General features: G+C 46.6%; 5 protein-coding genes across 33 annotated transcripts; 4 read left to right on the top strand and 1 right to left on the bottom strand.

The window, feature by feature from the left end:
* Positions 1-8,659: 8,659 nt before the first annotated feature.
* Positions 8,660-129,223, top strand: LOC149435880 (PC-esterase domain-containing protein 1A-like). Of its 29 annotated transcripts, none has more exons than XM_089662304.1 (18): positions 8,660-8,785; positions 8,898-8,980; positions 49,243-49,338; positions 54,617-54,696; positions 60,412-60,644; positions 66,084-66,225; positions 78,268-78,508; positions 87,881-87,949; positions 88,084-88,110; positions 90,340-90,408; positions 90,517-90,567; positions 92,162-92,260; positions 92,371-92,421; positions 95,721-95,819; positions 98,189-98,245; positions 98,350-98,403; positions 100,174-100,251; positions 125,752-129,223. In XM_089662304.1, exons 3-18 carry the CDS (start codon positions 49,266-49,268, stop codon positions 125,952-125,954), a joined length of 1,626 nt encoding a protein of 541 aa, XP_089518430.1. In that variant the 5' UTR covers positions 8,660-8,785; positions 8,898-8,980; positions 49,243-49,265; the 3' UTR covers positions 125,955-129,223. The 29 variants fall into 29 exon arrangements, 28 of the variants coding, with proteins under 28 accessions (XP_089518430.1, XP_089518429.1, XP_089518432.1 ...); XR_016308357.1 differs by lacking the exon at positions 8,660-8,785 and having other exon boundaries at positions 8,887-8,980; positions 125,752-127,116; positions 127,280-129,223; XM_089662303.1 differs by lacking the exon at positions 8,660-8,785 and having other exon boundaries at positions 8,887-8,980.
* Positions 129,224-166,310: 37,087 nt separating this feature from the next.
* On the top strand, positions 166,311-167,319 carry LOC149435881 (olfactory receptor 5AR1-like). Its single transcript, XM_089662299.1, has one exon. The coding sequence runs from the start codon at positions 166,311-166,313 to the stop codon at positions 167,271-167,273; it is 963 nt and encodes a 320-aa protein (XP_089518425.1). The 3' UTR covers positions 167,274-167,319.
* A 21,863-nt stretch (positions 167,320-189,182) lies between these two features.
* On the top strand, positions 189,183-190,274 carry LOC149435882 (olfactory receptor 5AR1-like). The gene has a single exon (XM_089662300.1). It carries the CDS (start codon positions 189,196-189,198, stop codon positions 190,156-190,158), a length of 963 nt encoding a protein of 320 aa, XP_089518426.1. The 5' UTR covers positions 189,183-189,195; the 3' UTR covers positions 190,159-190,274.
* A 24,462-nt stretch (positions 190,275-214,736) lies between these two features.
* LOC149435883 (olfactory receptor 5AP2-like) lies at positions 214,737-215,672 on the top strand. Its single transcript, XM_089662302.1, has one exon. The coding sequence runs from the start codon at positions 214,737-214,739 to the stop codon at positions 215,670-215,672; it is 936 nt and encodes a 311-aa protein (XP_089518428.1).
* Positions 215,673-230,348: 14,676 nt separating this feature from the next.
* LOC149435884 (N-acetyltransferase 8B-like) lies at positions 230,349-231,041 on the bottom strand. Its single transcript, XM_089662301.1, has one exon. The coding sequence runs from the start codon at positions 231,039-231,041 to the stop codon at positions 230,349-230,351; it is 693 nt and encodes a 230-aa protein (XP_089518427.1).
* Between the last annotated feature and the right edge of the window lie 57,317 nt (positions 231,042-288,358).

Here is a 288,358-nt window from a genome sequence, read left to right on the forward strand (position 1 = left end):
CATGAGATGCCACTGGTACCTTTTTCATAGGCTTTTTTGAGTTTGGGCAAGGACACAGGGGCCCCATGATCCCCTATTGCCCGGGGGCCCCATGAGTTGTCAGTTCGCCCCTGACTGGAACCCATATAACCTACTTTCTGTGCGTTTTTGAAAACAAAAAAAATCCACACTGAAACAAATGTTTGCAACTGTCCCTTAGGGCCGACTCACACCATAGAAATGCAGTCCACGTGTGTTCCGGATGCATTTCCTCGTGCGTTTTTGGTGCGTTCCGGTGCATTTTTTAATGCATTTTTGGTGCGTTTTTGATGTGCATTTGGCTTGTTCTGGATGTGTTTACGCAAGTGTTTTTGGCACGTTCCAGTGTGTTTTTGATGTGTTTTTGGCACGTTCCAATGTGTTTTTGATGCGTTTTTGGCACGTTCCAATGTGTTTTTGATGTGTTTTTGGCACGTTCCAATGTGTTTTTGATGCGTTTTTGGCACGTTCCAATGTGTTTTTGATGCGTTTTTGGCACGTTCCAATGTGTTTTTGATGTGGAAACATCTGGAACAAGCCAAATACACATCAAAAACGCATCAAAAACACATTGGAACGTGCCAAAAACGCATCAAAAACTCGCTGGAACGCACTAAAAACACACTTGTGGAAACATCTGGAACAAGCCAAATACACAAGTGTGTTTTTAGTGTGTTCCAGCAAGTTTTTGATGCATTTTTGATGCGTTCCAATGTGTTATTGAAGCATTTTTGGCGCATTCCGGTGCGTTTTTGATGCTTTACAGTCCCCCCCCCCTTTTCTTCCACAATTTTAATAGTGACGTGTGTTCCAGTGTGTGCTTTGATGCATTCTGGTGCGTTTTTGATGCATTTTACTGCGTTCCAGTACAGTTTTGTGCAGAAAGAATGCGGCCTGTTCTACTTTTTTTTTTTCCTGCAACCGGAACTGCGATCATTGATGTGAACGATGACACTGACAACCATATCAGCTACTTTCTGTGCGTTTTGAATGCAGAAAGGAAAAGCGACTGAAACGCATGGAGTGTGAACCGGCCCCTGTGGACGGTTCACACCATAGAAACGCAGGCAAGATGCATTTCCTCATGCACGTTTTTGGTGCGTTTGTGTTTTTGGGGTGTTTTCTGTGCGTTCTGAATGTTTCGCCATGTGCGTTTTTGGTGCGTGTTTTGATTCTTTGCGGTTTATTTTTTTCCTCAATTTAAATTGGAACATATGAGTTCCTCTGCGGTTTTTGATGGGCCAGCCCACTGATTCTGTCGGGACAGAGGGCTTTTCAGAGCAATGCTGATGGTTTTGGGAGCCGAGCACAGAACCCTGCAGCGCCCGCCCCCCCCCCCCCAATCACCGGTCATCATAGAGAAGCACAGAGACCCAGTGAAAAAGAAAAAGGTATGCAATAAAAACAGCTGGGATTTATCCCGGGACTTGGATGGCAATAATCAGATTGGGGAGCTGCATTCCTTATCAGAGTCTTCCGGGTGGTTGTGGCCGGTTCAGTGAGCCGATCTCCTCCCACATCTCCTCCCACACGGCCAAGGTCTCTGCATTTCACACCATCTGACATCCCAGCCTGGCTGCGGGGGAGGGGTGTACTGCTCCGTGTAAAGGAAGGCACAGTCCCACTTCTCCTGTCCTGGATGCCGGGTGTCATTCTCGGTATCTGTCCTTATTCTGTATGTATGGACTCTGCACAGTCCCACTTCTCCTGTCCCGGATGCCGGGTGTCATTCTCGGTATCGGTCCCCATTCTGTATGTATGGACTCTGCACAGTCCCACTTCTCCTGTCCTGGATGCCGGGTGTCATTCTCGGTATCTGTCCTTATTCTGTATGTATGGACTCTGCACAGTCCCACTTCTCCTGTCCCGGATGCCGGGTGTCATTCTCGGTATCGGTCCCCATTCTGTATGTATGGACTCTGCACAGTCCCACTTCTCCTGTCCTGGATGCCGGGTGTCATTCTCGGTATCTGTCCTTATTCTGTATGTATGGACTCTGCACAGTCCCACTTCTCCTGTCCCGGATGCCGGGTGTCATTCTCGGTATCGGTCCCCATTCTGTATGTATGGACTCCTGATACAAAAGTGCTTTCCTGCCCCTCCCCCAATGTATCTTGCACCTTATTGTTATCCAATGGTTGAGGGAAGTGGTCTGGGATCGGCGGAGGGGACTGCAGAGCGACTGGCGGAGGGGACTGCAGAGCGACTGGCGGAGGGGACTGGCGGAGGGGACTGGCGGAGGGGACTGCGGAGCGGACTGCAGAGCGACTGGCGGAGGGGACTGCAGAGCGACTGGCGGAGGGGACTGGCGGAGGGGACTGCAGAGCGACTGGCGGAGGGGACTGGCGGAGGGGACTGCAGAGGGACTGGCGGAGGGGACTGCGGAGCGGACTGCAGAGCGACTGGCGGAGGGGACTGGCGGAGGGGCCTGCAGAGCGACTGGCGGAGGGGACTGGCGGAGGGGCCTGCAGAGCGACTGGCGGAGGGGACTGCAGGGGGACTGGCAGAGGGGACTGCGGAGCGATTGGCGGAGGGGACTGCGGAGGGGACTGCAGAGCGACTGGCGGAGGGGACTGCGGAGCGATTGGCGGAGGGGACTGCGGAGCGATTGGCGGAGGGGACTGCGGAGCGACTGGCGGAGGGGACTGCGGAGCGGACTGCAGAGCGACTGGCGGAGGGGACTGGGGTCAGTATGCAGACTGGTTATTACTGGGAAGGAAGTTCAGACAAAGTTGACTTGAGATCTAAAAATATCTTTTTTTTTTTTTCTGAAGTGAGTGCGGCTAAAACTAGACCGTGCGGTAAGGGCTATTAATAGCGCGATGGGTGCCGATCGCCATCTTTACTCCTGCAGAGCCACACCAACCGAAGAATCTCCATCATCCATCACATCCGAGGACGGGGGCGGGCCGCCAGCGAGGCAGACTGAGGTGACCTCCTTAGGTGGCCCCTGGTTGGGATAGAGGCCCTGGGGCCGGATTGTCCTTCTTGAAGATTCTCTCCTCTGATTGGACGATGACGCGGTCATTGGTTGCTGTAACCGTTTCCCAGCAACCAAAGGGGAGACGGGGCAGAAAAAAACATCCACCTAAATGTCAATTAACCTAGGTACACTTTTGCCTGGGAGTGCCTGATGCCTGCACCCCCCCCCCCCCGTGGTTCTGTCCCGTGGTATCAAGTTGTCAGTTCTGTAAACCCGGACTGAGGAAGTTCTAGTGTTTCAGTTTCAGTTTTCCCTTCCATTATACCATGTCTGCCTAGGTGGCTTGAGCCCTGGTAGACAACTCGATGCCTCCAGGCCGGGGCGACTGTCAGCCATCATTTCTCTGAGGGCATCACCTCCGAGGTTAGGCTGCCTTTATATTGTAATCCGGGTTCACTTTATCCTCCATGTTACTTTAGGGTGCGGGAAATGAGCTTGTGGTTCAGTGTCATTCAGGGAGCATCCTGTGGGGTTTTTGGGGTTCAGTGGCTTCTGCTGTATTTTAAGGCAGCTGTATCTTCCAGAACCTTGTGTTACCTTCTGAGATGACCCCGGGGTGCACTGCGCCCACTAAACCAAAGGATTACTTGGTAACCTACAGCAATTAATAAGAATAGAGATGAATTCAAACTGGTTGCACTTGGGTACCTCACTTACCTCACTGTATTCACGTTTTGGCTACAGAGACCAGGAGCTTAGTGGGGTTTGTCTGGATTGGCAGAGCAGGAGTTGTAAATGTAGCTTTTTCTCCATCTAGGTCAGTTGATAGTCTCCCTACAACTCAATCTTCTCTTCATCTATTCATAAAGGTCCCCCAAGGTTCCATCATCAGACCCCTTGTGGTCTCCATCTGCACCTCCTCCCTAGCTCACTTGATAGACTCCCTGCAACTCAATGTTTCCATCTCCTCTTCATCTTTCCATAAAGTTCCCCCAAGGTTCCATCCTCAGACCCCTTGTGTTCTCCATCTACATCTCCTCCCTAGGTCACTTGATAGACTCCCTACAACTCAATGTTTCCATCTCCTCTTCATCTTTCCATAAAGTTCCACCAAGGTTCCATCCTCAGACCCCTTGTGTTCTCCATCTACATCTCCTCCCTAGGTCAGGTGATAGACTCCCTACAACTCAATGTTTCCATCTCCTCTTCATCTTTCCATAAAGGTCCCCCAAGGTTCCATCATCAGACCCCTAGGGGTTGATATACTAAAACTGGAGAGTGCAAAATATGATGCAGCTGTAAATGCTAGCCAAAAAAAAAACCTGGAAGCTGATTTGTTTCTATGCAGTTGCACCAGATTTTGCACTCTCCAGTTCTGGTAAATCAACCCCCTTGTGTTCTCTGTATACACTTCCTCCCTAGGTCAGTTGATAGACTGCCTGCAATTTAGTCTTCTCCTCTTCATCTATTCATAAAGGTCCACCAAGGTTCCATCCTTAGACCCCCTGTGTTCTCCATTTACATCTCCTTCCTAGGTCAGTTGATAGGCTTCCTACAACTCAATATTTTTGTCTCCTCTTCATCTTTCCATAAAGGTCCCCCAAGGTTCCATCATCAGACCCCTTTTGGTCTCCATCTGCACCTCCTCCTTAGGTCAACTCCATCTTCTTTTTCTCCTCTTCATCTTTCCATAAAGGTCCCCCAAGGTTCCATCCTTCAGACCCCCTGTGGTCTCCATCTGCACCTCCTCCTTAGAGCAACTCAATCTCCTTGTCTCCTCTTCATCTTTCCATAAAGGTCCCCCAAGGTTCCATTCTCAGACCCCCTGTGTTCTCCATCTACATCTCCTTCCTAGGTCAGGTGATAGGCTCCCTACAACTCAATATTTTTGTCTCCTCTTCATCTTTCCATAAAGGTCCCCCAAGGTTCCCCCTGTGTTCTCCATCTACATCTCCTTCCTAGGTCAGGTGATAGGCTCCCTACAACTCAATATTTTTGTCTCCTCTTCATCTTTTCATAAAGGTCCCCCAAGGTTCCGTCATCAGACCCCTTGTGGTCTCCGTCTGCACCTCCTCCTTAGGTCAACTCCATCTTCTTTTTCTCCTCTTCGTCTTTTCATAAAGGTCCACCAAGGTTCCATCATCAGACCCCTTGTGGTCTCCATCTGCATCTCCTCCTTAGGGCAACTCAATCTTCTTTTTCTCCTCTTCATCTTTCCATAAAGGTCCTCCAAGGTTCCATCCTCAGACCCCTTGTGGTCTCCATCTGTACCTTCTCTCTGGGTCAGGTGAAAGAACGCCAGTGCTTCCCGAACTATCTCTGTGCTGTCCAACCCTCCAAATTTACCAAGTCTGAATATCATTTGGACCTGCCCTAAACCACCAATTCAATTTGCATCTAATCCGACAGGCCCTTGTGCTGTGTTGGCGGATCTAAGAGAGCTTTAGAGCACAACTATTATTATTCAGGATTTGTATAGCACCAACGGTTTGCACCACACTTTACAAAATGAAGATTAAAGAGTGGGAGATGGAGACAAAATTACTCTCCATGTCCTCGTGAACAGGGTTTTACTGGTGCCACACCCCTTAATGGAAATGTAATTAACGAGACCCTAAGCAAGAACAACTAATGGGGCTTTAAGGGTACCAAACCATATGAATCAACATTGGTTATACAAAATAACATAAAGACAATTAGTAAAAATTGAACACGACAGGTGGAACATGACCGTCAAACACATAGAAGATCATAAAATTCAATTAATGAAAAGGACAGAACTACAAACAGTAGCCCAGCCACAGTAGTTGCCACCGATGTCCAAGACGCAGGGAGGACATCATGGGCATCGGCTACAAATCACCGCTAGCTACAACCTCAAAACATGAAGGCTTATTTGGGAGTAGTTGCTGACACCTGAACCAATGGTGTCGCATCGTAGGTAGCAAAGGACATAATGGTACATAGCTTCAGCCTAAAATCATGAATTGGTACTTAGTCGATATTTCGACTCCTAGAAGGATGGTGCTGCATCGTAGGTATCAATAGACGTATTGGTACATAGCTTCAGCCAGAACCACGGATAAGTACTTGGTTGATATTTCCAACGTGTTTCACGGGACAATGCCCGCTTCTTCAGGGAAAACAAAACGCAAATTCCTACAATAAAGCAAAAATAGAACCAAGAGCATATAATCAATATGAAACATTACAAAAAAATGAAACAAAACAACAAAAATAAAAGGCTTAACGGCAATTACCAGTTGCCAACACTGACACCCTCCCAGATAGCCCATCTAGGACCTGTCAGTCGTATCTGGATGGAAAGAGGGCCTCCAACTAATGAAGAGTCATCGTCGGTCAAGAGGAGATGTCAATCCACTTCTACACAGCAGGAATGTCATTCTAGGAAATTACAAAGTACATTGGTCAAAAATTAACCCCCAAGACTCCCAACTACACCCCCTACTCACCATAAAATATGAACCCCAAGACTCCCAACTACACCCCTACTCCCCATAAAATATGAACCCCAAGACTCCCAACTACACCCCTACTCCCCATAATATATGAACCCCCAAGACTCCCAGCTACACCCCTACTCCCCATAAAATATGAACCCCCAAGACTCCCAGCTACACCCCTACTCCCCATAATATATGAACCCCCAAGACTCCCAGCTACACCCCTACTCCCCATAAAATATGAACCCCCAAGACTCCCAGCTACACCCCTACTCCCCATAATATATGAATCCCCAAGACTCCCAGCTACACCCCTACTCCCCATAAAATATGAACCCCCAAGACTCCCAGCTACACCCCTACTCCCCATAAAATATGAACCCCCAAGACTCCCAATTACACCCTACTCCCCATAAAATATGAACCCCCAAGACTCCCAACTACTCCCCATAAAATATGAACCCCCAAGACTCCCAACTACACCCCTACTCCCCATAAAATACGAACCCCAAGACTCCCAACTACACCCCTACTTCCCATAAAATATGAACCCCCAAGACTGCCAACTACACCTACTCCCCATAAAATATGAACCTCCAAGACTCCCAACTACACCCCTACTCCCCATAAAATACGAACCCCAAGACTCCCAACTACACCCCTACTCCCCATAAAATATGAACCCCCAACTACACCCCTACTCCCCATAAACCATGAACCCCCAAGACTCCCAACTACTCCCCATAAAATATGAACCCCCAAGACTCCCAACTACACCCCTACTTCCCATAAAATATGAACCCCCAAGACCCCCAACTACACCCCTACTCCCCATAAACCATGAACCCCCAAGACTCCCAACTACTCCCCATAAAATATGAACCCCCAAGACTCCCAACTACACCCCTACTCCCCATAAAATACGAACCCCAAGACTCCCAACTACACCCCTACTCCCCATAAAATATGAACCCCCAAGACCCCCAACTACACCCCTACTCCCCATAAACCATGAACCCCCAAGACTCCCAACTACTCCCCATAAAATATGAACCCCCAAGACTCCCAACTACACCCCTACTTCCCATAAAATATGAACCCCCAAGACTCCCAACTACACCCCTACTTCCCATAAAATACGAACCCCAAGACTCCCAACTACACCCTACTCCCCATAAAATATGAACCCCCAAGACTCCCAACTACACCCTACTCCCCATAAAATATGAACCCCCAAGACTCCAAACTACACCCTACTCTCCATAAAATATGAACCCCCAAGACTCCCAACTACACCCTACTCCCCATAAAATATGAACCCCCAAGACTCCCAACTACACCCCTACTCCCTATAATATATGAACCCCCAAGACTCCCAACTACACCCTACTCCCCATAAAATAACCCCCAAGACTCCCAACTACACCCCTACTCCCCATAATATATGAACCCCCAAGACTCCCAACTACACCCCTACTCCCTATAATATATGAACCCCCAAGACTCCCAACTACACCCTACTCCCCGTAAAATATGAATCCCCAAGACTCTCAACTACACCCCTACTCCCCATAAAATATATGTAGTTGTAGCCACCAGTGATTTGTAGCTGGTGCCCACGACGCCCTCCCTGCATCTTGGACATCGGTGGCAACTACTGTGGCTGGGCTGTTTGTATTTCTGTCCTTTTTCATTCATTGTATTTTATGATCTTCTATGTGTTTGGCGGTCATGTTCCACCTGTTTGGTGGTTTTTTTTAACCTAATAAAGGTGTTTAATTTCTACTAATTGTATTTTTATATTTTTGTATAACCAATGTGGATCCATATGGTTTGGTACCCTTAAAGCCCCATTAGTTGTTCTTGGTTAGGGTCTCATTTATTACATTTACAAAATGAAGATAGACCGTAGTTACAATACAATTTGGTACAAGAGGAAACCGAGGGCCCTGGTCCTAGGAGCTTACAATCTAGGAGGAAGGGTATAACTATGGAATGTATGTGTGTGTGTCTCTTTAAGAGCAGAGATCCATTGATTGAACACTGGGTGATATCAAAGATCTGTGTGTGTATGTCTGGACTTGTATCTGCTGGATGGCTGGACATTGCCCAAAGCCATGACCTCTGGCTGCTCCAGCCATGGAGCAGATACAAGTTTGAGGAACACCCCCCCCCCCCCCCCCCCCACTGGGTCCTCACTGAGCCTGTGCCTGCAAGACGTCACTCTTGGCTGCATGTAAACAGGAAAGTGAAACTGTTCCTTCACTTACATTTTTGTTTGTTTTTCGTGAGATCCATCGGCTGGTCTACCAGACACCACGAAGTCTGCCTGTTCCACCTCTTACCTGCCAGGCTGGGTGGGTGCGATTGTCTCTCCCAGGTTTGCTGTCACATTTCTGTCATTTTTGAATTCTGTTTTTCGGTGAGACACTCCTTTGTAAGATTCCTCCCGGTCTGAACCGATGCTGAAGCTGCAGCTTTTCTCATTGCAGCACTGATGGTGGTGATGAAGGAAGGTTCCTCAAACCAGAGATCGGGGTGAGAACCTGAAACCAAGAGCGAGAGTCTGCAAAAGGTAAGAAACTGCAACAGTGTTGCTGAAATCCTTGTCATGTATGTGGGGGTGGTGATGGTGGGGGTTGGCGGGGGTGGTAATGGTGGGTGTGGGGGTTGGCGAGGGTGTTTATGGTGGGGGTTGGCGGGGGTGGTGATGGTGGGTGTGGGGGTTGGCGGGGGTGGTGATGGTGGGTGTGGGGGTTGGCGGGGGGGGTGATGGTGGGTGTGGGGGTTGGCGGGGGTGCTGATGGGGGTGGGGGTTGGCGGAGGTGCTGATGGGGGTTGGTGATGGTGGGGATTGGCGGAGTTGGAGATGGCGGGGGTGGGGGTTGGCGGGGGTGGTGCTGGTGTGGGGTTGGGGGGGTTAGTGATGGTGGGGGTGGGGGGTTGGAGATGGTGGGGGTTGGCTGGGGTGGTGATGGTGGGGGTGCGGGTGGTGATGGTGGGGGTTGGCGGGGGTGGTGATGGTGGGGGTTGGCGGGGGTGGTGATGGTGGGGGTTGACAGTGGTGGGGGTTGGTGATGGTGGGGGTTGACGGGGGTGGTGATGGTGGGGGTTGGTGATGGTGGGGGTTGACGGGGGTGGGGGTTGGTGATGGTGGGGGTTGGCGGGGGTGGTGATGGTGGGGGTTGGCGGGGGTGGTGATGGTGGGGGTTGACGGGAGTGGGGGTGGTGATGGTGGGGGTTGGCGGGGGTGGTGATGGTGGGGATTGGCGGGGGTGGTGATGGTGGGTGTGGGGGTTGGCGGGGTTGGTGATGGTGGGTGTGGGGGTTGGCAGGGGGGGGTGATGGTGGGGGTTGGCGGGGATGGTGATGACAGGGATGGGGGGTTAGGGGTGGTGGTGACGGTGGGGGTTGGCGGGGATGGTGATGGAGGTTGGCGGGGGTGGTAATGGTGGGTGTGGGGGTTGACGGGGGTTGGTGATGGTGGGGATTGGCGGGGTTGGTGATGGTGGGGGTTGGCGGGGTTGGTGATGGTGGGGGTTGGCGGGGCTGGTGATGGTGGGGTTGTTGATGGTGGGGTTTGGCTGTGGTTGTGATGGGGATGGGGGGGTTAGGGGTGGTGGTGACGGTGGGGGTTGGCAGGGTTGGTGATGGTGGGGGTTGGCGGGGATGGTGATGATGGGGATGGGGGGTTACGGGTGGTGGTGACGGTGGGGGTTGGCGGGGATGGTGATGGTGGGGATGGGGGGTTAGGGGTGGTGGTGATGTTGGGGGGGATACATACATACATGGCTACCTACATGTGCCCTTGCAATGTGTGCGTGTGGAAGGGATCTCCTGGTTTTGGTACTGTATGTAACGGCAAGGAAGCACATTTTTTGTGGATTGAGTGGTGTCAGCCCTGCCCAATTGTCTTTTGCTAAAGCACTCCTTCCATCCAGATGTCTTCCTCACCTGATCATAGACACGAATTGACTTGTAGAAGAGAACTGGGAGGGCTAATTAGAGTCTTAGGCCGGCTATACATGGGTTGATTTCCAAACGATTTTTCGTTCGATAGTCGGCCGATTTTCGCTCTGTTAGTGGGGTCAGTGGCACCGGCTGATTTTCATGGTTCCTCCCCATTTAGTTTATCGAACGTGCTGGAAAATTCGTGATAAGCTACTGATTTTCAAAATCATTGGTGGCGCCATCGGATTACAGAACGAACGATGTTTTAGAATTGCAATGGAAAAATCGTTTGGAATGCGACCCGTGTATGGCCTGCTGTAGAGATAACACAGGAATTCCCATTTCTGACGCAATCGTCTTTCTCTTTGTATCTATAGTAACGCAGAATTCTCAGTTTCTGGTGGAGATATTTGTCCCGCTGCGAGGATTCCTAGCATGCCAAACCAAATATTGTGAATGTTTGCTGCATCTTCCGTGTGCACCGCACCAACCCGTCTAACCGCCCCGTCCTCTATTCTCACATCCGTCATTGTAAAAGCGGTAATAAACACAAACCGCCATTCTGTCGCAGCTCACCAATTCTTAGATGTGGCGGCTGCATTTGTTTTCTTTTTTTTAGGCTTTCTTTCCTTTTTTTTCACCTCGTGATCCAGCCAGCAAGTCTGTTGCTTTTTCAACTGAACAAGCTGTTGTTAAGGGGGCTTCCACACTACTCCATTGAAAAATAGTGCATGTGCGTTTTTATGAATTTCTGGTGCATTTTCTGGTTGCCTGACTGCAGCTGCGAAACATGAACATGTGACAAAAACAAAACTGCACCCACGACTCATTTTTGATGCGTTTCCGCCATTTTCTGGTTGCTCGACTCCTGGTATGCACCTGTGAAACATGAATGTGACCCAAAAATTTGCCAAATATGCAACTGCAGTGCGTTTTTGATGCGTTTTGCTGCATTTCCTGACTCGCAGCATGCAGCTGTGACCATGTGACTCAAAAAAGTGCCAAAATCACAACCGTGTTGCGTTTTTTGATGCGTTTTTTTTCTGATGCGTTTTCTGATTGCCTGACCGCAAGCAACCACCTGTGAAGACATGGTCTTGTGACAAAAAATGAGCCAAAAACATAACTGGTGCATTTTTGATGACTTTGTTTTTTAGTGCTTTTTCTGGTTGCCCGACTCCCAGCATGCAGCTATGGAACACACAGAGGGGGAAAAGGACTTGAACCCCTGCAGATTGTGTATGTTCGCCCACTTACAATGAAATGAAGGATCTATAATTCTGATCACAGGTGTATTTTAAAGGATAGAGACAGAATATCAACCAAAAATCCAGAAAAAATACGATACAAATGTTATAAATGAAGTTGCAGTTCGGTGAGTAGAATAAGTATTTGATCCCCAAGAAAAACATGACTTAGTACTTGGTGGAAGAACCCTTGTTGGTGAGCAGAGGTGAGACGTTTCTTGTAGTTGGTGGAGGAACCCTTGTTGGTGAGCACAGAGGTGAGACGTTCCTTGTAGTTGGTGGAGGAACCCTTGTTGGCGAGCACAGAGGTCAGACGTTCCTTGTAGTTGGTGGAGAAACCCTTGTTGGTGAGCACAGAGGTGAGCTGTTCCTTGTAGTTGGTGGAGGAACCCTTGCTGGTGAGCACAGAGGTGAGTCGTTCCTTGTAGTTGGTGGAGGAACCCTTGTTGGCCAACACAGAGGTGAGTCGTTCCTTGTAGTTGGTGGAGGAACCCTTGTTGGTGAGCACAGAGGTGAGCTGTTCCTTGTAGTTGGTGGAGGAACCCTTGCTGGTGAGCACAGAGGTGAGTCGTTCCTTGTAGTTGGTGGAGGAACCCTTGTTGGCCAACACAGAGGTGAGTCGTTCCTTGTAGTTGGTGGAGGAACCCTTGTTGGCGAGCACAGAGGTGAGACGTTTCTTGTAGTTGGTGGAGGAACCCTTGTTGGCTAGCACAGAGGTGAGACGTTCCTTGTAGTTGGTGGAGGAACCCTTGTTGGTGAGCACAGAGGTGAGACGTTTCTTGTAGTTGGTGGAGGAACCCTTGTTGGCGAGCACAGAGGTGAGACGTTTCTTGTAGTTGGTGGAGGAACCCTTGTTGGCGAGCACAGAGGTGAGACGTTTCTTGTAGTTGGTGGAGGAACCCTTGTTGGTGAGCACAGAGGTGAGACGTTTCTTGTAGTTGGTGGAGGAACCCTTGTTGGCGAGCACAGAGGTGAGACGTTCCTTGTAGTTGGTAGAGGAACCCTTGTTGGCGAGCACAGAGGTGAGACGTTCCTTGTAGTTGGTGGAGGAACCCTTGTTGGCGAGGACAGGTGAGACGTTTCTTGTAGTTGGTGGAGAAACCCTTGTTGGCGAGCACAGAGGTGAGATGTTTCCTTGTAGTTGGTGGAGGAACCCTTGTTGGCGAGCACAGAGGTGAGATGTTTCCTTGTAGTTGGTGGAGGAACCCTTGTTGGCGAGCACAGAGGTGAGACGTTTCTTGTAGTTGGTGGAGGAACCCTTGTTGACGAGCACAGAGGTGAGACGTTCCTTGTAGTTGGTGGAGGAACCCTTGTTGGCGAGCACAGAGGTGAGACGTTCCTTGTAGTTGGTGGAGGAACCCTTGTTGGCGAGCACAGAGGTGAGACGTTCCTTGTAGTTGGTGGAGGAACCCTTGTTGGCTAGCACAGAGGTGAGACGTTCCTTGTAGTTGGTGGAGGAACCCTTGTTGACGAGCACAGAGGTGAGACGTTCCTTGTAGTTGGTGGAGGAACCCTTGTTGGCGAGCACAGATGTGAGACGTTCCTTGTAGTTGGTGGAGGAACCCTTGTTGGCGAGTACAGAGGTGAGATGTTTCTTGGACTTGGTTCCCAGGTTTGCACACATCTCAGGAGGATTTTGGTCCACTCTTTGCAGATCTTTAAATCCTTAAGGTTTCTTGGCTGTCGCTTGGTGACTCGAAGTTTCTGCTCCCTCCATAATCTATGGGATTAAGGTCTGGAGACTGGCTAGGCCACTCCATGACCTTAATGTGCTTCTTCTTGAGCCACTCCTGTGTTGCCTTGGCTGTATGTTTTGGGGCATTGTCATGCTGGAAGACCCATCCATGACCCATCTTCAGTGTCCTGGCTGAGGGAAGAAGGTTCTTATCCAAGATTTTACAATACATGGCCCCTCAATGTGGCAAAGTCGGTCTGTACCTTTAGCAGGGAAACGGCCCCAAAGCATAATGTTTCCACCTCCATGCTTGGCTGGAGGGATGGCGTTCTTAGGGTCATAGTCAGCATTTTTCTTCCTCCAAACACGGCGAGTCAAGTTAATGCCAAAGATCTCAATTTTGGTCTCATCTGACCACAGCATTTTCTCCCAATCCTTCTATGAATCATTTAGATGTTCATTGGCAAACCTCAGACAGGCCTGTACATGTGCCTTCCTGAGGAGGGGGACCATGTAGCCGCTGCAGGATTTCAATCCATGGCAGTGTATTATGTTACCAATGGTTTGTTTGGTGACTGTGGTCCCAACCACCTTGAGATCATTCATAAGCTCCTCCCGTGTAGTTCTGGGTTGATCTCTCACCTTTCTCATGATCATCCTTACCCCATGAGGTGAAGTCTTGCATGGAGCTCCAGACCGAGGGCGATTGATGGTTATTTTGTATTTCTTCCATTTGCGACTAATCGCTCCAACAGTTGTCTCCTTCTCACCAAGCTTCTTGCTGAAGGTCTTGTAGTCCATTCCATCCTTCTGCAGGTCTACAATCTTGTCCCTGACGTCCTTTGACAGCTCTTTGGTCTTGCCCATGGTGGTGGTGAGGTTTGAATGAAAGAGAGAGATTCTGTGGACGGGTGTCTTTTATACACATCATGAGTTGTGGTGAGGAGAACCTTCTTACATTGACAGGACTAATCTGTGCACCACCTGAGCACATCGCCAGTCTGTGGGAGCCAGAATCATTGGTGGTTGGTAGGGGATCAAATACTTATTGTACTCACTGAACTGCAACTCCATTTATAACATTTGTATTGTGTGTTTTTTTGGATTTTGGTTGATATTCTGTCTCTATCCTTTAAAATACACCTGTGATCAGAATTATAGATCCTTTATTTCATTGTAAGTGGGCAAACTTACACAATCTGCAGGGGTTCAAGTCCTTTTCCCCCTCTGTATGTTCCATAGCTGCATGCTGGGAGTCAGGCAACCAGAAAATGCACTAAAAATTAAAGTCATCAAAAATGCACCAGTTATGTTTTTGGCTCATTTTTTGTCACAAGACCATGTCTTCACAGGTGGCTGCTGGCGGTCAGGCAATCAGAAAACGCATCAGAATGATAAAAACGCACCACGTTTGTGATTTCGCCACATTTTTTGAGTCACATGTTCACAGCTGCATGTTGCGAGTCAGGAAATGCAGCAAAAACGCACTGCAGTTGCATTTTTGGCAAACTTTTGAGTCACATATTCATGTTTCACAGGTGCATACCAGGAGTCATGCAACCAGAAAAATGGCAGAAACGCATCAAAATTGTGTCCCGGCTGCGGCTTTTTTTTTTTTTTTATCACACGTTCATGTTTCACAGCTGCAGTCAGGCAACCAGAAAATGCACCGGAAATGCATAAAGACGCACATGCATTATTTTTCAGTGGAGCAGTGTGGAAGCCCCCTTAACTGATACAACAACTTGTTCCGTTGAACAAGCAACAAACCTGCTGGCTGGATCACGAGGTGAAAATAAAAAGGAAAGAGAGCCTAAAAAAAAGAAAACAAATGCAGCCGCCACATCTAAGAATTGGTGAGCTGCGACAGAATGGCGGTTTGTGTTTATTACCGCTTTTACAAAGACGGATGTGAGAATAGAGGACGGGGCGGTTAGACGGGTTGGTGTGGTGCGCACGGAAGATGCAGCAAACATTCACAATATTTAGTTTGGCATGCTAGGAATCCTCGCAGCGGGACGAATATCTCCACCAGAAACGGAGAATTCACATAGGGGCGATTTGGAATCACAGCAAAATGTACATTCATCCCAAACGCGATGTTTTGTATATATAATATATATATATAAAAAAAAATTATATATATAGATATATATATTATAAAATATTACATTTTATATTATAAATCTAATGTAATAATGTAATAAAAAAAAATATAAAATATATATATATATTTATGAACCTAAAGCCTCGCCTCCCTGCTTCTGGAACCCTTTAAAGTGCTGAGAGGCGCCGGCGCCAAGGGGTTAAGTTGATCACAGTTCACATTTGTATAGGGTTTCTTTAGCACCGGCTGCACCCATCATTGCTTATCCATTTACAACACTTCGATATATATATATATATATATATATATATAATGTGATTAAACTCTTGGCGCTGGCCAAACGCAAATGTTCGGCCTCCCGGCGTCTGAGCCTAGACGCTGAGCGGCCGCACATTTGCGTTCTATTAAAAAAAAAAAAACGTGCTGGGAGCACACGCTCCCGGCACACGTTCGGTACTCACGGAAAGGTCCAGATCTCCCCTTTTGATTGGGACCTTTCCCGATCACGTGACAGCGAATCACGGTGGTCACATGACCCTAATACCCCGCCTCTCGGCTTCTGGAACCCTTTAAAGGGCAGGGAGGCGCCGGCGCCAAGGGGTTACGTTGATCACAGCTCACATTTTTATGGGGTTTCTTTAGCACCGGCTACACCCATCATTACAACACTTGGATGTATAGAGGACCAAAAGGAACAACAAAAATTATTCAAACGCCATTTTAGCTGCTTATTACAAATGGAAAAATACAATTCTATTAAAAGACACCTATATTAACTTATAATTGTATATATTTATATACGCATAATAATAATCGCCATTACTAGTGTGACGGACCTTACTCTGAGACACTCATCTACTTACTTGGGATGTAATTGAACACTTTTATTGCTGTTCTGATGGAGGAGATAGTGAGGATCACATTGATCCCTATACATTATTCCCTCCTTTTGATCCTCACTAATCATCCATCTCGCTCCTAGCACACGGATGTGCCCTGGAGGGCTGATTCTTCACTTTCATTATTCTTTATCACACATTTAGTTTTTAACAATTACAATGCAGAGACAAGGGACATGTAGTCCAGCTGATTCACACATGACCATCAGAGAGGCTGCAGAGGACATCCAGGTTCTCTACATTTTTTTAGCCTTCTTCTGACCAGCTGCCCATCACTAGACCCACCACCCTTTACCATTCACTGGTTGAGGAATCCCATGTGATGGGAGTGACTTTTGGGGGTGGGGGGACCCCTGTATCATCTCCCCAAATTCCTCTTATGTGTAAAGGCACCCTGTGCCTGTTAGGGGGTACAGGGTGGTCTGTCCTGATATTGTGTAGACATGTATAGGTTTGGTGTGGGGGTTGTTCATTGTTCACTGCCATGTGCTGCATCCCATTGTTCTATTGTGTCTTGCTTGCCAGCAAACTATGCATGTGTTCCCCTATTGTCTACTGCCACATGGTGTATCCCTTTGTTCTACTATGTGTCTAGGTTTGGTGGGGGGTGTTTCTGGCAGCCTTTCCCTCCAGATGGGATGGCCTGTGATGTGTTTCCTGTTCCTGGTTGTATTTCCCCGCCCTGTGTATATATCTTGTGTTTGTAAAAATAAATCCGTTGACTTCATGTCTTAAGAAGAGCCTGGTGCTGTCTTATTTCCTGTATGGTCAGCGGTGGTGTCCGGGAATCTGTGTTCGGACAGGGAAGCAAGAGTATAACAGAAATACCCAAGTGCGGTCTGGGCCCGGTTCCGTTACACCCCATAGCATGACCCTCAGAGGCGGCGAGCTCTATGATACTTGTTCTGTCGCTCCAATCTAAGCATTGAAAGTGTGATCTCTGTAATGTACAGTTGTGATGAGATAGCGATAACTTCAATCTTAGTTGAATAACACAGGCAGTGACTCAATCCAGATGACATCTTGTAGATCTTGTGAAGTTTATTCCATAAACTGAGAGAATCTTACAACAATGAACATCGGATAGGTCACAAGATCCTAATGAGATCTACTTCATGAGGCTTGAAGCTTGAGGTGCATTACTGGGAAAATGAATAAAAGGGTGGGGCTATCTATACAGCATGAACTAAACCAAAGGAAAGGGAGGAGCAGAGACTAAATACAAAGAACACTTAAAGGCATGTGACAGTCATGTGAAACATGACAATACCTTCTTTTACTTGTCTCTCACAGTCATGGCTCTCCACCTTCTGTGTCCTTTTTGCCGCTCTGCCCTTCCCCAGTGGATGTTACCAAGGCTTCCTTAATAACTTTCCTAGAGGTGGACAACATCCCATCCTTGTCCTTGACCGGGACATATAAGTAGGCTAGACCCGCCTGTATGTTGGAGGAATACCTCCTCTCGCCATCCTTTCCTTCCTCCACAAGGGTCTGATTATAATTAATGACATCACTATGTGAGCCCTGGGGAACCTCCTTATCCAGTGCACATCTTCCCTCATTCTCCTCACTAGGGTCCATACTTGATCTCATGGACCTTAAATCATTACCCCCCAGGTGTATAATCACTGCATATGGGTGTGGTTGGTTATAGGGTACTGCTTCGATCACGAGATCTCGTAGATCTTTCCACTATGACCATGGTCTCCCCTCCCACCTTATCCTGGCCCCTTGCTTTTCCTATCCCAGATTCTCTAGGCCCCTCCAAGGAGCCCTAGCGTATGCTCTATTGATATATGAATGTCCGACAATTAATGTTTTTTTTTTTCCAATTTCTTGTTGTATCCGGGGCCATGGATTGGGGTCTTGACTCCGTCCACCACTAGTTGCCGGTAGGTCAATTAATGCGGGTTCAGTCCATTCTATTTCAGGACACGTCTGGTGAGGAACTGTGATTGGAGGGCTTTGGGCACCGTCAAGCTGAGGCTTTTCGATCTCCATTTCATCATTTAGGTTCAGGCTTGATTCCTGTATCTCTTATTCCAGGGGACGCTGATAGTTCAGGGAGTGCAGCGAATGTTAGGTCAGGGCCTGGCTCATAGGTGACAGCTTAGGTATCTCCATTTCTTCTATGCCGCGCTCCATTGTTCCTTTGAACGGAAGCAACAAATACATCTGAATTTTTCTTAAATTTCAGTTGTTTATATGTCTTGTTGGAAACTAATATACTTGGCTTTATAGCACACAAGCAAACTCATCATCACCCCCAGCATCATCCCTCCTATTCCTAATAATCCTACTAAAAATGTGTTAAACACTGTACCAATCCCCCTGAATAGTGGTGCACCGAAATGAAAATTCTGGTGCCGAAAACGAAAATTCAAAATGCATTTGGCCGAAATGCGCAGTTTTTAATAATGAATATATATTTTTTGGAAAAAAATACTTTGATTAAAAAATATATATATACCCCAATTGTTTTGTAAAATATGTAAGAGGATGTTGTGGCGAGTAAATAGATACCCAACATGTCACGCTTTAAAATTGCGCATGCTTGTGGAATGGCGTGAAACTGCGGTACTTAAAAATCTCCATGGGGGATGCTTTAAAAATTTCTCCAGCTTAGCAGTGTGATGTTACAGAGGAGGTCCAGTGCGGGAATTATTGCTCTTGCTCTGATGTTTGTGGCGATACTTCACATGTGCGGTTTGAACACAGTTTACCTATGTGGGCGTGGCCTACGTATGCGTTCACCACTACGTGCGCACCGGGGGACGGGAGCACTTTAAACTTTTTTTTTTTTTAAAAAATGTTTTTTTTCTTGCACTGTTCCTTTTAAAAAAAAATTGTAATCACTTTTATTCTTATCACAAGAAATGCATGCATCCCTTGTGATGAGAATAATTAGTGACAGGTCCTCTTTATGGAGAGATATGGGGGGACAATGAGACATAATTAGTGACAGGTCCTCTTTATGGAGAGATATGGGGGGACAATGAGACATAATTAGTGACAGGTCCTCTTTATGGAGAGATATGGGGTCAATGAGACATAATTAGTGACAGGTCCTCTTTATGGAGAGATATGGGGTCAATGAGACATAATTAGTGACAGATCCTCTTTATGGAGAGATATGGGGGGGTCAATGAGACATAATTAGTGACAGGTCCTCTTTATGGAGAGATATGGGGGGGGGGGGGGCAATGAGACATAATTAGTGACGGGTCCTCTTTATGGAGAGATATGGGGTCAATGAGACATAATTAGTGACAGGTCCTCTTTATGGAGAGATATGGGGGGACAATGAGACGTAATTAGTGACAGGTCCTCTTTATGGAGAGATATGGGGTCAATGAGACATAATTAGTGACAGGTCCTCTTTATGGAGAGATATGGGGTCAATGAGACATAATTAGTGACAGGTCCTCTTTATGGAGAGATATGGGGTCAATGAGACATAATTAGTGACAGGTCCTCTTTATGGAGAGATATGAGGGGGGGGGACAATGAGACATAATTAGTGACGGGTCCTCTTTATGGAGAGATATGGGGTCAATGAGACATAATTAGTGACAGGTCCTCTTTAGGGAGAGATATGGGGTCAATGAGACATAATTAGTGACAGGTCCTCTTTATGGAGAGATATGGGGGGACGACGACAATGAGACATAATTAGTGACTGGTCCTCTTTATGGAGAGATATGGGGTCAATGAGACATAATTAGTGACAGGTTCTCTTTATGGAGAGATATGGGGTCAATGAGACATAATTAGTGACAGGTCCTCTTTAGGGAGAGATATGGGGTCAATGAGACATAATTAGTGACAGGTCCTCTTTAGGGAGAGATATGGGGTCAATGAGACATAATTAGTGACAGGTCCTCTTTATGGAGAGATATGGGGTCAATGAGAAATAATTAGTGACAGGTCCTCTTTATGGAGAGATATGGGGGGTCAATGAGAAATAATTAGTGACCGGTCCTCTTTATGGAGAGATATGGGGTCAATGAGACATAATTAGTGACAGGTCCTCTTTATGGAGAGATATGGGGGGGTCAATGAGATATAATTAGTGACAGGTCCTCTTTATGGAGAGATATGGGGGGGGGTCAATGAGATATAATTAGTGACAGGTCCTCTTTAGGGAGAGATATGGGGGGGGACAATGAGACATAATTAGTGACGGGTCCTCTTTATGGAGAGATATGGGGGGGTCAATGAGACATAATTAGTGACAGGTCCTCTTTATGGAGATATGGGGGATCAATGAGACATAATTAGTGACAGGTCCTCTTTATGGAGAGATGTGGAGTCAATGAGACATAATTAGTGACAGGTCCTCTTTATGGAGAGATATGGGGGGGTCAATGAGACCTAATTAGTGACGGGTCCTCTTTATGGAGAGATATGGGGGGGTCAATGAGACATAATTAGTGACAGGTTCTCTTTATGGAGAGATATGGGGGGGTCAATGAGACCTAATTAGTGACGGGTCCTCTTTATGGAGAGATGTGGGGGCAATGAGACATAATTAGTGACAGGTCCTCTTTATGGAGAGATATGGGGTCAATGAGACATAATTAGTGACAGGTCCTCTTTATGGAGAGATATGGGGTCAATGAGACATAATTAGTGACAGGTCCTCTTTATGGAGAGATATGGGGTCAATGAGACATAATTAGTGACAGGTCCTCTTTATGGAGAGATATGGGGGGGTCAATGAGATATAATTAGTGACAGGTCCTCTTTATGGAGAGATATGGGGGGGTCAATGAGACATAATTAGTGACAGGTCCTCTTTATGGAGAGATATGGGGGGGTCAATGAGACATAATTAGTGACAGGTCCTCTTTATGGAGAGATATGGGGGGGGTCAATGAGACATAATTAGTGACAGATCCTCTTTATGGAGAGATATGGGGGGGTCAATGAGACATAATTAGTGACAGGTCCTCTTTATGGAGAGATATGGGGGGGTCAATGAGACATAATTAGTGACGGGTCCTCTTTATGGAGAGATGTGGGGGGGGGTCAATGAGACATAATTAGTGACAGGTCCTCTTTATGGAGAGATATGGGGGGGTCAATGAGACATAATTAGTGACGGGTCCTCTTTATGGAGAGATATGGGGGGGTCAATGAGACATAATTAGTGACGGGTCCTCTTTATGGAGAGATATGGGGTCAATGAGACATAATTAGTGACAGGTCCTCTTTATGGAGAGATATGGGGTCAATGAGACATAATTAGTGACAGGTCCCCTTTATGGAGAGATATGGGGGGTCAATGAGACATAATTAGTGACAGGTCCCCTTTATGGAGAGATATGGGGGGTCAATGAGATATAATTAGTGACAGGTCCTCTTTATGGAGAGATATGGGGGGGTCAATGAGACATAATTAGTGACAGGTCCTCTTTATGGAGAGATATGGGGTCAATGAGATATAATTAGTGACAGGTCCTCTTTATGGAGAGATATGGGGGGGTCAATGAGACATAATTAGTGACGGGTCCTCTTTATGGAGAGATATGGGGGGGTCAGTGAGACATAATTAGTGACAGGTCCTCTTTATGGAGGGATATGGGGTCAATGAGACATAATTAGTGACAGGTCCTCTTTATGGAGAGATATGGGGGGGTCAGTGAGACATAATTAGTGACAGGTCCTCTTCATGGAGAGATATGGGGGGGTCAATGAGACATAATTAGTGACAGGTCCTCTTTATGGAGGGATATGGGGTCAATGAGACATAATTAGTGACAGGTCCTCTTTATGGAGAGATATGGGGTCAATGAGACATAATTAGTGACAGGTCCTCTTTATGGAGAGATATGGGGTCAATGAGACATAATTAGTGACAGGTCCTCTTTATGGAGAGATATGGGGTCAATGAGATATAATTAGTGACAGGTCCTCTTTATGGAGAGATATGGGGGGGTCAATGAGACATAATTAGTGACAGGTCCTCTTTATGGAGAGATATGGGGGGGTCAATGAGACATAATTAGTGACAGGTCCTCTTTATGGAGAGATATGGGGGGGGTCAATGAGACATAATTAGTGACAGGTCCTCTTTATGGAGAGATATGGGGGGGGTCAATGAGACATAATTAGTGACAGGTCCTCTTTATGGAGAGATATGGGGTCAATGAGACATAATTAGTGACAGGTCCTCTTTATGGAGAGATATTGGGGGTCAATGAGACATAATTAGTGACAGGTCCTCTTTATGGAGAGATATGGGGGGCTCAATGAGACATAATTAGTGACAGGTCCTCTTTATGGGGAGATATGGGGGGGTCAATGAGACATAATTAGTGACAGGTCCTCTTTATGGAGAGATATGGGGGGGTCAGTGAGACATAATTAGTGACAGGTCCTCTTTATGGAGGGATATGGGGTCAATGAGACATAATTAGTGACAGGTCCTCTTTATGGAGAGATATGGGGGGGTCAATGAGACATAATTAGTGACAGGTCCTCTTTATGGAGAGATATGGGGGGGTCAATGAGATATAATTAGTGACAGGTCCTCTTTATGGAGAGATATGGGGGGGTCAATGAGACATAATTAGTGACAGGTCCTCTTTATGGAGGGATATGGGGTCAATGAGACATAATTAGTGACAGGTCCTCTTTATGGAGAGATATGGGGGGTCAATGAGACATAATTAGTGACAGGTCCTCTTTATGGAGAGATATGGGGTCAATGAGACATAATTAGTGACAGGTCCTCTTTATGGAGAGATATGGGGTCAATGAGACATAATTAGTGACGGGTCCTCTTTATGGAGAGATATGGGGGGACAATGAGACATAATTAGTGACGGGTCCTCTTTATGGAGAGATATGGGGGGTCAGTGAGACATAATTAGTGACAGGTCCTCTTTATGGAGAGATATGGGGTCAATGAGACATAATTAGTGACGGGTCCTCTTTATGGAGAGATTAGGGGGGGGTCAATGAGACATAATTAGTGACAGGTCCTCTTTATGGAGAGATATGGGGGGGTCAATGAGACATAATTAGTGACAGGTCCTCTTTATGGAGAGATATGGGGGGGTCAATGAGACATAATTAGTGACAGGTCCTCTTTATGGAGAGATATGGGGTCAATGAGACATAATTAGTGACGGGTCCTCTTTATGGAGAGATTAGGGGGGGGTCAATGAGACATAATTAGTGACAGGTCCTCTTTATGGAGAGATATGGGGGGTCAATGAGACATAATTAGTGACAGGTCCTCTTTATGGAGAGATATGGGGTCAATGAGACATAATTATTATTATACAGGATTTATGGCGCCAACAGTTTGCTCTGCACTTTACAATATAACGGGAGATAATACAGTTCCATACAAGAGGGATAGGAGGGCCCTGATCCTGGGAGCTTACAATCTAAGAGGGAGGGGCTAGTGGTACAAAAGGTAGTAACTGGGGAATGGGCTGGTTGGAGGAGTAGAAGATTCCATTATTAGCGGAGGGCAGGAGAGGCTTCCCTGAAGAGATCGGTTTTCAGAGATCGCCTAAAAGTGAGCAGAGTAGGCGATAGTCTGATAAATTGGGGTACAGAGTTCCAGAGGATGGGGGAGGCTCTGGAGAAGTCCTGGAGAGGAGCATGGGAGGAGGAGACAAGGGAGCTAGAGAGTAGGAGGTCTTGTGAGGAGCGGAGTTTAACTGCTTCTTAGCACTCCATCAACGCAGCACTCACGCAAACGCTGCACCCCATCAGTGACTGTGCCCCCCATCAGTTATCTCCCCCCCCATAAGCTGTTCTGAATTTATAGGTAGATGGTCAAATGAGCATTCTTCTCCGCCCCAATTAGGAACTGCTAAGGATCACATGAATAGGGGGGGTTTTCAAACACATCAGACACAGACTACAGTCCTCAAACGAGTGCAGCTTGAGGTGAGAACTACATACAAGAATATATCTACACTAGTTGTTCTGAAATGAAGAGGAGTCAATGCGTTGTTGTAGTGAAGAGTGGAGTGAAGATGGGAGCCGTTACCCAGTGACAGCCGCAGTCAGTATAGATCGGGCATTTGCTGGACGGTGTCTGATCTCCATGTTTGATATGAAGTATCTTGAATGGGACTTTGATTGTTCATTGTAATATTTACAAATATTCAGCTGGATTTCTGTCATCTGTAACAAATATCTTTATCCCAATAAATGCATCTCTCTGGAAAAGAACTATTGGTTGTGTGGGAAACTTCTGTTTGAACTTTCATTTAAATAAAAGTGGGCTAAAAAAGGCCTCAAAAAAAGAAAGCGAGTAGCTGTGTGCATTTAAAAGCTCTACCACTTTGAAGCAAGTTCCCACAATATATATATATACAGTCATGGCCGAAATTGTTGGCACCCTTGATATTTTTCCTGAAAATCAAGTATTTCACACAAAAAAGGTATTGCATTAACACATGTTTTGCTATACACATGTTTATTCCCTTTGTATGTATTGGAACAAATATAAAACAGAGGCAGAAAAGCAAATATGACATAATGTCACACAAAACCCCAAAAATGGGCTGGACAAAAGTATTGGCACCCTTAACTTAATATTTGGTTGCACACCCTTTGGAAAACATAACTGAAATCAGTCGCTTCCTATAACCATCAATAAGCTTCTGACACCTCTCACCCGGAATTTTGGACCACTCTTCCTTTGCAAACAGCTCCAGGTCTCTCTTATTGGAAGGACACCTTTTCCCAACAGCAATTTTAAGATCTCTCCACAGGTGTTCAATGGGATTTAGATCTGGGCTCATTGCTGGCCACTTCAGAACTCTCCAGCGCTTCTTTGCCATCCATTTCTGAGTGCTTTTTGACGTATGTTTGGGGTCATTGTCCTGCTGGAAGACCCAGGATCTTGGACGCAAACCCAGCTTTCTGACACTGGGCCCTACAGTGCGACCCAAAATCCTTTGGTAATCCTCAGATTTCATGATGCCTTGCACACAGTCAAGGCACCCAGTGCCAGAGGCAGCAAAACAACCCCAAAACATCATTGAACCTCCACCATATTTTACCGTAGGTACTGTGTTTTGTTCTTTGTAGGCCTCATTCCGTTTTCGGTAAACAGTAGAATGATGTGCTTTACCGAAAAGCTCTATCTTGGTCTCATCTGTCCACAAGACGTTTTCCCAGAAGGCTTTTGGCTTACTCAAGTACATTTTGGCAAACTGTAGTCTTGCTTTTTTATGTCTCTGTGTCAGCAGTGGGGTCCTCCTGGGTCTCCTGCCATAGCGTTTCATTTCATTTAAATGTCGACGGATAGTTCGCGCTGACACTGATGCTCCCTGAGCCTGCAGGACAGCTTGAATGTCTTTGGAACATGTTTGGGGCTGCTTATCCACCATCCGGACTATTCTGCGTTGCAATCTTTCATCAATTTTCCTCATCCGTCCACGACCAGGGAGATTAGCTACAGTGCCATGGGTTGCAAACTTCTTGATAATGTTGCGCACTGTGGACAAAGGCAAATCTAGTTCTCTGGAGATGGACTTGTAACCTTGAGATTGTTGATATTTTGCCACAATTTTGGTTCTCAGGTCCTCAGACAGTTCTCGTCTCCTCTTTCTGTTGTCCATGCTTAGTGTGGCACAGACAGACACACAATGCAAAGGTTAAGTGAACGTCTCTCCTTTTTATCTGCTTTCAGGTGTGATTTCTATATTGCCCACACCTGTTACTTGCCCCAGGTGAGTTTACAGGAGCATCACATGCTTGTAACATTCTTATTTATCCGCAGTTGTGAAAGGGTGCCAATACTTTTGTCCAGCCCATTTTTGGAGGTTTGTGTGACATTATGTCGAATTTGCTTTCTTTCCTCCCTTTTTTTGTTTTGTCCCAATACACACAAAGGGAATAAACATGTGTATAGCAAAACATGTGTTAATGCAATACGTTTCGTGAGAAATACATGATTTCCTGGAGAAATATCAAGGGTGCCAACAATTTCGGCCATGACTGTATGTGTATGTGTGTGTGTATATATATGTGTATGTGTGTGTGTATATATGTATGTGTATGTGTGTGTGTGTGTGTATATATGTATGTGTATGTGTGTGTGTATATATGTATGTGTATGTGTGTGTGTATATATGTATGTGTATGTGTGTGTGTATATATGTATGTGTATGTGTGTGTGTGTATATATGTATGTGTATGTGTGTGTGTGTATATATATATGTGTATATATGTGTGTGTGTGTATGTATATATATGTGTGTGTATGTATGTATGTATGTATGTGTGTATATATATATATATATATATATATATATATATATATATATATATACACCCTGGTCATCCGGATTTATGTTTTATGGATTGTTGTCCCTCTCTCGGGAAAGAAAAGCTATAGTTGTCTTTTTAAGACAATACAGTGAATATATGAACAACAAAGAAGCTCTTCCCAAAGCTGCCTGCCAGTATGGTATTAAGATGTCTGTGCCACGATCAGGGGTTGGCCTTGAAGACCAGTTGCTATAGCAATGGAAAGGCTCACCTGAAACCAGCAGGATAGGTACACAGGCAGGTCACCGTGGCGGAGGAGTGGGCTCAACTGAGGTGCGGAGTCTAAGTACCAACCGGTGTTCACCAGAGCTCCTGATGGTGGAGATGGATTTTGCCAGGTCGTGGTCCTCAGGATCACCCCACCAGGAGGTGAGCAAGCGGAGGTCCAGTAGCGTATTAAGCAGATAAGGATCAAACGGAAGCGTGGTCAGTAAATAAGCCAAGGTCGGTAATGAGCAGTCGCAGGTTGGGATCAGTCAGAAGTGTAGTCGAGAACAAGCCAAGGTCGGTAATGAGCAGTCGCTGATTGGGATCAGGCAGAAGCATAGTCGAGAACAAGCCAAGGTTGGTAATGAGTAGTTGCAGGTTGGGATCAAGCAGAAGCGTAGTTGAGAACAAGCCAAGGTCGGTATTGAGCAGTCGCAGGTTTGATCAGGCAGAAGCGTAGTCAAGAACAAGCCAAGGTCGGTAATGAGCAGTCGCTGGTTGGGATCAGGCAGAAGCGTAGTCGAGAACAAGCCAAGGTTGGTAATGAGTAGTTGCAGGTTGGGATCAAGCAGAAGCGTAGTTGAGAACAAGCCAAGGTCGGTATTGAGCAGTCGCAGGTTTGATCAGGCAGAAGCGTAGTCAAGAACAAGCCAAGGTCGGTAATGAGCAGTCGCTGGTTGGGATCAGGCAGAAGCGTAGTCGAGAACAAGCCAAGGTCGGTAATGAGCAGTCGCAGGTTGGGATCAGGCAGAAGCGTAGTCGAGAACAAGCCAAGGTCGGTAATGAGCAGTCGCAGGTTGGGATCAAGCAGAAGCGTAGTCGAGAACAAGCCAAGGTCGGTAACGAGCAGTCGCAGGTTGGGATCAAGCAGAAGCGTAGTCGAGAACAAGCCAAGCTCGATAAGCAGTCGCAGGTTGGGATCAGGCAGAAGCGTAGTCGAGAACAAGCCAAGGTCGGTAATGAGCAGTCGCAGGTTGGGATCAGGCAGAAGCATAGTCAAGAACAAGCCAAGAACGGTAATGAGCAGTCGCAGGTTGGGATCAGGCAGAAGTGTAGTCAGTAAACAAACCAAGGTTGGTAATGAGCAGTCGCAGGTTGGGATCAGGCAGAAACGTAGTCGAGAACAAGCCAAGCTCGATAAGAAGCAGTCGCAGGTTGGGATCAGGCAGAAGCGTAGTCGAGAACAAGCCAAGGTTGGTAACGAGCAGTCGCAGGTTGGGATCAGGCAGAAGCGTAGTCGAGAACAAGCCAAGGTTGGGATCAGGCAGAAGCGTGGCCAGTAAACAAGCCAAGGTCAGTAATGAGCAGTCGCAGGTTGGGATCAGGCAGAAGCGTAGTCGAGAACAAGCCAAGGTTGGGATCAGGCACAAGCGTAGTCGAGAACAAACCAAGGTTGGGATCAGGCAGAAGCGTGGCCAGTAAACAAGCCAAGGTTGGTAATGAGCAGTCGCAGGTTGGGATCAGGCAGAAGCGTAGTCGAGAACGAGCGAAAGTCGGTAAAGAGCAGTCGCAGGTTGGGATCAGGCAGAAGCGTAGTCGAGAACAAGCCAAGGTTGGTAATGAGCAGTCACAGGTTGGGATCAGGCAGAAGCGTAGTCCAGAACAAGCCAAGAACGGTAATGAGCAGTCGCAGGTTGGGATCAGGCAGAAGTGTAGTCAGTAAACAAACCAAGGTTGGTAATGAGCAGTCTTGTATCAGGAAGTTCATGGGAGGAGAAAGAGGTTCAAGGTTCATGACAAACAAGGTCAAGGCAGGATCGTCCAAATAATTGTCAAGGGAGCTGTCCAGCATTCCAGGTGGCTCAGCAAGAAGAAACCTTTCCACTCACCGCAGAAGGCCCAGGTTCGGACCCAGGTTCTGATAGAAGGGCTTACAACATGAAGATTCAAGGAGACTAATGAGAGCAGAGCTTGACAGACAGTGGAAAAATATCAGCGCGATCATTGAATTATGGTTGAACTGGATGGACTTTTGTCTTTTTTGCAGCCAGACTAACTATGTAACCTCTGAAACTGGTATGAGGGTCTTGGGATATGACCAGATGATGTTTGCACCTTTTTCCTGGGTTAAACTGTGTACAAATCAGACATGCCGGACAAAATTGTTTTGCCATTGTCTCAATACCTGGCGCAAAGAATATTTCCAAAATTGCATCAACCACCCCTCCTTTGACGACAGGAGGTGTGTCATGGAGCATAGAATAAGGGGCACACGGTCTCCCATCCTCATGATGCCAAGTACCTTTTCCATCCTGTGTGCACCTGGCCTTTTTCCATTTTCCTATCTCTTTTTAAGATGCTGCACCTTGCAGCTTCCCCAATGTTTCCTCATCAGACATGCTTTTCAAGAAGCTCACTTCTTCACCTTTTCCTTCATCTAGAGGAAACAGAGCAGCTTCCTTAGCAGATTCCTCTACTCTCTGGTTCCCCATAGTGATGGGATCATTTCCCTTTGTATGAGCTTTTATCTTTACTAAAGCCACATTGACTGGTAAAGTGATGGCTTCCAGCAAGGCCAGTTATCTGATGGCTCCCAGCAAGGCCGTTATCTGATGGCTTCCAGCAAGGCCGTTATCTGATGGCTTCCAGCAAGGCCAGTTATCTGATGGCTTCCAGCAAGGCCGTTATCTGATGGCTTCCAGCAAGGCCAGTTATCTGATGGCTTCCAGCAAGGCCGTTATCTGATGGCTTCCAGCGAGGCCAGTTATCTGATGGCTTCCAGCGAGGCCAGTTATCTGATGGCTTCCAGCAAGGCCAGTTATCTGATGGCTTCCAGCGAGGCCAGTTCTCTGATGGCTCCCAGAAAGGCCAGTTATCTGATGGCTTCCAGCAAGGCCAGTTATCTGATGGCTCCCAGCGAGGCCAGTTATCTGATGGCTCCCAGCGAGGCCAGTTATCTGATGGCTCCCAGCGAGGCCAGTTATCTGATGGCTCCCAGCGAGGCCAGTTATCTGATGGCTCCCAGCGAGGCCAGTTATCTGATGGCTCCCAGCGAGGCCAGTTATCTGATGGCTCCCAGCGAGGCCAGTTATCTGATGGCTCCCAGCGAGGCCAGTTATCTGATGGCTCCCAGCGAGGCCAGTTATCTGATGGCTCCCAGCGAGGCCAGTTATCTGATGGCTCCCAGCGAGGCCAGTTATCTGATGGCTCCCAGCGAGGCCAGTTATCTGATGGCTCCCAGCGAGGCCAGTTATCTGATGGCTCCCAGCGAGGCCAGTTATCTGATGGCTCCCAGCGAGGCCAGTTATCTGATGGCTCCCAGCGAGGCCAGTTATCTGATGGCTCCCAGCGAGGCCAGTTATCTGATGGCTCCCAGCGAGGCCAGTTATCTGATGGCTCCCAGCGAGGCCGTTATCTGATGGCTCCCAGCGAGGCCAGTTATCTGATGGCTCCCAGTGAGGCCAGTTATCTGATGGCTCCCAGCGAGGCCAGTTATCTGATGGCTCCCAGCGAGGCCAGTTATCTGATGGCTCCCAGCGAGGCCAGTTATCTGATGGCTCCCAGCGAGGCCAGTTATCTGATGGCTCCCAGCGAGGCCAGTTATCTGATGGCTCCCAGCGAGGCCAGTTATCTGATGGCTCCCAGCGAGGCCAGTTATCTGATGGCTCCCAGCGAGGCCAGTTATCTGATGGCTCCCAGCGAGGCCAGTTATCTGATGGCTCCCAGCGAGGCCAGTTCTCTGATGGCTCCCAGCGAGGCCAGTTCTCTGATGGCTCCCAGCAAGGCCAGTTCTCTGATGGCTCCCAGCGAGGCCAGTTCTCTGATGGCTCCCAGCGAGGCCAGTTCTCTGATGGCTCCCAGCGAGGCCTTATCTGAGCAGCATTCTTTATAGGTTTTACCTTGGGAGGTTAAATAATTCCAATTCTCCACAATGCTGCATAATCATGCCCCACCCCCAAAGGCATCACGTGAGTCGGTGTATATATTGACTGATCTACCATCTGCTATCTGGCATGCTTTTGTCACTGCTTCCAAGTCGGCCACTTGCGCCGAAAAATGGTTTGGCAAAGCTTCCTGGAATACCACTTTCTTCTTGATCTATTATGGCCATTCCTGTAACAAGTGAACCCTTTTCTGTGTAGTATCGGGAACCATCTGCCCATAATTCCATGTCTGGGTTTTCCAGAGCCTCATCTGTGTCACTGTCCCCGGTAGCTCATACTAGGCCTCTGTCTCACTATTAGTCATGTTCCCACTCCTCTGGTGGGTCAGGCAGGCAGTAGTGCGGCCGGGTTCAACACATTCATTGTTATATTACTTGGTGTAAGTAATGCCAGCTCATACCTGGTCTACCTGGCAGGCATCTGGTTTTCCGTCTGCTTATATCCGTTTTTCCGTCTGCTTATATCAGTTTTTCCATCTGTTTATATCCATTTTTTTCGTCTATTTTTCTGTCTGTTTTTTGTCTTTTTATATCCGGTATTTTTTTCCCATCTTTTTTAGATCAGGTTTTTCGTCTATTTATATCTGGTTTTTCATCTGTTTATCTGTTTTTTGTCTGTTTAAATCAGTTTTGCATCTGTTTTTCCGTCTGTTTTTTTTTTTTTTTTCGTCTTTTTATACCCATTTTTTTTCCGTCCTTTTTATATCCGGTTTTTCATCTATTTATATCCATTTCTTGTCTATTTATATCTTTTTTTGGCTTTTTATATCAGTTTTTTTCATTTGTTTGTATCCGTTTTTTCGTCAGTTTATCTATTTTTTTCGGTTGTTTTTGTTTTTTTTTCATCTGTTATATCCATTTTTTTCGGCTGTTTTTAGTCTGGTTTTTATCCATTTTTTCCATCTGTTTTTTGTCTTATATCGGTTTTTTTTATTTTTTGTTTTTTTTTTGTCTTTTTATATCCGTTCTTTTCTCTTTTTATAACTAGTTTTTCTTCTGTTTATATCTGTTTTTTTTTTTTTTTTTTTTATACCCGTTTTTTGGCTTTTTTTGGCTGTTTTATATCCTTTTTTTCATCTGTTTATACCCGTTTTTTGGCTGTTTTAGATCCTTTTTTCATCTGTTTATATCCATTTTTTCGTCTGGTTTTCGTCTGTTTATATATGTTTTTTTCTTCTGGTTTTCGTGTGTTTATATCTGGTTTTCATGTGTTTATATACGTTTTTTCGTCTGGTTTTCACCTGTTGTTTATATACGTTTTTTTTGGTCTGGTTTTCATCTGTTTATATACGTTTTTTTCATCTGGTTTTCAGCCATTTCTTCGACCGTTTTTATGTTTTTCATCTGTTTACATCAATTTTTCAGTCTTTTTTTTGTCAGTTTTTTCATCCATTCCGGTTTCTTTAACAGAAGAAAAATAGGGTTTTCTTCTGTTCAAAAAAACTGATGTTAACGGATGTAAACAGATCATCCGTTTACATCCGATAGTCCATAGAAATACATGGGGGGTCCGTTGTTCATCCGTAAACTGACAGATGAAATACAGACATACGGAACGCCCGGGTGATAGGGGCCCTAATCCGTGCAGAACAGAGAGAGGCCTACTGCAAGGCTAACCTTGACATTTCCCTGGAGTTCCGCTTTAAAGCTGAGCTCTTTACGTAACCCAGTCATGCTGGGACTGTGGGTTCATCAGATGGGTGATGTTACTGAACCTCAGACAATCGTTCCGGTAACCACATAATGGTTTCCTATATGTCTCGGATGTTAAATCTTTCCATCCCCGTCTACAAACCTGCTGCAGCCTTTAATAAAATGATTATTTTGAACCAAGCAATACATCTCTATTCTAGTGCTCCATCCTTTATGGAAACCATTCTACCAGTTTACCGTGGAGAGCGAAGCTTTCCTGCATGCTGACCATACCCTGAAATGAGATCTGAACCCTATGTATGTCGTAAACTGCCATAAATCCTGTTTTTCATTATGTAAAAAAAAATTTAAATCCTTTCCCCCATCTTAGTGCTGCTGATCTCCTCTAGCCTGTTTCAGCCCACTTCCTGATAGTGACCATGCCTGCACAATGCGTGTGAGCAGGGGCTCATGTGACAATTCAAGGTAGCACTTGAGAGATGGTGGTCACCCCATAGCAGGAAGTGCCTAAGCAAGGTCCTTCAAGGCAGGATCACCAGGGAGTGTTTTAAATGGAAGCTGCAAGTCCATGTGACCATGTTGGGCTAAGGATCTTCTCCTTCTGCCACCATGTGACCATGTTAGGCCAGGGATCCTCTTCTTCAGCCTCAATGTGACCATTTCGGGCTAAAGATCTTCTGCTTCCACATGACCATGGTGGGCTAAGGGTCTTCTCCTTCTGCCACCATGTGCCAATGTTAGACTAGGGATCCTTTTCTTTAGCTTCCATGTGACCATTTCTGGCTAAAGATCTTCTGCTTCCATAGGACCATGTTGGGCAAAGGATCTTCTCCTTCTGCCACCATTTGACCATGTTAGGCCAGGGATCCTCTTCTTCAGCCTCCATGTAACCATTTCTTGCTAAAGATCTTCTGCTTCTATGTGACCATGTTGGGCTAAGGATCTTCTCCTTCTGCCACCATGTGACCATGTTAGACCAGGGATCCTCTTCTTCAGCCTCCATGTGACCATTTCTTGCTAAAGATCTTCTGCTTCTGTAAAGATGTGAACAATATGGAGTCAGATCATCATATCATTTCTATATCAAGAGTTCCTCGATAACTGTTTTTCTGAATTCTTCTGGTATGTTATAATCTTGTTATTGTTGGGACATCTGTGGTTGCTTTTATCCAGAAATGGTTTGCTGGACATTGTCAAGACCATTTCTCAGAAATCGCTATTTTGATTAAAAAGTCCCTTTTTGCATAATCCTAGTTTGAGTTATTATGACAAGTAACCTTTACTTGTGTCCAAGAAGTCAGTGTGACCACATCTGGTGTTGAGACCATTAGTTAGGAATTTCTCGTGATTTGGTCTTATGCCCTAGATTGAAAACCATGTTGAAGGTTTCCTATAAAACATCCACTCATGTATCCATTTGTATCACATTGACTCTGCATGCTCTGTGATCCAATGTACATTGTATTTCTTCAGTAAACTTATATCAGACGAATGCAACAGAATTGGCCTTGATGTCCTTCATTGAAAAGGCGTACATAACATTGGTGACCCCGAATCGTGTCTTCTTGACTGCATCTCCACCTCCGGCTCACACCCCACAACAGGGGGGACAGCACAGGCGCCTAAGGTGAGAAACTTTTTCTCATATTTACTGTCTTTGCTGTGCCTGGAGTGAGGTGCCGGTTGGGGATTGCAGCTACAGAAGGTAACACCTTTCCATTGTTAATTTACAAATGCATTCTGTCTGTGTATGGTTACTGAGAATAGAATTTTTGGATCTTCTCCTGCCTCCATGTGCCGTGTCGGGCTTAGGATCTTCTCCTGCCTCTGTGTGACTGTCTCGGGTTTAGGATCTTTTCCTTCTGCCTTCTTGTGACCGTGTTGGGCTTGGGATCTTTTCTTTCTGCCTCCGTGTGACTGTGTCGGGCTTAGGATCTTCTCCTGCCTCTGTGTGACTGTGTCGGGCTTAGGATCTTCTCCTGCCTCCATGTGACAACGTCGGGCTTAGGATCTTCTCCTGCCTCTATGTGACCGTGTCGGGCTTAGGATCTTCTCCTGCCTCTGTGTGACCGTGTCGGGCTTAGGATCTTCTCCTGCCTCTGTGTGACCGTGTCGGGCTTAGGATCTTCTCCTGCCTCCGTGTGACCGTGCCTGGCTTAGTATCTTTTCTTTCTGCCTCCGTGTGACAGTGTCGAGCTTAGGATCTTTTTCTTCTGCCTCCGTGTGACTATGTTAGGCTTAGGATCTTCTCCTGCCTCCGTGTGACCGTGTCGAGCTTAAGATCTTCTCCTTCTGCCTCCGTGTGACCGTATCGGGTTTAGGATCTTCTTCTGCGTGACCATGTTGGGCTAAGGATCTTCTCCTTCTGCCTCCATGTGGCAATGTGGGGCTTAGGATATTCTCCTGCCTCTGCATGACCGTGTCGGGCTTAGGATCTTCTCCTACCTGTGCGTGACAGTGTCGGGCTTAGGATCTTCTCCTGTCTCTGTGTGACCGTGTCGGGCTTAGGATCTTTTCCTTCTGCCTACGTGTGACCACGTTGGGCGTAGGATCTTCTCCTGCCTCCGTGTGACCGTGTCGGGCTTTAGACCATCTCTCTGCCTCCGTGTGACAGTGTCAGGCTTAGGATCCTCTTCCTCCGTGTGACCATATTGGGCTTAGGTTCTTCTGCTTTCTTGTAACCATGTTGGGCTAAGGTTCTTCTGCTTCCATGTGACCATGTTGGGCTTAGGATCTTTTGTGCCTTCCTCCATATGACATTTCTGGCTGAGGATCTTCTGCCTCCATGTGACAGTGTTCTGCTAGGGATCTTCTCCTTCTGCCTTCATGTGATGATTAGACTAAAGATGCTCTTCCTCCATGTGACAGTGCCAGGCTAAGGATCCTCTTGTTCTGGCTAAGGATCTTCTCCTCCTGCTTTAATGTGACAACTTCGGGCCAAGGATCTTCTCCTTCTACATCCACGTGAAAATATAAGACTAAGCATTTTTCCTTCTGTCTTCACATGACAATGTCGTGCCAAGGATCTTTTTCTTCTGCCTCCTCGTGACAGTGTTGGGCTAAGGATCCTCTCCATGCGACAGTGTTGGGCTAAGGATCCTCTCCATGGGGGACAGTGTTGGGCTAAGGATCCTCTCCATGGGGGATAGTGTTGGGCTAAGGATCCTCTCCATGGGGGACAGTGTTGGGCTAAGGATCCTCTCCATGGGGGACAGTGTTGGGCTAAGGATCCTCTCCATGGGGGACAGTGTTGGGCTAAGGATCCTCTCCATGGGGGACAGTGTTGGGCTAAGGATCCTCTCCATGGGGGACAGTGTTGGGCTAAGGATCCTCTCCATGGGGGACAGTGTTGGGCTAAGGATCCTCTCCATGGGGGACAGTGTTGGGCTAAGGATCCTCTCCATGGGGGACAGTGTTGGGCTAAGGATCCTCTCCATGGGGGACAGTGTTGGGCTAAGGATCCTCTCCATGGGGGACAGTGTTGGGCTAAGGATCCTCTCCATGGGGGACAGTGTTGGGCTAAGGATCCTCTCCATGGGGACAGTGTTGGGCTAAGGATCCACTCCATGGGGGACAGTGTTGGGCTAAGGATCCACTCCATGTTGGGCTAAGGAACCTCTCCATGGGAGACAGTGTTGGGCAAAGGAACCTCTCCATGGGGGACAGTGTTGGGCTCCTTCTGCCTTCATGCGACCTTGTCGAGCCAAGGATCTTCTCCTTTTTGCCTTCATGTGACAATGGTTATACCTTCCAACTGGCTACCTGGGTACAGAGCTTTGCATAGTAAGAGGCAGGAGTGAGAGTCCTAGTCTTCTCCTCATACCTGGGGAATTCCCTTTTTTTTTTTTTTTTTTGGCAGGTGAGCAGGGAAAATTAGGAGCTTGTCAGATTTAAAGTGTATCTACCCCCACCCCCTTCCCAAAATAGTCAAGATTTGCTCCAGTATACCATTTAAAGGGTTTTATTGTTTTAAAGTTAGAAAATACCGTTGCTCCTGCCAGAAATCTTGAAAGCGAATAACTTCCCGTGTTTTGACTTGTATCTGAGGACTTTAGAGTGCTGCTCCTCTATTTTATGTTGAATGGAAGGGGGCAGGGTTTGTATTCCTGTCTGGTTTCTTTTTGATTTATTATGGAGAAGTGTTGTCACCCGAAGAGAGGAAGTGTTACTGGCACGATCACCAAGTGAAAATAAAGGAGAACAAGCATGAATAAAGAGAGGTAATAGAGGCATCTCAAGTAATGTAAGGGCCGGTACTCTGCAATATATTACATTTTTGTTTCCCGAATTTAGATGTGCTTTACCCCCATCTGGTGACCAGTAGACCTGCGATTTGCTCAGAACGGACGGTTTGCAGGTTCACTGGTACGTGACCCGGTCACACTGTGACCAAGGCCAGAAATTGCAGCAGAGGAAGTAGATGAGAACGGAACAGATATTCTTGAGTTTTCTCTTCCTGTTTTGGAACATTCTATTATTAAACCACAAATTAACATCTCTTCTTTCGAGACTCACTGCCTCCGGCTGTTTTCCCCGCTTTCTCTGAGGATTGCAGTGCTCTATCGGCCTCCTGGACCCGTGTCCCGCTTTCTTGATGATTTCTCTGCCTGGCTACCCTACTTTCTCTCCTCTGAACTACAAACTATCATTCTCTGAGATTTTAACATCCCCATTAATGTCAACAACCCGGCTACATCCCAACTCTTCAACCTAACCTCATCTTTTGCATTAGCACAATGTATACAGTCCTCCACTCACTCTGATGGACGCAGTCCTCCATGGTCCTCCACTCACTCTGATGGACACAGTCCTCCATGGTCCTCCACTCACTCTGATGGACACAGTCCTCCATGGTCCTCCACTCACTCTGATGGACACAGTCCTCCATGGTCCTCCACTCACTCTGATGGACACAGTCCTCCATGGTCCTCCACTCACTCTGATGGACACAGTCCTCCATGGTCCTCCACTCACTCTGATGGGAATACATTGGACCTTGTTTTCTCCCATCTTTGCACTCCCTACAACCTCACAAACACCCCCTTTTCTCTCTCTGATCACAATCTCATCACCTTCACAGTGTCCTGGTCTTCAAACGCCTATCCCTCCAAGCAGCAAACAATTACCTGCAGAAACCTCCACAACTTGAACCCGGCTCCTTTCCACTCTGCAACTGACCACCTCTATGACAGAATCTCTCCCCTGTCCTGCCCTGACCTGGCCACTGCTGTCTACAACAGTTCGCTTTCATCCATATTAGACTCGCTTGCTCCTCTAACACGAAGAATCAGGCCCCGACCATTACAACCTTGGCAGACTGACGGCACCAGAAATCTTAAACAACATAGTCGTGCGCTGGAGTGATTGTGGCGTAAAACCAAATCCCAGCAAGCATTCACCCGATATAAATCAGCTTTCTTCACATACAGTTCCTCAATTCATGCTGCCAAACCAGCCTACTTTGTCACTCTCATCAATAGCTTGTCATCCAGTCCTTGTCGTCTCTTCTCTACTTTTAACTCTCTACTTTCTCCACCTCCACCCAGTACCTCACTCACTGCTCACGAGATTGCAAATCATTTCAAAATCAAGATTGATGCAATTAGTAAGGGCATCTCCACTGCACAGACATCCATCCCACTTAGCATATCTTATACTAAACCTCCCTCAACACTTTCCTCTTTGGACCTCGCTACTACCGAAGATGTCACTAAGGTTTTCTCAGAAGCCCGTGTCACTACCTGCCTCCTGGATCCTGTCCCCTCACAACTACTGTGGTCACCCTCTTCTTTTATCCTATGCTCCCTCACTCACATCTTCAATCTTTCCCTCTACTGGCACCTTCCCCTCCCCTCTAAAGCATGCGCACATCACTCCCATACTTAAAAAGCCCTCTCTGGACCCCACCAACCTGAACAACTTAAGACCCATCTCCCTGCTGCCATTTACCTCTAAACTCCTAGAACGCTTAGTCTGCAATCACCTGAACTCCCACCTCACTGACAACAACCTTCTTGACCCTTTACAGTCTGGCTTTCACTCACTACACTCCACTGAAACTGCCCTGCTTATCCTCACTAATGATCTACTAACTGCTAAAACCAATGTCCACTACACCGTACTCATCCCAACCAATGGCCACTACACCGTACTCATCCCAACCAATGGCCACTACACCGTACTCATCCCAACCAATGGCCACTACACCGTACTCATCCCAACCAATGGCCACTACACCGTACTCATCCCAACCAATGGCCACTACACCGTACTCATCCCAACCAATGGCCACTACACCGTACTCATCCCAACCAATGGCCACTACTCTGTACTCATCCCAACCAATGGCCACTACTCCGTACTCATCCCAACCAATGGCCACTACACCGTACTCATCCCAACCAATGGCCACTACTCCGTACTCATCCCAACCAATAGCCACTACTCCGTACTCATCCCAACCAATGGCCACTACTCCGTACTCATCCCAACCAATGGCCACTACACCGTACTCATCCCAACCAATGGCCACTACTCCGTACTCATCCCAACCAATAGCCACTACTCCGTACTCATCCCAACCAATGGTCACTACACCGTACTCATCCCAACCAATGGTCACTACACCGTACTCATCCCAACCAATGGTCACTACTCCGTACTCATCCCAACCGATGGCCACTACTCCGTACTCATCCCAACCGATGGCCAATACTCCGTACTCATCCCAACCAATGGCCACTACTCCGTACTCATCCCAACCAATGACCACTACTCCGTACTCATCCCAACCAATGGCCACTACTCCGTACTCATCCCAACCAATGGCCACTACTCCGTACTCATCCCCACCAATGGCCACTACTCCGTACTCATCCCCACCAATGGCCACTACTCCGTACTCATCCCCACCAATGGCCACTACTCCGTACTCATCCCCACCAATGGCCACTACTCCGTACTCATCCCCACCAATGGCCACTACTCCGTACTCATCCCCACCAATGGCCACTACTCCGTACTCATCCCCACCAATGGCCACTACTCCGTACTCATCCCCACCAATGGCCACTACTCCGTACTCATCCCCACCAATGGCCACTACTCCGTACTCATCCCCACCAATGGCCACTACTCCGTACTCATCCCCACCAATGGCCACTACTCCGTACTCATCCCCACCAATGGCCACTACTCCGTACTCATCCCCACCAATGGCCACTACTCTGTACTCTTACTACTCAACCTCTCTGCGGCTTTTGATACGGTTGACCATCCCCTCCTCCTCAACTCCTCTCTTGGCCTCCGAGACTCTGCTCTCTCCTGGTTCTCCTCCTACCTATTGCAGCGCTCCTTCAGCGTTACTTATAACTCTGTCTCCTCCTCTTCACTCTCTCTTTCTGTAGGAGTCCCTCAAGGTTCTGTTCTTGGGCCCCTACTGTTCTCCATCTACACCTCCTCCCTTGGTCACTTGATAAACTCCCATGGCTTTAAGTACCATCTCTATGCTGATGACACACAAATCTATCTCTCTACCCCTCAGCTCACCCCTTCAGTCTCCTCCTCACCTCACCCCTTCAGTCTCCTCCTCACCTCACCCCTTCAGTCTCCTCTCGCATTACTAACCTACTAAGTGACATATCGGCATGGATGTCACTCCACTTCCTCAAACTCAATCTTTCCGAAACTGAGCTCTTAGTATTCCTCCCCATCCCTTGCCCCTCCCCCGACTTCTCCATCAAGATCAATAATACAACCATCAGTCCCTCCCCTCACGCCAGGGTACTAGGTGTCATCCTAGGACTCCAATCTGTCCTTTCAGCCCCAAATCCAATCACTGTCCAAATCGTGTAGACTTCACCTCCGCAACATCTCCAAGATACGCCCGTTCTTAACCTCGGAAACCACTAAGCAACTTATTCCCTCCCTGGTTATCTCTCACCTTGACTATTGTAACTCCCTCCTCATTGGCTGACCTCATTGCAGGCTATCCCCTCTTCAGTCTATCATGAATGCTGCTGCCAGACTCATCCACCTCACTAACCGTTCCATATCTGCCATCCCTCTCTGCCAATCCCTCCACTGGCTTCCACTCAGTGTCCTCCACCCCTCTCTGCCAATCCCTCCACTGGCCTCTATTCAGTGCCCTCCACCCCTCTCTGCCAAACCCTCTACTGGCCTCCACTCAGTGTCCTCCACCCCTCTCTGCCAATCCCTCCACTGGCCTCCACTCAGTGTCCTCCACCCCTCTCTGCCAATCCCTCCACTGGCCTCCACTCAGTGTCCTCCACCCCTCTCTGCCAATCCCTCCACTGGCCTCCACTCAGTGTCCTCCACCCTGCTCTGCCAATCCCTCCACTGGATTCCCATTGCCCAACGGATAAAATTCAAAACACTAACAATAATGTATAAATCCATTTATAACTCCGCCCCAAATTACATAGCCAATCTTGTCTCCAAATACCACCCAAACCGTACTCTCCGCTCCTCACAAGACCTCCTGCTCTCTAGCTCCCTTGTCTCCTCCTCCTATGCTAGTCTCCAGGACTTCTCCAGAGCTTCCCCCATCCTCTGGAACTCTACCCCAATTTATCAGACTATCGCCTACTCTGCTCACTTTTAGGCGATCTCTTCAGGGAAGCCTATCCTGCCCTCAGCTAATACTGGGATCTTTTACTCTTCCAACCAGTCCATCCCCCACAGTTATTACCTTTTGTACCACTAGCCCCTCCTTCCTAGATTGTAAGCTCCCAGGATCAGGGCCCTCCTATCCCTCTTGTATTGAACTGTATTGTTGCTGTATTGTCTCCCGTTATATTGTAAAGCGCTGAGAGAACTTTTGGCGCCATAAATCCTGTATAATAATAATAATTTAGTATTTCTCAGCTGTAGGCATTGTTGCAGTGTTTTTGGTATGGGGGGGGGGGGGGGTTTCCTCTTAGTCTTCTGAGGTTCTTTCTGCACATTCTATAAGTTAGTAATTCTGCTTCTTCACAGCTTGCACTGAACTCTTGTGGGGTTCCTTGAGCTGTGGCAGGTTTATCTCCCACGTGTTCCCCTTAGAGGAAGAATGTTCCACTGATATCCAGTGTAGGGGTGAGTTCTGCACTGACCAGCAATGATAAGGGACCACTAATGCAAGGTAGTGCTTTTCTACTGATCCTCAGTTGAACCACCTTCTGCCCGCCATATAGTCCAATGACAGGTGCAAGGCGGTTCTCTCTTTCTGATAGGATGTCATATGATGTCCTTCCATTCACACCGCGCATGCGCGGCAATCGCTGGTGCGCTGTGTCCCTCGGACACAACGGATCACGGAAAGAGACGAAGATGTCGGCTCGGTCATGTGATCATCTGTGTCCAATCACAGCTGATCACATGTAAACACGGAAATGCCGGCTATATGCATTTCTCTCCTCTCGTGCTGTCAGGCTGACAGAGGAGAGCCGGTAATCGGCTTTCTGCGGAGGGGACATGTACACTGATCATCAGGGCACTGATGATCAGTGTGCCCTGATGATCAGTGTGGCCCCAGAAGTGCCACCTGTCAGTGTCCATCAGTGCTAGCAGTCAGTGCTCATCAGTGCCAGTGCACATCAATGCCACATATCAGTGCCCATCTGAGCTGCCTTTCAATGTCACCTATCAATGCCAATCAGTGCCACCTATCAGAGCTGCCAATCAGTGCCACCTATCAATGCCAGTCAGTGTCGCCTATCAGTGCCATATATCAGTGTCATGTATCAATGCTGCCTTTCAGTGCCCATCAGTGATGCCTGTCAATGCCCATCAGTGCAACCTACCAGTGCCACCTATCAGTGTCCATCAGTGCAGCCTATCAGTGCCCATCACTGCAGCCTCATTAGCGCACATCAGTGAAGGAGAAAAATCACTTATTTACAAAATTGTATAACAAAAACTAAGAAACTTTTTTTTTTCAAAATTTTCAGTGGTTTTTGGTTTGTTTAAGAAAAAATAAAAACCCCGAGGTGATTAAATACCACCAAAATAAAGCTCTATCTGTCACAAAAAAAGGATAAACATTTCATATGGGTACAGTGTTGCATGACCGCGCAATTGTCATTCAAAGTGCGACATAGCTGAAAGCTGGAAATTGGCCTGGGCAGGAAGGGGGTAGAAGTGCTCTGTAGGCAGGAAGGGGGTAGAAGTGCCCTGTAGGCAGGAAGGGGGTAGAAGTGCCCTGTAGGCAGGAAGGGGGTAGAAGTGCCCTGTAGGCAGGAAGGGGGTAGAAGTGCCCTGTAGGCAGGAAGGGGGTAGAAGTGCCCTGTAGGCAGGAAGGGGGTAGAAGTGCCCTGTAGGCAGGAAGGGGGTAGAAGTGCCCTGTAGGCAGGAAGGGGGTAGAAGTGCCCTGTAGGCAGGAAGGGGGTAGACGTGCCCTGTAGGCAGGAAGGGGGTAGAAGTGTCCTGTAGGCAGGAAGGGGGTAGAAGTGCCCTGTAGGCAGGAAGGGGGTAGAAGTGCCCTGTAGGCAGGAAGGGGGTAGAAGTGCCCGGTAGGCAGGAAGGGGGTAGAAGTGCCCGGTAGGCAGGAAGGGGGTAGAAGTGCCCGGTAGGCAGGAAGGGGGTAGAAGTGCCCGGTAGGCAGGGAGGGGGTAGAAGTGCCCGGTAGGCAGGGAGGGGGTAGAAGTGCCCGGTAGGCAGGAAGGGGGTAGAAGTGCCCGGTGGGCAGGAAGGGGGTAGAAGTGCCCGGTGGGCAGGAAGGGGGTAGAAGTGCCCGGTGGGCAGGAAGGGGGTAGAAGTGCCCGGTGGGCAGGAAGGGGGTAGAAGCGCCCTGTAGGCAGGAAGGGGGTAGAAGCGCCCTGTAGGCAGGAAGGGGGTAGAAGCGCCCTGTAGGCAGGAAGGGGGTAGAAGCGCCCTGTAGGCAGGAAGGGGGTAGAAGCGCCCTGTAGGCAGGAAGGGGGTAGAAGCGCCCTGTAGGCAGGAAGGGGGTAGAAGCGCCCTGTAGGCAGGAAGGGGGTAGAAGCGCCCTGTAGGCAGGAAGGGGGTAGAAGCGCCCTGTAGGCAGGAAGGGGGTAGAAGCGCCCTGTAGGCAGGAAGGGGGTAGAAGTGGCCTGTAGGCAGGAAGGGGGTAGAAGTGCCCTGTAGGCTAGTGGTTAAAGAGGCACTTATTCTCTGACCACCAACGCAGAGGGGCATTCTTCTGTTTGCCACCAATGTGAGAAGGCATCTCTCCATTAACCACTAGTGTAGGGGGACATTTCTGCATTCACCGCCACTTCTCCATAGACCACCAATGTAATGGGTCATTCCTCTACTGGCCACCAATTATGAGAGTGCATTTCTCCATTGACAACTAATATAATGGGGGAGGGGGTATTTCTCTACTGACCACCGTTGTAAGAAGGCACTTCCTCACTGACCACCAGTGTAGGGGGACACTTATCTACTGGCCACCAATGTTTGAGTGATTTTCTCAATTGACCATTAATATAAAGGAGAGGGGGGCATTTCTCCACTGACCACTAACGTAGAGGACATTTCTCTATTGACCACTCTTGTAAGAAGGCACTTTCTCACTTACCACCAGTGTAGGGGGGGCATTTCTCTAATGGCCACCAATGTGAAGGATTTTCTCAATTGACCATTTAATGTAAAGGAGGGGCATTTCTCTAATGGACATCAATTTGAGAGGGCACTGCTCTTCTGACCAATGTAGGAGGGCTGTGACCACTAATGTGAGAGTCCTGTTCTTCTCCCCATACCACTAATGTGGGTTGACGTTTCTGTAACCACCATTGTACAAGAGGGCACTTCTTCAGTGTCCACCAATGATGGTGGGCATTTCTCTACTGACCACCAATGATGGGCATTTCTCTACTGGCCACCAGTGTAGGGGGCATCTCTACACTGGCCACCCAACAGAGTGCATTTCTCCATTGACTGGTATGGTATTGAATGGTATTTCTTTACTGGCCATCAGTTTGAGAGGGCACTGCTCCACTGACCAAGTAAGGGGGCACTTTTTCTCACTGACCACCAATGTTGGAGGGCTTTTCTCTACTGGCCACCAATTGTGAGTGGGCATTTCTCCACTGACCACTATTGTAGGTGGACATCTTTGTTGACTGTACTTCTTCGCTGACCACCAACATAAGGTTGCACTGCTTTACCACTAATGTATGGGGCATTTCCTCACTGGCCACCATTTTAGGAGGGCACTTCTCCACTGACCATTAGTGTAGGGGGGCACCTCTCTACTAACCACCAGTATGAGAGGGCACTTCCACACTGGTCCTTTCGTAAGCACATTACATCTTTCATTGTTTGTGTTTATTTTCTGTGTATTATTCCGAGACTTTTTTGGTGGGATCCTCAAGGGTAAAATGTTGAGACAGGCATGTCAGGACCTTCTTGCTCCTTGATGTCCTGCTATTAGGCGGTGATGGGTTATGAGTCGGGTGCAGGGCACAGATTGTACGTATATATCATGGTGAAGGCTGGATGAGCGTGATTGTGTTTCCACTACATGTTGGAGCTCTGAGAACCTAGTTAGGTCTGGAAAAATGTATGGTCCAAACTGGCCACTCTCACCCCATCTCAACAGATCGCTAGGATTCATTCTAAAAGAACTCCCTGAATACTTATTTGAATCTTTGATGGCGAGACGCACCGGGTCAAGAGTCTTCTATATTCTTGACTGCAGAGGGGTAGGGCCTGACCTCCCAGTCGCAGGAGGGTTTAGGCCGCAGAGGATTTCAGTCGAGTATTGTCACAAGAGCTCCTGGTCTCCAGCACTGAATGGCCGTTTTCCATTCCTAGAAGAGGCAATGGACAAGCACATGGATGGTGGACTGAGAGGAAAAGTTCTCAATGGTTGGGCGGGGAGGACGCAGGAGCTGGGGGTGGGTGGTAAATTTTTTTGGAGATGGGCTGTAAAAGCATCCATTGCTAACGTAAAATGGCTAGTCTGGTAATCTCTGGATCGGTACATTGGAAGTCACTGACCCGTACCAAGCTTTCATCCAGTGAACTCCGAACCCCTGATCTACCTAGTTATGTACCAAAGTAAGTCCACCTGGAAGCCTTTTAAGGACAACTCTACCTAAAATTAGCATGCCATTGTGTGACGGGAGTGGCTTTGGGTGAGGGGCCAATGGAACACAGCTCACTTCGGAGAGGTGGGGAGACCCCTGTCTCGGCTCCCCATATCCCTATTATGTGTAAGTCACCCTGTGCCTGTTAGGGGTGCAGGGTGGAATGTCCTGAGTTTGAGTAGACATGCCCCCACCCAAAGTCACTCCCGTCACACATTGGATTTATAGTTTCGGCAGAATTGGGAATTTGTTATGGCGATGGAATTTTCACTTGGCCAAGAGCATCACCTGAGTCTTTGGTAAGCCATAGTTGAAGCACCCTATAGAAGTAAAACTGTTTGTTAGGTCCTTGCTTTAACCCCTCTTCTACAAGGGTCCATCTTTTAATGGTGGATCGGTGGTCCATTATTTACCCAATGCCATTTATAAATGGCATCGGATAAACTGCTATTGGGTGGCTGCTCCGTCAAAGTATAACCTCGCTCAAAACTGAATACGAATTGGGCGATGATCATTCAGTTGATCCCCGATCATTCAGCAGGATTTCTGGCTACCAGGTGTCTCTCATACAGGTAACAAGCTGAGATTAGAAGCAGTCTCTTAAAGGGAGTGCTGCTAATCTCATTGTGTTACCTGTATAAAAGACACCTGTCCACAGGAGCAATCAAACCTTCAGATTCCAAACTCTCCACCATGGCAAAGACCAAAGAGCCGTCCAAGGATGTCAGGGACAAGATTGTAGACCTACACAAGGCTGGACAAGCCCAACTCTGAGCTTGACTTCCTGGTCTGCCCCCATCCGAATTTTTATTTCCATCATCGTGGGCCATACAATTCTGGTTACACCAATCTACAGATGCCCATAAACAAGTGAGTGCTACATCCCGGAGTATTGCTGAATGTAGTTTTGTTGCTCCTACTCGTCCTGGAGGGTGGGCTAGGCTTGGGTGCCAAGTTGGGACCATATCAGATGGTGAGGCAGGTTATGGTGTGTCTGGGGATATCTATGGTCCTCAGTATTAGAAGGTGGCTACGTATGCTGAGTTTTGTCTGCTCAGAGACTCTTCAAGTCGTTTCCTGCAGACGACACGCACATATCTAGACTGTAACCGTGCCAGCAGGCGTGTACCATGTTAGGTGGAGTGTCTGCCTTGGTCCTTTAATCCGGCCTGTTGCTGTTTGATAAGAAAGGATATATGAGCAGAGAAGAACTCTGGAAGGTGGAATCCATGGAGGACGGGCTTCCTATTTCCCATATACGTGTATGCAACAATAAATATTGGGGATGCACCGAAATTTTGGTGGCCGAAAACACTCCTGTTGGCCGATATGAAAATAATACAGATGCCGAAAATGCCCTCACTTCTGCCACCACCCGCCACTGCTGGGTACTACCTGAGAAACCACCGAGCGGTCCCGGCACTGGGCATTGAGATGAGTGGAGGAAAGATGGCCGCCACCCATCTCTATGCCCTTTGGAGGACTGGAGCGACGTCACGTTACAAAAAAAAGGATCTAATGCTTCACATTGCAGAGCAGAGATGTGGGGTCTTATTGACCCTGTATGTCTCCATAAAGAGGACCTGTCACTAATTATATCTCATTGACCCCATATCTCTCCATAAAGAGGACCTGTCACTAATTATGTCTCATTGACCCCATATCTCTCCATAAAGAGGACCCGTCACTAATTATGTCTCATTGACCCCCCCCATATCTCTCCATAAAGAGGACCCGTCACTAATTATGTCTCATTGACCCCCCCATATCTCCATAAAGAGGACCTGTCACTAATTATGTCTCATTGACCCCCCCATATCTCTCCATAAAGAGGACCCGTCACTAATTAGGTCTCATTGACCCCCCCATATTTCTCCATAAAGAGGACCTGTCACTAATTATTTCTCATTGACCCCACATCTCTCCATAAAGAGGACCTGTCACTAATTATGTCTCATTGACCCCATATCTCTCCATAAAGAGGACCTGTCACTAATTATTTATCATTGATCCCCCATATCTCTCCATAAAGAGGACCTGTCACTAATTATGTCTTATTGACCCCCCATATCTCTCCATAAAGAGGACCCGTCACTAATTATGTCTCATTGACCCCCCATATCTCTCCATAAAGAGGACCTGTCACTAATTATGTCTCATTGACCCCCCCATATCTCTCCATAAAGAGGACCTGTCACTAATTATTTATCATTGACCCCCCATATCTCTCCATAAAGAGGACCTGTCACTAATTATGTCTCATTGACCCCCTATATCTCTCCATAAAGAGGACCCGTCACTAATTATGTCTCATTGACCCCACATCTCTCCATAAAGAGGACCTGTCACTAATTATGTCTCATTGATCCCCCATATCTCTCCATAAAGAGGACCCGTCACTAATTATGTCTCATTGACCCCACATCTCTCCATAAAGAGGACCTGTCACTAATTATGTCTCATTGACCCCATATCTCTCCATAAAGAGGACCTGTCACTAATTATGTCTTATTGACCCCATATCTCTCCATAAAGAGGACCTGTCACTAATTATGTTTCATTGATCCCCCATATCTCTCCATAAAGAGGACCCGTCACTAATTATGTCTCATTGACCCCACATCTCTCCATAAAGAGGACCTGTCACTAATTATGTCTCATTGATCCCCCATATCTCTCCATAAAGAGGACCTGTCACTAATTATGTCTCATTGACCCCCCCATATCTCTCCATAAAGAGGACCTGTCACTAATTATATCTCATTGTCCCCATATCTCTCCATAAAGATGACCTGTCACTAATTATGTCTCATTGACCCCCCCATATCTCTCCATAAAGAGGACCTGTCACTAATTATGTCTCATTGACCCCCCCATATTTCTCCATAAAGAGGACCTGTCACTAATTATGTCTCATTGACCCCATATCTCTCCATAAAGAGGACCTGTCACTAATTATGTCTCATTGTCCCCCCATATCTCTCCATAAAGAGGACCTGTCACTAATTATGTCTCATTGATCCCCCATATCTCTCCATAAAGAAGACCTGTCACTAATTATGTCTCATTGTCCCCCCATATCTCTCCATAAAGAGGACCTGTCACTAATTATGTCTCATTGATCCCCCATATCTCTCCATAAAGAGGACCTGTCACTAATTATGTTTCACTGACCCCATATCTCTCCATAAAGAGGACCTGTCACAAATTATTTCTTATTGACCCCATATCTCCATAAAGAGGACCTGTCACTAATTATGTCTCATTGACCCCCCATGTCTCTGCATAAAGAGGACCTGTCACTAATTGTCTCATTGACCCCCCATGTCTCTCCATAAAGAGGACCTGTCAATAATTATGTCTCATTGACCCCCCCATATCTCTCCATAAAGAGGACCTGTCACTAATTATTTATCATTGACCCCATGTCCGGCACCTTGTAAACAAGGCCAATGTTTTTATATTTCTATATTTTATTCATATATATATATAATATTAGTATGAAGAGTGATCTGGTATATGGGTTGACTAGCCTGCAGAGCAGAAGGAAGCGGTACGACGGGTGCACACGGCCGGGGTCACACACTCTGCTTTTCAAACTCTGGACGGCTCCTTTTACTTTCAGATAAAGTTTACACCAACAGCTGGAGTTACATCATAGTTTCTGCTGTTTGATGACCCTCGCTGTATCAATAGAGGAAGTGACAGTTGGGGACTTCAGTATCAGGAAGTAGGCAGTACTGAGGTCTAGACACGCAGCGCAGCTGTTTATGTTTTTATTCTCGGTACCCGAACAGTCCCTTCTACGGGCGGCTGAGTGCAAATGTTCCTATTACTTCTGTTCATCTCTCTGCAGTGACCGGATGACCACACAGAGCCATGGGGTGCTTCAGCTCTGCAGACGTCAGACAGCTTCTTCACAACAAATATGTGGCCGTCCTGGGAGACTCCAGTGAGTATGATGCCTGTTCACCCACAGAGGTCAGACCTTGCTGGGTGTCCAAAAGCTTTTTGTTTTGCTTTTTTTTTTTTTTCTTTGGGGTGTTGTAACCCCACAAAGACCATAAAAAAACCCCACAAACCGAAAAGAGGCTGCATCTCCGGTTTGTACCTTTAAAAGTTAAATTAAGAAAAAAAAAAACACACACAAAAAACAAAGAAAACAGGAAAATAAACCAAAATACACCCCCAAAGAAAAACAACCACCACACAAGATAGCGCACAAAAAAAAAAAAAATATTACAAAAAAACACCCCAAGTGGAAAAAAAAAAAAGAAAAAGACAAAAACCCTCACCAAAAAAAAACCGAAACCGCACCAAAAAAAAAAAAAAAAAAGGAAAAATAAACCAAAATACACCAAATAATGTGGTTTTGTTTTTTTTTTCGTGAGGGTTTCTGTCTGTTTTTTTTTTTTTTTTTCCACTTGGGGTGTTTTTTGTAATTTTTTTTTATTTTTGTGCGCTATCTTGTGTGGTGGTTGTTTTTCTTTGGGGGTATATTTTGGTTTGTTTTCCTGTTTTCTTTGTTTTTTGTGTGTGTTTTTTTTTGTTTTTGGTTTTTTTTTTTTTTTTAATTTAACTTTAAAGATACAAACCGGGAATGCAGCCTATTTTCGGTCTGTTTGTGGGTTTTTTATGGTCTTTGTGGGGTTTTATTGTTCTATTTTTTAGTTTTGTGTTTAGTGTGGTTGGTGTGTGTTTTTTTTTTTTTTTCTTTTTTTTTTTTCAGTGTAGTGTTTTTTGTGTTTTGGGTTGTCTTTTTTTTCCTTTGTGGTATGCTGGGGGGTTTTTTGTTTTAGTTTTTTTATGTTTTTCACTTTTTGTTTGTTGGGGTTTTTTTTGGTTATTTGGTGTGTTTATTTGGTTGGTTTGGTTTTTTTTATTCATTATTTTAACTTTTAAAGTTACACATAGGAGATGCAGTCCTTTTTTTTTGGTGATTTATTTTTTGTTTAATCATTTTAATACCGGGCACTTGTACCCCCTTCCTGCCCAGGACAATTTTCAGCTTACAGCGCTCTCACACTTTGAATGACAATTGCGCGGTCATACAACATTGTACCCAAACTAAATTTTTATCATTTTGTTCACACAGCTAGAGCTTTCTTTTGGCAGTATTTCTGTTATAAAAATTTGCAAATAAATAATTGTTCTTCATAAATTTAGGCCGAGATGTATTCTGCTCCATGTCTTTGGTGAAAATAACCCAAATTAGGATGTATTTTTTAGTTTGTAGGAAAGTTATAGAGTTCACAAACTATGGTATAGATCTGAATATTGATCAATCCTGAAGTACTGACAGCCAATCTAATTTCCAGATATCCCCCAAATGTCAGAACAGTACAGATATCCCCCAAATGTCAGGACGGTACAGATATCCCCCAAATGTCAGGACGGTACAGATATCCCCCAAATGTCAGGACGGTACAGATATCCCCCAAATGTCAGGACGGTACAGATATCCCCCAAATGTCAGAACAGGACAGATATCCCCCAAATGTCAGGACAGGACAGATATCCCCCTAAATGTCAGGACGGTACAGATATCCCCCAAATGTCAGGACGGTACAGATATCCCCCAAATGTCAGGACGGTACAGATATCCCCCAAATGTCAGGACAGGACAGATATCCCCCAAATGTCAGGACAGGACAGATATCCCCCTAAATGTCAGGACGGTACAGATATCCCCCAAATGTCAGGACGGTACAGATATCCCCCAAATGTCAGGACGGTACAGATATCCCCCAAATGTCAGGACGGTACAGATATCCCCCTAAATGTCAGGACAGTACAGATATCCCCCAAATGTCAGGACAGTACAGATATCCCCCAAATGTCAGGACAGTACAGATATCCCCCAAATGTCAGGACAGTACAGATATCCCCCAAATGTCAGGACAGTACAGATATCCCCCAAATGTCAGGACGGTACAGATATCCCCCAAATGTCAGAACAGTACAGATATCCCCCAAATGTCCCCTTTTTGCAAAGTAGACAGTCTGACATATATTTCAAGAGGCATGGCGAGTTTTTTTGAAGTTGTAATTTTTTTTGTAAATATTTTGGAAAATGAAGAAATTGCAAAAAAAAATTTTTCTTACATAATGGTGTGATGGTGATCAGGGACGCTGGTGACAGTACGGGGGGAAAATATTACTTTTTTTTTTTTTCCAAGATTTTCTTTTCATATTACACTATGACCAAAGCAGTATAATGTTACCTTAGTATCCATAGTATGACTGTATCCTGCCCCCCCTTGCAGTCTGTATCCCGCCCCCCCTTGCAGTCTGTATCCCGCCCCCCTTGCAGTCTGTATCCCGCCCCCCCTTGCAGTCTGTATCCCGCCCCCCCTTGCAGTCTGTATCCCGCCCCCCCTTGCAGTCTGTATCCCGCCCCCCTTGCAGTCTGTATCCCGCCCCCCCTTGCAGTCTGTATCCCGCCCCCCCTTGCAGTCTGTATCCCGCCCCCCTTGCAGTCTGTATCCCGCCCCCCCTTGCAGTCTGTATCCCGCCCCCCCTTGCAGTCTGTATCCCGCCCCCCCTTGCAGTCTGTATCCCGCCCCCCCTTGCAGTCTGTATCCCGCCCCCCCTTGCAGTCTGTATCCCGCCCCCCTTGCAGTCTGTATCCCGCCCCCCCTTGCAGTCTGTATCCCGCCCCCCCTTGCAGTCTGTATCCCGCCCCCCTTGCAGTCTGTATCCCGCCCCCCCTTGCAGTCTGTATCCCGCCCCCCCTTGCAGTCTGTATCCCGCCCCCCCTTGCAGTCTGTATCCCGCCCCCCCTTGCAGTCTGTATCCCGCCCCCCCTTGCAGTCTGTATCCCGCCCCCCCTTGCAGTCTGTATCCCGCCCCCCCCTTGCAGTCTGTATCCCGCCCCCCCTTGCAGTCTGTATCCCGCCCCCCCTTGCAGTCTGTGTCCCGCCCCCCCTTGCAGTCTGTATCCCGCCCCCCCTTGCAGTCTGTGTCCCGCCCCCCCTTGCAGTCTGTGTCCCGCCCCCCCTTGCAGTCTGTGTCCCGCCCCCCCTTGCAGTCTGTGTCCCGCCCCCCCTTGCAGTCTGTGTCCCGCCCCCCCTTGCAGTCTGTGTCCCGCCCCCCCTTGCAGTCTGTGTCCCGCCCCCCCTTGCAGTCTGTGTCCCGCCCCCCCTTGCAGTCTGTGTCCCGCCCCCCCTTGCAGTCTGTGTCCCGCCCCCTTTTGCAGTCTGTGTCCCGCCCCCCCTTGCAGTCTGTGTCCCGCCCCCCCTTGCAGTCTGTGTCCCGCCCCCCCTTGCAGTCTGTGTCCCGCCCCCCCTTGCAGTCTGTGTCCCGCCCCCCCTTGCAGTCTGTGTCCCGCCCCCCCTTGCAGTCTGTGTCCCGCCCCCCCTTGCAGTCTGTGTCCCGCCCCCCCTTGCAGTCTGTGTCCCGCCCCCCCTTGCAGTCTGTGTCCCGCCCCCCCTTGCAGTCTGTGTCCCGCCCCCCCCTTGCAGTCTGTGTCCCGCCCCCCCCTTGCAGTCTGTGTCCCGCCCCCCCTTGCAGTCTGTGTCCCGCCCCCCCTCCCCCCCCTTGCAGTCTGTATCCCTTCCCCCTCCCCCCCCTTGCAGTCTGTATCCCTTCCCCCTCCCCCCCCTTGCAGTCTGTATCCCTTCCCCCTCCCCCCCCTTGCAGTCTGTATCCCTTCCCCCTCCCCCCCCTTGCAGTCTGTATCCCTTCCCCCTCCCCCCCCTTGCAGTCTGTATCAATCCCCCCTTGCAGTCCTTATCCATCAACAACCCCCCCATTGAATCTATGTGGCACAGATGATGCAGCTCTGATCTTGGTGTCTCGTTGCAGTCGCCTGCTAGAGCCACGGGAGACCACGAATCTGCCTTTGATGGGCTGTGAAGATCTTGAGAGTTCAATAGACCCCGAATATCTCCATAAAGAGTACCTGTCACCTGCCCAGATCTATCACATAGGACTTGTTTGCCCCCTTGTGATAGCAATAAAGCTAAATGAAGAAAAAATAAAGCGTTCAATAAACTTTAATTAAAAACAAATCGCCCCTATTCCTCTGTGTGATACACTCCAATGCACATGCACACCTAGGTCCTGCACACGTATGTAAACCGTGATGGCACTCCACACAAGGCATCGCCTTGTATGTCAGAGTGAGAGTCGTAATTCTAGGGCCCACATTCATGATCAATTCTACACGGATCACCTGTAAAGCATCACCGATGAAAAATGTTTCGCCATTTCTCGCGTGTGCGCAGTTTTATGTCCCGACATGTTTGGTATGTACTTACTTGATGTGACCAAAAAATTGAGTGTTCCGTGGTGGAGTGCGCTTAGTCCAATTTTGGACCTTATCCTAACCAGTCTTCACAATGCTCCCTCTCCCCTCCTAACCTGTGTAAGAAAGATGTACTGGCCTTTGTCCGGTAACGTGATCCCCTGTGCTGCAAGGTTTAGGTCTGGTCACATGATCCCCTCTGCTGCAGGTTTGAGGTCCGGTCTGGTCACATGATCCCCTCTGCTGCAGAGGAGAGGTCTGGTCCGGTCAAGTGATCCCCTCTGCTGCAGGGGAGAGGTCTGGTCCGGTCACGTGATCCCCTGTGCTGCAGGGGTGAGGTCCGGTCACGTGATCCCCTGTGCTGCAGGGGTGAGGTCCGGTCACGTGATCCCCTGTGCTGCAGGGGTGAGGTCCGGTCACGTGATCCCCTGTGCTGCAGGGGTGAGGTCCGGTCTGGTCACGTGATCCCCTGTGCTGCAGGGGTGAGGTCCGGTCTGGTCACGTGATCCCCTCTGCTGCAGGGGAGAGGTCCAGACTATAGTTGGTGCTCCCTCTTCAATCCTGCAGCTGACATAGGGGAGGTGGATCACATGACCAGAGCGGCCTGATATAGGCAAGCATGTACATCTTCCTCACACCGGGTGAACACATGGGTGTCCGGAGGGGGCGGGGACATTTTTAAATCTAGTTGGATTAAGCCTGAAATTCTGCTTAAAATTCATTTTAGTGTTTTTTTTTTTTCTGGAAAATTTGCATTTGATTAATGGCTGCGCAGATATTCTGAGCCAAATACGGCAGCCAGCATTTTATTCTGCAGGGCCTTCGCTTTCCGAAGGTGTATAATAATGTATTGGGGGAGGGGGGGGCTTTTGTAGCAAAAAAAAAAATGCTGATTTAATGTGTGAAATTTTAAAAACAAAATAAAATCTAATCTATATATTGCAGCGGACGGCAAGAGGTTAAAGATATTTTGTGTTTTCAGTTCAAAGATCCGTCTACAAAGATATTGTGAAACTGCTGCAGGTGGACGAATTACTAACAGAAAACCAGCTCCGAGCCAAGGTGAGATCGCTCCGGAATCTTACACCCCCAGCAGTGCGATCGACCTGTAGATGGAGTACAGCATGCTTGTTATACTCACTGTGCAACCTAAGGGGTTAATCCTCCGCATTGTGTAAAAACGCTGTTTGATCCTGTCTCTGATACTCCCCTTCTTCCAGTGTCCTGCTCTTATCTCCTGATAAGACATATCGTGTGAAGTCCATCTGCACATGCTCAGTTTGGTGTGTATTGCTAGAGAGGTGTGTTCTTTCTTTTTTTTTTTCTTTCTTGGGAGTGTGCATGTTATCTGCACTGTACAGACAGAGGTGGGGGGTTCTGCATCCTCTTAGAGAAGAATGAAAACTCCTCCTACAAGCTTTAACCAGTGCTGTGCTGGACACTGATAGAAGTCACAAGACTGCTCTATACTGCTGATACGAAAAGGGATTTAGGAGTTTATATTTACTAAAATAATTGCAATTCCATGTTCTGATATAGTGAATGCGGGGTCCGGGGAGAGCGGATATAGGGAATGCAGGGTCCGGGGAGAGCGGATATAGGGAATGCAGGGTCCGGGGAGAGCAGATATAGTGAATGCGGGGTCCGGGGAGAGCAGATATAGTGAATACGGGGTCCGGGGAGAGCGGATATAGTGAATGCGGGGTCCGGGGAGAGCGGATGTAGTGAATGAGGGGTCCGGGGAGAGCGGATATAGGGAATGCAGGGTCCGGGGAGAGCGGATATAGGGAATGCAGGGTCCGGGGAGAGCGGATATAGTGAATGCGGGGTCCGGGGAGAGCGGATATAGTGAATGCGGGGTCCGGGGAGAGCGGATATAGGGAATGCGGGGTCCGGGAGAGCGGATATAGTGAATGCGGGGTCCGGGGAGAGCGGATATAGTGAATGCGGGGTCCGGGGAGAGCGGATATAGTGAATGCGGGGTCCGGGGAGAGCGGATATAGTGAATGCGGGGTCCGGGGGAAAGCGGATATAGTGAATGCGGGGTCCGGGGAGAGCGGATATAGTGAATGCGGGGTCCGGGGAGAGCGGATATAGTGAATGCGGGGTCCGGGGAGAGCGGATATAGTGAATGCGGGGTCCGGGGAGAGCGGATATAGTGAATGCGGGGTCCGGGGGAAAGCGGATATAGTGAATGCGGGGTCCGGGGGAAAGCGGATATAGTGAATGCGGGGTCCGGGGGAAAGCGGATATAGTGAATGCGGGGTCCCGGGAGAGCGGATATAGTGAATGCGGGGTCCGGGGAGAGCGGATATAGTGAATGCGGGGTCCGGGGAGAGCGGATATAGTGAATGCGGGGTCCTGGGAGAGCGGATATAGTGAATGCGGGGTCCGGGGGAAAGCGGATATAGTGAATGCGGGGTCCGGGGGAAAGCGGATATAGTGAATGCGGGGTCCTGGGAGAGCGGATATAGTGAATGCGGGGTCCGGGGAGAGCGGATATAGTGAATGCGGGGTCCGGGGAGAGCGGATATAGTGAATGCGGGGTCCGGGGAGAGCGGATATAGTGAATGCGGCGTCCGGGGAGAGCGGATATAGTGAATGCAGGGGCTGGGGAGAGCGGATATAGTGAATGCGGGGTCCGGGGGAAAGCGGATATAGTGAATGCGGGGTCCGGGGAGAGCGGATATAGTGAATGCGGGGTCCGGGGAGAGCGGATATAGTGAATGCGGGGTCCGGGGAGAGCGGATATAGTGAATGCGGGGTCGGGGAGAGCGGATATAGTGAATGCGGGGTCCGGGGGAAAGCGGATATAGTGAATGCGGGGTCCGGGGAGAGCGGATATAGTGAATTTAAATTAAATTCAAAGTGTCATTCACCACGTTTGTAGTCCCAGGTCCTCCAGCTGCAAGTAATCGCACTGTCACCCGGCTCGGACAATTGTCTGAAGATGCACCAACAGCGTTGTATCCAAGCCTCCTATTGGTTTCCCCCAGCACAGTCTGCCCAGGTTGCCTTCTCTCTAAACCTCATTCTCATTCAAGCTGGTCAGCACTGTTAGCTGGCAACATGGACTTATTCCTGCAATTCAGCCACTTTGATAAGTGTGCAGGCATACTATGAGTTGAATCCAACAAGGTGCATGCCACCTCCTGGACTTATCTCTGTTATGTACATCTGACAGGTTTATGGCTCTCCCCAGAGTGAAGCTCCCAGAGCTGCTCTGTCTGCCTCTCCCATATGCTGCCCATTGACGAGCCTTCGTACGGCCGAGGCCAGAAGTTTTGAGAATGACACAAATATTAATTTTCATAAAGTCTGCTGCCTCGGTTTTATGATGGCAATCGGCATCTACTCCAGGAATGGTATGAAGAGCGATCAGATGACTTCCAATTAATTGCAGAATCCCTCTTTGCCATGAAAACGAACTTAATCCCAAAAGAACCTTTCCACTGCATTTCAGGCCTGCCAGAGAAGGACCAGCTAACACCATGTCGGTGATTCTCTCGGTAACACTGGTGTCAGTCTGGATGAGGACAAGGCTGGAGGTCACTCTGTCATGCTGACTGAGTTAGAATAACAGACTGGAAGCTTTAAAATGAAGGTGGTGCTTGAAATCATTGTTCTTCCTCTGTTAACCATGGTTACCTGCAAGGAAACACGTGCAGTCATCATTGCTTTGCACAAAAAGGGATTCACAGGCAAGGATATTGCTGCTACTAAGATTGCACCTAAATCAGACATTTATCAGATCATCAAGAACTTCAAGGAGAGAGGTTCAGTTGTTGTGAAGAAGGTTTCAGGTTGCCCAAGAAAGTCCAGCAAGCACCAGGACCATCTCCTAAAGTTGATTCAGCTGTGGGATCGGGGCACCACCAGGGCAGAGCTTGTTCAGGAATGGCAGCAGGCAGGTGTGATGCATCGGCACGCACAGTGAGAAGACTTTTGTGGGATGGCCTGGTGTCAAGAAGGGCAGCAAAGAAGCCACTTCTCTCCAGGAAGAACATCAGGGACAGACTGATATTCTGCAAAAGGTCCAGGGATTGGACTGCTGAGGACTGGGGGAAAGTCCTTTTCACTGATGAACCCCTTTCCAATTGTTTGGGTCCTCCGGAAGTAACCTTGTCTGGAGAAGAAAAGGTGAGCGCTACCATCAGTCCTGTGTCGTGCCAACAGTAAAGCCTCCTGAGACCCTTCATGCGTGGGGTCGCTTCTCAGCCAAGGCAGTGGGCTCACTCACAAAAACAAAGCCATGAATAAAGAATGGTCCACAAACATCCTCCAAGAACTTCTCCCAACCATCCAAGGACAGTTTGGTGAGGAACAATGCCTTCTTCAGCATGATGGAGCTTCTTGCCATAAGGCAAAAGTCATAACTAAGTGGCTTGGGGAACAAAACATCGAAATTTTGGGTCCATGGCCAGGAAAACCCCCAGACCTTTATCCTGTTGAGAACTTGTGGTCGATCCTCAAGAGGCAGGTGAACAGAAACCCCACAAATTCCGGAAAACTCCAAACATTGATTATGCAAGAATGGGCCGCCATCAGTCAGGGTGTGGTCCAGAAGTTGATGGAAAGCATGCCGGGGGGGGGGGATCGCAGTGGTCTGGAAAAAGAAGGGTCAACATTGCAAATACTGAATCTTTGCATAAACGTCATGTCATTGTCAGGAAAAGTCTCTGACACATATGAAATGCTCGTTGTCATACTTCAGTATACCAGAGGAACATCTAAAAAGATCTAAAAACACTGAAGCAGCAGACTTTGTGAAAATTAATATTTGTGTAATTCTCAACTTTTGGCCATGGCTGTATTTTGAGAATGATTTCAAGGAGGGGAGGGGCAGGAAAAGCTGTTGCCTTGATTACACTTGAAGGAGCTGAGAGTGTCAGAACTCTGGAAGAGATCTTCCTGCCCATTCACAGAAGCCTTTTGTATTTTGCGAATAAGTTTACCTAATGCAAAGGCTTCTGTGAATGGGCAGTAGGAGGGGAGGACGGGCATAGCCATTCCAGCAACTCTGCTCTTCAAGGAATTGAGACTCAGTGAGCAATGACTGGAAGCTGTCTTCCTGGAGCACAATAAACCTGTCAAATGTAAATAGAGGGGGGTCCTGGAGGTGCCGTGCAGCTCATTGGACTTAACTCCTAGTGTACCTGCACTGTTTACAAAGGTACTGAAATCCTGGTGTTCAGCTTTAAGCAGCTTCCACCATCACTTTACAATGACGTAAAGAAAACCCGTCGCAAGGGGGCACTCTGATGGGGACACCTGATGTAAGGAGGCACTCTGATGGGGACACCTGATGTAAGGGGGCACTCTGATGGGGACACCTGCTGTAAGGGGGCACTCTGATGGGGACACCTGCTGTAAGGGGGCACTCTGATGGGGACACCTGCTGTAAGGGGGCACTCTGATGGGGACACCTGCTGTAAGGGGGCACTCTGATGGGGACACCTGCTGTAAGGGGGCACTCTGCTGGGGACACCTGCTGTAAGGGGGCACTCTGATGGGTACACCTGCAGTTAGGGGGCACTCTGATGGGGACACCTGATGTAAGGGGCACTCTGTTGGGGACACCTGATGTAAGGGGGCACTCTGATGGGGACACCTGATGTAAGGGGGCACTCTGATGGGGACACCTGATGTAAGGGGGCACTCTGATGGGGACACTCTGATGGGGACACCTGCTGTAAGGGGGCACTCTGATGGGGACACCTGCTGTAAGGGGGCACTCTGAAGGGGACACCTGCTGTAAGGGGGCACTCTGATGGGGACACCTGCTGTAAAGGGGCACTCTGATGTGGACACCTGATGTAAAGGGGCACTCTGATGGGGACACCTGATGTAAGGGGCACTCTGATGTGGACACCTGCAGTTAGGGGGCACTCTGATGGGGACACCTGATGTAAGGGGGCACTCTGATGGGGACACCTGAGGTAAGGGGGCACTCTGATGGGGACACCTGAGGTAAGGGGGCACTCTGTTGGGGACACCTGAGGTAAGGGGGGACACCTGCTGTAAGGGGGCACTCTGATGGGGACACGAGGTAAAAGGTTACTCTGATGGGGACACCTGAGGTAAGTGGGTTCTGTTCTCTTTTACTTGAAAAGAGAGATTTGGCCCTCGGCTGGAAGACCATTTTAGCAACCAGACTTTGAATTTTAACTCATTACCCGTGTTCTAGGCCATCCAGTGATCCCTCCACACTTCTACAATGACCTAAAAAAAAAACCATCCCAATTCCGGCACCGTACAAGGCCGTCCGCCATGCAAGCCATAGCTTGGCTCCATCTAAGTCCCACTCCCCTGTCAACCAATCCCCCCCCCCCACCTGAGGTAAGGGACACTCTGCAGACTTGAAAAGAGATTCAGCCCTCGGCCTTGAAGTTTAATTCGTTCCCCCTGCTCTAGGCTATCCAATGATCCCACTGGCGGGTAGATCAACCCAACGATTTTTGAAGGATAGAAAACTTTGAGTCCCTTGATAATGGCGATTACTCGTGGTTGGATGACTTCGGGTTACAGGACCTAAAGCTTCATGGGGTCTTGGTGATGTGAAGGTGTGGGGGTCCGCATGGCATCAGGCCCTGTGTTAGTCACCCTAAGCTTTTTTTTATCATGCGTAGCCCCCTGCTAATTTTCTTGCGTTCTTTATTGGCTGTCCAATCCCGTGATTTCACAGTCGTGTAGGGTCGGATTTCTGTGCTGCAGTTGGGTAATCTGTTTCCTGAACCCTGTTTTTTTTTTTTTTTTTTTTTTTTTGTTTCCTTCCAGGGGGAGATGAGTTTTGCCAATGACACCCTGGTGGAAGGGGGCTCTTTATCCGAAATGCACAACGGAACAAATTACCGCGAAGTGCGTCAGTACCGGACTGGCCACCACCTCGTGCGCTTCTACTTCTTGACTCGGGTGTATTCGGAATACGTAGAGAGCGTGCTGGCCGACTTCAAAGAAGGACCCATGCCTGACGTCGTCCTCGTAAACTCTTGTATCTGGGACCTTCTAAGGTACGTTTCTATTCAATCCCTGGGAGGGGGGGTTTGGGGGGGTGGGGGGAGGGGATGTGTTTTGGGTCACTCTTGTAATTGTATGAGAATGAAGACAATTGGAATTACATTTTGCGCTCTTAACTTTTCTCATTTCCGAAAAAAGCAGCACTTGAGCTTCAGGCAGGTGACTGTGTCCAGGTCTGATGGGGTGCAATCGGTAATAGACAATCAGTCTGCTGCAGGCTGGAAGAAGCCTTTCCTCAGTCTCCTCTTCCCCCATAATCCCTATATACTGTAACTTTGTAACAAGTGAGAGCTAGCTTTGGGGTAAAGAGGGGATTTGTGAGCCAACGTGTCCATAAAGGCACCTCTGCTTGACCTCCGGAAGGGTTTACCCCCTTCATGACCAGGCCATTTTTTTGCTATTCAGCACTGCACTACCTTAACTGGCAATTGCTCTGTTATGCAACACTATACCTAAATGAAATTTTTATAATTTGTTTGCACACAGAGCTTTCTATCACTACTGTTTAGGAAAAAAATTTTGTCTTCATTTCGGTTATAAAATTTTGTAAGCAAATCTCTTACTTTATTTATTTAGGCCAAAAATGTATTCTGCTCCCTTTCTTTGGTAAAAATAGCCCAAATCAGTGTACATTATTTAGTCTTTCCAAAATGTATATATTAAAATTGATTATTCCTGATGTACTGACTGCCAGTCTCCTTTCTGGAGGCCCTAAAATGCTGGGACAGTACAAATCCCCCCCCCCAAATGACCCCTTTTTGGAAAGTAGACAGTCCAAGGTGTGACGGGAGTCACTTTGGGTGGGGGGCCCATGGAACACAGCTCACTTTGGAGAGGTGGGGAGACCCCAGTCTCAGCTCCCCATATCCCTCTTATGTGTAAGTCACCCTGTGCCTGTTAGGGGTGCAGGGTGAAATGTCCTATTATTGTGTAGACATGTCTAGGAGATCGGTGGGGTGGGGGGTTGTTCATTGTTTAATGCCATGTGGTTGCATCCCATTGTTCTATTGTGTCTTGCTTGAGAGCAAACTATAATGGGATGTATGTGTTTGTGTATTGGCTTGGTGGGGGGTGTTTCCGGCAGCCCTCCCCCCTGATGGGACTGTCTGCTGATGTGTCTCTTGTTACTGGGTGTGTATTGCCCCGCCCTGTGTATATATCTTGTATCTGTGTTAAAGTAAAGGAGTCCATTTCCTGATTTATTTCAAAAGAGTGGTGTCTGTGGTCTGTGTTCAGACGGGGAAGCGGGAATCTAATGGAAATACCCTAGTGCAGTCGGGGTCCGGTTCCGTTACACAAGGTATTTAGTAAGAGTTAGGCAGAGATTTTTTTTTTTTTTTTTTATTTTGAAGTAATATTTTTGTCACTTTTTTTTTTTTTTTTTTTTTTTTAAATATATGGTCACCAGTGCAGTACAGCGTCATCTTGACTGGTGTGGAGGTGATTAGGGATGCTGACAGATGACAGTATGTAAAAAATAAAGGTTTTACTTTTTTTTTTTATTTTCTTTTGCGACTTTTGTTTTTTTCTTTTTTTGTTTTTTTCTTTTTTTGTTTTAACATACCGTATTTGCCGGCGTATAAGACGACTTTTTGACCCCTGAAAATCTTCTCAAAAGTCGGGGGTCGTCTTATACGCCGGTATACGGCATACTGACACTTTTTAGGGGGACAGGGCGGTGCCGCCGCCGCCCCCCCTTCCAACGGAAGGCACACTAAGTACAGGGGTGGGCAGGGGCTGGTGTTTCTTACCTGACTCCGGTCCCACGACGATCCGGTCCAGGAAGCGCGACTGCTCCTTCAGTTCGGCCACTGGATGTTCGCGCGGCTGCTCGGCTCCGCCTCCTCACCGGTGATTGGCCGCCAGAACTGTAGCTCAGGAAAGGCACACAGGCGGCCAATCACCGGCAAGGGGGCGGAGCCAAGCGGCCCCGCGAAAATTAAGTGCAGGAGCAGCAGGTAAGTGTGCCGTGTAGAGGTGCTGCTGCAACAGCACCGTACTAGAACAGGGTCAGCAAGTGTCATTGGTGTCAGTGGGAGGAATAGTGCCCCATCATTGGTGTCACTGATTCCAATGATGGAGCACTATTCCTCCCACTGACACCAATGATGGGGCACTATTCCTCCCACTGACACCAATGATGGGGCACTATTCCCCCCCCCCACTGACACCAATGATGGGGCACTATTGCCCCCCCCCCCACTGACACCAATGATGGGGCACTATTCCTGCCACTGATACCAATGATGGGGCACTATTCCTCCCACTGACACCAATGATGGGGCACTATTCCTCCCACTGACACCAATGATGGGGCACTATTCCTCCCACTGACACCAATGATGGGGCACTATTCCTCCCACTGACACCAATGATGGGGCACTATTCCTCCCACTGATACCAATGATGGGGCACTATTCCTCCCACTGATACCAATGATGGGGCACTATTCCTCCCACTGATACCAATGATGGGGCACTATTCCTCCCACTGACACCAATGATGGGGCACTATTCCTCCCACTGACACCAATGATGGGGCACTATTCCTCCCACTGACACCAATGATGGGGCACTATTCCTCCCACTGATACTAATGATGGGGCACTATTCCTCCCACTGACACCAATGATGGGGCACTATTCCTCCCACTGATACCAATGATGGGACACTATTCCTCCCACTGATACCAATGATGGGACACTATTCCTCCCACTGATACCAATGATGGGGCACTATTCCTCCCACTGATACCAATGATGGGGCACTATTCCTCCCACTGACACCAATGATGGGGCACTATTCCTCCCACTGATACCAATGATGGGGCACTATTCCTCCCACTGACACCAATGATGGGGCACTATTCATCCCACTGACACTAATGATGGGGCACTATTCCTCCCACTGACACCAATGATGGGGCACTATTCCTCCCACTGACACCAATGATGGGGCACTATTCCTCCCACTGACACCAATGATGGGGCACTATTCCTCCCACTGACACCAATGATGGGGCACTATTCCTCCCACTGGTGTGCATTGGAAGAGGGGTAGTCTTATACGGCGAGTATAGCCCAAACACTACATTTTAGCATTAAAAGTAGGGGGTCGTCTTATACGCCGGCAAATACGGTACATACTTTCATAAGAGTAGTTCATTGGGGGGGATCATGGAGTTTTTTTTCACACTGAGATTTTTATTAAGTCAGGATCACTGTCACAAGCAATCCTTTTAACTTCCATGAATGGCTTTCATTCATGAGAGCTTGCTTACTATTATTACATGCCACAAGGCTGCTGTGAATTGCCTTGTACCATGTGGTAGCTGTGGGCCAATCACAGCATCACAATAGTAAGCCAGCTGTCATGAATGTTTGTTGTGAAGTGTAGCGTAAACTGTTGGCTCTATATAAATCCTGCATAATGCATGAAAGCCATTCATGTCAGTTTTGCTTACATGCTATCGTGATTGGTCATAGCGATCACATGATACCCCAGGCACGCAGTGTCTTGGTACCAAGCACAGGGATCTGCTGTGTCACAGGCCACAAGTGGTTAAAGTAAATTACATTTTATTGCTCATCTTAAGAGGGAACAAATACTTTCCTGCTCCAATTTTTTTAGTTTTATTATTATTTTTTATATCTTCCTAAATGCCTACATTTTGTGTAAAACTCTGGTCATGTGACACACCAGGTCCCAGGTCTTCTTTATTCTGCCCTGTAGTATGGAAGGGTCCAGTGTGCAATGGCCAAGTTGCTCTCTGGGGTCATGAATGCTGCTCTTTGGCCGCCACTCATGTCCATCATTGGGTTCTGAAGTGGTCAGGAGCAGCATCATGCGAGGTTAGGTTGGATCCAGCCAAGAGAATGGAGATAGCAGCTCCTGACCATCAGTGAAAGCTACCAGGAAGGGCGCCATAGAGATCATGTGATGGCAGATTCAGGTAAGTTTCTAGTGTTTTTTGAGGTAAAAAAAAAAAAAAAAGTCCTGGTGTTGGGCAACCACTAAAGACCCTGGGGGCTTCCAATCCTCATTCAGGTCTGTTTGGCCCCCACCCAGACCTCAGATGCAATGTAGGCCCGCTCTCCACTGCCCAGCCTTTTGCCGTGCAAAGCAGTGCTTCTGTCCATTTCCCAGGGTGTCTGGGCCACGGTGCGATCACAACTGGAAGTACCATAGAAGGGAATGGAAGACCAGCTTTGGCCCTTACCGTGAGCAAGAAAATACTTTGCTTCTGCCTGTATTTCTAAGTTCTTTCTCAATATTGGCTGTATGTGTAGAAAGCGACTCCTTTATTATTTTTTTCCTTCTGGGAGGTCAGGGCTCAACAAATCCCAGGTGCCAGGTCATCATGACGACTAGGAATTGCGTCCTGGTGCCTGGGTTCATACACTGCCTCCCATTGACTTGAATGAGAGATTGCACCCCATAGACTTCAACAAGCAGTCTGCACCCCGTAGACTTCAACAAGCAGTCTGCACCCCATAGACTTCGACAAGCGGTCTGCGCCCCGTAGGCTTCGACAAGCGGTCTGCGCCCCGTAGGCTTCGGCAAGCGGTCTGCGCCCCGTAGGCTTCGGCAAGCGGTCTGCGCCCCGTAGGCTTCGGCAAGCGGTCTGCGCCCCGTAGGCTTCGGCAAGCGGTCTGCGCCCCGTAGGCTTCGGCAAGCGGTCTGCGCCCCGTAGGCTTCGGCAAGCGGTCTGCGCCCCGTAGGCTTCGGCAAGCGGTCTGCGCCCCGTAGGCTTCGGCAAGCGGTCTGCGCCCCGTAGGCTTCGGCAAGCGGTCTGCGCCCCGTAGGCTTCGGCAAGCGGTCTGCGCCCCGTAGGCTTCGACGGGGGGGAGGGGAGACTGCGCCCATAGGCTTTGATGGCCTGTCAAACTCGCACAGGACCTTTCCTAATGGCAATCAAAATACAATGCATGTGGACCGCATTTGTGTGAACCACCTCAGTGGGAACACATATCTAGTCTGTCATGCGAATCTGAGAGTTTAAAAACAAATCCAGCATCACATACGTGTAAACCAGGGCGGGTCCATACACACCTGAGCATATTGGGATCGCGGCAAAATGTTGTGATTGCGAGACGCAGGTTCAGATGCCATTCTTTTCACTGGTGCAGCGTGTAGCAATTCACATGAAGTCCCAAGTGTGGACAACCAACGCTACGCTAACCAAAAACTGCCTCCTAACTTTAGCTGGCTCCTTGATTCAAAGCACGCCTTGTGGAAGGTCATTCATCTTGGATAAGAAGTTGCATTTGGCTGTCAGAACCTAGACCCGTCCTTGAGATAGGAGTTGACGAGTCCTTGAGTCCTGAAAGCTGATATGAAGAGACATGCTTTCTATTAGCCCTGGGAAAGCACTAGAACAGGATAACTGTGAATTCTCATTGACCGCATTGTTCACACGGATCTCTCCTGCAGGTATGACAACAAGCCACTGGAAGCCTACAAAAAAAACCTGGACTGCCTCTTCAGTCGGCTCTCTGAGGTGCTGAGTCCCGAATGTCTGGTGATATGGAACATGACCATGCCCGTAGGATTCAAAGCTGGTGAAATGCCGCAGGTAACAGCGCAGAATGTAACCTATTGGAATATCGCCGATTAGGGCCTTGATGTGCCTCATGGACACCTGTCTTTGGCATCATTACAATTCTTGTTTGCATGTGGTTACATATTAATAACAAGGACTTGTCCATTTAGGGCTAGGTTCACGTTGATGACTTTATTTAGTGCGTTTGCAGAAATGCGCTACAGTCCATTTAACCTTATTTCCTATGCGCCCCATTCACATGTTTGCAGTTTCTATGCGGTTTTTTTTTTTGGAAAGGTGCAGGGACTTTTTTACATACAACAAACACGGTCCATTTTTGGCTCAATAGACTTCAGTGGAATTACCATATTTTTCGCTCCATAAGATGCACCTAGGTTTTAGAAGAAGAAAACAAGAAAAATAAATATTCTCAACCAATAGACTGCGGACGTAGTACAGGAGATGACCAGAGACTGTGGACGTAGTACAGGAGATGACCAGAGACTGCGGACATAGTACAGGAGATGACCAGAGACTGCGCACATGGTACAGGAGATGACCAGAGACTGCGGACACAGTAAAAGAGATGACCAGAGACTGCGGACACGGTACAGGAGGTGACCAGAGACTGCGCACATGGTACAGGAGATGACCAGAGACTGCGCACATGGTACAGGAGATGACCAGAGACTGCGCACATGGTACAGGAGATGACCAGAGACTGCGCACATGGTACAGGAGATGACCAGAGACTGCGGACACGGTACAGGAGGTGACCAGAGACTGCGCACATGGTACAGGAGATGACCACAGACTGCGCACATGGTACAGGAGATGACCAGAGACTGCGGACATAGTACAGGAGATGACCAGAGACTGCGGACATAGTACAGGAGATGACCAGAGACTGCGGACATAGTACAGGAGATGACCAGAGACTGCGGACATAGTACAGGAGATGACCAGAGACTGCGGACATAGTACAGGAGATGACCAGAGACTGCGGACACAGTACAGGAGATGACCAGAGACTGCGGACACAGTACAGGAGATGACCAGAGACTGCGGACACAGTACAGGAGATGACCAGAGACTGCGGACACAGTACAGGAGATGACCAGAGACTGCAGACATAGTACAGGAGATGACCAGAGACTGCGGACACAGTACAGGGGATGACCAGAGACTGCGGACACAGTACAGGAGATGACCAGAGACTGCAGACATAGTACAGGAGATGACCAGAGACTGCGGACACAGTACAGGGGATGACCAGAGACTGCGGACACAGTACAGGGGATGACCAGAGATTGCGGACACAGTACAGGGGATGACCAGAGACTGCGGACACAGTACAGGGGATGACCAGAGATTGCGGACACAGTACAGGGGATGACCAGAGACTGCGGACACAGTACAGGGGATGACCAGAGACTGCGGACACAGTACAGGGGATGACCAGAGACTGCGGACACAGTACAGGGGATGACCAGAGACTGCGGACACAGTACAGGGGATGACCAGAGACTGCGGACACAGTACAGGGGATGACCAGAGACTGCGGACACAGTACAGGGGATGACCAGAGACTGCGGACACAGTACAGGGGATGACCAGAGACTGCGGACACAGTACAGGGGATGACCAGAGACTGCGGACACAGTACAGGGGATGACCAGAGACTGCGGACACAGTACAGGGGATGACCAGAGACTGCGGACACAGTACAGGAGATGACCAGAGACTGCGGACACAGTACAGGGGATGACCAGAGACTGCGGACACAGTACAGGGGATGACCAGAGACTGCGGACACAGTACAGGGGATGACCAGAGACTGCGGACACAGTACAGGGGATGACCAGAGACTGCGGACACAGTACAGGGGATGACCAGAGACTGCGGACACAGTACAGGAGATGACCAGAGACTGCGGACACAGTACAGGGGATGACCAGAGACTGCGGACAGTACAGGAGATGACCAGAGACTGCAGACCTTTGGGTAGTGGGTACCCAAATTTGACAGGTTCCCACTTCCGCTGTGATTGCCTAGGTGATCATAAGCGGAAGTTGTCCTTCTCCCCCTCCCTCCCCGTAGTGTTCTGGTGACAGGTCACAGAAGACTATATGGGACCATTCACAAAGCGCAGCGCTTCTCGCACATGCTCAGTGGACACCCGGCTGTGAAGCCGCAAGTTGTCCCTGCCGGGTGCCCACACTAAAGATGCCGGTGCCGGGGAGAGAAGATGGCCGGTGAAACCAGCCACATTGAGGACACCGCTGGACCGAGGGACAGGTAAGTGGCTGTATTTTAAAAGTCAGCAGCCATAGTATTCGATCCATAAAACGCACAGTCATTTCCTCCCATTTTTTGGGGGAAAAAAGTGCGTCTTATGGAGTGAAGAATTCGGTACATAAAAAAGACATGTTTGTGTGTTTTTGGTGTGTTTTTTTTTTTTTCCTGCATGACAACACACCTCCTGCTAGCAACATCAACACTTCTCTAAAAAAGCATTAAAAAAATACATCAACTGCACATGCATAGATGGGATCCTAGCCTAAAGCAGAACTATGGGTGCTGGTGGACTTAGTAGAGGGTACAGGGCTTCGCTTCCTCATGTCAGACCTGCCTCTATCTACTGGTGTGGTAATGATGAAAAAGCAGCAAGAGGGGTGGAAGAAACACAGATCTTCAGAATGAATGAAGCGGCAGCAGGGAGATCCTTGCAGTGCAGTTGCTCAGGTACAGCTTTCTCTCCAGCAAGGAGAGGTCATGGGAATTGTCTAGTGATGTAGTTTGTGATTTCAACAGGGCAGACTTTATAGAAATTTGATCCTGTAGTACTATGAGTTAAGAGAAGGATGGACAAAGCTTTTTTTTGTTTTTGTTTTTTTTGGCCATATACCTCCTGTGGGTCACAGGAGTTTGCCCACTTTTTGCTCTCCTGTAATTCTATTGTGCACGGTCAGTTAACACGTGGCAAAGCTGCTGCAGTCTCTGGAAGGAGCACAGCCATGTTGACGGGATCCACCCAGCTGCTTGATTGACAGCCGGCTCCTCCTCTCAGAATGCAGCTCTGAGCTGGGGCTGTCTGCACCTGTCCCCTCCCTAGCCTGGCGCTCTTGTGACCTCTGGAGGGGCAGAGCGGAGAGCCGTGACTGTTAGTCAACTCTCTCTGCTGAGCCCAATTATTGAGCAGTTACTTCTCGGGCATGGAGCTGACGTGGGCAAGCTGCAGCATCACACCACGCTGCTGCGGCATAGAAATAAGTATGTGTGTTTTTTTTTTTTACAAACCCAATACTTATTCAGGCTTGGTTATATGTACAGTGGCTTGAAAAAGTCTTCACACCCCTTGAAATGTCCCCCGTGTTATGTTACAATGTATTCCCCCTGAAATGTCTCCCATGTTGTCATGTTACAGTGTATTCCCCCTCCCCCTGAAATGTCCCCCATGTTGTCATGTTACAATGTATTCCCCTTCCTCTTGAAATGTCCCCCATGTTGTCATGTTACAATGTATTCCCCTTCCTCTTGAAATGTCCCCCATGTTGTCATGTTACAATGTATCCCCCTCCCCCTGAAATGTCCCCCATGTTGTCATGTTACAATGTATTCCCCTCCCCCCTGAAATGTCCCCCATGTTGTCATGTTACAATGTATCCCCCCCCCGAAATGTCCCCCATGTTGTCATGTTACAATGTATCCCCCCCTGAAATGTCCCCCATGTTGTCATGTTACAATGTATCCCCCCCCCCCCCTGAAATGTCCCCCATGTTGTCATGTTACAATGTATTCCCCCTCCCCCCCTGAAATGTCCCCCATGTTGTCATGTTACAATGTATTCCCCTCCCCCCTGAAATGTCCCCCATGTTGTCATGTTACAATGTATCCCCCCCCCCGAAATGTCCCCCATGTTGTCATGTTACAATGTATCCCCCCCTGAAATGTCCGACATGTTGTCATGTTACAATGTATCCCCCCCCCCCCGAAATGCCCCCCATGTTGTCATGTTACAATGTATTCCCCTCCCCCCTGAAATGTCCCCCATGTTGTCATGTTACAATGTATTCCCCCTCCCCCCTGAAATGTCCCCCATGTTGTCATGTTACAATGTATCCCCACCCTGATATGTCCCCCATGTTGTCATGTTACAATGTATCTCCTCCCCCCTGAAATGTCCCCCATGTTGTCATGTTACAATGTATCTCCTCCCCCCTGAAATGTCCCCCATGTTGTCATGTTACAATGTATCCCCCCCCCCCCAAAATGTCCCCCATGTTGTCATGTTACAATGTATTCCCCTCCCCCCTGAAATGTCCCCCATGTTGTCATGTTACAATGTATTCCCCTCCCCCCTGAAATGTCCCCCATGTTGTCATGTTACAATGTATTCCCCTCCCCCCTGAAATGTCCCCCATGTTGTCATGTTACAATGTATTCCCCTCCACCCTGAAATGTCCCCCATGTTGTCATGTTACAATGTATCCCCCCCCCCCCCAAAATGTCCCCCATGTTGTCATGTTACAATGTATTCCCCTCCCCCCTGAAATGTCCCCCATGTTGTCATGTTACAATGTATCCCCCCCCATGTTGTCATGTTACAATGTATTTATCGGGATTGGATGTGATGGACCGACATAAAGTGGCACATAATTGTGAAGTGGAAGGAAAATGAGAAATGGTTTCCAACATTTGTGACAATAAATCTGTGGAAAGTGTGGCGACATTTGTATTCAGCCCCCCGGAGTCAATACTTTGTAGGACCCCCTTTGGCTGCAATTCCAGCTGCAAGTCTTTTTGGGGATGTCTCTTTGCACATCTAGAGAGGGACATTTCTGCCCATTCTTCTTTGCAGGATCCCTCAAGCTCTGTCAGATTGGATGGAGTGCGTCTGGGAACAGCAATTTTCAGGTCTGGTCACAGATTCTCCATTGGATTTGGGTCTGGACTGTGACTGGGCCATTCTAACACATGAAGATGGTTTGATCTAAACCAGCCTTTCTCAGCCAGGGTACCCTGGGGTGCCTTGAGGTTTCTTTAGGGGTGCCTTGGCAAAATATCTAAAAATTGCCCAAAACTTGACGGCGGGTGTAACAAGCCTGCCTTTTAGTTTCACAAAGCCACGGGTTTTCATTGTGCACTATTATGACCATCTAGCTGCCATCAGTTGATAAGGAGGATGTCAGTTGCCTGCACAGCATCCTAGTTTGACCCTCCCCCACCCCTCTCCATCAGTGCTGGAGTCATATTAGCTCATTGATGGAGAAAAACTGAGGGAGAAGAGAAACATTGGAGTACTAGTCAGTACCAGTGTGCAGAAGTGTGCTTTGGAAGAATAAATCACCGTTAATGTTGGGTGTTCCTACATGTGTGGATGTTGTTTCGTTATATACTTTTATTAGAAGAGTTCTTCACATTTTAGAATGGGGTGCCTCGGGACTGTCCATACTTTTAAAGGGTGCCTTGACTGAGAAAAGGTTGAGCAACATTGATCTAAACCATTCTATTGTAGCTCTGGCTGGATGTTTCGGGTCGTTGTCCTGCTGGAAGGGGAACCTCCACCTCGGTCTCAAGTCTTTTGCAGACTCAAACAATTTTTCTTCTAAGATTGCCCTGTATTTGGCTCCATCCATCTTCCCATCAACTCTGACCAGCTTCCCTGTCCCTGCTGAAGAAAAGCATCCCCACCACATGATGCTGCCACCACCATGTTTCACAGTGGGGATGGTGTTTTTAGGGTGGTGTGCAGTGTTTAATTTTCCACCACACATAGCGTTTTGCTTTTAGGGAAAAAAAGTTAAATTTTGGTCTCCTCTGACCAGAGCCCCTTCTTCCATGTTTGCAGTGTCCCCCACATGGCTTCTCGCAAACTGCAAATGGGACTTCTTATGGCTTTCCTCCCACAATGGCTTTCTTCTTGTCACTCTTCCATAAAGGCCAGATTTGTGGAGTGCAGGACTAATAGTTGTCCTGAGGACAGATTAACCCACCTGAGCTGTGATCTCTGCAGCTCCTCCAGAGTTCCCATGAGCCTCTTGGCTGCTTCTCTGGTGAATGCTCTCCTTGCCCGGCCTGTCAGTTTAGGTGGACAGTCATGTCTTGGTAGGTTGGCAGTTGTGCCGTACTCTTCCCATTTTCGGATGATGGATTGAACAGTGCTCCGTGAGATGGGCAAAGCTTGGGAGATTTTTTTATAACCTTGCCCCATGTTAAAACTCTCCACAACTTTATTTCTGACCTGTCGGGTGTGTTCCTTGGCCTTCATGATGCTGTTTGGTCACTAATGTTCTCTAACAAACCTCTTAGGGCTTCACAGAACAGCTGGATTTATACTGAGATCACATAACACACAGGGGGACTCTATTTACTAATTAGGTGACTTCTGAAGGCAATTAATTCCACTAGATTTTAGTTAGGGGTATCAGAGTAAAGGGGGCTGAATACAAATGCCGCCACACTTTTCACAGATTTATTGGTCAAAAATGTTGAAAACCATTTCTCATTTTCCTTGCACTTCACAATTGTGTGCCACTTTGTGTTGGTCCATCACATCCAATCCCGATAAAATACATTGATGGTTTTGGTTGTCACTTGACAACCATTTTCAAGGTGCAACGTATAACGTGTTACTAAAACACCTGCTTGCACCCCAACTCGATCCCCCATTGTGACGGTGGGTGGGGGATCTTCTCCCCACACCTGCTGTCACAATTCAAATACAGCATGGGCATGCAGACCACCCTCACGACTGTCTCATGTGAATGAATAAACTACAAGTACCATCTTCCACCGCAGCAGACTGCTTGTAGTTCTCAATGAAGTTCGATGGAGCTGGTGAGCTCTCTCGTCCATTGGTCTTCCAGAATTGCAAAACCCTGCACTGAATTCTAGGAAGTCCAACAGATCCACAGGGCCACATCTTATTTACTAATATTCGTAGTGCAAAAATCTGTTTCATAAATAAGTGCACCCTTACAGCAGGGTCCCCATTGGTGTCCCTCTTTTCATCATGGTCAGCGTCCCATCTTACATCAAGGTCCCCGTTGACATTCCCCATTACATCAGGGTCCCCATTGGTGTCCCTCTTTTCGTCATGGTCAGCGTCCCTTCTTACATCAGGGTCCCCATTGGTGTCCCTCTTTTTGTCATGGTCAGCGTCCCTTCTTACATCAAGGTCTTCATTGACATTCCCCCTTAAATCAGGGTCCCCATCAGTGTCCCTCCTTTCATCATAGTTGACATCCCTTCTTACATCAAGGTCCCCGTTGACATTCCCCTTTACATCAGGGTCCCCATCGGTGTCCCTTCTTTCATCATGGTCAGCATCCCCTCTTACATCAAGGTCCCCAATGGCATTCCCCCTTACATCAGGGTCCCAGTCGTTGTTTCTAGTCCCCCCACTTACATCAGGGTCCCTCCTTTCATCATATTTGATCTCCCTTCCTACATCAAGGTCTCCGTTGGCATTCCCCAATATGTCAGGGTCCCCAACAGCGGCCCCCTTACATCAGGGTCCCCATCGCTGTCCCTCCTTTCATCATGGTCAGTGTCTCCTCTTAAATAAAATTTCCCATCGGCATTCCCCCCTTACATCAGGGTCCCTCCATTCATCATATTTGGTGTCCCTTCCTACATCGAGGTTGGCATTCCCCAATATGTCAGGGTCCCCAACAGCGGCCCCCTTACATCAGGGTCCCCATCGCTGTCCCTCCTTTCATCATGGTCAGTGTCTCCTCTTGCATAAAGATTCCCATCGGCATTCCCCCCTTACATCAGGGTCCCTCCTTTCATCATATTTGGTGTCCCTTCCTACATCAAGGTCCCTGTCCGCATTCCCCCTTACGTCAGAGTCCCCATCGGTGCCCCCTTTACATCAGGGTCCCCATCGGTGTCCCTCTTTTCATCATGGTCAGCATCCCCTCTTACATCAAGATCCCCATCGGCATTCCCCCTTACGTCAGGGTCCCTGTCAATGTGCTCCCCCCCCATCAGGGTCCCTCCTTTCATCATATTTGGTGTCCCTTCCTACATCAAGGTCTCTGTTTGGCATTCCCCCATATGTCGGACCCCATCAGCGGCTCCTTTACATCAGGGTCCCCGACGGAATCCCCCTTTGCTGGGGCAAGCACATCGTTGGCTTTCTGACCCGGGTGGGAGAAGTGAAGACCATATGCCATACTGTCTGCCTGTATGGGGGGTACAGGCAGACCGCTCTAGTGACAGCAGGAGCCTGACTCTGCACCCATGGTCTGCTGATCGTGGGTGCAGGGCTCTACAGGCTATGTAGGATAAAAAAAATTAAATGCATTTTTTTTTAACCTGCAAAAAACATGCGTTTTCTTTAAAAAAGAAAAAAAAGCGAACCTATCCTTTAATATTTTTCTCAGGGAACAGTGAGCAGCACAGTAGTGACATTGCCAAAATTCATTCCAAATCTCCTGAGACTATCAGAGGCAGCAGCGCCTGAGATCTCACACTGCGGATATACTGCGATGATGCTCCAGGCACAGGGATGCCGGAGTACGGGAAATTCTGGTAATTTTTCAGGAGGAATTGAAGACAAAAGGTAAATCATTGCAGAAGAAAATTGCTCAGTCCGGGCTTTCATTACGAGTGAGCCACAACATTCTACTGGCGGTCCAGAACTGATGGTCCTTTATTGAAAATTCCCCCTGTACACAACTGCTGGCATGATTCTGCCTATATTGTCTGTTTATTTCAGGTACTTAGATAGCGCCGTCAATTTACGCAGCACTTTACATATATATTGTACCTTCACATCAGTCCCCGCCCCCGAGGAGTGTACAATCTAAGGTCCCTAACTCACATTCATACACATACTAGGGACAATTTTTAGACAGGAGCCAATTCACCTGCCAGCATGTCTTTGGAGTGTGGGAGGAAACCAGAGTACCCGGAGGAAACCCACACAGGCACAGGGAGAACGTGCAAACTCCAGGCAGGTGGTGCCGTGGTTGGGATTCGAACGGACGACCCGAGTACTGCCAGGCTGAAGTGCTAACCATTTAGCCGCTGTGCTGCCCCATGCACTTTATCCTTCGGCAGGCAATGCCAGACAAGCTCCTGTCTAAATTGTCCCTAGTATGTGTATGTATGAATGTGAGTTGGGGACCTTAGATTGTACGCTCCTCGTGGGCGGGGACTGATGTGAATGTACAATATATATGTAAAGTGCTGCGTAAATTGACGGCGCTATATAAGTACCTGAAATAAATGTAGTACTTTGCTCCATGTTCCTACATGTCTTGTAAGAATGGCAACGAGGTCGCTTGATAACTGCTGCTTGTCTCATCCCCAAGCACTTGCCCGAGACCAGCCCTAAGGGAAGGCAGAGGTGGAAAAGGCCGCTGTCAGCCTCCCTTCCTATTGCCATCAATTGGACAAATGCCTGAAGTGGGAGTCCTCCTCTAAATGCAGGGTATGTCGGATTATATTTAAAATTCTTATATTGTTTATTTTCACACACCTCCCCCCCCGTTATATATTGGGCCTATTATGGACCTCTGTTTAGCAGCTAGCTATGGCTAAGACTGCGTAGGCAGAAACGCTTTGGCAGTTGTGTGTACAAGGTGCATTTTCGTTTTCAGATGCCGGTATAGGTTTCGCCATTACCATGCCTCCATAGACCCAGTCTGGACAGTATGGTCACCTGCTGGCTTGGCATCGTCCACAGGCAGCTTAACTCTTTTATTTAGACACACAAGTTGAATCCAACACAACTTCACTACACAAAAGTGCAGTACAAAGGATATTTTTCCAGTCATTTGAAGTGTAAGAAGACAATGACTTTCCTAAGCCCTGTCTCTGTAAATAACGAACATTGACTGAGGGAACATGGAAGGAACCGGGAGGGTCCAGCTGGGACTGAACAAAGGAGAGGACTAATACCAAAATCCCATTAGTGAGCAAGTTGTAGTGACCCAAAACCATCACTATATGTCCACATACTACTGAACAAGAATAATCTGATACATTTCAATACAACACAGTCTGATACATTTCAATACAACACAGTCTGATACATTTCAATACAATACTTGAAAGCCGGGGGGCAGAACAATGACATCCATTGTAAATCATCTTTGAAAATGATACTAAAGGCTTAAATATTTTTTTCTCTAAAAATAACAAACCTGTTATACTTGCCTGCTGTGTGCGGTGGTTTTGCACAGAGCAGCACCGATCCTTGTCTTCTCGGGTCCCCCGCCGGTGCTTCTGGCTCCTCCCTCCTGTCAGGTGCCCCCACAGCATGCAGCTTGCTATGGGGGCACCTGTAGCTCTGTGTGTCCATTCACCGAGCCGTGTCTCAGCCCCACCCTCTCTCTTTTCTCATTGGCTCACTGGCCACGATTGACCGTGGTGGGAGCCCATGCTCCCACTGCTGTCTAGCCCAATGAGGAGAGGGAGTCTTGGGATAGCCGAGACTCTGGTGCAGATCACTGGATCGAGAGTGGGCTTGGGTGAGCATTGGAGGGGGGGGGTTGGGGGTTGTGCTGCACAGAGAAGGGTTTTTACCATCATGCATAGAATGAGCCTCTACAACCATTCTAAAATTTTGTTTCTCATAAGGGGTAAATAGGAATTTTTATTCAGTTTACATGAATGTGGTGGGATCGGCCTAAGCTCAATTTTTAGGAAGAGAATTGTATATGGTCTACATATCTTCACCCCCCTGGCGGTATTCCCGAGTGTAGCTCGGGGTAAAGTTTCAGCACCACAAGTAGTAACCCCCGCTGAGTTACACTCGGGCTTACCATGCGGCGCTGCTTCGGGTTCTGTTCTTCTCTTACCTTGTCCTGCGCTCCCGCGATCTCCCTCCTGCAGTGTCCCCGGCAATGTCCTCCGGCCGATGCCGGCATCCGTCTTCTGGGTTCCGGTCCCTGCGACGTCGGGACGTACGGGGGACGGAACTGGCGGGAAATTTTAAAATGTGAAAAAGTGACATTCACTAAAAACACTAAAATCTGATAGTATTCCATTCCTGTATCAAACCATTTCACAGACATTTTGTCCCGAGTGCTTTGTCCGGCGCCCTGCCTGCATTTTTACCGCCCTTTCTGCCTGGAAACTGAGAAACGTCCATGGCGTCCAAAAAGCGTCCCTTTAGGTCAGACGCGGTTTTAGACCGGCTAGAGAACAGCGATAGTAAATCAGAACCACTTGCAGAATTGAGTGATAATGATTGGTGGGGGAAATTCCTCATCAGACACTGAAAACGATTCTGCGACTGAGCTCAGCGATGTGTGAACTTGGCGCTATATTTCACATTTCAGTGTTTTTGGTTTGATTATATTATTGAATTAAATTTATTATTATTATATTATTATTTTTTATGATTATTTATTAAATTATAATTTATGATTTCGTGTTTCAAATTGTATCCTCCCCGGGATGTTTACTAGACTCTTGTCCGGACAGATTTCAGTGAGTTATTCCTAAATATTACAATAAAACAACATATTTCCATGCAAAAAAAAGTACCGCTTTGAGCACAGAAATACTGACATCATCAGACCGCTAGGGAGGTTAATAGTAGTTATGATTACATAAGATGGGGCATGCACCTGCAATAAGGCCGGCCATACATTATACAATTATCTGGAGATTTTTGGTTTAGATTTACCAAAAACCATATAATAGGAGGACAAACCTAAACAACACTTTCAGTTGTATCCAATTAGGCCGGCCCTCGCACTACACAGTTGAAGGTAAATCTGAAGGAAATTGGGCAGAAAATTGGAAGATAATTGTATAATGTATGGCCAGCCTAAGATTCTGCAGTTATACAAGTGAATTAAGACTGTCCATTTATGTGTATTGTTTATTTCCTTGAGGAAAAAAAATATTTAGAATCTGGTGAAGCAGTTAAAATCCTATTTCCAATACTTCTATAGCTGATGCTCACGGTGATTTTACTGGTTGGGGGCTTGTCCGGGATCTTATTGCGGAAATAGGGGTGTTTTTTTTTTTTTTTTTTGTGGGGGGAGTTGTTTTTGTTTTTTTTGTTTTGCACCAATGCCCCCCCTGACTGTTCATTCTTCATAACAGTACTCAAAGCACAACCTGCGCTGGGATATCGTAGAGGGAAATTTCTACAGCGCCACTCTGGCCAACTTGCACAAAATGGACGTGCTGGACATGCACTACTACTTCCGCTTCGACATGCACAACAGGTGTAAAGACGCCACCCACTGGGACAAGACGGCCCATCGGAAGTATAGCCAGATCCTGATGACACATATTGCGGATGCTTGGGGGGTGGAGCCCCCTGAGCCAACCATAGTGAAATGTAAGTGGCTTTTCTTCTCTGTACCCCTCCCCCCCCCCCCCCTCTGGATTTACAGGTGCAGAAAGTGAGCTCCATGATGCTACAGAAATGTTCTGATTCTGGCTGTGCTGTATGTGACATTCTCTCAACCCAGTCACCGTGTTCACCACTTCATACATTGTGCTGAATGGGACATTTTCTTTTGTACATCATGTGGGACCCAGGACTTGCCTCAAACTGCCACACCGTGTATGCTGTGCTATAGGACACACAGATCACCGCGCCACCGGGGACACTGTGATGGACATCATCTCCACGATCATCGCTAATCGCTAATCACAATCATCACTAATCACAATCATCGCTAATCACAATCATCGCTAATCTCCACAATCATCGCTAATCACAATCATCGCTAATCACAATCATCGCTAATCACAATCATCACTAATCACAATAATCGCTAATCACAATCATCACTAATCTCCACAATCATCGCTAATCACAATCATCGCTAATCACAATCATCGCTAATCACAATCATCGCTAATCACAATCATCACTAATCTCCACAATCATCACTCATCACAATCATCACTAATCACAATCATCGCTAATCACAATCATCGCTAATCACAATCATCGCTAATCACAATCATCGCTAATCACAATCATCGCTAATCTCCACAATCATCGCTAATCACAATCATCGCTAATCACAATCATCGCTAATCACAATCATCGCTAATCACAATCATCGCTAATCACAATCATCGCTAATCTCCACAATCATCGCTAATCACAATCATCGCTAATCACAATCATCGCTAATCACAATCATCGCTAATCACAATCATCGCTAATCACAATCATCGCTAATCACAATCATCACTAATCACAATCATCGCTAATCATCACAATCATCACTAATCACAATCATCACTAATCTCCACAATCATCGCTAATCACAATCATCACTAATCTCCACAATCATCACTAATCTCCACAATCATCACTAATCACGATCATCACTAATTTCCACAATCATCACTAATCTCCACAATCATCGCTCATCTCCACAATCATCGCTCATCTCCACAATCATCGCTCATCTCCACAATCATCGCTCATCTCCACAATCATCGCTCATCTCCACAATCATCGCTCATCTCCACAATCCTCGCTAATCTCCACAATCCTCGCTAATCTCCACAATCCTCGCTAATCTCCACAATCATCACTCATCTCCACAATCATCACTAATCTCCACAATCATCGCTCATCTCCACAATCATCGCTCATCTCCACAATCATCACTAATCTCCACAATCATCACTAATCACGATCATCGCTAATCATCACTAATTTCCACAATCATCACTAATCTCCACAATCATCACTAATCTCCACAATCATCGCTCATCTCCACAATCCTGGCTAATCGCCACAATCATCACTCATCTCCACAATCATCACTCATCTCCACAATCCTCAGTATTCATCACCATTTTTTCATCTATGAACTGTTCACACCTCTAAGACTTCCATATTCTGGCCAATGAACGGGCAACACTTACTAGCGATTCTTTAAAGTGAATCTTTGCGAATAATTCTAGATCCACAAATTCACCTAACTCTACCTGAGTCTCTTGTATGTTTACAACCTTTTTAATCCAGCAGTGTAGTCACTGCTTCAGGTTCGGTGACGCCATGAAAGTATTTTGGTGAAGTCTTTGTTGTTCCAGCTCCATTCTTAGTTGGTCTTGTCCTAAAAAGTACTGAAAGCCACTGCAGGTGATGGTGTCGCCGGGCACAGGACACGCCCACATTGTGAAATATTTAACATCAAAGTACAAAATATATACAGTGGGGAAAATAATAATTTTTGTAAGTTTGCCCACTTACAAAGAAATGAAGGGTCTATAATTTTTATCATAGGTGTATTTTAAATGATAGACAGAATATCAACCAAAATCCAGAAAAAAAACACAATACAAATGTTATAAATGGAGTTGCAGTTCAGTGAGTGAAATAAGTGTTTGATCCCCTACCAACCAACAATTCTGGCTCCCACAGACTGGCGATGTGTCTATGTGGTGCACAGATTAGTCCTGTCAATGTAAGAAGGTCCTCCTAACGACAACTCATTATGTGTATAAAAGACGCCTGTCCACAGAATCTTTCTTCTATGCAAACCTCTCCACCATGGGCAAGACCAATGAGCTGTCAATGGACGTCAGGGCCAAGATTGTAGACCTGCACAAGGCTGGAATGGGCTACAAGACCATCAGCAAGAAGCTTGGTGAGAAGGAGAGAACTGTTGGAGCGATTATTGGCAAATGGAAAAATACAAAATAACCATCAATCTCCCTCGGTCTGGAGCTCCATGCAAGACTTCACCGCATGGGGTAAGGATGATCATGAGGAAAGTGAGGGATCAGGCCAGAACTACACGGGAGGAGCTTGTCAATGATCTCCAGGCAGTTTTGTCCACAGTCACCAAACAATCCATTGGTAACACAATACGCCACCATGGATTGAAATCCTTCTGCACCCGCAAGGTCCCCCTCCTGGAAGGGCACATGTACAGGTCCCCCCCCCCCCCCCCCCCTGAAGTTTGCCAATGAGCATCTAAATGATTCAGAGAAGGATTGGAAGAAAGTGCTGTGGTCACAAGAGACCAATATTGAGCTCTTTGGCATTAACTCGCCGTGTTTGGAGGAAGAAAAATGCTGACTATGACACTAAGAACGCCATCCCTACAGTCAAGCATGGAGGTGGAAACATTATGCTTTGGGGTCGTTTCTGTGCTAAAGGTACAGATCGACTTTGCCTCATTGAGGGGCCATGTATTGTGAAGTCTTGGGTGAGAACCTTCTTCCCTCAACGAGAACACAGAAGATGGGTCGTGGATGGGTCTACCAGCATGACAATGACCCAAAACACACGGCCAAGGCAACAAAGAAACGGCTCAAGAAGAAACACATTAAGGTCCTGGAGTGGCCTAGCCAGTCTCCAGACTATAATCCTACAGAAAATTCGAGTTACAAAACAGCCGGGAAAGCTTAAGGATTTAGAGAAGATCTGTAAAGAAGAGTGGACCAAAATCCCTCCTGAGATGTCTGCAAACCTGGGAACCATCTACAAGAAGCGTCTCCTCTCTGTGCTCGCCAACAAGGGTTCCTCCACCAACTACAAGAAACGTCTCACCTCTGTGCTCGCCAACAAGGGTTCCTCCACCAACTACAAGAAACGTCTCCTCTCTGTGCTCGCCAACAAGGGTTCCTCCACCAACTACAAGGAACGTCTCACCTCTGTGCTCGCCAAAAAAGGGTTCCTCCACCAACTACAAGGAACGTCTCACCTCTGTGCTCGCCAAAAAAGGGTTCCTTCACCAACTACAAGAAACCTCTCCTCTCTGTGCTCGCCAACAAGGGTTCCTCCACCAACTACAAGGAACGTCTCACCTCTGTGCTCACCAAGTAGTCAGGTTTTGTTTGGGGATCAAATACTTATTTTACTCCCTGAACTGCAACTCTGTTTATAACATTTGTACCGTGTGTGTTTTGTGAATTTCTGGTTGATATTCTGTCTCTCTCCTTTTAAAATACAGCTATGATAAAAAATTATAGACCCTTCATTTCTTTGTAAGTGGGCAAAGTTACAAAATCTGCAGGGGATCAAATAATTTCCTCACTGTATTTTAGCTGGAGAAGGCCTAACTGTAGATGGGTGCGTGGGAAAGGTGTGTGTGCTCAAAAAAATGAAAGGAAGACTTTCTAACATCAGGTCAACGAAACTCCTGGGATATTGATCCGATCAGATAAGTAGCAGAGGGGGATTTTCATCAGTTTCAGCTGCTTTGGTGTTCATGAAATTAACAGGGTGCACTAGGTGGGCAAGAATGAGACGACTCCCAAAACAGGAATAGATTTACAGGTGGAGGCCACTGACATTTGTTTCCCTACTCATCTTTTCTGACTTTTTTTCACTACTTTTGCATTTGGCTAGGGTCAGTGTCACTACTGGTAGCAAGAGGCCATACCTGGACCCTACAGAGGTTGCACAGGCAGTCCAACTCCTTCAGGATGGCACATCAATATGTGCCATTGCCAGAAGGTTGGCTGTGTCTCCCAGCACAGTCTCAAGAGCATGGAGGTGATTCCAGGCAGTTACTCCAGGAGAGCTGGACAGGGCCATAAGGGGTCCTTAACCCATCAGCAGGACCGGTATCTGCTCCTTTGTGCAAGGAGGAACAGGGTGAGCACTGCCAGAGCCCTACAAAATGACCTCCAGCAGGCCACTGCTGTGAATGTCTCTGACCAAACAATCAGAAACAGACTTCAGGGGGTGGCCTGAGGGCCAGACGTCCTCTAGTGGGCACTGTGCTCACTGCTCGGCACCATAGAGCTCAATTTGCATTTGCCATTGAACCCCAGAATTGGCAGGTCCACCACTGGCACCCTGTGCTTTTCACAGATGAGAGCAGGTTCCCCCTGAGAACATGTGACAGACGTGAAAGGGTCTGGAGAAGCCGTGGAGAACGTTCTGCTGCCTGTAACATGGTTCAACATGACCGTTTTGGTGGTGGGTCAGTGATGGTCTGAGGAGGGATATCCATGGAGGGACACACAGACCTCTGCAGGCTAGACAATGGCACCCTGACTGCCATTAGGTATCGGGATGAAATCCTTGGACCCATTGTCAGACCCTACGCTGGTGCAGTGGGTCCTGGGTTCCTCCTGGCGCAGTGGGTCCTGGGTTCCTCCTGGCGCAGTGGGTCCTGGGTTCCTCCTGGCGCAGTGGGTCCTGGGTTCCTCCTGGCGCAGTGGGTCCTGGGTTCCTCCTGGCGCAGTGGGTCCTGCGTTCCTCCTGGTACACGACAATGCCCGGCCTCATGTGGGTAGAGTATGCAGGCAGTTCCTGGAGGATGAAGGAATTGATACCATTGAATGGCCCCCATGCTGGCCTGACCTAAATCCAATAGAACACCTCAGGGATGTCATGTTTCGGTCCATCCAACATCGCCAGGTTGTACCTCAGACTGTCCAGGAGCTCAGTGATTCCCTGGTCCAGATCTGGGAGGAAATCCCCCAGAACACCATCCGTGGTCTCATTAGGAGCTTCCCCCGACGTTGTCAGACATGCATACAAGCACGTGGGGGCCACACAGACTACTGAGGACCATTCTGAGTTGCTGCAATGACATTTCAGCACAATGGACTTGCCTGCTGCATCATTTTTTCACTTTGATTTTCGGGGTGTATTTGAATTCAGTCCTCTGTAGGTCGATCATTTCCATCAAATGATGGGGCGTCCTTACATTCCTCACCCATCCCCCGTCCATGTCAGTATAGAGATCCAGCAGGAGATTTGTCCCCATTGAGATCTGATGGGTTTTCAGAGTCTTCCTTTCATTTTTTTTTTATTTATTTTTTTAGCACTGTGTGTGTGTGTGTGTATATATATATAATGTCTTTTTAGGTTCCCGTGAGTGTGTTGGAAGTTGCCCAGTCTGTAGGGTACTGGGAACCCAGCGTGGATTGTTGGAGGTTTGACGTATCTGAATTTTTATGGGGTCTCCAAACTTTTCAGGACGAGGGCCACATTTTATATTCTACAAATATTTCTGAGCCATAAAGAAAATCGTTTTTTATAAATGAATGAATCACCCTTACATCAGGCTCTCTGTTTTGGCGTGCCCCCCCCCTACGGCAGGTCCTCCAGTGGAGAAATCACACCCCCCCCCCCCTTGGGTAACGTGTACCCTTGCTGGGGTAAGCACATCATTGTTTTTTAAGACCCAGATGGTAGAAGCCTCTGCTGACCTTACTTAATCTCTGTACATTGAGGATACGCCACTGAGGGCAAGATAAAATCTTGTAGGTGGCCGGATAGGACTTGCGGGCTGTAGTTTGGAGACCCTTGCTCTATGAGAATAAAAAAATGAGTATCTCTCCAGATTTGATCATTTTCTGTTGGTTGTGATGTGGTATACTGGTGAAGATCTTTGTTCCCTCAGACATGTTTTAGATATCATGAGAATTTCTTTATGACCTCTCTGCGGCCTTCGACACAGTTGACCACCCCCTCCTCCTCAAAAAACTACACTCCCTCGGCCTCAGAGATTCCGCTCTCTCCTGGCTCTCATCCTACCTGTCACAACGCTCCTTCAGCATTACCTATAATGCTACCACCTCCCCCTCACTCCCCCTCTCTGTTGGGGTCCCTCAAGGCTCTGTCCTTGGGGCCCCTTCTCTTCTCCATGTACACCTCCTCCCTTGGTCAACTCATACACTCTCACGGCTTCAACTACCACCACTATGCCGACGACACACAAATCTATCTCTCAACCCCCCACCTCACCCCTTCAGTCTCCGCCCGAATCACACACCTACTGAGCGACATATCAGACTGGATGTCGCTCCACTTCCTTAAACTGAACCTCTCCAAAACCGAGTTTCTTGTCTTCCCCCCAGCCTGGACACCACCCCCCATTGACTTCTCCATCACATCCAACAATGCCACCATCAAACCCGCCCCACAGGCCAGAGTACTTGGTGTCATTCTGGACTCCAACCTATCCTTCCAGCCCCAAGTCCAATCTTTAACAAACTCGTGCAGACTCCACCTCCGCAACATCGCCAAAATCCGCACATTCCTAACCCCAGAAACCACTAAACAGCTCATCCACTCCCTCATCATATCACGACTCAACTACTGCAACTCCCTCCTCACTGGCCTGCCTCGCCGCTGGCTATCCCCGCTTCAGTCCATCCTGAATACGGCTGCCAGACTCATCCACCTTTCCAACCGCTCCGTTTCCGCCACCCCCCTCTGCCAATCCCTCCACTGGCCTCCATTCAGTGTCCTACACCCCCCTCTGCCAATCCCTCCACTGGCTTCCGATTGCGCAATGGATCAAATTCAAAATCCTAACAGTGACGTACAAAGCTGTCCACCATACTGCCCCGAACGACATCAGTGACCTAATATCCAAGTAGCGCCCAACACGCACACTCCGCTCCTCACAAGACCTCCTTCTCTCTAGTTCCCTGGTCTCCTCCTCCCATGCCCGCCTCCAGGACTTCTCCAGGGTGTCACCCATCCTCTGGAACTCCCTGCCCCAACCCATCAGATTATCACCTACTCTCGTCTCCTTTAGGTGCACCCTGAAAACCCATCTCTTCAGGGAAGCCTACCCCACCCCCTGCTAACTTGCCGACCTCCTCCACTCTTCCTACCACTCCATCCCCCACAGCTATCTCCTCCTGTGCCACCATCTCCTCCCTCCTATATTGTAAGCTCCAAGGAGCAGGGCCCTCAATCCCCTCATGTTTTGCATTGTATTGGTATTGTTCTGTCACATGTTCTGTCCCCCTTTGTAATGTACAGCGCTGAGCGAACTATCGGCGCTTTATAAATACTGTATAATAATATGTAGATAAATTGGTGTAGACAAAAGCTTGTATTTCATGTTCCAATGGGTGCGATTAAAAATGTGAAGAGACAGTTTCTTTCTTGTTTATTGAAGGACACACAAATTCCTAAATCTTCTATTATACTCCAACAAGATTAGACACTGGCAAACAAACTATAGGCCATTACCTTTTTTTTATTTATTTATTTTTACTACAGTCAAGATTATCTACACGCTGCTGGTGTTTTCCTCACCAACTTGCAGGTTTCTGAATTGGTCATCTTAAGCCTAGTTTTTGGACAGTGCCACATCTGACCCGCCTGGACATTGTGGGGTGAGCCTGAAAGTGACCTTTGACGCTGGGTTCTGTGTGGGTGCTTTCCAGACTGGTGGAGCGGGAAGGGGTGGTCTTGGCCGCCTTGTCGGTGCCAGGGGTCTTGGTTGTTGGAATCACCTCCTCATCAGAAACTTAACTTCAAGCTTTCTTGCTGTCCCTTTATCATTGGACTAACCTACGCGCACAATGTTTTGGTGGCGTACATCAATTGAGGAACAAGAAGTCTCACTGTGGCAAGAGCGGTTGACAGGATCCTGTCCTGGGTGGAACTTCTGGTTCCAGCCCGGTCAGCTGTTTACACTTGTGTTGTAGACGAATTGGAAACCTATTTCCTCAGAAGGCAATGTCTGTACTTGGGGGAGTGGTCTGTGCACCCAGAGGGGTTCCAGAATCTGTTGCAGGTGGAGGTTACTAGACCTCCTGGCCTCCAGTTTCAGTGTCCCTCTTTTCTGCAGTTGAGTTTTTGCTAACGTTTGGCTCTTGGTGCCATCAAGGGCCAGGTATCTGCTCTTTCTATTTTGGTTTCTGAGACTCCTGTGTCTCCAATATGGTCCCCCCAGTCCAACCCTGGTGTTCTGTTTACATGTTCTTTAATATCTACCAGGCAGGCAACACTTCTGCCTCTTAAATACCTTCTTAGGGTGTCCTTAGGGTGGCCCTTTGAGTTGCAAGCAGTTTCCAGTAGTTATTGGGCCTTTAAGCAGTTGTTTTCTGTGGTGCCCAACCCTCAATACATGCTTTTGTAAACCCTGAAGATTTACGACTACTGTGTCCCTCAGTGTACTAGAAGATGGGATTTTTGTATCAACTGTAAAATTCTTTTCTCCTTTGAGGGACACGGGACCCACCCTTCCATATTTGATAATGCTCCTCTCAATGCTCCTCTCCTACACAACTGAAGCATGCTAGTAGTAGGAAGGGGTTACACCCTGAGCTGGCCTACAGTTTTTTTTGTTTACAGGTGCCCAATCTAGAAGCTGAAGGTTTAAAACTTCTTGTGTCCATCAATGGACTGCAAGCAAAGGATTTTACAGTGCGTATACGAATAATATTTTATAAATTAGGATTATTAACCATGTATTTTCAGACCCTGGATCCGCAGCTTTTATGAAACCACCATCTTTGGGTCACTTCCTGTAGTTTCAGGACACCATGTCTGTTCTGTCATTGTTCGTATAGAACCTTCCTTAAGGAGACCTGAATAGATTACATCTTCAGCATCTAGTCTAGTTGAGTGAGAATGACTAGTTGAGAAGATGACAACGTTACTCCATCCAAAAATAAAATGACCTCCAGTGGGAGGTCATTTTTTTTTCTTTCCACAAAGATAATTACATAACCCTCTCTGTCTTTTGTTGACTGCTGAAGTGCCAGGACACCTTGTCTGTCCTATTTTCTTCTAAGTAACCTTCCTCACGGAGACCTGAATAGACCTCCATGTCTTCAGAATCTAGTCTAGTATAAAGATGATGTCATCCTTTTAGTCTGCAATAACATCCAATGTTTCTTCAACCAAGAACCAAATGGCCTCCGGTGGGAATGGTCTATATATCTTGATATCTTGTCATAACCAGCCACTTGTTTCAAATTCTCATCTCAGGTCATCCTAATGAAATTTGTCCTCCTCTTCCTCTAGTCCCCTTGTGGAATCTCCCTCCTCCCCACCCACTATATAACGACCAGGAAAATGGTCATCACCACTTTGGTAAGGATCTCCTTTTTGTTATCCGTGTGTAGAGTGTTTGATGATACTTGGGTGGATGTCTCTTTGTGGTCTTGTCCGTGTTGGATGTCTGGTATTTTTTTGACAACAATGAATGTTCTTTCATTGTATTAAAGTAGAAGCCCAGGAAATGAACATGACAGGTAGGTACACTTTCTATATTAAGAGGTGCACACAGTGCGCTCCGTGTTTATGCTAAAGATAGGAAAATGTGTGTCTTTCTGGCTGTGCTGTATGTTACATTCTCTAAACCATCCCTCCACATTGTGCTGTGCATGACATACTCCAAACTACTCTGCTTCATATACTTTGCTGTTAGCGGCATGCTCTTAACTGCTCCACTCTGTACACTGTGCTGTACATGGCATGCTCCAAACTACTCTACTTCCTATACTTTGCTGTTACTGGCATGCTCTTAACTGCTCCACTCTGTACACTGTGCTGTACATGGCTTGCTCTGAACTACTCTATATAGTTTACTGTACGTGGCATGCTCTTGACTGCTCCACTCTGTACACTGTGCTGTACATGGCATGCACTTGACTGCTCCACTCTGTACACTGTGCTGTACATGGCATGCTCCAAACTGCTCCACTCTGTACACTGTGCTGTACATGGCATGCTCCAAACTGCTCCACTCTGTACACTGTGCTGTACATGGCATGCACTTGACTGCTCCACTCTGTACACTGTGCTGTACATGGCATGCACTTGACTGCTCCACTCTGTACACTGTGCTGTACATGGCATGCACTTGACTGCTCCACTCTGTACACTGTGCTGTACATGGCATGCTCCAAACTGCTCCACTCTGTACACTGTGCTGTACATGGCATGCTCCAAACTACTCTACTTTATATACTGTGCTTTGCTGTTAGTGACATTCTCTTGATTGCTCCACTCTGTACATTTTGCTGTACATGGCATGCTCTGAACTACTCTACCTCCTTTACTTTGCTGTTAGTGGCATGCTCTTGACTGCTCTACTCTGTACACTGTGCTGTATATTGCATGCCCCAAACTACTTTATATACCTTTCTGTATGTGGCATGCTTTGAACTATTATTTATATACTATGCTTTGCTGTTAGTGGCATGCTCTTGACTACTTCACTCTGTACACTGTGCTGTACATGGCATGCTCTGAAGTACCCTACATTATATACTTTGCTGTTAGGGACTTGCTCTTGACTGCTCCACTCTATACCTTGCACTGGACATGTCCCAACACCCTGCAGACTGCTGCATTTTGTGTGTTGTATATAATTGTATCTGTTACCATACTCCACTCTGAACACTGTGGTGTACCTTTTATCTACTCCATACATATAATCATCACCATTCATATAGAACAAGGGTCTCTTTAACCAGTTATCTGTCCTTCAGACTTTCGGGGGACCGGCTGTGCCCAGTGGGAGTAAACAATGCCCAATCTTTGGTATTCGGGGGAGAAATAGTTGGTGTCATTGGAAGGGATGGTGCCCCATTGTTGGTTTCATTGGCCAGATATAGGCGGGCAAAGAGCCGCAGTTTGGAGACAACTGCTATAGAACTTACTAGGGTTCATGGTCGCTCTGATCCGTCCCAGAGGCCCTACAGAAAGAAGGGGGAGCCGCTACAGTGGCTGCATGGGCTGAGACAGCTCATCACCCATGGTGGTAAGTACTGCGGGGACCAGGAGGGTGTAGGGTGTTCATGTAGGTTTGTTTTTTTTTTTTCTTCCCACAAAGGTAATTACATAACCCGCTTCGTCTTTTGTTGACTGCTTTAGTTTCAGGACACCATGTCTGTTCTGTCATTGTTCATATATAACCTTCCTCAAGGAGACCTGAATAGATTACATCTTCAGCATCTAGTCTAGTTGAGTGAGAATGACTAATTGAGAAGATGACAACATTACTCCGGCCAAAAATAAAATGACCTCCAGTGGGAATAAAATACTGGCATAACCCACCACCTTCTTCCCCTCTCAGGTCATCCCACCCAAAGAGGTCCTTCTCCTGTCCTCGCCTTGTTTGTAAACCATGTGGGTTTGTTTTCTTTCTTTTTTTCTTCCCACAGAGATAATTACATAACCCTCTTCGTCTTTTATTGACTGCTGAAGTGCCAGGACACCTTGTCTGTCCTAATTTTTTTCTAAATAACCTTCCTCAAGGAGACCTGAATAGACCTCCATGTCTTCAGAATCTAGTCTAGTATAAAGATGAGGTCATCCTTTTAGTCTGCAATAACATCCAATGTTTCTTCAACCAAGAACCAAATGGCCTTCGGTGGGAATGGTCTATATATCTTGATATCTTGTCATAACCAGCAACTTGTTTCAAATTCTCATCTCAGGTCATCCTAATGAAATTTGTCCTCCTCTTCCTCTAGTCCCCTTGTGGAATGTCCCTCCTCCCCACCCACTATATAACGACCAGGAAAATGGTCATCACCACTTTGGTAAGGATCCCCTTTTTGTTATCAGTGTGTAGAGTGTTTGATGATACTTGGGTGGATGTCTTTTTGTGGTCTTGTCAGTGTTGGATGTCTGGTATTTTTTTTGACAAGGGATGTCCTTTCGTTGTATTAAAGTAGAAGCTCAGGAAGTGAACATGACAGGTAGGTACACCCTCTATATTAAGAGGTGCACACAGTGCGCTCCATGTTAATGCTAAAGCTAGGAAAATGTGTGTCCTTCTGGCTCTGCTGTATGTTACATTCTCTAAACCATCCCTCCACATTGTGCTGTGCATGACATACTCCAAACTACTCTGCTTCATATACTTTGCTGTTAGTGGCATGCTCCAAACTGCTCCACTCTGTACACTGTGCTGTACATGGCATGCTCCAAACTACTTTACTTTATATACTGTGCTTTGCTGTTAGTGGCATTCTCTTGATTGCTCCACTCTGTACATTATGCTGTACATGGCATGCTCTGAACTACTCTACCTCCTTTACTTTGCTGTTAGTGGCATGCTCTTGACTGCTCTACTCTGTACACTGTGCTGTACATGGCATGCTCTGAAGTACCCTACATTATATACTTTGCTGTTAGGGACTTGCTCTTGACTGCTCCACTCTATACCTTGCACTGGACATGTCCCAACACCCTGCAGACTGCTGCATTTTGTGTGTTGTATATAATTGTATCTGTTACCATACTCCACTCTGAACACTGTGGTGTACCTTATATCTACTCCATACATATAATCATCACCATTCATATAGAACAAGGGTCTCTTTAACCAGTTATCTGTCCTTCAGACTTTCGGGGGACCGGCTGTGCCCAGTGGGAGTAAACAATGCCCAATCTTTGGTATTCGGGGGAGAAATAGTTGGTGTCATTGGAAGGGATGGTGCCCCATTGTTGGTTTCATTGGCCAGATATAGGCGGGCAAAGAGCCGCAGTTTGGAGACAACTGCTATAGAACTTACTAGGGTTCATGGTCGCTCTGATCCGTCCCAGAGGCCCTACAGAAAGAAGGGTGAGCCGCTACAGTGGCTGCATGGGCTGAGACAGCTCATCACCCATGGTGGTAAGTACTGCGGGGACCAGGAGGGTGTAGGGTGTTCATGTAGGTTTGTTTTTTTTTTTTCTTCCCACAAAGGTAATTACATAACCCGTTTCGTCTTTTGTTGACTGCTTTAGTTTCAGGACACCATGTCTGTTCTGTCATTGTTCATATATAACCTTCCTCAAGGAGACCTGAATAGATTACATCTTCAGCATCTAGTTGAGTGAGAATGACTAATTGAGAAGATGACAACATTACTCCGGCCAAAAATAAAATGACCTCCAGTGGGAATAAAATACTGGCATAACCCACCACTTTCTTCCCCTCTCAGGTCATCCCACCCAAAGAGGTCCTTCTCCTGTCCTCGCCTTGTTTGTAAACCATGTGGGTTTGTTTTCTTTTTTTTTTTCTTCCCACAAAGATAATTACATAACCCTCTTCGTCTTTTGTTGACTGCTGAAGTGCCAGGACACCTTGTCTGTCCTAATTTTTTTCTAAATAACCTTCCTCAAGGAGACCTGAATAGACCTCCATGTCTTCAGAATCTAGTCTAGTATAAAGCTGATGTCATCCTTTTAGTCTGCAATAACATCCAATGTTTCTTCAACCAAGAACCAAATGGCCTTCGGTGGGAATGGTCTATATATCTTGATATCTTGTCATAACCAGCAACTTGTTTCAAATTCTCATCTCAGGTCATCCCAATGAAATTGGTCTTCCTCTAGTCCCCTTGTGGAATGTCCCTCCTCCCCACCCACAATATAACGACCAGGAAAATGGTCATCACCACTTTGGTAAGGATCTCCTTTTTGTTATCAGTGTGTAGAGTGTTTGATGATACTTGGGTGGATGTCTCTTTGTGGTCTTGTCAGTGTTGGATGTCTGGTATTTTTTTTTTGACAAGGAATGTCCTTTCGTTGTATTAAAGTAGAAGCTCAGGAAGTGAACATGTCAGGTAGGTACACCCTCTATATTAAGAGGTGCACACAGTGCGCTCCATGTTAATGCTAAAGATAGGAAAATGTGTGTCCTTCTGGCTGTGCTGTATGTTACATTCTCTAAACCATCCCTCCACATTGTGCTGTGCACGACATACTCCAAACTACTCTGCTTCATATACTTTGCTGTTAGTGGCATGCTCTTAACTGCTCCACTCTGTACACTGTGCTGTACATGGCATGCTCCAAACTACTCTATATAGTTTGCTGTACATGGCATGCTCCAAACTGCTCCACTCTGTACATTGTGCTATACATGGCATGCTCCAAACTGCTCCACTCTGTACATTGTGCTATACATGGCATGCTCCAAACTGCTCCACTCAGTACATTGTGCTATACATGGCATGCTCCAAACTACTTTACTTTATATACTGTGCTTTGCTGTTAGTGGCATTCTCTTGATTGCTCCACTCTGTACATTATGCTGTACATGGCATGCTCTGAACTGAACTACTCTACCTCCTTTACTTTGCTGTTAGTGGCATGCTCTTGACTGCTCCACTCTGTACACTGTGCTGTACATGGCATGCTCCAAACTACTCTATATAGTTTGCTGTACATGGCATGCTACAAACTGCTCAACTCTGTACACTGTGCTATACATGGCATGCTCCAAACTACTTTACTTTATATACTGTGCTTTGCTGTTAGTGACATTCTCTTGATTGCTCCACTCTGTACATTTTGCTGTACATGATATGCTCTGAACTACTCTACCTCCTTTACTTTGCTGTTAGCGGCATGCTCTTGACTGCTCTACTCTGTACACTGTGCTGTATATGGCATGCTCCAAACTACTCTGTATACTTAGCTGTATGTGGCATGCTTCGAACCATTATAATTTATATACTATGCTTTGCTGTTAGTGGCATGCTCTTGACTACTCCACTCTGTACACTGTGCTGTACATGGCATGCTCTGAACTACCCTACGTTATATACTTTGCTGTTAGGGACTTGCCCTTGACTGCTCCACTGCGTACCTTGCACTGGACATGTCCCAACACTCTGCAGACTGCTGCATTTTGTGTGTTGTATATAATTGTATCTGTTACCATACTCCACTCTGAACACTGTGGTGTACCTTATATCTACTCCATACATATAATCATCACCATTCATATAGAACAAGGGTCTCTTTAACCAGTTATCTGTCCTTCAGACTTTCGGGGGACCGGCTGTGCCCAGTGGGAGTAAACCATGCTCAATATTTGGTGTTAGTGGGAGAAATAGTTGGTGTCATTGGAAGGCACAGTGTCCCATTGTTGGTTTCAGTGGCCAGATATAGGCAAGCAAAGAGCGCAGTTTGGAGACAACTGCTATAGAACTTACTAGGGTTCACGGTCGCTCTGATCTATCCTGGAAGTCCTGCAGAAAGAAGGGGGAGCCGCTACAGGGACTGCATGGGCTGAGACAGCTCATCACCCATGGTGGTAAGTACTGCGGGGACCAGGAGGGTGTAGGGTGTTCACCTTTTTTCAGTTTTTCTGAAAAGGTGAAATTACACTTCAAGGTATACACCTTGGTCAACAAATGGGCACGTTTTCATTTTATGGCCAGCAATCCCTCTATTTATTTATTTATTTTTTGGGCCTAAGCTGTCATGGACTCCCGCACTGGGGATTGCAGTATGGCACCTGACCATCCATAGATTGGTCCGGCATGTATGCCATTACATTAGCGCTATGCTGTGCTTCACTAAGGACCAGCCGCTGTCACCACCTGAGGAGGAGAGGAAGAACCTATGTTGGAGAAGCCAGAAGACCTTTGGGGGAATAAAAGTTATGTATGATTTGATTAGACGGGGTGGCCTATTAGAAAGGAGGTGGTATCATTTCAAACCAATGTCTTCTGGAGCAGCCACAAGACCTTTGGAAAACCAAGGCATGTATAATTTGATTAGACGGGGTGGACTATTGGAAGGGAGGTGGTATCATTTAAAGCCAACATCGTCTGGAGCCCACGGAATACCTTTGGAAAACCAGGTATGTATAATTTGATTAGATGGGGTGGCCTATTAGAAAGGTGGTGGTATCATTTCAAGCCAACGTCTTCTGGATCAAACTCAAGACCTTTGGAAAACCATGGTATGTATAATCTGATTAGACAGGGGTGGACTATTGGAGGGGAGGTGGTATCATTTGAAGCCAACGTCTTTAACTTTGCATGAGTCTCTTATGACATCATGACCCTTTTAAACCAGCAATGTAGTCACTGCCACAGAGCCAAATTTGACAATATCGGGTGAAGATATTTAGACAGGATTTTTGTTCTGGTGGTAGGCCTTTGAGCATGCTCTGTGTATAGACATTGCTGTAGCACATTCGTCTTGTCCTGTAGAAGTACTGAGAGCCTTAATCTGGCCATAGATGGGTAGAACTTCAAACATTCTTGGGTAAAGAAGGTTCTAAGAAAGGTTCATTTTTCTAACCATTAATGGGGTCAAATCAGCGTTCATATTCGACCACAGTAATGCAAAAATTCAAAGGAGCTGGATGGAATTTTTTTTTTTTTCGAACGAACAAATTTCTAACAGTGTATGTGGATTTAGTTTGGTAAAGTCCATTCATTCCAAAATCAAATGTTAAAAGCAAAGTCTTTCGGACGACATACAAATGTTCTGAGAATTTTCATTTGAAGTTCTGTTCATCGATGGCCAGCATTAGGTGGCAGCTGGCACTATTGAGAAATGGGTAAATTATTTTTTATATATATATTTTGACTGGGGGGGGCTGAACTGGAGATGAGGAGAGCTAGAAAAAACTACCGATGGGCCTGACTTTGGTTCCAACAGTCTCCAAACAATTAAAGTTAGAAGAACATTACTGTTGGATAGCAATGCTGTCTGCTAAATATGTAAACCTGTCTATTCTGTATGGAGCCCTATACTTCATAAACCATGATTGCATGGATTGCTGAATTGTATATTTCATGGTTTGATGGTCAAAATGTAAGCAGAAAAAGTAGAAAGCTATTATAAATTATTTACAAACCTTTTTTTTTTTCTCAAATGTAATTGTCTTCATCTGTGTCGACTCCTCTAGTGTGAGGAAAACTTTGTCTCCTCTTATTGTTGGTACATAACCTTCCTCAAGGACACCTGAATAGATTACATTTCTTCATTATCTACTCTAGTAGGAACATTAATATTTTAGTCTGAAAAAGAACCCACTGTGTTACTTTACAAAAGAACAAAATGTCTTCCAGTGGGTACAGAAGTCCTTACCAGCCACTGTTGCAAATTCTTATCTCAGGTCGTCCTATACAAAGCAAGCCTCCTCATGGTGACCTCCTGAGGAATGTGCCCTATCCTCAGCCGCCCTATGCCCAGGAAAGCATTCGCCATTGCTTTGGTAAGGATCTTGTTTTATGTGATTTGTGCACAGAGGTGTTAATGACTGTTGTGTGGCCAATGTCGTTTTTGTGTTCTTGTCTGAATGTGCAATGTCTTAGTTGGGCCAGTTGCCCTACCAACACAGATTGAGCTTCATTTTGTAGATGGCAACCTAATATCTCTATCTTGTAGTATGTAGGCTTGCAGACCGTGGTCACGCATGGGGTTTAAAAGCTGCAGAGTGGTGTTGAATATAACCTGTTTGTTGGAGTGTCATATGGATGGTAGTGCACTTGTATACTCTTGCACTTGTATAGTAGCTGCTTGAGTTTGCAGTCTTGCAATTGAACGGCTGAGGTACGTGATGTCTTCTTGGGTGGTATAGTTGTCTTGAAGGTACGTGATGTCTTGTTGGGTGGTATAGTTGTCTTGAAGGTACGTGATGTCTTGTTGGGTGGTATAGTTGTCTTGTTGGGTGGTATAGTTGTCTTGTTGGGTGGTATAGTTGTCTTGAAGGTACGTGATGTCTTGTTGGGTGGTATAGTTGTCTTGAAGGTATGTGATGTCTTGTTGGGTGGTATAGTTGTCTTGAAGGTACGTGATGTCTTGTTGGGTGGTATAGTTGTCTTGAAGGTATGTGATGTCTTGTTGGGTGGTATAGTTGTCTTGAAGGTATGTGATGTCTTGTTGGGTGGTATAGTTGTCTTGAAGGTACGTGATGTCTTGTTGGGTGGTATAGTTGTTTTGAAGGTATGTGATGTCTTGTTGAGTGATATAGTTGTCTTGAAGGTGCGTGATGTCTTGTTGGGTGGTATAGTTGTCTTGAAGGTACGTGATGTCTTGTTGGGTGGTATAGTTGTCTTGAAGGTGCGTGATGTCTTGTTGGGTGGTATAGTTGTTTTGAAGGTATGTGATGTCTTGTTGAGTGATATAGTTGTCTTGAAGGTGCGTGATGTCTTGTTGGGTGGTATAGTTGTTTTGAAGGTATGTGATGTCTTGTTGGGTGGTATAGTTGTCTTGTCTATGACTCGCATTCTTTTTGTAAATAAATGTTTTGTGGGGTGTTTTTTTATTTTTAATTTTTTTTTCTTTGTGGCCGTAGTTTTTTGGTGTAGGGTAAAGCAGACCCACTTTTGTTTCTACTTTCCCACAGAAATTCATTAAAGTGCCCTAGGCCTCCTAAGATAGGCAACGCAAGTATCCCAGAGAAGCTTTGGACAGGGGGACATCATTCTCACCTAAGCAAGAAAGGCAGAAGCGCAGACTACACTTTCCTGAACAATGATAGTTCTTTGTGACTTGGTGGTTTCCCATGGGGTGGAAATTCATTAATGAATTAACACCCCAAGGGAAACCACAGAATCACAAAAAACTATTTTAACGTTCAGGGAAGTGAAGTCTGTGATTCCACCTTTCTTTCGTAGGCGAGAATAATGTCCACCTGCCAAAAGCGTCCTTGGGATACTCACGTCGTCTATCTTGAGAGGCTTTGGGGCTATGTAGAACACAAACAGCACATGTCTAGTGGAGCATCACCTTGGGCTGGCTTTTAGGATTCAGAAGAGACAGTAGGCTCCTGATGACGTCAAAGAGGGACCTGGCTTGTGGTGGATTTTTGTGGACAACTGCAGGACCATGCTGGATTCACTTGGTTGTTTTAAGCTCAGCCCAGCAGACAAGATATAAGAGGGGATTTGGGAGAAAAACTACCCCCAGCATGGTGAAGTTCTTTAAAGAAGTTGTCTCCTAAAGAAAAAAATTCTAAAAGATGTCTGCAGCAAAAGTCTATTCACACCTGTCTTGCTTGACCATGTCTTAGTTCATCCCGTGGTGTTTACAAAATCTTCTGGACCCCTGCTGTGGGTCTGGTGGGATTCACCAACCCGTACATTGACACTCTGTCCATTAAGACAGAGGCTGGAACCACGGCACTCACCCTAGAATTAGGCGTCCATCACACCAGAAGTGTGCCAACAGCAGAAGGTTCTTTGGAATGAAGGTCTGAAGCAGTAGGAGAGGCAAGTTTTCTATTACAGGGCGACTTTAATGATCCTCAGTGGGAATAAAGATTGATATTTTTTTTTTTTTAGTATGTATTTGTTGGGCGCCCACTTTATATAGTCCCAGTTTGGGTTCTCCGACACAAGCGGTCAACCAGTGAGCACCCTGTGCTGGGACATTTGGAGAGCCCAGCATTCTGTACAGCTCAGTGTCATGGAAGCTCCGTGTGATATACATGTTGTAGCATAAAGATTTTATATACATACAGGTGGCTGCGTGTTTTGTAGCTTGCACATGGATTGCGTGTAGTTCCAGGAGATCTGTCAGGTGGTGTCCTTGGCTCACGCCGGGTGTCATTGATTTCTGGAAACTTTTCTTCCTTTGCAGAACCCTCGTACCTCCCCGGATACACTGCGTTTGATGGGACCGATAGCGGTATGATTGGTCAGCAATTAAAACTCATTTCTTTTATTTCTTTTCTTTTTTTGCATATACATCCCTACAATGAATTGTCCTTCTAATTCATTTTCTTTTAAATTCTCCTTCAGGAACATTCATTCCTGAACCAATGGGTTTTCATCCAAACCGAATGAATTCAAAAGGTAAGACATGAAATGTCTGCGTTATACCCTTCAACCTGCGCATGTCCTCTTCTGTGATCCCTACACCTCACACTGTGTCCTCTGATCTCTACACCTCACACTGTGTCCTCTGATCCCTACACCTCACACTGTGTCCTCTGATCCCTACACCTCACACTGTGTCCTCTGATCCCTACACCTCACACTGTGTCCTCTGATCCCTACACCTCACACTGTGTCCTCTGATCCCTACACCTCACACTGTGTCCTCTGATCCCTACACCTCACACTGTGTCCTCTGATCCCTACACCTCACACTGTGTCCTCTGATCCCTACACCTCACACTGTGTCCTCTGATCCCTACACCTCACACTGTGTCCTCTGATCCCTACACCTCACACTGTGTCCTCTGATCCCTACACCTCACACTGTCCTCTTCTGTGATCCCTACACCTCACACTGTCCTCTTCTGTGATCCCTACACCTCACACTGTGTCATCTTCTGTGATCCCTACACCTCACACTGTGTCCTCTTATGTGATCCCTACACCTCACACTGTGTCCTCTTCTGTGATCCCTACACCTCACACTGTGTCCTTCTGTGATCCCTACACCTCACACTGTGTCCTCTTCTGTGATCCCTGCACCTTACACTGTCCTCTTCTGTGATCCCTACACCTCACACTGTCCTCTTCTGTGATCCCTACACCTCACACTGTGTCCTCTTCTGTGATCCCTACACCTCACACTGTGTCCTCTTATGTGATCCCTACACCTCACACTGTGTCCTCTTATGTGATCCCTACACCTCACACTGTGTCCTCTTCTGTGATCCCTACACCTCACACTGTGTCTTCTTCTGTGATCCCTACACCTCACACTGTGTCCTCTTCTGTGATCCCTACACCTCACACTGTGTCCTCTTCTGTGATCCCTGCACCTTACACTGTCCTCTTCTGTGATCCCTACACCTCACACTGTCCTCTTCTGTGATCCCTACACCTCACACTGTGTCCTCTTCTGTGATCCCTACACCTCACACTGTGTCCTCTTCTGTGATCCCTACACCTCACACTGTGTCCTCTTCTGTGATCCCTACACCTCACACTGTGTCCTCTTATGTGATCCCTACACCTCACACTGTGTCCTCTTCTGTGATCCCTACACCTCACACTGTGTCTTCTTCTGTGATCCCTACACCTCACACTGTGTCCTCTTCTGTGATCCCTACACCTCACACTGTGTCCTCTTCTGTGATCCCTGCACCTTACACTGTCCTCTTCTGTGATCCCTACACCTCACACTGTCCTCTTCTGTGATCCCTACACCTCACACTGTGTCCTCTTCTGTGATCCCTACACCTCACACTGTGTCCTCTTATGTGATCCCTACACCTCACACTGTGTCCTCTTATGTGATCCCTACACCTCACACTGTGTCCTCTTATGTGATCCCTACACCTCACACTGTGTCCTCTTATGTGATCCCTACACCTCACACTGTGTCCTCTTATGTGATCCCTACACCTCACACTGTGTCCTCTTCTGTGATCCCTACACCTCACACTGTGTCCTCTTCTGTGATCCCTACACCTCACACTGTGTCCTCTTATGTGATCCCTACACCTCACACTTGCATCACCTGTGCGCTCTGTGCCGTTTCCCTCTCTGATCCCCACACCTGTGCGCTCTCCATTGTGTCCTCTGATCTGTATTGTGTGCTTCCTGATGATTTAGTTTATCCATAGCTGACTATTGGTGGTTTTAACAATTTGTTTTCCCTTTATGTAGTTCTCTCTCCCTTTGTTGATGACAATCCATTTTTGGTCAATGATTTCCCTCCAAGAAATGCCGGCTTTGATGGCTTCGGTAGGATAATGGATGTAAACTTTATTTGTGATGTAAATTGCTTCTATAAAGTTGTGGTCAGCAGTCTGCACACCATCAATGGTACAAGGGAGCCGGAAGGTTCTGGATGTGCAGAACAACTCCAGGGTGTCATTATAATGTGCAGCCCCTGCATCCCTGAATGCATACAAGTAGCAAAGTATGTAGGTGCCAGAAATACCCTCAGGAAAAATATCCCCCCCCCACATACCCTTCATTGTTGTTGGATCTATAGTAATGTGTACATCTGGTACTGTAGGTGTACTTCTGGATTAAATACCTCCTGCTTTCCTAGCCCATGGTAGTATTATACTGGGGGGCAAATGACCGTCTTTTTCCCTTTCCCCTTTTTTTCCCTCTCCCCCTTTTTTTTTACTTTCCCCTTTTTCCCCCTTCTCCCCCCCCCCTTGTCCTCCCCCCCTTATCCTTTCCCCCCCCCCCCTTATCCTTCCCCCCCCCCTTATCCTTCCCCCCCCTTCTCCTTCCCCCCCCTTCTCCTTTCCCCCCCCTTCTCCTTTCCCCCCCCCTTCTCCTTTTTCCCCCTTTCTTCTCCTTCCCCCCTCCCCTTTTGCCTATCATCGTTCTTTCCCCCTTTTCCCCCTTCCCCCCCCCTACCCCCCATCCTTTCTCCCTTTCCCCCCTCTCCCCCTTTTTTCCCCTCCCCCTTTTCCCCTTTTTTCCCCTCCCCCTTTTCCCCTCTTTTCCCCTCCCCCTTTTCCCCTCTTTTCCCCTCCCCCTTTTCCCCTCTTCCCCTTTTTCCCCCCATATCCCCCTTTTTTCCCCCTCTCCCCCCTTTTCCCCTCCCCTCTCCCCCCTTTCCCCTCCCCTCTCTCCCCCTATCCCCCTTTTCCCCCCTCTCCCCCTATCCCCCTTTTCCCCCCTCTCCCCCTTCCCCCCTCCCCCTTTCCCCCCCCCCTCTCCCCCTTCCCCCCCCCCTCTCCCCCTCCCCCCCTTTCTCCCCCTCCCCCCCCCCTTTCTCCCCCCTCTCCCCCTTTTTTCCCCTCCCCTTCTCCCCCTTTTCTCCCCTCCCCCTTCCCCCCTTCTCCTTTTTCCCCCTCCCCTTTTTCCCCTCCCCTCTCCCCCTTTTTCCCCTCCCCTCTCCCCCTTTTTTCCCCTCCCCTCTCCCCCTTTTCCCCCCCTCCCCCTTTTCCCCCCCCTTTCCCCCTTTCCCCCCACATCTCCCCCTTTCCCCCCACATCTCCCCCTTTCCCCCCACATCTCCCCCTTTCCCCCACATCTCCCCCTCTCCCCTTTCCCCCCCCCCCTCTCCCCTTTTTCCCCCCTCCCCTTTTTCCCCCCCTCTCCCCTTTTTTTCCCCCCTCTCCCCTTTTTTTTTCCCCTCTCCCCTTTTTTCCCCCCTCTCCCCCCTCCCCTTTTTCCCCCCCTCCCCTTTTTCCCCCCTCTCCCCTTTTTTTTCCCCCTCTCCCCCTTTTTTCCCCCCTCTCCCCCTTTTTTACCCCCTCTCCCCCTTTTTTTACCCCCTCTCCCCTTTTCCCCCCTCCCCTTTTTTCCCTCCTCCCCCCTTTGTTGGCAATGGATTAAATATGTTTGCTCCTCGGATGATCCGTAAGACCCCTTTCAATGCGCTTTGGGAACATACAAAGGCCAGGACACAGATAGACAGACTGAGCTTGTTTAATGGTAACGTGAGTTGGGACTAAATACAAACAAGGACTAAGGAAGGGAGATCCCTCCAACCAATCAGAACATTACAGCTAATGATACTCTTCATGATGACCTCGTTCTAATCATTTTTCATATCTTGCGAGCTATGCTAATTTCGAAGACTCATGAAAGTCGACGTTCAGCACCCACAGCCAGATCAGCATTAGTAATGTCAATAATTATCCTCTCAGCAAACAGGTATCATGAGACAGGAACGGGTTATCATGGCCGCAGCTCATTGGCTTGGATAGTTTTAGCTGTGAGGGAGAAAATATGCTGATTTACAAGAATCCTAGAAAAACATCATAAAACAAGAAGAAATGTTTAACTCTTTTCTCCCACAAGGGTTGTCCACCCCAATCCCAACACAGGGCTACAAGACTTTCTCAGATCTTCTAGCAGCTTGGCGTTCCTTGCTCAAATGTCCATGCCCCAAGGTGTGTCCGTGGCCCAAGGTGTGTCCGTGGCCCAAGGTGTGTCCGTGGCCCAAGGTGTGTCCGTGGCCCAAGGTGTGTCCGTGGCCCAAGGTGTGTCCGTGCCCCAAGGTGTGTCCGTGCCCCAAGGTGTGTCCGTGCCCCAAGGTGTGTCCGTGCCCCAAGGTGTCTACTGTCTTGGAAATTCGCTTTAACGAATTTCTCCTTACCGTGAGTACTCGCAGTTGGATGCGCAGAAATCCCCCATAAAGCTGTGCGAATCTCGCTTACCACGACTGCAGCCAAACTACACGATTCCTGCCCATCCAAATACTTTGGTTCTGTTGAATTTGTGGGTGATGGAGCTCCGTTACCCTGGAATGATCACACGACACTCTAAGGCTGGTTGCAACTCACATAAGGGCTGATTTTAGGCTCAGCTCTCTGTTTTATTAGGAATACACACATGCCCCCCACATGAATAAAGTCAATCCCTCCCACCGAACAATACAATGGGGATTGCTTATACAGAGGATGTACATTCCAATTGGAGCATAGCCTTTGCTATTATCTATCACTGGTCCTCCCCCATGAACCTTCTGAGGTCAGCAGACTTCCTCCCCTTCCCCCCTATGAGCCATCTGAGGTCATATTTCCTGTCCTACTATCTTCTATTGGTATGTACATTCTCTGTACAAGCACTCTCTAAAAATATCAGTCTGTACCTGGATGGGCCCGATACGATCTTTATTAAAACACATCCATCCCAGATACAGTTTCAAGTTGGTAATGGGTTGTAAGATATGCATAAGCCTACACGTGGAGTTCACACCGCTTGCGCATTGCGTTATGAAGCCCACGTGGTACCATGCTGCTGATATGTGGATACAGGCCCACGGTCTACTGACAGCGGCATTCGCATGGAATGCCGTGGTGGTATACACGCCGGTCTATAAGCGCAGATCTGCCATCTCATCCATTACCAAGCCGAGTACTGTAATACATACATTGTACATGCGCATGGCCCAATTGCAGCCTTCAGAGCTTTAATTAAGCCACACGAGAGACATATGAATAACACGAATACATGACACATTTAAAGTTCGACCAACAATACAAAATTTCCATGACATTCCCTCCTGTTTTATCATATTCTCCTCGTGTCCCTTCTTGATCTTCTTCAGCTTGATGGGTGTAGTCTCAAACTTCAAAGAGTTCCTGTAGTTGTCCCTGAGAATAAAGCTCCACGGGGTACCTGAAACAACAAGACCCGACGCAGACTCGACGCAAACAGGCTTGATTGAAGCGATGATCCTCAAGAGCGTTGGAACCTTCACTACAGGAAGGCTCTTGCAAAAACCACAAACAGACTTGTGGTATGAATAAAGCTTGTGATCCCACGGTGGTCTGGGGAGATCCAGCAATAGATTCTCAAATTGCCCCTGCAGACGGGGCCACACAAGGCTGGTCTCGACCCAGACAGTTTTCCAAATCGCAGACACAAACAATGATGAGGCTTGAAGCTTGCTTGAAGGTCTTGGAGAATGTGGTCTTCAGAGAGATAAATTAGAGGGAAGCCAGGACGTAATCTGTAGAGAAGGTGGATGGTTGGTGAGGTCTTCCTCCGATCAGTGGTTGGAGTGGGATCCCAGGAGCGGGCATGGAGATGTGGTCGTCTGCCCAAGCTTGGTTTACACGGTCGATGAGGCAACAGGAACATCTCACCGCGGCATATAAAAGGCAGATGAAAAAGAGAAGCATCAGGATATACACTCCCACTTCCTTCAACCAAGATCCGATGGAGAACAGGAAATCTCCCAATCCTCCCAAACCCTTGAACGGATTCCAACCCTCACTAGCTATAGCTCTAGCTTTTCCCTGTAGTTCACTAACTTTGTCCATATGGGCCTGGACCTTGTCATCGGTGTCTTCTATCCAAGTACAACAATCCTCTCCGATGAACTCACAGAACCCCCCTTTGGCGGCTAAAAGATAATCAAGGGCCATCTTCTCCTGAAGCACTAAAATTCCCATCTGCCGTTGTTCTTGGGCAATTTCTCTGACAGCCTCTACGGTCTCGTTAAACATACTATCCACGATGACAGAAAAATTGTTCAGGCGCTTCATAAGTTCTATTCCCCATCCTGTCCATGAGGGGAACCAAGCCCATGCCTGGTCGCCCTCAGAGAACAGCTCCCTGCGAACTCTCCCTGCCATCCTTACCTTCTTGTGGACCATCAACTCTTCATGGTCCATCACTACATAGGATGCGGGGACTAGCTTTATGAGGGCACACGAACCTTTCGCGTTCTGGGGAAATGTTCTATAGGCTGCCGAACCACACAGAAAATAGTATGGACCTGTCAGAGCAGAACAGGAGGAGTTCCTCGTTCGGCCTCTGGTACTGAGCAACAGTTGCACAGACTGGGGGATTGCTCCCTCAGTCTGCACATCACATCCGTCCTTCCAACACACGTGGTCTGGTCGGTCAGTGTGGTTACTCAGAAAGGAAGTCTGGTTAGTCAGATTGACAGTTATACCTCCCTCGCAGGTGGTAGTCCCAACAAACTTGTTACCTGTGCCAAAGCTGATGTTAAAGCACACCTGAGGGCTGCCTAGCTGCCCAGTTACCCATAATGGACTGGTGAGGGCCCTACAGGAGCTAGAGCTAATATTGGTGCTGAAACTGATGTTACCTGCTAAAAATGTGTCATTAAGTTCTACCGACAAATGTCTACGTGGGGGCTGACCAGGGGTCCCTTGCTTTTTCATGCCGACGCGGATGTCATATAGGGCATGAACAGCGGCCATTGCGGACATGTGATGACTGGGTGGGGGCTTAGAGCATACCCAACAGTTGGTTTTGTTGGCGGTTCTGGCTAAACGCAGGTGCATTTTAAATAAAAAGTTGGGGTATCTGCCGTCTTTTCCTCCGTTCACACACATGTATGACATACAAACAAAAAGAAAAAGGAAAATGACACCCCTCATTCTCTGGTGTAGCTGAAAAGCTTCTTGCAGTGGCTTGCGTGCACCCAGTTGTCTCGTCCCTCGAGTTTGAGTGAGGTAGGTGTCGTCAGCTGGACTTGGTATGGTCCGGTGAACCGTGGCTCGAGTCCGGTTCTTTGATGTTTCTTTAGGACGACCCAATCACCTGGCTCAATAGAAAGAACACCTGTTATTGTATTTGGATCGGGGAGCGATTCGCGAACCCGATGGTGTATCTTCTGCAGCTCCCGTTGCAGAGATTGCACATAACCTGTAAGCTGTGAATGCAAAGACGACAACTGTTGAGGAAAGTACAACCCTGTTTTGGGAGGTCCCCCAAACAACACCTCGTAGGGTGACAGCCCATGTGGTTGCCGAGGGGCATTCCGGATGGAATAGAGGGCAATGGGGAGACACTCAGGCCAAGGTTTTTTGGTATCGGCCATGATTTTGGAGATCCTGTTTTTAAGGATTCCGTTGAGACGTTCAACCTTACCGCTACTCTCGGGGTGATACGGGGTGTGTAGCCCTTGGTTGATGTGAAGGGCTTTACATACCTCTGCAAAGATCTGTCCAGTGAAGTGTGACCCCCTATCGGACTCGATGGTTTCAGGTAGACCCCAGCGGCACACAACCTCAGACAGGATTTTCTTCGCCGTGGTACTAGCGTTGGCACATGTGACGGGCCACGCTTCAGGCCAGCCTGAAAACATATCTACACAGACCAAGGCGTATTCGTACGGCCCACTCTTTGGTAACGAGATGTAATCGATCTGGATGCGTTGGAAGGGGCGTTCAGGTTTTGGTGAGTGCCTTTGGGGTATTACTACCGTTCTGCCAGGGTTGTGTAGGGCACAGACTAGGCAAGAAGCTGCAAAGGTAGCTGCAGCAGTACTGAACCCAGGTGCAATCCAATGCTCGTCTACCAACGCACACATAGCCGTCTTAGATTGGTGCCCAGGGTAGTGAGCCAAGTGGGCCATCATGGGGAAAAGGGACTTTGGCAAACACCATCTTTTGTTCAGGCACCAAATGTCATTCGACCCTTGGGAGGCTCCTGCTGCTGTCCATCTAGCCTTCTCCTGCAAACCCGCCTGTGATTGCAGTTTTTTAAACTCGTCTAATGAAACCTCTGAAGGGATGGCCAGCATCAGAACCCCCGTTTCCTGAACCAGTGCACCGGCCTTTGCGGACCGATCTGCCAAAGCGTTTCCACATGCCTCCACACTAGTCTCAGTGGTATGAGCTTTCACCTTAAGAACAGCAATCTCCCGTGGCAGGCCGAAGGCAATGAACAACCTGTCAATCAGTTCTGCATGCTTCACCGGTTTACCTGAACTTGTGAGAAATCCCCTCGCTTTCCAGATGGGACCAAAGTCATGTGCAATACCAAACGCGTACCTCGAATCCGTATAAACATTAATCCTCTGACCTTCATGTAACTCACATGCCCTGGCCAGTGCCCACAGCTCAGCTTCCTGAGCTGACATATGTGCGTTCAGAGAGCCCTTTTCCACAACGTCACTTTCCGTCGTGACCGCGTAACCAGTGTGTGGCTTACCGTCTTGGGTGTAGTACCTGGACCCATCGACAAAAAGATTTTTCGCTTCCGATATTGGCGTTTCCTTCACTGGGTTGATCGCCGCTGACTCCAGTTCCATCAAAGAAATGCAGTTGTGTCCTTTGGAAGAGAGGTTAGTAGTGGACAAAGAAGACATGTTAGTAGAAGAGGTGTTAGTATTGTTAGTCGGGTTGCAAAATTCAGCACCGTCGTTGTTGTCCTCCCCCCCTTTCTCGTCTTCCAACACAGGAAGAAGAGAAGCTGGGTTAAGAATAGTGCATCGTTTGATAGAGAGGTTAGTAGGAGTTAGGAGGGCTACCTCGTATTTGGTCAATCTTGCTGCAGAGAGATGTTTAGTTTGGACCTGGTTTAGGATCTCTTGCACCGAGTGCGGAGTGTAGAGTGTGAGGGGTGAATCCAAAACGATGTCACCCACTTTTTGGACAAGGACAGCACAAGCAGCCACTGCCCTCACACAACCCGGGGACCCTTTGATGACTGGGTCCAGAGCGGTCGATAGGTACATGATGGGGCGGTATTTGGTTCCGTGAAGTTGGGTTAGTACTCCGGTTGCATGGCCCTGACTTTCATGACAGAAAAGGTAGAAAGGTAGGTCATAGTTGGGTAGACCTAGGGCTGGTGCTATTGAGAGTTCCTGAGTCAAATCTTGAAGAGTTGACCAGTCGTCATCTGACATTTGAAATGGTGTTTTGGATGTCAGCTCATACAGGGGACCAAGTTTGTCCGAGATGTTGGGGACCCAATCTCTGCAGTAGTTGATAAGGCCGAGGACGGCTCTCAGCTGACGGTGGTTTTTGGGTCTCTTTAGGTCTTGCAATGTCTGCACTCTTTGGGTTGTTAGGTGCCTGGTGCCCTGAGAAATACAATGCCCCAAGAAGATGACTTTCTCCTGGCAGAGTTGTAATTTCTCCTTGCTGGCCTTGTTGCCCGTTGACGCCAGATGGTTGAGTAATGAAACAGTATGTTGATAACAATCCTTTTTAGTGGGACAGCAGAGGAGCAAGTCATCAACATACTGTAACAACACCACCTCTGGATTCATTGGGGTCCACTGATCTAACACGATTTTCAGCTTGCAGCTGTATTCCGAGGGACTGGTTACTGCTCCCTGGGGGAGACGGGTCCAGGTAAGTTGTCGGCCCTGGAAGGAGAAGGCAAAAAGGTACTGACACTGGGGATCCAGGGGTACCGAGAAAAACGCGTTTGACAGATCAATGACGGTAAAAAATTTTGCATTGGGTGGTACGGTTGCCAGCAGGGTGTGTGGATTGGGCACCAAAGGGGCATCACTGATGATGATTTTGTTTACCGCTCTCAGGTCATGTACCAGCCGGTAGGTGGTCGGTTGACCAGGTGCTGTCTTTTTTGCTACTGGGAATAATGGTGTGTTACATGGCGACTGGGTTGGGGTGAGGACCTTTATCTGTAGATAATGGTCGATCTGGGTTTTTAGGCTGTCCATTTGAGCTACACTTAAAGGATATTGTGGTAGTTGTGGTAACACGCTTCCTGGTCTGATGTTGACTGTAGTTGGAGGTACCGGCAAGAGACCCACATCATATTTATCTGCTGCCCAAACTTTGGGGTCAACTTCAGCCAATACGTCCAACTCCAGACAATATGTAGCCTCGGTGAGATAAGGTAGGGCCAACAATGTGCACAGTCTTTCTTCCGACAGGGCACTACTCACCACAACACCCGATGGGGTGAACTCAATGACAGCTTGAATGTCTGACAAGATGTCCGCTCCCAAAAGATTGATGGGGACGTCATCTGAGACCAGCACTGACCTGACAGCCTCAGTGTGCAGACCTAACCTGAAATGGAGTGGTTTGGTGGACTGTAGAGACACTGTTTGACCTGTGAGACCTACCGTCGGTGTGTTTGCCCCTGAGAGGGGTACCTTGCCTTGGATGTCCTGTTTTCGCAAGACTGTTCTGGCTGCACCGGTGTCGATGAGGCAAGGGAGGGGATATTTTAATTCCTCGAGAAAAAGATGGATCTGGGCCGACACCGATTTGCCAACTTCCTATGAGGATTCATAGGAGTTACTTACCATGGTGGTCATAGGGGCGGGGGACTCATCAGGAATGAACTGCCACCGACCTTTAGGTAATTGGGGACAGCTCCTCCTCATGTGCCCCGTTTGGTGGCACTGGAAGCACCTGGGTGGGGGCCTATCCTTCCTGTGACCCAGATCCCTTGGTTTTTCGTGTGGGGTCTGGGACATAAGAACTTTGGCCTTGTCTTGTTTTCTTCTATCCATTTCCCTCTCTATTGCCGCAAGAGTGGAAAGGATAGCAGGGATAGACATCTCATTATATTCGGGTCGGGCCAGAACCAGCCTTTCCCGAATTTTAATATTGATGCCTTCCAAAAATTTGGCCCGCAACAGAATGTGCGTCGCGGTCACCTTTACCCCTTCAGTTGGAGCATCAGGTCCAACTTCCAGATCCGCATCCAGTGCCGCCTGCTTGAGACGGCGCCAGAAGCAGGCGCTTTCCTCATTAGGACCCTGGGTGAGCTTCATCATGTCCGTAGTAGAGGTAGCACCATACATTTCTGGAAGCTTTGCCTTTAGCTGTGTACAGAACTCTTTGCCCCCTGAAGTCATCTCCTCATGCGTGGTTATAGAGCACCCTGCAATCACTGTACTGGCCACTTCCATGCCCACCTTTGCCCGTAGGATCTGTGCACAATCTGACCCGCTCATACCATAGCTGAACTGGTTTTGTCCAAACATTCGAGCAAATCCTCTCGGATTGACTCGATAGTCCGGGAGCTCAGCCAGAATAGTGCGGATCTCTGCCGGGGTGAAGGGGACATGCCAAACTACCCGTTCCCCTAAAGTCCGTTCCCCCCGTGCATTGGGAGGACCTTCAAATTGCTGCACCCTGACTGGATAGGCCTCGGTCCGGGAAGAGTGCAAGGGCTGACCCAGCATCATCGGTGGGCTTAGATTAACCACCTCGCTTACTGCACCTTCAGGTTTGAGGTCCCTCAGATCAGGGTATAGCTGGGGGGCAGGGGTCTGATCAGTGGTTCGTAGCGCTTTGATGCAATCCGCCCTGTTTTTTAACCGGGTGTCTATTCCCCTTGATTCACAGATAGTCTGCAAATCGGTTGTTGAGTAGGCTTCATAGTTGGAAACAGAAGGAGCTGGGGTGAAGCAGGGAGAAGGGAGAAGTAGAGGCAGAGGCTGAGGCATAGAGACAGAAGACACAGAAGGTATGTCAAGAGTGACGTCACTAACAGAAGAGACAGGTGCAGTTATACTTATCTCAGCCACTGTTGGTTGTTGGGGAACCCCAGTAGACCCTGATCCTGCCTGCCTTAGTAGAGTCAGCCCTGAAAGAGCTTCCTCCACCTCTGACACTGGATCCTCCTGTTTTATTCCCTCTGGAGGCCAGGTATACATCACCTGGTTCTTCCGGACAGACACCAGTTTATGTATGCCTTGCTTCCCTAATTGGATTGACCTGTGAAGCCATAGCTGTGCGATCTCTAGTTCTGACGCCTGCATCCGTGGTTCAAATTCAGAGATGAATTTTTCCCACCTCCATGCGTCAAATGTACCTTCCCGGGGAATTTCCCATCTGGTACCCTTCGACCATTTATTCCACCTTTTGAGGGGTTCTGTAGACTTCCCCCCCAAACTCACCTTCATCAGTTGTGCAGCTGTCCTTACCCTGAAGAGGGCTGGTTCCCCCTCTCTCTTCATGGACTGACTACTGCCCATCGTGACTAGTCACTGGTATATATCCCGCGTCCGGGTACCTGTTTACCCCCTGGAGCACTCGGTGGGATCCTACCGAGAGGCCTGATTCCACCACTTTCCCAGCACAGCGTAATTTATGTGATACTTATCGATCACCCGAAGCGCATCAAGTGGCGGTCAGACTGAGAGCACACCTCCCACTCCCACAGCGCAATTTGTGTGATCCTGACCACCCGAAGTGTTTGTGGTGACCAGGATTTCCCTGGACCGCCCACTCACACAGCGTAATTTATGTGGTTCTCATCACCCACTGTGTTTGGCAGGCCACACCGCACAATGATGAAAGTGGCTTTTCTCTCCCTGCACACAGTAGCTAACACAAGTCAAAACAAAAAGAGGGGTTCTTGGATGTTACTTAGGGGTCACTGGTTGGGCAGAAACCTGCTAACTGACCTTTAGGAAATTTGTGTAAAAAGAAAAAAAACTTTCCTAATACACACAGAAAAACCCTTTTTCAACCTGAAAAACTGTTAAAAAGGACAAAGTGGATCCTTATGAAAAACACGGGACGTTTCACAGTAAAACAATTACACAGAGGTAAACCGAAAAACTGCGCCAAAAGTAACCTTGTTGCTGACGCAAAAATCACTCCTATCAGCACCGCTAAACGATCCACGTTATACACGCAATCTTTACTGCAACCACCTAGAACCGTTTACACAAAAAGTCTGCTGGACGTGAAACACGCGACACAGCAGCTTAAAACAAACCCGCTTTACAATAAGGAACTACTTTTAACAGGAAAAACACAAGAAAAACATAATCACTATACAAGAAATCTATGTGCAAAAACCCAGACTTCACCGCGCTCATTAAATGTGGAACACGTGAAGGGAAAACTCGCTTAATACACTTTAAATTGGCTGGCAATACGCAAATTTAAAGCTAAAAGCAAACAAATGAAACTGTAAAAAAATTTGGATTAAAAACACAATATGGGTCAAATGCATATAGGAAACTTCATGCACATTGCATAGAGATTACTGCACATATGGTAGTCAACAAAATGGCCACCAAACAAAAGGAGTCCATGTGGTTTAGTCAAGAAAATGACCCCCCACAGAGGAGCACATGGCAGATACTAGAATGACCCCCCACAGGGAAGCACATGGTAACGCTAGAATGGCCCCCCACAGGGAAGCACACGGCAGCCTCTAGCCTCAAAATTGCCTCTTACATAAAACAGACGTTTGGACAGAACATACACTGGACAATTACACAACAATATGAAGCACACATACAACACAATTTGGGCACAATCACAGAACGGACATAAAACACCAACATATCACACTAACATGCACATGTAACAAAAAGGACCCCCTGCTGCATGCTTGCTGGGAGCAGTAATACCACAAAACATTGTACAGATCACATACACACAGAGATCTTACAACAGTTAACAATTAACCTAAACCTTTCAGCACTGTAATAATTACCTCACGTGGAGGGGGGTAAAGCAATCACCACAGTACCTACAGCCCACAAATACTTACCTAACACTATGCAACAACTTTTACCCACTAAAACATATACCCGTTTAATTTTTGGTTGGACGATTTTTAAACTTGACCAAATCCAGCCAACCAAAACCCACCCCCCCTGCTGCTCTCAGCAGAGACAAACCCTCGTCTTTTCACCCACAAATCAAGAGTTTAGGACAAAAAACGAGGTCCTTGTTAAGCGGTATTTCTTGTTAGCTAACAGAGAGCGAAATCAGCCACACGAACACGCAAAAAGCGATCCTCTTAATGGCAGAGAGACCTGAAATGTGCCGGCATACTTTTTGCTAGTTCATGATGGCCATTCCCCCCTCGTTCTAGGTTAGCTACGCAAGAATACGCGTTAGTATCCACCAGGCTCGCCAAACTGTCTTGGAAATTCGCTTTAACGAATTTCTCCTTACCGTGAGTACTCGCAGTTGGATGCGCAGAAATCCCCCATAAAGCTGTGCGAATCTCGCTTACCACGACTGCAGCCAAACTACACGATTCCTGCCCATCCAAATACTTTGGTTCTGTTGAATTTGTGGGTGATGGAGCTCCGTTACCCTGGAATGATCACACGACACTCTAAGGCTGGTTGCAACTCACATAAGGGCTGATTTTAGGCTCAGCTCTCTGTTTTATTAGGAATACACACATGCCCCCCACATGAATAAAGTCAATCCCTCCCACCGAACAATACAATGGGGATTGCTTATACAGAGGATGTACATTCCAATTGGAGCATAGCCTTTGCTATTATCTATCACTGGTCCTCCCCCATGAACCTTCTGAGGTCAGCAGACTTCCTCCCCTTCCCCCCTATGAGCCATCTGAGGTCATATTTCCTGTCCTACTATCTTCTATTGGTATGTACATTCTCTGTACAAGCACTCTCTAAAAATATCAGTCTGTACCTGGATGGGCCCGATACGATCTTTATTAAAACACATCCATCCCAGATACAGTTTCAAGTTGGTAATGGGTTGTAAGATATGCATAAGCCTACACGTGGAGTTCACACCGCTTGCGCATTGCGTTATGAAGCCCACGTGGTACCATGCTGCTGATATGTGGATACAGGCCCACGGTCTACTGACAGCGGCATTCGCATGGAATGCCGTGGTGGTATACACGCCGGTCTATAAGCGCAGATCTGCCATCTCATCCATTACCAAGCCGAGTACTGTAATACATACATTGTACATGCGCATGGCCCAATTGCAGCCTTCAGAGCTTTAATTAAGCCACACGAGAGACATATGAATAACACGAATACATGACACATTTAAAGTTCGACCAACAATACAAAATTTCCATGACACTACTCAAATTCTGGATTGGAAGCATTTGGCTGAACTACTGGACTTTGAACCATGAACACATTTGTGATGAGATCTCTCCTTCCATACCTAATGTTACACAAGTTTTTCTTTGTTTTTAATGCTTATTTTCAGTTTTATTTTTTGCTTTTTCAGTTACGTTGTTCTTTCTCAATTATTGACCGAAACAGAAACGATTAAAACTTTAGGTCACTCTACTGCTGACCGGAAGGTTGGATGCTGGCAAACACAAAACGTGGGCCAGCCCAGGATAACCTTTCGCAGTACAAGCATGACTCCGCTTCCTGCAGTTTTCGTAGGAGGATGGACATCTTTTCTACGGCTCTACTGCGTTGACTAACGTTTATTATTTTGTAAGCAACATTTTTTTTCTTCAAATTTCTTTTTTCTCTACATTCCTGCTGAAGTTTTGTCTCTACGACTGCAACTTTCTGACACTATCATCCTCCATGTGGCCATTGGAGTACTGCATCAGGACTGGTTGTTACAGGGATAGCCTGGAAGTGACCTTTGGGCACTGGGCTCTGTGTAGGATACTCTCCAGATAGCATTCTGATAATTGTTAGCTGCAAAGTTCTGTCCAGTCGAGAGCTTGTTGGTATTGTCTCAGCATTTGCCCTATCTCTGACCCTTGCTCACATTCTACAAATGTTTCTGGGGGTTCTTGCACCCCAACTTTGGATGGTGCTGATGTCTGCAGCGTAGAATGTTATCCTCTCTTCCTAGTCAGATCTGTCTTTGGAGTCGTCCTTGTGCTCCATCGTGTGTGGCTAGGCCATCTCTGCTATAAGTTGAAGTTTTGACCACTGTCTGACTTGCCCGGTTTGCTGGCTAAGTGTAGAGGCCACCAACCATCTCCTTCCCCCTCTCCTGCAGATTATCTGATTTACCCATGGCCTTTCCAGCTTCATCTGGAGCCATCTAGTACAGAAACTGACCATTCAGTCCTTAACTGATGAATATGTCCCTGAGTTTCAGTCCACTAATACTGCCAAATTAAAAGACCATTCTGTTCTTACTGATGCCAATTGCCCAATTCTAAGACTAGGGGATCAGCCTGTTGCTTCTACCAGACCTGTCTCCAGCCTTGGGTTGTTTCCCTTTGCACCTACTTTTCAAACTGTTTCACTGTGGAGATGGAAGCATCCTAATAAGCATTTTGGGGGGAGCAAATAACTTGTTAATCTTATATCCGTTTATTGAGAATTTGGTGAAAAAGTGGTCTTTCCCCACCTAGGGTCCAGCAGGGTGCTGAATTTTCCAGTAGAGGATGTGTCTGTCCTTAAGGACCCAACTGAAAAGTAGTTGAAAGCCCTTTCTAGAGTTCTGCTTTCACTGGTGGGCCCTTTACCGGATTCTAGCCGCGACCTTGCTGCATCTGACTGGTCAAAGAGATCTAAACGCTGCTCAGGATGATCCCCTGTTTATAAAATGCATGTAGCTAATGGCTGCAGCTTTACACTTTAGCTGTGATAGTTTGGTAGAAGCTTCTAATCTCATTTGTTGCATGTCTGTTCCTATTATTTTGAACACAACTGTATATGAACAATCAGCTCCAGGAAGATGAAAGAAGGTGTGACGTTCCCTGTGAGGACTGTTACAATTAGAAGACGCCTATGTGAAGCCAAGCTATCTGCAAGAAGTCCCCGCAAAGTCCCACTGTTGGAAAAAAGACGTGTGCTGAAGAGGTTACAATCTGCCAAAGAGCACATTGACTGGCCTAAAGAGAAATGGTGCAACATTTTGTGGACTGATGAAAGTAAGTTTGTTCTTTTTGGGTCTAGTGGGCGGAGACAGTTTGTCAGACGGCCCCCAAACACTGAATTCAAGCCACAGTACACTGTGAAGACCGTGAAGCATGGTGGTGCAAGCATCATGATATGGGGATGTTTCTCATACTACGGTGTTGGGCCTATTTATCGCATACCAGGGATCATGGATCAGTTTGAATCCATCAGAATACTTGAAGAGGTCATGCTGCCTTATGCTGAAGAGGAAATGCCCTTGAAATGGGTGTTCCAACAAGACAACGACCCCAAACACACCAGTAAACGTGCAACATCTTGGTTCCAGACCAACAAGATGGACGTTATGGAGTGGCCAGCCCAATCCCCGGATCTTCATCCAATAGAAAACTTGTGGGGTGACATCAAAAATGCCGTTTCTGAGGCAAAACCAAGAAATAGAGAAGAACTGTGGAATGTGGTCCAATCATCCTGGGCTGGAATACCTGATCACAGGGGCCAGAAGTTGGGTGACTCCATGCAACACAGATGTACAGCAGTTCTCAGAAACAGTGCGACTACAACCAAATATTCATGAAGTCATTCAAAGGAAAGCAAAATCTTCAAACATTTCTCAGTTTATATAGTGAATGTTTGAGTTTGTAAAGAAGAATACAAACACTGCCATTTTTTTGAACCGTCTAAAACAATTGAAGAAAAGTGAATATTAGAGGAACAACACAAATTTGATGTATTTTTCTTCATGTTGTGATTTGGAATAGAATGTGTCGTGTTCCCAATGCATTTGTGTGGATGGTAATAAAAGCTATTAGAAGGATTTTCAGCTTTATTCACTTTTTTTACCACACTATTATTTTGAACACAACTGTACATAAGGCAATTTGGCTAAAGTGCTGGACTGTTAAACCAAAAATTCAGTCTGCATGGCCTTCAAGGTACAGTGTCTCTTCAGACCAGCTCTTGACAATATCATCAAGGATGCTACTGGTAGCAAAAGCACCCATCTCCCTTTAGCGAAACAAGCTTAAGAAGCTGAATAGAAAGTTGTCTCCACCCTTATCTGTTTAACAAACAGCCATTTTTGTTTCTCCACCCCTTGATCCCCACATCAAGACCAACTCCCTGCTAAGGAAACTGTTGGTGCAGGCTGTGTGTCATATGTCATGTGACGTATGGCTCTGTCTTTGACTTTCCAGAACCTACAGCTTTTCAGATGGATCCTGAACCTTCAGAAATCATTGTAGGAACACTCACAATTTCTAGCTCTAGTCCTGGACACTGCTCAAGCCAGCAGAGATTTCATACTTTCCAAGGGCTGTTTAACACTGGAGGGTAATGCTTACTGCCCTCTGAAAAGTGTCAGGCATTAAGGAGGCACTACCGCCAATCTTGGATAATCCCCATAAGGGTGCAGTGGGTTCTTGTCCTCCATCTCCAGGTGCATCATCCAAGCTTATGATCTCATGACTCAGGTTCCACCCTTTCTTGTGTATGAGAACCCTACTACATCTGTGAGTGCTTCTTGGGATTTTTGGCATTGAGCAGTGGTTTTTCAGATTTTTCAAAGTTCTCAGTTTTTCTACGGAATTTCCTAAGTTTTTTTTTCAGGTGGAAGGAGCAGCCTCCACATCCATGGTCCTTCAGATGGCTGTTTGAACTGCGGGCAGTCTCCAGTTCTCTATTGGTTTCTAGGACCTGTTAACCTTTGGGATGTCCAAAAGCCATCCAACTGAGGGGTGGGCAGCACAAATGTTAAGACTTTATATGTCCCTCAATGGACGGGAAAGAAAGTAGGTATTGTTAGTATGTACTTGCCATAAAATCGCTTTGGGACCTGTGCTCCTCAAAGGATTCCAACAAATGTGTGCGTTTTATGATCATGCTCTCAGTGCAGCTTTACAATAAAAACGGGTGTGCTGATGGTTGGAGGGCTTTCCTTTGCTAGCCTACAATTTGTTTGACACTGTCCGATCCCGAAGGTGGCATCATTCATTCATTCATTCATTCATTCATAAGTGTATTTCTTTTAATGGAAGCAGTGTGAGTACCTGAATTGTCTTATATGCCTCTTGCAGCCCATGTTCTGCAGGGCTCAGACTTGGAGAGGAAGAAGCAGTACAAGCAGCCAGTCTGTTGCGGTTCAGTTCTAAGAATGTACATTCTGACCTGTTACTCAACTGTAAATCAGGTCTCCTTCTCTATGAAACAAAGCTGTGTCGTGTAAACCTCAGGATGCAATAGATTCCTTTTTGCAGTTATCAACTTCAGGATAGTTGTGCTTACAATCAAAAGCTGATGGACCATCACCCTTTGTATGCACTTCATAATAATAGTGGTTGTACAGATATGTTGTGGCTGAGTGTTTGGGATGCAAATTGCCATACAGTGGGGCAAAAAAGTATTTAGTCACCACCAATGGTGCAAGTTCTCCCACTTACAAAGATGAGAGAGGCCTGTAATTGGCATCATAGGGAGACCTCAACTATGAGAGACAAAATGAGAAAACAAATCCAGACAATCACATTGGCTGATCTGGAAAGAATTTATTTGCAATTTATGGTGGAAAATAAGTATTTGGTGAATATGAAAAGTTCATGTCAATACTTTGTTATATATCCTTTGTTGGCAATGACAGAGGTCAGACGTTTCCTGGAAGTCTTCACAAGGTTGGCACACACTGTTGCTGGTATGTTGGCCCATCCTCCATGCAGACCTCCTCTAGAGCAGTGATGTTTTGGGGCTGTCGCTGGGCAACACGGACTTTCAACTCCCTCCAAAGGTTTTCTATGGGGTTGATATCTGGAGACTGGCTAGGCCACTCCAGGACCTTGAAATGCTTCTTACGAAGCCACGCCAGGGCGGTATGTTTGGGATCATTGTCATGTTGGAAGACCCAGCCACGTTTCATCTTTAATGCCCTTGCTGATGGAAGGAGGTTTGTACTCAAAATCTCACGATACATGGCCCCATTCATTCTGTCCTGTACATGGATCAGTCGTCCTGGTCCCTTTGCAGAGAAACAGCCCCAAAGCATGATGTTGCCACCCCCATGCTTCACAGTAGGTATGGTGTTCTTTGGATGCAACTCAGCATTCTCTCTCCTACAAACACGACAAGTTGTGTTTCTACCAAACAGTTCTATTTTGGTTTCATCTGACCATATGACATTCTCCCAATCCTCTTCTGGATCATCCAAATGCTCTCTAGCAAAATTCAGATGGGCCCGGACATGTACTGGCTTAAGCAGGGGGACACGTCTGGCACTGCAGGATCTGAGTCCCTGGCGGTTTAGTGTGTTACTGATGGTAGCCTTTGTTACGTTGGTCCCAGCTCTCTGCAGGTCATTCACTAGGTCCCCCCGTGTGGTCCTGGGATTTTTGCTCACCGTTCTTGTGATCATTTGGACCCCACGGGGTGAGATCTTGCGTGGAGCCCCAGATCGAGGGAGATTATCAGTGGTCTTGTATGTCTTCCATTTTCTAATTATTGCTCCCACAGTTGATTTGTTCACACCAAGCTGCTTGCCTATTGCAGATTCAGTCTTCCCAGCCTGGTGCAGGTCTACAATTTTGTTTCTGGTGTCCTTCGACAGCTCTTTGGTCTTCACCATAGTGGAGTTTGGAGTGGGACTGTTTGAGGTTGTGGACAGGTGTCTTTTATACTGATAACAAGTTCAAACAGGTGTCATTGATACAGGTAATGAGTGCAGGACAGAGGAGCCTCTTAAAGAAGAAGGTACAGGTCTGTGAGAGCCAGAAATCTTGCTTGTTTGTAGGTGACCAAATACTTATTTTCCACAATAATTTGCAAATAAATTCTTTCCAGATCAGCCAATGTGATTGTCTGGATTTGTTTTCTCATTTTGTCTCTCATAGTTGAGGTCTCCCTATGATGCCAATTACAGGCCTCTCTCATCTTTGTAAGTGGGAGAACTTGCACAATTGGTGGTGACTAAATACTTTTTTGCCCCACTGTATATACAAGGCAGTGTGTATACTATATGGCCAAAAGTGTGTGGAGAACCCTCCTAATTAATTCAGGTGTTTCCAGTGAAAGGTGCTGGTGCAATACTATGACGTACAAGAGACATTTTAGATCATTGTGATCTTCCATCCTTGTGGCAACAATTTGGGGAAGCCTTCTTCTGTTCCAGCATGATTGTGCCCACGTGTTCAAAGTCAGCTCCATAAAGACATGGTTTGGTGTGGAGGATTTCTAGTGGCCTTCACAAAGCCCTGATTTCAACCCTACTGAACATATAAGCTTGCTGGACATCCCATTCCAAATGCATGGAGTTATAGTTGCCAAACCCCCACCAATCTTCTCCACCCTTTCAGTTATAACAGCCTCCACTCTTCTGGGAAGGCTTTCCACAAGATTCTGGAATATGTGGGAATTCTGTCCATTTTCCTAAACATTTGTCAGGTTGGGTATGGAAGTTGGATGTGACCTTACTCACAATTTGAATTCCAATTCTCACCTAAGAGGTGTTCAGTAGGGTTGAGGTCAGGGCTCCATGCTGGCCACTCAGGTACATACTAGATCTTTATGGAGCTGGCTTTGTATACAGTATTGATAAGAGGATAGTATCTAAAATGACCACAAGAAATGTTTACTTTCTTTTCATGTAAACTCCTTGTTTCAGGTATTTCCAGAGACACCGTTCATGATATATTCAGAGTAGTGTACAAATAAAAAGTGCGCTAATTATTCACAAAAAATGCAAAGATAAATAATAAAAATAAATAAATTCATAAATATAAACATAAGTCCAGCCACCATAACTGTGATAGTCCAATATCAACTTAATGTCAACCTTGAAAACAAACCCCCCCCCCCCCCCCCCCGTGTGCAAATCCGACCCCAGATGAAGGGAATCCACTCACCAGAGCTATATGCTGATTATATTATAAACCAGTATGATAGCATGTTGCTCTGGGAGCGATGATCTGCAGGATATCCCAGTAGAGGAACAGCAACCAATAGTGATCCAATCAGCACATATGGAACAGCTAAGCAGCAAATGATCTTCCAGTAACATGGGCAAAGCTGGAGGAATCAGAAGAGATATGATGGTGCAGGACGTTTAAAACCAGTAAAATGTTATTAGTAAAGTATTGCACTCACAAAGACGGTGTCTAGCCGACACCAGCAATGACAGCCTCTATAATGCCACATCCACGAGGGAAAAACCAAGGGACGAACCTCCTGCACCGCGATCAACACAGCCGACAGCTGGAAGGAACGTTCCAACGTCACGTCCACTAGGCCAGGCCCAACGCGTTTCGTCACTTGACGTCTTCAAGGGGCGGAGTGGATATCAGACGTCTGCTCATAAAATATATACCCATTCCGCATACGAGATCAGCTGCAGTCGATCAGCACATCAATCTGATACCAAACTACAGCTCAATCTCCGCAGGAAATAGGAATATGTGGCAATAACCTATAACAGCAGATTGGTGTGGCAATCAAATGGTCATAATGAAAATAACAAATACACAAATGGTCCTATGGAAACATAGGTGAGTATTAAACATATATATATATATATATATATGCTAAGAGTGGTAGTAGAAATATACATAATCTCAAACCTACATCATACATGTATCTCTCCACTGGCTTACGATTGCCCAACGGATCAAATTCAAAATCCTAACACTGACGTACAAAGCCGTCCACCACACTGCCCCGAACTACATCACCGACCTAATATCCAAGTACCACCCAACACGCACACTCGGCTCCTCACAAGACCTCCTTCTCTCTAGTTCCCTGGTCTCCTCCTCCCATGCCCGCCTCCAGGACTTCTCCAGGGTGTCACCCATCCTCTGGAACTCCCTGCCCCAACCCATCAGATTATCACCTACTCTTCTCTCCTTTAGGCGGACCCTGAAAACCCATCTCTTCAGGGAAGCCTACCCCACCCCCTGCTAATTGCCGACCTCCTCCACTCTTCCTACCACTCCATCCCCCACAGCTATCTCCTCCTGTGCCACCATCCCCTCCCTCCTAGATTGTAAGCTCCGAGGAGCAGGGCCCTCAATCCCCTCATGTTTTGCATTGTATTGGTATTGTTCTGTCACATGTTCTGTCCTCCTTTGTAATGTACAGCGCTGAGCAAACTATCGGCGCTTTAAATACTGTATAATAATATAATAATTAGGATAATAACAAAACATAGAACTCTCTGTATAAAAATTGACCACCAATCAAAATCGAATTTCTATAATGATCATTCGATTGGTGGATTGCATTTTTTATCTTACTATAATATCTCGCTTGTTCCATTTAATTTAGAATATGATTTACTATTTTTGTGGGTCGATCAACTTTTGATCAAATTTTTTATAGGTCGATCTTTTTTGATCACATTTCTCTTAATGGATTATTCGATTGATCGAATTTTAGATCGAATACCAGTATGATAGCATGTTGCTCTGGGAGCGATGATCTGCAGGATATCCCAGTAGAGGAACAGCAACCAATAGTGATCCAATCAGCACATATGGAACAGCTAAGCAGCAAATGATCTTCCAGTAACATGGGCAAAGCTGGAGGAATCAGAAGAGATATGATGGTGCAGGACGTTTAAAACCAGTAAAATGTTATTAGTAAAGTATTGCACTCACAAAGATGGTGTCTAGCCGACACCAGCAATGACCGCCTCTATAATGCCACATCCACGAGGGAAAAACCAAGGGACGAACCTCCTGCACCGCGATCAACACAGCCGACAGCTGGGAGGAACGTTCCAAAGTCACGTCTACTATGCCAGGCCCAACGCGTTTCGTCACTTGACGTCTTCAAGGGGCGGAGTGGATATCAGACGTCTGCTCATAAAATATATACCCATTCCGCATACGAGATCAGCTGCAGTCGATCAGCACATCAATCTGATACCAAACTACAGCTCAATCTCCGCAGGAAATAGGAATATGTGGCAATAACATATAACAGCAAATTGGTGTGGCAATCAAATGGTCATAATGAAAATAACATATAAATACACAGATGGTCCTATGGAAACATAGGTGAGTATTAAACATATATATAAGCCAAGAGTGGTAGTAGAAATATACATAATCTCAAACCTACATCATAAGGATGATAACAAAACTTAGAACTCTGTATAAAAATCGACCACCAATCAAAGACGAACAGTAAAGATGATATGTATGGGGATAATAACCCATAATCTGCTCATATAGAGGGCCAAACATTGGAATGGTACCCCATCCACAAATCTAACCATCCTTAATTTAACCTCGAGGGGTATAAGGAAATCTCCAATAACATCTAGCTTAACCTCAAAGGGATATAAAAAATCCCCAATTTAAAAAAAATGCACCAGTATTATTCGATCTAAAATTCGATCAATCGAATAATCCATTAAGAGAAATGTGATCAAAAAAGATCGACCTATAAAAAATTTGATCAAAAGTTGATCGACCCACAAAAATAGTAAATCATATTCTAAATTAAATGGAACAAGCGAGATATTATAGTAAGATAAAAAATGCAATCCACCAATCGAATGATCATTATAGAAATTCGATTTTGATTGGTGGTCGATTTTTATACAGAGAGTTCTATGTTTTGTTATTATCCTAATTATTATATTATCATTATACAGTATTTATAAAGCGCCGATAGTTTGCTCAGCGCTGTACATTACAAAGGGGGACAGAACATGTGACAGAACAATACCAATACAATGCAAAACATGAGGGGATTGAGGGCCCTGCTCCTCGGAGCTTACAATCTAGCAGGGAGGGGATGGTGGCACAGGAGGAGATAGCTGTGGGGGATGGAGTGGTAGGAAGAGTGGAGGAGGTCGGCTAGTTAGCAGGGGGTGGGGTAGGCTTCCCTGAAGAGATGGGTTTTCAGGGTGTGCCTAAAGGAGAGAAGAGTAGGTGATAATCTGATGGGTTGGGGCAGGGAGTTCCAGAGGATGGGTGACACCCTGGAGAAGTCCTGGAGGCGGGCATGGGAGGAGGAGACCAGGGAACTAGAGAGAAGGAGGTCTTGTGAGGAGCGGAGTGTGCGTGTTGGGCGGTACTTGGATATTAGGTCGGTGATGTAGTTCGGGGCAGTATGGTGGACGGCTTTGTACGTCAGTGTTAGGATTTTGAATTTGATCCGTTGGGCAATCGTAAGCCAGTGGAGAGATACATGTATGATGTAGGTTTGAGATTATGTATATTTCTACTACCACTCTTAGCATATATATATATATATGTTTAATACTGACCTATGTTTCCATAGGACCATTTGTGTATTTGTTATTTTCATTATGACCATTTGATTGCCACACCAATCTGCTGTTATAGGTTATTGCCACATATTCCTATTTACTGCGGAGATTGAGCTGTAGTTTGGTATCAGATTGATGTGCTGATCGACTGCAGCTGATCTCGTATGCGGAATGGGTATATATTTTATGAGCAGACGTCTGATATCCACTCCGCCCCTTGAAGACGTCAAGTGACGAAACGCGTTGGGCCTGGCCTAGTGGACGTGACGTTGGAACGTTCCTTCCAGCTGTCGGCTGTGTTGATCGCGGTGCAGGAGGTTCGTCCCTTGGTTTTTCCCTCGTGGATGTGGCATTATAGAGGCGGTCATTGCTGGTGTTGGCTAGACACCATCTTTGTGAGTGCAATACTTTACTAATAACATTTTACTGGTTTTAAACGTCCTGCACCATCATATCTCTTCTGATTCCTCCCGCTTTGCCCATGTTACTGGAAGATCATTTGCTGCTTAGCTGTTCCATATGTGCTGCCTAGCTGTTCCTTATGTGCTGATTGGATCACTGTTGGTTGCTGTTCCTCTACTGGGATATCCTGCAGATCATCGCTCCCAGAGCAACATGCCATCATGCTGGTCTATAATATAATCAGCATATAGCTCTGGTGAGTGGATTCCCTTCATCTGGTGTTGGATTTGCACACGGGGGGTTTGTTTTCAAGGTTGACATTGGACTATCACTGTTATGGTGGCTGGACTTATGTTTATATTTATGAATTTATTTTTATTATTTATCTTTGCATTTTTTGTGAATAATTAGCGCACTTTTTATTTGTTCACTATTTTACCTTTTTTGGTTAGAGGTGCTGCTTATTATCTGATTTATTTTGGCGCTTCTTATATCTGCTACAATATTCAGAGTAGTGTCTAGATCAGGGGTGGGCAAACTTTTTGACTTGAGGGCCGCAATGGGTTCATATATTGGACCCGGGGGCCGGACCAAGAGTAGATGAATGATGTGTATGTGTCATCCATAGTAAGCATAGTAATTAATTCCCCATATAGTAATTCATCCCCCATAGTAATTCATCCCCCATAGTAATTAATCCCCCATATAGTAATTCATCCCCCATATAGTAATTCATCCCCCCTAGTAATTCATCCCCCCTAGTAATTCATCCCCCATATAGTAATTCATCCCCCATAGTAATTCATCCCCCGTATAGTAATTCATCCCCCGTATAGTAATTCATCCCCCCTATAGTAATTCATCCCCCCTATAGTAATTCATCCCCCCTATAGTAATTCATCCCCCCTATAGTAATTCATCCCCCATATAGTAATTCATCCCCCCTATAGTAAGTATAGTAATATTCCCCCATAGTAAGCATAGTAATTAATTCCCCATATAGTAATTCATCCCCCATATAGTAATTCATCCCCCATAGTAATTCATCCCCCATAGTAATTCATCCCCCATATAGTAATTCATCCCCCCTAGTAATTCATCCCCCCTAGTAATTCATCCCCCATATAGTAATTCATCCCCCATAGTAATTCATCCCCCGTATAGTAATTCATCCCCCGTATAGTAATTCATCCCCCCTATAGTAATTCATCCCCCATATAGTAATTCATCCCCCCTATAGTAATTCATCCCCCATATAGTAATTCATCCCCCATATAGTAATTCATCCCCCATATAGTAATTCATCCCCCATATAGTAATTCATCCCCCATATAGTAATTCATCCCCCATATAGTATTTCATCCCCCATATAGTAATTGATCCCCCATATTAATTCATCCCCCATATAGTAATTCATCCCCCATATTAATTCATCCCCCATAGTACTATTCCCTCCCAAGTAGTAAGCCAAGTCCCCCCTGTGTCAATTTACTTACTTTTGCTCCGCGCGTTCCTCTCGCCGTGTTCCCGCGCCGTTCCAGTCTTCAGGGCGGACTGTGAGAGGAGCCTAGCTCCCCTCACGTTAGTCACGCTGCCCCGCCTACACACATCCTGTTTGCCTGCCCTGGCTGCGGGCCGGATTAAAAGGTCCGCCGGGCCGTAGTTTGCCCATTGCTGGTCTAGAAGGGCTGGATGCTGGGAAATCTGTGTAATCTCCCATCCCTTTCCACACCACCAATGTTAGCGTGAAATTGAGCAGCTGCCGTGTGTAATATTCACATCTGACCTGTAATGTTGTTTTTTTTTTTTTTTTCCTCTTCAGTTCCCACGTCTGACCACCCCTTCAACGGCATGACCATCAATTCCTATAACCTGGCAGTGCCAGATGACTTTGGCGCATTCCCCTACAATGCCCCAATGCCACAAGCAACATGGAGGGGCTACCAAAGAGTACACAAGAAGAGGAGAGGGATCAAGCCAATGTACCCATATCACGTGCCTTCGCCATCTCCATCACGGATATAGCAGATGGAGAAACCAACGCTGTCCACTAGTGGGGAATATACACCTTTTTGCCTTTTATCCCTTTCTACCTCCTGGTATCTTCCCAAAAAGGCACGGCACGTCTTGTGAAAATTGACTAAAACGATTGGTCGCAAGAACTCTAGGACAGTAAAAAGTTTTGCACTTTTTCTCGTTTTGAAAGTTATTCATTTCTTTTTACGTAAGCACTCTGATTTCCCTCTAAGTATTTACACCAATACCCTAAATGGACCAAGCACCACAAATTGGTTTGAAAGTCCAACTCTTGTTCCAGAATTCATTCACGCAGAACCGGGCCATTACCCTTTTTAGAGCCCCCCGTGATTTCATCCCAGGAAGACTTTCGTATGCTTAGGCCTTTAAAATGTATTAGTGCGAAGAGGGAAGCCTGTACTGAGTATGCTGCTAAGTGATGTTGAACGTCTCTCCTTTTGAAGAAAGTTGGTTACACTGAAGTGTTCAAAGATTTTCTTATATTGAAGCACTTTTTATGTTTGTGTCGAAAAATTATTTTTTTGCATTGCTATGTATTGGGAGGTATTTTTGATTTCCCTGTGACTGTTGCTAATTTTTTTTTTTTAGCACCCCCTACAAGTAAGATACTTAATAATACCGTATAATAAAAGACACCCTTACATTAAAGCCACCTGTAGTCAAGTATCCACTTGGTGAACTGTTGCTTAGCCTCAAGATCCAGCAGAATTCCATCTTACTGAATTTCCAGGTACGATAATGCCTTCATTTACAGAATGGCAGTGAAGGTTGCTTGAGATTGAAGGGCTATAGACAGTCCTAAGCAATGGGGAACGTATACATCCATTGTCACCAACAGACTAAGTTCTAGAAAATTGAGCTCTACCGTTTTTTCAGAGCATTGGCCAACTGGCTTTTTGAGGCTTTTCCAGCTTTCATGTACATGACAGGTGCTCTTGGATATAAGTGAGGCCTGCAGATTGCTGTGTTTAAAGCTGTGAAATTGCTATGCTGTGTGAAAGATCATGACCTCAATTATTTTCAAGTGAATGTGTCCAGAAACGAAATACAGGCAGGATAGGGTGCCTATACCTCTACACCTTCCCATAGGTTCCTCTGAGTTTTTAGGGAGGTCTCCTGCACCTATAGGATCCTCTGTGTTTTTAGGGAGGTCTCCTGCACCCATAGGTTCCTCTGTGTTTTTTAGGGAGGTCTCCTGCACCCATAGGTTCCTCTGTGTTTTTAGGGTGGTCTCCTGCACCCATAGGTTCCTCTGTGTTGTTTTTAGGGAGGTCTCCTGCACCCATAGGTTCCTCTGTGTTGTTTCTAGGGAGGTCTCCTGCACCCATAGGTTCCTCTGTGTTTTAAGGGAGGTCTCCTGCACCCATAGGTTCCTCTGTGTTTTTAGGGAGGTCTCCTGCACCCATAGGTTCCTCTGTGTTTTTAGGGAGGTCTCCTGCACCCATAGGTTCCTCTGTGTTTTTAGGGAGGTCTCCTGCACCCATAGGTTCCTCTGTGTTTTTAGGGAGCTCTCCTGCACCCAAAGGTTCCTCTGTGTTTTTAGGGAGGTCTCCTGCACCCATAGGTTCCTCTGTGTTTTTAGGGAGGTCTCCTGCACCCATAGGTTCCTCTGTGTTTTTAGGGAGGTCTCCTGCACCCATAGGTTCCTCTGTGTTTTTAGGGAGGTCTCCTGCACCCATAGGTTCCTCTGTGTTTTTAGGGAGGTCTCCTGCACCCATAGGTTCCTCTGTGTTTTTAGGGAGGTCTCCTGCACCCATGCCATGACCTCCAGGTCTTCCTGTACCCATGCCATGACCTCCAGGTCTTCCTGCACCCATGCCATGACCTCCAGTTCTGCGCTTTGGCACCTCTCCTACCTCCATCCAGTCTGGGCCCTGCAAGTGTCCATAGAGGCCTTCACCTTCAATGTAGTTCTATAGACCAAGGTAAACATTGAAGGTGCTAAGAGGTGAAATGTTCACAGATTACTCAAAATATAAGGTTTAGCAGGGTATCATCCCAGGAATAAGCAAAGTGTAGGTATGTGGGACTTTAAATATACCACAGGTAGCCATACTATACAAAAGTAACCATTGAATATGCAAAAAAACCATGACTTTTTTTCCAATATGTTTAAAATTTAGACATGATATCAAATTGGAAAAATTGTGGTGGTTTTACATTATGTACAATGTATATCGTTGCCCAATGGTCTACGCGTTTCCTGGTTTCAACCGCTTCTTCAGGACCATCAAGGAATATTAACAGTTAAAAGTCCCACATACCTACACACTCTTTTCTACATTCTAGAAGGTGTTAATTTTGGGTGTGAGGCTCCCCCCAAGCAGCACAGAACCAATTTGATGCCAATGTATTGCCATTTCAGCCCTGGACTGCTGGAAGTGACTGGTTCACTTTAAGCAAACCATGCTTGGTGATGCTTCAAACCCACCAGTTGGTTTTAGGCTTTTTTGTCATTTTTCATTACAGGAGGGTGTGAGGCAACACACCAGATCTTTAGTCAATGGTACTGGCTGTGTTCCTATAGGTGGGGTAGTGCTGGTTGCTTGAGGTCACTATACCCCTCAAAATTTTTCAATGAAATCCATCCATTTAAAAGTACAACTCCGGACAAAGCCTTGTTATGGAAGGGTTGGGGTCCCTGTTGGAAATTTTTTGATAATATAATTCTTTAAGAAATGTTTCATGGTATTCAGCCGGGTCATGCACCCCTCTTCTCAGGGCTACAGTGATAGTATCTCAATCACCCAACCTATTGTGGTCTCAAGATGAGGATTCCCCGTTTCTCACGAGGAATGAGACTTGGCTTGTTACACTGGGCAGTTAGATATTCAGTTTTCATTACTAGTTTGATGAAACTGGAATTTCTGATATTTTGTTGTTCAGCAGAGGTCTGAGCGATTTATCCCTATAGCATCTGTCCAAGGCTGACACTGGTTTCAGGTGGGTGGTCCCTTTTTAAGTGTCTGTACATTTCCCTGTAGTTCCACTAGGGGTAGTGGTGAGTGTATTCCAGGTAACCGCCCCTGAGGGGAAGTTTCAGTTGGAGTTGAAGAAAGACCTTGTGTCTGTTTCAGTCGGTTTAACCCCAACATGGCTGCGTTGATGTGCACCATAGGTGCCACCATGTACATAGTTTGTAGATATGTTTGTTTTTGTAGATACGTATTATACTGACATTTCACTGTTTTTGTTAATGTTCAGATAAATTTTATTTTTATGAATTTTGGAATAAAGTTATTCTATAAAATCTGTAATTGTGCATTTTTTTTTCTTTAACTATTTCTCTAGAGATATACGTTAAGGTGTTGCTTAACCACATGACCTCCGGAAAGGTTTTACCCCCCTCATGACCAGGCCTTGTTTTGCTATTCAGGACTGCACTACTTTAACTGAAAAATTGCGCGATCATGCAACGCTGTACCCAAATTAAATTTGTATAATTTTTTTCACACAAATAGACCTTTCTTTTGGTGGCATTTGATAACCACTTGGGTTTTTTTTTTATTTTATAAAAAATAAAGACTGAGATTTTGCTATAAAACATATCCAATAAAAAAAAATCAAATTTAATAAATTTAGGCCAAAACGTATTCTGCTGCATGTCTTTTGTACAAAAAAAAAATCCAAATGAGTGTATATTAATCGGTTTGTGTGAATGTCTAAAGTCTACAGACTATGGTGTGTGTGTATATGTATGTGTAGATTATTATTATACAGGATTTATATATTATTATTATTATACAGGATTTATTTATTATTATTATTATTATTACACAGGATTTATATATTATTATTATTATACAGGATTTATTTATTATTATTATTACACAGGATTTATATATTATTATTATTATACAGGATTTATATTATTATTATACAGGATTTATATATTATTATTACAGGATTTATTTATTATTATTATACAGGATTTATATTATTATACAGGATTTATTTATTATTATACAGGATTTATATATTATTATTATTATACAGGATTTATTTATTATTATACAGGATTTATATATTATTATTATTATACAGGATTTATATTATTATTATACAGGATTTATATATTATTATTGTTACACAGGATTTATATATTATTATTATTATACAGGATTTATATATTATTATTGTTACACAGGATTTATATATTATTATTATTATTATACAGGATTTATATTATTATTATACAGGATTTATATATTATTATTACAGGATTTATTTATTATTATTATACAGGATTTATATTATTATACAGGATTTATTTATTATTATACAGGATTTATATATTATTATTATTATACAGGATTTATTTATTATTATACAGGATTTATATATTATTATTATTATACAGGATTTATATTATTATTATTATACAGGATTTATATATTATTATTGTTACACAGGATTTATATATTATTATACAGGATTTATATTATTATACAGGATTTATTTATTATTATTATTATTATACAGGATTTATATTATTATACAGGATTTATTTATTATTATTATTATTATTCTACAGGATTTATATATTATTATTATTATACAGGATTTATATATTATTATTATACAGGATTTATATATTATTATTAGAGATGAGCGAAGTATTCAAAAATTCGATTCGGCTGATTCGGCGAATTCGCGGAATAAATTCGAGTCGAATATATTCGCTGCGAATTTAACTTATAAAAAGGGTGTTTCTAGGCTTCAGAGAGCCTTTATATTAGTGCAGAACACTGTACCTTTAATTTAAATGCCCTTGGAGTCTGCTGGGGAAGAGAAATAATACTGTCAGTCAGTATGACATGCAGATGAGTGCCGTCGATCTTAGAATCACCGCACACTTCACTCATTTGGGCAGTCACGGGGCCAAAACCAGAGTGTGGAGCCACAGTGTGGCGGTGGAGGCAGCAGCAATGGGAGGCCATACAGCACCCTATGACAAAATGGAACCCACCAGCAGTGTGAGGAGACCTGAAAGTGGCACATGGCAGAGTGTGGCGATGGAGACAGCAGCAATGGGAGGCCGTACAGGGACCCATGACACACTCTGGACCTGGCAGCAGCATGAGGAGGCGGTACAGGGGCCCATGACAGATTACAGGCCTGGCAGCAGCATGAGGAGTCGGTACGGGGGCCCATGGCAGATTACGGGCCTGGCAGCAGCAATGGGAGGCCGTACAGGGACCCATGACACACTCTGGACCTGGCAGCAGCATGAGGAGGCGGTACAGGGGCCCATGACAGATTACGGGCCTGGCAGCAGCATGAGGAGTCGGTACGGGGGCCCATGGCAGATTACGGGCCTGGCAGCAGCAATGGGAGGCCCGTAATCTGCCAGCACCCTATGACAAAATGGAACCCACCAGCAGTGTGAGGAGACCTGAAAGTGGCACATGGCAGAGTGTGTCGATGGAGACAGCAGCAATGGGAGGCCGTACAGGGACCCATGACACACTCTGGACCTGGCAGCAGCAAGAGGAGGCGGTACAGGGGCCCATGGCAGAGTGGCGAAGCGTAAGCAGCTTAAATTGAAGGCCATACAGAGGCCTATGTTAAAAATAATAACATGTTTGGGGCATGATTCATGGCGGATTTAGTCAGTTGTGTCAGGAACTGGTGGTTTGAAATCCAGACTAATCCACGCCTGATTCATTTTCACAAACGTGAGTCTCTCCACACTTTGGGTGGACAGTCGTGTCCTCCGCGGAGTTACAATACCTCCTGCCGCACTAAACACGCGCTCCGATGCCACGCTACTGGCCGGGCATGACAGCCTTTCAAGGGCAAATTCAGCTAGTTGGGGCCAAAGGTCAAGTTTCGTTGCCCAGTAGTCAAGGGGATTGTCTACCTCGGTTGGCAGGGTGCTGTCCAAGTAGGCCCAAGCCTGTTGTTTGAGGTCCTGCTCCAGGTCCACCTGATGCTGCTGCTGCTGCGGCTGGTTAGTAGTTTCCTCACTGCGCTGGTGAAGAAAGCTACTCATCATCGACTGCAGACTGAGGCAGCCGCTGCTGGTGGAGCTACCACTGCTCCTACCACCCCACCCCTCCCCTGCTGCCATGGCAGCGGAGCGCACAGGGCCCACAGTGTCTGAGGATGGACGTTGGCGCAGAAAGGCAGAGACCAACTGACTACATAGGTGGTTTTTATAGTACGTTATTTTGGCCTCCCTCTCAGCAGGTGTGAAAAAGGCCACCATTTTTGAACGGTAGCGAGGGTCCAACAAGGTGGACAGCCAAAAGTCATCCCTCTGTCTGATGGTTATTATTCGGCTGTCGCTACGCAAGCAAGCGAGCATGCTATGGGCCATTTGTGCCAAGGAATGCGAGGGACTCCCTGCCTCCATCTCCACAGCATACTGCCACGGTGCGTCTGGGTCCTCTGTCTCCTCCTCCTCTCCCAGATGCTCCTGCTCCTCCACTCCTGTCCGCTGAGTGGAAAAACCACCCATTTCACTCAATAATTCCTGAGCACCAATGTCCTCCTCTACCTCCTCCTCTTCTTCCTGTCCTGCCCCCACAGGGGTCATGTGGCGTTGAGATCTGTGCGCCACGTCTACCGCACCCTGACCAGCCATTGTTAACAGCATTTGTTCCAGGACGTGCAACAGAGGAATGACGTCGTTCATCCCATAGTCCTGCCGACTCACGAATAGCGTGGCCTCCTCAAAGGGCCTGAGCAAGCGGCAGGTGTCACGCATGAGCTGCCAATGGCTGACATCTAAGTTACACAGGGGAGTACCTTTATCCGCTTGTAACATCAGGAAATCGGTGATGGCCTTTCGCTGTTCGTAAAGGCGGTCTAACATGTGTAGGGTTGAATTCCACCTTGTTGCAACGTCGCAGATCAGGCGATGCTGTGGAATTCCGTTCTGCCGCTGCAGCTCAAGGAGGGTGTGCTTTGCGGTGTAGGAATGGCTGAAATGCATGCACAGTTTACGTGACATTTTAAGGATGTCTTGCAGTGGGATGGTGGATTTTAGGAACAGCGTGACAACCAGATTGAACACGTGAGCCATGCATGGCGCATGGCACAACCTTCCTTGACGCAGAGCAGACACCATGTTCTTTCCGTTGTCGGTCAACATGGTTCCGATTTTCAGTTTGCGCAGAGACAGCCATCTGTCGATTTCTCTGTTCATTACACTCAGAAGTTCCTCCCCTGTGTGACTACGTTCGCCAAGGCATACCAGGTGCAGCACAGCGTGACACCGTTGCGCCCTGCACATGTGATATGCCGGTCGGGTAATGGGACTTGGCACGGGGGTGGCGGCTGAGGACACGGCGGAAGAAGAGGTGGTAGAGGCGGACATGTTTTGTGGACCAAGGACGTGCAAACGTGGAGGCAAAAGCGGCGTGACCTGTCCAAGTTGCTGGTGCGGCTGTGCCGGCACCACGTTCACCCAGTGGGCCGTAAATGACATGTACTGTCCCTGACCGTAGTTACAGCTCCACACGTCGGCGCTGCCGTGCACTTTGGCAGAGACCGACATGCTCAAAGACTGGCCCACCATCTCTTCTACATGTGAATGCAGGGCTGGCACTGCCTTTTTGGCGAAGAAATGCCGGCTTGGCACTCTCCACCGCGGCTCGGCACACGCCATCATTTCTCGGAAAGGTGCTGAGTCCACCACTTGGAAAGGGAGGGACTGCAGCACCAGCAACTTGGACAGGAGGACGTTCAGCTTCTGCACCGTCAGGTGCGTGCTCACAAACTGTTGTCTCTTGGAAACAGATTCCAAGAAAGACTGCTGACGGAATCCGTGAAGAGGAGTAGCAGGAGAAGGAGCATCTGAACGAGCGGAAGATGCCAACGAGCGACAACTCCCCTCAGCAGAGGTGTTGGAGCCTTGACTGGCTGATAGAGGGCGATTGACGTCGGGTGACGGAGCAAGTAACGGAGCGGGTGATGGAGCGGGGGCTGGGCGGGTAGAACCGCCGTATCTTTATCACGGTTTTCCCAGGCCACCGAATGGCGACGCTGCATATGCTGACGCAACGCTGTAGTCCCAACATGGGCCCCCTGGCCACATAGTCGACATACGGCTACGTTTACTTCCTCGGGCGGCTTGACGAAAAATTGCCACACCGCCAAGTAGGAAACTTTGCCCCCGCTACTCCTCACTGGCTGACTGCTACTTCCTCCGTGCACACCGGCACCACTACTGGCCGTGGTGGTAGGCTGCAGTGGAGCTGGTGCTCTACTCCGTGGCCGTTTGCCTCCACTGACACTGCTGCGACCCTGCTGCCTCCTGGGCAACCCACCGACTGTTTTGCTCGCTGGCAAGCTGGCACCCTCTTCTCCTGATGATGCGGAAGCAATAGTCTGATGACGACGAGGCTGCCAAGTGCGATCAACCTCATCATCATCAATTGGGGTCTCCGCCTCACTACTAGCCCCCTCGGCTGCGTGTGGGTCAGGAGACAGACCTGTCTCTAGACCGGCTACCGAGCCACTCTCCTCGCCAGTACTTCTTCGCCTGGCTGCTGAAGAGGCGGATGTCTCCCCCCGTACCTGACCGCCCTCTGTTAGCTCTTCCTCACTGTACAGTGGGGCTGAGCCCACAGCATGCGATACTTCGCTTGGTGAGGGAACAGCAAAGGACAGGGGCAGGTAGAGGACACGTGATTTCAGTGGGCTTGCTCCCGGGCCATGCCAACTAACGGTTGTGTCTGACGTACCCACCGACCGTTGGCTGTAGGTGTCAGAGGTGACCTGGGAAGAGGAAGACAACCGAGCCAACCAATCGATGACGGCAGGGTTGTCGGTGGAGACACGACCGCTGGATGACACCGGGAGCACTGGCCTCTGGCTGCGACTAGTGCTGCCTCGACCCCTTCCTCTGCTGCCACGTCTGCTCGCTCCTGAAACATTGCCTCCTCTGCGTGTTGTCTGACATACTCTTTAATTCAACGATTCTGTGTCCCTGAGTAACGATTCTGTGTCCCTGAGTAACGATTCTGTGTCCCTGAGTAACGATTCTGTGTCCCTGAGTAACAATTCTGTGTCTGTCCCTGAGTAACAATTCTGTGTCTGTCCCTGAGTAACAATTCTGTGTCCCTGAGTAACGATTCTGTGTCCCTCAGTAACGATTCTGTGTCCCTGAGTAACGATTCTGTGTCCCTCAGTAACGATTCTGTGTCCCTCAGTAACGATTCTGTGTCCCTCAGTAACAATTCTGTGTCCCTCAGTAACAATTCTGTGTCTGTCCCTGAGTAACGATTCTGTGTCCCTCAGTAACAATTCTGTGTCCCTGAGTAACGATTCTGTGTCCCTGAGTAACGATTCTGTGTCCCTAAGTAACGATTCTGTGGCCCTAAAGTCTGAGGCCCTAACTCTGTCCCTAATACAGAGAGGTCTGTCTCTCTTGAATGACCGGAGGCTAATGGAGAATTCTAAGATGGCCGCGATTTATAGCTCCACCATTACACAGTGCTGGCTGGCTGGCTGCTGATTGGCTAATGCGATCACATGTCATGAATGCATTATGGGTCAGCGCGCCTTGTCTGCGCGCCTTCCCAGAGATCCCCGCTCCGTCGCCACACATGTCGCCGCCATTTTTGGGAAAAAATCGATTCGTGCATCCGAAGTTGGCTAATTTTTGGATTCGGCGCGAATCGAATATTTCCCAATCTTCGAAACGAATTCCACTTCGCCATGTTCGATTCGCTCATCTCCAATTATTATTATTATACAGGATTTATGGCGCCAACAGTTTGCTCAGCGCTTTACAATATAACGGGAGACAATACAGCAACAATACAGTTCAATACAAGAGGGATAGGAGGGCCCTGATCTTTGGAGCTTACAATCTAGGAGGGAGGGGCTAGTGGTACAAAAGGTAGTAACTGTGGGGGATGGACTGGTGGGAGGAGTAGATGATTCCAGTATTAGCTGAGGGCAGGAGAGGCTTCCCTGAAGAGAGAGGTTTTCAGAGATCGCCTAAAAGTGAGCAGAGTAGGCGATAGTCTGATAGATTGGGGTAGGGAGTTCCAGAGGATGGGGGAAGCTCTGGAGATGAGCATGGGAGGAGGAGACAAGGGAGCTAGAGAGCAGGAGGTTGTGCAAGGAGCGGAGAGTACGGTTTGGCTGATATTTAGAGACAAGGTCGGTGATGTAATTTGCGTGTGTGTATATACAGTGGGGCAAAAAAGTATTTTGTCAGCCACCAATTGTGCAAGTTCTCCCACTTACAAAGATGAGAGAGGCCTGTAATTGGCATCATAGGGAGACCTCAACTATGAGAGACAAAATGAGAAAACAAATTCAGACAATCACATTGGCTGATCTGGAAAGAATTTATTTGCAAATTATGGTGGAAAATAAGTATTTGGTCACCTACAAACAAGCAAGATTTCTGGCTCTCACAGACCTGGACCTTCTTCTTTAAGAGGCTCCTCTGTCCTGCACTCATTACCTGTATCAATGGCACCTGTTTGAACTTGTTATCAGTATAAAAGACACCTGTCCACAACCTCAAACAGTCACACTCCAAACTCCACTATGGTGAAGACCAAAGAGCTGTCGAAGGACACCAGAAACAAAATTGTAGACCTGCACCAGGCTGGGAAGACTGAATCTGCAATAGGCAAGCAGCTTGGTGTAAACTATTATTTTCTAAATAATTAGAAAATGGAAGACATACAAGACCACTGATAATCTCCCTCGATCTGGGCCTCCACGCAAGATCTCACCCCGTGGGGTCAAAATGATCACAAGAACGGTGAGCAAAAATCCCAGGACCACACGGGGGGACCTAGTGAATGACCTGCAGAGAGCTGGGACCAACATAACAAAGGCTACCATCAGTAACACACTACGCCGCCAGGGACTCAGATCCTGCAGTGCCAGACGTGTCCCCCTGCTTAAGCCAGTACATGTCTGGGCCCATCTGAAGTTTGCTAGAGAGCATTTGGATGATCCAGAAGAGGATTGGGAGAATGTCATATGGTCAGATGAAACCAAAATAGAACTGTTTGGTAGAAACACAACTCGTCGTGTTTGGAGGAGAGAGAATGCTGAGTTGCATCCAAAGAACACCATACCTACTGTGAAGCATGGAGGTGGCAACATCATGCTTTGGGGCTGTTTCTCTGCAAAGGGACCAGGACGACTGATCCATGTACAGGACAGAATGAATGGGGCCATGTATCGTGAGATTTTGAGTGCAAACCTCCTTCCATCAGCAAGGGCATTGAAGATAAAACATGGCTGGGTCTTCCAACATGACAATGATCCCAAACATACTGCCCGGGCAACGAAGGAGTGGCTTCGTAAGAAGCATTTCAAGGTCCTGGAGTGGCCTAGCCAGTCTCCAGATCTCAACCCCATAGAAAACCTTTGGAGGGAGTTGAAAGTCCGTGTTGCCCAGCGACAGCCCCAAAACATCACTGCTCTAGAGGAGATCTGCATGGAGGATGGGCCAACATACCAGCAACAGTGTGTGCCAACCTTGTGAAGACTTCCCGGAAACGTCTGACCTCTGTCATTGCCAACAAAGGATATATAACAAAGTATTGACATGAACTTTTCATATTCACCAAATACTTATTTTCCACCATAATTTGCAAATAAATTCTTTCCAGATCAGCCAATGTGATTGTCTGGATTTGTTTTCTCATTTTGTCTCTCATAGTTGAGGTCTCCCTATGATGCCAATTACAGGCCTCTCTCATCTCTGTAAGTGGGAGAACTTGCACCATTGGTGGTGACTAAATACTTTTTTGCCCCACTGTATGTATATATTGGAATTTGCGCAGCTATAGACGATATACTGGTAATGGAGGTGAACAGCAACCTTTAGTGGGACTGTGGTAGTTTGGCGGACAATTTGACGCGAACAGACTGGGAGGGACATTAACTGACACTGATGTCACTAGTGACACTAATACAGTGATCAGTGATAACAGTGTACATGGTTTCTCAACCTGTGTACCATGGAGCCCAAAGGTGTTGCTAGGGGTTCCATGAGCAATTTGTGCCCCTCCAATCAGTTCTCACTGACACCATTGATCTCTTTAGCCATCTATAAGGAGGTCATTCTTCCCAATGACTACAAGTGTAAGGAGCATTTCCATTGAATAGAACACCAATGTATTATGAGTTGTAGACATAATAATTTATAGTAGAGGTTCCTGGGCCCAAAAAGTGATTTCAAGGGTTCCTCTGTGTTGAAAAGATCTGACACATTATTGCTGGCTGGTAGCTTTAGAGTGGGAAATTTGAGTGGAGAGTGAAAAAGTTTTACTTTTTACTGCTGGTGCTTGTAGTTGTTTTATTTTCTTCTTTGGGTCTTGCTAACAGCTTTTACTTTTTTAAATCACTTTTTCTGTCACTTTTTAAATAGCATTTTTTTTTCTTCCTTTCCTTGTCTTCCTTCAGTCTGCTAATTAAGGGGCGGGGTTAATTGGTCTCAGGTGATACGGGTCCTATTTAATGTGCTGTAGAGCGCACTCTGAGCGCGCTCATTCTTCAGCTTGCCTGTATTTTGTTTGCTGGACATTTGATAAGTGAAGTTAAAGTGCCGTGCGCAGTGTGCCGCATGTATGTGGAAGGGTTTGTGCCGTGCGCAGTGTGCAGCATGTATGTGGAAGGGTTTGTGCCGTGCGCAGTGTGCAGCATGTATGTGGAAGGGTTTGTGCCGTGCGCAGTGTGCAGCATGTATTTGGAAGGGTTTGTGCCGTGCGCAGTGTGCAGCATGTATGTGGAAGGGTTTCTGCCGTGCGCAGTGTGCAGCATGTATGTGGAAGGGTTTCTGCCGTGCGCAGTGTGCAGCATGTATGTGGAAGGGTTTGTGCCGTGTGCAGTGTGCCGCATGTATGTGGAAGGGTTTGTGCCGTGTGCAGTGTGCAGCATGTATGTGGAAGGGTTTCTGCCGTGCGCAGTGTGCAGCATGTATGTGGAAGGGTTTCTGCCGTGTGCAGTGTGCAGCATGTATGTGGAAGGGTTTGTGCCGTGTGCAGTGTGCAGCATGTATGTGGAAGGGTTTGTGCCGTGCGCAGTGTGCCGCATGTATGTGGAAGGGTTTGTGCCGTGCACAGTGTGCCACATGTATGTGGAAGGGTTTGTGCCATGCAGTGTGCCGCATGTATGTGGAAGGGTTTGTGCCGTGCGCAGTGTGCAGCATGTATGTGGAAGGGTTTGTGCCGTGCGCAGTGTGCCGCATGTATGTGGAAGGGTTTGTGCCGTGCACAGTGTGCCGCATGTATGTGGAAGGGTTTGTGCCGTGCACAGTGTGCCACATGTATGTGGAAGGGTTTGTGCCATGCACAGTGTGCCGCATGTATGTGGAAGGGTTTGTGCCGTGCGCCCGCATGTATGTGGAAGGGTTTGTGCCATGCACAGTGTGCCGCATGTATGTGGAAGGGTTTGTGCCGTGCGCCCGCATGTATGTGGAAGGGTTTGTGCCGTGCACAGTGTGCAGCATGTATGTGGAAGGGTGTGTGCCTGCATGTATGTGGAAGGGTTTGTGCCCGCATGTATGTGGAAGGGTTTGTGCCGTGCGCAGTGTGCCGCATGTATGTGGAAGGGTTTGTGCCGTGCGCAGTGTGCCGCATGTATGTGGAAGGGTTTGTGCCGTGCAGTGTGCCACATGTATGTGGAAGGGTTTGTGCCGTGCACAGTGTGCAGCATGTATGTGGAAGGGTTTGTGCCGTGCACAGTGTGCCCGCATGTATGTGGAAGGGTTTGTGCCGTGCGCAGTGTGCCCGCATGTATGTGGAAGGGTTTGTGCCGTGCGCAGTGTGCAGCATGTATGTGGAAGGGTTTGTGCCGTGCAGTGTGTGCCGCATGTATCTGGAAGGGTTTGTGCCGTGCAGTGTGTGCCGCATGTATGTGGAAGGGTTTGTGTCGTGCAGTGTGTGCCGCATGTATGTGGAAGGGTTTGTGCCGTGCAGTGTGTGCCGCATGTATGTGGAAGGGTTTGTGCCGTGCACAGTGTGCAGCATGTATGTGGAAGGGTTTGTGCCGTGTACATTGTGCCCGCATGTATGTGTAAGGGTTTGTGCCGTGCAGTGTGCCACATGTATGTGGAAGGGTTTGTGCTGTGCAGTGTGCCCGCATGTATGTGGAAGTGTTTGTGCCATGCGCAGTGTGCCCGCATGTATGTGGAAGGGTTTGTGCCGTGCAGTGTGCCACATGTATGTGGAAGGGTTTGTGCCGTGCAGTGTGCCCGCATGTATGTGGAAGGGTTTGTGCCATGCAGTGTGCCCGCATGTATGTGGAAGGGTTTGTGCCATGCGCAGTGTGCCCGCATGTATGTGGAAGGGTTTGTGCCATGCGAAGTGTGCCCGCATGTATGTGGAAGGGTTTGTGCCGTGCAGTGTGCCCCATGTATGTGGAAGGGTTTGTGCCGTGCACAGTGTGCCCGCATGTATGTGGAAGGGTTTGTGCCGTGCGCAGTGTGCCCGCATGTATGTGGAAGGGTTTGTGCCATGCACAGTGTGCCGCATGTATGTGGAAGGGTTTGTGCCGTGCGCCCGCATGTATGTGGAAGGGTTTGTGCCATGCACAGTGTGCAGCATGTATGTGGAAGGGTGTGTGCCTGCATGTATGTGGAAGGGTTTGTGCCTGCATGTATGTGGAAGGGTTTGTGCCATGCGCAGTGTGCCCGCATGTATGTGGAAGGGTTTGTGCCGTGCGCAGTGTGCCGCATGTATGTGGAAGGGTTTGTGCCGTGCAGTGTGCAGCATGTATGTGGAAGGGTTTGTGCCGTGCACAGTGTGCCCGCATGTATGTGGAAGGGTTTGTGCCGTGCGCAGTGTGCCCGCATGTATGTGGAAGGGTTTGTGCCGTGCGCAGTGTGCCGCATGTATGTGGAAGGGTTTGTGCCGTGCAGTGTGTGCCGCATGTATGTGGAAGGGTTTGTGCCGTGCAGTGTGTGCCGCATGTATGTGGAAGGGTTTGTGCCGTGCAGTGTGTGCCGCATGTATGTGGAAGGGTTTGTGCCGTGCAGTGTGTGCCGCATGTATGTGGAAGGGTTTGTGCCATGCGCAGTGTGCCCGCATGTATGTGGAAGGGTTTGTGCCGTGCACAGTGTGCCGCATGTATGTGGAAGGGTTTGTGCCGTGCGCAGTGTGCAGCATGTATGTGGAAGGGTTTCTGCCGTGCGCAGTGTGCAGCATGTATGTGGAAGGGTTTGTGCCGTGCGCAGTGTGCCGCATGTATGTGGAAGGGTTTCTGCCGTGCGCAGTGTGCAGCATGTATGTGGAAGGGTTTCTGCCGTGCGCAGTGTGCAGCATGTATGTGGAAGGGTTTGTGCCGTGCGCAGTGTGCCGCATGTATGTGGAAGGGTTTGTGCCGTGCGCAGTGTGCAGCATGTATGTGGAAGGGTTTGTGCCGTGCGCAGTGTGCCCGCATGTATGTGGAAGGGTTTGTGCCATGCACAGTGTGCCGCATGTATGTGGAAGGGTTTGTGCCGTGCGCCCGCATGTATGTGGAAGGGTTTGTGCCGTGCACAGTGTGCAGCATGTATGTGGAAGGGTGTGTGCCTGCATGTATGTGGAAGGGTTTGTGCCATGCGCAGTGTGCCCGCATGTATGTGGAAGGGTTTGTGCCGTGCACAGTGTGCCGCATGTATGTGGAAGGGTTTGTGCCGTGCAGTGTGCCACATGTATGTGGAAGGGTTTGTGCCGTGCAGTGTGCCACATGTATGTGGAAGGGTTTGTGCCGTGCACAGTGTGCCCGCATGTATGTGGAAGGGTTTGTGCCGTGCGCAGTGTGCCCGCATGTATGTGGAAGGGTTTGTGCCGTGCGCAGTGTGCAGCATGTATGTGGAAGGGTTTGTGCCGTGCAGTGTGTGCCGCATGTATCTGGAAGGGTTTGTGCCGTGCAGTGTGTGCCGCATGTATGTGGAAGGGTTTGTGCCGTGCAGTGTGTGCCGCATGTATCTGGAAGGGTTTGTGCCGTGCAGTGTGTGCCGCATGTATGTGGAAGGGTTTGTGCCGTGCACAGTGTGCAGCATGTATGTGGAAGGGTTTGTGCCGTGCACAGTGTGCCCGCATGTATGTGGAAGGGTTTGTGCCATGCGCAGTGTGCCGCATGTATGTGGAAGGGTTTGTGCCATGCGCAGTGTGCCACATGTATGTGGAAGGGTTTGTGCCGTGCAGTGTGCCCGCATGTATGTGGAAGTGTTTGTGCCATGCGCAGTGTGCCCGCATGTATGTGCAAGGGTTTGTGCCGTGCAGTGTGCCACATGTATGTGGAAGGGTTTGTGCCGTGCAGTGTGCCCGCATGTATGTGGAAGGGTTTGTGCCGTGCGCAGTGTGCCCGCATGTATGTGGAAGGGTTTGTGCCGTGCGCAGTGTGCCCGCATGTATGTGGAAGGGTTTGTGCCGTGCGCAGTGTGCCACATGTATGTGGAAGGGTTTGTGCCGTGCGCAGTGTGCCCCATGTATGTGGAAGGGTTTGTGCCGTGCGCAGTGTGCCCCATGTATGTGGAAGGGTTTGTGCCGTGCACAGTGTGCCACATGTATGTGGAAGGGTTTGTGCCGTGCACAGTGTGCCCCATGTATGTGGAAGGGTTTGTGCCGTGCACAGTGTGCCACATGTATGTGGAAGGGTTTGTGCCGTGCACAGTGTGCCACATGTATGTGGAAGGGTTTGTGCCGTGCACAGTGTGCCACATGTATGTGGAAGGGTTTGTGCCATGCACAGTGTGCCACATGTATGCAACAATGGAGCAACAGCTCCAGGATGGATACCGCTGCGACAGATGTGAGCGGGTTGCCCTTCTGGATTCTCACGTTAGAGATCCGGAGGAGAAAGTTGCAACATTGGGCAGAACCGAGAACCTTGAAAGGGGTCTTCTGCTCCCTGAGCAGGTAGCTAATGGGGTTGATGTGGAGGGCGGAGGGGCTAACCAGGATTATCCGGTAGGAAGATGGGTTACTGTAACGAGAGGGAAAAGGAAGGCCTGTCCTGGGTTTGTGCACCCAAACAAATTTGCCAAGTTGGGTGAAGAAGTGGGTTTGGCAAGCTCAGGGGTGGCAGCCCTGGATGTCACTGCTATCCCTAACAGCTGGGAGGGCAGACCATCTGGGAGGGGTGGTGAGGGTAGTGCAGGAAAGCCTAGACTGGGGGTGAGGGTAGTGCAGGAAGGCCTAGATAGCTGGTGGTAGTAGGGGATTCTAGAATCAGAAGGACTGATAGAATAATTTGTCGGCAAGATCGCCTCAACAGAATGGTTTGCTGTCTCCCTGGTGCCAGGGTTTGGCATGGGATGGACTGGGTTAATAAATTACTGGGAGGGGCTGGGCATGACCCAGCTGTCTTGGTCCATGTTGGAACCAATGAAAGAATACATGGAAGCTGGAGGCTCCTTAAGAATCAATTTAACTAACTAGGCTGCAAGTTGAAGGGAAGGACCTCCAAGGTGATATTCTCTGAAATATTACCGGTGCCATGCGCAACTCAGGAAAGACGGGGGAGATTAGAGAACTCTATGCATGGCTGAAGACCTGGTGTAAGAGGGAAGGATTTGGGTTTCTAGAGCACTGGGCTGAATTTTCATTGGGGTGCAACCTATATGCTAGAGATGGTCTGCACCTAAATGAAAGGGGGTCTGCTGTGCTGGGGGAGAGGTTTATGGGAAGGCTGGAGAAGTATTTAAACTAGGATGGAGGGGGGAGGGAGAATTAGATTATAATGGGGTAGACAGATCAGACGGGTCATTACTTACTGGTGGGAGGAATGGGAAAAGGGCTATGGCAGATAAGAAGGTTCCCGTGTTACAAACAACCAGTGGAGTTGGTACCATTAGTACGAAAATAAAAAATCTGCAAAATCCGTGTGAACAAGGTGTCAATGAATTAAAGTGTTTGTTCACCAATGCCAGAAGTCTGCCAAGCAAAGTAGGTGAGTTGGAAGGTTTGGTGAATGAAGAGCACTATGATGTAATTGGTATCGCTGAATCTTGGCTTCATTCTTCATATGACTGGGTAATTAATATTCCTGGCTAGGTTCTCTTTTGGAGAGACGGGGGAAATAGGAAAGGTGGTGATGTCTGTGAAAGAGGACCTAGTTGATGGTGAGTGTGATGAGGCTGAAGTATTATGGGTGGAACTGCACATAGGGGGGCGGTACTACAAAGGTCATCATTGGAGTTTGTTATAGGCCTCCCAGTGTTAATGAGGAGGTGGAGACTCAGCTCCTTGCACAGATCCAAAGGGCTGGGACAGTGATAATAATGGGGGATGGTAACTACCCGGAAATTGACAGGAGTAAAGATACTGCAAGAACAGTTAAAGGGCAAAAAATTATAAACCTACTACAGGGCAATTTTATGGTACAATTCATAGAAGCCCCAACTAGGATGATGCTCTGCTGGACCTGGTCATCTCCAACCACGCAGAGCTTATTACGAATGTCCATATAAAAGAACATCTGAGTAGCAGTGACCATAACATGATTTCATTTATTGTTAGCTGTAAACAGCAAGCACATACGGGAAAAAAAACGCTCAATTTTAGGAGAGCTAATTTTCTAAGGCTGAGAACAGCTCTCCAAGACTTAGACTGGGAGGGAATATTGGCATTGATGAACACAACACAGAAATGGGAGTTCTTCAAAAAGACTGTATGTGACCACACTGCAAGATATATTCCCATGGGCAACAAGTATAAAAGGATAAAAATCCAACCTATGTGGCTTACGGTCAAAGTTCCAAAAGCTATAGATAATAAGAAAAGAGATTTTATTAAATATAAAAATAAAGGAACGTGATCATTGTTTAAACAGTAAAAAGAATATAACAGAATATGCAAAGACTGAAAATGAACGACAGATTGCAAAAGATAGCAGGACCAACCCCCAAAACATTCCTCCAATATATGAATAGTAGAAAGGTCCGGTCCCAGCATGTAGGCCCTTTACAGAACCATCTAGGGGGGGGTGACTGGGGACAAAGAGAAGGCAAATGTATGAAATCCCTTCTTCAGCTCTGTGCATACAAAGGAGCATGGGGGAGCTCTTGTCCATAGTGGGGGGGGGGGGGGGGGGGTGGTACTGACACAGCTCCAAATGATCCACATTGGCTCACAATTGATATGATCCAAAAATATTTAGAAAGTATAAAGGTGAATAAAGCCCCTGGACCGGATGGCATACACCCACGGGGGCCCTAAAGAATTCAGCTCTGTCATTTCAAAGCCATTGTTTCTAATTTTTAGGGACTCTTTAATGACTGGCATAGTACCACTGGATTGGTGTAAGGCCAATGTGGTGCCAATATTTAAAAAGGGGTCAAAATCTTTCCCAAGTAATTATAGACCTGTTAGTGTAACTTCTATAGTTGGGAAGATACTGGAGAGTTTAATAAAAGATCACATAGATGAGTTCTGGCTGGAAACAAATATTTTAAGCAGCAGACACCATGGATTCATGAAAGACAGAAGTCAAACAAATCTGATTTCTTTTTGAGATGAGCAAAACCTTGGAGAGAGGGGTGGCGGTGGACGTGGTATACTTGGACGGAGGGGTGGCGGTGGACGTGGTATACTTGGACGGAGGGGTGGCGGTGGACGTGGTATACTTGGACGGAGGGGTGGCGGTGGACGTGGTATACTTGGACGGAGGGGTGGCGGTGGACGTGGTATACTTGGACAGAGGGGCGCTGGACGTGGTATACTTGGATTTTACAAAAGCGATGACACAGTTCCCCACACATGGATAATTGGTAAAGTCTACAGGCTGGAAAAATCTGAATGTAAATGGATAGAAAACTGGCTAAAAGATCGTATTCAGAGAGTAGTGGTTAATGATTCATACTCTGAATGGTCTAGGGGTGTCAGTGGTGTACCCCAAGGTTCAGTGTTGGGACCCTTACTTTATAATATATTTATAAACAATATAATTATAAATCCCATTTCAGTCTTTGCAGATGACACCAAGCTGTGCCGGGAATAACGTCCTTACAGGATGTCTCCAACTTACAAGCCGACCTCAATGCTCTGTGTAATTGGGGGACTATGGGGCCAATGAGGGTTAATTGGGTGATAAATACATAAGGGGGGATGTGATCTCCATGTATAATACATAAGGGGGGATGTGATCACCATGTATAATACATAAGGGGGGATGTGATCACCATGTATAATACATAAGGGGGGATATGATCTCCATGTATAATACATAAGGGGGGATATGATCTCCATGTATAATACATAAGGGGGATATGATCTCCATCTATAATACATAAGGGGGGGATATGATCTCCATGTGTAATACATAAGGGGGGATATGATCACCATGTATAATACATAAGGGGGATATGATCTCCATGTATAATATATAAGGGGGGATGTGATCACCATGTATGATACATAAGGGGGATATGATCTCCATGTATAATACATAAGGGGGGATATGATCACCATGTATAATACATAAGGGGGATATGATCTCCATGTGTAATACATAAGGGGGGGATATGATCTCCATGTATAATACATAAGGGGGATATGATTTCCATGTATAATACATAAGGGGGGATATGATCTCCATGTATAATACATAAGGGGGATATGATCTCCATGTGTAATACATAAGGGGGATATGATCTCCATTTATAATACATAAGGGGGGATATGATCTCCATGTATAATACATAAGGGGGGATATGATCACCATGTATAATACATAAGGGGGTATATGATCTCCATGTATAATACATAAGGGGGGGATATGATCTCCATGTATGATACATAAGGGGGATGTGATCTCCATGTATAATACATAAGGGGGGATGTGATCACCATGTATAATACATAAGGGGGGATATGATCACCATGTATAATACATAAGGGGGATATGATCTCCATGTATAATACATAAGGGGGATATGATCTCCATGTATAATACATAAGGGGGATATGATCTCCATGTATAATACATAAGGGGGATATGATCACCATGTATGATACATAAGGGGGATGTGATCACCATGTATGATACATAAGGGGGGATGTGATCTCCATGTATGATACATAAGGGGGGATGTGATCTCCGTGTATAATACATAAGGGGGGATGTGATCTCCGTGTATAATACATAAGGGGGGATATGATCTCCGTGTATAATACATAAGGGGGGATATGATCACCGTGTATAATACATAAGGGGGGATATGATCTCCGTGTATAATACATAAGGGGGGGATATGATCTCCGTGTATAATACATAAGGGGGGATATGATCCCCGTGTATAATACATAAGGGGGGATATGATCCCCGTGTATAATACATAAGGGGGGATATGATCTCCGTGTATAATACATAAGGGGGGTATGATCTCCGTGTATAATACATAAGGGGGGTATGATCTCCGTGTATAATACATATGTGGGGGATATGATCACCATGTATAATACATAAGGGGGATATGATCTCCAGGTATAATACATAAGGGGGATATGATCTCCATGTATAATACATAAGGGGGGATATGATCTCCATGTGTAATACATAAGGGGGGATATGATCTCCATGTATAATACATAAGGGGGGATATGATCACCATGTATAATACATAAGGAGGGATATGATCTCCATGTATAATACATAAGGGGGGATATGATCACCATGTATAATACATAAGGGGGATGTGATCTCCATGTATAATACATAAGGGGGATGTGATCTCCATGTATAATACATAAGGGGGGATATGATCTCCATGTATAATACATAAGGGGGGATATGATCTCCATGTATAATACATAAGGGGGGGATATGATCTCCATGTATAATACATAAGGGGGGATATGATCTCCATGTATAGTACATTAAGCTTGTGATCTACCAGAACCCCCAGATCCTTCACCATTGACCCCCCCAGTTGTACCCCCCCTAGTATGTATGATGCATGCATATTCTTAGCCCCCAAGTGCAGAACCTTACATTTATCGCCATTAGCCCTCATTGTCCCCATTGGCCCCCAATTACACAGAGCATTGAGGTCGTCTTGTAAATTGGAGACATCCTGTAAGGACGTTATTCCCGGCACAGCTTGGTGTCATCTGCAAAGACTGGAATGGGATTTATAATCCCGACCCTATGGGGACAATTCACAAAGCGGTATCTTGCTGCATCCAAGTATGTGGTAAGATACCACACAGTGTTTTTCAGAACAAATGTTGGCATTCGCTAAAAATTGCTACTAAAATACTGCATAAGTTAGTAGTGAAAACATGCGGTAATGTAACGAGTCATCAATTGCCGGCAATTAAAAATTGAGAAAAAAAAAACGGTGTGGGGTCCCATCAGCCATCCATATCAAGCTCTTATCCGAGCATGCATCCCGGCGGGTCAGGAAAGGGGTGGGTGACAAGCAAGCGCCCTCCCTTCTGAACCATACCAGTCTACATGCCCTCAACATGGGGGGTGCTTCGGGGGGAAGGAGGGGGCACAAGGGGCAAGGACCTCTGCCCCACAACCCTGGCCGGTGGTTTTGGGGAGCTTTTCAGAATCTTGAAGTCCCCCCTTTAACAAGGGAGTCCCCATATCCCCCCCCCTTGTGAATGAGTATGAGGTACATGGTACCCCTACTTATTCATAAAAAAAAAAGTTGAATCACATGATCTCCACCCATTCTCGAAAAGAATGTATTGTGAGAGTGTAGCAATACAAGTTTTGTGAATGGTGGAGAGGGCAGAAAGTGGCAGGTGAGCAGCACAACGTTTCTCGGTAGCAACAGCTGCAGTTTTTTTTTTTGTTTGTTTCTCTTTTTTCCTTTTTTTTTTCTCTTTTTTACTTTTTTTCATTTCTCTTTTTTTCTTTTTCTCTTTTTTACACTTTTTTTCTTTCTCTTTTTTATTCCCCCATTTTTTTCTATTTTCGTTCTTATTTTCTCTTGTTTTCTGTTTCTCTTTTTTCCTCTTTGTTGGACTTTTTTTTTCACCTTCCCCCCCCCCCCCCATTTTTTTTACTTATTTTCTCTTTTTATTTTTTTCTAATTTTTTTTATTATTCTTCAAAATTCATAGAGCAAGTAGCATTGTCTCAGGAGCACACAGAGGATATTGTACTATTGTTGATAATGTAAAGGTAATTAGTCTCAGAGAGGCCAATAAATTATTCTTTTCAAACGACTAATTTCTGAAAGCAAAATAAAATGTCTCTAAGTGATGCAATTATTTTGGAAAGAAATAATTACTGCTGCTGCGCTCTGCTTCTAATATTATTACATAATCATCTGAGAAACCGGCGCGGAGCGTATTCTTTAGGGAGTCACAGTTATCATTAAAAAAAAAAAACACGTTTACTGAAAAAACAACTTCCATCTTTTTTTCCAAAACAATGTACACTTTCAACAAATTAACAGCAATTTGGAATTTGACATAGTTATGTTTTTAAAGTCCTGCTTCAAACATCTCACTAGAAGTGTTATGAGGACTGTATTAAACCCGGGACACTGAAGACACTGAGAAAATCAATGGTGTCAGTCAGCAATAGCACAGGAAACCTTCATACAAACAATCCAAACATTACCTTTATCCAGGGCTTGGAAACACAGACTAACCTGTTGATCAGACACTGGCTCAGTGTCCAGCAGTCTATTTAAGCACTTCTAACTGAGGTAGGTGTGCACCACAGAGATCTGAGCTGCACTGTAAATGTCAGGTGGAGAAGACCCAAGGATGGTTTTTACACTCCCAGCTGACAACCTCTTATTCCACAATGAGAGAAGCCCTTCCACATTTCAAACTCAGCACCTGCATATGACTGCTGGGTGCCCTCATTCCACATCCAGCCAACACACAGCTAGCAACTAATGTTTGGCCAGCATATAGGACTGCCAGGTGCACTCCCCTTTCAAAAACCTATCAGCCCCCCTTTTTCCACTGCTAGCATCTATTATATAACCAGGTGCCCCCCTTATCCTACAAACAGCCCATACCATGGCTAGGACCTCTCATATGGCAGCCACTTACACCCCTCATGAAAAGGTTAGTTGGCACCCCTGTGTACCTCACTGACACCATACCGCTCCCTTATATAATATGTCAGAGCCACCAAATGTACCCCATGAGTTCTCACTGAACGTCTTGTACGTCTTATGCAGCTGGAACAAGGCTCAGATTCACAGAGGTCCAATCAGAAAAGTCCCCCCCCCCCACTACAGCAGTGTCCTTCTCTGCTCCCCTTTACCCCCCCCCCCCCCCCAGCAATGTTTTCCTCTTCTCCTCTACCTCCTTTTGCCCCCCCTCCTATCAGTGTCCTCTTCTGTCCCCCCTTTACCCCCCACAGCGGTGTCCTCCTCTGCTCTCCTTTACCCCCCTCCCCTCACAGCAGTGTCCTCCTCTGCCCCCTTACCCCCCCACAGTAGTGTCCTCCTCTGCCCCCTTACCCCCCCACAGTAGTGTCCTCCTCTGCTCCTCTTTACCCCCCACAGCAGTGTCTTCCTCTGCTCTCCTTTATCCCCCACAGCAGTGTCCTCCTCTGCCCCCCTTACCCCCCCCCACAACAGTGTCCTCCTCTGCCCCCTTACCCCCCCCAGCAGTATCTTCTATGCTCCTCTTTACCCCCCACAGCAGTGTCCTCCACTGCCCCCTTACCCCCCCACAACAGTGTCCTCCACTACCCCCTTACCCCCCCCACAGCAGTGTTCTACAATGCGACTATTTAACCACCCACAGCAGATTCCTCCTCTGCCTCCCTTTATTCCCATCAATGTCCTCCTCTGCCCCCCTTTACCCCCCCACTGCAGTCTCCACCTTTGCCCCTCTTTATCCCCAACAATGTCCTCCTCTGCCCCCCTTTACCCCCCACAGCAGTGTCCTCCACTGCCCCTCTTTATCCCCAACAATGTCCTCCTCTGCCCCCCTTTACCCCCCACAGCAGTGTTCTCTGCCCCCTTTACCCCCCCCCACAGCAGTGTCCTCCTCTGCCCCCCTTTACCACCGCCCAAAACAGTGTCCTCCTCTGCCCCTCTTTACCCCACCACTCCACAACAGTGTCCTCCTCTGCTCCCCTTTACTCCCCCCCCCCCCCAGCAGATTCCTCCTTTGCCTCCCTTTATTCCCATCAATGTCCTCCTCTGCCCCCCTTTACCCCCCACTGCAGTCTCCACCTCTCCCCCTCTTTATCCCCAACAATGTCCTCCTCTGCCCCCCTTTACCCCCCACAGCAGTGTTCTCTGCCCCCTTTACCCCCCCCCCCACACACACAACATTGTCGTCCTCTGCCCCCCTTTAACCCCCCCCCCCCCCCGCAACAGTGTCCTCCTCTGCCCCCCTTTACCCCACTGTAAAATGTTTAACTCTTACTGTTGTACTTTTATCCCCAATAACACCGCTCCTGATGGAAGCATTACTAGAGCCCTTCAAGGCCTCCAAATGTTGTCTGAAGAATTGGCTGAAAACTCAGGAGTAGAAAATCCACTGGTCAGTTTATTTGAAACCTGGTTTGGTAAATGGGGAACCCAGGTGAGAAATATGTTCATTTCTATAGTAATGGCTGCTGCAGTATTAACTCTGTGTGGTTGCTGTTATCCGAAGTTTATTGCAGAAGCTTATTGACGCCGCCATTACTAAACCTATATGGAATCAGTGTTTTGGCAAAAGACCTACTAAGGGCCCCAGGTAGCAACCTGTGATTAAGGTGTAAGGTCATGTGTGTGACCTAAGAAGGGGTTTGAAGGGATTAGCCTTTTAGTTTGATGTGCCGCCATTTTGTTCTCTGATTAGCCTAAGTTCTGCCATCTTAGAATGAGTATCCATCTTAAACTTGTGTCAGTATTTTAAAAGGATTGATTTTTGTTTTAAACTGAACTTTTGACAGGAGTTTAAAGTTCCTCTTTTTCCACCTGCTCTAACTTCCCTTATTTCTGGTAGCCAGTATCCAGGTGATAGTCTGCGGTTGAATATATCCTGTCGCAAGATTATAAATAACTATAGCCAATGTTAAATAGGGAAATTGTCTACTTTCTGTCCTGAACAAAAGTTCATATTTGACGCATTTAATAATAATTTACATATATGCCAAATGATTAGGCATGACTGACGTATGTAACATTTGATTGGCTTATGCATATCTGAGAATTGATTGGTTTCTATATTTTATGCATTGTTTGAAGTTTCATATATAAGTTTAAACACGGAAGAATAAATTTAGTTCATTCTGAGATACCACCTTGTGTCTGCGTCTATTTCCTGTGTCTCGGAGTGAACTCCAGATCTGAAGGGCAGTCACTGATCAAGCCAGGGACAGACGGGGGTCATTGTATCTGGAAAGGAACGTTGAGCCAATTCCTTGCAGCCCACCACTCCACAACAGTGTCCTCCTCTGCCCCCCTTTACCTCCCCAGAGCAGTGTCCTCCTCTGCCCTCCTTTACCTCCCCAGAGCAGTGTCCTCCTCTGCCCTCCTTTACCTCCCCAGAGCAGTGTCCTCCTCTGCCCCCCTTTACCTCCCCAGAGCAGTGTCCTCCTCTGCCCTCCTTTACCTCCCCAGAGCAGTGTCCTCCTTTGCCCCCCTTTACCTCCCCAGAGCAGTGTCCTCCTCTGCCCCCCTTTACCTCCCCAGAGCAGTGTCCTCCTCTGCCCTCCTTTACCTCCCCAGAGCAGTGTCCTCCTCTGCCCCCCTTTACCTCCCCAGAGCAGTGTCCTCCTCTGCCCCCCTTTACCTCCCCAGAGCAGTGTCCTCCTCTGCCCTCCTTTACCTCCCCAGAGCAGTGTCCTCCTCTGCCCCCCTTTACCTCCCCAGAGCAGTGTCCTCCTCTGCCCTCCTTTACCTCCCCAGAGCAGTGTCCTCCTCTGCCCCCCTTTACCTCCCCAGAGCAGTGTCCTCCTCTGCCCCCCTTTACCTCCCCAGAGCAGTGTCCTCCTCTGCCCTCCTTTACCTCCCCAGAGCAGTGTCCTCCTCTGCCCCCCTTTACCTCCCCAGAGCAGTGTCCTCCTCTGCCCCCCTTTACCTCCCCAGAGCAGTGTCCTCCTCTGCCCCCCTTTACCTCCCCAGAGCAGTGTCCTCCTCTGCCCCCCTTTACCTCCCCAGAGCAGTGTCCTCCTCTGCCCCCTGCATCCCCCCAACAGTATCCTCCTCTGCCCTTTTTACCCCCGACAGCAGTCTCTTCCTCTTTCCCACTTTATCCCCCCTCTTCCCCACAGTAGTGTCCCTTCTGTGCCCCCTTTATGTCCCCATAGCAGTGTCCTCATTTGCCCCCCTTTACATCCCCCCCACAGTGTCCTCTGTTCTCCCGTACCTCTGTATCTAATACCGGGTCAAATTCAGGTACTTCAGCTACTTGTATTCAAAATATATATATATATATAAATTCATTTTTATCCTTTATATCTGCCCGGAGTTCAGCTCATGTTGTACCCAGGGGTGGACTGACCATTCGAGCACTTGGGCACTGCCCGAGGGCCTGGGGTCAGTAGGGGGCCCCATGAAAGGCCCCTGGTACCTTTTTTATAGGCTTTTTTGGGTGTGCTTTGAGTGTGGGTAAGGAAACAGGGGCCCCATGATCCCCTATTGCCCGGGGGCCCCATCAGTTGTCAGTCCACCCCTGGTTGTAACAATCACTTGATCCCAGAGAGGTCCATGACCTGGGGGACCAATCATCTTCCCTTATCTAAGCATGTGTCATACACTGTCCATGGATGGATAGAAGTTCGTCTGGTTCAGTAAGGATTGTAATACCTTTGACCCATCTGTGACTGCTCACCCCCTCGGTCTCCGCCCGAATCACACACCTACTGAGCGACATATCAGACTGGATGTCACTCCACTTCCTTAAACTGAACCTCTCCAAAACCGAGCTCCTGGTCTTCCCCCCAGCCTGGACACCACCCCCCATTGACTTCTCCATCACATCCAACAACGCCACCATCAAACCCGCCCCGCAGGCCAGAGTACTTGGTGTCATTCTGGACTCCAACCTATCCTTCCAGCCCCAAGTCCAATCTTTAACAAACTCGTGCAGACTCCACCTCCGCAACATGCAGACTCCACCTCCGCAACATGCAGACTCCACCTCCGCAACATCGCCAAAATCCGCACATTCCTAACCCCAGAAACCACTAAACAGCTCATCCACTCCCTCATCATATCACGACTCGACTACTGCAACTCCCTCCTCACTGGCCTGCCTCGCCGCTGGCTATCCCCGCTTCAGTCCATCCTGAATACGGCTGCCAGACTCATTCACCATTCCAACCACTCCATCTCCGCCACCCCCCTCTGCCAATCCCTCCACTGACCTCCACTCAGTGTCCTCCACCCCTCTCTGACAATCCCTCCACTGGCCTCCACTCAGTGTCCTCCACCCCCCTCTGACAATCCCTCCACTGGCCTCCACTCAGTGTCCTCCACCCCCCTCTGCCAATCCCTCCACTGGCCTCCACTCAGTGTCCTCCACCCCTCTCTGCCAATCCCTCCACTGGCCTCCACCCCCCTCTGCCAATCCCTCCACTGGCTTCCGATTGCCCAACGGATCAAATTCATAATCCTAACACTGATGTACAAAGCCGTCCACCATACTGCCCCGAACTACATCACCGACCTAATATCCAAGTACCACCCAACACGCACACTCCGCTCCTCACAAGACCTCCTTCTCTCTAGTTCCCTGGTCTCCTCCTCCCATGCCCGCCTCCAGGACTTCTCCAGGGTGTCACCCATCCTCTGGAACTCCCTACCCCAACCCATCAGATTATCACCTACTCTCCTCTCCTTTAGGCGCACCCTGAAAACCCACCTCTTCAGGGAAGCCTACCCCACCCCCTGCTAACTTGACCGACCTCCTCCACTCTTCCTACCACCCCATCCCCCACAGCTATCTCCTGTACCACCTTCTCCTCCCTCCTAGATTGTAAGCTCCTAGGAGCAGGGCCCTCGATCCCCTCATGTTTTGCATTGTATTGGTATTGTTCTGTCACATGTTCTGTCCCCCTTTGTAATGTACAGCGCTGAGTGAACTATCGGCGCTTTATAAATACTGTATAATAATAATAAAGGAAGTCTGCTGGAACACCACTTGAGGGTCATCAAGGTCCCAGCTGTAGCATTGCTGGGGGGCCTCTTTCAAGGTCTGGTTGCCCACCCGGCCCTAGACTGTTATTGAGCCAAAGAGAGAGAAAATGCTGTGTCCCTGGCTGTATTTTGCACTAACTTTGGGGAAGGAATCTGCGTATCCCAGCGGCCTGGGTGGGGGAGGGGTTGATGTAAATAATATTTGTTATCTTAGGTAATGATAAAGTCATTGCCAAACCCTGGACATGTGAAGTGTCCTCGGTCCATGAGGACTGTACAGGTCCCACAGCTGAAGCGGCCACTTCCCCTTTCTGTAGCTGGACAATCGCATTTGGGAGTTTTAGCTGCTTAATGATTTGTTTGTCAACAAAAACCGAGAATTCCCTGAAGTTCCAGGTCTGCCCTCGGCTCTCCTAATAATGAGTCCCTTAGGATTTCCCTTTCCCTATAAAACGACGCATGTTCCCCCTCCATGTACTCTCCATGCACCCTCCATGCACCACGCCGAGCACTTCGTCCCGTCAGCAAAGCAACACACAGAGGAGCCCCTGAGATGGTCAGCGAGGAGCCATGAGACACCAGGTAATGCAGAGAACAACGAAAAGACACAATGTAACAAATAGGAAACATTTCTGATTGATACGTCTTCAGCCAAACCCCCAGCAGTCCCAGTGTGCAGGACACAGACGACACGTAACTACAAGTCCCAGCAGTCCCAGTGTGCAGGACACAGATGACACGTAACTACAAGTCCCAGCAGTCCCAGTGTGCAGGACACAGACGACACGTAACTACAAGTCCCAGCAGTCCCAGTGTGCACGACACAGACGACACGTAACTACAAGTCCCAGCAGTCCCAGTGTGCAGGACACAGACGACACGTAACTACAAGTCCCAGCAGTCCCAGTGTGCAGGACACAGACGACACGTAACTACAAGTCCCAGCAAGGAAAAAATGTCACCAGCACACCGAGGATCACCAATATGGGTCCAAAGGTTTTAATAAACCATCACATAGTTACAGCAAGGCAACGTTTCGGAGTCTCGCAGGACCCCTTCATCAGGCATGTGGTCACATGCCTGATGAAGGGGTCCTGCGAGACTCCGAAACGTTGCCTTGCTGTAACTATGTGATGGTTTATTAAAACCTTTGGACCCATATTGGTGATCCTCGGTGTGCTGGTGACATTTTTTCCTTGCTGATTTTGTTCGGTTCCAGCCGACGGTCACTGCAGCACCCACTCATACACACAGCCATTTTTTAACGCAGGAACGTGTGCGTTTGGATCATATACTTACAAGTCCCAGCAGTCCCAGTGTGCAGGACACAGACGACACATAACTACAAGTCCCAGCAGTCCCAGTGTGCAGGACACAGATGACACGTAACTACAAGTCCCAGTAGTCCCAGTGTGCAGGACACAGACAATGTAACTACAAGTCCCAGCAGTCCCAGTGTCCAGATAGCAGCACTCAGACGACACGTAACTACAAGTCCCAGCAGTCCCAGTGTGCAGATAGCAGGACACAGACAATATGTAACTACAAGTCCCAGCAGTCCCAGTGTGCAGATAGCAGCACGCAGACGACACGTAACTACAAGTCCCAGCAGTCCCAGTGTGCAGATAGCAGGACACAGACAATATGTAACTACAAGTCCCAGCAGTCCCAGTGTGCAGATAGCAGGACACAGACAATATGTAACTACAAGTCCCAGCAGTCCCAGTGTGCAGATAGCAGCACGCAGACGACACGTAACTACAAGTCCCAGCAGTCCCAGTGTGCAGATAGCAGCACGCAGACAATATGTAACTACAAGTCCCAGCAGTCCCATGTCCAGATAGCAGCACGCAGACGACACGTAACTACAAGTCCCAGCAGTCCCAGTGTGCAGATAGCAGGACACAGACAATACCTAACTACAAGTGCCAGCAGTCCCAGTGTGCAGATAGCAGGACACAGACAATACCTAACTACAAGTCCCAGCAGTCCCAGTGTGCAGATAACAGGACACAGACAATATGTAACTACAAGTCCCAGCAGTCCCAGTGTCCAGATAACAGCACACAGACAACACGTAACTACAAGTCCCAGCAGTCCCAGTGTCCAGATAACAGCACACAGACAACACGTAACTACAAGTCCCAGCAGTCCTAGTGTCCTGATAACAGCACACAGCCATACAGAACTACAAGCAGCGGTGTATTTAGGCTTTGTGCTGCCCTAGGCAACACGAAAATCGAAGGCTCCCACCGCCCCCATACACTCACCACCATTACACCCCCTTACCAGCAAGAGAGACACATTCACCTTCACAGCTCCAGAGATCCCCGGGAACGAGAATCAGGCTCTGCATACACAGTCATGCACCCCGCAATCTCTCACGGACCCTACCTGGACCCCATGCCTCGTGTCTCTTCTTCTGTCCGTTCTTCTGCCCCCACCCCTGAATAATACCGCCCCAGGCAAACACCTTGCTGGCCTTGTGGTGAATACGCCCCTGACTACAAGTCCGAAAAGGTTCTTAGCTGCTTCTTGATCCCCTTCAGTCTGGATTTTGCCCACAACACTCCACAGAAACTGCTCTCCTAAAACTCACAAACGACTTACTAACCACTAAAACCAATGGTCACTATTCCGTACTCCTGCTCTTGGACCTCTGCACTGCCTTTGACACAGTTAACCACCCCCTCCTCCTCAAAAAACTCTATATACTTGGTCTCCATGACTGTACTCTGTTGGTTCAAATCTTACCTATCTCACCACACCTTCAGTATCACTTACAACTCTACTTTCTCCTGTCCTCCTCCTCTTACTGTCGGGGTCCCCCAAGGTTCTGTCCTTGGACCTTGTCTATTCTCGATCTACACTTCTTTCTTGGGTCAGCTGATAGCTTCACATGGTTTCCAATACCATTTCTATGCTGATGACACACAAATCTATCTCTACATCACAAATCTATCTCTGTACTCCTCAGCTCACCCCATCAGTTTCCTCACATATCACCGATTTACTAACAGACATATCAGACCGGATGTCACTCCACTTCCTAAAACTCAATCTATCCAAAACAGCTCAAAATATTTCCTCCCCCCACGTGCCTCTTCCCCAGATTTCTTGGTCAGGATCAATAGCACCATCAACCCATCCCTGCATGCCAGGGTGCTAGGTGTAACCCTGGATCCTGAACTATCCTTTCAGGTCCACATCCAATCCCTGTCCAAATCATGCCGCCTCAACCTCCGCAACATCTCCAGAATACGCCCCTTCTTAACCAATGATACCACAAAGCTCCTAATTCATTCCCTGGTTATCGACTCGACTCGATTACTGCAACTCCCTCCTCATTGGATGACCTTTACATACAGTAGGTTATCCCCCCTCCAGTCCATCATGAATGCTGCTGCCAGGATCATCCACCTTACCAACCGGTCAGTGTTTGCTACCCCTCTCTGCCAATCCCTCCACTGGCCTCCATTCAGTGTCCTCCACCCCTTTCTGCTAATCCATCCACTGGCCTCCAGTCAGTGTCCTTCACCCCTATCTGCCAATTCCTAATCTGGCCTCCATTCAGTGTCCTCCACCCCTCTCTGCCAATCCCTCCACTGGCCTCCATTCAGTGTCCTCCATCCCTCTCTGCCAATCCCTCCACTGGCCTCCATTCAGTGTCCTCCACCCCTCTCTGCCAATCCATCCACTGGCCTCCATTAAGTGCCCTCCACCCCTCTCTGCCAATCCCTCCACTGGCCTCCCAAGACCTTCTGCTCTCTAGTTCCCATGTCACCTCCTCCCATGCTCGCCTCCAGGACTTCTCCCATCCTATGGAACTCCCTACCCCCAATCTGTCCGGCTATCTCCTAATCTATCCACCTTTAGACGATCCCTGAAAACCTTTCTTTTTAAAGAAGCCTATCCTGCTTCTACCTAGTAAACTGCCTTCTATTTCCTCCATCAGCTCCTCCCCCCACAGATATTACCTTTTGTATCACTCCACCCTTCCTCCTAGATTGTAAGCTCCCAGGATCAGGGCCTCCTGTGTCCTCTTGTACCAAATTGTATTGTAACTGTCATGCCTGCCTTCATGTTGTACAGCGCTGCGCAGACTGTTGGCGCCATATAAATCCTGTATAATAGTAATTTGAACCTCCTTCTAGTTTCCTCCTAGGCACCTTTGGCTGGGTGTTTTGTCACGCTGCAGATCCCAGTGGTAGGAATACTGTTGGGATTGGCAGATGCATGCGGGTGATAAGTTCAGATGTCCTCAGTGTGATTGGTTAAAATTTTGGAGGATCCTACTACAATTCCCCATCCCTATCCCCAGTTCTACAATAAAACCCCAAAAACAAACATCCCCTAGACTGGTCATTGAAGACAACGAGCGGAAGTGTGTGTGTTTGGCTAAAGAAATACACCGTGCCTGGTTGTGGGGAGCAATGAGGGGAAACCTCAGGTACCTTGAGGGGGGGTATGTGTATGGCCAGATTTAGGGAGTTAGACAAAGTCTCTAAAGTGTATGTAAATGTAGCTCCCTCCTAGGTAGGTTGCTAGAGAAATGTAGTTTTCTTGGCTCACTGTAGTCAGAGGACTGGGATTGTCTGCTGTGGTCAGACGGTAGGATTGACCCCCTAATTCTGTTGAGAAATTTCCAGAGCCTAAGGCAAGAAGATTCAAATCCCCAGCATGAATATTTACCAACCTCTGACCAACCCCTGGGGAGGTGTGCCTAGCAGGTGGTCAGGGAAGGGGGTAAAAAAGCTGAAGCATGGGCTGATAGGCGAGTTGCTCTGTCCAATGTACCTGAGGATGGACTGCTGACGCTTCGGGCTGGGGGGGGCAGATGTTTGCTCCTAGGACCATCTAGGAGTGGCTGCTGGACTACTCAGTACTTTGGATAAAACTCCTGAATTCTGGATATTTCTATCGGGTCCGTGAGTAGAGATTAAAGGCAAAATAATGGGGGGGGGGGGCAGATGTTTGCCCCTAGAACCATCCAGGAGGGGCTGCTGGACTGCTCAGTGCTTTGGATAGAACTCACAAATTCTGGATGTTTCTATCAGGTCCGTGAGTAGAGCTTAAAGTGATATTAAAGGCAAAATAATGGGGGGGGGGCAGATGTTTGCCCCTAGAACCATCCAGGAGGGGCTGCTGGACTACTCAGTGCTTTGGATAGAACTCCCGAATTCTGGATCTTTCTATCGGGTCCGTGAGTAGAGCTTAAAGTGATATTAAAGGCAAAATAATGGGGGGGGGGGCAGATGTTTGCCCCTAGAACCATCGTGGAGTGTCTGCTGGACTGTTCAGTGCTTTGGATAAAACTCCCGTATTCTGGATCTTTCTATCGGGTCCGTGAATAGAGCTTAAAGTGATATTAAAGGCAAAATAATGGGGGGGGGGGGCAGATGTTTGCCCCTAGAACCATCCTGGAGTGGCTGCGGGACTGCTCAGGGCTTTGGATAAAACTCCCGAATTCTGGATCTTTCTATCGGGTCCTTGTGTAGAGCTTAAAGTGATATTAAAGGCAAAAGAATGGGGGGGGGGCAGATGTTTGCCTCTAGATCCATCTAGGAGTGGCTGCTGGACTACTCAGTGCCTTGGATAGAACTCCCGAATTCTGGATCTTTTTATCAGGTCCGTGAGTAGAGCTTAATGTGATATTAAAGGCAAAAAATTCAGAAGCTGAGAATTCTGACTTTTAATCTCAGAATTTTGTTTAATACATTTTAGAATGGCCCCAAGGCTCCTCCATAGATGGGAGATACGTTCGCTTACACACAGTTTTACAGCGACTAAGCAAACAATTTCTGAAATAAAAAATGCCCTCCATCTCTTTTGAAGTCCCACATGCAACATGTATGATTTACAACTGTCACGGTATAGGGGCCCGGCCAATTATTAATTCCTGCTTACTGATCTGGAGTGTCACGATACGAGTTCTCTGCCAGCCCAGTTATTAATTCCCAGTTATTAATTCCTTGTTCCTTTAATTCCTCCTGGCCATAAGAAGAGCTTCCTCCAATTAGTATTCACTCCTGTGTGCCAAAGGCCCTAGCTGTAATTAACTCACCCCCCCCTCCACGAAAGGTCCCAAATTCAATTAGTATATCCTTCCATTGTTATCCTGTTTACAAATGCAAATTCAATTATTGTGTTTCCATGTCCATCCTGTCTTGTGCCCAGATGTCCTACACCCCTAATTAGTGCCTTACTTTTGTATTAATGTATTGTGTTTCCTTGTCCGTCCTGTCCAACCAGTTACAACTACAAATTAAAATACTGTAGTTCCATTCCTGTCCAATTCTCTCCATTGTCATCCAAAATGTCCCTAAACTCAATTAAGACAGTCCCTACATTGTAATCCTGCTAATGACCCCCCTCCACCTCTCATCCTGCTCAGGGGGTTTAAGAGGTCAGTGCTGGTCTCTCCTGGGGAACCATTCTGCTGTGCAGCCGCTGAGAGATCCAGCTGGACTCTAGTGGCCCAGGGACCCCCCCAAGCCTGGGGGGGAGACCGTCTGTCCCTACCTGAGACCCCCAAGCTAAGGGGAGACCACCTGCATGCTACCTGAGACCCTCCAGCTGAGGGGAAACTGCCTGCCAGCTACCCGAGACCCCAGTCCAGGGGTAGATTGCTGCCTGTTGCCTGAGACCCCTGCCCAGGGGTAGGTTGCCGCCTGTTGCCCGAGACCCTTGCCCAGGAGTAGGTTGTCCGCCTGTTGCCCGAGACCCCTGCCCAGGGGTCGGTTGCACGCCTGTTGCCCGAAACCCCTGCCCAGGGGTAGGTTGCCGCCTGTTGCCCGAGACCCCAGTCCAGGGGTAGGTTGCCGCCTGTTGCCCCGAGACCCCAGTCCACTGTGCAGTCACGGAGGGAGCCCAGCTGAGGCGGGACCCTCAAGACCAGGCTCTACCTGGGACCCCCCAAGCCTAGGGGGGAGATCGCCTGCTTGTTGCCCGAGACCCCCAGACCAGGGGTAGATTGCCGCCTGTTGCCCGAGACCCTTGCCCAGGAGTAGGTTGTCCGCCTGTTGCCCGAGACCCCTGCCCAGGGGTAGGTTGCCCGCCTGTTGCCCGAGACTCCTATCCAGGGGTAGGTTGCCGCCTGTTGCCCAAGACCCCAGTCCGCTGTGCAGTCATGGAGGGAGCACAGCTGAGGCTCTGCCTAGGACCCCCCAAGCCTAGGGGGGGAGATCGCTTGCCTGTTGCCCGAGAACACAGCCCAAGGGTAGATTGCCTGCCTGCTGCCCAAGACCTCAGTCCAGGGGTGGATTGCCTGCCTGCTGCCCGAGACCCCAATCCAGGGGTGGATTGCCTGCCTGTCGCCGGAGACCTCAGCCTGGGGGGAGATTGTTTGCCTGTTGCCCGAAGATCCCAGTCCAAAGAGAGGGGAAGACCACACAAGCCAGCCTGCCTGAGACCCCTCGCCTGTCCCGGACCTCCAACAGGTATCTGTGTCTTACTTTCTTATCCCTGGGGGACCAGACACCCTGTTGGATCCGTGGGCACATGCTTTCCCCTGTTTTACCTGAACTGCTTCTGGGACGATCCCCTGTTTTACCCGAACTGTTCCTGTGATGACCCTTGCCCCTTGTGAGATTACCATCCACCACAGAGACTCTTCCTTTGCCCTTGGTGCTGGGCTACCAGTATCTTAGCCCTCCTCGCTGTCACCCCCCTATTGGCCAGACCACCCGTGCCGGGACTCGTCTCTAGTCTGCGCACAGATCACCCTTCCTGCCATTTCCCCATTGAGTGACTGTCATTTTGTTGTCTTAATGAAGCTTGGTGTGTTCTCCATCCTCTTTGTGTGTTCTGTCCTGCCTGCGCTTCCGTCACAACAATAAAATAGCAACAATTAAAAAAAAGAGATTCTGCATTTCCATCAAATTTAGGACCTCTGGACCATCCGCTTATTGCCAGAAAATTCTGGTCTCTCTTTAGTGATCAAATCAACACTGAAAAAGCTAGACCTGAATCTCGCCCTAGCCCTGGCAATACCTTCCTTTCTTCCTTCCTCTTCTCCTCTCCTTCTTTCCCTACCCTCTCCTATCTCTTTTTTCGCTTCCCTTTTCCCCCTGACCACCTCGCCGTATAAACACATCTCCCCCCTCCCTCTACACCATTCCCCCTCACACATGCAGGTACCTAAGCGCACCCTCATGTCAGGAACCCCTCGCCCTCCTGAGGATCCCCCCCCCTTCCTGACCAGGCCATTTTTTGCGATACGGCGTTGCGTTATTTTAACTTACAATTGCTCGGTCATGCAACGCTGCAACCAAATGAAATTTACATCCTTTTTTCCCCACAAATACAGTTTTTTTTGGTGGTATTTGACCGCCTGTGCGGTTTTAATTTTTTGCGCTATAAACACAATAAGACTGACAATTTAAAAAAAAAACAACAATATTTCGGACTTTTGGCTATTAACCCCTTCACGCCTAAGGGTAAAACAAATCTAAATGCCTAATCGCAATTTTGCAAAGTTGACCTGTGTTAGTAAAACTGTACGTATCATCACAACTACTTTATACATCCAGGTGAATTATATCGCGTTTTTTTCAGGACAAACTGGGCTTTCATTTGGTGGTAAATGGATATCTCCTGATTTTTGTTTATTATCAAAGGAAAACTGGCCCAAAATAGTAAAAAAAAAATCATTTTTTTTATTTAGCTGTGTGTTTCTTGTTACTACCATAATCTACCACCAAAGAACAACCCAAAATAAATTCTCCAGCTCTTGACGATCGCAGTGATACCATATATGTGTATGTTATTTGTTGTTTGACCTTTGACCCTGACCTTGACCCAAACACTAACCTTGGCACTGAACTAGATCAAACCTTGATCTAGATATTTTTTCTTTATTTTTTCTTTTCTTTTTTTTATATTTATTTATTTATCTTTTTTTTTTTTTACAAACATTTTTTTTTCTCTCTATGCCAGGAGTTAGAGAGATACAATTTATCTCTCTTCTCCATTCATAGAGAGAGAAAACAACAAGGGGGCCAGGCTGCACAGTGACTGATCACTGTGATAGCCAATCAGAGGCTATCACAGCGATCATGTGACCCAGAATCGGGAGTCCCGGGTCCCAATCGTTAGAACGGGACCCAGGGCTCTCAGTGACACGGCTGTCTTTGTGCTCGGTGCACTCCAAGCAGAAAGACAGGTACGCAAATATGCGGCCCCATGGAAAAAAGCCCAGTTCCGTGAGGCCGCATATTTGTGTGACATCGGCATCAAGGGGTTAAACATGTCCAGTAAAAAAAAATAAAAAATAAAAAAAATTATTATTATATAGGATTTATATACCGCCAACGGTTTGCTCAGCGCTTTACATTATATTGGGAGACAATTCAGCAACAATACAGTTCAATACAAGAGGGATAGGAGGACCTGATCCTGGGAGCTTACAATCTAGGAGGGAGGGGCTAGTGGTACAATAGGTAAAAAATTGTGAGGGATGGACTGGTTGGAAGAGTAGAGGATTCCAGTATTAGCTGAGGGCGGTATAGGCTTCCCTGAAGAGAAAGGTTTTCAGTGATCGCCTAAAAGTAAGTAGAGTAGGTGATAGTCTGATAGATTGGGGTAGGGCGTTCCAGAGGATGGGTGATGCCCTGGAGAAGTCCTGGAGACGAGCATGGGAGGAGGAGATAAGGGAGCTAGAGAGTAGGAGGTCGTGCGAGGAGCGGAGAGTACGGTTTGGGTGATATTTAGAGATAAGATCGGTTATGTAAATTGGGGCAGTGGACAGCTTTATACATCATAGTTAGTGTTCTGAATTTTATCCATTGGGCAACTGGGAGCCAGTGGAGGGATTGGCAGAGGGGGGTGGAGGACACTGAATGGAGGTCAGTGGAGGGATTGGCAGAAAGGGGCGGAGGACACTGAATGGAGACCAGTGGAGGGATTGGCAGAGAGGGGTGGTGGAAACTGAGTGGAGGCCAGTGGAGGGATTGGCAGAGAGGGATGGAGGACACTGAGTGGAGGCCAGTGGAGGGATTGGCAGAGAGGGATGGAGGACACTGAGTGGAGGCCAGTGGAGGGATTGGCAGAGAGGGGTGGAGGACACTGAGTGGAGGCCAGTGGAGGGATTGGCAGAGAGGAATGGAGGACACTGAGTGGAGGTCAGTGGAGGGATTGGCAGAGAGGGGTGGTAGATACAGAGCGGATTGTGAGGTGGATGAGCCTGGCAGCAGCGTTCATGATAGACTGAAGGGGATAGCCTGCGATAAGGTAGGCCAATGAGGAGGGAGTTACAACAGTCGAATCAAAATCAAATTTCGTCATAAATTTAGGCCAAAATGTCTTTGCTGAAAAAAATCCCAATACGTGTAAATTAATTGGTTTATGTGAAAGTTATAGCGTTTACAAATGGCGGTGTATATACTGAGATTTTTTTTTTATACTAGTAATGGTGGCGATCAGTGACTTATAGCGGGACTGCAGCGGGCATTCTGACACTGGGAGGGGAACTGACTTGGTGTCACTGACATCCCCAGTGACGCCAATACAGTGATCAGTGCTAATAAAAAGCACTGACTGTACTAATGACAAAGGGCAGGAAGGGGTTAACATCTGGGGCGATCAAAGGGTTAACTGTGTGCTGTTTTACATCATGTGCTGTTTTACTTGGGAAACATGCTGCCGTGTATTTCTCTGCTTTGCAGCATGCTCTTGATTACAGGAGAGAGACCTGTGTTGTTTACATACAGGTCTCACCCAGGGGCGGACTGACAACTCATGGGGCCCCTCAGGCAATAGGGGATCATGGGGCCCCTGTGTCCTTGCCCAAACTCAAATAAGCCTATGGTACCAGGGGCATCTAATAGGGCCCCCTACTGACTCCGGGCCCTCGGGCAGTGCCAGAGTTTCCAAATGTTCAGTTCGCCCCTGGTCTCACCCCTGTCAGTTTTCCCTGGTGTTTGATTGGTGCCGGCAGAGAATCCGTCCAGGACCACGTGATTGACATGCCTAGCTGCCAATGGCGGTGTGGGTAGGGTGGCACGTGTGCACCCCCTACCCGGAAATGCAAATCACGTGTAAATATACGTGACTTTGAACAGCCCTGCCGCCCTGTAGCAGTATTTCTGCTATAGGGCAGAGGGGCGACTGAAAAGTCAAAATATGTGAACGTTCAACAGGTCCAAAGATTTAGGGAGCTGAAGTTCTACACGTCATTTCCAGTGAAGGCAACTTCTGCTGAGGCATCTGTTCCATTATATGTCCGGTTTGAATTATAAAATTAGATGATAGGTTTTAAATACACTTTTGACTTCTTTCCAATCATTTCAATTACATTTTTTAGCAAATCCTCCTGTGAACATGAGGATGTTTTGCCCCATAAAACATCAGCATCTTCTTCGTACAACGATGGGCCTGCATAACAAGACTGTGGTCACGGAGTTTATACTGGTTGGATTAACAGAAAGCGCCAGGCTAAAATATATTTTGTTTGCCGTCTTCTTCTTTATTTACATGTTGACTCTGTTTCAGAATGTGGGACTTATAGTGCTCATCAGCGTGGACAGGAAACTTAAAACTCCTATGTATAGTTTCTTGCGCCACTTATCGTTCCTTGACATCTGCTACTCGTCAACAGTCATGATCAGGTTGCTGAAAGACTTATCCTCATATAATACATCCATATCCATTGCTGGATGTGAGCTTCAGATGCTGTCCTATATAGGGTTTGGAGTAACTGAGTGTTTCCTTCTGGCAGCCATGTCGTACGACAGATACGTGGCCATATGCCACCCACTGACCTACCTACAAATAATGAGCAGGCAGACCATCATGATCCTACTGGTGTTCTCCTACTTAGGAGGCTTGATAAACGCCTTTGTTGAGACTGGCTTCTCGCACTTCCATCTGGACTTCTGTGAACAACGCCCATATATTTACCACTACTACTGCGACGTTATTGCACTGATTCAGATTTCCTGTGGTGACACCAGACTCAATCAATCGATCCTCTTCTCCTTTGCAGGTTTTACCGAGTTCTCATCTCTGTCGGTGATCCTTGTGTCCTATTTCTATATTTTTGTGTCTGTCTTACGCATTCGTTCTTCTCAAGGACGCAGGAAGGCCTTCTCTACTTGCGGTTCTCATCTGACGGTGGTGACTTTATTTTATGGAACTGTCATGTTTATGTATCTGAGACCTTCAACTGACTACAGCCCAGAGCAAGGCAAAGTGGTTTCTGTATTTTTCACTATAGTCATTCCTTTTCTGAATCCTTTCATATACAGCCTGAGGAATCGTGACGTAAAAACGTCTGCCAAAAGATTGGTAATTTCCCCACTAAGGAAAGTGGGAAGATTTGGTATACATTGACAGTAATATACGTATTCATGCTTTAAAGATAAATGGACACAATATATTTGATTGCTTTGTTTGCTTTTCTTTGTCCATTGAATTGAGTGAAAAGTTTCCTACTGCTTGGTCTTCCCATCTGCTGGCCACCATGTTTTTTTCCGGGTCAAATAACTGCTGATTCTCGGCTAGTTTATATTGTTAAAAATAAGCCATACAATTATTTGAAGTTAAATTGACTTGAGTAAGGCTGAAGGATAACATTGAACTAATATGGCCATGTGTCTGTATTGGGTCAATGATGTCACAAGCATCCCCACCCCTTTGTGTACATCAGTCACGAGGCGAGGAATCTCTGGCCGGCTACTAATTGGCTCAGCAATGATATCTAAATTCTGGGTTTAGACAAACTTAAGTTAGGACCCAATCCATGCCCAGCAATGACATCTAACTTCTGGGTTTAGACAAACTTGAGTTTGGACCCAATCCATGCCCAGCAATGAAATCTAACTTCTGGATTCGGACAAACTCGAGTTTGGAACCGTTCCAAGCCCAGCAATGACATCTAACTTCTGGGTTTGGACGAACTTGACTTTGGACCCACTCCAAGCCCAGCAATGACATCTAACTTCTGGGTTTGGATGAACTCGAGTTTAGAACCAATCCAAGCCCAGCGATGACATCTAACTTCCGGGTTTGGACGAACTTGAGCTTGGACCCAATCCAAGCCTAGCAATAACATCTAACTTCTGGATTTGGACAAACTTGAGTATGAAGTAAATCCAAGCCCAGCGATGACATCTAACTTTTGGGTTTAGACGAACTTGAGTTTGGACCCAATCCATGCCCAGCAATGACATCTAATTTCTGGGGTTGGACAAACTTGACTTTGGACCCTCTCCAAGCCCAGCAGTGACATCTAACTTCTGGGTTTGGATGAACTCAAGTTTAGACCGAATCCAAGCCCAGCAATGACATCTAGCTTCCAGGTTTGGACGAACTTGAGTTTGGACCCAATCCAAGCCAGTGATGACATCTAACTTCTGGGTTTGGATGAACTCGAGTTTAGAACCAATCCAAGCCCAGCGATGACATCTAACTTCCGGGTTTGGACGAACTTGAGTTTGGACCCAATCCAAGCCTAGCAATAACATCTAACTTCTGGATTTGGACAAACTTGACTATGAAGCAAATCCAAGCCCAGCGATGACATCTAACGTTTGGGTTTTGACAAACTTTAGTTTGGACCCAATCCATGCCCAGCAATGACATCTAATTTCTGGGTTTGGACAAACTTGAATTTTGAACCGTTCCAAGCCCAGAAATTACATCTACTCCTGGGGTTGGACGAACTTGACTTTGGACCCTCTCCAAGCCCAGCAATGACATCTAACTTCTGGGTTTGGATGAACTCGAGTTTAGACCCAATCCAAGCCCAGCAATGACATCTAACTTCCAGGCTTGGACGAACTTGAGTATGGACCCAATCCAAGCCCAGTGATATCTAACTTTTGGGTTTGGACAAACGCGGGTTTGGAACCAATCCAAGCCCAGCAATGACATCTAACTCCTGGGTTTGGACGAACTTGAGTTTGAACCCAATCCAAGCCCAGCAATGACACCTAACTTCTGGATTTGGACAAACTTGAGTTTGGACCCAATCCAAGCCTGGCAATAACATCTAACCGCTGGGTTTGGACAAACTTGAGTTTGGACCCAATCCAAGCCCAGCAAACTACAGTGGGTATAGAAAAGAATTACCCCCCTGTAAAATAATCACATTTTGTTGCTTTGCAGCCTGAAATGAAGATAGATACAGTTTTTGTTTGCTGGTTTTTAGCATGGATTAGGGTTTATAATCCTGGTATTTAAGGGAAATTCAATATAATATTGGAATTTCGGTAACAGTCGCTCAAATTGTTTATTTTTTCTATTTTTCAGGTTCATAGGTGCCCCATTGGTTCCCCAACAGTGATATAACAACATTTTCTGGGATCTCAGGGCCTATAGCACCAAGCCCTTCATAGTAAGAGTAAGGGGCATGGCCCCTAGCATAGTATTATTGCTAGTGGATATACTGTGTAGCACAGGTGCCAAACTGGCGGCCCTCCAGCTGTTGCCAAACTACAAGTCCCATGAGGCACTGCAAGATCGACAGTTACAAGCTTGACTCTCAAAGGCAGAGGCATGATGGGACTTGTAGTTTTGCAACAGCTGGAGGGCAGCCAGTTTGACACCCCTGCTGTATAGCATCTACTGTATTTTGTTATTGTTTGACATTTCCAGCTTGAAAGTATGTACCCCCCCCCCCCACCCACCCACCAAGGGATTGTTGCTGCTGCCCACCTAGGAATCCCCCAACTGGTCCAGTAAAAAGCATGCATATTTATAAATTTTTTTATACAGGTAGCAATTGCTGTAGTTTATATTAATGAATTGTGTAACTATACTATCTGCCCTATAATATCTATCCAAGAGATTGCCAGCCACTTCAAAGAATTGATTGATGAAATACGTGAGGACACATCCACTATACAGATATCTTCCCCACTTACATTGTCTAACAGCACAGTCAACACTTTTCTCTTCTGAACTGGTTACTACTGAAGAGGTTACCAAACATTTCTCAGATGCCCACCTAACCAACTGTGTCCTAGATCCTGCTCCCTCACAACTACTATGGTCACCATCTTCTTCCATCCTATGCTCCCTCACTCAGATCTTCAATCTCTCCCTCTCTACTGGCACCTTCCCCTCCCCTCTAAAGCATGCACAGATCACTCCCATATTTAAAAAGCCCTCCCTGGACCCCACCAACCTGAACAACTTAAGACCCATTTCACTCCCATTCACCTCTAAACTTTTAGAATGCTTGGTCTACAACCGTCTTATCTCCTACCTCACTGTAAACAACCTTCTTGACCCCTTACAGTCTGGCTTTCGCTCTACTAAAACTCACTAATGATTTACTAACGGCTAAAGCCAATGGTCACTACTCCGTACTCATCCCAACCAATGGTCACTACTCCATACTCATCCCAACCAATGGTCACTACTCCGTACTCATCCCAACCAATGGTCACTACTCCATACTCATCCCAACCAATGGTCACTACTCCGTACTCATCCCAACCAATGGTCACTACTCCATACTCATCCCAACCAATGGTCACTACTCCATACTCATCCCAACCAATGGTCACTACTCCGTACTCATCCCAACCAATGGTCACTACTCCATACTCATCCCAACCAATAATCACTACTCCGTACTCATCCCAACCAATGGCCACTACTCCGTACTCATCCCAACCAATGGCCACTACTCCGTACTCATCCCAACCAATGGCCACTACTCCGTACTCATCCCAACCAATGGTCACTACTCCATACTCATCCCAACCAATGGTCACTACTCCATACTTATCCCAACCAATGGTCACTACTCCATACTCATCCCAACCAATGGTCACTACTCCATACTCATCCCAACCAATGGTCACTACTCCATACTCATCCCAACCAATGGCCACTACTCCGTACTCATCCCAACCAATGGTCACTACTCCATACTCTTACTACTTGACCTTTCTGCTGCCTTTGATACTGTTGACCACCCGCTCCTTCTCAATATACTCCATTGCCTTGGCCTTCAGGATTCTGCTCTATCTTGGTTCTCCTCCTACCTATCACAGCGTTCCTTCAGTGTTACCTTCAACTCTGTCCCCTCCTCTCCACTTCCTCTTTTTGTAGGGGTCCCCCAAGGCTGTTTTTGGACCCCTTCTCTTCTCTATCTACAGTTCTCTCACCTGATAACCTCCCACAGCTTCCAGTACCATCTTCACGCTGATGACACCCAAATCAATCTCTCTTCTCCTCACCTCACTCCTTCAGTTTCCTCCCACATTACCAACTAACTAACTGACATATCACGATGGATGTCACACCACTTAAACTAAATATATCTAAATCCGAGCTTATAATATTACCCCCCCCCCCCCACCGCTCATGCCCTCCTCCATGACTTTTCCATCAAGACCAATAAAACAACTATCAGTCCCTCCCCTCAAGCCAGAGTACTAGGTGTAATCCTGGACTCTAACTTACTCTTTCAGCCCCAAATCCAATCTCTGTCAAATGTATGTAGACTTCACCTCTGCAACATCTCTAAGGAGAAGGAGAAATGATTCAGTGTCAGTGTAAAAAAAAAAAAAGAAAAAATCTTCATCACCCCCCACAAGTAGTACAGTGTCACTATGGTAACACTATGGTATGGTAACACTGCACTGCTAGGGTGACAGTATGTTAAAAACAAAAACAAATAATAATATAAAAAATAAAATAAAAATTAAATTTTTTTTTTTAAATTATAGTTTTTGGCTATAAACTAATTTGGATTATTTGTTTTTTTACTAAAAAGATAGATGAATACATTTTGGCCAAGATTTATGAAGAAAGATTATTTATTTGCATAATTTTATAATAAAAACACTTTTTTTTTCCAAATTTGGGGACTTTTTCATTTATATAGCAAAAAAATAAAAATCCCAGTGGTGAATAAATACCACCAAAATAAAGTTTTATCTGTCTCAAAAAATTCATATGGGTACAGTGTTGCATGACCGCGCAATTGTCATTCAAAGTGTGATGGCGCTGAAAGCTGAAAATTGGCCTGGACTGGAAGGGGGTGAAAGTGTCCGGACTGGAAGGGGGTGAAAGTGTCCGGACTGGAAGGGAGTGAAAGTGTCCGGACTGGAAGGGGGGGAAAGTGTCCGGACTGGAAGGGGGTGAAAGTGTCCGGACTGGAAGGGGGGGAAAGTGTCCGGACTGGAAGGGGGTGAAAGTGTCCGGACTGGAAGGGGGGGAAAGTGTCCGGACTGGAAGGGGGGGAAAGTGTCCGGACTGGAAGGGGGGGAAAGTGTTTGGACTGGAAGTGGGGCAAAGTGTCCGGACTGGAAGGGGGTGAAAGTGTCCGGACTGGAAGGGGGGGAAAGTGTCCGGACTGGAAGGGGGGGAAAGTGTCCGGACTGGAAGGGGGGGAAAGTGTCCGGACTGGAAGGGGGGAAAGTGTCCAGACTGGAAGGGGGTTAAAGTGTCCGGACTGGAAGGGGGGGGAAAGTGTCCGGACTGGAAGGGGGGAAAGTGTCCGGACTGGAAGGGGGGAAAGTGTCCGGACTGGAAGGGGGTGAAAGTGTCCGGACTGGAAGGGGGTGAAAGTGTCTGGACTGGAAGGGGGTAAAATTGTCCGGACTGGAAGGGGGGGAAAGTGTCCGGACTGGAAGGGGGTGAAAGTGTCCGGACTGGAAGGGGGTGAAAGTGTCCGGACTGGATGGTGTTAAAGAGGGGTGATTCTTTTCTATACCCATGGTAACTTCTGCGTTTGGACAAAGTTGAGTTTGGACCCAATCCAAGCCCAGCAATGACATCAGATAGCAGGGTCAGGCAAGCCGGGTCAAACACTAGCAGGCACATCAGGGACAGAGCAGCGGGCCGAAGAGTAGTCAGGTTCAGGCTGGAGTTGGCCACGGTAAGCAAACAGACAGAAGGACCAGGCAGAGATGTGGTCAGAGAGCAAGCCAGGGGTCAGTTCAGGCATGGTCAGACGGATCAGGATGGCAACAGGAGATCGGGCACAGGGACAGGCAGCAAGTAGCAGAACACTTTAGACCATCAGGCAAAGTCCTAGTGCAGGAGCAATGTTCAAATAGCCCACATGTGTGCCTGCATGTGCATGAGCACGGGTTCTACTAATAGGAATTCTCCATCTGCTCATAACTGTGCACATGGGCACTTTTCCTGACACTCTGTATGGACAGGACAACATTGTCCCCTTGTGTCCTTATTCTTAATTTGAAAAGAATTAAAAAGTAATTGAAAAATTGATGTCTTGTTTTGAACAGAACTGTACTACAGCTACTAAGTCTTTTTGGAAAGGTCGCTATTTCTGAAGGCGTATTGCATCTGGAAGAAAAATAGGTTCTTTTTGTTTTTTTTTAAATAAAAATAAAAAAAATATTGTACAGATTTTCAGCACACATTTGAAGCCTTTATTGGATAGGATGCAATTTCTGAGGAAGAGAGCAAGCAGACTGAAAGAGACCCGCTTTCCAGATGCAGAGAATGAGGACTGTGTAATTGGGCAACTATGTGTCCAATGAGGTTTAATGTTGATAAATGTAACGTTCTGCACTTGGGGGCTAAGAATATGCAACATACATACTAGGGGGGTACAACTGGGGGGGTCAATAGTGGAGAAGGATCTGGGGAGGTCAATGGTGGAGAAGGATCTGGGGGTTCTGGTAGATCACAAGCTTAATAATGGCAGCAATGCCAAGCTGCGGGTTCTAAAGCGAGCAAAATCCTCTCTTGTATTAAAAGAGGTATAGACTCCAGAGGGAGAGATATCATATCACCCCCCCCCCCCGGTACAAATCATTAGTAAGACCTCATCTGGAATATGCAGTTCAGTTTTGGACACCAATTCACAAAAAGAACATTGGGGAACTGGAGAAAGTACAGAGAAGGGCAACCAAACTGATAAGAGGCATGGAGGAGATCAACTATGAGGAAAGATTAGAGGAACTGAATTTATTCTTTCTTAAAAAGGTCATCACAGAGGACAAGGGAGCGCTCTTTACGTCTGGGGGAAAAGAAATGTAATCTCCAAACACGGAAAGGTTTCTTCACAGTGAGAGCTGTGAGAATGTGGAATAGACTCCCTCCAGAGTTGGTTGTGGCCAGCTCAGTGGATTGCTGTAGGAAAGTCCTGGATTCTTTCTTGGATACACAGAATATAACTGGATATAACATTTATAGGGAAAGTTGATCCAGGGAATATCCGATTGCCTCTCGGGGGATCAGGAAGGAATTTTTTCCAAGCAGGAGCAATTTGGATCGTGCTTTGCTGGGTTTTTTGCCTTCCTCTGGATCAACTGTGGGTGTAGGATTATAACTTTTTTTTTAATGGTTGAACTGGATGGACTTTTGTCTTTTTTTCAGCCAAACTAACTATGTAACTACTGTATATAAGACAGAACATTTCTTTATCGTTTTGGACCACTAAGGCTGTAAGGACAGGCCACAATTTCTAAAGGGATTGAGATGGCCGGTTGCATCTGGGAATACAAAAAAGGTTCTTTTTATTGTAAATCAAAAAGGTAAACTTTGTGAAGAGTTGCACCCTGCCTTTGAAACCTTGACTGGAGAGGCCACAAGTTTTGTGGGAGTTGGCAGACTGCTGCACCTGATGACGTCAGATGTTTGCTGGAAAAATGCATAGGGAGGGACTTATGGGACAAGTCTCTTCCACTTACCAGAACGTAGGTGGTACAGAAACCAGCGTTCCAGAATTGTAGTTATATATCTGTGGAATTTTAATATTTGTAAGTGCATTTTTTGTACTTCCTTTTTATAATAAGTATGGTAATGCACCATGAGATGCTTTTACTTCTCTGTTCCTATGTGAACCGGGCACATTACTGAGTCCTTTAGAGGTTCAGGAGCTGGTTTATCACCCAATCCACGCATTCCTCCCAATATACAAGAACGGATGGGTGACCTATCAGAGGCCAACAGACTCTTGGGGAGAAAACCGGGCGATACCGGACAAGCGATCCTTGACTTCTTTTTAAATGAGGAGTCAACATCTTTTGGTGAATGCGGTGTGTTCCGGTGTGGTGGACAGGAGGAGCACAGTCTATGGTGGCACCAGTTATCACCTTTTGTGTGGATTACGTTTGCACGGGTCACTGTCTGGATTTCAATATGTTGGATATGGAAAACCTATTTGTGTAATTACACTTTTAAGTATCAATACATTTTTTGGGGTTTTTTTTTTTTGGAAAGTGTATGGAAGCACAATCAAACCTTTGAGAGTTGCAGCATGACTTTGAAACCTTGACCTGGAGAGGCCACCATTTCTGTGGAAGAGAGAAAACAGATTGCATCTTGCAATAAAAAAAAAGAGGTTCTTCCTGTAATTTTGTGCTTTTATTTATTTGTTACAGCTACTTATATAGAGCTGTAAGTTAATGCAGTGCTTTACATATATATTGTACATCCACATCAGTCCCTAACCCTCAAGGCGCGTACAATCTAAGGTCTCTAACCCCAGAGGGGCGTACAATCTAAGGTCTCTAACCCCAGAGGGGTGTACACTCTAAGGTCTCTAACCCCAGAGGGGCGTACAATCTAAGGTCCCTAACCCTCAAGGGGTGTACAATCTAAGGTCTCTAACCCCAGAGGGGCGTACAATCTAAGGTTTCTAACCCCAGAGGGGTGTACAATCTAAGGTCCCTAACCCTCAAGGGGCATACAATATAAGGTACCTGTCAGGGATCCTGCAGCGGTAGCCTCTAGCACTCCACAGACCGGATTCCCCCTGGCGCGGAATCTAAGCTCCGACCAGCTTGTTCACCAGAGCCCCTGATGGTGGGGATGGACTTGGAGCAGGCCGAGACCAGGTCGCAGCCCCTGGGTTCACCCAGCTGTGGTAGAGGCACCGTTGAAGGTGTATAGCAGGTAAGAGTCTGATGTGAGGAGGTAACTGAAGCAGCGTCGGGCAGGCCGGGTCGGTAACAGTAACAGTCGGTGTAGTACAGAATCAGCAGGCAGAGGGATAAACAGGTCACAAGCCGGGTTCATCAACAGGAGATCAGAACGTGCGGGGTTAAGCAGGAGAGTGGTCAGACAAAGCCAGGGATCAGAGCAGGAGACGGACAGCAAATCAGGATCAGGCAGGGTTGACAACAAACAATCTACTCACAGGAACTCAGGAACACAGATAAGACCATAGGGCACTTGAGCATTGCAAGAGCCGGGTTTAAATAGCCCGCCCGACTCCTGACAGGCGCTCCTGGGTCCTAGTGCTTGCCCAGCGACATCATTTGTGACAGGCGCGCCTGGGTCCTAATGCCCGCCTGCCTGTACGTTTTGTCAGGATTCTACACATGTGCAGATTCGATCGCTGCGGCGATCTTCCCATTCCCTGACAGTACCTAACCCTCCAGGGGCGTGCAATCTAATGTCCCTAACCCTCAAGGGGTGTACAATATAAGGTACCTAACCCTTAAGGGGCGTGCAATCTAAGGTCCCTAACCCTCAAGGGGTGTACAATCTAAGGTCTCTAACCCCAGAGGGGCGTACAATCTAAGGTCCCTAACCCTCAAGGGGCGTACAATCTAAGGTCTCTAACCCCAGAGGGGCGTACAATCTAAGGTCTCTAACCCCAGAGGGGCGTACAATCTAAGGTCCCTAACCCTCAAGGGGCGTACAATCTAAGGTCCCTAACCCTCAAGGGGGATACAATCTAAGTACCCTAACCCCAGAGAGGTGTACAATCTAAGGTCTCTAACCCCAGAGCGGCGTACAATCTAAGGTCTCTAACCCCAGAGGGGCGTACAATCTAAGGTCCCTAACTCACAATCATACATACACATACTACTAGGGCCAGTTTAGACAGGAGCCAATTCACCTACCAGTATATCTTGGGAGTATGGGAGGAAACCTGTAGTACCCGTAGGAAACCCACACAGGCACAGGAAGAACATGCAAACTCCAGGCAGGTGGTGCCGTGGTTGGGTTCAACCAATGACCCCAATACTGCCAGGTGGAAGTTCTAACCATTCAACCACTGTAAAAAATATGTAAAAAACCTTTCGCGCCTCTACAAGAAAAGATGGGACTGTTGGGACAGCAACACACATCTGGCTACACCACTAGCAAAAAACAACAAACAGAAAATAGATGTTGCGCTAATCTCAATAATGCCGCAGACATTCAAAAACAAATAATGAGATGAGAAAACAATAGATAATACACCAGAACATAATCAGTAAATGGAAGGAATATGGGAGTGAAGGGAAATGTGAATTAATAAAGGTTCAAAATGAGGACCAAAAGGTGTAATAGACAATAAATCGTGACCGTGGGCAAAACGCATGGAAATGATCAGGGAAAAATAAAATATGAACTAAATCCCAGTAATAGTGGGACATTGGAGTCCGTCACAACATACATGACATAACGTGAATACAACTGATGAGAAACTGGAGCAAAATGTGAAAAATACAAAATGAAGAGCTTACATATGAAAAGTGGACAAACCACATCAAAGAAAAATGACAATAACAACGCAGAGTGAGGCCAAAAAATGTGACCACGCGACTAAAAACCCTGATGAAGTCACGTGACAATGATGTAACGCGTAGGTCAGAGAGTGGAATGTGGTGACGTCATTTCCTGTAGCCTCCCTAGCGGTATTCCCGAGTGTAGCTGCACCCCCTGCAGTGTCCCCTGTAATGTCCTCCGGCCGATGCTGGCATCTGTCTTCTGGGTTCTGTCCCCTGCGAGCGTCGGGACGTAAGGGGGATGGAACTGGCGGGAAATTTGAAAATGACAAAAAGTGACATTCACTAAAATCACTAAAATCACATAGTATTCCATTCCTGTATCAAACCATTTCACATACATTTTGTCCCGAGTGCTTTGTCCGGCGCCCTGCCTGCATTTTTACTGTTCTTTCTGCCTGGAAACTGAGAAACGTCCATGGCGTCCAAAAAGCGTCCCTTTAGGTCAGATGCGGTTTTAGACCGTCTAGAGAACAGCGATAGTAAATCAGAACCACTTGCAGAATTGAGTGATAATGATTGGTGGGGGAAATTCCTCATCAGACACTGAAAACGATTCTGCGACTGAGCTCAGCAATGTGAGAACTTGGCGCTATATTTCACATTTCAGTGTTTTTGGTTTGATTATATTATTGAATTAAATTTATTACTATATTATTATTATTTTTTATGATTATTTATTAAATTATAATTTATGATTTTGTGTTTCAAATTTTATCATCCCCGGGATGTTTACTAGACTCTTGTTCGGACAGATTTCAGTGAGTTATTCCTAAAAATTACAGACCTACAATAAAAAAAATTACAGTTTTCCATGCAAAATAATGTACCGCTTTGAGCACAGAAATACTGACATAATCAGACTTCTAGGGAGGTTAATGGTACTACGGCTGACCCTCTCTCTCCCTTTTTTCTTTTTTTTTTTCTTTTCTCTCCCCTTCTCCCCCCTTCTTTTCTGACTTATCCTGGATCTTTTCTTTCGATTTTTCTATTTTTAATCCTTTATCTTCTTTTTTGGTTTTCTTATTGTTGGTAAATATCTGTATGGAACTGCCTATGTTTACTGACTGACGGAACATTTGCTGTCCTGTGGGGATGGTGTTTCCTCTTTACAACATCATCGACTAATGTTTTCTCCCGTGCCTATATATTTTATGAATATGTTTTTTCACCCCATCTCACCATGTAGGTGGGCAATGTTTCTATTTCTGTGTATACCAATTTTTCAATAAAAATATTGAAAGATAAAAAAAAAGAATTCTCTGATGTTACCGACCTGCCATCTGCCCCCCCCCTAATAATTGGCCCCTTGTGTTTTTCCTCTCTACATAAAATGACAGAACTTTCACGTATTATGTACGATGACGAGCAATTAGTCGAATTAGCAAGCAAACGCACAGAATAGCACTTAATGCAGAGATGCTCAGCAAGGAACCGTCACAGAACAGGTCATACAGAGAACAACGGCTGGAAAAAAGAAGTTGTATCGATGATGATGTGAGATTAAAGTCGAACCCAAACATTAGATGTAGCAATGGCAAAAATTAGCTGTGTCTTTTTTTCCATCTGACCATGTAAGTCAATCTAGTTCAACCAATGGAAAAATAAAATACAACCTAAAATTAACAATGATGAGAATCCCAAAAATACAACCTAAAATTATTAATTGAAGCAATTCCCAAAATTCAACCCTAAAATCATTTTAAATTGAAATTTTTTAGAATACTATAATTAATATTAACTATAATAAGAGTATTCCAAAAAATGCAGCCTAAAATGATTCATGTAAGAATCCCAAACCTTTACATTATTAATTATAGCAATTTCAAAAATTTAACCGAATATTTTTAATTATAGTATTCCAAAAAATGCAACTGAAAGTTATTAATTATAGCAATTTCAAAAATGCAATCTAAACGTACAGTCAGGTCCATAAATATTGGGACATGGACACAATTCTAACATTTTTGGCTCTATACACCACCACAATGAATTTGAAATGAAATGAACAAGATGTGCTTTAACTGCAGACTGTCAGCTTTAATTTGAGGGTATTTACATCCAAATCAGGTGAACGGTGTAGGAATTACAACAGTTTTCATATGTGCCTCCCACTTGTTAAGGGACCAAAAGTAATGGGACAATTGGCTTCTCAGCTGTTCCATGGCCAGGTGTGTGTTATTCCCTCATTATCCCAATTACAATGAGCAGATAAAAGGTCCAGAGTTCATTTCAAGTGTGCTATTTGCATTTGGAATCTGTTGCTGTCAACTCTCAAGATGAGATCCAAAGAGCTGTCACTATCAGTGAAGCCATCATTAGGCTGAAAAAACAAAACAAACCCATCAGAGAGATAGCAAAAACATTAGGCGTGGCCAAAACAACTGTTTGGAACATTCTTAAAAAGAAGGAATGCACCGGTGAGCTCAGCAACACCAAAAGACCCGGAAGACCACGGAAAACAACTGTGGTGGATGACCGAAGAATTCTTTCCCTGGTGAAGAAAACACCCTTCACAACAGTTGTCCAGATCAAGAACACTCTCCAGGAGGTAGGTGTATGTGTGTCAAAGTCAACAATCAAGAGAAGACTTCACCAGAGTGAATACAGAGGGTTCACCACAAGATGGAAACAACTGCTGAGCCTCAAAAACAGGAAGGCCAGATTAGAGTTTGCCAAACGACATGTAAAAAAGCCTTCACAGTTCTGGAACAACATCCTATGGACAGATGAGACCGACATCAACTTGTACCAGAGTGATGGGAAGAGAAGAGTATGGAGAAGGAACTGCTCATGGTCCTAAGCATACCACCTCATCAGTGAAGCATGGTGGTGGTAGTGTCATGGCGTGGGCATGTATGGCTGCCAATGGAACTGCTTCTCTTGTATTTATTGATGATGTGACTGCTGACAAAAGCAGCCGGATGAATTGTGAAGTGTTTCGGGAATATTATCTGCTCATATTCAGCCAAATGCTTCACAACTCATTGGACGCTTCACAGTGCAGATGGACAATGACCCAAAGCAGACTGCAAAAGCAACCAAAGAGTTTTTTAAGGGAAAGAAGTGGAATGTTCTGCAATGGCCAAGTCAATCACCTGACCTGAATCCGATTGAGCATTTCACTTGCTGAAGACAAAACTGAATGGCAAATGCCCCAAGAACAAGCAGGAACTGAAGACAGTTGCAGTAAAGGCCTGGCAGAGCATCACCAGGGATGAAACCCAGCGTCTGGTGATGTCTATGCGTTCCACACTTCAAGCTGTAATTGACTGCAAAGGATTCGCAACCAAGTATTAAAAAGTGAAAGTTTGATTTATGATTATTATTCTGTCCCATTACTTTTGGTCCCTTAACAAGTGGGAGGCAGATATGCAAACTGTTGTAATTCCTACACCGTTCACCTGATTTGGATGTAAATACCCTCAAATTAAAGCTAACAGTCTGTAGTTAAAGCACATCTTGTTCGTTTAATTTCCAATCCATTGTGGTGGTGTATAGAGCCAAAAATGTTGGAAATGTGTCCATGTCCCAATATTTATGGACCTGACTGTATTAGTTATAGTATTAAAAAAATGCAACCTACAATTATTAATAATTTTAGGTTGCATTTTATGGAATGCTATAAATAATAATTTTAGGTTGTGTTTTTGAAATTGCTAAAATTAATTATAGCAATTCCAACAATGCAACCTAAAAGTATTAGTTAACCCCTTGCCTACCGGGCACCCCCTTCCAGCCCTGGCAAATTTTCAGTTTTTAGCACTGTTGCACTTTGAATGACAATTGCGCGGCCATGGAACACTGAGCCCATTTTTGGGGGGACACATAGAGCTTTCTTTTGGGGGTATTTAGTCACCACTGGGGTTTTTATTTTTTTTTCTTAGTTTCTGTTATAAAGTTTTGTAAATAAGTGATTTTTCCCCTTTACTGATGTGCGCTGTTGAGGCTGCACTGATGGGCACTGATGAGGCTGCACTGATGGGCACTGATGAAGAGGCACTGATGAGGCTGCACCGATATGCAGCACTGATGGGCACCGATATGCAGCACTGATAGGTGGCACTGATGGGCATTTATAGGTAGCACTGATAGCCAGCAACTGAGGAGGCACTGATAGCCATCACTGAAGAGGCAGTGATAGCCAGCACTGATGGGCACTGATATCCAGCATTGATGGGTACTGATAGCCAGCACTGATCGGTACTGATAGCCAGCACTGATGGCCACTGGTAGTCAGCATGGATGGGTACTGATAGCCAGCACATATGGGTATTGATAGCCAGCACTGATCGGTACTGATAGTCAGCACTGATGGGCACTGATAGCCAGCACTGATGGACACTGATAGTCAGCACTGATGGGCACTGATAGCCAGCACTGATGGGCACTGATAGCCAGCACTGATTGGCAATGATAGCCAGCACTGATGGGCACTGATAGCCAGCACTGATGGGCACTGATAGTCAGCACTGATGGGCACTGATAGCCAACACTGATAGGCGCTGATAGCCAGCACTGATGGGCACTGATAGCCAGCACTGATGGGCACTGATAGCCAGCACTGATAGGCACTGATAGCCAGCACTGATAGGCACAGATAGCCAGCACTGATGGGCGCTGATAGCCAGCACTGATGGGTACTGATAGCCAGCACTGATGGGCACTATTAGCCACACTGATAGGCACTGATGGGGCTACATTACCAGGGCAGGGATGATCAGTGTAGATGTCCCCTCTGAGGAATGCCGCTTACCGCATTGGCCCTTTACCTGGATCGGTGAACAGCTGTCACAGATCGCGCCCGGTGTGCGCCCCAGGGGGCGCGGTTCTGAGAGGACATCCATGGACGCCCTCCCAGAACTAGCTGACAGCGCTGTGGCCGTTTCCTGGCTATAACACGGTGGAGAACTGGTTAAAGCAATCCCAAAAATGCAACTTAAAATTATTAATTTGTATACCATCTTGAATTGAACCCCCACCAGACCACCAGAATTATATGAATTAAAATTCAGACCAATAATAAACAAAACGCACCCTTTACCTTTTACATAAACTTATTAGTCAACTATAAAAACCTCAAAAGTTTAAAATCATGCCCCACCCCCCACCCTGCAAGGTAGTGATCCCCTTCACAAGGACAACCCACATGGAAGAAAAATATATTTGAAATACTACAATTTTGCCCATATTCTATATATTTAAAAATATATTTCAACATATTTCAACATATTGTATGTTGAAATGCATTTTTATTACAAAATATATGAAAAATATTTTTAAAAATACATTTTCAAATCTACTGTATGTCTTTAAAAATATGCATTTCAACATGCAATGTGTATGTATGTATGTATGTATGTATGTATGTATGTATGTATATACATGCGTTTAATGCGTTTTTTATATATTACAAAATATATGAAAAATATTTTTATATATATGTTTTTCAGATATATTCTTCAGATTTTTTTTAACATAAAAAAGTCATTTTAACATATATTTTTACATACATTTGTAGATGCATTCAAAAAATTTAGATTTGTATTTTTAAAGACATACAGTATATTTGAAATGTATTTTTAAAAATATTTTTCATATATTCTGTAATAAAAATGCATTTCAACACACAGTATATATATATATACGTTTATTGAAATATACTTTACAATATATTGAATACGGCCACAATTGTAGTATTTCAAATACAGTATATGGCAATATATTTGGGAAGAATATTTTTAAAATATATTTCAAATATATTTTTCTTCCATGTGGGAAATGACATATCCATACGCAACAGTCCACATAGCAACATATTCACATAGTTAGTTTGGCTGAAAAAAGACAAAAGTCCATCCAGTTCAACCATAGAAAAAAAAAAAAAGTTATAATCCTACACCCGCAGTTGATCCAGATGAAGGCAAAAACCCAGCAAAGCACGATCCAATTTGCTCCTGCAGGGGAAAAATTCCTTCCTGATCCCCGGAGAGGCAATCGGATATTCCCTGGATCAACTTTCCCTATAAATGTTATATCCAGTTATATTCTGTGTATCCAAGAAAGAATCCAGGACTTTCCTACAGCAATCCACTGAGCTGGCTACAACCAACTCTGGAGGGAGTCTATTCCACATTCTCAAAGCTCTCACTGTAAAGAAACCTTTCCGTGTTTGGAGATTACATTTCTGGCACTTAGCTCCCTTACAGCAAGTGCACACCCAAAAGTCTACAGCCAGGTCTTTACTAACAATGTCCCAGTATCTGTCTGCCACCCAGCATCCACAAGTAGATCCTTAGTGAGGGAGGTAAAAGGTCCTTCTCCAGACCAGGACTTCAGGATAGTACCCTCCAGAAAAAATCTAGCAGCAATCTCCTCTAGGCTCTAAGCCCAGCAATTGCTGGGGCCCATACTGCAACTCCTTCAATTGTCTCTAGGGGCAGCAGCAACACCTTAAAGACTTGGAACACTTGGAACCCTTCTCAGTGGTGTATTTAGGTTTTGTGCTGCCCTGGGCAACAAAAAAATTGGCGCCTCCCGCAAAGAGAGCCTGACATTGACCAAAAACACCGCTGCCTCCCACCTAAGAAAGCCTTCCACTACCACTGCCCCCCCCCCCCCCCATACACCAGCTATCATCCCCCAATGGCGAACAAAGAGAGACACTCACCTTAACAGCTCCGGACATCCCCGGGAACAAGAGTTGGGTTGTGCATACACCGTCATGAAACCCGCAACCTCTCTCCGAGCCCACCAGGTCCCCATGCCGCATGTGTCCCTTCTTCCGAGGTGCAGCGCTGCCCCCCTGAGAAATGCAGCCTTAGGCAAATGCCTTGTTTGCCTTGTGGTAAATACACAGCGGGAGCTGTCATAACATTTCTGGATCGGATGCGGGAAACACAGCACAGAATTGATCAGAGCGCAGGGGCGGGAGCTGTCATAACATTTCTGGATCGGATGCGGGAAACACAGCACAGAATTGATCAGAGCGCGGGGGCGGGAGCTGTCATAACATTTCTGGATCGGATACGGGAAGCACAGCACAGAATTGATCAGAGCACAGGGGCGGGAGCTGTCATAACATTTCTGGATCGGTTGCGGGAAACACAGCACAGAATTGCTCAGAGCGCGGGGGCGGGAGCTGTCATAACATTTCTGGATCGGTTGCGGGAAACACAGCACAGAATTGATCAGAGCGCCGGGGCGGGAGCTGTCATAACATTTCTGGATCGGTTGCGGGAAACACAGCACAGAATTGCTCAGAGCGCGGGGGCGGGAGCTGTCATAACATTTCTGGATCGGATGCGGGAAGCACAGCACAGAATTGATCACAGCGCGGGGGCTGGAGCTGTCATAACATTTCTGGATCGGATGCGAAAAGCACAGCATTGAACAGGGCTTGGGGGCGGGAGCTGTCATAACATTTTTGGATTGGATGTGGGAAGCACAGCACAGAATTGATCAGAGAGGGGGGCCGGGAGCTGTCATAACATTTCTGGATCGGATGCGAAAAGCACAGCATTGAACAGGGCTTGGGGGCGGGAGCTGTCATAACATTTTTGGATTGGATGTGGGAAGCACAGCACAGAATTGATCAGAGAGGGGGGCCGGGAGCTGTCATAACATTTCTGGATCGGATGCGGGAAGCACAGCATTGAATAGAGTGCGGGAACTGCTGGGGTTTAACTTTTGACGTTAACCAGCAGCAGATTGGAAGCGGGGCAGTGCTAGCAGCCAATCACCTGCTGGTCAATACAAAAAGTTAACCCTGGCAGCTCCCGCACTCTATTCAATGCTGTGCTTCCCGCATCCGATCCAGAAATGTTATGACAGCTCCCGCCCCCACGCCCTGTTCAATGCTGTGCTTCCCGCATCCGATCCAGAAATGTTATGACAGCTCCCTCCCCCGCGCCCTGTTCAATGCTGTGCTTCCCGCATCTGATCCAGAAATGTTATGACAGTTCCCGCCCCCGCACCCTGTTCAATGCTGTGCTTCCAACATCTGATCCAGAAATGTTATGACAGCTCCCGCCCCCACGACCTGTTCAATGATGTGCTTCCTGCATCCGATCCAGAAATGTTATGACAGCTCCCGCCCCCACGCCCTGTTCAATGCTGTGCTTCCCGCATCCGATCCAGAAATGTTATGACAGTTCCCGCCCCCGCACCCTGTTCAATGCTGTCCTTCCCACATCTGATCCAGAAATGTTATGACAGCTGCCGCCCCCACGACCTGTTCAATGCTGTGCTTCCTGCATCCGATCCAGACATAATACTATGACAGTTCCTGCCCCCGGGCCCTGTTCAATGCTGTGCTTCCCACATCTGATCCAGAAATGTTATGGCAGATCCCGCCCCCGTGCTCTGATCCATTCTGTGCTGTGCTTCCCACATCTGATCCATTCTGTGCTGTGCTTCCCACATCTGATCAATTCTATGCTGTGCTTCCCACACCCAATCCAGAAACGTTCAGTCTCCTGCTGTCCGCTCTGCTGTTATAACAGAATTGGTGGAAGAAGTGGCCCTGTTCAACGATGTGCTGAAATGTTATGACAGCTCCCGCCCCCGCGCCCTGTTCAATGATGTGCTGTGCTTCCCACACCCAATCCAGAAATATCATGATAGCTCCCTCTCCCGCGCCCTGTTCAACGATGTGCTGTGCTTCCCACACCCGATCCAGAAATGTTATGACAGCTCCCACCACCATGCCCTGTTCAATGCTGTGCTGTGCTTCCCACACCCAATCCAGAAATGTTATGATAGCTCCCGCCCCCGTGCCCTGTTCAACTATGTCCTGTGCTTCCCACACCCAATCCAGAAATGTTATGACAGCTCCCGTCCCCGCGCCCTGTTCAATGATGTGCTGTGCTTCCCACACCCAATCCAGAAATGTTATGATAGCTCCCGCCCCCGTGCCCTGTTCAACTATGTCCTGTGCTTCCCACACCCAATCCAGAAATGTTATGACAGCTCCCGCCCCCGCGCCCTGTTCAACGATGTGCTGTGCTTCCCACACCCAATCCAGAAATGCAATGATAGCTCCTGCCCCCGCGCCCTGTTCAATGATGTGCTGTGCTTCCCACATCTGATACAGAAATATCATGATAGCTCCCTCCCACGCGCCCTGTTCAATGATGTGCTGTGCTTCCCACACCCAATCCAGAAATGTTATGACAGCTCCCGCCCCCACGCCCTGTTTAATGCTGTACTTCCCACATCTGATCCAGAAATGTTATGACAGCTCCCTCCCATGCGCCCTGTTCAAAGATGTGCTGTGCTTCCCACACCCAATCCAGAAATGTAATGATAGCTCCTGCCCCCACGCCCTGTTCAACAATGTGCTGTGCTTCCCACACCCAATCCAGAAATGTTATGACAGCTCCCGCCCCCACGCCCTATTTAATGCTGTGCTTCCCACATCTGATCCAGAAATGTTATGACAGCTCCCACCCCCGCGTCCTGTTCAACGATGTGCTGTGCTTCCCACACCCATTCCTGTCCCTGAAAATCCCTTTGAGAGTATGTCCGCCCAGGGGGTGACGTTGCTCTTCTATAGGTTTAGCTTCAATCCAAGCCACCATTCATGAGTAACAGGACTTTTCCAATTTGGGATTGGCACTCCTGCTGTGTGTATTATGTTATCCTCTTCAAGGGTTAACCTTGTGTGCTGTGGGGAAACTTTATGAATTTCACATACCTTAGGTTATACATCATTACTGCCCAATGTACCAGCTCTGACCTGTAAGGAACCCTTTTTTGTGCTACACAAGGACAGGGCTGTGTTGAGACCCAAGGCCCCATTTGTCCTAAAGCGTTTCTTTTCCTCATCTTAACTAGGGCATTGTTCTCCAATCTCTCTGCTCCAATGTCCCAAGGAGATTTCTCTCGAATTTCTGGATGTGGTACATGCTGTTCCAGTTTATCTCTCAGCTTTCTTTATACTGTAGATGTTGTTTTTGTCATTCCCGAAGGTTACCGTAAGGGACAGCCTGCTTCTTGTTATACTATCTCTAGGAGGACTTGGCAGCTCATCATTCAAGCCTAAAAGCTTAAGGACAAAGTTCCACCTTCCCCGTCAAAGCGCACTCCACTACATCAATTAGTTCTTTATGGGATTTTCAGCTTCAGGCATCTATTTCTCTGATATAGAAGGCTGCCGCCATTTTTTCAGTTCACACGTTGTGTTACCAGGTGGATGTTCAGTCTTCTTCTGATGCCAACTTCAGTCGTGAGGTTGTTCGAGTGGCTCTGGATCTTAATTTTGACTCTGTAAACGTGCCGTTACTTGTGAGCATGTTAATGGTTTGATTTTTGTGTTGCCCATCCCTCAGTTGAACTTCTTTTGTACATCCCGGTGTCCCAGAATTAGTTCACCTAGTATTCCTTAATGAAACATTAGGAAAAAGGGATTTTTCTTGGAGTTCACCAAGAAGTACAAGTCCCTCCCTTCTGTTTTTTATGATCTACTCTTACTATTGATCTGATTGCCACAAAACTGAGACGAGATGGATGTGGGAGGGGTTAGAATAGGCTGTCTTGCCTTAGTCAAGTCTTCTAAAGGCAGCATCGAAACCCACTGTCTCAGAATGACTTCACCCTGTGGCCCTTAATGGACCCCAAACATTTTATGGTCCAAAATGACATTTTTCATTTTGTATTACTATTAAAAAACTGAAACAACAATTATTGAAAAAGAAAAGGTGGGTATAGATTCATGTCTTTATGCTTCCTGAGCTTCTATATCGGTCCTTAATGGGTGGCCTTAATGGTCAATTAACATGCTTAAGAAGAGAGGACAGGTCCAAGTTCAGCTTTTAAAGGAGAAGCTAAAATATGTGAATAACTTCAGTTCCCTAGACCTCTGGATCTGTCGAGCATTGACATGTAGTTTTTCCTGAAGGCAACGTCTTCTGATCCAATTTTTCACCGTATGTTCATATGACGGAGGGTAAGTGGGACAGAACACACAAGGCAGACGGCAAACACTTAAAGATTTATTAAAACAGACATCAGTCACTCAATGGGGAGTAGTGCAGGGAGAGAGAGTTCAAAATACTTGTAATCCAGCCCTGGTGGGCAAAGTTAAAGGCTCTACAACAATTTGTAATCCAAGAGGCAGTTCATAAGCAGTCAGATAGCACAAGGGGAGCATACACTCACGCAAAGCTGATGTGGTAGCCTCAGGCAGAGCTGGTGGCGTTGCAGACAGGGCTGATGTAGCTTCTGGGATCCCTCATCCTCCAATGGGGCTCAGGCAGAGCCAGGGGGGCACTAGAGTCCAGCTGGACCTCTCAGTGGTTGCCTAGCAGAATGGCCAGCACTGGCCTCTTAAAACCCCCTGAGCAGGACGAGAGGCGGAGGGGGGTCATTAGCAGGTGACAATGAAGAGAATGGAACTACAGTAATTTAATTTGTAGCTGTACACAGAAAGGACTGGTTGGGCAGGATAATTAGTGGGGGAAATACATTAATACAAAAGTAAGGCACTAATTAGGGATGTATACACTAATTGAATTTGGGACCTTTTGTGGAGGGGCGAGTTAATTACAGCTAGGGGTCTTTGGCACACAGGTTTGAATACTAATTGAAGGAAGCTCTTCCTATGGCCAGGAGGGATTAGGAACAAGGAATTAATACCTGGGACTGGTAGAGACCCATATCGTGGCAGTTCAGTTTAAATGGCTTCAGTTAGGTGACAGGTTTTAAATATCATTTAAATACTTTCCATTAGGTAAGCTATATTTGCTGTTAGAAGCCAAAGGATGCTTTAATGTACGATAAACCCCATAACACATCAGCCTCTTCTTCGAACAACGATGGGTCTGCGCAACAAGACTGTCGTCACGGAGTTCATACTGGATGGATTAACAGAAAGCGCCAAGCTAAAATGTATTCTGTTTGTCTTCTTCTTCCTTATCTACACCCTGACTTTGTTTCAGAATGCGGGACTTATGGTGGTCATTAGTATGGACAGGAAACTCCATACTCCTATGTATAATTTCTTGCGTCACTTATCGTTCCTTGACATCTGCTACTCTTCATCAATCACGATAAGGATGCTGATGGACTTTGTGTCGCATAACAAGTCCATGTCAGTAGCTGGATGTGGGTTTCAGATGCTGTCGTATACTGGATTTGGAGTAACTGAGTGTTTTCTTTTGGCAGCCATGTCCTACGACAGGTATGTGGCCATATGCCACCCACTGACCTACCTCCAAATAATGAACAGGCAGACTGTCCTGATCCTACTGGTATTATCCTACGTAGGAAGCTCTCTCAATGCTTTTGTCGAGACCAGCCTATCAATCTTTCACCTGGACTTCTGTGAGCAACGCCCGTATGTTCACCACTTCTACTGTGACGTCATAGCGTTAATTGAGATTTCCTGTGGTGACACCACACTGAACCAAATGGTCCTCTTTTCCTTTGTCAGTTTTATTGAGTTCTCATCTCTGTTGGTGATCCTTGTGTCCTATTTGTACATAATTGTATCTGTCTTACGTATCCGTTCTTCCAAAGGACGCAAGAAGGCCTTCTCTACTTGTGCTTCTCATCTGACGGTGGTGACTTTATTTTATGGAACTGTCATGTTTATGTACCTCAGACCTTCAACTGCCTACAGCCTAGAGCAAGACAAAGTGGTTTCTGTGTTTTACACTATAATCATTCCTTTTCTAAATCCTTTAATATACAGCCTGAGGAATCGAGACGTGAAGACTTCTGCCAAAAAATTGGGAATTTCCCTACTAAAGAAAGTTAGAAGCCTTGCTGTGCTTTAATGGTTATATAAGTATTCATTCTTGGAAGGTGAAGAGATGTAATGTATCTGATTGTCTTATTTATTTGTTTCTATTTGTCCTCTGAAATAAATTAAAGATTATGAAAGTGAGTGAAACTGCTGACCCTCAGCCAATTACTTTGACTTGAGTTAGGCGAATATTCAAAAAAAAGGAAAAAAAGGCTACAATAGTGCCGAGCCTGGAGCAGGGGCGGACTGACAACTCATGGGGCCCCTGGGCAATAGGGGATCATGGGGCCACTGTGTCCTTTCCCAAACTCAAAAAAGCCTATGAAAAAGGTACCAGGGGCATCTCATGGGGCCCCCTACTGACCCCGGGCCCTCGGGCCGTGCCCGAGTTTCCAAATGGTCAGTCCGCCCCTGGCCTGGAGTCACTGGGGTTACATAGTTACATAGTTAGTCCAGCTAAAAAAAGACAAAAGTCCATCCAGTTCAGCCATAGAAAAAAAAAAGTTACAATCCTACACCCACAGTTGATCCAGAGGAAGGCAAAAAGACCCAGCAAAGCACGATCCAAATGCTCCTGCAGTGGAAAAAATTCCTTCCTGATCCCCCGAGAGGCAATCGGATATTCCCTGGATCAACTTTCCCTATAAATGTTATATCCAGTTATATTCTGTGTATCCAAGAAAGAATCCAGAAGTTTCCTACAGCAATCCACTGAGCTGGCCACAACCAACTCTGGAGGGAGTCTATTCCACATTCTCACAGCTCTTACTGTGAAGAAACCTTTCAGTGATTGATTTACTAAAACTGGAGAGTGAAAAATCTGGTGCAGCTGTGCATAATAGCCAATCAGCTTCTAACTTCAGCTTGTTCAGTTAAGCTTTGATAAAAAAAAACCTGGAAGCTGATTGGTTTCTATGCAGAACTGCACCAGATTTTGCACCCTCCAGTTCTAGTAAATCAAACCAACTGGGTAATTCGCAGTCATTCAAAATTGTAGAAGAACCACTCCTTATGTGACTACAAGACAAAAAAGCCCCCCAAAATTAAAACTTTCAATATCCCCATAGAAGGAAAAGACTGTATTTTACAATCATAACAAAATAATTTAATTATTCTCAAAGCAAAAATGGTTAAAAACATATCATAAAATCTATTTAAGAACACCCCACTCTCCACTTGTGCAGTGGGTGATATATACAGTAAGTAGCATTCAAGTTATACAACTGTATATAAGACCCTCCCACATATATGAATATACTGCAAACATTGTGCAGAACAAGCAAAAAGTCCTGAGACCCCCATTCTCATTCATTCCTTAGACTGTCTGTGCTATAGTCATAAATTAAAAAATATTGTTGATGTCAGGAACCATAAACCAGGCGGAGACAGAGAGTGCAGTTAACCCTCCCTGGCGGTATTCCCGAGTGTAGCTGCATTTATTTATGTGGATCTACAAGTTATATGGCTGTAGACCGTCAACTTTATTGCAAGTCAGCTAAGTGGAATAATCACATCCTTGTTGTCTATGTGATGCACAATTCTTCCTAATATTATACAGTTTGTATACAGATATACATCTTCCTCTAATACAAATTGTGCTTACCTGTGAACAAACTCTATGGGATACAAAACAGCAAATGTGAATTCAACTGATTTCTTTACCTGTGCAATCCCATAAGTTCAAAGTCATATGGTGGCCAACTGTCAGGGCTGGGCTCCTGCTACTTATCAATCAGCTCTTTTCTTTCAGTGTTCAGAAGCTGCTCAGCTGTCAGTTAACCCCCCTGGAGGTATTCCTGAGTGTAGCTCGGGGTAAAGTTTCAGCACCTCAAGCGGTAACCCCGAGCTACACTCGGAAATACACTGCAGCGTTGCTCCGGGATCTCTTCTTCACTTACCTTGTCCTGCGCTCCCGCGATGTCCCCCCTGCAGTGTCCCCGGCAATGTCCTCCGGCTGATTACATTATTGAATTAAATTTATTATTATTATATTATTATTTTTTATGATTATTTATTATATTATTATTTATGATTTCGTGTTTCAAGTTTTATCATCCCCGGGATGTTTACTAGACTCTTGTTCGGACAGATTTCAGTGAGTTATTCCTAAAAATTACAGCCTACAATAAAAAAAATACATATTTCCATGCAAAAAAATGTACCGCTTTGAGCACCAAAAATCTGAAATAATCATATCGCCAGGGAGGTAAAAAACATCACAGTCAGCTGAAGACATGTGTAGCCTCCCTGGCGGTATTCCTGAGTGTAGCTCGGGGTAAAGTTTCAGTACTAGAAGTGGAACCCCCCCCCAGCTACACTCGGGATTACCATGTGGCGCTGCTCCGGGGATCTGTTGTTCTCTTACCTTGTTCAGTGCTCCCGCGATGTCCCTCCTGCAGTGTCCCCGGCAATGTCCTCCTGCTGATGCCGGCATCCGTCTTCCGGGTTCCGTCCCCTGCGACGTCGGGACGTACGGGGGACGGAACTGGCGGGAAATTTGAAAATGACAAAAAGTGACATTCACTAAATACACTAAAATCACATAGTATAACATTCCTGTATCAAACCATTTCACATACATTTTGTCCCGAGTGCTTTGTCCGGCACCCTGCCTGCATTTTTACTGTTCTTTCTGCCTGGAAACTGAGAAACGTCCATGGCGTCCAAAAAGCGTCCCTTTAGGTCAGACGCGGTTTTAGACCGGCTAGAGAACAGCGATAGTAAATCAGAACCACTTGCAGAATTGAGTGATAATGATTGGTGGGGGAAATTCCTCATCAGACACTAAAAACGATTCTGCGACTGAGCTCAGCGATGTGCGAACTTGGCGCTCTATTTCACATTTCAGTGTTTTTGGTTTGATTATATTATTGTATTACATTTATTATTATTATATTATTATTTTTTATGATTATTTATTAAATTATAATTTATGATTTTGTGTTCCAAATTTTATCCTCCCCGGGATGTTTACTAGACTCTTGTTCGGACAGATTTCAGTGAGTTATTCCTAAAAATTACAGCCTACAATAACGACATATTTCCATGCAAAATAATGTACCACTTTGAGCAAAGAAATATGGACATAATCAGACCACTGGGGGGCTACAATCACACCTTTAAAGAAATAGTAAAAATAACACAGTTGAGGAATGTAGTAAAAAACAGAAGCCAGGGTTTGGACGCCAGAGCGGGTAATCAGATGAGCTGGGGTCAGGAAACCAGATGTCAGCATAGTCAGGAGCAAAAATCAGGAATAGGAATCGGAAGAGAAGTCAGCCAGACCAAGTTGTACACAGGAATACACTGGAGATCATAGAGCCCACAAGGGCAAGGAGGAAATGAGCTAAGCTGCTAAAATGGCAAAAAGGGATGGCTGTAGGCTGGACTAATGAGGCAGGTAATGGTATCCAGGTGAGTCACTGTGGAGACATTGGTGGCTGGTAATTAACCTCCCTGGCGGTCTGATTATGTCAATATTTCTGTGCTCAAAGCGGTACATTTGTTTGCATTTAAATATGTTGTTTTTTTATTGTAGGCCTGTAATTTAGGAATAACTCACTGAAATCTGTCCGAACAAGAGTCTAGTAAACATCCCGGGGAGGATAAAATTTGAAACACGAAACCATAAATTATAATCTAATAAATACTCATAAAAATAATAATATAATAATACATTTAATTCAATAATATAATCAAACCAAAAACACTGAAATGTGAAATAGAGCGCCAAGTTGGCACATCGCTGAGCTCAGTCGCAGAATCGTTTTCAGTGTCTGATGAGGAATTTCCCCCACCAATCATTATCACTCAATTCTGCAAGTGGTTCTGATTTACTATCGCTGTTCTCTAGCTGGTCTAAAACCGCGTCTGACCTAAAAGGACGCTTTTTGGACGCCATGGGCGTTTCTCATTTTCCAGGCAGAAAGAGCAGTCAAAATGCAGGCAGGGCGCCGGACAAAGCACTCGGGACACAATGTATGTGAAATGGTTTGATACAGGAATGTTATACTATGTGATTTTAGTGTATTTAGTGAATGTCACTTTTTAACATTTTTAAATTTCCCGCCAGTTCCGTCCCCCATACGTCCCGGCGTCACAAGGAACGGAACCCAGAAGACAGATGCCGGCATCGGCCGGAGGATATTGTCGGGGACACTGCAGGAGGGACATCGCGGGAGCGCAGGACAAGGTAAGTGAAGAAGAGTTCCCAGAGCAACACTGCAGTGTATTCCCGAGTGTAGCTCGGGGGGGTTACCGCTTGTGGTGCTGAAGCTTTACCCCGAGCTACACTCAGGAATACCTCCAGGGGGGTTAACTGACAGCTGAGCAGCTTCTGAACACTGAAAGAAAAGAGCTGATTGATAAGTAGCAGGAGCCCAGCCCTGACAGTTGGCCACCATATGACTTTGAACTTATGGGATTGCACAGGTAAAGAAATCAGTTGAATTCACATTTGCTGTTTGGTATCCCATAGAGTTTGTTCACAGGTAAGCACAATTTGTATTAGAGGAAGATGTATATCTGTATACAAACTGTATAATATTAGGAAGAATTGTGCATCACATAGACAACAAGGATGTGATTATTCCACTTAGCTGACTTGCAATAAAGTTGACGGTCTACAGCCATATAACTTGTAGATCCACATAAATAAATGCAACGCCCACCATTCTATTCTCTAGGGCCTCTGCTTAAAAAAAAAAATATATATAACATTTGGACATCCTAATTCTCTAACAAAATAATGCTGATTTCTGCCAGAAATGTCAGAATTGGTCAGGTAGCCGGGTGGTTAAAGCAACATAAAAAAGTAATTGCAAAAAAATTAATAATATTTACCTCTTCTACCACCTGTATCTTGGATCTTCAATCTTGCCCAGCTATGACAACCAGCAGAATCTTTATCATCTCTCGTGTGTGTTGTAAACTTGCATTCCCAAACATGTGCTGTGGTGGGGTATGGCAGCTACTTCCCTTCCATGTCCCTGGATAGGTAAGTATCAATACTCTTCTTCTGCAGAGACACTTACTGTTTTGATGGCAGAGTCTCTTTAACTACTTGTAGATTATGAATGTCAGAGAAACATCCTAAAACAATTTCAACAAAGACTTTAGGATTCATCTCTGACCTCCAACTTCTCTCAGCTTACTGCCTCTACCCCAACAATATTACTAGTAATTACTGGCTTTCAAAATTACAGCCGGTAATTAGTAGGCATTGCTATTCTACAAGTGACATTGAGTAAATACAATATAACAATGCATTGTTTCTTCGTATTACTGTTTTATTCATATGGAGGTCCATTTGGTCTGGCACTAGCAAATAAAACCTGGATTATGATGTAGGATGGGCTATACTAGGCTGTCCCCTCAGCTTCTTCTCCCCATGTTCTGCTGGTCCAAGGTCCTGAGGTCTTTAAGACCAACACTGGATCCATAGCCCTGAATTGAACATGATGGTGGCAAGGCAAAGTCCACCATTGGAGCACGGGGGAAGTAAAGTCCATTCATTCCAAATTCAAATGTCAAAACCAAACGAAATCCTTTGAACGTCATTTCAATATTCTAAAAATTTTCGTAGATTTTTCTGAAGATTTTTTGTTCACAATTCTATCCATCTATGGACAGCATAAGGAGGGCCATGCATTAAACAAATTTCTTTTTTTGGGTTGCAGGAAAGAAAATTGCTCGGTTCCCTCATCAACACAGTAAGTGTTCCCTCACATTGAGCTTTGAGGTTTCCCGGCTGTCAGAGTACAATGACCACTATCGCTAAAGCCGTTGGCAGTGACTGAACTAAAGAAAACCGACAGGCTGGAAGTACCAAACTCAATCGATGGATCAACTGCAATACAACCAGCCTGCCCACACATGGATCGAAATTCAGATGGCCACATTTCGAACCACCTATTGCCAGCTTAAGTGTTTGTAGTTCACCTACAGAGCTGCATACACTTTAGTAAACTCTCAGATATATTCCTTGCAAGCTGGGGCTGACCTTTCGGGCACTCAGGCACGGGGTCAGTAGGGGGCCCCATTAGATGCCTCTGGTACCTTTCATAGGCTTTTTTCGGTGTGGTTTGAGTGTGGGTGAGGACACAGGGGCCCCATGATCCCCTATTGCCCAGGGTCCCCATGAGTTGTCAGTCCACCCCTGCTTCCAAGTTAAACTCACAGATCTGAAGTTACAGGGGGAAGACCTTCATCCATTTTTACATAGCAGTACAACATTGGCCTTGTACCAATCCATTCGTACCAAGCCAGTCACTATAATACCTCTGAAAACTAGCAACAATCACTTAGAAATAACTCAGCTCAACTCTTTGAGGACACATGGGTGTAAGTTGTATGTCATCTCATCCAGGTGCTTTATTAACTTCTTCTGGTCTAACTGATGACAGATTGATGTTGGGCTGTTGTTACTGCTAATGTATAAAATGGGGCTGATATTATACATCCTACGTTTCTACCCAGAAGAGGTCAGGTTTGTTTTCTCTTTGTCCTCGGGGAGACCAACTCTAGGGTTTTTTTTTAGATATCCTGTATTCTCTGACCTAGTCTATTCACTAATTAATATAGTTAAAGTTTTTTTGTTTTCTTTCTTTTTTAGGATTTGTCTTACCCCCTAAGCAACCGTATGTTTATTTTGAATTTGTGCCACTCTGAGTTCCTTTTTGTGGCTCTTGTCACATTCTTTCTAACTATTAGATCAGGTTACTTGGCTCTATTATTTTTGTAAGAATAACATTTTGTAATGCGTTTCTATATTATCAGTTTGAAACACTTCCATTTTTGTTCTTTAACTTTGAGAGGAAACCTGAGATGCTGGACAGCTCCCTCTCTTATCCTTTGGATTTCTTTCCTTGTTTCTGGTGAACCTTGAACTCCTTGCTCCTCCCATGAACTTTCTAATGTAAGCCATGTGTCTGCACTTCCTGTTTGCCAGATTATTGTGCTCTCTCCAGCTGATTTCTCTCTCCTTTGTGTACCTGCAGCTTCCACTTGATCCCAACCTGCAACCACTCGTTACCAACCTTTGTCTTGTTCCGCGGCTAAGCTTCCACTTGATCCCAACCTGCAACCACTCGTTACCAACCTTTGTCTTGTTCCGTGGCTAAGCTTCCACTTGATCCCAACCTGCAACCACTCGTTACCAACCTTTGTCTTGTTCTGCGGCTAAGCTTCCACTTGATCCCAACCTGCAACCACTCGTTACCAACCTTTGTCTTGTTCCGCGGCTAAGCTTCCACTTGATCCCAACCTGCAACCACTCGTTACCAACCTTTGTCTTGTTCCGTGGCTAAGCTTCCACTTGATCCCAACCTGCAACCACTCGTTACCAACCTTTGTCTTGTTCCGTGGCTAAGCTTCCACTTGCTCCCAACCTGCAACCACTCGTTACCGACCTTTGTCTTGTTCCGTGGCTAAGCTTCCACTTGCTCCCAACCTGCAACCACTTGTTACCGACCTTTGTCTTGTTCCCCAACTAAGCTTTCGCTTGATCCCAACCTGCAACCACTCGTTACCGACCTTTGTCTTGTTCCCCAACTAAGCTTTCGCTTGATCCCAACCTGCAACCACTCGTTACCGACCTTTGTGTTGTTCCGCGGCTAAGCTTCCACTTGATCCCAACCTGCAACCACTTGTTACCGACCTTTGTCTTGTTTTCCAACTAAGCTTTCGCTTGATCCCAACCTGCAACCACTCGTTACCAACCTTTGTCTTGTTCTGTGGCTAAGCTTCCACTTGATCCCAACCTGCAACCACTCGTTACCAACCTTTGTCTTGTTCTGTGGCTAAGCTTCCACTTGATCCCAACCTGCAACCACTTGTTACCGACCTTTGTCTTGTTTTCCAACTAAGCTTTCGCTTGATCCCAACCTGCAACCACTCGTTACCGATCTTTGTCTTGTTCCGCTGCTAAGCTTCCACGTCTGGTTGCTGCATGGTCCCCCGCTGACACGTTTCGTCACTTCCAACTTCCTAATAGGGCCCTACCGGAAGTGACAAAAATGGAACCGGAAGTGATGTGATTGGCGCCATTTTGTGTTACTCGGCGGTGGTGAGAGCACTGCAGGGCTTCACATGGTTCGGTTTCTCTATCTTCAGCATTTTTAAGCTTCATATTCTTTTTATTCTTGTAAGTGGCTATCTATTTGGGCCAATAAAGAAGGCATTTTGTACTGCATCATTTGGGTTTCTCTTTTGTTTGTTTTTTCCGTTACATGACCATTTGGGAGGTGATCACAGAGGAGGAAGAAGGGTGGTTGTGACCAATTTCAATGCCTTTATACCTATTACCAACCAATCCATGGAATGATACCTGTGCATCCTGATGAAAGTGACATCTTGATGTATGGGAGATGGTGATTGTTTTCTTTAAGAGATTTGGCCAACCATGAGAGTGGGGGGCATATTTATTTGGTGAGTGCACACTCAAAAGGGGGGACTTTCATTTTGTACACGTGGTGAACTTTTTTTGGAGAACTTGAAGATTTTTGTGGGTTTATTAAGGACTTTATTTAGGACTTTTTCACATCACAAGTTATAGTTTGACATTTAGTTTTATTGTTTTATTCACTATATGTTATTTTGCACTACAGAACCACTGTAAGTTGTTCCTTTTTTGGTCACATTGATTTATCAGAAGTGGCAGCAATGATTTGAGCACCAATTGTATTTTTTGGCACGTTACTTTAAGCGCAGCTTTGTTTGTTTTTGTATAAGCTTCTACTTGATCCCAACCTGCAACCACTCGTTACCGACCTTTGTCTTGTTCCGTGGCTAAGCTTCCACTTGATCCCAACCTGCAACCACTCGTTACCGACCTTTGTGTTGTTCCGCGGCTAAGCTTCCACTTGATCCCAACCTGCAACCACTCGTTACCGACCTTTGTCTTGTTCCGTGGCTAAGCTTCCACTTGATCCCAACCTGCAACCACTCGTTACCGACCTTTGTCTTGCTCCGCGGCTAAGCTTCCACTTGATCCCAACCTGCAACCACTCGTTACCGACCTTTGTCTTGTTCCGTGGCTAAGCTTCCACTTGATCCCAACCTGCAACCACTCGTTACCAACCTTTGTCTTGTTCCGTGGCTAAGCTTCCACTTGATCCCAACCTGCAAGCACTTGTTACCGACCTTTGTCTTGTTCTCCAACTAAGCTTTCGCTTGATCCCAACCTGCAACCACTCGTTACCAACCTTTGTCTTGTTCTGCAGCTAAGCTTCCACTTGATCCCAACCTGCAACCACTCGTTACCAACCTTTGTCTTGTTCCGTGGCAAAGCTTCCACTTGATCCCAACCTGCAACCACTCGTTACCAACCTTTGTCTTGTTCCGTGGCTAAGCTTCCACTTGATCCCAACCTGCAACCACTTGTTACCGACCTTTGTCTTGTTTTCCAACTAAGCTTTCGCTTGATCCCAACCTGCAACCACTCGTTACCGATCTTTGTCTTGTTCCACTGCTAAGCTTCCACGTCTGGTTGCTGCATGGTCCCCCGCTGACACGTTTCGTCACTTCCAACTTCCTAATAGGGCCCTACCGGAAGTGACAAAAATGGAACCGGAAGTGATGTGATTGGCGCCATTTTGTGTTACTCGGCGGTGGTGAGAGCACTGCAGGGCTTCACATGGTTCGGTTTCTCTATCTTCAGCATTTTTGAGCTTGATATTCTTTTTATTCTTGTAAGTGGCTATCTATTTGGGCCAATAAAGAAGGCATTTTGTACTGCATCATTTGGGTTTCTCTTTTGTTTGTTTTTTCCGTTACATGACCATTTGGGAGGTGATCACAGAGGAGGAAGAAGGGTGGTTGTGACCAATTTCAATGCCTTTATACCTATTACCAACCAATCCATGGAATGATACCTGTGCATACCTGATGAAAGTGACATCTTGATGTATGGGAGATGGTGATTGTTTTCTTTAAGAGATGTGGCCAACCATGAGAGTGGGGGGCATATTTATTTGGTGAGTGCACACTCAAAAGGGGGGACTTTCATTTTGTACACGTGGTGAACTTTTTTTGGAGAACTTGAAGATTTTTGTGGGTTTATTAAGGACTTTATTTAGGACTTTTTCACATCACAAGTTATAGTTTGACATTTAGTTTTATTGTTTTATTCACTATATGTTATTTTGCACTACAGAACCACTGTAAGTTGTTCCTTTTTTGGTCACATTGATTTATCAGAAGTGGCAGCAATGATTTGAGCACCAATTGTATTTTTTGGCACGTTACTTTAAGCGCAGCTTTGTTTGTTTTTGTATAAGCTTCTATTTGATCCCAACCTGCAACCACTCGTTACCGACCTTTGTCTTGTTCCGTGGCTAAGCTTCCACTTGATCCCAACCTGCAACCACTCGTTACCGACCTTTGTCTTGTTCCGTGGCTAAGCTTCCACTTGATCCCAACCTGCAACCACTCGTTACCGACCTTTGTGTTGTTCCGCGGCTAAGCTTCCACTTGATCCCAACCTGCAACCACTCGTTACCGACCTTTGTCTTGTTCCGTGGCTAAGCTTCCACTTGATCCCAACCTGCAACCACTCGTTACCGACCTTTGTCTTGCTCCGCGGCTAAGCTTCCACTTGATCCCAACCTGCAACCACTCGTTACCGACCTTTGTCTTGTTCCGTGGCTAAGCTTCCACTTGATCCCAACCTGCAACCACTCGTTACCGACCTTTGTCTTGTTCCCCGACTAAGCTTCCACTTGATCCCAACCTGCAACCACTCGTTACCGACCTTTGTCTTGTTCCGTGGCTAAGCTTCCACTTGATCCCAACCTGCAACCACTCGTTACCGACCTTTGTCTTGTTCCCCGACTAAGCTTCCACTTGATCCCAACCTGCAACCACTCGTTACCGACCTTTGTCTTGTTCCGTGGCTAAGCTTCCACTTGATCCAAACCTGCAACCACTCGTTACCAACCTTTGTCTTGTTCCGTGGCTAAGCTTCCACTTGATCCCAACCTGCAACCACTCGTTACCGACCTTTGTCTTGTTCCGTGGCTAAGCTTCCACTTGATCCCAACCTGCAACCACTCGTTACCGACCTTTGTCTTGTTCCCCGACTAAGCTTCCACTTGATCCCAACCTGCAACCACTCGTTACCGACCTTTGTCTTGTTCCGTGGCTAAGCTTCCACTTGATCCCAACCTGCAACCACTCGTTACCGACCTTTGTCTTGTTCCGTGGCTAAGCTTCCACTTGATCCCAACCTGCAACCACTCGTTACCGACCTTTGTCTTGTTTACTCACTACGCCTCTGCTTGATCCGTACCCACTTTATCTGCTACTGGATGAGGCTTGCTCTGGTGGGGCGATCCTGAGGACCGTGGACCTGGTACTAACATGCACCATTAGGAGCTCTGGTGAACACCATTTAGTGCTTAGACCCTGCACCTTGGGTGAACCTGCGTCATGCACCAGGGTGACCTGCTTGTATACCTATCCAGCTGGTCAGTGGGAACCTCTTTACAGCTATAGCTACTGGACTTAAAGCCTGACCGTTGTCCGTGACACTATGTTCTGGAGCGTGGTCCTTAGCAGAGGGACCAAGGAAGACAACGAAGACAACCACCCTCAAAAACATTTTAATTTATATTGTGTGTCAGGTTATAGATGAAGTGGGGAAGAGTTTAAAATCTCTGTCAGGATTTTACTTCTGTCTGGGGCTCCATTATGGAGATCCCCCTAACTTCCTAGACTCCTGGTTGATGTACTAAAACTGGGGAGTGCAAAATCTGGTGCAGCTCTGCATAGAAACCAATCAGATTCCAGGTTTTATTGGCAAAGCTTAAACTCCTCCCATCCGGCCCATGCTGATAAACAGCCGGACGGATCCATTGCCTGTGCGCGCTCCTGCAGTGCCACGATCTGTGCCCGCTGTGTCCGGTGTACACAGACCGCTGTACTGGGCCTATGTGTGAGGTCCTGATTCATGTGATCCCTGTTTGGCCAATCAGCGATCACAAGAACAGTAGTAAAAAAGATGTTTCTTCCTGACATCATTGTTTACTGCTTGTGAATTCTGTGAAGAATCACAGAACAGGGGCGGACTGACAACTCATGGGGCCCCCGGGCAATAAGGGATCCTTGGGCCCCTGTGTCCTTGCCCAAACTCAAAAAGGCCTATGAAAAAAGTACCAGGGGCATCTCATGGGGCCCCCTATTGACCCCAGACCCTCGGGCAGTGCCCGAGTTTCCAAATGGTCAGTCTGCCCCTTTCACAGAGGTCACATGGTACAGGGCCATTCACAGCAGCCCTGTACTATGTGATAAGCTGTGACCAATTACTGCTCTCACAGTATTTCTCAATGGCTGCAGGAATGCAGCCAGAGAGAAAGAGAAATGATTGCTCTTACAGCCTTTATGGGTGTAAAAGCTATCACAGTGCAAAAAAAAAAATCTTTATCACCCCCCACAAGTAGTACAGTGTCACTATGGTGACACTGCACTGCTAGGGTGACGGTATGTAAAAAACAAACAAAAAAATAAAATAAATAAATACTATAAAAAAATAATGAAAATGTAAAAAAATTTGGGAAAATTAAAAATTATTTTTCAATAAACTGATTTTTTTTTTACCTAAAGGGTATCAGAATACAGTTTGGTCAATATTTATGAATAAAGATTATTTATTTGCAAAAACACTTTTTTTTCAAAATGTTCAGCCTTTTTTCATTTATATAGCAAAAAAAAAAATCCCAGTGGTGAATAAATACCACCAAAAGAAAGTTCTATCTGTCTCAAAAAAATGCAAAAAATTTTGAGTGTTGCATGACCACTCAATTGGCATTCTAAATGCGACAGCACTGACAGCTGAAAATTGACCTGGACTGGAAGGGGGAGGGGGGGGGGGGGCGTACAAGTATCTGGACTTGAAGTGGTTAATTGAACAAGCTGGACTTAGAAGCTGATTGGCTACCATGCACAGTTGCATCAGATTCTGCACTCTCCAGTTATAGTAAATCAACCCCATTGGCTTTTCTGGACAGGAATGGAGGAGTTTGGGGGCGGGGTCTTCAACATCGACACAGATAGCAATAAAATTGGGGACCCCTGACAGTTTTTTATTTCTGTTTGCATCCCTGTTGCACATTTTCCTCACTTTCTGTCTGAATTGTTGTTGGGGCTGTAAACGCGGTTAGCCCCTGACAGCAGTAGAAACCAGAAAGGAGTTTTAATCCCATTGTGATCCAACACTAACAAATAAAAGCAGTTTTTGGCTTTACATGTATTTAATTATTAATTTTTTTTAAACAATTTATTAATTTTTTTTTATACTGCTTTTGTGGAGAATTTGAGCAAGTGTCCGAATCAGTGAAAAGAGAGATTCTACAGCAAAATTAAAAAAAAAAAAAAAAAAAAAGAATTTAAATAAATAAATAAAATAAAACACATAAAAAGACATATTTTTCCATAAATCACAAAATTTGAGCGGACAGAGGGGCTTGGGTGGTCACGTAAAATTTAAATACATTGGGGGGGATCCACATACAATACAAACCTAAACTTTCTACTGCAAGTGAGCCGCACAATAGAACTAGATATGTATAATTGTACAATTTTGAACTAAGAAATGTTTGACGATAGAAAATAAAACTCCCTTGTGTAACAATCCTCCCATCTGCTCTCCTAATTATAAATCCTTCAGAGCCTTCATGTATATATAAAAATGCTGGGTTTTGCACTGACGGCATACGATGCCAAGATATTGCACAAGTGAGTTCTCTATAATCTACCAAATAGACAACAAACACACAGGTTAGATCCTATATGTAGAGATGATTTGCATCCGATCATTGAAGAACAGGTAATTCAGATTATATTAGTAACATTAATTATTATTATTATTAATAATAATAATAATAATAACAATGAATAATAATAATAATGAATAATAATAATAATAATATTAATAATAATAATAATAATAATAATAACAATGAATAATAATAATAATAATAATAATAACAATGAATAATAATAATAATAATAATAATGAATAATAATAATAATAATAATAATAATAACAATGAATAATAATAATAATAATAATAAATAATAATAATAATAATAATAATAATAATAACAATGAATAATAATAATAATGAATAATAATAATATTAATAATAATAATAACAATGAATATTAATAATAATAACAATAATAATAATGAATATTAATATTAATAATAATACTAATAATACTAATAATAATAACAATGAATAATAATAATAATAATAATGAATAATAATATTAATAATAATAATTATTATTATTAATAATAAAAAATGTTGTTATTGATGGTGTTGCAGCATTAAATTTAAGAAATTCCGAGGCAAACTCTTTTTTTTACATTTTGCATAGCTTGGGGAAATTAAAACAAGGGATGAGTGAAACAGGGAGTCTTGATTTTTCCCAAAATGTTGTTTTTACAATGTGCTTTAAATAGCTCCTGAGGGTTACAGAAGCTCTATTCATCTATCCTGGACCTGTTCTTATCCACATGTGGCATGTACAGGCACAGGCGACATACCTGTGTATGTCAATGTGGGCATGCACACTGGAGCACGCTGCAGCATAATCCTGTGACCGTTGTGTCCACTGGTTAAAAGGATTGCTTATAGCAGTGATCATCACTGCTATAAGCAATCACAGTTTAAATTGAAAAACAAATTCCTAATCACTACCCCAGAGTAGTACAGTGTCACTATGGTGATGCTGAACTACACTGATGAAAAAAATAAAAAATAGTAAAAAAGTTTAAAAATTTTAATAAAAATGTATTATTTTTTTTACATACTGTCACCAGTCGGTATCCCTGATCACCACCAAACCAGCCATATGATGACGCTGTAAAGCACTGGTGACAAAATGTGTAAAATAAAAATGTGACCAAGAAAAAAGTTTCTTCATTTTCCAATTAATCGTGATAAAAAATAACAACTTCAAAAAACTCGCTATATCTCTTACTAAATACTGTCTGCCTTCCAAAAAGGGGTCATTTGGGGGGTATTTGTACTGTCCTGGCCTCAAGAAATGTGATCAGCCGTCAGTACATCAGGATTACATAGTTACATAGTTAGCCTGGCTGAAAAAAGACAACAATCCATCCAGTTCAACCATAAAAAAATAAAAAAAAAATTATGACCCTTCACCCACAGTTGATCCAGAAAAAGACAAAAAAACCCAGCAAAGCACGATCCATTTTTCAAATACATATCCCATAGTTTGTAGACTCTAACGCTTTCACTGATTTGGGTTATTTTTTTTTTACCAAAGAAATGTAGCAGAATACATTTTGGCCTAAATTTAAGAAGAATGATTATTTATTTGCTAAATTTTATTACAGAAAATGTGGTATTTTTTTCCAAAGTTTTCAGTTTTTTTTTCATTCATGTAATGAAAAATAAAAATTCCAGCGGCGATTAAATACCACCAAAAGAAAGCTCTATTTGTGTAGAAAAAAATGATGATGCAGAGAGAAATCTAGTAGCTCACTTATAAGTTCACTTTGCCCCCCATTCCAGGATATGACTTATGGAGAAAGTAAGGAGGCGATCTTAGCCCTCATGTGGAATAGACGTATAGAAAGATTCAACGTCTACTCCAACTAGAATGGAGTTTCCATCAATTTTTAAATTCTCAACCTTTGCTAATACATCTTTGGTGTCTTTTTCATAGGTGTCAGTTCATACATGGTATCATGGACATACCTATTGCTGCTTAACCATTAGCCGCCCGGCCATTGGCCTTTTGGCGGCCGCAAAAACGCTTTAGCAGCGGCGCGATCTGTCACCGGCCGTGTACCTCGGACACGGCCGATGACAGATCTGAGTACCGGCCCCTGTTGCCGGTACCATGTGACCTGCTGTGACCAATCACAGCAGGTCACATGACAGTTGTATACAATGGATGGCTTCATTCATGCCATCCATTGTAGACTAGTGCCTAGCTGTGAATGGTCACAGCTAATCACATACACATGTCATGTGATTAGCTGTGACCAAATCACAGCTAAGCACAAAAAAAAACCCCCTGAAAAAATCAATGTCATTCAGGTAAATGATTGCTTATAGCAAAGTAATTCTTTGCTATAAGCAAATTGTGTAAAAAATACTGATCACTTCCCCAAAGTAGTACAATGTTACTATGGTAACATTGTACTACTTTGGTCATAGTAAAATATGAAAACAAATCTTAAAAAAAATAAAAAAAAAAGTAATACAAATTTTAAAATAATAAAAAAATAAAAGAAAATTAAAAAAAAATATATATATATTTTTTTTCATACTGTCACCAGTCAGTGTCCCTGATCACCGCCATGCCAGTTATATGATGACGCTGTACTGCACTGGTGACAAAATGTAAAAAAAAAATAGTGAAAATTATTTTTTAAATGTTTTTATTTTCCGAAAAATTATGACAAAAAAAATACTTCAAAAAACTCGCCATTCCTCTTATGAAGTACGTCGGACTGTCTACTCTGCAAAAAGGGGTCATTTGGGGGATATCTGTACTGTTCTGACATTTGGGGGATATCTGTACTGTCCTGACATTTGGGGGATATCTGTCCTGTTCTGACATTTGGGGGATATCTGTACTGTCCTGACATTTGGGGGATATCTGTACTGTCCTGACATTTGGGGGATATCTGTACTGTTCTGACATTTGGGGGATATCTGTACTGTCCTGACATTTGGGGGGTATCTGTACTGTCCTGACATTTGGGGGATATCTGTACTGTACTGACATTTGGGGGGTATCTGTACTGTCCTGACATTTGGGGGATATCTGTACTGTACTGACATTTGGGGGGTATCTGTACTGTCCTGACATTTGGGGGATATCTGTACTATTCTGACATTTGGGGGATATCTGTACTGTTCTGACATTTGGGGGATATCTGTACTGTCCTGACATTTGGGGGATATCTGTACTGTCCTGACATTTGGGGGATATCTGTACTGTGCTGACATTTGGGGGTATATCTGTACTGTTCTGACATTTGGGGGATATCTGTACTGTTCTGACATTTGGGGGATATCTGTACTGTCCTGACATTTGGGGGATATCTGTACTGTCCTGACATTTGGGGGATATCTGTACTGTCCTGACATTTGGGGGGATATCTGTACTGTCCTGACATTTGGGGGATATCTGTACTGTCCTGACATTTGGGGGATATCTGTACTATTCTGACATTCTTGGACCTCAAGAAATTAGATTGGCTGTCAGTACTTCAGGATTGATCAATTTTCAGATATATCTCATAGTTTGTGAACTCTATAACTTTCCTACAGACTAAATAATACATCCTAATTTGGGTTATTTTCCCCAAAGACATGTAGCAGAATACATCTCAGCCTAAATTTATGAAGAACAATTATTTATTTGTAAACTTTTATAACAGAAACAAAGAAAAACATGTTTTTTTTCAAAATTTTTGGTCTTTTTTTGTTAATTTAGCAAAAAATAAAAACCCCAGCGGTGATTAAATACCACCAAAAGAAAGCTCTAGTTGTGTGAAGAAAATGATAAAATTTTAGTTTGGGTACAATGTTGTATGACCGCGCAATTGTCATTAAAAGTGTGAGAGCGCTGAGACCTGAAAAACGGCCTGGACAGGATGGTGTAAAATTGCCCGGTATTGAGTTGGTTAATATCTCACCACCTATCTTTGCCATTATTGTCTTATTGGCCATTGTAGAGGTTAACTGCATCTCAATATATGTATTTTAGCCCACATAACCTGGTTAGGTCTATGGGCAGCCATTTCTATATGACTTGGTACTTGTTATCAGCCGTTATTGCACTGTATGCTATGCCTTTTGGTACCTTTTTTTATATACCTCCTGTTTGGCGGTGTAACCATTGTGTCGGTGCTGCAAATGTATTACAATTGTCACTATGTCTGCAGCACCTTACTACTTAGACCGGTATTTACCTGATTTGTCCACATGTGTATTGTGTAATAAAGCATCATTTTTTGGAATTACTTTCAGTATCGCATTCTGTCCATTATGTAACCACTTTTTGTGAATCTCTTTTCACGTCCCCCCTGTTTTTGACACATCCACTTCCCCCTCAAAGTTCCCATCCAAGCACGAATCTCCCCAAAATTCTTCTTCTTAGCATACATCTCCCCCCTCCTAGAACAAATTCCCCCCCAGTCCCACCTCTTAGCCCAAATTCTCTCACCATCTCCTAGCACAAATTCCCCCAATCACTCCTTCTAGAAAAATCCCCCCCTAATCCCCCTTTCAAGCACAAATCTCCCCCATCCCCCCTCCTAGCACAAATTCCCCCCCCAGTCCCACCTCTTAGCCCAAATTCTCTCACCATCTCCTAGCACAAATTCCCCCAATCACTCCTTCTAGAAAAATCCCCCCCCCAATCCCCCCTTGAAGCACAAATCGCCCTAATCCCCCCTTCAATCACAAATACCCCCGCTAATCTCCCTTCCTAGCACAGATCTCCCTGCTAATCCCCCCTCCAAACACCAATCCCTGGTTAATCTCCCTCCTAGCACAAATCTCCCCAATCTCCCTTTCTAGCACAAATCCCCCTCCCTATGACAAATTTCCCTAAATTCCTCCTCCTAGCACAACCCCCTCCAAAGTACCCTTCCCAGCACAGATCCTCTCCCTTTCCAAATCCTCCACCCATTTTAGAGCAAATCCCCTGCCCCCTCTTAGCCCAAATCCCCCGCCCCCTCTTAGCCTAAATCCCCCACCCCCTCTTAGTCCAAATCCCCCTCCCCCTCTTAGTCCAAATCCCCCACCCCCTCATAGTCCACATCCCCTGTGTAGAGTCCGATGGTCGGAGCGATCCTGTGTCATTGAGTTTATTCAATCTATGCGGTGGTGGATTTGAGCGCGGTGTTTTGTGTTTTCACATGAAGATTGATTAATTGATTATTATTGAAGATTTTGTAGCACATTTTTGGTGTTGGACATTTGACACTATTTTTGATATGAAGGACTTTTTTATGGTTTATATTAATTTAAAATAATAGCACAATTTCTTCGTTGTTGATGCTTTAAAAATATTCTTAATTGGTGATTAATAAGCGCAACCTTTTTTCTTAAAAAAAAAAAGAGTTTGGCACAGTTCCCCACACACGGCTAATGTGGAATGTAAAGTCTACGGGCTGGAAAAATCTGTATGTAACTGGATAGAAAACTGGATAAAAGATTGTATTCAGAGTTTAGTGGTTAATGATTCATACTCTGCATGGTCTAGGGGTGTCAGTGGGGTACCCCAAGGTTCAGTGTTATTAGTGGGGGACACCAAAATTACATAGTTAGTCTGGCTGAAAAAAGACAAAATCGTCCAGTTCAACCTTTAAAAAAAAAAAGTTATAATCTTACACCCACAGTTGATCCAGAGGAAGGCAAAAAGACCAGAAAAGCACGATCCAATTTGCTCCTGCAAGGGAAAAAAATCCTTCCTGATCCCCCGAGAGGCAATCGGATATTCCCTGGATCAACTCTACCTATAAATGTTATATCCAGTTATATTCTGTGTATCCAAGAAAGGAACCAGGACTTTCCTACAGCAATCCACTGAGCTGGACACAACCAACTCTGGAGGGAGTCTATTCCACATTCTCACAGCTCTCACTGTGAAGAAACCTTTCCGTGTTTGGAGATTACATTTCTTTTCCTCCAGACGTAAAGAGCGCCCCCTTGTCCTCTGTGATGACCTCAGGGTGAATAACTACACCGAGTTCACTATATGAACCACTGATGTATTTATACATGGAGATCATATCCCCCCTTATGTATTATACATGGAGATCATATCCCCCCTTATGTATTATACATGGAGATCATATCCCCCCTTATGTATTATACATGGATGTCATATCCCCCCTTATGTATTATGCATGGAGATCATACCCCCCCTTATGTATTATACATGGAGATCATATCCCCCTTATGTATTATACATAGAGATCATATCCCCCCCTTATGTATTATACATGGATGTCATATCCCCCCTTATGTATTATGCATGGAGATCATACCCCCCCTTATGTATTATACATGGAGATCATATCCCCCTTATGTATTATACATGGAGATCATATCCCCCCTTATGTATTATACATGGTGATCATATCCCCCCTTATGTATTATACATGGAGATCATATCCCCCCCTTATGTATTATACATGGAGATCATACCCCCCTTATGTATTATACATGGAGATCATACCCCCCCTTATGTATTATACATGGAGATCATACCCCCCTTATGTATTATACATGGAGATCATATCCCCCCTTATGTATTATACATGGAGATCATATCCCCCCTTATGTATTATACATGGAGATCATACCCCCCCTTATGTATTATACATGGAGATCAAATCCCCCCCTTATGTATTATACATGGAGATCATATCCCCCCTTATGTATTATACATGGAGATCATATCCCCCCTTATGTATTACACATGGAGATCATATCCCCCCTTATGTATTATACATGGAGATCATATCCCCCCTTATGTATTATACATGGAGATCATATCCCCCCTTATGTATTACACATGGAGATCATATCCCCCCTTATGTATTATACATGGAGATCATATCCCCCCTTATGTATTATACATGGAGATCATATCCCCCCTTATGTATTATACATGGTGATCATATCCCCCCTTATGTATTATACATGGAGATCATATCCTCCCTTATGTATTACACATGGAGATCATATCCCCCCTTATGTATTATACATGGAGATCATATCCCCCCTTATGTATTATACATGGAGATCATATCCCCCCTTATGTATTATACATGGTGATCATATCCCCCCTTATGTATTATACATGGAGATCATATCCCCCCTTATGTATTATACATGGAGATCATATCCCCCCTTATGTATTATACATGGAGATCATATCCCCCCCTTATGTATTATACATGGTGATCATATCCCCCTTATGTATTATACATGGAGATCATATCCACCTTATGTATTATACATGGTGATCATATCCCCCCTTATGTATTATACATGGAGATCATATCCCCCCTTATGTATTATACATGGAGATCATATCCCCCCTTATGTATTATACATGGTGATCATATCCCCCTTATGTATTATACATGGAGATTATATCCCCCTTATGTATTATACATGGAGATCATATCCCCCCTTATGTATTATACATGGAGATCATATCCCCCCTTATGTATTATACATGGAGATCATATCCCCCCTTATGTATTATACATGGTGATCATATCCCCCTTATGTATTATACATGGAGATCATATCCCCCTTATGTATTATACATGGAGATCATATCCCCCCTTATGTATTATACATGGAGATCATATCCCCCCTTATGTATTATACATGGAGATCATATCCCCCCTTATGTATTATACATGGAGATCATATCCCCCCTTATGTATTATACATGGAGATCATATCCCCCCTTATGTATTATACATGGAGATCATATCCCCCCTTATGTATTATACATGGAGATCATATCCCCCCCTTATGTATTATACATGGAGATCATATCCCCCCTTATGTATTATTCATGGTGATCATATCCCCCCCTTATGTATTATACATGGTGATCATATCCCCCCGTATGTATTATACATGGTGATCATACCCCCCTTATGTATTATACATGGAGATCATACCCCCCTTATGTATTATACATGGAGATCATACCCCCCTTATGTATTATACATGGAGATCATATCCCCCTTATGTATTATACATGGAGATCATATCCCCCCTTATGTATTATACATGGAGATCATATTCCCCCTTATGTATTATACATGGAGATCATATCCTCCCTTATGTATTATACATGGAGATCATATCCCCCCTTATGTATTATACATGGAGATCATATCCCCCCTTATGTATTATACATGGAGATCATATCCCCCTTATGTATTATACATGGAGATCATATCCCCCTTATGTATTATACATGGAGATCATATCCCCCCTTATGTATTATACATGGAGATCATATCCCCCTTATGTACTATACATGGAGATCATATCCCCCCCTATGTATTATACATGGAGATCATATCCCCCCTTATGTATTATACATGGAGATCATATCCCCCGTTATGTATTATACATGGAGATCATATCCCCCTTATGTATTATACATGGAGATCATATCCCCCTTATGTATTATACATGGTGATCATATCCCCCTTATGTATTATACATGGAGATCATACCCCCCTTATGTATTATACATGGAGATCATATCCCCCCCCCCTTATGTATTATACATGGAGATCATATCCCTCCTTATGTATTATACATGGAGATCATATCCCCCCTTATGTATTATACATGGAGATCATATCCCCCCTTATGTATTATACATGGAGATCATATCCCCCCTTATGTATTATACATGGAGATCATATCCCCCCTTATGTATTATACATGGAGATCATATCCCCCCTTATGTATTATACATGGAGATCATATCCCCCTTATGTATTATACATGGAGATCATATCCCCCTTATGTATTATACATGGAGATCATATCCCCCTTATGTACTATACATGGAGATCATATCCCCCCCTATGTATTATACATGGAGATCATATCCCCCCTTATGTATTATACATGGAGATCATATCCCCCGTTATGTATTATACATGGAGATCATATCCCCCTTATGTATTATACATGGAGATCATATCCCCCCTTATGTATTATACATGGAGATCATATCCCCCTTATGTATTATACATGGTGATCATATCCCCCTTATGTATTATACATGGTGATCATATCCCCCTTATGTATTATACATGGTGATCATATCCCCCCCCCTTATGTATTATACATGGAGATCATATCCCCCTTATGTATTATACATGGTGATCATATCCCCCTTATGTATTATACATGGAGATCATATCCCCCCTTATGTATTATACATGGAGATCATATCCCCCCCCTTATGTATTATACATGGAGATCATATCCCTCCTTATGTATTATACATGGAGATCATATCCCCCCTTATGTATTATACATGGAGATCATATCCCCCCTTATGTATTATACATGGAGATCATATCCCCCCTTATGTATTATACATGGAGATCATATCCCCCCTTATGTATTATACATGGAGATCATATCCCCCCTTATATATTATACATGGTGATCATATCCCCCCTTATGTATTATACATGGAGATCATATCCCCCTTATGTATTATACATGGAGATCATATCCCCCTTATGTATTATACATGGAGATCATATCCCCCTTATGTATTATACATGGAGATCATATCCCCCCCTTATGTATTATACATGGTGATCATATCCCCCCTTATGTATTATACATGGTGATCAGATCCCCCCTTATGTATTATACATGGAGATCATATCCTCCCTTATGTATTATACATGGTGATCATATCCCCCCTTATGTATTATACATGGAGATCATATCCCCCCCTTATGTATTATACATGGAGATCATATCCCCCCTTATGTATTATACATGGAGATCATATCCCCCCTTATGTATTATACATGGAGATCATATCCCCCCTTATGTATTATACATGGAGATCATATCCCCCCTTATGTATTATACATGGTGATCATATCCCCCTTATGTATTATACATGGAGATCATATCCCCCTTATGTATTATACATGGTGATCATATCCCCCCCTTATGTATTATACATGGAGATCATATCCCCCTTTATGTATTATACATGGAGATCATATCCCCCCTTATGTATTATACATGGAGATCATATCCACCTTATGTATTATACATGGAGATCATATCCACTTATATATTATACATGGTGATCATATCCCCCCCTTATGTATTATACATGGAGATCATATCCCCCCTTATGTATTATACATGGAGATCATATCCCCCTTATGTATTATACATGGAGATCATATCCCCCCTTATGTATTATACATGGAGATCATATCCCCCCTTATGTATTATATATGGAGATCATATCCCCCTTATGTATTATACATGGAGATCATATCCCCCCTTATGTATTATACATGGAGATCATATCCCCCCTTATGTATTATATATGGAGATCATATCCCCCTTATGTATTATATATGGAGATCATATCCCCCTTATGTATTATACATGGAGATCATATCCCCCCCTTATGTATTATACATGGAGATCATATCCCCCCTTATGTATTATACATGGAGATCATATCCCCCCTTATGTATTATACATGGAGATAATATCCCTCCCTTATGTATTATACATGGAGATCATATCCACATGGAGTGGGGATCACTATGTTAGCGGTGCCCAGTATGATATATGTATAGTTACATTGGTCTTTGCTGGACTTGAGTTACTATATAAAAGTCGCTGGAATTCGTCTTTAATGGGCTGGTCTGATCTGATAACCGATAAACTAACCTACAACTTTATCATAGCTTGTTTCCCTCCACAGTGTTTATATGACAATACTGCGAGTCCCTTCACAAAACCTGAGGATGTTATAAATCATCACAGCTCCATAGTACATCTGACAATGATGGGTAACAAAACTGTCATCACGGATTTCCTTCTAGCTGGATTAACAAACAGCCTGGAACTGAAATGTATCTTGTTCATCTTCTTCTTTGTGATTTATACCCTGACTCTGATTCAGAATATGGGACTTATAGTGCTCATCAGTAGCAATAGTCAACTTTGCACTCCTATGTATAATTTATTGCGCCATTTATCATTTCTTGACATCTGCTACTCTTCGTCGGTCACCATAAGGTTGCTGATGGACTTTGTGTCAGATGAAAGGTCCATCTCAGTAGCTGGATGTGGACTTCAGATGCTTTCTTATGCTGGATTTGGAGGAACTGAATGTTTTCTGTTGGCGGCCATGTCTTATGACAGGTACGTCGCCATATGCCACCCACTGACCTACCTACAGATAATGAGCAGTCGGTCAGTTTTGATTCTACTTACACTTTGCTATGTGGGAGGCTTCCTCAACGCCATTGTTGAAACTTGCTTTTCACTCTTGCACTTGGATTTCTGCGAAGAACGCCCATACGTTCACCACTTTTACTGTGATGTTATTGCGCTGATTGAAATTTCCTGTGGTGACACCAGCCTGAATCAAATGATCCTCTTCTCCTTTGTTGGATTCATCGAGCTCTCATCCCTTTCAGTGATCCTGGTGTCCTACTTGTGCATCATAATATCTGTCCTACGCATTCGTTCCTCCACAGGCCGCAAGAAGGCCTTCTCTACTTGTGCTTCGCATTTGATGGTCGTTACTTTATTTTATGGAACGATCATATTTATGTACCTTAGACCTTCATCTGCCTACAGCCCAGAGCAGGATAAAGTGATTGCTGTGTTCTACACTATAATCATTCCTTTCCTGAATCCTTTAATATACAGCCTGAGGAATCGAGACGTGAAGACTTCTGCCAAAAAATTGGGAGTTTGCCTGAAAAAAATGTGAAGCTTTGCTAAACCTTCACAGTTATATAAGTATTAGTTGCTTAAAGGTGAACCCATGCAAAGTATGGTAGGTAGAAGTGTGGAGGTACCAACAGGATCAGTATGGAGGTAAGGGGAACCTGGATGGGAAGGGTATGGCCCTGTGCCTCCAAGACTCCATGAGTGCAGCAAAGGGTCCGATCTCATTGAAGGTATCATACTATCCATGCTGCCCAGAGTTAACTATTCTATGAGGTCATCAACATCTACATAAAGCTGCTCCATACACATTATATGATTCAATTCAAAAATGAAATAGAGGAGGGAAGTTAAAGTGGGCATACAGAAGCTAGTGAGAAAAGTAGGATAGGTGCGGGAGAGATTAAGGGGAACTTGGATGGAAACGTTGTGGCCCTGAATGCCCAAGACTCCAGAAGTGAGGCAAAGGGTCCGATCTCACTGGCGGTATCCACACTATCCATGCTGCCCAGAGTTAACTATTCTATGAGGTCATCAACATCCACTAAAAGCTGCTCCATACACATTATATGATTCAATTCAAAACGAAATAGAGGAGGGAAGTTAAAGTGGGCATACAGAAGCTAGTGAGAAGAGTAGGATAGGTGCGGGAGAGATTAAGGAGAATGTGGATGGGAATGGTGTGGCCCTGATCCCCCAAGACTCCAGAAGTGAGGCAAAGGGTCCGATCTCATTGGCGGTATCCACACTATCCATGCTGCCCAGAGTTAACAATTCTTTGAGGTCATCAATGTCCGCTAATAGCTGCTCCATACACATTATATGATTCAATTAAAAAAATAAATAGGGGAGGGAAGTTAGAGAGGGTATCCAGAAGCTAATGAGGAGAGTGAGATGGGTGCAAGAGAAATTAAGGGGAACCTGGATGGCAAGGGTATGGCCCTGTGCCTCCAAGACTCCATGAGTGCAGCAAAGGGTCCGATCTCATTGGCGGTATCCACACTATCCATGCTGCCCAGAGTTAACTATTCTACGAGGTCATCAACATCCGCTAACAGCTGCTCCATATGCATTATATGATTCAATTCAAAAAAGAAATAGAGGAGGGTAGATAGATAGGGTATCCAGAAGCTAACGAGGAGAGTGGGATGGGTGCAAGAGAGATTAAGGGGAACCTGGATGGGAAGGGTATGGCCCTGTGCCTCCAAGACTCCATGAGTGCAGCAAAGGGTCCGATCTCATTGAAGGTATCCATACTATCCATGCTGCCCAGAGTTACCTATTCTATGAGGTCATCAACGTCCGATAACATCTGCTCCATACGCATTATATGATTCAATTAAAAAAAGAAATAGAGGAGGGAAGTTAAAGTGGGCATACAGAAGCTAATGAGAAGAGTAGGATAGGTGCGGGAGAGATTAAGGGGAACTTGGATGGGAATGGTGTGGCCCTGAACCCCCAAGACTCCAGAAGTGAGGCAAAGGGTCCGATTTCATTGGCGTTATCCATACTATCCATGCTGCCCAGAGTTAACTATTCTATGAGGTCATCAATGTCTGCTAATAGCTGCTCCATAAACATTACATGAGTCAGTTAAAAAAAATAGAGGAGGGATTATAGAGATGGTATGCAGAAGCTCATGAGGAGAGTAGGATGGGTGCAGGAGAGATTAAGGGATACTTGGATGGGAAGGGTAAGGCCCTGTGCCCACAAGACCCCATGAGTGCAGCAAAGGGTCCGATCTCATTGGCAGTATCCATACTATCCATGCTGCCCAGAGTAAACAATTCTTTGAGGTCATCAATGTCTGCTAACAGCAGCTCCATATGCATTATATGATTCAATTCTGTAATCCATTCAGCAATTCTTGAAGCAATTTAAATGTTCCAGTGTCTAGGAATCATTGATCTAACTGCCATATAAAAGAGCCAAACAATCCTTTTTTTTTGTAGAACTGATGGAGCCTGAGAACATTGAAAGGAGAGTCTATTAGGGAGTGTTGGGTACGAGAGCACTCCATGGAAGACATTAAATCTACTATGATAACTCGCAAGGCTATGTGTAGGATTTTGTCCCAGACTCCGTTGATTGTCTCGCACTATATGGTAGTCACTGTCCATTCATACTTTCAACAGCGCCAACATGTGTCTGGTAGAGAAGAGATTGTAGCGGTGTAAATTTATAATAAGGCATGTGTACCAATGCAATGCATTTTCCACCATCTTTTTTCCACCATTCTTTTCCATCTTGTATATTATATTTATATTTGATTTTTTATTGTTAATATAAGTCTCTTTGTGGATTGGAGATCCAGTTTACTTTTGTCACCTCCAGAACTATGGTGCTCCACATCCAGAAGCATGGTCTTCACAAGATCCCTTTTGGAGCTTTGGCCAGAGAATATAAACCAATAGAAATCTACCCCATTTAAATGAGAAATAGTTAAAGGAACTAAGGGCAAGATTCTATTTCTATAATTCATGATCTATATGGCATATGGCAGAAGAGAAAAAATATCAAAGATGTTGCCACACTTGTGGATTCAGCAAAATAAAGCTTTTCCCAAAATTGGGTAAAAAAATGTATTTTGAGTTCTTGTGTGCTTGTAAGCCTCCCTTTTTCTATGTATGCACTCACTAATGTTCGGGACCAGGTGGGGCTGCCTTCATGTGAACTCAACATTAAGGCGGCACTCCATATTAGAAGTGAGCCGTACATCGGGTGCAGCAATACTCTTACCTGTTTTTCACCTCTTTTTGCACAGCGCCCTAAGGACCAGGTCTTTTGGCTAGGACCAGGGCAATTTTTGCTACAGGCCTCAGGGCCTGGTCTGTGCACAATTCGGCACGGAACCACTTTTTTATTTTTTCTTTATCTTTACTTATTATGCACTCCCACGTTTGTCACTTTTTTTGCTCTTATGTGTGTGTTTTTCACAGATGGAGGGTGTGGGTCCTCGGGCCTACCCTGAAGTCTAGGGGGAGGATGTGTGGCCCTACGGTTCCTTCCTCCCCTGATCCCTAGGGGACTCTTCTTCGGGAGAGTCCCCTTGCCTAGTACTGGATGTCCGGCTTCGGCTGGGCATAGGGAACGGTGGTCCACCAGGCCTTTTGGCCAGGAGGACCAATTGGGAACCTTGTCCCCGTCAGGAGCTTCGTGCCCCGGGGGATCAGGGTAAGCGGTCCAAGCCCCTTTAGGGGTAGGACACAGCACACCCCTAAGTGCACTTTTTCGTGTGGTGTTTTGCACTTGCACTTTTTTTTGTGAACACTTACGGGTTTTTTCGTTATAGTTGCACGTTTGCGGACTTAAAAAAAAAAATACTCTTACCTGAGACACTGTACTGTGAACCACTCCATCCCTTGGTACCACACTTTGTACCTTGGAATGCAGCATTAGAAGGAAACACCACTGAGTTTGTGTCGCATCCCACCAGTTCAGTTTTCCTATCCTAGACCTGTCCTTACTCTGGCCACACTCAAAATGCATGTCAGGCCTGACATCCAGGGTCTTAAGTATCAGAAAACTACACTGCTCAAAAAAATTAAAGTAACACTTTGTAATCAGAGTATAGAATCAAGTCAATGACACTCCTGGGATGTTGATCTGGTCAGGTAAGTCGCAGAGGGGGTTGTTCATCAGTTTCAGCTGCTTTGATGTTAATGAAATTAACAACAGGTGCACTAGATGGGAAAATGAGACGACCCCCAAAACAGGAATGGTTTTACTGACATTTTTTTTCCCTGCTCATCTTTTCTGACTGTTTTTCAATAGTTTTACATTTGGCTCGGGTCAGTGTCACTACTGGTAGCATGAGGCCATACCTGGACCCTACAGAGGTTGCATAGGCAGTCCACTCCTCCAGGAAAGCACATCTAATATGTGCCCAGGGGCGGACTGACCATTTGGGAACTCGGGCACTGCCCGAGGGCCCTGGGTCAGTAGGGGGCCCCATGGGATGCCCCTGGTACCTTTTTCATAGGCTTTTTTGAGTGTGGGTGAGGACACAGGGGCCCCATGATCCCCTATTGCCCGGGGGCCCCATAAGTTGCCCCTGTATGTGCCATTGCCAGAAGGTTTGCTGTGTCTCCCATCACAGTCTCAAGAGCATGGAGGAGATTCCAGGAGACAGGCAGTTCCTCTAGGAGAGCTGGACAGGGCCGAAGAAGGTCCTTAGCCCATCAGCAGGACCGGTATCTGCTCCTTTGTGCAAGGAGGAACAGGATGATCCCTGCCAGAGCCCTACAAAATGACCTCCAGCAGGCCACTGGTGTGAATGTCTCTGACCAAACAATCAGAAACAGACTTCATGAAGGTGGCCTCAGGGCCCGACATCCTCTAGTGGGCCCTGTGCTCACTGCCCGGCACCATAGAGCTGTATTGGCATTTACCATTCAACCCCAGAATTGGCAGGTCCACCACTGGCACCCTGTGCTTTTCACAGATGAGAGGAGGTTCACCCTGAGCACATGTGACAGACATGAAACGGTCTGGAGAAGCCATGGAGAACGTTCTGCTGCCTGTAACATGGTTCAGTATGACTGTTTTGGTGGTGGGTCAGTGATGGTCTGGGGAGGCATCTCCATGGAGGGACACACAGACCTCTGCAGGCTAGACAATAGTACTGTAGGTCACTTCTCTCTGCTCTGCCTCCCTTGGCGCTTAGGCAGCCACCTTAGCGCACCAGGGTAGTTGGGGGAAGAAAATCCCAATCCCCAGCCACTTGCTGGGAGTTCAGATTTTTAAAATACCTACCTTCCGATGATCCCCGTTTTTGTCCTCTTGGAACAGCTAAAAGCTAGCTCGCCCTCCCACCAGCATACAGTGATCGGTTCTAGTAAACACCTCCCCCGCTGCCCCTCCCATCCTTGTCTCTCCTTTTTTCTGCTGCCTGGCCCCTCCTCCAAATGCTCCCCTTTCAACAGGGCTCCTAAAGAAATTGTGAAAAATATTAAAAAATAAAAATTAAAAAATTAAAACTACTTACACCATCCACTGCTCTACTGACTGACAACAACCTCTGCCCTACTGACTGACACTATCCATTTTTAATGTAGGCTAAGTTTGTATTTTTACAGTAACATTTGTTTTATTATATTTTTCTACATTTTCCTTGCTATTTAATTAGGCCTTGCTAGTTATTTTTTTTTTTTTTTTTAAATGGCGCTGAACCCCGGAGATCTTTGATCTCTTTGTTGTTCAGGTAGATCTCCACCTCTCAAAGGTTGCCTACCCCTGTGTTAGATGGTCATGAGGTATTAGCTGGATTTTAAGTGAGGAACAAACAAAGCAAAGCCCTATTAAAGCAATTAAATTAAAGCAGTTGCTTCTTTTGGGGGAAAGTTGTCATTGTAAGTAATTATTGGGGGAGTTATAAGGTTTGTCACAACCTCGTCTTGAGAAAAGTATAAAGACTTGAAATAAAAAAGGAATTTGTATCCTCAATACTATCATTACAGGTATTACCCTCATACAGTTACCAGACTATTGTCCATGTCCTGATAGCAGGCCTTTAGCTACCATTTGGCCATGCTCAAACAGTCAAATTTTCAGCTTAAAACTCTGTCTGAGACCTTTGATATTTTACAAGAGCAGAATGAAGTTTTGAACTAATAGTTGATCTACTAAGATCTTAACTAGAGATGAGCGAATCGAACTTGACGAAGTGGAATTCGTTTCGAAGATTAGGAAATATTCGATTCGCGCCGAATCCGAAAATTAGCAAACTTCGGATGCACGAATCGAATTTTCCCAAAAATGGCGGCGACATGTGTGGCGACGGAGCGGGGATCTCTGGGAAGGCGCGCAGACAAGGCGCGCTGACCCATAATGCATTCATTCATGACATGTGATCGCATTAGCCAATCAGCAGCCAGCCAGCCAGCACTGTGTAATGGTGGAGCTATAAATCACGGCCATCTTACAATTCTCCATTAGCCTCCGGTCATTCAAGAGAGACAGACCTCTGTGTATTAGGGACAGAGTTAGGGCCACAGAGACTTTAGGGCCACAGAATCGTTACTTAGGGACACAGAATCGTTACTTAGGGACACAGAATCGTTACTCAGGGACACAGAATCGTTACTTAGGGACACATAATCGTTACTTAGGGACACAGAATCGTTACTCAGGGACACAGAATTGTTACTCAGGGACACAGAATTGTTACTCAGAGACACAGAATCGTTACTCAGGGACAGACACAGAATTGTTACTCAGGGACACAGAATTGTTACTCAGGGACACAGAATCGTTACTCAGGGACACAGAATCGTTACTCAGGGACACAGAATTGTTACTCAGGGACAGACACAGAATTGTTACTCAGGGACACAGAATCGTTACTCAGGGACACAGAATTGTTACTCAGGGACACAGAATTGTTACTCAGGGACAGACACAGAATTGTTACTCAGGGACAGACACAGAATTGTTACTGAGGGACACAGAATTGTTACTGAGGGACACAGAATCGTTACTCAGGGACACAGAATTGTTACTCAGGGACACAGAATCATTACTCAGGGACACAGAATCGTTACTGAGGGACACAGAATCGTTACTGAGGGACACAGAATCGTTACTCAGGGACACAGAATCGTTACTCAGGGACACAGAATCGTTACTGAGGGACACAGAATCGTTACTGAGGGACACAGAATCGTTACTCAGGGACACAGAATCGTTACTCAGGGACACAGAATTGTTACTCAGGGACACAGAATTGTTACTCAGGGACAGACACAGAATTGTTACTCAGGGACACAGAATTGTTACTCCTGGACACAGAATTGTTACTGAGGGACACAGAATCATTACTCAGGGACACAGAATTGTTACTCAGGGACACAGAATTGTTACTGAGGGACACAGAATCGTTACTCAGGGACACAGAATTGTTACTCAGGGACACAGAATCGTTACTCAGGGACACAGAATCGTTACTGAGGGACACAGAATCGTTACTGAGGGACACAGAATCGTTACTCAGGGACACAGAATCGTTACTCAGGGACACAGAATCGTTACTGAGGGACACAGAATCGTTACTCAGGGACACAGAATCGTTACTCAGGGACACAGAATCGTTACTGAGGGACACAGAATCGTTACTCAGGGACACAGAATCGTTACTCAGGGACACAGAATCGTTACTCAGGGACACAGAATCGTTACTCAGGGACACAGAATCGTTGAATTAAAGAGTATGTCAGACAACACGCAGAGGAGTGGCAGAGGAGGCAATGTTTCAGGAGCGAGCAGACGTGGCAGCAGAGGAAGGGGTCGAGGCAGCACTAGTCGCAGCCAGAGGCCAGTGCTCCTGGTGTCATCCAGCGGTCGTGTCTCCACCGACAACCCTGCCGTCATCGATTGGTTGGCTCGGTCGTCTTCCTCTTCCCAGGTCACCTCTGACACCTACAGCCAACGGTCGGTGGGTACGTCAGACACAACCGTTAGTTGGCATGGCCCGGGAGCAAGCCCACTGAAATCACGTGTCTTCTACCTGCCCCTGTCCTTTGGTGTTCCCTCACCAAGCGAAGTATCGCATGCTGTGGGCTCAGCCCCACTGTACAGTGAGGAAGAGCTAACAGAGGGCGGTCAGGAACGGGGGGAGACATCCGCCTCTTCAGCAGCCAGGCGAAGAAGTACTGGCGAGGAGAGTGGCTCGGTAGCCGGTCTAGAGACAGGTCTGTCTCCTGACCCACACGCAGCCGAGGGGGCTAGTAGTGAGGCGGAGACCCTAATTGATGATGATGAGGCTGATCGCACTTGGCAGCCTCGTTGTCATCAGGCTATTGCTTCCGCATCATCAGGAGAAGAGGGTGGCAGTTTGGCAGCGAGCAAAACAGTCGGTGGGTTGCCCAGGAGGCAGCAGGGTCGCAGCAGTGTCAGTGGAGGCAAACGGCCACGGAGTAGAGCACCAGCTCCACTGCAGCCTACCACCACGGCCAGTAGTGGTGCCGGTGTGCACAGAGGAAGTAGCAGTCAGCCAGTGAGGAGTAGCGGGGGCAAAGTTTCCTACTCGGCGGTGTGGCAATTTTTCGTCAAGCCGCCCGAGGAAGTAAACGTAGCCGTATGTCGACTATGTGGCCAGAAAGTCAAGCGTGGCCAGGGGGCCCATGTTGGGACTACAGCGTTGCGTCAGCATATGCAGCGTCGCCATTCGGTGGCCTGGGAAAACCGTGATAAAGATACGGCGGTTCTGCCTGCCCCAGCCCCCGCTCCATCACCCGCTCCGTTACTTGCTCCGTCACTTGACGTCAATCGCCTTCTATCAGCCAGTCAAGGCTCCAACACCTCTGCTGAGGGGAGTTGTCGCTCGTTGGCATCTTCCGCTCGTTCAGATGCTCCTTCTCCTGCTACTCCTCTTCACGGATTCCGTCAGCAGTCTTTCTTGGAATCCGTTTCCAAGAGACAACAGTTTGCGAGCACGCACCCGACGGTGCAGAAGCTGAACGTCCTCCTGTCCAAGTTGCTGGTGCTGCAGTCCCTCCCTTTCCAAGTGGTGGACTCAGCACCTTTCCGAGAAATGATGGCTTGTGCCGAGCCGCGGTGGAGAGTGCCAAGCCGGCATTTCTTCGCCAAAAAGGCAGTGCCAGCCCTGCATTCACATGTAGAAGAGATGGTGGGCCAGTCTTTGAGCATGTCGGTCTCTGCCAAAGTGCACGGCAGCGCCGACGTGTGGAGCTGTAACTACGGTCAGGGACAGTACATGTCATTTGTGCCGGCCCACTGGGTGAACGTGGTGCCGGCACAGCCGCACCAGCAACTTGGACAGGTCACACCGCTTTTGCCTCCACGTTTGCACGTCCTTGGTCCAGCAAAGATGTCCGCCTCTACCACCTCTTCTTCCGCCGTGTCCTCAGCCGCCACCCCCGTGCCAAGTCCCATTACCCAACCGGCATATCACATGTGCAGGGCGCAACGGTGTCACGCTGTGCTGCACCTGGTATGCCTTGGCTAACATAGTCACACAGGGGAGGAACTTCTGAGTGTAATGAACAGAGAAATCGACAGATGGCTGTCTCCGCGCAAACTGAAAATCGGAACCATGTTGACCGACAACGGAAAGAACATGGTGTCTGCTCTGCGTCAAGGAAGGTTGTGCCATGCGCCATGCATGGCTCACGTGTTCAATCTGGTTGTCATGCGGTTCCTAAAATCCACCATCCCACTGCAAGACATCCTTAAAATGTCACGTAAACTTTGCATGCATTTCAGCCATTCCTACACCGCAAAGCACACCCTCCTTGAGCTGCAGCGGCAGAACGGAATTCCACAGCATCGCCTGATCTGCGACGTTGCAACAAGGTGGAATTCAACCCTACATATGTTAGACCGCCTTTACGAGCAGCGAAAGGCCATCACCGATTTCCTGATGTTACAAGCGGATAAAGGTACTCCCCTGTGTAACTTCGATGTCAGCCATTGGCAGCTCATGCGTGACACCTGCCGCTTGCTCAGGCCCTTTGAGGAGGCCACGCTATTCGTGAGTCGGCAGGACTATGGGATGAACGACGTCATTCCTCTGTTGCACGTCCTGGAACAAATGCTGTTAACAATGGCTGGTCAGGGTGCGGTAGACGTGGCGCACAGATCTCAACGCCACATGACCCCAGTGGGGGCAGGACAGGAAGAAGAGGAGGAGGTAGAGGAGGACATTGGTGCTCAGGAATTATTGAGTGAAATGGGTGGTTTTTCCACTCAGCGGACAGGAGTGGAGGAGCAGGAGCATCTGGTAGAGGAGGAGGAGGAGACAGAGGACCCAGACGCACCGTGGCAGTATGCTGTGGAGATGGAGGCAGGGAGTCCCTCGCATTCCTTGGCACAAATGGCCCATAGCATGCTCGGTTGCTTGCGTAGCGACAGCCGAATAATAACCATCAGACAGAGGGATGACTTTTGGCTGTCCACCTTGTTGGACCCTCGCTACCGTTCAAAAATGGTGGCCTTTTTCACACCTGCTGAGAGGGAGGCCAAAATAACGTACTATAAAAACCACCTATGTAGTCAGTTGGTCTCTGCCTTTCTGCGCCAACGTCCATCCTCAGACACTGTGGGCCCTGTGCGCTCGCGTTCCGCTGCCATGGCAGCAGGGGAAGGGTGGGGTGGTAGGAGCAGTGGCAGCTCCACCAGCAGCGGCTGCCTCAGTCTGCAGTGGATGATGAGTAGCTTTCTTCACCAGCGCAGTGAGGAAACTACTAACCAGCCGCAGCAGCAGCAGCATCAGGTGGACCTGGAGCAGGACCTCAAACAACAGGCTTGGGCCTACTTGGACAGCACCCTGCCAACCGAGGTAGACAATCCCCTTGACTACTGGGCAACGAAACTTGACCTTTGGCCCCAACTAGCTGAATTTGCCCTTGAAAGGCTGTCATGCCCGGCCAGTAGCGTGGCATCGGAGCACGTGTTTAGTGCGGCAGGAGGTATTGTAACTCCGCGGAGGACACGACTGTCCACCCAAAGTGTGGAGAGACTCACGTTTGTGAAAATGAATCAGGCGTGGATTAGTCTGGATTTCAAACCACCAGTTCCTGACACAACTGACTAAATCCGCCATGAATCATGCCCCAAACATGTTATTATTTTTAACATAGGCCTCTGTATGGCCTTCAATTTAAGCTGCTTACGCTTCGCCACTCTGCCATGGGCCCCTGTACCGCCTCCTCATGCTGCTGCCAGGTCCAGAGTCTCTCATGGGTCCCTGTACGGCCTCCCATTGCTGCTGTCTCCATCGCCACACTCTGCCATGTGCCACTTTCAGGTCTCCTCACACTGCTGGTGGGTTGCATTTTGTCATAGGGTGCTGGCAGATTACGGGCCTCCCATTGCTGCTGCCAGGCCCGTAATCTGCCATGGGCCCCCGTACCGACTCCTCATGCTGCTGCCAGGCCCGTAATCTGTCATGGGCCCCTGTACCGCCTCCTCATGCTGCTGCCAGGTCCAGAGTGTGTCATGGGTCCCTGTACGGCCTCCCATTGCTGCTGCCAGGCCCGTAAACTGCCATGGGCCCCCGTACCGACTCCTCATGCTGCTGCCAGGCCCGTAATCTGTCATGGGCCCCTGTACCGCCTCCTCATGCTGCTGCCAGGTCCAGAGTGTGTCATGGGTCCCTGTACGGCCTCCCATTGCTGCTGTCTCCATCGCCACACTCTGCCATGTGCCACTTTCAGGTCTCCTCACACTGCTGGTGGGTTCCATTTTGTCATAGGTTGCTGTATGGCCTCCCATTGCTGCTGCCTCCACCGCCACACTGTGGCTCCACACTCTGGTTTTGGCCCCGTGACTGCCCAAATGAGTGAAGTGTGCGGTGATTCTAAGATCGACGGCACTCATCTGCATGTCATACTGACTGACAGTATTATTTCTCTTCCCCAGCAGACTCCAAGGGCATTTAAATTAAAGGTACAGTGTTCTGCACTAATATAAAGGCTCTCTGAAGCCTAGAAACACCCTTTTTATAAGTTAAATTCGCAGCGAATATATTCGACTCGAATCAAATTTATTCCGCGAATTCGCCGAATCAGCCGAATCAAATTTTTGAATAATTCGCTCATCTCTAATCTTAACGTATATTTGTTGTCAAAACGTTTCTTTTTAGTTTTGGATGGAGTATATTGGGATTAAAACCCCTTACAGTTCATATTTTGCTATCTTGGGGAGATTCTTCTACACTTCCGGTCGCCAAGATACAACAGGAAATGAGAGAAAATATCTACAAAGTGTGCTGAATTTCCCTTTTGGACAGTTGCTACCAGAGCAGGTGTCCCATTGGAAGGTTTTCCATAACCTCTTGTTCTGGTGACCACTGTTACCTTTTAGATTTCCTATCACTTTCTGTCTTGGTGATCGTGGTCAACAGGACAAACAGCAAGGATACATCAAGGATGATAAATTCCACAGCACGCGCTATGATGGAGAGCACTTAGACTTTCGTATTTGACTTCTTTCATCGGGTTCAGTAGCGCACTCCCTGAGCTTCCTCTTTTGTGGCCTTTTTCTCCCCTTTGGTTTTTACACTGTTGACACATGGGGGTTTATTTACTAAAGCTGGAGAGTCCAAAATCAGACTCCCTTCTGCATAGAAACCAATCAGCTTCCAGGTTTCATTGCCAAAGCTTCATTGAACAAGCTGAGGTTAGAAGCTGATTGGTTTCTATGCAGAAGGGAGTCTGATTTTGGACTCTCCAGCTTTAGTAAATAAACCCCATGGTGTACTCCATTTAACTTACTTTTTGGAAGTGGAAGCCCTCCACGTAACTCTTCCTTGGTGCTTACTGCAAATTATGTTCAGATATTCCTGAGGTATAATGTAGTTCTCTTAAATCTCCTGGGAAAGCCAGTGAATGGCAAAACACGTTGAGAGTGGAAGTAACTACATGTATACCCCACATGGATATTTTATGATGGGTTTAATGCTTTACAACAATGCTTAATGTTGTATTTTATATTTGTATATGAATAAAATGTTATATTTTACTTCTTTGTTGTACTTTGTGGCACCTTAAAAATCTCTTGTTTATGTAACATTTCTATGTGAAGGATGATAAACACTTTATATTTCCTTCCTTTTTTACCAGAGGTAGATCCGACAGATGGAGAGTTCTTAATCCTTCTTTTCTGACCATTACAGAAATCAATATCTAGTGAAAAGTTCATGCATTGATCTAATAGTGGATGGCATCTGTAGGTATTGACCATCACTGGTTATGTGGAATGTCATATTGGTAGAACAGGATTTTGAGGTCATCTCTAAGTATTGACCATCACTGGTTATGTGGAATGTCATATTGGTAGAACAGGATTTTGAGGTCATCTCTAAGTATTGACTATCACTGGTTAAGTGGAATGTCATACTGGAATGACAAGCTTTTGAGGTCATCTGTTGGTATTGACCATCGCTGGTCATGTGGAATGTCATACTGGTAGAACAAGCTTTTGAGGTCATCTGTAGGTACTGACCATCACTGGTTATGTGTAATGTCAGTTATGTCAGTTGTGGCTGCAATCTTTGTTGGTCTACCTGACCTTGGCTTGGTATCAAGAGATCCCCGAACTTTCCACTTCTTAATAGGTGATATAACAGTACTGATTGGCATATTCAAGGCTTTGGACATCTTTTTATATCCTTTTCCATCTTTATAAAGTTCCATTACCTTGTTACGTAGGACTTTTGACAGTTCTTTTCTGATCCCCATGGCTCAGTATCTAGCCTAGTCAGTGCGTCCACATAAGAGCGAACAAACTCATTGACTATTTATACACTGACTCTAATTGCAATTTAAAAAGCAACAGATGTGGGACATGAACCTCTCTGGCGGTATTCCCGAGTGTAGCTCGGGGTAAAGTTTCAGTACCACAAGCGGTAACCCCCCCGAGCTACACTCGGGAATACACTGCAGCGTTGCTCCGTGATCCCTCGATCACTTACCTTGCCCTGCACTCCCGGGATGTCCGCCCTGCAGTGTCCCCGGCAATGTAATCCGGCGGATGCCAGCATCTGTCTTCCGGGTTCCGTTCCCTGCGACGTCGGGACGTACGGGGGACGGAACTGGCGAGAAATTTGAAAATGACAAAAAGTGACATTCACTAAATACACTAAAATCACACAGTGTAACATTCCTGTATCAAACCATTTCACATACATTTTGTCCCGAGTGCTTTGTCCGGCGCCCTGCCTGCATTTTTACTTTTCTTTCTGCCTGGAAACTGAGAAACGTCCATGGCGTCCAAAAAGCGTCCCTTTAGGTCAGACGCGGTTTTAGACCGGCTAGAGAACAGCGATAGTAAATCAGAACCACTTGCAGAATTGAGTGATAATGATTCGTGGGGGAAATTCCTCATCAGACACTGAAAACAATTCTGCGACTTTGCCCAGCGATGTTCGAACTTGGCGCTATATTTCACATTTCAGTGTTTTTGGTTTGATTATATTATTGAATTCCATTTATTATTATATTATTATTTTTTATGATTATTTATTAAATTATAATTTATGATTTCGTGTTTCAAATTTTATCCTCCCCGGGATGTTTACTAGACTCTTGTTCGGACAGATTTCAGGGAGTTATTTCTAAAAATTACAGCCTACAATAAAAAAAATAACATATTTCCATGCAAAAAAATGTACCGCTTTGAGCACAGAAATACGGACATAATCAGACTGCTAGGGAGGTTACTTTGGTTTATCTATAGGTTTAATTTTCATACCTACAGTATATGTATATATCACACAAGAACCTTGTATGTTACATGTTTGGTGTTGGTATCAAAGTGCTCTGAGGCCAACCAAAACAACAACAAAACAGTATTCAGATGAAGCAGTTGTTCTTTGTTATGTATTTATTGATTTTGCCCATCCAGGAGTTGCATTCCATACTCATATGCATAGATCACTTGAACCTTGTCTGTTAGAGCATTTTTTTACCAACACCAAGCATCTGAGACCAATCAAAATGAAAAGTTTTCAGATGAGCCAGTAGTTCTTTGTTGCATATTTATTGATTTGGTCCATCCAAGAGTTTAATTTTCATACTCGTGTGTATATAATCACACAGGACCCTTGTCTTTTAGATGCTTGGTGTTGGTACAAAAACTCTCTGAGGCCAACTAAACAGAAAAGCATCACAATATTATGTTCATGAAAATGAGGGTTTAATACTTTAACAGAGTTAGTGACATATTATCTGAAAGCTTTTCCATCATTTTGGAGATGTCATCAATGGTTTGGGAGGTCATACTGGTAGGCCAAGATTTTAAAGCCAAAAAATTTGAACTTTAACTCTGGAGCAAGTGTGTTCATTAGTCTTAAACCGATCCTTTCATACAACTTGCAGGCACTGATCTGGGCGAAAGTGGTTGTTAACACCACCGCTTGGCAACCTCTCTGCTGGGCAAAGTCAATCACCGTCCTACACAAAGCCTTGGCAATGCCTTTACCGCGATGGTTTTTAGACACTGAAAGACGTTTCAATTCTAAGTGTTTTTCTCCACCGGGTTCTGAAGAAGGAAGGGCGGCCACTGTCCCCACCAACTCTCCTCCTGACTCCGCCACCCAGAATCCATAACCATCCCGCTCCAAGTAGTACTTCCGGATGTCCAGCATGTCATCCAACAGGGAGAACTGGATGTACTCCGTATACCAATACCGGGATCCGAACCATAATCCAGCCACTGCTAAGGCCATGGCAACGATAAACTTTCCAATGGACACAATGTGTAACGCAGGAAGTAGGAACAGAGCGGACAACAGAAGCCAGATGTGTGGAACCTGTAAGGTGTGCCTAAAGGCTTCGCTAGTGCTCTCTACAGTGCCGCAAGCAAACAAATTTCTGGCCACATCGTAGTCAGAATCTCTGTATATTCGGATAATGAAATCAGACATGGTAGCATTCTGTAAAGAAATTAACATATAACTGGTCAATGTCTATTATTGAAAGCTGCAAAAGCAATAAAAGAGCATTAACTAGTTGCCGACTGCAGATAGCCGAATGACGGCTGCACTGCGGCCGGCCAGTTCTGGGTGGACGTCATATGACGTCCCCCCAGGGGGCGCGCACCTGGTGATCTCCGTGATCGCTGTGTCCTACGGACACAGCTGATCACGAGATGTGGTAAAAGGCCAATCATACCGGCCTTTTACCACGTGATCAGCGGTGTCCAATGACACGCTGATCACAGGGAAATGCAAGTGCCGGTTTTCGGCTGCACTTTCCTCACGCTGTCAGATCGTGAGGAAAGTACTGCCGAGAACCGGCAGTTGTCAGAGCTGATGATCGGTGCCCAGCAGTGCCACCCACAAGTTCCGCCCACCTGTGCCCAGCAGTGCACCCATTAGCTCCGCCCACCTGTGCCCAGCAGTGCACCCACCTGTGCCCAGCAGTGCACCCACCTGTGCCACTCTGCAGTGTCACACACCTGTGCCCAGCAGTGCCACCCACCTGTGCCCACCCACCAGTTCTGCCCACCAGTGCCACCCACCTGTGCCCACCCACCAGTGCTGCCCACCAGTGCCACCCACCAGTGCAGCCCAGCAGTGCTGCCAGTCAGTGCCCAGTGGTTGTGCCAGTCAGTGCCACCAGTCAGTGCCCAGCAGTGATGCCAGTCAGTGCCATCTATCAGTACCCATAATCAGTGTCACCTATCAGTGCCGCCTATCAGTGCTGCATATTAGTGCCGCCTATCCGTGACACCTTATTAGTGCTGCCTATCAGTGCCGCCTATCCGTGCCACCTCATTAGTACTGCCTATCAGTGCCCTTTAGTGCTGCCTATCAGTGCCCATCAGTGCCGCCTATCAGTGCCCATCAGTGCTGCCTCATCAACGCACATCAGTGAAGGAGAAAAAATACCTGTTTGAAAAATTTTATAATAGAAACAAAGAAACTTTTTTTTTTTTTCAAATTTTTTGCACTTTTTTAATTTATAGCGCAAAAAGTAAAGCACCCAGTGGCGATTAAATACCACCAAAAGAAAGCTCTATTTGTGAGAAATAAAAGATCAAAATTTCATATGGGTACAATGTTGCATGACCGTGCAATTGTCAATCAAAGTGCGGCAGCGCTGAAAGCTGAAAATTGGCCTGGTAAATAAGGGGGTATAAGTGCCCGGTAGGCGAGGGGTTAGAAGTGAGATGCTAAAAAGTGAGTTGTTAACGGTTGTGCATTTGTTGAGGATCTGTCTGATGTGAAGGGATGGTAAAATATTAATTTGGTACAAAAACAAAATGGTGGTTTATGGATTAACTGTTTCCTGTCCATTCGCAGCCTATAAATGGCAGATTGGAAGCAGTGCCCCGAAGCGAGCCAAATGAAAAAAAGACCAAAAATCTCTTCTTTTTTTCCGTTACACAATTTCTCAAAAAAACAATCTTTCCCTAATAGCTTCATGTTAGCACAGCTGTCCACATGCTTCTAGGACCTAACTCGTACATTTTCTATGTGCTGGACCTAGGCATGCTCCTCTACCTGGCTAGTCCAAAGGCTGGCTGGCCGTCCGTCCATCTGTCCATGCGCGTGGGTTTAGGCTGGACATGGTACCTGGTGTGCTGGCTAAGTGACCCATAATCCAGGGAGCCCTGCTGCTGGTCCTCAGGATGGATTTTTATCATGGCTACCAGCCTTGTCTGGGGTCCACGTGAAGTGGGCAGCGGTATCAACAGTGCCAGTGTTTACAGTCCGACAGCAGAGGTTGGGTGGGCTCAATTTAAAAATGCTTTGTCTGCATTACTAGATATTGTTGTGCCTTGCTCCCTGCAGCCGCTGTGCATACCCTGAGCTCCTCCACAGGTAGTACTCTGCATAACAGGAGCACAAAGTAATACTCTTGTCCAGGGGCGGACTGACAACTCATGGGGCCCCCGGGCAATAGGGGATCATGGGGCCCCTGTGTCCCTGCCCAAACTCAAAAAAGCCTATGAAAAAGGTACCAGGGGCATCTCATGGGGCCCCCTACTGACCCTGGGCCCTCGAGCAGTGCAAATGGTCAGTCCGCCCCTGCTCTTGTCTGTACATACATGGCATTTACCTGTTGGTGGCTTCTCATGTTTGCTTTACTATTGTGCCATTAGGTCACCCCCCTCAAAAGATCAGTATTCCCAGAGACAGTAGAGGCGTTGCCTGTGGATAACTACTGTAGCCAGCTATTTCTTGTTGGAGTATAGGACATCTTTTATATTTTTTTTCTCCTCTCGAGTTTTTCAGCCCCCCCCAAAAAAAAAGACGCTCTTTATGATGTCAACAATTCTCATGGATGGTTTGTATACATTGCAGAATATTATTGTAATTCTGTTGCAGATTCCTATCTCTTTGCTGCTCTTCTGAACAAAACATTTTCATCATGTCCTGCTCCCTGGCACGGCAAGGTTTGGTTTATTAACCACCTAGTGAAATCTCACAGCTGTGGTTGGAAGCTTCAGTATCACCCTCTGTGACGGAAGTGACTTTGGGTGGGGGGCCCATGGAACACAGCCCCCTTTGGAGGGGTGAGGAGACCCCTGTCTCAGCTCACCATATCCCTCTTATGTGTAAGTCACCCTGTGCCTGTTAGGGGTACAGGGTGGAATGTCCTGATATTGTGTAGACATGTATAGGTGGGGTGGAGGGTTGTTCATTGTTTACTACCATGTGGTGCATCCCATTGTTCTATTGTGTGTCTTGCTTGGGAGCAAACTATTATGGGATGTATGTGTTTGTGTATTGGCTTGGTGGGGGGTGTCTTCTGATGTGTCTCTGATTGTTAGATTTGGTTTGCCCCGCCCTGCGTCCATATGCAGGGAGGAGGGTTGTTTCCTTGAATGTTTATATCTTGTGTCTGTGTTAAAATAAAGCAGTCTATTTCCTGGTTTCATACAAGAGTGGTGTCCGTGGATCTGTGTTCGGGCAAGAAAGCGGGAGTCTAACGGAAATACCCTAGTGCAGTCGGGGTCCGGTTCCGTTACACTCTCCCTCTAGCAGTAGTAAACCCTTTTGGGATTGGTATTAAGCAAGCTATTTTCTACTGCATTGAATTGTTTTTTGAGCTGCTTTGTTAAGCGACAGTCAAAACCCTGTGAAAGGATTATCTATTCTGGCAATGAACAGTCTCAGAGCTTTCCCAAACAAAACAGCCCTCTCAGGTTCTTCAAAATAGATGATGCGGATGAACATGACTGTATGAATCGTGCTTTGTTCATGCAAAAAGAGATGAGGATGATGACGCCTAACAGTTTGTCACATTCATTAAACAAGTGGCCAATACACTTTCCTCCAATCACTCTGTGAAAGGGTTATATGTTCTGTAAATGAACAGTCTCATAGCCTGCCCAGGTAAAACAGCCCTCTTCAGACTCTATAAAGAGGAAGATGTGGATGAGCATGACTGTATGTATCCTGCTGGTTGAAGCAGCCAGGGATAGATGATGACACCCAACAGGTTGGCACATTAATTGAACACGTGGTCAATACATTCTAAAGGAATTGCTTCCACTCACTTTGTGAAGGGATGATATATTCTGCCAATGAGCAGTCTCTTGTTCAAGCAGACAGTGTTTAGGATGATGGTGACCAAAGTGTCACAATAAATTAAGCATGTGGTCAAGACATTCTAAAGTAATTGCTGAATTCACCTTCTTCAAGGGCTATCTATTCTGGCAATGTCCAGACTTTCAGGGCCATTAAAACTGGTCTCAGAGTCTTCTCAAGTCAATCAATCCTTTTCAGTCTCTTCTAAACAAGCAGATGAGGACCAATGGGGCCTTGGTACCCTCTGCTCCACCTAATGTGTGTCAAGGATCCACTATCTGCTGGTAAGTTTGAATATTCTCTAAAGTTCCATTCATCCAACACCCAACAGGCTCAAGGTGATAGCTAAGGTCTTGAGAGCGAGAAGCTTATATATCTCGGGTGCTCTGTAAAGGTTGTAAATATTCTTATGAAGGCAACAAAGGACAGCTCTAACAGTGCCTAAAGTAGAATATGGCATACATTCACATGATTGCTGCTGATCAAGCTTTTACACTGGGCTCACAAATCTGTCACGTTCTGAAGTTTCTGCAGGCAGGGCTTGATTTAGGTCTAGGCATAAGTACACTATAGGCCCACATTTTGGCTGTATCTGCCTTCACTGACATACAGTGGGCATTCAACACTTAATTATACTGTTCTTCAAGCTGTAATGTGGTTTAAACCTCCCTAAGGGATAGTTCCTAAAGTGGGATTTCCCATTGCTGTTGGACTTTTTTTGCATCAGATGCCTTCAATCAAAGTTGTCCGCTGTGATAGCCCTCGCTGGAAACTGTTTTCCTGGTTTCAATTACATCAGCCAGAAGAGTGTCGGTATCAGTGGCCTTGGAGATTACAGAGCCCTTTCTTACATTCTGGACAGGGTGGTACTCTTGCCAGTTCTTGAATTTGTGCCTAAAGTAGCATTCAGAGTACATATCACACAAGAAATTGTCCTTCCTACGTCCCTCTTGGGGAGTACCCAAGAAGTTAGCCCATCGGATGTAGGCCAAGCTTTAAAATGTTTCATCAAGGTAACATCTGGAAGTCGGAGAACCTATTGGTCATTCCAGGTGTAGTGTGTAATGATTTCATGGCTTCCAACAAAGATATTGCCTCTTGGTTGGTGAAGTTCATCTCTTTGGCCTACAAGTTGAAAGGGTTGGCTGTGCCAGGGGAATCACAGCACTCTCCTCCTAGAAGGGTCTCGACCTTGTGAGAGGTAGCGGGCCAAGTGTATTGACATGAGCGTCAATATATACGTTCATGGATCATTACTGTATAGTAGCAGCCTTAATGACAGTTGAGTTTGGCGGATGCATCCTGGCTCATGCTTTTAGACAGAATTAGGGAGTGTGCAGTAACATCCCTCCCCTGCGTGGCTAGTTAATTGACAATAACATGGAGTCATCAGGGAAAATGGTGAGCACAATTCCCATTCAGCTTGGTAGGACTAGTTCCAGAATGTCAAGGCAGGTGGGCTCAAATGTATTACTTAGGCCCTGGAAGCATGGGGGAGGGGAGGTGAGGTGTACCCGGCTCTGCTGGCATGGAGCTTGTTCAGGAAAGGAAAATTACGGTAAATATCTGTCATTCAATTTGCTTCATAAATTTAGACCAAACTGTATTCTGCTACATTTCTTTGGTGAAAATGACCCAAATCTGTGTATATTATTTAGTCTGTGTGACAGGTAGAGTCTACAAACGATGGGATATATATCTAAAAATTAATCAATCCTGATGTACTGACGGTCGGTCTAATTTCTCGAGGCCCAAAAATGCCGGGACAGTACAAATACCCCCCAAATGACCTCTTTTTGGAGAGTACACAGACCAAGGTATTTAGTAAGAGGCATGACAAGTTTTTTTAGGTTGTAATTTTTTATCACAATTTTTTGGAAAATGAAGAAATTAAAAAAGTTATTTTTTTCACACTTTTGTTTATATACCGGCACCAATGCAGTACAGCATCATCATATAACTGGTGTGATGGTGATCAGGGACACTTAGTGGGGACAGTTTTAAAAAAAAAAAAATGATATATTGATATATATATTATTTTTTATTATTATGATTTTTTTTTCACATACTATGACCAGAGCAGTACAGTTTGATCAACATACATGAAAGCGCTGTCACAATGCAAAATATATATATTTATATAATGTGTGTGAAAATATTAATAAATGAATAAAACAAAATTAAGTCTATAGGTATGGTAGGTGTATAAATGTAAAACCTGCAGGATTGCTAACAAAAAAATCCACGCATTTGCAATCAAATATAAAATAGAAGTTCATCACATGCAATAGCACACATGTGACATACCTACTGGAATGCTCGTGTCGGTTTCAGTATGTAGGAATGGCTACAAGGGACTTGAGGATAAGATTGAGGAAGCATCTGAATAATTTTAAAAAAGGGTTTTGCAGCCACAGCCTTTTCAACCATTTCAGGTTTTGCCATAATAGGGACCTTTCATTGTTAAAATTCTGTGGGATTGATAAAGTAGAAAGACAGTGGAGAGGGAATAACATGACTAGGGCAATCTCACAGAATGAAACAAAATGAATACATGAGTTGGCAACCCTTACACCAAAAGGATTAAATGTAGAAATAGCTATAAATTGTTTTATGTCCAGCGTTTAATTCTGCAATATCTAAGCATTCAACATTAATTTGTGTTTTTATATTTAGTAGTAGTACATATTCCCAACTTTGTATGGGTAATCTTGGTATGTCTACCTTTTAGATTATAAAAGATAGGGGTTACCAAGTATGACCATCCACCACCATCAGGTTGCCAGGATGGTGAGCATGGAGGAGAGTGGAGTGTCAGGGAACACTTTTTATGCTCAGTGTTCCCCATGTGCATAAAGCATAGCTGTAGTGAACACAGGTATGATCTGTACACAAGGCACTGTGGTTATTCAGAAGGGAAGATGGTGGGTAAATATTCAGGGTCTAAATTGATATCTAATAAATATTATCTATTATCCAGATACTCTAATAAATATTTCAAAGCCTCCTGTACTGTAATAAATAAAATTGTGAAATATATATATATAGTCATGACCAAAAATATGGGCACCCCTGCATTTCTGTCAGATAACGCACCACTTCACCCAGAAAATGGTGGCAATTACAAATGTTTTCTTTTGTTTGTATTGGTATGACACAAAAAGGTGGAGACACGAAAAGCGCAATCTGACACATTCCACACAAAATCCCAAAAATGGACCGGACAAAATTATTGGTACCCTCCGTGTAATATTTGGTAGCACACCCCTTGGAAAAAATAACTGAAACCAATGGCTTCCTGCAACCATCAATGAGTTTCCTCCACCTCTCTACTGGGATTTTGGATCGCTCTTCTTTTACCAACTGCTCCAGGTCTCTCAGATTGGAAGGTTCCTTTTCCCAACTGCTGTACCGAGATCTCTCCACAGGAGCTCTATGGGATGGAGCTCTGGACTCATTGTTGGACAGTTCAGTCCTCTCTAGCGATTTGTCTGAAACCATGTCTGGGGGCTCTTTTACGTGTGCTTTGGGTCATTGTCCTCCTGGAAGACCCATGACCTCTGATGGAGACCCAACTTTCAGACACCGGGCCCTACATTGGACCCCAGAATTCTTTGGTAGTCTTCAGATTTCATAATGCCATGCATACAGTCAAGACATCCAGTGCCTGAAGCAGCAAAGCAACCCCAAAACATCAGTGACCCCCCCCCCACCACGTGTGACTCCCACCATGTGTGACTTTAAAGGCCTCATTGCTTTTTCTGAAAATAGCAGAATGATGGGCTTTAGCTAAAAGCTGTCATTTTGTCTTGTCTGTCCACAGCACATTCTCCCAAAAGGGTTTTGGCTTCCTCAAGTACGTTTTGGCAAACTCCAGTCTGGCTTTTTTATGTTTCTGTGTCAGCAGTGGGGTCCTCCTGGGTCTCATACCATATTTCTGTGTCAGCAGTGGGATCCTCCTGGGTCTCCTACCATATTTCCGTGTCAGCAGTGGGGTCCTCCTGGATCTCCTACCATATTTCCGTGTCAGCAGTGGGGTCCTCCTGGGCCTCCTACCATATTTCCGTGTCAGCAGTGGGGTCCTCCTGGGTCTCCTACCATATTTCCGTGTCAGCAGTGGGGTCCTCCTGGATCTCCTACCATATTTCCGTGTCAGCAGTGGGGTCCTCCTGGGCCTCCTACCATATTTCCGTGTCAGCAGTGGGGTCCTCCTGGGTCTCCTACCATATTTCCGTGTCGGCAGTGGGGTCCTCCTGGGCCTCCTACCATATTTCTGTGTTAGCAGTGGGGTCCCCTACCATATTTCTGTGTCAGCAGTGGGGTCCTCCTGGGTCTCCTACCATATTTCTGTGTCAGCAGTGGGGTCCTCCTGGATCTCCTACCATATTTCTGTGTCAGCAGTGGGGTCCTCCTGGGTCTCCTACCATATTTCTGTGTCAGCAGTGGGGTCCTCCTGGGTCTCCTACCATATTTCTGTGTCAGCAAAAATATAAAATGACAATGTGCAAGGCCATCCACAACATTGCCCCCAGCTGCATCACCAACCCCATCTGCAGATGTCGCCCAAATCATCCTCTCCGCTGCTCCCAAGATCTCCTACTCTCTAGCTCCTTTGTCACCTCCTCCCACGCTCGCTTTCAGGACTTCTCCAGAGCCTCTCCTATCATCTGCAGCTCCCAGCCCCAGTAGGTCCAGTCAGCTCCTACCCTGTCCACCTTTTGGTGATCCTTGAAAACTCACTTATTCAGGGAAGCCTACCCCACCTCTACCTAAGAACTGTACCCGAGTCACCTCCATCATATCATCCCTTTTGTACCACCTCCCCATCCCTTTAGATTGTAAGCTCCATGAGCAAGGCCCTCCAATTCCTTCTGTATTGAACTGTATTGTAATTGTACTGCCCCCCTTTATATTGTAAATCGCTGAGAAAACTGTTGGAGCCATATAAATCCTGTATAATAATAATAATATATAAATCCTGTATAATAATAATAACACTGTTCAACAAATTTTTATTTTTTGCCAGTTTTGGAAACAAAAGGATCCATTTCTTAATGAATTTCACATTCTGAGTTCAAATATAACAATGAAATTTGTCAATTGGCTCTAGTTTTTCTGTAAACGGAAAGTTTTCTACTATAGGCGTAATGACTACATAATGCACAATAATTATATAGATAGATGTCTTTCCACAAATATAAAGCAAGTGATATGACTACATAACAAAGCCTAAATGGCATAATATATTGCATAGGATTACCAAGAAAAATTATAGCCATAAGCGAAGTTGAATCATTTTAATACTTAGGATTCTCACTAGTTTTGTCTTCAGTTTGTGTCGGTTTTGCTTCTCTTGGCTTTTCTCTTGTATTCGAGGAAAGCGCTATCTCTTACAACTGCACGTGACTACACGCTTCAGGTTCTTCCTCACTTGACTCAACCACGAAGGATTCTGGTGCTTTAGGAATTGGTAGCCCCTCTCCATGAGGAACTGGACGTATTGCCGATGGAATATTTGGATAGTGCACAGATAACTTTTTCTTCTTATTTAGCCCTTTTACAATTGGAGGCACCATACAAAAGTAACAATTACTAACATGATCTGTTGGCTCTCTCCAAATCATTGGCACAGCGAAAGGCATAGATGCCTTTTTTCCATTCAACCATTGCTCCAGTGCCGTCCCACAAGAATTGCAGCATATATGTGGTGCCCAGCTCTTGTCCTGGTCTCCTATCTTGCAGCCAAAATACAAGTTGTAGGCTTTCTTAATCATTCCTGTTATCCTCCTTTTTTGTGAGATAAAAGTTATTTCACCGCAGATATAGCAGAAATTATCTGCTTTATTCACACAAGTTCGAGGCATTACTGAGTAGCTTATATAAGCAGAAAACGAAATGTAAAGACGCTGTTGAACTACAATCAGCTACAGATACTGCAGCTTTTATGCAGTGAAGTGATGCAATTAAAGGCTAATATTGCATCATCTCAGTATACATGACATTTTCTATTGGTCACCAGTATCAATTGCGCAATATGCAGCTGAAGTTGCATCATAATTTTGAATGGCTTACGTCATTAGATGGGTGAATGTATCATGGAAACTAGAGCCAATCAACATTTTTTAAGGGTCATTTTCGTTTTCAGCACCCCAAAATTATGTAAGATTAGCTAATTTTATGCCCAAAACTTTTTACCTGTTGAACAGTATAATATATTAATAGTTGTCTGTGCCGAATAAAGTTCTTAATTGCAATCCACTCCCGTGTCAGCGTGTGTTCTTAAATTGTGACACCTCGTGACCTCCGCCACCAGTCACATCATAGATTCAGCTCTCACTTTGACCTATGCTATATTTCTAAAAGTATTGTCCCCGCCCTACAAATCATGTGATTCAGGTGTTCCAATCCCCTCCATATCATGTGATTCAGGTGTTCCAATCCCCTCCATGGACACAGGTGTATACAATCAAGCCCCTAGGCATGCAGACGGCTTCTACAAACATTGGTGAAAGAATGGGTCGCTCTCAGGAGATCAGTGACTCCAAGCGTGGTCCCGTGATAGGTGGCCACCTGGGCAATAAGTCCATCCGTGACATTTCCTGGCTACTAAATATTCCACGCTCAACTGTTAGTGGGATTATAACAAAGTGGAAGCAACTGGGAACAACAGCCACTCAGCCACCAAGTGGTAGGCCACGTCACATGACAGGGCAGGGTCAGCGCATGCTGAAGCGCACAGTGCGCAGAAGTCGCCAACTGTCTGCAGAGTCAATAGCTAAAGACCTCCAAACTTGGTGTGGCCTTCAGATGAGCCCAACAACAGTGCGTAGAGAGCTTCATGGAATGGGTTTCCATGGCCGAGCAGCTGCATCCAAGCCTTCCATCACCAAGTGCAATGCAAAGCGTCGGATGCCGTGGTGTAAAGCACGCCGCCACTGGACTCTAGAGCAGTGGAGACGTGTTCTCTGGAGGGACCAATCACAATTCTCTGTCTGGCAATCCGATGGACGTGTCTGGGTTTGGCGGTTGCCAGGAGAACGGTACTTGCCTGACTGCATTGTGCCAAGTGTAAAGTTTGTTGGAGAGGGGATTATGCTGTGGGGCTGATTTTCAGGGGTTGGGCTTGGCCCCCTAGTTCCAGTGAAGGGCACTCTTAATGCATCAGCATACCAAGACATTTTGGACAATTTCATGCTTCCGACTTTGTGGGAAGAGTTTGGGGATGGCCCCTTCCTGTTGCAACATGACTGCCCACCAGTACACAAAGCAAGGTCCATAAAGACATGGAGGAACCAGTTTGGGGTGGAGGAACTTGACTGGCCTGCACAGAGTCCTGACCTCAACCACTTAGAACCCCTTTGGGATGAATTAGAGCAGAGACTGCGAGCCAAGCCCCCTCCCCCGACATCAGTGCCTGACCTGACAAATGTGCTTCTGGAAGAATGGTCCAACCTTCCCATAGACACCCTCCTAAACCTTGTGGACGGCCTTCCCAGAAGAGTTGAAGCTGTTATAGCTGCAAAGGGCGGGGCCAACTCAATATTGAACCCTACGGACTAAGACTGGGGGGGTCATTAAAGGTCATGTGCGTGGAAAGGCCGGTGTCCCAATACTTTTGGTTATATAGTATATACAGTTGCAAGAAAAAGTATGTGAACCCCTTGGGATTACGTGGAGTTTTGCATGAATTGGGCATCAAATGTGCTCTGAACGTCATCTAAGTCACAACAATAGAAGAACACAGTCTGCTGAACATAATACTACACAAACATTAGATGTTGCCATGGTTTAATTGCACATAACATGTAAACATTCACAGTGCAGGGAGGAAAAAGTATGTGAACCTTTGGACTTAATAACTGGTTGACCCTCCTTTGGCAGCAATAACCTCAACCAAACGTTTCCTGTAGTTGCAGATCAGACCTGCACAACGATCTGGAGTCATTTTGGACCACTCCTCTTCACAAAACTGTTTCAGTGTAGCAATATTCTTGGGATGTCTGGTGTGAATCGCTCTCTCAAGGTCATAACACAGCATTTCAATCGGGTTGTGGTCAGGACTCTGACTGGGCCACTCCAGAAGGCGTATTCTGTGCTGTTGCAGCCATTGTTTTGTTGAATTACTTGTATGCTTTGGGTCATTGTCCTGTTGCATCACCCATCCTCTGCGGAGCTTCAGTTGGCGGACAGATGGTCGTACGTTTTCCTGCAAAATGTCTTGATAAACTCTGGAATTCATTTTCCCATCAATGACAACAATCCGTCCAGGCCCTGAGGCAGCAAAGCAGCCCCAAACCATGATGCTCCCTCCGCCATGTTTCACAGTGGGGATGAGGTTTTGATGTTGGTGTGCTGGGCCTTTTTTTCTCCACACATAGTGTTGTGTGTTCTTCCCAAACAACTCAATCTTGGTTTCATCTGTTCACAGTATACAGTTGTGGCCAAAATTATTCAACCCCCACTGAAATTGAGTGTTTTGGCCAGTTTGACATTGCTTTTGATCATTCAGTCATCTTGCTTACATTTACATTAAAGAGGCACTTGTAGGTCAGACAAATATAACATAACAGTTATAATGAAATAACCACAAATGTCTTTTCTGTGCTCACAGCATTATCAGTTTTATTCAACCCCCAAGTGACATTCAATCTTAGTACTTAGTACAGCATCCTTTTACAGTTATAACAGCTTTTAAACGTGAAGCATAGCTTGACACAAGTGTCTTGCAGCGATCTACGGGTATCTTCGCCCATTCTTCATGGGCAAAGGCCTCCAGTTCAGTCACATTCTTAGGCTTGCGCACTGCAACTGCTTTCTTTAAGTCCCACCAGAGGTTCTCAATCGGATTTAAGTCTGGTGACTGCGATGGCCACTCCAAAATGTTCCAGCCTTTCCTCTGCAACCATGCTCTAGTGGACTTGGAGGTATGCTTGGGATCATTGTCCTGTTGAAAGGTCCAACGTCTCCCAAGCCTCAGGTGTGTGACGGACTGCATCACGTTTCCATCCAATATCTCCTGGTACTGAAGAGAATTCATGGTACCTTGCACACGCTGAAGCTTCCCTGTACCTGCAGAAGCAAAACAGCCCCAAAGCATGATTGACCCTCCACCATGCTTCACAGTAGGCAAGGTGTTCTTTTCATCATAGGCCTTGTTCTTCCTCCTCCAAACATAGCGTTGATCCATGGGCCCAAACAGTTCTAATTTTGTTTCATCAGTCCACAGAACACTATCCCACAACTTTTGTGGTTTGTCCACATGGCTTTTGGCATACTGCAGTCGACTCTTCTTATTCTTTGGAGACAGCAAGGGGGTACGCCTGGGAGTTCTGGCACGGAGGCCTTCATTACGCAGTGTGCGTCTTATTGTCTGGGCTGAAACTTCTGTACCCACATCTGACAAATCTTTTCTCAGTTCCTCAGCAGTCACACGGGGACTTCTCTCCACTCTACGCTTCAGGTAGCGCACAGCAGTCGAAGTCAGCATCTTCTTTCTGCCACGACCAGGTAGCGTTTCAACAGTGCCCTTTGCCTTGAATTTGCGAATGATGCTTCCTAAGGTGTCTCTTGGTATGTTTAACATCTTTGCAATCTTCTTATAGCCATTGCCCTTCCTGTGAAGAGAAATCACCTCTTCTCTTGTCTTCCTGGACCATTCTCTTGCCTTCACCATGTTTGTAACCACACCAGTAAATGTCTAGAAGGAGCTGAGTATCACAGTCATTTTAAAGCTGCCTAATTGGTGCTTATTATGCTTGATTGCTGCTCGGTGACATCCACAGGTGTTTTCAATACCTGATGGAAAGCACCTGTATGAACCTCTGTTCTTCAGAGTGGTAGTCTTTAAGGGGTTGAATAATTGTGGCAATGAAGAAACCACATAAGAACCATTTACTACTGTATTACATAAACAATTGATGTCATTTTAGTTGCATTTGGGTAGTTACAACGTCCTTGTAGGATTTGATTCTGAATACAATTCCAAATGTACACTATAGTCCCTAAACCCCTTTACAGCATTGGGGGTTGAATAATTTTGGCCACAACTGTATTTTGCCAGTAGTGCTATGGAACATCCAGGTGCTCTTTTGCAAACTTCAAATGTGCTGCAATCTTCTTTTTGGACAGCAATGGCTTCCTCCGTGGTGTCCTCCCATGTACTCCATTCTTGTTTCATGTTTTCCTTATTGTAGATGTGTCAACAAAAATGTTAGCATGTGCCAGAGATTTCTGTAGGTCTTTAGCTGACACTCTGGGATTCTTCTTTACCTCATGCAGCATTCTGCGCTGTGCTCTTGCAGTCATTTTTACAGGACGACCACGATTAGGGAGAGTAGCAACAGTGCTAAACTTTTTCCATTTGTAGACAGTCTGTCTTACCGTGGACACATGAACATCAAGGCTTTTGGAGATACTTTTGTAACCCTTTCCAGCTTCATGCAAGTCAACAATTCTTGATCGTAGGCCTTCTGAGAGCTCTTTTCTGCGAGGCATGGTTCACATCAGACAGTGCTTCTTGAAACCAGTAAATCCAAAACAGGTGTGTGTTTTTTAAGGGCAGGACAGCTGTCAGCATCACATCCAATATCATCACACTGTTTGGAGTCAAGGTTGGCTCACTCCTGGCTCCAATTAGCTCTGGGAGAAGTCATTAAGCTAGGGCCTCACACTTTTTCCTCCCTGCACTGTGAATGTTTACATGTTATGCGCAATTAAACCATGGCAACATCTAATGTTTGTGTAGTATTATGTTCAGCAGACTGTGTTCTTCTATTGTTGTGACTTAGATGACGTTCAGAGCACATTTTATGCCCAATTCATGCAAAACTCCACGTAATCCCAAGGGGTTCACATACTTTTTCTGGCAACTGTATATAAATAGGTCCAAAAGCACCTTCAACCCTCCAGGGGTTGTATCACTGGTGTTGGATCTCTCCAAATTCACCAACAACTCCCTTCATTTTAACCTCCAACTATCGATCAGCAATCTTCAATCGCACATCAACACTAAACATTTCTGTTCCATAGTTGGAGGTTAAAATGAAGGGAGTTGTTGGTGAATTTGGAGAGATCCAATACCGGCGATACGACCCCCGGAGGGGGAAGGTGCTTTTGGACCTATTTATCTATAGGTTAAAGTGGGAGGTGAGCCTGTGGTGTGACTGGCGGCGGAGGTCACGAGGTGTCACAATTCAGGAACACACGGGAGTGGATTGCATTTAAGAACTTCATTTAGCACCGACGATTCACATGTAGTTGGACTTTTCCTAAACCTGACCATGATATTTGAAGTTTCCACCATCATTCATAATCTCCATCAGTCTCAAATCTGTTTGATTTTTTCAAACTTGCTTTCCTTTAACAGGTTGTTTGGAGCTTTTACCAGAAGGGGTTTCCACCACTGTTCATAATTGCAGCCTTAACAAATTTGCTGAGTTTCGGTATTGGTGTTTTCATTAGTACTGAAAGGAATGATTTTCTTTTCCCCTCAGAGACCCCCGGTCTGTGGAGAGATTCCTGGTTTATCAGCAGAATTCTGGGAACACCCCTTGAACACGGAAATCACGACAGCTTATGTTCAGAGATGTTCAAAGTTTATTAGACATTAATAAGATTATATAGGATACAGAAAATAATAAGGGAGGGGGGAGCGAGTTTCAAAACTGTAACTTGTAAATTTCCATCATGAGCTAACTACATGAAACATGACATATACATTTCTTGGTACAAATTATTTTGGCTAACTTTCTGGGAAAACAGCCAGACAAAGACATTGTCAGGGTCGTGTTAGCTTCTGTTGATACATCCTTGAACAACCAAAAACAGTTTCATTAAACTTCTAATATCTCTATAAAAACTAACTTAATACTTAATACTTAAAATGGCGTACATAATACAAAATGGAAGTTATCTAGATCCTTTCAATCCCCTCTAAGATCATGAACATGATCTCAATTCTTTACATAGCCAGATAACCTTCATTTGTATTTTGCAGCTTTGTAGCTCTAGCAATGCAATAAAATGAGCATTTAAAACATAGATATAAAGATAAAACAAAAAACAATATCATGACTATGCATACAGCGATACCTTTCATCCATGAAAAGATGGAACCAAATCCTGATCCTAACCAATCAAAAGGAGTCCATCCATCTTTTCCTATAGCTCTAGCTTCTTCCATCAAACCATCTACCTGTTCCCTGTGTTGCTTTATTATTTCATAATAATCTGGAACAGTCATTGTGGTATTATATATCCAAGTACAACATTCATAATCCTCTGTCATCTCACACAAACCTGTCAGAGCAGCACTCATACTTTCAATAGCTAATTCTTGCATCTCCATCTGTTTTCTAATAGCTCTGGTCTCAGTATTTAGCAACCCTATGTCCTTAGAGTTCCTCTCCAGTATGTCATCAATAATGTTTGTGTAATTATGTAGAGTTAGTTGGTATTTTGGGTATGTACTGGCTTTTACCTGGTGTTCCTTTTGGTCTATAGCTGCCATAATTGGCACTAATTGGGCTACATAGCACCAGCCCTGGACATTACTCGGTATCCAAGGGTAACAGATCTTACCACAACAGATATAGGTATTGTTTCCCAAGGAGATCGGCAATTTTTGTATTGCAGAATGAAATTCAGGGGTGACAACAAGTGTGAAATAAAAAAGAAGTTTTCCAAACATAGTTTTCCCCACATTATCTTGTATCCCTTCTAAACTTTCATTCAGGGTTCTACCATTTACTTGCCAGAGTTTCACAGAAGAAGTTCCATCCCTCCTTCCAGGATCAGATATGTTTAATATAGACTGAAAGCACATTCCCCTTCCCTTGTGAGAAGTATTCCCCAGTCCCCAGTTGGAAAAGATATGGTGGCATTAGAAGTAATATTGGTCAAACCAATACTTACATTCCCTTTTATTAACAAAAATATTTTGACTGGAGCGGCCAGAAGAGGAATTTCATATGTGCTGGGATGTAACTTACTACAGATCCAACATTTATCAGAACCTGACTTTTGAGCATAAGCATATTTAAACTGCATCATCAACATTTTTCCTGAAAAAGGATTGTTCTCTTCAAAACTTTCTTTTTGACTTTCTTTCACTTTTGGTTATCTGGGTCTCATTTAAAACTAGTCCTTGACCACAGATACCTTTTATTAGGCCCAAGTCCTCAGGGTGATAAATACAGTTAGTTAGGATCCATACTGGCAGGAAAAAGAGCACAGTCAGTGTGCCCAATAGGACCCAGAGTTTCAAAGCACCATGAGGGGCAGTAAAAAATTTCATCTTCAGGGCCATTTTCACTTACTTCACCCACTCTTCGAGGATTTTTCTCTCATACTTCACCTCCTTTTTCCATCTCATGTTTCTCAGGTGTTTGGTTCACCTTCTTCACTCGACTAGCATGGATCCAGGACTGGGAATTCTCCACCAGAACAGCCGTTCTGGTAACCGCTATCACCGTAGTAGGTGGTCCAAAGGGGTAGCCTTGCTTCTTGTCTTTAGCGAGTTGGCGGACCACTACGACATCTCCCACTTGGAAAAGGTGTGTTGGTTCCTGAAAAAGATAAAGAAAAAGTGCGAGCAACATTTCTTTCAACCTTATCTAAACTCTGAATCAATTTTCTCACATATTCTTGTTGTACCAGGTCAAGGTCCCCTCTTTCTAACATAAGTGGCTGTCTAGCCCAAGGAGTGGGGAACGGTCTTCCCATTAATATTTCAAAAGGAGATAACCCTGTAGTCTTATTAGGTGTCATTCTTACCTCTGCTAGAATTGCAGGTAACATCTTCTTCCAGTGGGTATAGGTTCCTCCAGTGGCCTTCCTCAACTTATCCTTAATCGTCCTGTTTATCCTTTCTACTATACCCGAACTTTGAGGATGATAGGGAATATGAAACTTCCAATCTATCTTAAGTACTTCTACCAAATCTTGACATACCTTGGCCACAAAGGCTGGTCCGTTATCAGAATTTATCTGCAGCGGACATCCCCATCTGGGTATTATCTCCTGTGTGAGAATTCTGACTACAGTCTGCGCATCTTCTTTATTAGTGACAAATTCTTCCACCCATCTGCTGAACATATCCACCATTACCAACAAAAACTCTTGCCTCTGTCCTGTTTTTGGCATGTGGGTAAAATCTATTTGTAAATGGGTGAAAGGTGTAGTTGGGTACACTAGATGCTGGTGTTGTGATTTCTTTGGGTTCTGTGGATTGTTCCTTATACATGTAATGCACCTAGAGACATACAGTTGTGGCCAAAATTATTCAACCCCCAATGCTGTAAAGGGGTTTAGGGACTATAGTGTACATTTGGAATTGTATTCAGAATCAAATCCTACAAGGACGTTGTAACTACCCAAATGCAACTAAAATGACATCAATTGTTTATGTAATACAGTAGTAAATGGTTCTTATGTGGTTTCTTCATTGCCACAATTATTCAACCCCTTAAAGACTACCACTCTGAAGAACAGAGGTTCATACAGGTGCTTTCCATCAGGTATTGAAAACACCTGTGGATGTCACCGAGCAGCAATCAAGCATAATAAGCACCAATTAGGCAGCTTTAAAATGACTGTGATACTCAGCTCCTTCTAGACATTTACTGGTGTGGTTACAAACATGGTGAAGGCAAGAGAATGGTCCAGGAAGACAAGAGAAGAGGTGATTTCTCTTCACAGGAAGGGCAATGGCTATAAGAAGATTGCAAAGATGTTAAACATACCAAGAGACACCTTAGGAAGCATCATTCGCAAATTCAAGGCAAAGGGCACTGTTGAAACGCTACCTGGTCGTGGCAGAAAGAAGATGCTGACTTCGACTGCTGTGCGCTACCTGAAGCGTAGAGTGGAGAGAAGTCCCCGTGTGACTGCTGAGGAACTGAGAAAAGATTTGTCAGATGTGGGTACAGAAGTTTCAGCCCAGACAATAAGACGCACACTGCGTAATGAAGGCCTCCGTGCCAGAACTCCCAGGCGTACCCCCTTGCTGTCTCCAAAGAATAAGAAGAGTCGACTGCAGTATGCCAAAAGCCATGTGGACAAACCACAAAAGTTGTGGGATAGTGTTCTGTGGACTGATGAAACAAAATTAGAACTGTTTGGGCCCATGGATCAACGCTGTTTGGAGGAGGAAGAACAAGGCCTATGATGAAAAGAACACCTTGCCTACTGTGAAGCATGGTGGAGGGTCAATCATGCTTTGGGGCTGTTTTGCTTCTGCAGGTACAGGGAAGCTTCAGCGTGTGCAAGGTACCATGAATTCTCTTCAGTACCAGGAGATATTGGATGGAAACGTGATGCAGTCCGTCACACACCTGAGGCTTGGGAGACGTTGGACCTTTCAACAGGACAATGATCCCAAGCATACCTCCAAGTCCACTAGAGCATGGTTGCAGAGGAAAGGCTGGAACATTTTGGAGTGGCCATCGCAGTCACCAGACTTAAATCCGATTGAGAACCTCTGGTGGGACTTAAAGAAAGCAGTTGCAGTGCGCAAGCCTAAGAATGTGACTGAACTGGAGGCCTTTGCCCATGAAGAATGGGCGAAGATACCCGTAGATCGCTGCAAGACACTTGTGTCAAGCTATGCTTCACGTTTAAAAGCTGTTATAACTGTAAAAGGATGCTGTACTAAGTACTAAGATTGAATGTCACTTGGGGGTTGAATAAAACTGATAATGCTGTGAGCACAGAAAAGACATTTGTGGTTATTTCATTATAACTGTTATGTTATATTTGTCTGACCTACAAGTGCCTCTTTAATGTAAATGTAAGCAAGATGACTGAATGATCAAAAGCAATGTCAAACTGGCCAAAACACTCAATTTCAGTGGGGGTTGAATAATTTTGGCCACAACTGTATTCTTTCACCAACCTAGATAAACCTGTAATGTAAAAATCCTGCAATAATGTTTCACATGTTGTTTTCCATCCTTTGTGTCCTAGACCGTGGTACTGTGCAATGAACAATGGGGCACTTGACATGGGAATGCATGGTTTCCCCTCTAAGCACACTAGACCAGAAGCTGGATCTAGTTGTGCTCCAGAACCATCCCAGTCTGCTAAATCGATTTTTGTAGCAAATTTTTGTAAATCTGCATACATCTGGTCATGTGGGGTAGTTGTGACGCCTGAAGTGAGCAAAGGCATCTGTTCACTGGCCACCTGTTGTAATGCGGCTTCCTTTGCTACCTTATCTGCTAATGCATTTCCTTTGGCAATATGATCTCTGTGATTTGTATGTGCCCTGCAATGGAGAATGGCTAATGTTTTTGGTAACTGTATGGCTTTGAGTAGATCAGATATCAAAGAAGAGTGAGATATGGTTTTGCCATCAGCAGCAATGAATCCTCTCCTCTCCCAAATGACCCCAAAATCATGTACAGCACCATGGGCGTACTTGGAGTCTGTGTAAATGTTGACATCCTGTCCTGCAAATAATTGACATGCTCTTGTAAGGGCAATCAGTTCGGCTGCTTGGGCTGACTGATATGGAATTGGCTTTGCCTCGAGTATTTTGTCAGGAAGTTGCACAATGGCATCTCCTGCATGGTAAGTACTATCATTTGGCCTAGAACATGAGCCATCTACAAACACATCTGGGGCCCCATCAAGAGCCACAGCTGACATGTCGGACCTAGGGGAAGTGTCTTGCTGTATGTGGGTTATACAATTGTGTTCTGGTGCCACTTCATCCTGTTCCCCCTTTAGCCCCAGTAGGGCATTCAAAATTGGAGCAGGGCCTGAATTTGCTGAAGAATATTTAATAATCAAGTTGGGATCAGATAGAAGAATCACTTCATATCCGCTCAACCTTTGTGCTGACATGTGTTGAGTGTGTATGTTTTTCAGTAGTAAGGACACTTGGTGTGCGGTGTGTAGGATAGTTTCATGTCCCAATGTGAAAGAAATAGCCCTCCCCACCAGAATTGCGCACGATGCAACAGCTCTCAGACAAGCAGGCATGCCCTGAACCTGAGTTGGCACTACTTTGGAAAAAAAAGCTACAGGGCGGAGCTTGCCTCCATGTTCCTGAGCCAGGACCCCCGCCATGGTTGTACAATTTTCCCTAGCATACAGATGAAACATTTTCTTATAATCAGGTAGTCCAAGACCAGGGGCCATTACCATAGCATTCTTTAGGTACACAAAGGCATCAACCATTTCATTTGACCATGTGAGAATGTCAGGTGATTCTGAAAGTGTGGCAGACCTCAGAGTGTGATCATAGAATGAACAATCAGGTATCCATTGGCGGCAGTAACCAATCATACCAAGAAAAGTTAGCATGTCCTTTTTTGTTTGTGGGCGGGGCAGACCCACGAGAGCCGCAGCTCTTTTGTGACTGACATTCCTCTCACCATGACTTAGAATAAAACCAAGGTATTCAACCTGTTTTTGGCACCATTGCAATTTCTTTTTAGATGCTTTGTGACCATTCCCTGACAACCATTCTAACAGAGACCAACTATCCTCCTGACTGGCCTCCTGACTTGAACTACAAATCAATAGGTCATCCACATATATAATGAGGACCGAACCATTGGGAGGGGTCCAGGACCTCAGTGTGGTCTGGAGGGCAAGTGAGTAGACTGCAAACGAATCTACATAGCCCTAGGCATTCTACACCAGCTCATCTGGCAATTTTCAGAATATAAATACAAATAGCGCCCTTGTCTGGTGGTCCACAGGAACCGAAAAAAATGCATTTGCTAAATCAATCACTGTAAAATATTCTGCATCGGACGGAATGGAGGTGAGGAGTGATGGCATATCAGGCACTATTGGGGCTAATGGAACCACCAAATTATTTATGGCCCTCAAATCTTGTACAAACCTGTAAGAGCCATCCGGCTTCTTAACAGGATTGATAGGTGTGTTGTAAGGAGAAACCGTTTCTTCTACCTTCTGTTTACATGCTGTAGCAATAGGGAGGGAAGCCTTATTCTTGGAAACCCTTTTTAATTCTGTGTCAAGCTCCTCCCACTTCTCTCTCTTCTGTGGTATTCAGTTTATAGGCAGTAGCCTGTGTATTACTTGGTTCTATGTGACTAATGCTTTTTACATTTATCCAATCCCAAGCTGGATTATTTCCCAGAATACCATCAATGATCAATCTCATATCTTCCTGTGTGTAATTTCTTCCTAAACATGCCTTTTTTAAATAAGCAAGTGTACCTCCAGGAGATACTGTAGGCTTGGGACAATGTTTAACAATCTTATTAATATCTTCTAATTCTATGGGGTTTTTTTAGAATTAGTTCTCCTGCTGTGAGAAAAGGTAGTGTCAATATAGCCAACTCCTTTCCTCCTACGGCCCCCTCATCTTCTCTTTTTCCCTCTTGTTTCTTATCCATGGATCTAAGCTGCATTCTAAATTCCTCCACATCTCTGCCCTTTCTATGACTGGTGTCACTTCTTCTCCATTGACCATCCGTTTTCTGTAATTTTATTATATTTACCTGTCCCTGTTCTTCGTATTCCAACTCTCCTTCGTTGTCATTATTCTCTGTAAGGATGCCTTGAACTTGGCTACCCTCCTCTGGTGATTTTATACTAATGATCTGTTTGGGTCTAGTGGAGGGGCCTGGCTGTATTGGTTGTAGATCCGGGACGGGAAGTGGCGCAGGGACAGGGGCAGGGGCAGGAGCTGGAGCTGCAGAGACAGGAGCAGGGGCTGGAGGGGCATTAGGCTGGGGAGTAATCATCCCCAAACTAATCAAAAAATCATCATCAGCAGCATTTTTAAAACCACTTAATGTAGGATATATATTATACGGAGGGGGTGGGGTTGGTGTCTGAACTGTTTTCAGTCCAATCTTGGGTCTGCATGTCTTTTCAGATTGATGCTTTTCCTGGCATATTTTTAATGTATCCAATTTCAACTTCCTCTTTTGTTTTAAAGAGAAAATCAAATTGAACTTTCCCTTGCTATTATCAACCCAATACGGTGACCATTTTAACCAGTTTTCTCCCCCTTCCTTGGGAATGGGTCTGTACTCCCCATAGCTTCTGTCCAGCCTGCCATACAATCCACCCAGGGATTTATTAAATAATAGTCTGTTCCACAAACTCTAGCAACATAATCCTTACAATTTTCTCCCTTTTCTGGGGGACCTGGTGGGTAACTACCTCCTTGACCCATATTTAGACAGTGGATAAAACAATTTTAGCTTAAAATCTTATTTTGTTCCACACAACAAATTATCTTATACTTCTACGCAACAGAAAGAAAAAGCAAAAGACAGATAAACCAGAATCTGCTCCACAGACTTATTAACCTCTTGATAACTTCCCAAAAGTTATCTCTTCACTGTTTTACCAAAAACAGAGAACTGTGTTTACCAAAACACCTTTTTTTTATATTATAGTGCACTATTTTGTAACTCTTACCAAAGAGTTAAGTCTGCTTTACCAAAAGCAGCTACAGGTTATCACGGGTCTATATAGACAATACAGAATGATTCAAGACCTTCCCTCAACACAGGGCAAGAAAGAGCTTTTAGTCATAAAAAGACAAAAGGTTTACTTACCAAGTGAGGTGGGTGGTCATCCCGGGCCGAGCCCCCAGCTGAAAGGAATGATTTTCTTTTCCCCTCAGAGACCCCCGGTCTGTGGAGAGATTCCTGGTTTATCAGCAGAATTCTGGGAACACCCCTTGAACACGGAAATCACGACAGCTTATGTTCAGAGATGTTCAAAGTTTATTAGACATTAATAAGATTATATAGGATACAGAAAATAATAAGGGAGGGGGGAGCGAGTTTCAAAACTGTAACTTGTAACTTTCCATCATGAGCTAACTACATGAAACATGACATATACATTTCTTGGTACAAATTATTTTGGCTAACTTTCTGGGAAAACAGCCAGACAAAGACATTGTCAGGGTCGTGTTAGCTTCTGTTGATACATCCTTGAACAACCAAAAACAGTTTCATTAAACTTCTAATATCTCTATAAAAACTAACTTAATACTTAATACTTAAAATGGCGTACATAATACAAAATGGAAGTTATCTAGATCCTTTCAAGTACTATGTATGAAGATGTTTTACGTTAATTTAAAAAAAAAATATTTAAAGTGTTACTAAACCCACACCAGTACAATCAGTCTGTAAATGCAGTAAAGCATGCTTATTATACAAACTGTGGAACCTAAGGGGTTAATCCTCTGCATTGTGTAAATACGCTGTTTGATCCTGTCTTCTCTGATCCTCCCCTTCTTCCAGTGTCCCCCTCTTATCTCCTGTTAAGACATATTGTGTGAACACACTCAGTACATGCTCAGTTTGGTGTGTATTGCTAGAGAGGTTTTTTTTTTTTTCCTTGGGAGAATGCTTGTGATCAGCACAGGGCCAATCAGCACTGTCCAGACAGAGGTCAGGGGTTCTGCATCCTCCTAGAGAAAAATGAAAACTCCTCCTGCAAGCTTTAACATGTGCTTAGCTGGACACTAATATAATTCACAAGGCTGCTATACACTGCTGATGGGAAAAGGTATTTAGCAGTTTATATTTACTAAAATAATTGCATTTCCATGTTCTGTGTACTGTGGGAGAGCGGATATAGTGAATACAGGGTCCGGGGAGAGCGGATATAGTGAATGCGGGGTCCGGGGAAGAGCGGATATAGTGAATGCGGGGTCCGGGGAGAGCGGATATAGTGAATGCGGGGTCCGGGGAGAGCGGATATAGTGAATGCGGGGTCCGGGGAGAGCGGATATAGTGAATGCGGGGTCCGGGGAGAGCGGATATAGTGAATGCGGGGTCCGGGGAGAGCGGATATAGTGAATGCAGGGTCTGGGGAGACCAGATATAGTGAATGCGGGGTCCGGGAAGAGCGGATATAGTGAATGCGGGGTCCGGGGAGAGCGGATATAGTGAATGCGGTGTCCGGGGAGAGCGGATATAGTGAATGCGGGGTCCGGGGAGAGCAGATATAGTGAATGAGGGGTCCGGGGAGAGCGGATATAGTGAATGCGGGGTCCGGGGAGAGCGGATATAGTGAATGCGGGGTGGTATTTATAGTTATTAGCAAGAAGAATTAAATCTCCTCTGGGACTTTCTTGCAGCCAAAAAGTGACAACTGATAACAATATAAATAGAAAATTAAGCCTTTATTATGCAAAGTACACGGCTCAAAAAAATGGAAGGAAGACTCTGAAAACCCATCAGATCCCAATGGGGAGGAATCTCCTGCTGGATCTCTATACTGACATAGACGGGGGATGGGTGAGGAACGTAAGGACGCCCCATTGTTTGATGGAAATGAAAATGATCGACCTACAGAGGACTGAATGCAAAGACACCCCGAAAATAAAAGTGAAGAAATGATGCAGCAGGCAAGTCCATATTGATGAAATGTCATTGCAGCAACTCAGAATGGTCCTCAGTAGTCTGTGTGGCCCCCACGTGCTTGTATGCATGCCTGACAACGTCGGGGGAGGGTCCTAATGAGACCACGGATGGTGTCCTGGGGGATGTCCTGGGGGATACACACGCTGATGAAAAATATTTTTAAAAATACAAATCTACATTTTTGGAACACATTTACAAGTTTATTTAAAAATATGTTAAAATTACTTTTACTGTACAGTCATTCATTGGTTTATTTCAGTGCAGCAACTTAAAAGGTGAAACTAATATATGAGACTCATTCCATGCAAAGCAAGATAGTTCAAGCCGTGATTTGTCATCATTGTGATGATTATGGCTTACAGCTCATGAAAACCCCAAATCCACAATCTCAGAAAATGAGAATATTCCATGCAATCAATAAAACACGGATTGTACATAGAACAATATTGGACCTCTGAAAAGTAGAAGCTGCATATGTACTCAGTACTTGGTTGGGGCCCCTTTTGCAGCAATTACTGCCTCAATGGGGCGTGGCATGGAAGCTATCAGCCTGTGGCCCTGCTGAGGTGTTATGGAAGACCAGGATGCTTCAATAGCGGCCTTCAGCTCTTCTGCATTGTTCGGTCTCATGTCTCTCATCTTTCTCTTGGCAATGCCCCATAGATTCTCTATGGGGTTCAGGTCAGGCGAGTTTGCTGGCCAATCAAGCACAGTAATCCCACGGTCATTGAACCAGGTTTTGGTGCTTTTGGCAATGTGGGCGGAGCCAAGTCCTGCTGGAAAATGAAGTCAGCATCCCCATAAAGCTCGTCTGTGGAAGGAAGCATGAAGTGCTCCAAAATCTCCTGGTAGACGGCTGCGGTGACCCTGGACTTAATGAAGCACAGTGGGCCAACACCAGAAGTTGACATGGCTCCCCAAATCACCACAGACTGTGGAAACTTCACACTGGACTTCAAGCATCTTGCAGTGTGTGTCTCTCCATTCTTCCTCCATACTCGGGGTCCTTGGGCCTCTATATTCTTCCTCCATACTCGGGGTCCTTGTGCCTCTCCATTCTTCCTCCGTACTCGGGGTCCTTGGGCCTCTCCGTTCTTCCTCCGTACACGGGGTCCTTGTGCCTCTCCATTCTTCCTCCGTACTCTGGGGTCCTTGTGCCTCTCCGTTCTTCCTCCATACTCTGGGTCCTTGTGCCTCTCCGTTCTTCCTCTATACTCTGGGTCCTTGTGCATCTCCATTCTTCCTCTATACTCTGGGTCCTTGTGCCTCTCCGTTCTTCCTCCATACTCGGGGTCCTTGGGCCTCTCCGTTCTTCCTCCGTACTCGGGGTCCTTGGGCCTCTCCATTCTTCCTCCGTACTCTGGGGTCTTTGTGCCTCTCCGTTCTTCCTCCGTACTCTGGGGTCTTTGTGCCTCTCCGTTCTTCCTCCATACTCGAGGTCCTTGTACCTCTCCGTTCTTCCTCCATACTCGAGGTCCTTGTACCTCTCCGTTCTTCCTCCATACTCTGGGTCCTTGTGCCTCTCCATTCTTCCTCCATACTCGGGGTCCTTGGGCCTGTCCATTCTTCCTTCGTACACGGGGTCCTTGTGCCTCTCCATTCTTCCTCCGTACTCTGGGGTCCTTGTGCCTCTCCGTTCTTCCTCCATACTCTGGGTCCTTGTGCCTCTCCGTTCTTCCTCTATACTCTGGGTCCTTGTGCATCTCCATTCTTCCTCTATACTCTGGGTCCTTGTGCATCTCCATTCTTCCTCTATACTCTGGGTCCTTGTGCATCTCCATTCTTCCTCTATACTCTGGGTCCTTGTGCCTCTCCATTCTTCCTCCATACTCTGGGTCCTTGTGCCTCTCCATTCTTCCTCCATACTCTGGGTCCTTGTGCCTCTCCATTCTTCCTCCATACTCGGGGTCCTTGTGCCTCTCCATTCTTCCTCCATACTCGGGGTCCTTGTGCCTCTCCATTCTTCCTCCATACTCGGGGTCCTTGGGCCTCTCCATTTTTCCTCCATACTCGGGGTCCTTGGGCCTCTCCATTTTTCCTCCATACTCGGGGTCCTTGGGCCTCTCCATTCTTCCTCCATACTCGGGGTCCTTGGGCCTCTCCATTCTTCCTCCATACTCGGGGTCCTTGGGCCTCTCCATTCTTCCTCCATACTCGGGGTCCTTGGGCCTCTCCATTCTTCCTCCATACTCGGGGTCCTTGGGCCTCTCCATTCTTCCTCCATACTCGGGGTCCTTGGGCCTCTCCATTCTTCCTCCATACTCGGGGTCCTTGGGCCTCTCCATTCTTCCTCCATACTCGGGGTCCTTGGGCCTCTCCATTCTTCCTCCATACTCGGGGTCCTTGGGCCTCTCCATTCTTCCTCCATACTCGGGGTCCTTGGGCCTCTCCATTCTTCCTCCATACTCGGGGTCCTTGGGCCTCTCCATTCTTCCTCCATACTCGGGGTCCTTGGGCCTCTCCATTCTTCCTCCATACTCGGGGTCCTTGGGCCTCTCCATTCTTCCTCCATACTCGGGGTCCTTGGGCCTCTCCATTCTTCCTCCATACTCGGGGTCCTTGGGCCTCTCCATTCTTCCTCCATACTCGGGGTCCTTGGGCCTCTCCATTCTTCCTCCATACTCGGGGTCCTTGGGCCTCTCCATTCTTCCTCCATACTCGGGGTCCTTGGGCCTCTCCATTCTTCCTCCATACTCTGGGTCCTTGGGCCTCTCCATTCTTCCTCCATACTCTGGGTCCTTGGGCCTCTCCATTCTTCCTCCATACTCTGGGTCCTTGGGCCTCTCCATTCTTCCTCCATACTCGGGGTCTTTGGGCCTCTCCATTCTTCATCCATACTCGGGGTCCTTGTGCCTCTCCATTCTTCCTCCATACTCGGGGGTCCTTGGACCTCTCCATTCTTCCTCCGTACTCTGGGTCCTTGGGCCTCTCCATTCTTCCTCCGTACACGGGGTCCTTGTGCCTCTCCATTCTTCCTCCGTACTCTGGGGTCTTTGTGCCTCTCCGTTCTTCCTCCATACTCGAGGTCCTTGTACCTCTCCGTTCTTCCTCTATACTCTGGGTCCTTGTGCCTCTCCATTCTTCCTCTATACTCTGGGTCCTTGTACCTCTCCGTTCTTCCTCTATACTCTGGGGTCTTTGTGCCTCTCCGTTCTCCTCCATACTCGAGGTCCTTGTGCCTCTCCATTCTTCCTCCATACTCGGGGTCCTTGGGCCTCTCCATTCTTCCTCCATACTCGGGGTCCTTGGGCCTCTCCATTCTTCCTCCATACTCGGGGTCCTTGGGCCTCTCCATTCTTCCTCCATACTCGGGGTCCTTGGGCCTCTCCATTCTTCCTCCATACTCGGGGTCCTTGGGCCTCTCCATTCTTCCTCCATACTCGGGGTCCTTGGGCCTCTCCATTCTTCCTCCATACTCGGGGTCCTAGGGCCTCTCCATTCTTCCTCCATACTCGGGGTCCTTGGGCCTCTCCATTTTTCCTCCATACTCGGGGTCCTTGGGCCTCTCCATTCTTCCTCCATACTCGGGGTCCTTGTGCCTCTCCATTCTTCCTCCATACTCGGGGTCCTTGTGCCTCTCCATTCTTCCTCCATACTCGGGGTCCTTGGGCCTTTCCATTCTTCCTCCATACTCGGGGTCCTTGGGCCTGTCCATTCTTCCTCCATACTCGGGGTCCTTGGGCCTCTCCATTCTTCCTCCATACTCGGGGTCCTTGGGCCTCTCCATTCTTCCTCCATACTCGGGGTCCTAGGGCCTCTCCATTCTTCCTCCATACTCGGGGTCCTTGGGCCTCTCCATTCTTCCTCCATACTCGGGGTCCTTGGGCCTCTCCATTCTTCCTCCATACTCGGGGTCCTTGTGCCTCTCCATTCTTCCTCCATACTCGGGGTCTTTGGGCCTGTCCATTCTTCCTCCGTACACGGGGTCCTTGTGCCTCTCCATTCTTCCTCCATACTCGGGGTCCTTGGGCCTCTCCATTCTTCTTCCATACTCGGGGTCCTTGGGCCTCTCCATTCTTCCTCCATACTCGGGGTCCTTGGGCCTCTCCATTCTTCCTCCATACTCGGGGTCCTTGGGCCTCTCCATTCTTCCTCCATACTCGGGGTCCTTGGGCCTCTCCATTCTTCCTCCATACTCGGGGTCCTTGTGCCTCTCCATTCTTCCTCCATACTCGGGGTCCTTGGGCCTTTCCAGTCTTCCTCCATACTCGGGGTCCTTGGGCCTCTCCATTCTTCCTTCGTACACGGGGTCCTTGTGCCTCTCCATTCTTCCTCCGTACTCTGGGGTCTTTGTGCCTCTCCGTTCTTCCTCCATACTCGAGGTCCTTGTACCTCTCCGTTCTTCCTCCATACTCTGGGTCCTTGTGCCTCTCCATTCTTCCTCCATACTCGGGGTCCTTGGGCCTGTCCATTCTTCCTCCGTACTCTGGGGTCTTTGTGCCTCTCCGTTCTTCCTCCATACTCGAGGTCCTTGTACCTCTCCGTTCTTCCTCCGTACTCTGGGGTCTTTGTGCCTCTCCGTTCTTCCTCCATACTCTGGGTCCTTGTGCCTCTCCATTCTTCCTCCATACTCGGGGTCCTTGGGCCTCTCCATTCTTACTCCATACTCGGGGTCCTTGGGCCTCTCCATTCTTCCTCCATACTCGGGGTCCTTGGGCCTCTCCATTCTTCCTTCGTACACGGGGTCCTTGTGCCTCTCCATTCTTCCTCCGTACTCTGGGGTCTTTGTGCCTCTCCGTTCTTCCTCCATACTCGAGGTCCTTGTACCTCTCCGTTCTTCCTCCATACTCTGGGTCCTTGTGCCTCTCCATTCTTCCTCCATACTCGGGGTCCTTGGGCCTGTCCATTCTTCCTTCGTACACGGGGTCCTTGTGCCTCTCCATTCTTCCTCCGTACTCTGGGGTCTTTGTGCCTCTCCGTTCTTCCTCCATACTCTGGGTCCTTGTGCCTCTCCATTCTTCCTCCATACTCGGGGTCCTTGGGCCTGTCCATTCTTCCTTCGTACACGGGGTCCTTGTGCCTCTCCATTCTTCCTCCGTACTCTGGGGTCTTTGTGCCTCTCCGTTCTTCCTCCATACTCTGGGTCCTTGTGCCTCTCCATTCTTCCTCCATACTCGGGGTCCTTGGGCCTGTCCATTCTTCCTTCGTACACGGGGTCCTTGTGCCTCTCCATTCTTCCTCCGTACTCTGGGGTCTTTGTGCCTCTCCGTTCTTCCTCCATACTCTGGGTCCTTGCGCCTCTCCATTGTTCCTCCATACTCGGGGTCCTTGGGCCTGTCCATTCTTCCTTCGTACACGGGGTCCTTGTGCCTCTCCATTCTTCCTCCGTACTCTGGGGTCTTTGTGCCTCTCCGTTCTTCCTCCATACTCGGGGTCCTTGGGCCTCTCCATTCTTCCTCCATACTCGGGGTCCTTGGGCCTCTCCATTCTTCCTCCATACTCGGGGTCCTTGGGCCTCTCCATTCTTCCTCCATACTCGGGGTCCTTGGGCCTCTCCATTCTTCCTCCATACTCGGGGTCCTTGGGCCTCTCCATTTTTCCTCCATACTCGGGGTCCTTGGGCCTCTCCATTCTTCCTCCATACTCGGGGTCCTTGGGCCTCTCCATTGTTCCTCCATACTCGGGGTCCTTGTGCCTCTCCATTCTTCCTTCGTACACGGGGTCCTTGTGCCTCTCCATTCTTCCTCCGTACTCTGGGGTCTTTGTGCCTCTCCGTTCTTCCTCCATACTCGGGGTCCTTGTGCCTCTCCATTCTTCCTCCATACTCGGGGTCCTTGGGCCTGTCCATTCTTCCTTCGTACTCGGGGTCCTTGTGCCTCTCCATTCTTCCTCCGTACTCTGGGGTCTTTGTGCCTCTCCATTCTTCCTCCATACTCGGGGTCCTTGGGCCTCTCCATTCTTCCTCCATACTCGGGGTCCTTGGGCCTCTCCATTCTTCCTCCATACTCGGGGTCCTTGGGCCTCTCCATTCTTCCTCCATACTCGGGGTCCTTGGGCCTCTCCATTCTTCCTCCATACTCGGGGTCCTTGGGCCTCTCCATTCTTCCTCCATACTCGGGGTCCTTGGGCCTCTCCATTTTTCCTCCATACTCGGGGTCCTTGGGCCTCTCCATTCTTCCTCCATACTCGGGGTCCTTGGGCCTCTCCATTCTTCCTCCATACTCGGGGTCCTTGTGCCTCTCCATTCTTCCTCCATACTCGGGGTCTTTGGGCCTGTCCATTCTTCCTCCGTACACGGGGTCCTTGTGCCTCTCCATTCTTCCTCCATACTCGGGGTCCTTGGGCCTCTCCATTCTTCTTCCATACTCGGGGTCCTTGGGCCTCTCCATTCTTCCTCCATACTCGGGGTCCTTGGGCCTCTCCATTCTTCCTCCATACTCGGGGTCCTTGGGCCTCTCCATTCTTCCTCCATACTCGGGGTCCTTGGGCCTCTCCATTCTTCCTCCATACTCGGGGTCCTTGTGCCTCTCCATTCTTCCTCCATACTCGGGGTCCTTGGGCCTTTCCAGTCTTCCTCCATACTCGGGGTCCTTGGGCCTCTCCATTCTTCCTTCGTACACGGGGTCCTTGTGCCTCTCCATTCTTCCTCCGTACTCTGGGGTCTTTGTGCCTCTCCGTTCTTCCTCCATACTCGAGGTCCTTGTACCTCTCCGTTCTTCCTCCATACTCTGGGTCCTTGTGCCTCTCCATTCTTCCTCCATACTCGGGGTCCTTGGGCCTGTCCATTCTTCCTCCGTACTCTGGGGTCTTTGTGCCTCTCCGTTCTTCCTCCATACTCGAGGTCCTTGTACCTCTCCGTTCTTCCTCCGTACTCTGGGGTCTTTGTGCCTCTCCGTTCTTCCTCCATACTCTGGGTCCTTGTGCCTCTCCATTCTTCCTCCATACTCGGGGTCCTTGGGCCTCTCCATTCTTACTCCATACTCGGGGTCCTTGGGCCTCTCCATTCTTCCTCCATACTCGGGGTCCTTGGGCCTCTCCATTCTTCCTTCGTACACGGGGTCCTTGTGCCTCTCCATTCTTCCTCCGTACTCTGGGGTCTTTGTGCCTCTCCGTTCTTCCTCCATACTCGAGGTCCTTGTACCTCTCCGTTCTTCCTCCATACTCTGGGTCCTTGTGCCTCTCCATTCTTCCTCCATACTCGGGGTCCTTGGGCCTGTCCATTCTTCCTTCGTACACGGGGTCCTTGTGCCTCTCCATTCTTCCTCCGTACTCTGGGGTCTTTGTGCCTCTCCATTCTTCCTCCATACTCTGGGTCCTTGTGCCTCTCCATTCTTCCTCCATACTCGGGGTCCTTGGGCCTCTCCATTCTTACTCCATACTCGGGGTCCTTGGGCCTCTCCATTCTTCCTCCATACTCGGGGTCCTTGGGCCTCTCCATTCTTCCTCCATACTCGGGGTCCTTGGGCCTCTCCATTCTTCCTCCATACTCGGGGTCCTTGGGCCTCTCCATTCTTCCTCCATACTCGGGGTCCTTGGGCCTCTCCATTCTTCCTCCATACTCGGGGTCCTTGTGCCTCTCCATTCTTCCTCCATACTCGGGGTCCTTGTGCCTCTCCATTCTTCCTCCATACTCGGGGTCCTTGGGCCTTTCCATTCTTCCTCCATACTCGGGGTCCTTGGGCCTCTCCATTCTTCCTTCGTACACGGGGTCCTTGTGCCTCTCCATTCTTCCTCCGTACTCTGGGGTCTTTGTGCCTCTCCGTTCTTCCTCCATACTCGAGGTCCTTGTACTTCTCCGTTCTTCCTCCATACTCTGGGTCCTTGTGCCTCTCCATTCTTCCTCCATACTCGGGGTCCTTGGGCCTGTCCATTCTTCCTTCGTACACGGGGTCCTTGTGCCTCTCCATTCTTCCTCCGTACTCTGGGGTCTTTGTGCCTCTCTGTTCTTCCTCCATACTCTGGGTCCTTGTGCCTCTCCATTCTTCCTCCATACTCGGGGTCCTTGGGCCTGTCCATTCTTCCTTCGTACACGGGGTCCTTGGGCCTCTCCATTCTTCCTCCGTACTCTGGGGTCTTTGTGCCTCTCCGTTCTTCCTCCATACTCTGGGTCCTTGCGCCTCTCCATTCTTCCTCCATACTCGGGGTCCTTGGGCCTGTCCATTCTTCCTTCGTACATGGGGTCCTTGTGCCTCTCCATTCTTCCTCCGTACTCTGGGGTCTTTGTGCCTCTCCGTTCTTCCTCCATACTCGAGGTCCTTGTACCTCTCCGTTCTTCCTCTATACTCTGGGTCCTTGTGCCTCTCCATTCTTCCTCCATACTCTGGGTCCTTGTGCCTCTCCATTCTTCCTCCATACTCTGGGTCCTTGTGCCTCTCCATTCTTCCTCCATACTCTGGGTCCTTGTGCCTCTCCATTCTTCCTCCATACTCTGGGTCCTTGTGCCTCTCCATTCTTCCTCCATACTCTGGGTCCTTGTGCCTCTCCATTCTTCCTCCATACTCGGGGTCCTTGGGCCTCTCCATTCTTCCTCCATACTCGGGGTCCTTGGGCCTCTCCATTCTTCCTCCATACTCGGGGTCCTTGGGCCTCTCCATTCTTCCTCCATACTCGGGGTCCTTGGGCCTCTCCATTTTTCCTCCATACTCGGGGTCCTTGGGCCTCTCCATTCTTCCTCCATACTCAGGGTCCTTGGGCCTCTCCATTCTTCCTCCATACTCGGGGTCCTTGGACCTCTCCATTCTTCCTCCATACTCTGGGTCCTTGGGCCTTTCCATTCTTCCTCCATACTCGGGGTCCTTGGGCCTCTCCATTCTTCCTCCATACTCGGGGGTCCTTGGGCCTCTCCATTCTTCCTCCATACTCGGGGGTCCTTGGACCTCTCCATTCTTCCTCCATACTCTGGGTCCTTGGGCCTTTCCATTCTTCCTCCATACTCGGGGTCTTTGGGCCTCTCCATTCTTCCTCCATACTCGGGGTCCTTGTGCCTCTCCATTCTTCCTTCGTACACAGGGTCCTTGGGCCTCTCCATTCTTCCTCCGTACTCTGGGGTCTTTGTGCCTCTCCGTTCTTCCTCCATACTTGAGGTCCTTGTACCTCTCCGTTCTTCCTCCATACTCGAGGTCCTTGTACCTCTCCGTTCTTCCTCCATACTCTGGGTCCTTGGGCCTTTCCATTCTTCCTCCATACTCGGGGTCCTTGGGCCTCTCCATTCTTCCTCCATACTCGGGGTCCTTGGGCCTCTCCATTCTTCCTTCGTACACGGGGTCCTTGGGCCTCTCCATTCTTCCTCCGTACTCTGGGGTCTTTTTGCCTCTCCGTTCTCCTCCATACTCGAGGTCCTTGTGCCTCTCTATTCTTCCTCCATACTCGGGGTCCTTGGGCCTCTCCATTCTTCCTCCATACTCGGGGTCCTTGGGCCTCTCCATTCTTCCTCCATACTCGGGGTCCTTGGGACACTCCATTCTTCCTCCATACTCGGGGTCCTTGGGCCTCTCCATTCTTCCTCCATACTCGGGGTCCTTGGGCCTCTCCATTCTTCCTCCATACTCGGGGTCCTAGGGCCTCTCCATTCTTCCTCCATACTCGGGGTCCTTGGGCCTCTCCATTTTTCCTCCATACTCGGGGTCCTTGGGCCTCTCCATTCTTCCTCCATACTCGGGGTCCTTGTGCCTCTCCATTCTTCCTCCATACTCGGGGTCCTTGTGCCTCTCCATTCTTCCTCCATACTCGGGGTCCTTGGGCCTTTCCATTCTTCCTCCATACTCGGGGTCCTTGGGCCTGTCCATTCTTCCTCCATACTCGGGGTCCTTGGGCCTCTCCATTCTTCCTCCATACTCGGGGTCCTTGGGCCTCTCCATTCTTCCTCCATACTCGGGGTCCTAGGGCCTCTCCATTCTTCCTCCATACTCGGGGTCCTTGGGCCTCTACATTCTTCCTCCATACTCGGGGTCCTTGTGCCTCTCCATTCTTCCTCCATACTCGGGGTCCTTGTGCCTCTCCATTCTTCCTCCATACTCGGGGTCCTTGGGCCTCTCCATTCTTCCTCCATACTCGGGGTCCTTGGGCCTCTCCATTCTTCCTCCATACTCGGGGTCCTAGGGCCTCTCCATTCTTCCTCCATACTCGGGGTCCTTGGGCCTCTCCATTCTTCCTCCATACTCGGGGTCCTTGGGCCTCTCCATTCTTCCTCCATACTCGGGGTCCTTGGGCCTCTCCATTCTTCCTCCATACTCGGGGTCCTTGGGCCTCTCCATTCTTCCTCCATACTCGGGGTCCTTGGGCCTCTCCATTCTTCCTCCATACTCGGGGTCCTTGGGCCTCTCCATTCTTCCTCCATACACGGGGTCCTTGGGCCTCTCCATTCTTCCTCCATACTCGGGGTCCTTGTGCCTCTCCATTCTTCCTCCATACTCGGGGTCCTTGTGCCTCTCCATTCTTCCTCCATACTCGGGGTCCTTGGGCCTTTCCATTCTTCCTCCATACTCGGGGTCCTTGGGCCTCTCCATTCTTCCTTCGTACACGGGGTCCTTGTGCCTCTCCATTCTTCCTCCGTACTCTGGGGTCTTTGTGCCTCTCCGTTCTTCCTCCGTACTCTGGGGTCTTTGTGCCTCTCCGTTCTTCCTCCATACTCGAGGTCCTTGTACCTCTCCGTTCTTCCTCCATACTCTGGGTCCTTGTGCCTCTCCATTCTTCCTCCATACTCGGGGTCCTTGGGCCTGTCCATTCTTCCTTCGTACACGGGGTCCTTGTGCCTCTCCATTCTTCCTCCGTACTCTGGGGTCTTTGTGTCTCTCCGTTCTTCCTCCATACTCTGGGTCCTTGTGCCTCTCCATTCTTCCTCCATACTCGGGGTCCTTGGGCCTGTCCATTCTTCCTTCGTACACGGGGTCCTTGTGCCTCTCCATTCTTCCTCCGTACTCTGGGGTCTTTGTGCCTCTCCGTTCTTCCTCCATACTCTGGGTCCTTGCGCCTCTCCATTCTTCCTCCATACTCGGGGTCCTTGGGCCTGTCCATTCTTCCTTCGTACACGGGGTCCTTGTGCCTCTCCATTCTTCCTCCGTACTCTGGGGTCTTTGTGCCTCTCCGTTCTTCCTCCATACTCTGGGTCCTTCTGCCTCTCCATTCTTCCTCCATACTCGGGGTCCTTGGGCCTGTCCATTCTTCCTTCGTACACGGGGTCCTTGTGCCTCTCCATTCTTCCTCCGTACTCTGGGGTCTTTGTGCCTCTCCGTTCTTCCTCCATACTCGGGGTCCTTGGGCCTCTCCATTCTTCCTCCATACTCGGGGTCCTAGGGCCTCTCCATTCTTCCTCCATACTCGGGGACCTTGGGCCTCTCCATTCTTCCTCCATACTCGGGGTCCTTGGGCCTCTCCATTCTTCCTCCATACTCGGGGTCCTTGGGCCTCTCCATTTTTCCTCCATACTCGGGGTCCTTGGGCCTCTCCATTCTTCCTCCGTACTCGGGGTCCTTGGGCCTCTCCATTCTTCCTCCGTACTCGGGGTCCTTGGGCCTGTCCATTCTTCCTCCGTACACGGGGTCCTTGTGCCTCTCCATTCTTCCTCCATACTCGGGGTCCTTGGGCATCTCCATTCTTTCTCCATACTCGGGGTCCTTGGGCCTCTCCATTCTTCCTCCATACTCGGGGTCCTTGGGCCTCTCCATTCTTCCTCCATACTCGGGGTCCTTGGGCCTCTCCATTCTTCCTCCATACTCGGAGTCCTTGGGCCTCTCCATTCTTCCACCATACTCGGGGTCCTTGTGCCTCTCCATTCTTCCTCCATACTCGGGGTCCTTGGGCCTTTCCATTCTTCCTCCATACTCGGGGTCCTTGGGCCTCTCCATTCTTCCTTCGTACACGGGGTCCTTGTGCCTCTCCATTCTTCCTCCGTACTCTGGGGTCTTTGTGCCTCTCCGTTCTTCCTCCATACTCGAGGTCCTTGTACCTCTCCGTTCTTCCTCCATACTCTGGGTCCTTGTGCCTCTCCATTCTTCCTCCATACTCGGGGTCCTTGGGCCTGTCCATTCTTCATTCGTACACGGGGTCCTTGTGCCTCTCCATTCTTCCTCCGTACTCTGGGGTCTTTGTGCCTCTCCGTTCTTCCTCCATACTCTGGGTCCTTGTGCCTCTCCATTCTTCCTCCATACTCGGGGTCCTTGGGCCTGTCCATTCTTCCTTCGTACACGGGGTCCTTGTGCCTCTCCATTCTTCCTCCGTACTCTGGGGTCTTTGTGCCTCTCCGTTCTTCCTCCATACTCTGGGTCCTTGCGCCTCTCCATTGTTCCTCCATACTCGGGGTCCTTGGGCCTGTCCATTCTTCCTTCGTACACGGGGTCCTTGTGCCTCTCCATTCTTCCTCCGTACTCTGGGGTCTTTGTGCCTCTCCGTTCTTCCTCCATACTCTGGGTCCTTGTGCCTCTCCATTCTTCCTCCATACTCGGGGTCCTTGGGCCTCTCCATTCTTCCTCCATACTCGGGGTCCTTGGGCCTCTCCATTCTTCCTCCATACTCGGGGTCCTTGGGCCTCTCCATTCTTCCTCCATACTCGGGGTCCTTGGGCCTCTCCATTCTTCCTCCATACTCGGGGTCCTTGGGCATCTCCATTCTTCCTCCATACTCGGGGTCCTTGTGCCTCTCCATTCTTCCTCCATACTCGGGGTCCTTGTGCCTCTCCATTCTTCCTCCATACTCTGGGTCCTTGGGCCTTTCCATTCTTCCTCCATACTCGGGGTCCTTGGGCCTCTCCATTCTTCCTTCGTACACGGGGTCCTTGTGCCTCTCCATTCTTCCTCCGTACTCTGGGGTCTTTGTGCCTCTCCGTTCTTCCTCCATACTCGAGGTCCTTGTACCTCTCCGTTCTTCCTCCATACTCTGGGTCCTTGTGCCTCTCCATTCTTCCTCCATACTCGGGGTCCTTGGGCCTGTCCATTCTTCCTTCGTACACGGGGTCCTTGTGCCTCTCCATTCTTCCTCCGTACTCTGGGGTCTTTGTGCCTCTCCGTTCTTCCTCCATACTCTGGGTCCTTGTGCCTCTCCATTCTTCCTCCATACTCGGGGTCCTTGGGCCTGTCCATTCTTCCTTCGTACACGGGGTCCTTGTGCCTCTCCATTCTTCCTCCGTACTCTGGGGTCTTTGTGCCTCTCCGTTCTTCCTCCATACTCTGGGTCCTTGCGCCTCTCCATTCTTCCTCCATACTCGGGGTCCTTGGGCCTTTCCATTCTTCCTTCGTACACGAGGTCCTTGTGCCTCTCCATTCTTCCTCCGTACTCTGGGGTCTTTGTGCCTCTCCGTTCTTCCTCCATACTCTGGGTCCTTGTGCCTCTCCATTCTTCCTCCATACTCGGGGTCCTTGGGCCTGTCCATTCTTCCTTCGTACACGGGGTCCTTGTGCCTCTCCATTCTTCCTCCGTACTCTGGGGTCTTTGTGCCTCTCCGTTCTTCCTCCATACTCTGGGTCCTTGCGCCTCTCCATTCTTCCTCCATACTCGGGGTCCTTGGGCCTTTCCATTCTTCCTTCGTACACGAGGTCCTTGTGCCTCTCCATTCTTCCTCCGTACTCTGGGGTCTTTGTGCCTCTCCGTTCTTCCTCCATACTCTGGGTCCTTGTGCCTCTCCATTCTTCCTCCATACTCGGGGTCCTTGGGCCTGTCCATTCTTCCTTCGTACACGGGGTCCTTGTGCCTCTCCATTCTTCCTCCGTACTCTGGGGTCTTTGTGCCTCTCCGTTCTTCCTCCATACTCTGGGTCCTTGCGCCTCTCCATTCTTCCTCCATACTCGGGGTCCTTGGGCCTTTCCATTCTTCCTTCGTACACGAGGTCCTTGTGCCTCTCCATTCTTCCTCCGTACTCTGGGGTCTTTGTGCCTCTCCGTTCTTCCTCCATACTCTGGGTCCTTGTGCCTCTCCATTCTTCCTCCATACTCGGGGTCCTTGGACCTGTCCATTCTTCCTTCGTACACGGGGTCCTTGTGCCTCTCCATTCTTCCTCCGTACTCTGGGGTCTTTGTGCCTCTCCGTTCTTCCTCCATACTCGGGGTCCTTGGGTCTCTCCATTCTTCCTCCATACTCGGGGTCCTTGGGCCTCTCCATTCTTCCTCCATACTCGGGGTCCTAGGGCCTCTCCATTCTTCCTCCATACTCGGGGTCCTTGGGCCTCTCCATTCTTCCTCCATACTCGGGGTCCTTGGGCCTCTCCATTCTTCCTCCATACTCGGTGTCCTTGGGCCTCTCCATTTTTCCTCCATACTCGGGGTCCTTGGGCCTCTCCATTCTTCCTCCATACTCGGGGTCCTTGGGCCTCTCCATTCTTCCTCCATACTCGGGGTCCTTGTGCCTCTCCATTCTTCCTCCATACTCGGGGTCCTTGGGCCTGTCCATTCTTCCTCCGTACACGGGGTCCTTGTGCCTCTCCATTCTTCCTCCATACTCGGGGTCCTTGGGCCTCTCCATTCTTCCTCCATACTCGGGGTCCTTGGGCCTCTCCATTCTTCCTCCATACTCGGGGTCCTTGGGCCTCTCCATTCTTCCTCCATACTAGGGGTCCTTGGGCCTCTCCATTCTTCCTCCATACTCGGGGTCCTTGGGCCTCTCCATTCTTCCTCCATACTCGGGGTCCTTGTGCCTCTCCATTCTTCCTCCATACTCGGGGTCCTTGTGCCTCTCCATTCTTCCTCCATACTCGGGGTCCTTGGGCCTTTCCATTCTTCCTCCATACTCGGGGTCCTTGGGCCTCTCCATTCTTCCTTCGTACACGGGGTCCTTGTGCCTCTCCATTCTTCCTCCGTACTCTGGGGTCTTTGTGCCTCTCCGTTCTTCCTCCATACTCGAGGTCCTTGTACCTCTCCGTTCTTCCTCCATACTCTGGGTCCTTGTGCCTCTCCATTCTTCCTCCATACTCGGGGTCCTTGGGCCTGTCCATTCTTCCTTCGTACACGGGGTCCTTGTGCCTCTCCATTCTTCCTCCGTACTCTGGGGTCTTTGTGCCTCTCCGTTCTTCCTCCATACTCTGGGTCCTTGTGCCTCTCCATTCTTCCTCCATACTCGGGGTCCTTGGGTCTGTCCATTCTTCCTTCGTACACGGGGTCCTTGTGCCTCTCCATTCTTCCTCCGTACTCTGGGGTCTTTGTGCCTCTCCGTTCTTCCTCCATACTCTGGGTCCTTGCGCCTCTCCATTCTTCCTCCATACTCGGGGTCCTTGGGCCTGTCCATTCTTCCTTCGTACACGGGGTCCTTGTGCCTCTCCATTCTTCCTCCGTACTCTGGGGTCTTTGTGCCTCTCCGTTCTTCCTCCATACTCTGGGTCCTTGTGCCTCTCCATTCTTCCTCCATACTCGGGGTCCTTGGGCCTGTCCATTCTTCCTTCGTACACGGGGTCCTTGTGCCTCTCCATTCTTCCTCCGTACTCTGGGGTCTTTGTGCCTCTCCGTTCTTCCTCCATACTCGGGGTCCTTGGGCCTCTCCATTCTTCCTCCATACTCGGGGTCCTTGGGCCTCTCCATTCTTCCTCCATACTCGGGGTCCTTGGGCCTGTCCATTCTTCCTTCGTACACGGGGTCCTTGTGCCTCTCCATTCTTCCTCCGTACTCTGGGGTCTTTGTGCCTCTCCGTTCTTCCTCCATACTCTGGGTCCTTGCGCCTCTCCATTTTTCCTCCATACTCGGGGTCCTTGGGCCTGTCCATTCTTCCTTCGTACACGGGGTCCTTGTGCCTCTCCATTCTTCCTCCGTACTCTGGGGTCTTTGTGCCTCTCCGTTCTTCCTCCATACTCTGGGTCCTTGTGCCTCTCCATTCTTCCTCCATACTCGGGGTCCTTGGGCCTGTCCATTCTTCCTTCGTACACGGGGTCCTTGTGCCTCTCCATTCTTCCTCCGTACTCTGGGGTCTTTGTGCCTCTCCGTTCTTCCTCCATACTCGGGGTCCTTGGGCCTCTCCATTCTTCCTCCATACTCGGGGTCCTTGGGCCTCTCCATTCTTCCTCCATACTCGGGGTCCTAGGGCCTCTCCATTCTTCCTCCATACTCGGGGTCCTTGGGCCTCTCCATTCTTCCTCCATACTCGGGGTCCTTGGGCCTCTCCATTCTTCCTCCATACTCGGGGTCCTTTGGCCTCTCCATTTTTCCTCCATACTCGGGGTCCTTGGGCCTCTCCATTCTTCCTCCATACTCGGGGTCCTTGGGCCTCTCCATTCTTCCTCCATACTCGGGGTCCTTGTGCCTCTCCATTCTTCCTCCATACTCGGGGTCCTTGGGCCTGTCCATTCTTCCTCCGTACACGGGGTCCTTGTGCCTCTCCATTCTTCCTCCGTACTCTGGGGTCTTTGTGCCTCTCCGTTCTGCCTCCGTACTCTGGGTCCTTGTGCCTCTCCATTCTTCCTCCATACTCGGGGTCCTTGGGCCTGTCCATTCTTCCTTCGTACACGGGGTCCTTGTGCCTCTCCATTCTTCCTCCGTACTCTGGGGTCTTTGTTCCTCTCCGTTCTTCCTCCATACTCTGGGTCCTTGTGCCTCTCCATTCTTCCTCCATACTCGGGGTCCTTGGGCCTGTCCATTCTTCCTTCGTACACTGGGTCCTTGTGCCTCTCCATTCTTCCTCCGTACTCTGAGGTCTTTGTGCCTCTCCGTTCTTCCTCCATACTCTGGGTCCTTGTGCCTCTCCATTCTTCCTCCATACTCGGGGTCCTTGGGCCTGTCCATTCTTCCTTCGTACACGGGGTCCTTGTGCCTCTCCATTCTTCCTCCGTACTCTGAGGTCTTTGTGCCTCTCCGTTCTTCCTCCATACTCGAGGTCCTTGTACCTCTCCGTTCTTCCTCCATACTCTGGGTCCTTGTGCCTCTCCATTCTTCCTCCATACTCGGGGTCCTTGGGCCTGTCCATTCTTCCTTCGTACACGGGGTCCTTGTGCCTCTCCATTCTTCCTCCGTACTCTGGGGTCTTTGTGCCTCTCCGTTCTTCCTCCATACTCTGGGTCCTTGTGCCTCTCCATTCTTCCTCCATACTCGGGGTCCTTGGGCCTGTCCATTCTTCCTTCGTACACGGGGTCCTTGTGCCTCTCCATTCTTCCTCCGTACTCTGGGGTCTTTGTGCCTCTCCGTTCTTCCTCCATACTCTGGGTCCTTGTGCCTCTCCATTCTTCCTCCATACTCGGGGTCCTTGGGCCTGTCCATTCTTCCTTCGTACACGGGGTCCTTGTGCCTCTCCATTCTTCCTCCGTACTCTGGGGTCTTTGTGCCTCTCCGTTCTTCCTCCATACTCGAGGTCCTTGTACCTCTCCGTTCTTCCTCTATACTCTGGGTCCTTGTGCCTCTCCATTCTTCCTCCATACTCTGGGTCCTTGTGCCTCTCCATTCTTCCTCCATACTCTGGGTCCTTGTGCCTCTCCATTCTTCCTCCATACTCTGGGTCCTTGTGCCTCTCCATTCTTCCTCCATACTCTGGGTCCTTGTGCCTCTCCATTCTTCCTCCATACTCTGGGTCCTTGTGCCTCTCCATTCTTCCTCCATACTCGGGGTCCTTGGGCCTCTCCATTCTTCCTCCATACTCGGGGTCCTTGGGCCTCTCCATTCTTCCTTCGTACACGGGGTCCTTGGGCCTCTCCATTCTTCCTCCGTACTCTGGGGTCTTTGTGCCTCTCCGTTCTCCTCCATACTCGAGGTCCTTGTGCCTCTCCATTCTTCCTCCATACTCGGGGTCCTTGGGCCTCTCCATTCTTCCTCCATACTCGGGGTCCTTGGGCCTCTCCATTCTTCCTCCATACTCGGGGTCCTTGGGCCTCTCCATTCTTCCTCCATACTCGGGGTCCTTGGGCCTCTCCATTCTTCCTCCATACTCGGGGTCCTAGGGCCTCTCCATTCTTCCTCCATACTCGGGGTCCTTGGGCCTCTCCATTTTTCCTCCATACTCGGGGTCCTTGGGCCTCTCCATTCTTCCTCCATACTCGGGGTCCTTGTGCCTCTCCATTTTTCCTCCATACTCGGGGTCCTTGGGCCTCTCCATTCTTCCTCCATACTCGGGGTCCTTGTGCCTCTCCATTCTTCCTCCATACTCGGGGTCCTTGGGCCTCTCCATTCTTCCTCCATACTCGGGGTCCTAGGGCCTCTCCATTCTTCCTCCATACTCGGGGTCCTTGGGCCTCTCCATTCTTCCTCCATACTCGGGGTCCTTGGGCCTCTCCATTCTTCCTCCATACTCGGGGTCCTTGGGCCTCTCCATTCTTCCTCCATACTCGGGGTCCTTGGGCCTCTCCATTCTTCCTCCATACTCGGGGTCCTTGGGCCTCTCCATTCTTCCTCCATACTCGGGGTCCTTGGGCCTCTCCATTCTTCCTCCATACTCGGGGTCCTTGGGCCTCTCCATTCTTCCTCCATACACGGGGTCCTTGTGCCTCTCCATTCTTCCTCCATACTCGGGGTCCTTGTGCCTCTCCATTCTTCCTCCATACTCGGGGTCCTTGGGCCTTTCCATTCTTCCTCCATACTCGGGGTCCTTGGGCCTCTCCATTCTTCCTTCGTACACGGGGTCCTTGTGCCTCTCCGTTCTTCCTCCATACTCGAGGTCCTTGTACCTCTCCGTTCTTCCTCCATACTCTGGGTCCTTGTGCCTCTCCATTCTTCCTCCATACTCGGGGTCCTTGGGCCTGTCCATTCTTCCTTCGTACACGGGGTCCTTGTGCCTCTCCATTCTTCCTCCGTACTCTGGGGTCTTTGTGCCTCTCCGTTCTTCCTCCATACTCTGGGTCCTTGTGCCTCTCCATTCTTCCTCCATACTCGGGGTCCTTGGGCTGTCCATTCTTCCTTCGTACACGGGGTCCTTGCGCCTCTCCATTCTTCCTCCGTACTCTGGGGTCTTTGTGCCTCTCCGTTCTTCCTCCATACTCTGGGTCCTTGCGCCTCTCCATTCTTCCTCCATACTCGGGGTCCTTGGGCCTGTCCATTCTTCCTTCGTACACGGGGTCCTTGTGCCTCTCCATTCTTCCTCCGTACTCTGGGGTCTTTGTGCCTCTCCGTTCTTCCTCCATACTCGGGGTCCTTGGGCCTCTCCATTCTTCCTCCATACTCGGGGTCCTTGGGCCTCTCCATTCTTCCTCCACACTCGGGGTCCTTGGGCCTCTCCATTCTTCCTCCATACTCGGGGTCCTAGGGCCTCTCCATTCTTCCTCCATACTCGGGGTCCTTGGGCCTCTCCATTCTTCCTCCATACTCGGGGTCCTTGGGCCTCTCCATTCTTCCTCCATACTCGGGGTCCTTGGGCCTCTCCATTTTTCCTCCATACTCGGGGTCCTTGGGCCTCTCCATTCTTCCTCCATACTCGGGGTCCTTGGGCCTCTCCATTCTTCCTCCATACTCGGGGTCCTTGTGCCTCTCCATTCTTCCTCCATACTCGGGGTCCTTTGGCCTGTCCATTCTTCCTCCGTACACGGGGTCCTTGTGCCTCTCCATTCTTCCTCCATACTCGGGGTCCTTGGGCATCTCCATTCTTCCTCCATACTCGGGGTCCTTGGGCCTCTCCATTCTTCCTCCATACTCGGGGTCCTTGGGCCTCTCCATTCTTCCTCCATACTCGGGGTCCTTGGGCCTCTCCATTCTTCCTCCATACTCGGGGACCTTGGGCCTCTCCATTCTTCCTCCATACTCGGGGTCCTTGTGCCTCTCCATTCTTCCTCCATACTCGGGGTCCTTGGGCCTTTCCATTCTTCCTCCATACTCGGGGTCCTTGGGCCTCTCCATTCTTCCTCCATACTCGGGGTCCTTGGGCCTCTCCATTCTTCCTCCATACTCGGGGTCCTTGGGCCTCTCCATTCTTCCTCCATACTCGGGGTCCTTGGGCCTCTCCATTCTTCCTCCATACTCGGGGTCCTTGTGCCTCTCCATTCTTCCTCCATACTCGGGGTCCTTGTGCCTTTCCATTCTTCCTCCATACTCGGGGTCCTTGGGCCTCTCCATTTTTCCTCCATACTCGGGGTCCTTGGGCCTCTCCATTCTTCCTCCATACTCGGGGTCCTTGGGCCTCTCCATTCTTCCTCCATACTCGGGGTCCTTGTGCCTCTCCATTCTTCCTCCATACTCGGGGTCCTTTGGCCTGTCCATTCTTCCTCCGTACACGGGGTCCTTGTGCCTCTCCATTCTTCCTCCATACTCGGGGTCCTTGGGCATCTCCATTCTTCCTCCATACTCGGGGTCCTTGGGCCTCTCCATTCTTCCTCCATACTCGGGGTCCTTGGGCCTCTCCATTCTTCCTCCATACTCGGGGTCCTTGGGCCTCTCCATTCTTCCTCCATACTCGGGGACCTTGGGCCTCTCCATTCTTCCTCCATACTCGGGGTCCTTGTGCCTCTCCATTCTTCCTCCATACTCGGGGTCCTTGGGCCTTTCCATTCTTCCTCCATACTCGGGGTCCTTGGGCCTCTCCATTCTTCCTTCATACACGGGGTCCTTGTGCCTCTCCATTCTTCCTCTGTACTCTGGGGTCTTTGTGCCTCTCCGTTCTTCCTCCATACTCGAGGTCCTTGTACCTCTCCGTTCTTCCTCCATACTCTGGGTCCTTGTGCCTCTCCATTCTTCCTCCATACTCGGGGTCCTTGGGCCTGTCCATTCTTCCTTCGTACACGGGGTCCTTGTGCCTCTCCATTCTTCCTCCGTACTCTGGGGTCTTTGTGCCTCTCCGTTCTTCCTCCATACTCGGGGTCCTTGTGCCTCTCCATTCTTCCTCCATACTCGGGGTCCTTGGGCCTGTCCATTCTTCCTTCGTACACGGGGTCCTTGTGCCTCTCCATTCTTCCTCCGTACTCTGGGGTCTTTGTGCCTCTCCGTTCTTCCTCCATACTCTGGGTCCTTGCGCCTCTCCATTGTTCCTCCATACTCGGGGTCCTTGGGCCTGTCCATTCTTCCTTCGTACACGGGGTCCTTGTGCCTCTCCATTCTTCCTCCGTACTCTGGGGTCTTTGTGCCTCTCCGTTCTTCCTCCATACTCTGGGTCCTTGTGCCTCTCCATTCTTCCTCCATACTCGGGGTCCTTGGGCCTCTCCATTCTTCCTCCATACTCGGGGTCCTTGGGCCTCTCCATTCTTCCTCCATACTCGGGGTCCTTGGGCCTGTCCATTCTTCCTCCATACTCGGGGTCCTTGGGCCTCTCCATTCTTCCTCCATACTCGGGGTCCTTGGGCCTCTCCATTCTTCCTCCATACTCGGGGTCCTTGGGCCTCTCCATTCTTCCTCCATACTCGGGGTCCTTGGGCCTCTCCATTCTTCCTCCATACTCGGGGTCCTTGGGCCTCTCCATTCTTCCTCCATACTCGGGGTCCTTGGGCCTCTCCATTCTTCCTCCATACTCGGGGTCCTTGTGCCTCTCCATTCTTCCTCCATACTCGGGGTCCTTGTGCCTTTCCATTCTTCCTCCATACTCGGGGTCCTTGGGCCTCTCCATTCTTCCTTCGTACACGGGGTCCTTGTGCCTCTCCATTCTTCCTCCGTACTCTGGGGTCTTTGTGCCTCTCCGTTCTTCCTCCATACTCGAGGTCCTTGTACCTCTCCGTTCTTCCTCCATACTCTGGGTCCTTGTGCCTCTCCATTCTTCCTCCATACTCGGGGTCCTTGGGCCTGTCCATTCTTCCTTCGTACACGGGGTCCTTGTGCCTCTCCATTCTTCCTCCATACTCTGGGGTCTTTGTGCCTCTCCGTTCTTCCTCCATACTCTGGGTCCTTGTGCCTCTCCATTCTTCCTCCATACTCGGGGTCCTTGGGCCTGTCCATTCTTCCTTCGTACACGGGGTCCTTGTGCCTCTCCATTCTTCCTCCGTACTCTGGGGTCTTTGTGCCTCTCCGTTCTTCCTCCATACTCGGGGTCCTTGGGCCTCTCCATTCTTCCTCCATACTCGGGGTCCTTGGGCCTCTCCATTCTTCCTCCATACTCGGGGTCCTAGGGCCTCTCCATTCTTCCTCCATACTCGGGGTCCTTGGGCCTCTCCATTCTTCCTCCATACTCGGGGTCCTTGGGCCTCTCCATTCTTCCTCCATACTCGGGGTCCTTGGGCCTCTCCATTCTTCCTCCATACTCGGGGTCCTTGGGCCTCTCCATTCTTCCTCCATACTCGGGGTCCTAGGGCCTCTCCATTCTTCCTCCATACTCGGGGTCCTTGGGCCTCTCCATTCTTCCTCCATACTCGGGGTCCTTGGGCCTCTCCATTCTTCCTCCATACTCGGGGTCCTTGGGCCTCTCCATTTTTCCTCCATACTCGGGGTCCTTGGGCCTCTCCATTCTTCCTCCATACTCGGGGTCCTTGGGCCTCTCCATTCTTCCTCCATACTCGGGGTCCTTGTGCCTCTCCATTCTTCCTCCATACTCGGGGTCCTTGGGCCTGTCCATTCTTCCTCCGTACACGGGGTCCTTGTGCCTCTCCATTCTTCCTCCATACTCGGGGTCCTTGGGCCTCTCCATTCTTCCTCCATACTCGGGGTCCTTGGGCCTCTCCATTCTTCCTCCATACTCGGGGTCCTTGGGCCTCTCCATTCTTCCTCCATACTCGGGGTCCTTGGGCCTCTCCATTCTTCCTCCATACTCGGGGTCCTTGTGCCTCTCCATTCTTCCTCCATACTCGGGGTCCTTGTGCCTCTCCATTCTTCCTCCATACTCGGGGTCCTTGGGCCTTTCCATTCTTCCTCCATACTCGGGGTCCTTGGGCCTCTCCATTCTTCCTTCGTACACGGGGTCCTTGTGCCTCTCCATTCTTCCTCCGTACTCTGGGGTCTTTGTGCCTCTCCGTTCTTCCTCCATACTCGAGGTCCTTGTACCTCTCCGTTCTTCCTCCATACTCTGGGTCCTTGTGCCTCTCCATTCTTCCTCCATACTCGGGGTCCTTGGGCCTGTCCATTCTTCCTTCGTACACGGGGTCCTTGTGCCTCTCCATTCTTCCTCCGTACTCTGGGGTCTTTGTGCCTCTCCGTTCTTCCTCCATACTCTGGGTCCTTGTGCCTCTCCATTCTTCCTCCATACTCGGGGTCCTTGGGCCTGTCCATTCTTCCTTCGTACACGGGGTCCTTGTGCCTCTCAATTCTTCCTCCGTACTCTGGGGTCTTTGTGCCTCTCCGTTCTTCCTCCATACTCTGGGTCCTTGCGCCTCTCCATTCTTCCTCCATACTCGGGGTCCTTGGGCCTGTCCATTCTTCCTTCGTACACGGGGTCCTTGTGCCTCTCCATTCTTCCTCCGTACTCTGGGGTCTTTGTGCCTCTCCGTTCTTCCTCCATACTCTGGGTCCTTGTGCCTCTCCATTCTTCCTCCATACTCGGGGTCCTTGGGCCTGTCCATTCTTCCTTCGTACACGGGGTCCTTGTGCCTCTCCATTCTTCCTCCGTACTCTGGGGTCTTTGTGCCTCTCCGTTCTTCCTCCATACTCTGGGTCCTTGTGCCTCTCCATTCTTCCTCCATACTCTGGGTCCTTGTGCCTCTCCATTCTTCCTCCATACTCGGGGTCCTTGGGCCTGTCCATTCTTCCTTCGTACACGGGGTCCTTGGGCCTCTCCATTCTTCCTCCATACTCGGGGTCCTAGGGCCTCTCCATTCTTCCTCCATACTCGGGGTCCTTGGGCCTCTCCATTCTTCCTCCATACTCGGGGTCCTTGGGCCTCTCCATTCTTCCTCCATACTCGGGGTCCTTGGGCCTCTCCATTCTTCCTCCATACTCGGGGTCCTTGGGCCTCTCCATTTTTCCTCCATACTCGGGGTCCTTGGGCCTCTCCATTCTTCATCCATACTCGGGGTCCTTGGGCCTCTCCATTCTTCCTCCATACTCGGGGTCCTTGTGCCTCTCCATTCTTCCTCCATACTCGGGGTCCTTGGGCCTGTCCATTCTTCCTCCGTACACGGGGTCCTTGTGCCTCTCCATTCTTCCTCCGTACTCTGGGGTCTTTGTGCCTCTCCATTCTTCCTCCATACTCGGGGTCCTTGGGCCTGTCCATTCTTCCTCCGTACACGGGGTCCTTGTGCCTCTCCATTCTTCCTCCGTACTCTGGGTCCTTGTGCCTCTCCATTCTTCCTCCATACTCGGGGTCCTTGGGCCTGTCCATTCTTCCTTCGTTCACGGGGTCCTTGTGCCTCTCCATTCTTCCTCCGTACTCTGGGGTCTTTGTTCCTCTCCGTTCTTCCTCCATACTCTGGGTCCTTGTGCCTCTCCATTCTTCCTCCATACTCGGGGTCCTTGGGCCTGTCCATTCTTCCTTCGTACACGGGGTCCTTGTGCCTCTCCATTCTTCCTCCGTACTCTGAGGTCTTTGTGCCTCTCCGTTCTTCCTCCATACTCTGGGTCCTTGTGCCTCTCCATTCTTCCTCCATACTCGGGGTCTGTGGGCCTGTCCATTCTTCCTTCGTACACGGGGTCCTTGTGCCTCTCCATTCTTCCTCCGTACTCTGGGGTCTTTGTGCCTCTCCGTTCTTTTTCCATACTCGGGGTCCTTGTACCTCTCCGTTCTTCCTCCATACTCGGGGTCCTTGGGCCTCTCCATTCTTCCTCCATACTCGGGGTCCTTGGGCCTCTCCATTCTTCCTCCATACTCGGGGTCCTTGGGCCTCTCCATTCTTCCTCCATACTCGGGGTCCTTGGGCCTCTCCATTCTTCCTCCATACTCGGGGTCCTTGTGCCTCTCCATTCTTCCTCCATACTCGGGGTCCTTGGGCCTCTCCATTCTTCCTCCATACTCGGGGTCCTTGGGCCTCTCCATTCTTCCTCCATACTCGGGGTCCTTGGGCCTCTCCATTCTTCCTCCATACTCGGGGTCCTTGGGCCTCTCCATTCTTCCTCCATACTCGGGGTCCTTGGGCCTCTCCATTCTTCCTCCATACTCAGGGTCCTAGGGCCTCTCCATTCTTCCTCCATACTCGGGGTCCTTGGGCCTCTCCATTCTTCCTCCATACTCGGGGTCCTTGGGCCTCTCCATTCTTCCTCCATACTCGGGGTCCTTGGGCCTCTCCATTTTTCCTCCATACTCGGGGTCCTTGGGCCTCTCCATTCTTCCTCCATACTCGGGGTCCTTGTGCCTCTCCATTCTTCCTCCATACTCGGGGTCCTTGGGCCTCTCCATTTTTCCTCCATACTCGGGGTCCTTGGGCCTCTCCATTCTTCCTCCATACTCGGGGTCCTTGGGCCTCTCCATTCTTCCTCCATACTCGGAGTCCTTGTGCCTCTCCATTCTTCCTCCATACTCGGGGTCCTTGTGCCTCTCCATTCTTCCTCCATACTCGGGGTCCTTGGGCCTTTCCATTCTTCCTCCATACTCAGGGTCCTTGGGCCTCTCCATTCTTCCTTCGTACACGGGGTCCTTGTGCCTCTCCATTCTTCCTCCGTACTCTGGGGTCTTTGTGCCTCTCCGTTCTTCCTCCATACTCGAGGTCCTTGTACCTCTCCGTTCTTCCTCCATACTCTGGGTCCTTGTGCCTCTCCATTCTTCCTCCATACTCGGGGTCCTTGGGCCTGTCCATTCTTCCTCCATACTCGGGGTCCTTGGGCCTCTCCATTCTTCCTCCATACTCGGGGTCCTTGGGCCTCTCCATTCTTCCTCCATACTCGGGGTCCTAGGGCCTCTCCATTCTTCTTCCATACTCGGGGTCCTTGTGCCTCTCCATTCTTCCTCCATACTCGGGGTCCTATGGCCTCTCCATTCTTCCTCCATACTCGGGGTCCTTGGGCCTCTCCATTCTTCCTCCATACTCTGGGTCCTTGGGCCTCTCCATTCTTTCTCCATACTTGGGGTCCTTGGGCCTCTCCATTCTTCCTCCATACTCGGGGTCCTTGGGCCTCTCCATTCTTCCTCCATACTCGGGGTCCTTGTGCCTCTCCATTCTTCCTCCATACTCGGGGTCCTTGGGCCTCTCCATTCTTCCTCCATACTCGGGGTCCTTGGTTTCCAAATGAAATGCAAAAGTTGCTCTCATCAGAAAAAAGGACTTTGGACCACTGAGCAAAAGAGCAGGTCTGTTTTTCTTTAACCCAGGTAAGACGCTTCTGATGTTGTTTGATGTTCAGGAGCGGCTTGACAAGAGGAATACGACATTTGAAGCCCATGTCCAGGATCCGCCTGTGTGTGGTGGCTCTTGATGCACTGACTCCAGCCTCAGTCCACTCCTTGTGAAAGCCCCCAACACTTTTGAGTGGCCTTTTCCTGACAATCCTCTCCAGGCTGCGGTCATCCCTGCTGCTTTTTCTTCCAGACTTTTCCCTTCCACATAACTTTCTATTAATGTGCTTTGATACAGCACTTTGGGAACATCCAACTTCTTTTGCAATTCCCTTTTGAGGCTTTCCCTCCTTATGGAGGGTGTCAATGATGGTGTCAGGTCAGCAGTCTTTCCCATGATTGGGATTCCTGCTAAACCAGACTGAGAGACCATTTAAAGGCTCAGGAACCCTTTGCAGGTGTTATGGCTGAATGAGCTGATTAGAGTGGGACACTTTGAGCCGAGAATATTCCACCTTTTCACAATATTCTCATTTTCTGAGATTGTGGATTTGGGGTTTTCATGAGCTGTAAGCCATAATCATCACAATGATGACAAATCACGGCTTGAACTATCTTGCTTTGCATGGAATGAGTCTCATATATTAGTTTCACCTTTTAAGTTGCTGCACTGAAATAAATGAATGAATGCTCCAGATTCTCATTTTTACAGTTTCACCTGCATGTTAAAAAAATCTGAAGAATATGTTTAAAAAATATATATTTTAAAAAAGATTTTTCAAATATTTTGTAATATATAAAAAACGCATTTCAACATGTAGTGTATATATATATATATATATATTTATTGAAATACGTCTTTCAATATATTGAATACGGCCCAAATAGTAGCATTTGAAATATATTTTTCTTCCATGTAGGACTGGCCGAGGGATCCCACAGAGAGCCCAGATGATTGGACAGAACCGGCCAGAGACGCCAACAACCACAACAAAATCTATATCAAGCCATGTACTGAGGATGTTGGATTTAGCCACAATAGGAGGAAGATGGACTCATGCCCAACCCCCCCCCCCCCCGGCCCAATTTTTGTTTTGTAAAGGAGTTCTATACCTGCAGTTGTGGCTTTCATTCATTTAGTCCTCACTCAAGGCAGAGGGTCCTTCAGCCCGGGTTCACACTGTGCGGCACATCGCATGTGATTCATGCAGGAACTGCACCGGATTCCTGCACAAATCACATGCGATTTGAGCCATACATTTTGTATGACTCAAATCGCATCCGCTCCAAAAAAGGTGCAGGACTCTTTTTTTCCCGCTACTGATTGGCATCGCACAAGTGTTCGCACCCATGCAATGCGAATTCTAATAATCGCACTGCGTTTTGTGATCTGTTTCGGGGTGTCGTTAATTTGACACCCGTACCAGATTGCATGGATGCCGTGTGATTGCAATGCGGTGCGGGAAACGCACAGGATTCGCAGCGTTTCCCGCACTGCGTAGTGTGAACCAGGGCTCAGGGCAGATGTACCTTTTACTTTGGTAATGAATGCTTTTTTCTTCCCCTGATGAAGACTAACGCAGGTCATAGACGGGTCAAAAAGCGTCCGTTTAAAAAAAAACAAAACGAAAAATCGGTCGTTCGATCGGCCGACGTTACCACCAATGGTAAAAAAAAAATCGGTCGATTTTCGTCCCGTCTACGGCCGACATTTAATTACTTCTGTCCCTGCAGAGAGCTCCGCTATTATATTTGACATGAAAGTCTTGCGGTTGCAACAATGTATCCATTTGTATCCATTTCGGATACAGGTGGTTTTATTCGGATACAAATAGATACATTGTTGCAACCGCAAGACTTTCATGTAAAATATAATAGCGGACTGGAATTCTTCTTCTTCCAGGTCCCGGCTCATGCGCAGATTTTTTATTGGTAAAACGATCTGCCAATTTGGCCATCATTGCCGGGAAAATCGGGGCGATTGGCAAAATTGGCCCATTTTGTTTTCCAACTTTTACCGATAAAAAAAATGTGCCAAAACCCCGAAAACCAGCCGACCAATTAACCCACTAATGGTGCGAAATTCGTCCGACTTTCAACCCGTCTATGGCTGGCATAGGAGTTAGTCGAAATGCGGCAGAAATCTTGTGTGATGTGATCATGACGGTATGTACAATTCTGTAGAGAGATCGGAGCGTTCATCTCTATCCAATTCTTTTTGTGTTTTGCATAATAAAAGATTGATTTTATATTTCTGTTTCTATTGGTTGTCTCTCTGTTTGGCTGCAAGAAAGTCCCAGAGGAGATGTCATTCTTCTCGCTACAATTCGGGGGGCGGAGCATCCCTTCGCTCACCTTTTCTTCTTTGATATCTATATGTATTATGTGACTGTGGACGGCCAATCATAAGTGGCCGAGGCATTCCTGCCATGCAGCCGCACATACACCAGGGATGTGTATCAGACGTGCAAAATGAAGAAATACGTTTTGTGTCATTATTTGGCTCATTTTGTTTCGTTCCGTTAGTTGAATTCGTTTTTCGGAATTCGTTTCGCTTGTTCGAATTCGACCGAATTGTAAATATCGAACGGATTTGAAAATAATTCCAATAAATCCATAATCCACCCTCCTTGGTAAACGGGCTCTCTGAGGAGTTGCCGGAACACATTTTCACAGTGGGAGCCTTTGCTGATCACTACTCATGTCACCACAGAGAAGTATTGCAGTCTTTTCTAATCCATTCTATTCTTTTCTATTCTAATGTATTTTATTCTATTGTTTTTATATACTATTCTATTCTTTGATTCTCTATTCTAATCTTTTCTATTCTAGTCTTTGATATTCTATTCTATTCTAATTTATTCTATTCCTTTATTTTCTGTTCTAATTTACTCTGTTTTACTCTATTATTTTCTATTCTGTTCTTTGATTTTCTATTCTAATCTTTTCTATTCTAAATGATTCTATTGCTTTATTTTCTGTTCTATTTTGCTTTGATTTACTTTATTGTTTTCTATTCTATTATTTGATTTTCTAATCTAATCTTTTGTATTCTATTCTAATTGATTCTATTCTTTGACATTCTGTTCTATTCTAATTTATTATATTCCTTTATTTTCCATTCTATTTTACTCTATTATTTTCTATTCTATTCTAATCTTTTCTATTCTATTCTAATTCATTCTATTCTTTTTCGATTCTAGTCTTTGATTTTCTATTATAATCCTTTCTATTCTCTTCTTTGATAGTTTATTCTAATCTTTTCTATTCTAATTGATTCTATTCTATTCTTTGATATTCTATTCTAATTGATTTTATTATTTTCTATTCTATTCTTTGATTTTCTATTGTAATCTTTTATATTCTAATTGATTCTATTGCTTTATTTTCTGTTCTATTTTGCTTTGATTTATTCTATTGTTTTCTATTCTATTATTTGATTTTCTAATCTAATCTTTTCTATTCTATTCTAATTGATTCTTTGACATTCTGTTCTATTCTAATTTGTTATATTCCTTTATTTTTCATTCTATTTTATTCTATTATTTTCTATTCTAGTCTTTGATTTTCTATTATATTCTTTTCTATTCTAATTGATTCCATTCCTTTATTTTCTGTTCTATTTTGCTCTGCTTTACTCTATTATTTTATATTCTATTCTTTGATTTTCTAATCTAATCTTTTCTATTCTATTCTATTCTAATTGAGTCTATTCTTTTCTATTCTATTCTTTGATATTCTATACTATTCTATTCTATTCTAATTTATTCTATTCCTTTAGTTTCTACTTTATTTTGCTCTGCTTTACTCTATTATTTGCTATTCTATTCTTTGATTTTTCTATTCTAATTGATTATATTCTTTTCTATTCTATTCCTTGATATTATATACTATTCTAATTTATTCTATTCCTTTATTTTCTACTTTTTGTTCTGCTTTACTCTATTATTTTCTATTCTATTCTAATTCATTCTATTATTTTCTCTTCTATTCTTTGATATTCCATTCTATTCTAATTTATTCTATTCCTTTATTTTCTACTTTATTTTGCTCTACTTTACTCTATTATTTTCTATTCTATTCTTTGATTTTCTATTCTAATTCATTCTATTATTTTCTATTCTATTCTTTGATATTCTATTCTATTCTAATTTATTTTATTCCTTTATTTTCTACTTTATTTTGCTCTGCTTTACTCTATTATTTTCTATTCTATTCTTTGATTTTCTATTCTAATCATTTCTATTCTTTTCTGTACTTTGATATCCCATTCTTTTTTAAATATAAATATTTATTGATTTTTCAGATTAACAAGTTAAATACATAATTTATAAAAACATACACACAGTATCAAAAACATTAATCTTTTCATTTTATCCCCTGCCCTCCTACCAATGCATTAGTATTCTATTCTAATTGATTCTATTCTTTGACATTCTATTCTATTCTAATTTATTATATTCCTTTATTTTCCATTCTATTTTACTCTATTATTTTCTATTTTAGTCTTTGATTTTCTATTCTATTCTAATCTTTTCTATTCTATTCTAATTGATTCTATTCTTTTTCTATTCTAGTCTTTGATTTTCTATTATAATCCTTTCTATTCTCTTCTTTGATATTTTATTCTAATCTTTTCCAGTTTAATTGATTCTATTATTGTCTATTCTATTCTTTGATATTCTATTCTATTCTAATTTATTATATTCCTTTATTTTCTATTCTATTTTGCTCTGTTTTACTCTATTAGTTTCTACTCTATATTTTGATTTTCTATTCTAATCTTTTCTATTCTATTCTAATTTATTATATTCTTTACTATTCTATTATTTGATTTTCTATTATAATCTTTTCTTTTCCTTTCTGTTCTATTCTTTGATATTCTATTCTAATCTTTTCTATTCTAATTGATTCTATTCCTTTATTTTCTGTTCTATTTTGCTCTATTTTACTTTATTATTTTCTATTCTATTCTTTTATTTTCTATTCTAATATTTTCTATTCTAATTGATTCTATTCTTTTCTATTCTATTATTTGATTTTCTATTATAATCTTTTATATTCTTTTCTGTTCTATTCTTTGCTATTCTATTTTATTTTTTTTCTATTCTATTCTTTTCTATTCCCTTATTTTCTATTCTATTTTGCTCTGTTATACTCTGTTATTTTCTACTGTATTCTGTTCTATTCTTTTATTTTCTATTATGTTCCTTTTTCTACTATTCTTTTCTTTTCTTTCCTATTCTATTATTTTATTTTCTGTTCTCTTCTTTTCTATTTCTTTATTATGTTCTATTTTATTCTATTCCTCTTTCAAATTCAAACTGGTTTTTGAATTTGCTTCCGAATGTGTTTTCACATTCGAATCGATTAAAATATTGGCCAAATTTTGTTTTATTATTTCAGATTCCTTTAAATCCGTTACTATTGTAATTTGGAGACATTCAAATCTCTGAATAATGAAAAATTTGTCCGAATTTCGATTCGGAACGAAACGAACTGCACATGTCTAATATGCCTACATGCAGCTGTAGGGCGGGGAATGCCTCCACTGCAATCAAGTTTAGATTTCAGGGGGCAGCAGTAATTGGGGATTCCCCAGCGAGTATGAATACCGATACCTTTGCAGTGCGATTTGAGCCCATACAAAATAAATGGGATCCAATCACACTGCAACGAATCACATGTGATTTGAACAGGAACGTGGAGCGAATCCTATCTAAATCGCATGAGGGTTTTCCCGCTGTGTAAACCCAGGCTGAAGTCGCTATGTGGGTTCACACAGGAGCGGTGCGGGAAAACGCATGTGATCGGAGAGGAATCGCGCCGCATTCCGTCTCAAACTGCATGTGATTCTTTGCAGTGCGATTTGAGCCCATTCAGTTTGCGTGGGCTCCAATCGCACCGCAAAGGTATCGGTTTTAGGTAGCGGAGCATTTTCCCGACTACAAGTACTCGTGCATAATGCTTAGTTCCGGCACCGATATCGGAATCTAGTAGTAAGTGGCCCAAAGTTCAGAGGTCAGTAGTACGTGGCTAAGTGGTGCTCTATCCCACAGCTCACCATTCTCCCTGGAGGGTGGAGCCCTCTGTGCGCAGCATGGGCTCCCTTTCTTCTTTTCATGGGGTCTAGAAGGCTTGCGATTGGATTAGCAGTGGCTAATCGCATCATTAGACCGTCATAGCCCACATGGAAGAAAAATATATTTGAAATATATTTTTAAAATATTCTTCCCAAATGTATTGACAAATATTTGAAATGCTACAATTTTGGGCGGTCTTTCCTGACTCCGCGGCTGGGACGATACGCTGCCGCTCTGCCCAATGGACCTCATAAACAGGTCAGATACTGGGACAGCCTGAGTGGGTCCCCCTGGCTCTTCTGTCGGTCCCGAGGACCACACCAAGCCCCTACAAAATCCCAGCAAGGCACTGGAGACCTAACTTAGTGGGGGGGGTGGTCCTGGATAGAGG

Source organism: Staurois parvus, unplaced genomic scaffold (assembly GCF_062004578.1).
Source record: "Staurois parvus isolate SC_StPar_1 unplaced genomic scaffold, SC_StPar_1.0 ptg001455l, whole genome shotgun sequence".
Taxonomy (NCBI): Eukaryota; Metazoa; Chordata; class Amphibia; order Anura; family Ranidae; genus Staurois; species Staurois parvus.

Excerpts from the sequence above, each read along its gene's own strand:
- LOC149435880 (XM_089662304.1), top strand. The coding sequence starts at position 49,266 with ATGGGGTGCTTCAGCTCTGCAGACGTCAGACAGCTTCTTCACAACAAA. Across the intron at positions 88,111-90,339 it reads CCAGGAAATGAACATGACAG|TCCCCTTGTGGAATGTCCCT; the intron begins GTAGGTACACTT and ends CTCTTCCTCTAG. Across the intron at positions 92,261-92,370 it reads AAATGGTCATCACCACTTTG|GAATGTCCTTTCGTTGTATT; the intron begins GTAAGGATCTCC and ends TTTTTTGACAAG.
- LOC149435881 (XM_089662299.1), top strand. The coding sequence starts at position 166,311 with ATGGGCCTGCATAACAAGACTGTGGTCACGGAGTTTATACTGGTTGGA.
- LOC149435882 (XM_089662300.1), top strand. The coding sequence starts at position 189,196 with ATGGGTCTGCGCAACAAGACTGTCGTCACGGAGTTCATACTGGATGGA.
- LOC149435883 (XM_089662302.1), top strand. The coding sequence starts at position 214,737 with ATGGGTAACAAAACTGTCATCACGGATTTCCTTCTAGCTGGATTAACA.
- LOC149435884 (XM_089662301.1), bottom strand. The coding sequence starts at position 231,041 with ATGTTAATTTCTTTACAGAATGCTACCATGTCTGATTTCATTATCCGA.